Here is a 260,289-nt window from a genome sequence, read left to right on the forward strand (position 1 = left end):
AAAGCCACCTGTGTATCTTGTTTTCTTTGTGCCAAAAGGGGGAATAGAGCTAAATAGGACTCCAGAAGCAACGTATTGACAACTTAGGGCCCGAGAGCGATTGGGTAATGTGTCTTCCAGCTAGAATTCTTTGCCAGCCGAGTATCTGGGAATGGGCTGGGAACAGGCAGGGCCTCCATGTTGAGTGCTCTGGCCAGAGGGCATTCCCATCAGGGTCGACAGGACACAGCCTGTGTAGCAGGAGACCAGGGAGCACCTGATTCATGGCTCTGCTCTGCCTAAAGCCTCCACCCTTCTTCCCTCTAGGCATGAAGGTGGGGTGCACAGCCAGCCTTCAGGACCCCGCTCGCGAATGGTATCTCCCATTTTTCCCTTTGACAGAAAAGGCAGGAAAAACCTGAGCAGCCAACAAAGCTGCACAGAGCCACCTGGTAACTGAGGCTAGTGGAAGCTGTCCCATTACTCGAGAGTCACAGCCTACACCAAAGGGGCAAAAGAAAGGCGTCATTCTATTTACCCAACTACTCAGAGCCTGGCTTGCACAGAGGGGTCAGTCTCCTCTCCGAGTCCATTTATCCTAGTTATTTATCTATACATAACTTCGGCATCTTGTAAAATGTTGTCTTTGTTATTTCCTTAAAATGACTTCTCTGGAATACTTCCTACATTCGACGATACTTTTTTGTTGGTGAGAGTTAGAAACCCAACACAAACCAGCTCAAGAAAACAAGGGAACTGGGAAGTCTAAGGGAATGAGCTTCAGCATCAGGCATGGCTGGATCCAGGCATAAAAACACTGTCATTAGGATTCTGCTCCTCTCCCCAAACCCAGGTCTATTTCTGTGGCATTTGGCTTTATTTTTCATCAGCCTCCGTCTCTGAAGTGCTTCCTGGCAGCTCCAGATTTACTTTCTACAGGCCGAGTACCACAGAGGAAAGAGAGGACATCATTTTTCATGGATGTGATAAGTGACCCAGAATGGAGTCCTCCTGTCTTGTCCAGGGCCACATGTCTACCCTGACATCATTGTGTCAGGGATGGCAGGCTGTGAGTGGACCAGCCTTGGTCAGGACAAACTTGAAGAGGAAAAGTATCCAGGCAAAGAGATGGAAGAAGAGGGTGGATACTGGGCTGGTGGTAAAACAGGGGCTACCATATGTTCATTTCTAGTTATCTTTTTCATTTTGAATTTCATTTTAATGTGGCCTTCTAATACAAGAATGTATATGCTGACAAATCTACGTGTACAGTGATTCACCACTGAAAGCATAAATTGGCAAGCTAAATTGGCTGTATTTGTGCTCACCTCTTTGGGAGCCAGGGTCTGGGAAAAAGTCATGATATGTACCTTCAGGAGCCTGGGTAGGAGCAGCTGGACCCTTCTGCTTGATGCAGTTGTCCCCAGAGTGACAGGGAGCAGCTGTTGAACAAACCCAGAAGACCCAACCTTTTTCACTTGCAGAAGGGAGTAACAGAGCCAAGAGGTCAGGCCCAGGCAGGTCCTGAGACTTCCCTTCTGGAAGGAACTGGGGAGAGGCCATAGCAATGTCAGCTGGGTCCTTCAACAGGGCGTCTTGCCGTATCACTCAGTATCTTTCAGTAACAAGTGACAGAAACCAAATTCAGACTGGCTGAAGCAAAATAGCAATAATAAAATTATTATTCACAATATATAAAACATGACAATAGCAAAAATAGTAATATATAATTGTAAACACAATCATATAATTATATAATCTAATTATTAATATCATTATAATGTTATTTCCTGACTCATATAACTTCAGGCATAGCTGGATCCAGGTGCTCAACAAGTCATCAGGAAGCTGTAAGTCCCCATCTCATGTCATTTTCCACTGCATTGGCTTCATTTTCAAGTCCTCAGGCAGCATCAGGCTTATATATATGCTCAGCTCAGCAGTCCCAGCAGGAAGAGAAGACCCCTCCCCACAATCCCAAGATTCGCCTGGATTAGACTTTGGTCTCCCTGTTTATCTCTAAATTACTCTGGTAACCAAGGCAATGAGGTATGTTGATTGGCCAGGCCTTGGGGCACGCACCACCCTACCACTCGCTCCAGCTCCCAACAATCAGCTCCTTCCAAACCTCAAGGATTGAGCAGGGGGAGGGGCAGTCACACAGAGAGGGATGATGCCTGCAGGAAAAAACAACAGCTGTCCCTCACTCAGGGAGAGGGATGGAGGGGGAGCGTTGGAAGTACAGAAGGCGGCCACGTGCCAAGCAGGAGAGGAAGGCTGTTGTAGGGGGAGGAGTCCGAGTGAGGAGTGAGGAATGGAGGTAGGGGGTAGAGCTGGCAGGAAAACAGGTGTGTAGGCACAGATGGCAGGGGTCCCCCTGCAGCAGAGCCGATGGGCAGCCCTGAAAACAGGGTAGAGCTAGACAGAAGCTGGGGTCAAAGGTCCAGGGAGCAGTTTGCAGCTGGGGAGGAAAAGCCCTGTCCTCTCCAGCTTGGAGTCTGACACTGCCCTTGCTGGCAGCCATGCCCTTCATTCCTGTGGCCCTTTGCTGCTGGTAGCTTCTAGTCAGTGTCTTCCTGGGGGTGCCCCAGACAGCCAGCGGGTGAGGAGGGCACCCAGAAGAGAGGGCATTCAGACCTGCTGCTCTCAGGTCCCTCCAGATGGCTTCCTGGAGTCACAAGGGTGTTGTTCTCGGGGCCGGACACAGGGTGAGGGGGACAGGAGCTCATTTTCTAACTGAGGCCAAGGACAGGCCCTTGGTGTTTTCACTGGGCTCTGGCACAGGGTCTGGCTCATGGATGGGCTTCAGGAAGGGTTTGTAGAATTAAGGCAGCGATTTGGTAGAAATGGGTCTCACCGCCCACTGGGAGAGGAGCTGCGTTAGTCCGTCCCACCTATCTCTGGCTGGGTGAACTTCACTTAGTCACAAACCCTCTCTGGGCCCCCAGGTTCCTTATCGGTCAAATGAGGGGGTTGGAGCAGCCGGTCCCCAAGTCTGATCCAGCAATAACAAGCCTGGCTCTGTCCCTTCTCTCTTGAGGCCCAGCCCCCTGCAGGTCCTCCTGGTACCCCTTGCAGAGCAGGCCTGGGCCAACTGGGGCAGGGGGAAGAGGCATTCAAGGCACTGTAATTATTGTAAAGAGGAGAGTTTAAGTGTTTAGTTTTATGATCTAGCCGGCCCTCTCTGTCAGCAGAAAGCCGCGCAGCTCCCTGGGTGAGAGTTAATTTCCTCCGTGGCTCGTTTCCTCTCCCGCCGTCATTTTTTCTCTGCTGCTTTATGGCTTTTGAAGCCGTTCAGAGCAGTGTGTGGTGGCAGTGTCTTCTCACACTGGAGCGGAAAGCCCCTCACCCCCCCCTTCCCATGTCAGAGCCCAAGGGCAGCCTGGCCCTGTAGTGGGCAGTGGGGCCAGGGAGCCCTGGGCTGGATGTGACTTGGGGCCGGCAGGCTGGGAGGGCAAGAGGGGCAATGAGATTGGGCCAGGCTGTCCCCAACCAGGCCATGGCCCCTGGTACCTCCTTGACAGGCTTGCAAGTAACGATTCTAAATTAAATGGTAGCCAGCCCACACTTGCAGAGGCCCCCAGCACCTCGATTAAATAGCATAAGACTTTGCCCTGAGGCTCATGGAGAGCAAGGGCAGGGGAAATGCACCACCTTTGGCCTCAGGCAGGCTTGGGTTCAAATCCCAGCCCACCACTGCTGTATCACCTGGCCAAGTGACTTCACCCCCCACCTCCCCCGCACTTGCTTTCCTGAGCCGTGCCATCACTTGGAATGATTTTCTCCTCCTGCTTTGTGAGCTGTGGGGAAGCCGAGGTCCTGGTGAGCAACCAGACAACCTCTAAAAGACTCTAGGTCTGCCAATACCAGGAGCAGCCTCTCGCCTGCATCCGGCCTGGCCATGCACGTGATGTTGCCGCAGTGAGGACCCATGGGGACCCACAAAACAGCCTTGCAAGGTAAGGATTGTTGGTCCCACTTCAGGCCGAGGGACTGGAAGTTCTGAGAGTTGAGGCAGCATGCTGAGAATTGCCAGATTCATAGGAAGCCAAGCCAGGTGACTATCAGTCTGGTGGTGGGCATCCTCCGATGCAAAGCAAAATGAGACTCCCTTTTCCAGGCAGTAGCCTGGCAGTTCTGAGCCTCTGTCCCTGACCTCCCATCACTGGGTGGCTCTAAGGAATAACAGCAATAAAATAAATGGAGGCAGCTTGGTGTGCTGTGGACTCAGACCTGGGCTTGAACCCACTAAGGCACTTGTGACCATGAACAAATCATGCATTCTCTCATCCGCAAAATGGGGACAGCAGCTACTTCGTAGGGCACTTGCAGAGGATTAAAGTAGGCTGCTGCACAACGAGAATGTTGTGGTGATACCCCACCCACACCCAGAGGGGTGGAGAACTTGGAAACCCAGGTTCTCTTTCGACTTCTGTCTCCAGCTCTTATTCAACCTTGAGGGCCTAGCTGTCCCCCTCAGTGAACCTCCTATGAGACTTCATTAAGTTGTGGACCCTCTGCCCAGAAAATTGCACACATGGGACCCCGTGGATTTGGCAAGAGATTTCAAAGGTTCCTGTACGTAGCCCCTGAAATCTGTCTGTGGATCCTAGGTTAAAACCCCTGATCTGATGGTTCCTCCAGCCCTAACCTTCTATGCCTTTGTGTGGGGCTTTGTGTGGGTTTCATGTGGTTACTCTTGTCCTTTCTGAACCTGGCAGCATCTGGATTCAGAGAATAGCCCCAGCCTGTAGTCTCACCCACCTGTATTTTGGGGAAGAAGGGAAGCTGTTACAAAAGCCCCGCAGTGGATGGCTTGCTTGGGTTATGTCCCCTATATTGAGGACATCTGTAGTTTGCCCCCAGAATCCATCCCTTCTTCCTTCTGGAAGTTGGCCTCCAAACTCCCCTTAGGAACACCCCTCCCATATCTCAGCCTATGATTGGTGAGCTGATTCCACACATCTTCAGGAGCAGACCACCTGATTGGCCACCCGGCATATCCCTTCCTCCTGGCTGTGGCTATTGGTTCAGAGATGGTCAGTTACCTTAATCAGGGTCAATGAGACATGAGAATATTCCTAGAGTTTCTGGGAAAGCAAGGTCTTTCTTGTCTTCCGTAGAGGTCTAGAAGAGATCTTCACTCTTCCCCTGAAGGACGTGGTACAAGACAAGAATGGCTGTAGCTATTTTGCTACTGGGAAGGGAGAACCTGGAGCTGCACAAGGTGGGGGGAGATTCTGTGCGAGCCCGAGAGCGACACACTCAAGGAAGTCAGACAAGAGAGATGGAGAGAAGCAAGGTCTCTGGTGACACCTCTGAAGCTGCTGGACCAAGCCACACCTGATGCTAACACTGCCTCCAGACTTTAAAACTGTATAGCTCAATAAACTCCCCTATGATGTAACCAATCAGACCTGAGTTTTCCTGTCACTTGCAACACAAAACATGCTAACTGAAACTCTCTGCCAGCTGGACTAGACTAAGAAAAGATCAGGAAGGAGAGCTTGGGAGTCAGGAAGACGAAATTCTTCCAAAGGATGTGGGAAATTGGAATATCCACCCACCCACCCGGTGCTAGGAAAACTTCAGAAAAAAGCCAAGGCTGAGAGACTAGATGAATTTTTTGGTATTATTTGTCTGGACAGGGAGAAATGTTGGCTATTTTGAGTTTGATTAATCACCGATTCTAGTCAAGTCTACAAATGTTTCTTGAAAGCCAGCCCTATAAGGGACACTGCTGAGCGACGGAAGATAAGGTACGAACAGGACAGTCCTCACAGCAGAGAGCCCCCAGTCAGGTGAGGAAGACTAGGCTCAAACGGCTCACTGAGGCACAAGCAGGGCTGGGATAAGTACCAAGATCAAGATCCAGACCAGTGAGCCCTGGGAGCCTGGAGAAAACGATGCAGGAAGGCAGGACCCAGGAGACAGGGTGACTTTCTCTGCCCACAAGGGTACCACCTCCACCCAGAGACCAGCTTTTCCAAATTTACACAAAGACACCTTAGGGGCTATCATGGCCCCAGGCACCAGGTACATTCAAGGAGCAGTCCCTCCACACGTACCCCTATCGAGTTCTCCAGATTCTCTGTTCCCCAAAGTACGGGACGAGGACCATGGCAGGTAGGGATTTGAGGAGGTGCTGAGCGTGGCATTAAGCCAACTGTCTCACTCGGATGGTGAGAAGGTGGCTGCCTATGCAATTCTCTCTAAAATCTCTTATCAAAAACAAGGTCTCGGTTTCATGCTGGCCCGTCTTGGACACCTCTCTAGCACTTGCTGACCCCTCCTTTTAGCAGAGAGAGAGAGAGAGAGAGAGAGAGAGAGAGAGAGAGAGAACAGGCCTAAGCTTATTGCCTTCTGCAGGCAACAGGCTCCTGCTCAAATTCCCTCACACTGTTTTGTTTTCGTGGCATTTATTTTAACAGTTGTCTTCTATTTATGGCAAGTGATATTGGCTTTCCATTTATGGCAGTGATAAAAAGCTTTCTTTTACATTTCATTTCTTTAAGTTTTTTAAAGGGGGATGGTTAAAAGAAAAATATTAGATAGTACAAGTGGGACACAGCTCTCACCAGGATTGTGAAGGTGGGACGTGAATGACCGAAGTTTGGGGAGTATTCATTGCACAAACACGGACCGCCTACCAGGTGCCAGGTGCTGGGAATACAGCAGGGAACCAAGCTGGCAATACCCTGGCCTCACAGAGCTTACAGTCTAATGGGGCAGTAGGGAGATAAAACGTAAGCAAAATAAACAAAAGGCACGGCATCTTAGATGGTGGTCAGTGACTTGCATGAAGGCAGAGCAGGGACAGGACGCTCTGCTGCAGACCAGCCTGGTCAAGCTTCACTGAAAACCTGGCAGAGTGCCGGCTTGGCAGAGGTGGAGCCACGGCTTTGCAGATGCCCAGGGACGGAGCACAGCAGGTAAAAGAAACGGAACCCATCCCCTCCTGGTTGAGGCTGGTTTTGGAGACTCCTGCTGGTCACGATGACGTGCCCCAGGAAACCTCACATCGATGCCCTGTCCACCTCTCTTCAGTACGAAAAAGCAAAAGCCAGTCTGCAGGGATGAGAGGTGTAGCCTGGAAAGCAGCCCCCAGGGTGCTGCATGGGGTCACTGCAGCTTTATCCTGGCCCCACACTGTGCACAAGAGTGGCTCCATGCAAGAGATCAGGACCCAGCACGACAGGGCCCTGAGGGGCTCTGAAATCATCACCATCTGAGTCATCAAAGTGCCATTGATTTATGGTCAATAATAGTGTGGGGTGCTAAGTGCACTTTATTATTCCACTTTGTTGAAAATTGGTCATTTATCTGTAGTCCATCTGCAGCCTGGTGGGTAGGAAAGCCGAGAATTTAAACCATGCTCCCCAATTTCCAAGCTGTCTGCTTCTGGGCAGGTTCCTTTATTCCTTTGAGCTTTCGTTTTCTTGTGAGTAAAATGGGGGTAACACATTGAATGGTCACTTGTTTTGCTCTTGGCATGTGTAGCCAGTCAATAATTGTCCTGTTCCTCCATATACCTAACTCTGCATTACCCAGAATGCCCCGTCTCCCTTCCACAAATGGGATCTGGCACGAGGAGATGGGCAGGAAACCCATTCATTCATTCAACAAGAATTTATTACTCCACACCAGGCACTGTTCCAGTCACTGGAGGTACAGCAGCAAGCAAAACAAAGACAGATAAAGTCCTGATCCTATGGGAACATGTCATTGAAGCAATACATGAGATTTCAGCATGACGAGGACCATGAAGAATGTTCAAGGGGAGCCAACTCAGATTGGGTATCCAGGGAGGGCTTTACAGAGGAGGAACACTGGGGTGAGAAAGGGTACGCTTTGTAAAAGTTTGGGGTGAGAGCACTCCAGGCAGAGGGAAGAGCAAAGCGAAGTCCCTGACAGTTGTCTGAGAGAGAGAAAGCAAGCCAGCTGCTGGCGAAGTGGGTGCTGAAGAGCTTAGTACAGGAGGAGGAGGGCAGCCAGCCCCTGTGGGACTCGGGCAAGGGAGAGACCTGGAGGGGTGGCTGTGTGGACCGGGCAGTGTGGGGAAGCCTGCTGTTCCCATCTGGTGCCCTGGCCTCTTTGAAAGCATCTTTAGAAACCCGTGACCTGACCCATATCCTGGATTCCCACCCACGAGGCCAGGCCCTACCTGCTGTCCCCCCCGGGGTCTCTGGGGTCAATTTAATTTTGACCAGACCCACAGGGCACCCACGTGCTGGCTGAACTTCCCTCCCCGCGTGCCAGTTCTCCTCCAGGTTGGAAGAAAGCTCTGTGGTTTGGATGAAGGAAGGGATGAGGAGGAGGGGGAGAGAGCAAAGTGTGTTTGCTGGCACCAGAATCACAGCAGAAGCCAATGCTGGAACCCTTCCCAAGTATTTAGAAATTAAAATAATAAAAGAAAACTGAGCATATGGAGTTTGTAAAGTGCCGTCCATCTTCGAGAAGGGATCCGACTTGCTCAGAATGCACGGGAGAGCTGGGGTCCGAGGGGATGTGTCTGTGGAATAAAGATGGACACTCATCTCTCAGGTGGGGACGGGGGGCAGGGGCACACACTGCTCCAGACATGCAGAGTGTGGGGATCCCCTTTGGGTTGTACTTTTGAAAGAGGAGAAAGAACGTCCTCTGTGTCTCCTCCCTGACTGCACGGGAGTCCCCAATCCTCCCCCGCCTAGGGAATGCCCCTTCCACCCAGCTCAACCTCAAACATATCTTTAATTCTTCTTCTTCTATATCCAACTCCAGAGTGGTGTAGGCTCAGCCTCTAAAACGCACCCAAATCCAGCTACTCCTCACCCCCTCCCCACCTCCACTCCAATCCAGCACCCCTCCTCTCAGCCAACAGCAGCCACCCCAACCTTGTCTCCGGATGCCTCCCTCCCCACCCCACAGCCACCAGATGGATCCCTCCTTCAAACACTTTTCATCCCACAGAGGATAAAAAGCTCAGGGGCGTCTGGCTGGCTCAGTCAGTTAAGCATATTCGACTCAGGTCATGATCTCATGGTTTGTGATTTCGAGCCCCTCGTTGGGCTCTGTGCTGACAGCTTGGAGCCTGGAGCCGGCTTCGGATTCTGTGTCTCCCTCTCTCTCTGCCACTCTCCTGCTCGCACATTCTCTCTCTCTCTCTCTCACTCAAAATAAATAAACATTAAAAAAAATTTTTTAAAGGTTAACTCCTCCCCACTCCCTTCAGGTCTTGCATGATCCAGGCCCTACCTGCTCCCAACATCATTAGTCTTCCTTCTGTCCCTCAAACAGACCAGTGTCATTCTTCCTCAGTGCCTTTGCACATGCAATTCCCTCTGCTGAGAACACTCTTCCCACACTTTTTATGACAAGTTCTTCATTCAGGTCTTAGCCCAAATGCCACCTCTTCAGAGAAACCCTCACTGACCACGTCATCTAAAAAACTACCACTCTAGTTCCTTTTGACTTCACTCTATTTATTTCTACAGAATCTATCACTATCTAAAATTACCTTGTTTGTTTGTTTGTTTGTTTGTTTGTTTGTTTGTTTGTTTTGTTTGACTCGTCTCTCTACTGTGTAAGTGCCATGAGCTCTGGACCTGTCTATCCTCTTTCCTGCTGTGTCCTCCATACCTGGAATAGTGCATGGCCCAGAGTAGACACTTCACAGACATCTACTGAATGGAGACTGAGTGAATGCCAGAGCCACCTGGTTTATCTGGGCATCAACCAGGTGTTTAAGTAGCACCATACACAGCCTTGCAGTGGCTGAGTGGCAAACATCACGCAGGCAGATTTCATGGAGCCCACGTGGTCATGAGTCAGGGCACTGTGGAGTGAGCCCGTTCTCAGCCACATCACCAAACAGCATGTGTTGGGGGCTCCCCATTCTGTCAGAGCAAGAAACCAGGCAAGAAAACTCGACTTGCCACTCCTGGAATTGGGAGCCCATCTGGGATGCCCAGGTGCCTCCATCCACCCCAGGTGCTCAGGTGTCCCCTGTGCCAGCTGGCACTAGCTGAAGAGGTGAGCTAGCTGGAAGGTATAAGTAACAGGACAGAAGAGGAAGGCAGGTATCCTGTGAGCCCTTTGGGGCAGGAGACCTGGCCAGCCCTTGGCCCCTAAGGGTCCTCAAGAGGTCTTGAGTGCCTCGGCTTGGGTGTGCAGAGGTGGCCATGTGGACACATGCAGACACTCGTGGGGCCCCCCGGGGTGGCTGAGCCTGCGGAGGGGGAGTGGAGGGGGAGTGGAGGGTCCCTTCTCCACAGCCCCTCCCCTTCTCTACTTCTCCAACCACCCCCTCCGTCTGGCTGCTCCTCTCCCGCTCTGCTGCACGCTGGCCTCCGCAAGATGGATTTTCCTGGCTGTGCCAATCTTGCTGCCACCTGTTCGCGCTGTGCTGGAGCCAGCAAAGTGGCTCAGCTTCAAACCCAGAGCAGCTGGGAGAGTGGTTGCCAAGCCTCGCTGTCCCCCTCGCTCCCCTCCTTTGTTGCAGCAGCAGCTTGGGCTCCAAGTCATCCTGTCACCTGCTGTCAGTGGGGCGGCCCCTTCTCTCCCCCACTATGCCCCCACCAGCCGCCTCCAGCCCCCTCCAGCCCTCCCCAGCCCTCAGTCCCTCATGGCCAGGCTGCAGAGAGGAGCACAGGCAGGGGCATTCAGAGCAGCCCTGCCTGCCCTGTACCCACAGCCCAGACTCTCAATCCCCTCCCCTTCCCCCACTTCTCATGGGATTCCCCAACTTGCTGCTCCCAGAACCTTCCCCAGAACTCCAGACAGGAGAACTGAGGCTTGGATCAGAGGTATGAAAGAGCCAGGACATGTCCAGCACTCCTCACTGAGCCCATAACAGAGCAGGTGGCCCGGGACACCTCCAGACAGAGCAAGCTCCAAACCTCCGGGAGTGGGAGAGCTCTGGAAACTTCCTGCAATAGCAATCCAACCCACGCCAGAGGCTGGAGTCCCAGCCCTGCCCCTAAAGCTCACTAGCTCCATGACCTTGACAAAACCCCTCTAAACCTCAGTTTTCTTGGCTGCCAATAGACTAGGTTAGTGTCTGCCCACTAACCTAGTGTCACTGCAAAGAACAAACATAGGACTAGTGGCTTGAACTCCTTCGGGAACAAGACAAGATATAATTAAACACATGCGTGGGACAGAGAAATGCAAACTGTAAAGTACTGTGCAGCCAAAGGGGCTGTTTTGCTCTTTCACACGGGATGTGGGCCTGCTCCCAGAGAGGCAATGAGGTCCCATGGCCTGAGAGCGTGCATGCCCGGCTTCTAGGAGAAAGATTCGAGCTGTCTGATTTCAGAAACACTGGCTCCAGCTGAGGGGGCATCTGATGGCTGAGACAGACACATCAGAAGATAGAGCAAGACACAGGCAGACAGACAAATAAACACAGACGAAATAGCCGGTGAGGCCGATGGCTCTCATGATGGGAACCGACAGGCAGTGGTGGCTGGATTCCCGTAGCCTGGGGCCTCTCTCTGCTCCAGCAGAACCTTTCCCCGCCTCCTGCCCTTGGTCATCAGCTCTCACACACACGGCCCTAAGACACCCTGGTAGAGCATTTGCACACGCACATCCCAGTGCTCACCAGAGTGGGAGGAGAGGGGGTGTTGGACCCTCCAAATTCTGAGATGCTACTGAGGAGGGAAATAATCTCTGGCAGTAGGGGGAAAGGGTCTTCTCTTATGCAAATTACTTGGGGTCTGAGGAGGTATGCCTTTGTTAGTGACAGTGGTAGGAAATTCCAAACCATTTCAGTTGTAGGAGTGGGGGATGGTGGGTGGATGTTGATCCCTGGGGATGAGGCGTTGAGGAGCAGAAACCCTAGTGTCTGCTCAAGTTCATCAAGTACACTTCTCCCTGGGTGCCCTGAACTGTTCACCAGTACCTCCAGATGAGCAGAGAGCTCAGGGGCTTCTGACACCATCTGATTGCTGGGGGTGGGCTGGGCTGGGGGCATTAGCTCCAGCAGGGTGTGGACAAAGCAGGGGCTCGGGCTGGCAGCCCTGCTTCCTCTTTGCCCCTTCCAAGCATCCTCCTACAGCTGCCAGACTGCTATTCTCAGAATGGGCCTGGGATCTGTCCCTCCCCTGCTTACCTCCCCCATTCCATGACTTCCCATTGCATATGTAATAAAGTTCAAATCCTACCCATGGCTTACAAGGACCCCAGGGTCTGCTCTACCTATCCTCTTCTTCACTCAAAGTTCTCCATCCACACCATCCTTATTGTTCCTCTAACCTGGCTCTACCTCAGGGCCTTTGCACTTGCCATACTCTCTTCCTAGGACACTCCAGCTGCCAGTTCTTGACTTAGCTGCCAGTTCTTGAATTCTTCTCATCATCTAGGTCTCAGATGGCCTTACACCATTCCAATTCGTGTCCCCCTCCTTCCTCTGGGCACTATCACATCTCCCTGGGTTTTGTTCATTTGCTTACTGTGCAGCATATAGAAAATATTTCCTCTGTATGTTTTTAGTCTGTGTCTGCCCTAAAGAATGCAGGCTCTTGTTTTGTTCACTGCTGTTTCTCACTGTTTGGAGCAGAACCTGGAGCACAGTAGGCATTTAATAAATATTCCCTCAGTGAAATGAGTGAATCACAGAGGAAAAAGCCAAGTGTCCCCAGGGTGAGAAGCACATGTCCAAGAAACTGAACAGAACAGAGTTATGTGGTCAGAGGACAGGCACGATTTTGAGGGGCCAGGACCACAGAGACCTGCAAGGAGCCCACGATGCCAATGCTCATTTTACCCAGGGCTTTGCTCAGTTTGCCTCACTTAATGTTGATCACCTGAAGCTAGTGTACTACTAACCCCATTTACAGATGAAATAGTTGAGACTCGAGTATTAATCATGTGTCCAAAATTTCTCCTTTGTGGCACGTGGCTTCTCAGCTGGCTGGAGGAATGTCTTAGGGCCTAGTCTGTGTCCCTTGAGTCACTCACTGTAGCTTTCCCAAAAGGGCCTTGACTGTTTGAACTGGCAGAAGATAGGAATCATGGGCAGCAGGCTTCCAAGGACCCCAGTCCAAAGAGGGCAGTGGCTAGGAAAGAGAAGCCAGAAAAGTGGGTCCTGCTCCTTGGTAGACAAAGGAAGGGTGACATGAGTCATGTCTGGCTCATGACAGAAATGGTGGAGGCCTATGCATGGCAGTCTTGTACTCGCCCTCCAGGACACAAATGACTAAGGACTTGGATCTGAGTACTAGTCCTGCATTCAGCAACACAACACAACTTTCAGCCTACTTGTCCTCCTCTATGGAATGGAGATAATAATGCTCACCTCTGAGAGTTGCTCTAAGAATGAACTAAGCCCTGCGTGTAAGAGTGTTTTCATAAACCTTCAAGGGTTGTTAAAATGTGCATGATGAGGACTCATTTGGGGTCAGAAATCCACCTCAAACTGACTCAAACTCAAAAGAGCACTTACAATTAAAAAGGCCTTGAGATGGGGGATGTTGGCTTTAAGCTTGGCTGGATCAAGATGCTCCAGTAGAATAAGCCTCTCTGCTTGTCTCCTTGTTAGCTCTCTTCTGTAGGGCCTTCCTTCTTAGGTAGGCTCTCGTCAGTGTGTGGCCATCAGCCATTCCAGGCCCCCAGGCTGACAGGTGACCAACCGCACCTGAAAGGGAACTTCTCCTATATAAGCCCCAGCTTAAGACCCAAGATTGATTCTCATATAAATTAGATGTCCCTTATGAACCAACCATGATGGAAGCCAGGAGACTGGGAAACTCTTGACTCCCATCCCTGGAGCCAGAGGTGGGATTGGCTTCATCTGAACCACAGAGACTGTGAGTGGTGGTGGTAGAGGCTTCCAAAGGACAATGGGGGTGCTGCTACCAGAAGAGGGCCTGGGAGCCTGGATGGCACATAAGAGAAGTTCACAGCAAGACCAACAGAGATATTCTTACCCTGCAGCTGGCATTGCAGAGCAGCACTCTTTAGGGCTCCAGGTCCCAGGAGACTCCACTCTGGGGCTGCTCTTCAGGGGCTCAGAGGAGCCACTTCCTTGGGAAAATGCTGAATGAAACTGCATGAGAGCTAAACAGAATGGTTCCATGAATATGATTTGTAAATGGTGAAACACTCTTCAAATGTTAGAGATTATCCTTAACAGGTTAGAATGGAAGAGGGGCAGGGAACAGTAGGATTTTGGAATTGAAAGGGGCCTAGAAATCATTAGCACCCCCCCCCCCTTATAGTCGTCACTACAAAGCAGCCAGAAGAATGAACTTTAAAAGCAGATCACATCATGTCACTCCCCTGCCTAAACCCTCCACTGGCTTTCCTTGGAATAGTCTAGATTCCCTTCCTCTGCCTCAAGGGTCCTTATGATCCTGTCCCTGCCTACCTCTCAGATTCCATCCTCTTCATCCTTTCCCACCACTCCCTCCTGCCACAGCCACACCACCTTTCCTTTGCTTATGCAAATGCACCAAGCTTGTTTCCTTTTCAGATGTTTTGCACTTGCTGTTCCCTCTGCCTCAAACACTTTTCCCCCAGTTTCTCATTACTCAGGTCTTGGCTGAAACATCATGCTCTGAGAGACTTCCCCTGGCCACACTTTTGTATTGATATCCACCACACCTTTTCTCCTTCACTCTCTCTCACTTCGCCTATTTTATATTCTTCATCATCTGGAATTATCTTGTTGCTTTGTTTGCTTATTTATTGCCAGTTGTTCTCTTGCCTACAACTGTAGGTAAGTACAGTTACCTGTAACTGTGTGTAAACATTGTCTACACACAGCACAGGGCCTGGCATAGAGTAGGTGGTCAATAAATACTTGTTGAATGAATGAATATAAGGATGGATGGATGGTTGGTGGATGGGTGGGTGGGTGGGAGGATGGGTAACTGTGTGGGCAGATAGATGGATAAGTGGGTCAGTGGATGGGTGAATGGATGGGTGGGTTGGTGGGTAGATGAGCGGATGGGTGGGTAGGTGGATGGGTAGATGGGCAAATGGATGAGTGAGTGGATGGGTGAGTGGATGGGTGAATGGGTGATGAATGAGTGGATGAATGGATGGAGAGTGGACTGAGCCCATACCCTGTCTGGTCCTGTCATCACTCTCTAACTTGTTTCTTGCCCTTAAAAAAAAGTGTGTCCTGTTGCCCTTTTAGACTAGGACCTGACTTGGAGCTCTGGTAGCTAAAGACCCTTTAGTCTCCCCGCTTCACACCAAATCATGCACTGTGGCTTCAGTGACACCTGCTCTAGTCGCTGAATTCACCTGACTTCAACGCCCATTAAACCGATCATTAGGAGGTTAATAAAACCCTTTCCTCTGCATGGGCACACCTCTGCCCTTGTCTGCCACCTGATGTGCCCATCAGCTGGGCCTGCCTATGGCTGTTACCAGGAGTTGGGAGAGAGGCTGGCCACCCCTTTTGCCTGGCAAGCCATGCAGGTGAGCTGAGCACCTTTGTCCTCACATCAGTCCCCCAGGGAGGGGTGTCATTCAGGTCCTGCTCCTCCAGAGCTGTTCTGGGAAATGGGAAATGGCAGGTGGCCAGTCTCTTTGAGGACCCAGCTCCTAAGCTGGGGAGTCTGTGGGTTGGCATGTGAATCTGTGGAGGCCTTACATGCAGACAGTCTTCTTTGAGCTGCCCTTGTGTCTCAGAGACAGAGGCTGAAGGAGGTAAGGGGCACTGCTGTGACTTTGGCTCACTCTAATTGCTGAGGGAAAAAGGGTCCAGGGGAACATTAGGCAGACAGGGAGTGGTCAATGGGCCTGTGGGGAACAAGGTGGACCCACTGGGCTGAGAGCCCATATTCAAGGGATGCCTTGATGTAGGTGTCAGGCCATTCTTAGCATGAGGTCCTGAGGACAAGGGAGGCTTCTCTCCCTATCTGGAAAATTCCATCTCTGTGAAATCTAACTGAAGAAAACATCAAGTCTCCACATCACTGCTGGGGGGCAGGGTGGAGAAAAGCACACTGCAGAAGGAAGCATACAGTAAGATACCATGTTGTAAAAAGTCAAAAATCAAGTGAAACTATGTCTAATTACATCAATAGACATACCTGTATACATGCAGGGAAAGGCCCAGAAGGCTACACAGTGGTTTCCAGTGGCTTCCTCCTTAAAAACAAATCCCTGAGATCTGCGGTGAGGTTATTTGCAGTCTTTTTTAAAATTTTTACAATAATAAGGTGCTCATGTTTTACATGTAAAATTAAAAATTAATTTTTAAAGATATTCGCCAAAGATGTAATTTGGAGTGTGAGGGTCAGACATAGCTCTTAAAGAAAGTGGCATGAAGGGTCACAAAAGGACACAAGAGAATCCCGGCTGGCAGAGGAGGTGAGCTGGGCCACCACCCCAGGACTCTTGCCTGGGCAGTGTTCCCTGCAGGTGCTGCCGTTAACCTTTGAGCTTCCCTGGGACTGGGCACCCCTGGATGCCTTCCTAGACTTGATCCTTCAAGATTCCCCCTGGAGGTGGCTGTGACGGACCCAGAAATCGGTTCCAGGACTTGAGGAGCAGAGAGGGTGGGAAGCCAATGCCAGTTGGAGTGGGGAGCATGCTGCTGGACTGATCCCATAATATCAGGGCTGCAGCATCTCCACTTCCACTGGCCAAGTGACAGCGCCTGTACGCTTATGCAAGGGGGGTTATTTTATTAACCAGATAGATTAAGCATCTCTCCTTCTAATTACCGGTTTAATTAACCTTGGCACACAGTATGTACCAACCCCCGAGGGATTGAGTCACGATTGCCACGCTGGGTGAACATCGCCCATCTGCTCTGTGTTAGCTTCGGCTAGTCCTCAAGGGACTGAGGCAGTGGGCCCTGAGGTCCTGGGGTCTGGTGGAACCAGGGAGGATGGGAGTGAAAATCAGGCAGGGATTGTTAGGAACCTTTTTGGGGGGGGGGGGTCTTGCTGTGGGTGCTGGATTCCAACATGGCCCCTCTTCAGCAGCCCTCCTGCAAGTGATCCTGGGTGAAATGAGACAGAGAAGTCAGCCTGGGCCACCCTACTTGGGTCTCCCAAGTGTCTTCAGGGTAGCCTGGGGACCAGAAGTCTTGTGTTCATCTAGCACTTACTGGATGGTGGTGCTGCCTTAAATTCCCGAGCCGCAGTTTCCTCATCTATAAATTGAGCACAGTGATCCCTAGGACATGAGGTTTAATTAAGAGAACAGAGATCAAGATGCCTTGTAAAATTACATTCATTTATTCAGCACATATTTATGGATTATGCACTATGTATTAGCAAAGGTAAGTAGTACAATGATGAACAGAGAGAATTTAGAGACTGAATTCTCTGGAAATTGACCGTGACTCCAGAATCACCCTCATGTGCACATGCACACACACACACACACTCCTTTCTGACCCATCACCCACAAGCCCCCACATTTAGCACACCACACACAGGTACACATTCTCCTTCATAGCCATGAACAGAACGTGCACCATCTCAGAAAAACGCCTACATTCATGAAGAGGACCACATGGCTCCTCTGTTCTCAAGAAGCGTGAGGCCAGAGATGTCACATTAATAAGAAGCATAGAGGCTCTGGTAAAGGGGCTTTTATATATTTATTTATTTGAAAGCTTATTAAAATCCTAACCTAGTCTTCTCTTCACTAATGCAGTGTTATTGGAGCCTCCTGATGTCTGTGTGGGAGGGTGAAGACAGGAGTGTGTGTATTTGCATATGTGTGAGAGAAGACTTTCAGTGCATTTGTGTGTAGGGTGTGTTGGTGTGTGTGTGTGTATGTGTGTGTGTCCCTGGGTATGTGTGTACGTGTCAGGATGTGGAGTGTGAGGTGTGTGTTATGCTTTTATGCTTCTTAGAATCTTACAGTAGTGAGCAGTTTCTCAACCTGTTTTTCACTATCACCCCCATAAGGAGCCTTTGTAGATATTTTTTTCCTAATCACGCCCTCTCTGAAATTGTATACCACAGATACATCATATATCTCTTTATGTACTGTACATAGATTTATGCTTTATATAGAGAAAGCGTCCATTTTTTTCACCTACCACCACCCCCATAGAAAAATCTCCACCCCCTTGGGGGTCATACTGCCCCCATTGAGAATTAATGATACAGAGCAAGAATTTCTGGCTCCAGAGGTCTGTGACCCCTGATGTTGTGGGACAAGGTTCCCAGTCTCAAGGGTCCAGGTAGAAACCTCTAAAAATGCAGATTTGAGGCCCCACCTGGAGATCCTGTAGTAGATCGGAGAAGGAGTCCAGGAATCCAGATTTTAGTAAGCTCCCAGGGAATTCTGATGCCCTGACTGTGGGCTAGGGATTAAAGGGAGTTTAGAACCATCAGGGATCATCTAGTCTGAGAGGAGGTCTGTCTGGAGCCCCCATCTAGTCCTAGAGAGCTTGGAATCTCAACTCACAAAGGCTGGAGTCCTGGCCAGCAGGACCTTCCTATATAAGACTTCCCCAGGTCTCCCCAAATGAAGCTGGGGGAGGCTGGCAGCTGGGCCAGAACTCCTCACACAGGTCTAGGACTTTCATAAGGCAAAATAAGGAGTGGGTCCCCAAGACCGGATCATGCAGCTGGGATCTAGAACAAACACTGACCCAAGGTGTCTGGAGTCCCATTTTCCATCTGTTCAATGGAGCTATGGATGATCCCCACAGTAACCTGGGCCTCCCTTCTGAGAGCCCCAACCTCCCCCCAGGCCTGGAAATTCAATATGCCAGGCACTGGGAGAGGAGGCAGAAGCTTACTTCAGCCCTATCCACCAGAGAAGCCCTAGAATTGGAATGGGAGCTCCAAGCTATCAAGGGTTAGAACCCTGTCTGGGAGTTGCCAAGGACCTGGTAGCAAAATCAATAAAAAAAGAGACCTCCTACCTGGCCGTGCCCTCTGTGGGTGCCAAAGAATAGCTGTGCTACTTTGGAGGCCTGGACCAGTGCCAAACCCCAGCCCTGGGTGTCTAAGTGATCAAAACACGGGGGACCAATTGATGCACTGTGGGCAGTGGTCCAGCATAGGGCTTTTCAAGGGGCAGGTGGGAGCCTGGAAAAGGGAGAGAGGGGCCATCGTGGTGGCCAAGGAGTGGGGCCGAGTGGGGTGGAGTTCCTGGGGTAGGATGGCGGGTAGAAATGACTCTGTGATGGTATGATGAGAGGAAAGGGGAAGATGGGATGATGGTGGATGGGAGATGGGGGGAGCATGATGGAGGGAGCATGGAGAGAGAGTGAGGAGGAGGGGCACTGTGGCTTGGTGGGGAAGCCAAGAAGGCATCCTTCTCCCTCTCTTAAGCTTTTAAAGGCATCAGAGCATCTTGCTAATTGTTCATCTCCCAGAGACGCTAATGAAATTAACTGCAAAATGCTCATCAGGTCATCTGCAGAGGGCACAGTGCCAGGCTTCCGCTTGGTCCAATCCCATCCTCCTCCCCCTCCTCAGCTCCTCCTGCCCCTTCCTGATGATTCCCCGCCCTCTCCTTTTCAACAGGCCCCTCAGCAGGGAACATCTCACTACCAAACCTGCCTGAGAGTGCCCAGTGGGGAAACCAGAAATGGGGGCTATGTAGCCAGGGAAACCTCAGAATCTGAGATACCATGGAGCTCATGGAGCTGGAAATGTTGTGTCTGGGTGTGTGTGTGTTTCTCTGTGTGTGTTTCCGAGTACATGTGTGTATGTGTGTTGTATGTGTGTGACAGAACATACCTCATAGGAGTATGTGTCTCTAATAAAACCATTTGTTAAACTGCACATTCTTTCAGTCACTCAGCAAACATTTTGGGGGCACCTTCTAGGTTTAATCCTGCCCCATCTCTTACAAGCTGAGTGGTTTTAGTCAAGGTACATCCCCTCTCTGTGCTTCAGTTTTTGTATCTATACAATGGGGATGATAATAGCATCCATTTCATAAAGGTTTGTGAGAATTGAAAAAGATAAACCAGCTAAGGATCTGAGTCCTGTGCTAGACACAAGGTGAGATCTCAAGAAATATTGGGCACTGTCCTTGGTCCTGAAGGACCCAAGGCAAGGAGATCTCCATTCCTGTGGTCAGGCACAGGAGAGGCCCAGGCAGAGAGTTCTCAATAGCATAGGGCAGCATGGAGAGTACAATAGTCTGTGCAGGAAAGAAGTGGGGATATGTGGAAGTGTTTTTACATGTATGTAAGTATAGACAGGAAATGTGTTTTTATTGATTATGTTCAGTTGCTGGGCATGCACATGTGTGTGATTTGGGTTTGGGAAGTGCATTTGAGTTAGGAAAGACAGTGCTGGCATGGTGTGTGTGTGTGTGTGTGTGTGTGTGTGTGTGTGTGTGTGTGTGTGTTAGATTCAGGGATGTGTGGGTGTTGGGGTTCTGTGTGAGAAAGGGACTGGTCCAGATATTGCTGAAGGTCATCTGAAGGGGCTTGTTTCTAGTTCTCTTTCCCTTTTAACCACCCCCCCACCCCATTCATCACTTGTCTTATGACCTGGCTCATTCCACCCTAACTTACAACTGGGAAGACTATGTCTTCTCCCACAGGCTGCAATTTCCCCAGTTGGGTGGTATTAAGCCTTGCAAACAGTAGGCACTAATAAATGCTTATTCCATCTTGGGCAAGGTTCAAGAAAATATTTTTATAAAAGATGATTATGTATCATTTTTAAAGGTGCAAATGACAAAAAAACAAATGGTCTTAAACAACAAACAGAGGAATCTATTGGCTCATGTAACTGAAAAACCAGGGGTATATCTGGCAGCTTCAGGAGCAGCTGGATCTAAGGGCCTTAAGTGATGAATCAGTATTCAGTGTCTCTCTTTTCCAGGCTCTGCTTTTCCCTACCCAGGCTTCAGTCTCAGGTATGTTCTCCTCACATGGTGGCAGCTCCAGTGTCTCTTCTTTTCTGCTCCAAGTTCAGCAAGAAAAGAAACTCTTTCTCTTCTTAGTTCTAACAAAAATCCCAGAAAAGAGCCTGAGCCCTTTGTTCAGGCCATATGCCCATCTCTAAATGAATCACTGTGGTTCAAGGAATAGTGGTTGCTGAGTAGGTAGACCTGAAGCATGTGTCATCCTCTGGAACTGGGGTGGGGTGGCCCCACATGAATCTCACACACCAATGGTGAGGAAGGGTGATTTCTCAAAGGAAAGACAGGAAGCTGCTGCTTCTAGAAGACAGAAGCTAGATGCTGAGCAGTGGGTAAATATGGATGCTTGGATCAAGGCAGGGACTAGACTATCAAGGGCCAACATGGGGTCACCAAGAGCAAGTCCAGCCTGCTGAACTAATTTCTTGTTTTAGTCATTGGCCTGGTAGATTAGGATAAAGCTGGAGGCTCATGAATCTGGGGTTCTGTAGGGTCTTTCTGTTTATTTTGTGGGTGCAGCAGTGAGATGTTAGCTGAAAGATGGTGTGGTCAGAGGTTTCCTGAGTGAATGAAAGAGATACTGATTTATTGCCCTGGTGCAACTTGCAAGATAGTCTGAAGTGGGGAGCCACTAGACTCTCTCCTTGGTCCTGCTCTCAGCATCCTGTTTAGCAAGGACTTGGTTGAAAGTATACATGACTTCCCAATCTTATCTGGGAATGACAGGAAGCTGAAGAAAATAGCAAGTACCCTGCCTGACAGCTTCCTCAACCTGAGAGGGCTCCATATAGGATAAAGGGATTAGATGTAATACAATGGAATAGAATTGGAATGAACTGAAGTCTCTGCACTTAAATTCAGAAAGCCAGTGGTGCAAGGGTAGATGGGGAACATCCAGCTGGTGGCAGCACCTATGAAAAGACATGGGGCAGTGTTCCTCAAAGTGCAATCTTCAGACCACTGGCACCAGTAGAAATAGCTGGTTGGGGATGGAGTGGGTGGGAAAAGCAGAGATTCCTAGACACTTCCCCAGACATACTAAATTAGAATCAGGATAGGGCAGGGCCTGGAGATGTGTATTTTAACCAGCACCATAGGAGATTCTGGCACATCTCCAAGTCATTGATGGCCTCACCATGGGTTCAGAGCCCCTCCCCTCCAATCCAGTGGGCATTAACAGTGTGATGTCACTGACCAATAACTGATTGGGACCCTGCTAATGCATCAGGCCATGCAGGCAGGAGATGTGCCAATTTCCTTTAAGAGATGCCTTCAGAGGAGCAGCCTTGGTGGAAAGCACTTACAGTAGGGGGCCAAGGTGGCAAGGACAGAGACCCAGAGCTCTGTTGCTATTCCAGTAACAGAAGCAGAACTATTTGGTCTAAAGGGTCTAAAGACTATTTGGGTCTAAATTCAGGATAGACCCAGACTTTGTCATCTGAAGTAAAAAAGAAGAGTCTTCTGAATAACAGAAATGAAGAAGGAGCAGACAGGTTTGATGAGGCCCCAAAAGGTGAATCCAATGAGGGGCAGATTCCTGCTGCCTAAGGAGAAGAAATTCCTAGCCAGCAGAATGGTTGGAGGTGAAACCCATGCATGGTCACTGGATAGGACTACAGACACTAGTTGGAGAGTCTATCCTAGGAAGGGTTTTGCTGCTCCCTCCCTTTGAGTCTGGGGCTCAAAGGCAATGAAAGTTAAAGATGTTAGGAGTCCTCCTATCTGACCATCTACCTTTGAGCCTGAGACAAGCACTTCCTGGCAGTCCTCCCACCTAGATTCTTAAGCAGAATTCAGGTGAGACAATTAACTCACCATCTCCTCAAGGGCATCCCTGCTCCTTTTCCTGATATGCCCTGAGTACCAATTGGAAGGGGATGGCTGAGCTGAGGCCTGAGTGACTAAAAGGAACCAACCATGTGAAGATCTGGGGACATAGTGTTCCAGGAATAAAAGCAAGTGGGAAGGTCCAGAGGTGGGGATGAACTTGGATGCTGGAGAAACAGAAGGGAGGTGACCATGGCTAAGGCCTAGGCAGAGTTGCAGAAGTAGGCAGGGGCCAGATCATGCTGAGCTTGGAGGCAGCGGTCATCATTAATGCTGCTTTCCTCACATTTCAGCTGTTGGCATGTAGGAGAACTATATTTCTTGGCCCTTTTGTATGGGGCTATGGGGCCAGCTCTGGCCAATGAATTGTCAGTGGAAGTGACACATGTCATTTCAGGGCTGAGCCACTGATTACCTCCAGACCTCTCTTTTCCCACCTCACTGACCAACGATGTTCCAGAGAGTGGCTGTTTTGTCAGCCTGGGTCCTCAATTGAGGATGATCTGGAGCAGTAGACCCATGAAGAACAAATGAGAAATGAACCTTTGTTGGCTGAAGCCACTGATATTTGGGGACTGTTTGTTACCATGACATAACCTAGTCTACCCTGTTACAGACCATACTATTCTGGCTGAAGAAAGAAGGCCAGAGAAGTGAACACAGCCACCAAACTGAAAAGAGAAGGAGACCCTTTCTTTTCTTGTTCCCCAAACCTTATTCCCAAATTCTAATCCCAGAGCAGAAACTGTAGGAAGAGGAAATGTAAGGAGCATGGACATTGAAGTCAGCCTCCCTTAGGCCCAATCTCAGCTAGCCCTGCAAACACTGAATACGTTGGCCCTGGGCTTCAGGCACTTCCCTTCCCAAAATCTCAGTTACCGTTACTGTATAATGAAGATGATAATGTTTATTTAATAGGATTGAATGTGAGGAGCAAATTATTAACGTAGGCAAGGACAGAGCAGAGTGCAGCACTCACCATTATGATATCCTCTTATATCCCAGACCCCAGTTTCAGTCCTTCATCCTCCCCATTTAGTGCCCAAACCCAGTTCCTAATCACCTCTCTTACACCAGGTGCCCCAAATGACAGTCCTCCTAAGGTTTCACCTCTTCCATCCACCTCTTCCCTTGAAGCAGGGTGGGGCATAGTGTCAGAGGGAGGGGCCTGAGCACACATTGCTCCCCACAACACACACACACACACACACACACACACACACACACACACACTCCAGTTGGGTAGATCAAGTAGACACAGCATACATACAAGCAATCCCTAAAGCGGAGTTCAAAAACCGGAAGCTGTTGGACATTTGCAGACATTTTCACCTGGGCTCACATGAGGTTAAAAAAATATATATTTTTTAGTTAAAAATTTTAAATCAGAAGATTTTGCATCCAATGGCTTCTCTTGATAATTTGAAAGATAGGGCCATGCTGGGCCCCAATTCCAACACCCTCAGTTGGGACCTAGAGTAGAAGAGCCAGCTGCACCTTTCCATTGGATCTGATGTCTCGTCTCCAGTACTGCCATTGCCTCCTTGGTGCTGAAGCCCAGTATCCATGCATGAGTATCTGGACATTGGCTGATGTTTCTTACACTAGTTAAGAGAAAAGGAAAACATTTCTCATAACCCTTCTCTATCAAAAGTGGGAAACAAAAGACAGACCGAGAGAGGGCCTCGTGGTTTCAAGAAATAGAGGAGAGCTCATATCTCTTTGTGGAAGGGAAGACCATTCTTACATCACCCAGCGTGCAGCACCAATTTAAATTATTGACTGGCCCCTGTAGGAGGCTTACTTTGCGACCTTGCCGCCACCCTTCTCATCCCTCCCAAAGTCGGACCCTCTCTTTTTCTGACCATTCGTCCTGTGTGTATGTTGCGCGTTTGTCATTTCCTTTCTCCTTCAAGGCAACCCTCTGTTTACTTTAACCAGATTAGGGAATGGGGGTGGGGAGCAGGAGACTCCAGCAGCGGTCATTGCTGGAGACAACGTGACTTGCCCAAGGTCACAGAGCTAGAAGGTGGAGAGGTGCCTAGATCCTACACCGGGGTCTCCGTGGCTCCCAAAGCCCTGCCCAGTCCTTCACGCCCACGTCTCTGGCGCGGTGCTAGCTCAGGGCGCAAACACCGCGCGCCCAGATACGCTGTGTCCTGGGGTTGTTTTCCTTAGGCGAAGGGCGCCACGGGGTTAGAGAAATCTTGGGTCACGCTGGAGTCCACCAAGCTACATGGCTGGGACTGCAGGTGGCCCTGAGTCTGGCTTGCCCGAGCACCTCTACGCGAGGGCCGGGGCAGAGCGCTCTCCCGCAGTCCCTTATCCAAGCCGCGGGCTGGTGGCGTACCGCGGCACGCAGACGGCCTCGGAGCGCGGCTGGGAGGCGGGGAGTGGGGTGGGGTGGGGTGGGGGAGAGGACTGCAGCGGAACCTGCCCCGAGCACCCCTGCCCCAAGCCGTTTTCTGCAGGCTGGCGCCGCGCCGGGGTCGCCGCAGCCCTGGGCCCCTCCCGGGCCACCTGTGCGCAGGCTGGCGGGTCTGGGAGAGCCCGGATCCGGACAACTGATCCACTCCGGGTTTCAGACTCCAGGCCTTGTCCCTGGAGACCGCGCGGGGCGGTGGGAGGCCTCCCCGCCCACCACCCCAACCCCTCCCCGGGGGAGCCTCGGGCAACGCCGGGAGGGATCCCCGGAGCTGGGGGTGGCCCAAGCGCGCGGCGTGGGGCGGCCGGGCCCCTCCTTCCTTCCCCCGCCCCGCCCTGCCGCCGCCCCGCTCCGCTGCTCCAGTCCGGGTTTTGCGGCGCCCGCCGGCCCGCTCCCCGGCTGCGGGCTCCGCGCGGCGGCTGGCTCGGTGCGCGGCGCGGCTGGCGCTGCGCTCCGCCCCGGCTGCATTGCTGTGCTCCCGGTGCCCAGGGGAGCCACGCGCCGCGTGCGCCCCGCAGCCGGCTGCCCCAAGGCAGCGCAGTCCGCTGGCATGGGCCCCGAGGGCGCCCCGGGCTGGGGCTCTGGGCTGAGGCGCTGAAAGCCGCCCTCCCGCCCGCGGGGCCCCGCGCCCGGCCGGCCAGCTCGCCCGCCCGCGGTCATGGCCGTCCGGCCCGGCCTGTGGCCAGCGCTCCTGGGCATAGTCCTCGCCGCCTGGCTCCACGGCACGGGTGAGTCACGCGCGCGCTCTGGGGAGGCTTGCGGGGGATTGTGCGCGCGAACGCTCTTTGCTATGGGGGGTCCCTGACCCGCGCGGCCGGACCCGTCTGGAAGCCCCCGGAGGCCAAACTTTGCGAGGCGGGACGCGGGGGCCGCCTCTCGCTGCTGCGCAGCTTCCCCGCGCGCTTCCCCGGAAGCCTGGGTTCTGCCAAGTGCTGGAGCAGCTGTCAGCGCGCGGGGCTGGCGAGTGTAAACGCTCTACGCCTCCGGGCGGGGGAAGTTTGCTGGTTGCCCGGCCCCAGAGCAGAGTCGAGGGTTTGAATCAACGCCCGGGGGAGCCTGACTCTGAGAGTCATAGATAGAGGTTTTGACCACATCCCAGTGCCCAGGAAATTGAGGAGGGGGCTTAAGATACCTCTTCCCGGTAGCATCTGACCCAAACAGCTACTCACAATTCCCACTTGGCAACTGGCCTCTGCCCACGTCCAGAACACAGTGTCCTCCTCTGTCCCCGCCACACGCTCGCACACGCACACACTCAGGCGTGGAGGCGCATACACCAGCCCCCAGCCCTTACAGCCTAAACAGTCAAAGGCCCGCGGCCCCTGGCCAGGGCTGTGGCTCCCAGCCTCCTCGGTGCGTGGGGGCCAGAGTTATGTATGGTGGGGCCGCTGCCGCTTTCCCTTCTCCCTTTCCTTGCACCGCCCTTCCTCCTCCCTCAATGTCCCGTTGGCCATCCTAACCTGCTTGGTAACTAGGCTCTCAGCCCACCTCCCTTGGGGTGGGGGGAGTTCCCCTACATCCTTTGTCTGCTCTCCCTGAGCTTCCACCTAGGCTGAGTTGTTAGGGCCTCCTGATCTCTCCTCCCCACCATCCATGCACTTAGCAGAGCTGAGCTTATGTGTGTGTGGGGGGGGGGGGGGGCGGGGGGGTCATTTGTGTGATCAAGGGGACATGGGGTGCACCCTAGCAATTCTTGATTCCTGCCGCTCTGAGAACCTGGGGGATGCCTCCTACCCTGGCCAGGCCATTGTTAATCCTAGATGTCAGAAGGGAGCTTTGGGGTTCCTGAGGTACGAAGCCAGACTGATTAGAGATCAATGAGTGAGAGCTTACACCAGCCCCATGATTGAGGCTGATGGCTGTTTCTTTAAAGGGTCTCTGTGTTGCACATCATGCACCCATTCTGCCTGGCTGCCCTCCCCACTCTGCCCCCTCAGTCTTCCCTCTACTCTATCCCATCCCTTTTCCAACACCCCATTGTCCCCCCTAAATCCTCACTTTAACAAACCCTTCTGCCCCATGACCTCCCCTTTTAATCCTGACCGAGCCAGGAGGCTGCACTACTGCTGGGTGTGTGTTCCTATTGCACATATATCCGTGTTCGGATCGTGTGTGCAACCCTCAGGGGAGTGCAGGGTTGGTGAGCTGGTCATGGTAAACTGGGGGTGTTCATGCTCCTCACACAGGGGAGGTGTTGCCAGATACCGAGTAGGTGCCCGGGAAATGTTTACCAAGTCGGCTGTGTGTGAGAGGGCTGTGTGGTCATGCCTGAGCACGTGTGAAGGCTGTGGGTTGGCATGTGTGCCCCGGTGACGATGAGGGCTGGCAGTGTCTATGGCATTGGTATGTGTGTGGCCAGATGAGCCTGTGTGACGGCTGGCCTCCTGCACATGTGTGTGGTCGTTGTGAGCAGTTGCACAGGTGAGCATGTGTCGATAAGGGGGTGATGGGTGCTGGTGAGTCAGGGTGCCTCAGCCTGGGGGGTGCCGCATGGATTTCTCAGAAGGTCATAGAGTTGGGGAACCGCATCCCTGGTTGGTGGGGCACCTGTTGGGGCCTGGTCCATGGTTGCCCAGGGAGCTGGCAGGTGGGCACTCGTGCCGCAGGGCTGCCCTGGAGCAGAGGCTGCCTCTGGGCATGAACTCTCGGGCCTGTGGGAGGAGCCTCTGAACGGCATGCAGGGGCCCTTCTTATCTGGGGCCCCTTACTGCTGTCCCCCACAGGCTCTGGGCACACGTGCCCAGGCAGGCTGGCCCTGAGATGACCCCAGCTCCTCCCACACCTCCTCCCACACCACCCATCATCTCCTCGGCAACAGCAGCCAGTGAAAAATGTGTGTGAGTGGCTGAGGAAGAGACGGCCAGTCAGGCGGCAGGGGGCGCCGGGGGCCAGCAGGACTGCAGCCTCAGGCTCCCCAGGCCAAGGGCCCACCCTCTGTCACTGCTTCACACAAAAGCCTGTCCCTTCAGCACACTCACCGTCTGTGTGCCCCTGCACACGGGGACACTCCCCCACACCCTGTCTCACAGCTTTTTCCCATTCATACCCAGTCACACAGCTGCCACCTGCCTCCCCACCCCTGTGGGCCGCTCACACCTGTTGGATGCCCTGCCACACAGATCTCTGCACTCCTAGGGGGAGGGGCCCATGAAGAGCTGGCTCTCCTGGAAGGTGGTGCTGAGGGGCACTGAGCTGTGGTATTGTCCATCCTTACCTCAACAATCTGTCCTGATGGCCTCTTCCCCGAGCCCCACCCCCATCCTCAGGGCTGGTCCTGGACCCCTCTGTCCACCCCTCACCCCAAACTGGGGCAGTTGGTTGGGGGAGGGTGTCTTAATTCTTTAAGGCTCTCACTTTGCCTTGGGGATGGGTTGGGCTGGGCTTCAGGGCCTCCCAGGTACCCCCAGGAGAGGGCTGGCCCTGTCTGTTCCCTGTTGCCCATGTTGGGAGGGGCTTCCCTCGGGAACCCGGGGATTGGTACTGATCCAGGTACCAAGCCCCCAGCCGTGGGTCACTGGCAGGTTTCTATGAGCAGCCAACTTTGGCCTCAGCCCAGGGCTAGGAGCCCCTCCTGTCTCACATACCTTCCTCCCACCTGGTCCTGCTCTGGGCCCCAGACCTGCAGACCTGCAGTCTCAAAGGCAGGAGCTGCCTTAAGCCCGGGGTAGGGGGACCCCTTCTTCTTGCAAAGGCGGTCGTGTTGGGCTTGGCTGCTGCCTGGGAACACGTGTGTCCACATATATGCATGCCTGAGCCTACTCTATCCAGGCCAATCCCCTCCCGCTGCCTCCCCTCACCCCCCTAGTCCTCCAGCCTGGGGCTGGAAACCTTGCAGTCTCTCTTGGCTCTCCCTTCTCCTTCACGCTTCATGTCTAATCTGTCACTAAGTCCTCCAGCTCGCTTCTACTTGTGACATTGCTTGTGTCCCTCTCCTCTTTTGTCACCGCACCTGCCCCCCCCCCCAGCCCCTTTCTCCCTCACCTTTCCCACCTGGACCAGTGCAGTGGCCACCCCACTCATCCCCTTTATGTACCTCCTCTACTTTGCTTAATGCCCCTGGTATCTAGGCTGGGACCCCACTAAAAAGACTTCTGTGGCTCACCAGTGCCTGAAGGTGAAGTCCAAACCTGAGTCTGGGGACACTTAGGGAAACACCTGTATCACCATGCATGACTAGGCTGATCCATTGGAACTTGGCTTTAACTGCTGGTGGGCCAGGCATCCACACCCCCAGTCAAGTTGTGGCTTCTGCACTATAGCTCCCTTGCCTTGCAGGACCTGGTGCCCCTGGCCCCGCCAGCCACACTCCCCATCCTACAGCCCAACGTCTCCTGCTCTGTCCAGACCTAGGCCAAGCCCACCTGCTGCTGCCAGTACAACTGTTCTGTTTATCTCAGCTCCCTCCAAGGGGACTCCCCAACTCCTCCCAGGGCCCACACAGGGGCCATGGCACATCGATGAGCTCTGAGTGGCCGACAGGATGGATTCCTCAGGCCTAGAGAGGCACATGGGGCCTGGGGCAACTGCCAGAGGCCCCTGGCCCAAGTTAGCTATTCATTCATGCCAGTGTTTTCTACGGGTATTGCCACTGTCCACCGCCCTATGACCCTGCTGTTAGCCCCCAACATGCTCTGAGTCATGGCCAGTCAAGTTCTTATTTTTTTTCTTTTTTTTCCCCTCCATGTGTGTTTGGGTTCTCTGGCTAGGTAAGGAGGGCTGCTATGGCTAGAGAGGGGGAGAGAAGTTTACTCTGTCCCCCTTGGCAGCCTTCCCCATCCCTGTCCCTGGACACAGACTGCTTTACTCTGGGGAGGCTGGAAATGGCTCCTGTCCAGGGTAGGAATGAGCAGGTTAAAGCCTCACCATGGGGTGGCTGTGTCTTGGAGCCTCACACGGATGGCAAACCAGCTCATGTGATCATGCATGTTTGTGGGTCCTTCACACAGGTTGTAGGCCCAGGTCTACTGAGCAGGAACCTCCCTGCTCACCCCTCCCCCTCCCAGTCATAGATGTTCCTGGATGGGTGTCTTCTCATGCAAATAATGTCATTCTGGGCACCAAACCTTTAGACTCAAGGCCCTGGAAGGTGGGGCTAAGGGGCATAGAGTCATGGCATTGCCCTTCCTGACCCTGACAAACTGGTCTCATGGCCTCTTCCTCAGGCCCCACCCTGATCCTCAGGAATGGAACTGACACCAAAACTTGGGCTGCTGTGTGCAACACCTATTGGGACTTCTGGTTCCTGAGGCCAAGCACCAGGAGAGTCTGGCCCATGAGCCCCAGCCATCCTCGCCACCCAGATGGGAGCTCAGCTTCCTGTGATCAATTCTCCTGGTCCACTCCTTTATCCTTCTTTTCTGCTCCCATGGGAATGGCACTGACAGGTCTTCCTGCCTTCTGGGGAGCCTCAGCCCCCTCTTCCCGTCAGGTAGAGTGGAAAGGGCAGGGGCTTTGGAGACAGACAGGTCTAGGTTTCGCTCTAAGCCACCTGACCTTGGACAAGTAACTTTTACTACCCAGCCTGTTCCCACATCTTTAGAATAGGGTCATTTCTGCTTCCTGAAGCTATTGTAATGAGATAGTGGTCAACATAGAGAGTGCCCCAGGATGGAACCTGACATGGAGCAGACCCCTGTGGCTTGTTTATCTCCTTCCTCCATTTTCTCTGGCTTCGAAGGGGCATGAGTTAGGACAGAGCTAGAGTCCTAAGGTGGTGATCAGGGCCCAAGCCCAGAGATAAGAGAAGAAAGCATTTGTCGCTGTTCCAGCCGCAGGCAGGAGTCCCAGGAAAGAGTCATGCTTTTAATTGGAAGAAGCAACCCCCCCACCCCCCAATCTCCACCTCCTGCAGGGACTTGGGCCTGACTCAGACACCGATTCCTCCAGTGTGCAAAGAGCTTTGTTTGGGATTCTATGAAGGTGATGATTTGGGTGCAGCTTGTCCTGGAACCATGTGCTAATAATCAGCTCTGACACACAGAAAATAGCAGCGAAGGGGGTGGGGTCCCTGGATGGAACTAAATTCTAGTCCCAGCTCTGCCATTCTATTGCTGTGTGACCTTGGACAAGTCACTTAACCTCTCTGGGCTGTTGACCTCTGTATATTAAAGCATTGGACTTGATGACTCTACTGGAGCAGAGGCTAGTGTGCAGGGAGGCTTGGGGTGGACTGTGCACTCAGCATCAGGTTCCCCCAGGAAACACTCACACATGCTCAGCACCTGCCAAAGGCTCCAGCCACCCCAGCGGTAGCTGCCATGTTGCCTTGGAGCCAGGTGGCTGCTGTGGCAGGGCTGAAAGTGGCTGTGAAGCAGAGGTAGGAACTGTGAGTCCCAGCACCCAAGGCAGGAAATAAGGTCCTGCTTTAGCTGGTGAACACCCGCATTGGCAAAAACAGGCCTTCTTATGGTCCCAAGAAGGTCATAGTGCCAGTGTCTAAGGCCACCCTCTTCCGAGGCACTAATGTCAGGTGCTACGGGCAGCCGCTGGCCCTTGGGAGCCAGACCCCCAGGCACGTTGAGGAGGTGGTAGAAGGGTTGAGTGGGCAAGCTCTGAAGTCTGAGTTTGGACGAGGACTTGGACTAGGGTGAGACAAGGGAGGTGCCCAGGGTGCAGAAATTAAGTTGTGCAAGGGCAGGGCCAGCCTCCTTAAATTGTGTGCCCTTGGTACCCCCTGTGCCCCACCCTTAGTCCCAGTTGGCAATCTAGCTTTTCCCTGCACTTCAGTTTTCTTGTCTATAAAATGGAGTCATAAAAGGACCCACCTCACAGCGTTGTTGTATGGATTAGGTGGACTGATACATGTCATCAGTGTGTGACAGTCCTGGCACACAGTAGGCATGCAGTGTTAGCAACTGCCGATGAACGATGTGGCAGAGGATACTGTTCTGTCCTCACTTGGGGGGAGTCTTTGGTGCCATCTTTGCGGGATGGGGTGCAGCTAGGGGTTCAAGTGGGAGGACACAGGCATGAGGAGAGGCCTGTGTTTTGATTGTCTCTTTTGACACCCAGGAATAGCGCTTATAGAAGTCCCCTCCCCTCCCCTTCTCCAGGTGTGGTTGTTGACAAGCCCAGCCCAGCCCTGTTTGAGATGGGGGAGAGGGAGAGACTCAGAAATCTGGGGAGGCCTGAATGGCAGCTGCTCATCCCTAAGGTAGGCCCCAAAGGGGTAGGTTTTAGGTTCCACTTAGATGGAGGAAGAGGCCCCTGAAGACAGCACCAAGGGCCAGCGCCCTGATGGGTGAGTCTCCCAGAACTCAGACCCTCCCCACACCTAGATGTCAGAGCTGTGTCCATCTGGAAGGCTCAGGGTGACCTTGAGCTCCAGGCAAATATGTGTCTGAGATTTGAGGATGGGGGTCAGTCTAGATTGATGGGGCCTGAGAGCTACAACTGCAGGGCCCTTGGGTAGGGAATTCCGACGATGTATCCTTTCTGCCCTATACCTACCCAGCTAGGACGGCAGGTGGGCCCCACCCCGCACTGCTCCACCCCAGCACGTCCAGCAGAGAGCCTGCCGGCAGTACACCCGGAGTGAGACCTTACTCCCTCCTGATTGGGGCGGAGACCGGATGGAGTTGAGGGGCTGCTGGGTTTTCCCATGTCAGCATCTTTCCAGACCCCTCACTCCTCCCCGATAAAAGGGTGCCAGGCACAGGCAGGTAGGAATGCTTCCTTAGGATCCCCGCGTGGCAGGAGCCTACCCTGCTTCCCAAAACACCATCCCCACCCCGTTGCCTCGTTGTTTGGGTAGCTTGCCAGGCCGGGGTCCGGGGCTAGATGCGGGCCTCCGGCCAGGCGAGCTGCAGGGCACGTTAGCGGCCGAGGGGCGGCGGGATCCCGAGCCACTCTCTAGGAGCTCGAGCCCAGGGGATTAGCCATTAGCCACTGCGCCCGTCGGCCCCATAGCCGGCTGGGGCCCTGGGGAGGGGCGCCTCCGGGGGCGTCCTGCCCCGCGGCCCCGCCCCCGCTCGGCGCCGGTGCTGAGAGCGCTGTAAACTCGGGGCAGGGGCAGGGGAAGGGGCGGGATCCCTCCGCCCGCCAGCCCGCCCGCGGCCGCCCGCCGGATTAGTGGCTCTTTGTTCGGGGCCTGTTAACAAGTTCCTGGCTGAGCGCTCGGCTGCCGCCCGGGGAGCGGGCGTCCAGCCTCCCGGCACCGCAGCTCCGCGGCCCCCGCTGCGCCTCGGTTCTCACGCCCAGCAGCACCCCCGCCTCCTCCCCCCCCCCACCCCGTTTTCTCCGAGCCCCGTAGACGTGGCTGGCCGGTGGGTCACACTGGAGGTCTGGTGTGCGTGAGACCTCCAGAGCACCCCGGCTGACCTCGCTGCGGAAAGGAGAACGCCGCGTTCCATGATCACCTCCTGCGGGCGAGGGGCTTCGAATGCGCTGCTTGCCCTGGGTCCCATTTCACAGATGTGGGAGGGCACGGCTTCCTGCAGTCCCTGGCCAAACTAGGCAGGGCTGGAGTTGCAATCCAGGTCTTTGACTCCAAATCTCATCCTCCTTCAGCTAGAAGAGAAGCTTGGGGCCGAGAGAGGAGGAGCTTTCGGTGGTTGTAGACTTGCTACATTTTTTATTCCTTAATTAACTTCATGATGGTAGTAATCATGGCCCATGCTGGGCTCTCCTGCATCATCTGATCAGAACCTAAGGACAACCCACGAGATAGGTAAGGTTAGTCCCATTTATTAGAAAAAGACACTGAGGCTCAAGAAATGGTAAGGCTGGAACCTTGTTACTGCTCAGCCTGACCCCCTTGCTTACCCCCTCCCACACCGTGGGTAGCAGAATGCTGTCCTAGGTGGTCATTTACTCTCAAGGCCTTGTCTGGTGCCCCATGGACATGAAAGACTATGGAAGAAAGTCAGGAGACTTTGATACTCTCTGGTCTTGGGCTTATCCCCTCATCTCTCCAAGCTCTTTGCACTGTATATCCTGCCTCCTGACCCCACCTTGGGTGCTTCCTCAACCTAGGCAGGGCTGTCCAGGCCACAGAATTTTGAATATAAACCTGCCTGGGGGTTGGCTTTCCAACTTGCCCCAGGCCACACATCGACAGGTGGCTGAGACTGTTCAAAGCCACTTTGTTACAAGGAGGAATCCTTCTCAGTAACCTCCCCCAAATGGTTCTTGGCTCCTCCTTCTGACAAAAGGAGGATTCCCCCTTTTCAGTTATTTAAGACAGGGCTCCTCCCTGGCCCCATCTGCCCTTTCCAGGCCAGTCACCACCAGTCCTCTCCGCTGTTTCTCATGTAGCATGGTTCTAAGCCCCTTCCCTGTCCCCTACATTCCTGTTGCCTGCCTCTGGATGTCAGTCCCAGGAGTTCATCCCACTGTGATACAATGCTCTGGCACGAACTATCACACAATACTAAGTGTAGCTGTTGCAAATATTAGGAAACCCAACCCAAAGTTACTTAAGCAAAAAAAAAAAAAAAAAAGGATTTATTGGTGCATGCAACTAAAAGGTAGTCTAGCTTCAGGCATGGTTGGATCCAGAAAAAACGGCATGGCCAGGATCCATGCCTCATCTCTGCTCTTTTGGGGGACTGGCACCACTCTCCAACAACCTCTCCCTTCACAGTCCCAAGGTGGCTGCCACAACTTACCAGGGCTACATCCTTGCAGGCCCAGCCCAGGGGGAAGGAGAGAGCATCTCTTCCCTCAGCCATCTAACACATGTCCTGGTCCTTCCCCATTGGGCCAACTCAAGTGCTGTGCCATGTGAGCTAGTCCCCACAGCCAGCAGTTAGGGTTTTGCCATTTAGCCTGGGTCCAAACCACCTATGCCACTGTCCTATTTGCGACCATTTGCAGCTTGTTCACCAGGAAGAGATGGGCACATTGTCCTCAGATTTAACCAGTGTGTCATCAATACAGTTTGCCCAAATATTTAATCAAAATGCTGAATAGCACCAAGGACACAGCCTGAGGCTCAAAGGTAAAGACCCAAGTTTGGATTTGGATTGACCTTAGCTATTTAATCAGCTGTGTTACAAACAACGCCAGCCATTCAACAGGTTTTACATTCCCTTAAGTGTTCTGTCATCTGGTTCATGTATCTCCATTTGCAGATCCTGAGATATTTTATCAGGTGCCTGGCTGAAATCCAGACACACTGTTTCCAGTCTGGCCCTGATCTACCAGAACAGTAACTATAATAAGGGAAGCTGGTCTGGAGTGATGGGTCTGCCAGAGTCCCAGTATGTCTCTCTGTGTTACCACTTTCCTTAGTCATCTGTAGTTGACAGAGAAGCTCCACCAGAATCATGCTTGGGATTGGCGTCAGGTCATCATGCTGTGGCCCCTTCAGGACATTTGTTGGGTTTTATATTTGTCTGGCTTCCATTCCAGGAATGGACATGACCAGCATGGAAAGATGGCCCAAAACCAAGGACAAAAACACTGACAAGAGACATGGAGTAGAGAAGCATGCAGGGCAGGCTGAGCTCAGGTCCAGCTGAGGCTTGTGGGAAATGCCAAAGCCACATGGTGCAGGAGGGGGCTTGGAGGAGGAAGACTAGGAAAGGGCAAGGCTGCTGACTAGGGAGCTCTGGGAAGCCAGCCTTCCCATCCCACCATTTTGCAGCTGAGGACACTGAACTGGAAGGGCAGGACAAACTCTAGTAAGAAAGCACCGAAAACCAAGAAGACGTGATCAGAGAGGCCAAGGGGTTGTTTTGAATGAGTTCAAGTTTCTGGGGCCAGACAGATCCCACCCCAACCGTTGAGGCCCGCTGCTGGGCTCTGAGGAAGTGGGAATGGGAGTGGTCATGGGGCAGGAGATGATGAGCTGCCGTCTGCTTTTCCAAAGAGGAGGCAAGTTGATTCAGTGAATGAATCAGGGGTTTTCAAGTACAAGCAACAAAATTGATTCTCAAAATTTAAGCAAAAAAGGGAAAGTACCGGCGAGAAATTGGGTTGTTGGAGAAGGGCCAAGAGACTTAAAAAGTAGGCCCTGAAGTGAGAAAGGAACCAGGAAAGGGGAAATTACTTACCTGTCTCATTGGGCCCTGCTGCTGAGATCAGGGCCCCCCCCAAGTTCCCACGAAGGTTGTATACAAAAGGGGAAGGTCATGAGGGCTCAGAGCTTCCCTGACACTATTCTAGAGACCTTCTTTCTCCATATCCTTTGGGTTCACACAGCCAGAGGTCCATTTTTGAGACTCATCCATTCTTCTCAAGACCCCTATACTTTCAGAAATCTGGCTCTACTGGGGGAGGGGGACGGGGGCTGTCTTTGGTGTGAATTTCCTGAAGCCCACCACCCAAAGGCCAGGATGCCCTTCTGAGGGTGGTCAGCATTCCCTCCTCAGCAGTGATGTGCTGGTAAAAGTTTAACACTTGGCACTCTGGGAGAGCTGGGGGACTGGTTTGCCAATTTCCATGGTGTAAATACTCCCACTGTGGCCTATTTTAAGCTACCAATGTGATATCAGCTGGCTTGAAAAATTCTACAAATTTTAATTATGGTCTGTCTTTAGCAAAGGTGAGCCGGCTGTAGCACACTGCTATTCCCTGGTCACCCTGAAGAAGTGGTCACAAGGAAAGAGTGACAGAGGGTCTTTAGGCCTCTGCCTGTAGGACCCACTGATGTCCCCAGGCTTGGAGGGGCTGCTCCTTCTGGACACCAGGCTCTTTGGTGGGCTGAGGGTGGGGAGTCACTTAGGCACCAGAGCCACTAAGAGCCAGGGTTCTGCCGGTGATGGTGTGGGTTAGAAGCTTAAACTGGGTGACATTAGGCAGCTTCAGCTCTCTGCACCTCAGTTTCCTCATCCAGAAAATATGGATAATGAGAGGCTCCTACCTCATAGGGTTGCAAGGACTAAATGAGGTATTCCGTGTGGAACAACTTAGCCCCATTCAGGCCCACAGTAAATGCTCAGTGCATGGGAGGTGCTGCGATGCTATGTGGACTGCACCGAGTACGCTCACTTTAGACCTCTGTGACCACACCCCTAAAGTGTAAGGAAGTGGAGCATGAGGTCCCTGGCTGACAGCACTGACAGAGAGCCTCAAGGGCAAGACCCTGCAGGTCTGGAATCTTGGGAAGGTGCTTATTCTGGGGTGACAAGCTTTCATGGAAGGGTTTGAGAAGGAAAGTTGATGTGGTGAAGGATGACTCACCCCCGGTGACTTGGCCAGGTATAACTCCTAACAGCCTGGAGGCGGGGTGAGGTGTAAGGATGAGCAGAGAGGTGGCAGGGGCCATAGCGACATTTGAGAGCCTAGATTGGCCAGGCATGGATAACCTACCTACTGAATTGCAGGGTGGACTGTGGCTTCGGGGCTCGTCCCTGGCCACCACCTCCCCTCTCCCCCTGCCACTCCCCGCCATGCTCTGCTTCTGAGCTCTGGCGGTCCCTAAGGTCAGAAGAAAGGGACTCCACCTGGGACCTTGGCATGTGGTGGGATTGGACCAGACAGTGAACGGATGGGGCAGGGCACAGGCATTCCATAGTGACAGTGTGTGTACAGGGGAGCCAGGAGGCACAGCCCAGCAGAAGCAGACAGTGCCTGCGGGGGACCAACAAGCAATAGGGCTGGCTGCATCGTTGAGCTGGGGAGAGACAGAAGGTGAATGGTGTTTAAGGAAGATTAATCTGGCAGCGCATCGAGGATAGATTGGGAGCAGGGTGAGGCTGGAGGCAAGGAGACCAGCCAGGAGGCTGTGGTGGTCATCCAGGCAAGAAATGATGAGGCCCCCCCCCTTCCCAGAGAGCAAGCAGCAGGGATAGAGTGAGAGATGGTTGTGGGAGACATTTGAAAGGAGGAGCCTCTGGATGTTACATGTGGAAGGCATGGGACCGGGAAGAGGCAAACATGATTCAGAGCTTTTGAGCCACGGGAAGTGATGTCAGAAAGAAAAAATGGCTTGGGAGCTGTGTAATGAATGAGAAAGAAGCCAGGAGAGCAAGAAGGCCCCACAGTACTGGGGGCCCCAACCAGGGAGCTCCACCCTGCCAGGCCCTCTCCAGAGCATGGCCATCAGTCTGGGCACTTTGGCCATAAGCAACAGAAACTGGCTCTGGCCCATGGGAAACCAAGGGGTAGACTTAAAGCCATGTCCTAAGAGAGAAGTCCTCAAAGGTCTGGGTGGCGACGGGGTTGTGTTATTTAATTTAAGGCACTGGAGGCAGGAAAGGAAAGTGGATTTGCTTTGTTCTGTGTAGCCCCAGAGAGCAGGGTCAGGACCAGCAGGTGAGAGGCACAGGAGGCTGAGAAAGACCTTCCTAACAAGCAGTGACATGGGTAGACTTAGCAGGAAGTGAGCTCCCAGTCGGTGGGGCTGTTGGAACATTCCCTGTTGGGACCTGTCAAGGAGACCATGGGTGGGAGGCAGGTGGCCTTGGTGAGGCTTCGTGGTAAAGGGGAAAGGATGGGGCTCCGGAACGGACTCAGACTCCTCTCAGGCCCACCCTCACTCATTGTCCTTGAGGAGTTTCTTGCCCTTTGGGAACTGGGCTTTCCAGAGAATTGACCCCATCTCGTGAGGTGTTGTAGTTTCTCTGTAGTTTTGAGTACTCAACACATGGTCTCATGGGCATAGCACCCCTACCCTCCCTTAGGTGACCTCCTCCCCAATACCATGTGGTCCTGTTGGGACTGTCAGTCATAGGGTTCCATCTGTCCCCCAGGGAAAGCATCTTCATGGACAAATCCTGATGGAGATCCTGGGCAACATGAATTGATCCCAAGTGGCCACATGACCAATCAGGATTCTTTTCATGGCTTTTCTCACTTGCAGGTGAAGTTGCCATCTCTGCCTCTGGGTTTAGCCTGTGAAGATGCAGGTGGGAATGTTGGGCCAGTGGTAGCTACTTCCCCCGTGTGTGGAGAGAGCCTGTCTGGTGAGAAGAGTGAGGCCAATACACAGGCAAATCAGAGACAAACAGAAGGGAAGATTGTCCCAAGGCCCTGGAGACTCAGTTCCCTGAACTTTTCTATCAGTCCTGTGAGCTGCCCCAACAGCCTTTCCGGCCCTTAAGCCAAGAACTTCCTGTTTTAGGCTTCTGCCAGTGTGGATTGGGTTTTGGTACCCTGTATCTGAAAGAGGCCTGGCACAGGATCTCAGGAGGAAGACATGATGATGTGGGCAAGGCACCCAAAGGTGGCAGTGTGCAGGGCATTCACCCTCCAGGTAGCAGATGCAGCATTCTAAAAAATAGAGAATGCACAACAAAAAGTCCAGATTTCAGGCTTCCCTTGAAAAATCAGATATAGGGGGCACCTGGGTGGCTCAGTCGCCTAGTGTCCGACTTTGGATCAGGTCATGATCTCATGGTTGGTGGGTTCAAGCCCCACATCAGGCTCTGTGCTGAAAGCTCAGAGCCTGGAGCCTGCTTCAGATTCTATGTCTCCCTCTCTCTCTGCCCCTCCCCCACTCACGCTCTGTCTTTTTCTGTCTCTCAAAAATAAATAAACTTTAAAACGTTTTCAGAAGGAAAAAAGAAGAATCAGACCTGGGCACTATGAGCCCATTTCCCTGGGTTGGCAGGAGCTAGGACCAGGCTGTCACCTTGACAGGTGTGCACCCCCACTGCCCATGCGCACAAGGCTGCACTCTCCATCCCACACAGTGCTCTGCACATAGCAAGCCCTGAAAACATGTGCAGGCACACTCCTTCCCCTTCCCTCCCTTCCAGCAAGGAGAGCCTGTGTTTGGGGCATCACATTTCACCTGTTCAGTTTGAGGCAGTGGCAGATGGGCAGGTGCAAACATCTAAAAGATCACTGGAAAGCCAGGACTGGCACTTTGAGATGCAATGAGGGTGGGAAGTGGAGATGAAAGACCCATTCCTAAGGAGCTGGTCATGGGTACTGTGAGCTCAGATCCCATTCTAAAGAGCGATTGGGGAATGGCTGCAATTGAGATGGAAAAGGAAAATTTGGGAGGAGATTCTGAGGAAGCCAGAAGCAGACCAAAGAGAGAACAATAGGATCCAGGAAATTTTTAAGTTTTGAGCAGGGCTGGGAGGCAGCCACAAGGAAGGCTGCAAGGAAGGAGCATGCAGATGAGGCCTGGAGGACCTGTGCTCTGGGAGGAGGCCATGAGGAGCTGCTTGGGACCTATGCAGAAGCCCAGAGCCAGCATTAGAGAGTGGGGAAGAGTGGGTGCCAGGACACAGAGGGCACTCGGAAATTATAGAGCTGGGGTACAAGGATATGAGCCAGAAAAGGCTTGGGTTCTGGTGGATGCTTCAGAGGAGGAACCTGAGCAAAGGGGGCAGGGGCAAGACAAGCTTGACTGCTGAGTGTTTGCAAAGCACTTGCACCTAACCTCTCTGCAGGTAGGTTCAGAGGTGAAGTGACCTCACAAAGTCACATGGCAGCCACCACAGAGCCAGGTCACAGCCCTAGCCCCTCTGTGTGCCATCTGCAGAAGGGGGTGGGGCAGAAGGCCCAGGGCCCTAGTGAGTTTTTGAGGGAGGTGGAGAGGATGGCCTGGGAGACAGGGCTAGGTGAAGGTGGGGGCACACCTGTCATTAAGTGTTGATGGAGCACCTCCTGGGTGCCAGGCTAGGTGTTTCGCACCATAGATACTCAGTGAGCAAGGCAGGTGCTGGCCCTACCTTGAGGAACTCACTCTAGTGGGAGGAGATGGGAAGGAACTCACTCTAGTGGGAGGAGATGACCATAAACTAGTAGATTCAGATAATGAGGAATGTTCTTCAGGAGTTGGAAGGCAGGCAGAGAGGGCCACGTGACCACATGACCATGAGTGGGCTCATGTGGGCGTGCTGGGTGCCAGGTTAGACTGGATGGTCAGACCTCTCTGAGGAGGTGAGGTATGAGCTGAGACCTGAATGACAGGAAGATCCAACTGTGGGTGCAGCAGCCTGGAGGTGGGAATGAACTTGGCTACTAAAGGGTCCACTGTGGTCTGGGCGCAGGGACGTGGAGTTAGGTGAAGAGAGAGCATAATGACGTATCTCTGTGTTCATTTATGCTACATGCCCCCTTGCCTACCAGAAAGGCACAAAATTGCGAAGCAGATCTGAGAAGTCCAACAGGGATAAGGAAAGTGACTAGGAGAAGAGGGTGCAGCACAAGAGAGCCCAGGTCTGGAGAGGGTAGACACTGTCCTGGACTGGCAGTCAGGAGGCCTGGGTCCCAGGACTGCTCTGTATTCAGAATGCGAGCCCCTGGCCGGATGTGCTCCTCTGCCTCATTTGTGAAATGAAGCAAATGATCCAGAATGACCAGCCCTGGGCTTTCATGGAGGTGATCCTGAGGCAGGGGCAGGCAGAGGGCAGTCAGTTAAATGTCCAACTCTTGATCTCAGGGTTGCGAGTTCAAGCCCCGCCTTAGGCTCCACGCTGAGCATGAAGCCTACTTTAAAATTTTTTTTTTGTTTTTAAATTAACCATTTTAAAGTACACAATTTAATGGCATTTAGTACATTCACAATGCTGTGCAACCATCACCTCTATTTAGTTTCAAAATATTTTCTTCACCCCAAGGGACACCCTGTTAACAGTCACTTCCCATTCCCCCTTCCCCCAGCCCCTGGCAACACCAGCTTGCTGTCTGTCCCTACGGATTTGCCTATTCTGGGTATTTCATGTAAAATTGAATTATACAACATGTGGCCTTTTGTGTCTGGCTTTTTTCACTGAGCGAAATGTTTTCCAGGTTCATCCATGTTGTAGCATGTATCAGTACCTCATTCCTTTTTACGGCCGAACAATATTCCATTGTATGAATCGACCACATTTTGTTTATCCGTTATCATCCATTTGGGTTGTTTCCACCTTTTGGCTATTGTGAATAGTGCTGCTTTGAATACTCATGTGCAAATATTTGTTTAAAACCCCATTTTCAGTTATCTTTGGTATAAACCTAGGAGTGGAATTGCTGGGTCAAATGGTAATTCTAGGGTTTAATTTTGAGGAAATGCCAAATTGTTTTCCTCAGCAACTGCACCATTTTATGTTGCATGCATGAGCATGAGGGTTCCAGTTTTTCTACATCTTAACGTTTACTTCTGACACATTAAATTCTTGCAAAAATTGTTTTTCTCCTCTCCTGGTGCTCCTGCTTTACTAATGCCTGAGTCCTTGGGGAGCCTGCCACTAGGCCAGCCAGCCCTGCCTGGTGAGGGTCTCATGGTCCAGAACTGGCATCCAAGGGGAGGTCGAGGGGACTGGGGCAGCTGGGGACACGCAGTCCTGCAGCAGGCAATGGGGTCAGGCAGGCTGTCAGAGATGGGGCTGGGCCTTTCTCTGCCCTCTGAGACTCCTGTTTCCCTCTGCCCCCTCCCTCCTCCTCTGTGCATGCCCCCAGCCAGGAGCTGCCCTCACCACCCCTCTGCTCCGTTTTGTGTGTGTGTCTCATCACCAGGATAAATGTAGCTACAAACAATGCGACGGGCTGGGTGCTAATTTGTCAGACGCAGTGCGCGGCTGTGATTCCGAATACATTAACATTTTCACATGAAATCATTTCAATTTTTAGTGATTAAGAAGTATTTGTTTTAAAGCATCAGGATGATTTACTGCAGGCCTGGAGGGCGGTGGGGGGCAGGGGCAGGGGAGCCCCAGATGTGATGTCATTCACGGGCACCCGCACAAGCAGAGCTCACGCCAGTCATCACCCTACTCCCACCTGTGTCCATCACAGGCTTCCTGGACGTGGGGCTGCAAGGAGCGGGCATGTGGCAGGACCAGGTGGTGGAGACAGGGAGGTCTGAGGGCCCCTTGAAGGTACTGGGACCCTGAAGCCTCAGCCCCTACTCTCTTCCCCCCTCTTCTCCATGTCATTCAAGACTCACTGAAAGTCAGCTCCTCAGAGAGGCTCCCCTTGGCCCTCTAACCTCAAGTAGCGGCTTAACTTCTGTCTTATTTCCTTCACAGCACTTTGCAATATCAGAGGTGACCTCCTTTACTGATTTCTTTACTTGTTTATCCCCCCCACCCCCAGGATTAGAACACAAGCTTCTTGAGGGACTGTGACCTGCTCCCTGCTATATCACCTATGCCTAGAACAGGCCTGGCACTAAGTAGAAGCTCAGTATTTGTTGGCTGGATAAGTGGATGGATGGAGGGAGGGAGGGATGGATGGATGGGTACAGAAGGGTATAGAAGACCCCTCACCATACCATGTATCCTGTCATCCTTGAATCAAGCCCTCTGTGACTTGAGGAATCCCAGCCCTTCCCCAGCAAGCCACCTCTGGTGTGCCAGACTCTGAGCACCTAGGAAATACAAGTTCATTAGCACTGGGGCTGTACTCATAGGCTCCAACCCACCCCCCAACTCTTCCTCATCACTTCCATTCTTTAGAACCTGTCTATGCCTCCCTCGCAGGATGGATGGGAGCTGCCATAAGGGGCTCCCAAGGGTTTTGGACAGACTATTTCCTTCAGATCCCAGATGCTGCCAGCCCCCTCCTCCCCTCCTAGGGGCTCTCAAGCAGGATGGCCTCCCCAGAGCAGCTCACAGGGCAGCCAAGGTCTGGGCAGGAAGGATGTGCCTGCAGGGGGCATGTGTGTGGCATGAATCTGCTTATGTACTAGTGTGTGTGTGATAGGAAGTCCTCAGAGCTTTGCCAAGTGAGAATCAGGCTCCTGCTGGCCTCACTCCACAGTAGCCACTCGGGAGGCCCTTCCTCACCCTTCTGCACCTCCAAAACTTCTGTGGCTCCTCACTCCACCCGCGTACCCCCAGATCAGACCCCTCCTCCCCCACCTTACCCCAGTGAAAAGAAAATAACTGGAAGCTTTTATCGTTCAGCAGAAGCAACATCAGAAAACAATTATTGTTTTAATTACCTGCTGTCGCCGTACAAGACAGGGAGGTTGTAAAACGCGATAAAATCTTTCATGTTAATGGACTGCCAGCCTGGGCCAGGGCACGATTTATGGGACTGCAGCTGGCAATTCCAGTCAGCTGGTGTAGAGGCCCCAGGGCCCCCCTCTCCCTGTCCCTAAGGCCAGGTCTCCAATGCCAAGGGTGATATAGCAGCACAGACACAGGAGCATCCTGGAGGCTCCATTCCCTGCAGGGTGAACCTTGGATTGACCCCTCTTTCTGCTCCATGGAAGACATGCCGGTGTTAGGCTGGCTCCCTTAAGTAGGCCCTCTGCCCATGACCCTGCTCTACTGTGGCCACCCCCAGCCTCTGGCCACACAGGGCCATTGCCCTGGGCACCATCTTGGATTCCAGCACTGTCCAGACCTGGTCCTGCCCTGAGCCCTGTCACCTCGAACCTGTCTCTTCCTTCTCTCCCTCCCTCTACCTCCCAGAGCCTGACTGCTGACCACTGCCTCCTGACAGAGGTCCTCATCTGTCCTCCTGCCCTCAACGTTCAACCCAGCCTTACTGCTATACTTGTATCTCCCCAAAACCCAAATGGCACACCCCTGCTTGGGAACCACCCCTTTTTAAGCACTTTCACACATTTGCTCATGACAGAACTTTGAGGAGATGCTGTCATTATCCTCCCCATTTTACAGATATGAAACTGAGGCACAGAGAAGTCAAATGTTTGGCTGTCAGTCCGACTTTACAGGGTTGGTCTAACGATTGAATGGGTAACAGTTGTGAAATGCTTGGAACAGTGCCAGGAATAGTTCACGGTCAATACATTCTAGTTCTAATAATAATTTTTGTTGTTACTGCTGTTCAACCTGGAGCAAATTGCTTAGCTACTTTAGTTACACCTCACTTCCCTCATCTGTAAAATGGAGACATGGCTTACCTATCCTATAGGATGAGGACATCAAATAAGCCCATGCCATAATGTGTGGCTTAGAGCAAGGTGTGTAGTGAGAACTGAGGACCTTTTAGCTACTGGCCTTGCTGTCGCCGTGGTAAGAGTGGCGGAAGTTGAGGTTGTGAAGATAAGTTGAGTCCACATTGTGCAGTGGTCTCTTAATGCCATACCAAGGAGTTTCAAGCCATTCCAGAGATAGGGAGCTGCTGAAGATTTTAAATCAGGAAACATGTGATCGGATCTGGGTTTTAGAAGGATCATTAGTGGCCCAACGGCAGATCAAAGCTCAGAACCAGAATGATCCAGATGAGGGCTGACAAGGCCTGTACCCTGGCCATGGCAGGGATACTACCAAAGTCATGAAGACTTGATGTTAAGCATGGGTCTGGCGTGCATGGTGGCCACTTTTGCCTCAAGAATGCAGGTAATTGGCTAAGCCCAAGGGCACAGCAGGAATATCTGGGACTGAGGCCAAGTCCAAGTATAGAAGAAAATCTTTTTTTTTTTCAATATATGAAGTTTATTGTCAAATTGGTTTCCATACAACACCCAGTGCTCATCCCAAGGAAGAGAATCTTTAGGCCACTGCCAGGGACTGAGGTGGGGCTTCTCTGAGCAACCTCATGAGACTGGTCATGTCTCTGGACAGGCTTGGGTGCAGGCTGGGAGTCTGCCTGGATGGCTTCACTTATTAATTTATTCACTCTCCCACTCATTCATACAGTCCTTAACTCATGTCCTCCACAAATGTTTGCTGAACACCATTTCTGTACCAGGCACTGAGCTGGATACTGTGGGTGCCGGGAAGTATGATGGCACACTCCTGGAGCTGATGTTCTAGTGGAGGAGATGGGCAACGAGCCAGTGAGCAAATGAAGAAATGAAATAATTGCATGCTGTCGAGAGTGCAGAGGAGAACAAAGAAGGAGCTGAGATGGGGTTCCCCCCTCCTTTCTCCTCCTCTCGGTCCCTGGCCTGTCTGCCTGTGAGAAGTGGCTCTCGGCTCCCCAGCCCACCGAGATGCATGGCTGGCATTAGCGGTCCAGCCTGCCCGATATGTCTCCCTGTCTTCCCTGGATTACTTCCACCATTTTGGCTATCACTTCAGAACTCTAATATATTCCCCAGGGCCCGGGAGGGGCCATTCATTTAAAGATCTTTCTATGGAGCCTTCTCCTCTGAGGACGCTGAGGGAAAGAAAAATGCCAGGAGAGGACGAAAAAGAGAGCAAGAGGAATCTGATTTCAGAACTCCCAAGCAGCAGGACAGATGCAGTAGAGAGCAGGGCCCAGTGACTCAGAGACTTATCTATCTAGTGGTGTAAGTACCTTCCCCGTCCCTTTCACCTTTTGCCTGCACCCCTGCAGGAGTCTGAGACCCCACATCCCATCCTCCTAAGGGAAAGCTGTCCCAGGTGCTGGGAGATGTTTTCCCTGGTTATAATTTGGTTTGTCCCTCCCCTGTCCTTCCCAGTCCTCTGAGGGGCCACACGTGCACTGTGAGGGATCCTGCGGAGACCAGCCTCAGTGTGCTCCGTTCCCTGTAGCTGGACCAGAGTGACCAGTGAGCTGGTCCCACCCTGTTCCAGGTGGCCAGAGAAAACATGCCAGTGTGGTAGCCCCAAGGCAAAATAGGATGCGGGAAGGTGATAAGTGTGCTCTGGGCCATGGTTGGTGCTCATATGATTCTCTAGGCTGGGAGTCATCACCCCTTTGGGGTTTAAAGTGGCAGCTACTTCTCATGAAAGCGTTTGGAAATTCCAGGTCCCTACCTGACACTGTGGACAACCTCTGCACTCTGCAAGGAGTGTGGTCAGGGAGAGAGGTGGCTTCAGCGTGTCTTGGTAGGGTGACAAGTGTTCTCACACATCTCATGAGGCTGGAAATGGGACCTCTGGCCAGGGGCTGACTTTGTACACCTGGAGGTGGACATTGGTATTGGTGTGACTGAGAAAAAAATATGTGCCCATCGGTGAAGGTGACCTCACTGCATGCTTGGAAAGCAGGGATGCCCACCCCTGGGGGTCCATGGTCACCTGCCAGACCTGCCTCTCTTCTAAGTATGAACAGAGGCTGCCTGCCCAATCCACTGTGTGGCAACACAGCTATCTGGGCCCCCTGCCCATGGCTGAGAGAGGTCCTCATCCAGGATTCTCTAACCACCCTAGTCCAAATTTCAGGAAATTCCCTGATCCCCTCCCAACAGTTCCAGATGCTCCAGAGCCTCTGATCCATTTCTCTCATGTGCTGGCATTTTCCTGCCTGGCTCTATCTCCTTCCCTCCTGTCAAACATATGAAATCACTGGGCTCCTCAAAGGGCAATGCCAAGTCCCTCCTCAACATGCAGGTGTATGAGTGAGTGTGGAAGGAAGTGTGAGTGTGTGAATAAACACTTGTGTGCCTTAGCATGGGTGTAGAGGCACCAGCATCAATATAAATGGATGCTTTGATAAAGTGTGTGTGTGTGTGTGTGTGTGTCCTCTGACTCTGTGTATCCTACGTTTTCTAGGGTGTGGGTCTCATGTGTAAATGTATCTTAAAAATGGATTCATCTGGAATTTGAGGCAACTGTTTTATCATTGATAAGGAGCTGACAAAGAAAGGAAACAAAAGGTCTGAATTAATAAACAGTGTTCTGGATAAAGAAGTATAAGATGAGAGCTCAGCCAAGAATTGGAGCTAATCTTTTTTTTTTTAACATTTAAATAAAAGATCTGGAAGAGAATGTGTACAGTGAAATCACCAAGTTTGCAGTTAAATCTAAACTCTCCTGGGTGGTAGTAAAATGCCAAGCTGGTGAGGGATAAGCTTTAGGAAAATCTTATCTTGAAAGGCAGTGGGCTGGGCAGAGAATGGCCAGCAAGTTTTAGTTTGGGGAAAATAATGTGGATGGTGTCTGAGGGAATTTACTTGAAGCTTCTTACCTAAGGAGGGACCCAGAAGAGCAATAGAAGGCTGAACATGGTTGGGAAGGGAGTTTGAAAGAAGCCATAAATGTTCCCTTCTCCTGACACATGAGTGAGGGTTACCTGCATCCAACATTCTGGTGTGCTTGTGGTCATGCCTTCTTTGGAGAGCCATCCACCCAAGAGTGGGGGGAACCTGGGTTTTACTCCAGACTTACATGATCTGAGTAATTCATTTCCTATCCTTTACCCTCAGTTTCTACATCTGTGAAGTGGAGGTAATGATCTCTGGGGTCTGCTTCACAGGGAGTGTGAAAGACACTGAGACGGCACACAGGTGACAATGTATAGGTAGCTATAAAGTTCAGTACAACCATGAGTGGTTGTTATCAAGAGAGTTGTGATGAGAAGGGAACTGTCATATAAAATCAGACTGGCCCGCCTGGGACAACTTCAGTATACAGAGAGAAGCTAAGCAGGAATATGGTAAAAATCTGTAACATCAGAAGGGGCATAGAGAAGGGACATGGGCTCCTTCACTAAATCCCAGACTGGCAGAACAAACCCATCTCCACTCCTGGACCCCACCAAAGCTCAAGAGAGGTAAGTTTAAAACCAATAACAGGAAATCCTGCTGCACTCAGCAGGGAATAAACATTGAAAATCATTTCCCTGGAGGTGATACAGGCTGGAAATATAAATTGCTTCCAGAAAGGTTTAGGTAAGTTCATGGATGGAAGAGTCAGAGTGGTTCTTAGGCAAAATTAGGATGTTGGGAGGCCTCAACCCTGTAAGCATGATGTCAGAGAGGAAGTCCCTTCAGAGCCAAATGCCTGGGCCAGACCTAACAACCCAGTAGCCCTGTATCTGTATCTGTGTGAGAGAGTCTGTATTTAGGACTGCTTTGTCCCTAACTGGTGAGAATGGCTCCTCACTCACTAGTCACCTGTGTTCTGAAACTTTACTTCCTCCCCAGTCCTTCACCTTCATTGCTGTTCCCCATCCCCACTCTCCAATTTCTGCCTTCATAGTGTTGATCTGTGAAGGTCAAAATCTTGACCATCTTTCCCCTGCCATCTCATCTATCCTCATAGAGCAGCCACACCCTCCCTCTATGTACTGTCTTCTAGCACAGGCACCTTGCTTGGCAGTGCCCATGAGCCAATGAGGACTGGAATCTCCTGCCAGGCCCTCCAGTTAATGCTGTTGGCATGCAGTCTCTGTCTGGCTGCCTGCCCAGGGCCCATCTCTGCCTGGCTGCTTCTTCCAGGGTCCCCAGCAGAGGCTGGCTGAAGCCCTTTGGGAGCCCACAACCATGGAGAGCTTGGGCACCTGAGGATGGACTGATACCTATGCTGGGGACAAGGTTACCATCAGAAAACAGGCCTGTTTGGGTCTGTGCCAGGTTATCTGCCTCATGCAGAAAGTCTTCGGGGACTGGGATTAGCAAGGGGAAGCAAGGTTATGGAGTTTGCTTCCCCACTGTGGTTCTTAGGTGCTTTGAGCCCTTTCCAGTTCACCACGTAAGGGCTGTGTAGGCTCTATTTTAGCACCACGGATAGCAGTCCCAGACGCGGCAAACGTTTTCAGCACCACGGGCAGCTCCATGAGGTGCTGTTGCCCCCTCTTAGGGCTGCTCTGCTGCCTACGTCTGCTAGCTCCTGTGGGGAGGTCCCCACCAGCTACAGAGAATTCATTTATCCATTCACCAAGATTGACTGAGCACCTACCTACTACGTGCCAGCCTCTGTTTTAGATGCTGGGAGCACATCACTGAAGGAAGCAGATACTTGCCCTGTGGAACCTCTATCCTTCCAGGTGTGGACTCCTGCCCCATAGGCTTCCACTGATGTTCCTAGAGTCTGCTCCAGGCAATATGGTCCTGCATGCTCGTGGAAGGTGAACAGATTATGGCTTCTTACAAAGCTGGTTCTGCTGCTTAACTTGTGGGAGGGAGCTGAAGAGGTAGGGAGTAGGGATTGGTGAGGCCCAATTCAGATGGTATTTTAGGATTCTTGGAAGCCAGTGTGATCCAGTCATGCCTCTGCTGAGAAACCTTCCATGGTCCTCCAGTGTCTGTGGAAATAAATAGCGGTTCCCCAACCTGTCATTCAAGCCCCTGGTAAAGTGTTGCTGCTCCATCTTGCCAGTCTTCATGCCTCTCTTCTCATGTTTCCTACATTCCAGCCAAACTGGATTCTCAGTTAAACATCTTTTGGTTACCATATGACAGAAAACTGAACTCAAACAGACTTAAGCAGTAAATGGATGTTATTGACTCTTGTAAAACTGAAAAGCCCAAAGGTATGGCTGACTTTGGGCAAGGCTTGATCCACTGGCTCAAACCATGTCAATCTGCCACTACTCTCTCCGTTTTTCTGCTCTGTCTTCTGTGATGTTGGCTACATCCTTGGCTTCCTCAGGGCAGCCTCCAGCAACTCCATAACATCCTTGTCTTGGTAATAAAATGACTGCAGCAGCCCAACCCCCACATCATCGCCCCCACATCATTCATTCATTAGCTCCCATACCTTTCCCAAACCAATTGCCAAAGCCAGAACAGGAAATACAAAGAAATACAATTGGTTTAAGCCACTCAGGACCCACTCCTGGAGCCGATGGGGGAGTCATTTCCACCTAAACCACACAGCTGAATACAGAACAGGAGGGGATTCCCTAAGAAATGGTTTGGGGGCAGGGGAGGATGGAGACTGGGGAGGAGTCAGCAGGTGTCCAGTCATTGAGTATGCTCTTTTCTGCTTCTCTGATTTTACACCTGCTGCTCCCCTGTTGTCCCACCTACTGATACCCTGTGCCACCTTCAAGGCTTTTCTCAAATGTTACTGCCTTCCTAACACCACTCCCAAAACACCCTTCAGGGAGTCATGTCTGCCTCCTCTGATCCCTCACTGCACTTCCAGCTTACTTCTCCTTTCTGTCTCCCCACCATTCCTTGATCCACAGGCAGTGAGTAGAGTGGACATGCATCCCAGGGCACGTGTGCTGGATGGAACTGGGTGATGGATGGCCACTGTCACATTGGCTCAGTGGGATGGGATAATAGCATCGCTGAGCCACAGACAGGCCAGGAGGACTGGCTGGCTGGGCAGGCCCAGGGCTGTCCCTGATGGCTATGTCCACATGGCCTGGGCTGTCCCTTGCCATCTCCCCTAGTGAAAGCTTGGACTGGCTCAGTCTGTGGGTAGAGTCTTTGCCCCTGAAACTATCCTGGCAGTGCCAGTCAAAATGTGACAGGAAAACACATGTGCATGGAGAAGGTGGCCTAACCCAAAAGTGGAGGCACTTGGGGGAGGGTCCGTAGGCGTCCCAGGAGAGCAGATGCTAGGATCCAGGCAGCACCCTGGGTTCTTTCTCCTACCTTGGTTTCACTACCTCCTCTTTCTCCTCAAAGTGTTAACCTTTCAGGCCTCTCTGCCACTGGCCAAGGGTGGGGGAGTTGGTGGAGAGGAAGGACTTGGAAGGAACCTGCTGGTCTAAGGGAGAGAAGACTGGAACTGTGTGTCGGAGGGAGGGGGAAGGGATGCAGCCATGCTGGGAGGAGGCAGACATGAGGTAGTGCAGTGACAGGGATTGGGCAGTGAGCCTGGGGAGGGACCAGAGCCATGATTCATTTCCACCACCAAGCCTTACAGCTTCCCTCAATGAGGCAATACTCACATCAGCACTTTCCCCTTCAAGCTCTTGTTTTAATAACAAGTTGGGTTCAACAAGGGGCTGACCACATCTCTTCATCTCTTTCTGTTTAATGGAAGACCTCACCTCGTCCAGGAGCCTCTGATCTGGAGCAGACCTCAGGGTGGCCAGGAGCTCATGTGAGGGACAAGTAGGGATTCTCTGTGAGGGAGCTGGTGGGCAGGCCAAAAGGGAGTTTTCTCTCCAACCTGGCCCCAGACCTCCCTGACGACCCTCTTCTGAACCACTAAGCCAGCTTCGGAGAAATCTCATTCTGCACTGGGACAAATGGGACCAGATGACAGGGAGACCTACCCAGACAACCCCACATCGACAGCCTTCTTGCAAAAAAGCAGGTGGGGGCAGGGTTGGTGACAGCTTCCTGCTTCCTCCACTCTCACCCTCCTCATGGGTGTCCCCAGTCCTTGAGTGGCCAAGGTGGGAAGGTTGCTGCTCTCTGATTCCCTCCTTCTGGGTGTTTGGGCATGGATTTCCTCGCTGGAAAACTCCTCCACCAGAAAAAAGGTGTCTCAGTCCATTCGGGCTGCTATAACAAAAAATACCACAGACTGGGTGGCTTATAAACAGAAATCTACTTCTCAGTTCTGGAGGCTGAGAAGTCCAAGATGAAGGCACTGGCAGATTCAGTATTTGGTGAGGGCTTGCTTCCTGGTTCAGAGATGGCTGTCCTCTCCCTGTGTCCTCACATGGCAGCAGAAGGGGTAGGGAGCTCTGTAGGGTCTGGCTTATGAGGGCACTAATCTCATTCATGAGACCTTCTAATACCATTGGGGGCTAGGATTTCAACATATGGATTTGAGAGGGGGACACACGTATTTATTCTATAGCAGAGGGGGATGAATAACCAGGCATTGAATGCGTGCAGTGTGATTTGGTTGTGCATTGAACACCATGGCAGATAGTGGGAGTCTTCTTTCCTTTTCTACTAAACTTGTAAGGTCAGGAAGTCAGACAGCATGATAGTGATCACCAAGCTAAAGTTGGAGGGGGTGCCAAACATCTGCTCCAATTTATTTTCTTCCAGCCACAGAGCTGCTCAGTGATACAGGCAGTTGTGGGTACCATTTGCAGACAGGGATGTACCAGAGTCTAAGGGACTTGTGTAGGTCATACTGCTAGCCATAGATGAAGCTGGGACTCAGACTCAGCCCTTCAGCTCTCAGATCAGAGTTCTAGCCCCTATCCCAAGCCTCACCCAGGGATCAACGCTGGAATGCTGCGGGAAGCAGTATATCGGGGGGCCTTTGGACACACACCCCAGAGCCAGACTGCTGGCTCTGCCACTTCTAGCAGTGTGATCTTGGGAAAGTTGCTTCACCATTCTGAGCCTCCGCTTGTCACCTATAAAATGGGAATAATGATGGTACCTAACTTATGTAGTTGTTGAGAGAATTCAGTGATAGGTTATATATGAATGTAGATGGTACATAAAACAAAGAATTTCTAATCCAGTTAAATACATGCTTACCATATGTCCTTGCAGTCCCACTCCCAAGAGAAATGAAGACCTGTCCACCAAAGGCCTATATGTGAATGTTCACAGCAGCTATGTAATCACCAAAATCTAGAAATAGCACTGGTGAATGGATAAACAAGCTGTGGTACATTCATATAATGGAATACTGCTCAGCAATAAAAAGGAACCGACTACTGATTCAAGCAGCAACATCGATGAACCTCAAAAGCATTGTGCTAAGTGAAAGAAGCCAGGCACAAAAGGCTGCATACTGTCTAATTCCATTTCTGTGACATTCTAGAGGAGGCAAAACTCTAGTGACAGAAAGCAGATCAGTGGTTGCTGGGGTTGGGAGAAGGGATTGATAGTAAAGGGGCTAAACAAAACTATTCTCTGTCTTGATTGTGGTGGTGGATAGATACATTTGTTAAACATCATCAGACTATAAATTTAAAGGCAGTGGGGGGGTGCATTTTATACATCAAAAAAGACAACCTTGATGTTTTAAATATTTTTTTAACATTTATTATTGAGAGACAGAGAGAGACACAGAGTGTGAGCAGGGGAGGGGCAGAGAGAGAGGGAGACATGGGATCCGAAGCAGGCTCCAGGCTCCGAGTTGTCAGCACAGAGCCCAACGCAGGGCTCGAACTCACAGACTGCGAGATCATGACCTGAGCTGAAGTCGGACGCCTAACCGACTGAGCCGCCCAGGCGCCCCAAAGACAACCTCAATTTTTAAAAAGCAGAACCTGGGGTGTAGTAAACACTATGTAAGTGTTAGCTGCCATTATTAGTAGTAGTACCATTCATATCATGATTAGCCTTGGAAGAGTCTCTGGGTTGATGGTTCACATCCCAGACCCACCCTGGCTGTGCATCAGGGCCACCCTCCTGCTCGGGCAGGCTGGGGAGGACACAATGGGGAGTCTCAGCCCACCCCACCCGCTCTGTGGTTGCAGACAGACAGGGAGAGGAGCACATGGGGAGGCGCTCAGCTGTTTCCTGAGTCTGGTTTCCCTCCTGCTGATCCTGTGAGGCGCTCAGCGACACGTTAGCAAGAAAGATGCCATGAGAAATAAAGTTTGTTATGAATTATTCTTCTTGGGGCTAATTATAGACACAGAGGATTATTTACAGAGGCAGGAGGCAACAGGGAGGGAGAGGGGCCTGGAAGCAAGGCGTGGAAACAAGGGATAGAGAGAGTTAAGCAAATGGGGCTGTGTTTGGGGGAGTAAAAGGCACTTTTTAAATAAAAGCCATAACTAACCTCAGGTCCACGCTGATGAAAGTGTCTCAACAGATATATCAGACATCCCGGGCTTTGTCATATCTTTGAGACGGACTGGGATCCCATGGGGTGCCAGGGTTCTCTGGGTGGGGGGTGGGGCAAACATGGGGTCCCTCTCCCCTGGAATCCCAGGGGGCATGTGGGCCCGTGTCTGCACCACTGCCCAGCCTCACTCTGTTCTCATGGGCTTTTCTTGTTCCTGTCCATCAGGGGGTTATTTCCACCCACAGAGGTGGGAGCAGAGGCCAGATTGAGCCAAACGTGGGTGCCCACTGGTTCTAGCAGGCCAGTGAGAGAAGGGGCCAGAGAGGACATGGGTGAACTGTGTCATGCCTGAAGAGTGTAGCCAGTCATGGCTCAGGGGGTGTGGGCCTGGTGTGGCCCCAGCTCCCTTCTTCACAGTGTTTGCATGAAACCTCCTAGTTTTTAAATGTTGGTTTAAACCGATGAGACACATCTAGAGGCCTGTGGACCAGCATTTTGCAGCTTCTGAAAGCCAGCCTGGCCTCTTATTGTTCCAGTTAAAGATAGAGAACCCCGGCAGGACTGAGGCTCAGTGCCTTCCTGCCCCATATCTCCCCAACCTGCCGTACTCCACAGCCCTCCCCCACCCAGAGCTTGACAGCTGCTACACACACACACACACACACACACACACACACACAGGTCTGCCACAGGGTGGGTCGATGGCTCTCTCAGCTTGCCAGAGGGCACTGATCTTGCCCTCCCCCAAGTGCGAGCAGTGGGCTTTTCCAGTTATTTATGCCTGGCTGCCTGGCCATCTATCCACTCAACCAGGCAGGAAATGACAGAGTCATCTTCTGCTCCCTGCTGCCTCCCTCCCGGTCAGGACGGTCACCTCCTTACCCTGCCCCCCAGATGCTTTTCACATCCGTTCCTCATTCCTCACTCCCCGTCTCCAGCGGCCTGTTCCAGGTCAGGCTCCCTCTGCAGTGGTGACAGCCTCCACTCTCTTCCTCCTCACACAGCAGAGCTGTCTCTACAGCATTCTGATCCCACCGGCCCCGCTTTCCCATGCTCAGTGTCCCATGCTCAGTGTCCAACCGCGCTGCCACCAGATATGTCCTGACTCAGAAGATTCTTTACTTCTCCTATTCCCTCGGACTAGAATACCCCTCTCCGCTGCCCCCTCCAGGCCCCTACCTTTTCCCCAAGGCAAGTGCATCCCACCCACCGCCCCTCCCGCCCCGTCCCCGTCCCTGCAGCAGGGCACACCCACTGCCCCACTGCATTCCTCCTCTGCCCGATGGTGAACACCCCAGAAGCCTTCTCTGCAGCGGAGGGCTCAGCACCCAGCACAGAGCAGGTCCTGCAGAAACTTACTCATCCCTTCGCTCAGAAAGAGGTAGTGAGGGCCTCTAGTGTTCAAGGCCCTGTTCCAGGTGAATGAGACAGACAAGCTGTCCATTTCTTGAGCTGCACGTCTAGTTCCAGGCAGATGGACAACACACACGTCCCACAGGGAACCTATCCAAGAGTGCCAGGGGCACTATCTGAGATGGGGTGCTCAGAAAGCCTCTCTGAGGAAGTGACCTGAGCCAAGATCTGGACAATGAGGGTGAGCTACAGCATCAAGTAAGAACAGCATCCCGGGCAGAGGGAACAGCAGGTACAATGACCCCAAAGCAGGACTGATCTCAGAGTGCTGGGAAAACAGGTAAGCAGCCGGGTGTTAGATAGTGATTAGGGAGGACAGTGGCCCATGACATCTGAAGGGACAGGAGAAAAAGGAACAGGAGAGGCAGAGCCAGCAGCTTTCCAGACAGTGCTATTTGCATGGGGAGCTGACCATTTGGAGTGGCCACACTGGATGGCCAAGAGGAAACATCCTGCAGAGACAGGCCCGAAGGTCCTGCAGTGGGGATTTTGGAGTCTTCTGCTCTGAGGTCCTTATTGAAGCCTGCCATTCTCCAAGAGCAAGGAGAAAGCTGATCAGAGGTCCAGGAGAAAGGGAAGATCTTCAGCAGAGCCCTAAAGGCAGAGGCCAGGAAGAGCTCCTGAATCAGATAGAGGAGTCATTGGCAAATGGAGAAAGGGTTTCAATGGAGAGGTAGAGGAGGAAGCCAGACTGTTGTGGCTGAGTCAGGAACAGGATGGAGGACAGAACTAGGCCCTGAGGGCAAGAGAGAAAAGAGACCTAGGCTGGAGAGGGGAAAAGAGTTAAACAAGAATTTTTCTTGTCCTTAAGGGAGGAGAGTTGAGTATCCTTGGAGACCCTTGGGCCTTTGAGGCATTTTACATAGCTCAGTAACCCTGCCTCCAGGAAGCCTTCCTGGATGCCTCAGATCAAGCCCTGGATACCTCAGATCAAGGTGTTCTCAGACCACCAGTGCTTCTCTGACAGAATTCTGACTATGGGTTATAATCATGGACTTACTGCTCTGACACCTAGCCAATGCCCTTCTCCCATAAGTGAGTGAGCTCCTGAGAGAGGGGCCTGGGTTTTTCCCTCCATGGTAAATTCAGGCCATTACCCAGGACCAGGCAGGGCCTGAGGATGCCCGGGAGGGCAGCACATTCCTGGTGTGGAGGCCCCAGAGGGAGCCAAGACTGCTGGATGGTGAATTGGCCCAGAAGGAGGTCATGCTGACCTTGAAGCCAGCAGGCCTGTGGGCTGTGAGCACATCTCAGCAGGGCCTGGAGGGGAAGCAGGGTGGATGCAAACGCTACACAAGTGCACACCCCACTCCCACCTGCACCCCACCCACACCCAGCCCCGTGTCCCCTCCCGGCCCCCCATCCCCTCATGCTCCATTCATGCAGCTCAAATGGCAGCACCCACATACAGGTTCAGGGGCAGATGAAGGTCTGCCTTGTGTACATCAAGCTGAAGTTGGGCTCTAAGCGTGTGCACACAACAGAGGACCAAGCCCTGGTTGGGTCTTTGCTGGATGAAACCTCCCCATTCACACCCAGCACCTTCCTCTGGGATGGGGTTTGGGAGAGGGGCACCGTGCACCCCAGGGACTGACCTGCTTGCTGTCCCAGCCGGTCCAAGCAGGAGAGCTGGTGTGTGTGGACCAGCATGCTGACCCATGAGTCTTCTTCCAGGGCCCCCCTTGGGTGCGGGCCCCCACCAGGGAATAGGAGCTGAGGTGGGAGACCCTCAGCAGCCTTTAGCTTCCCTCAATTCATTAAGACCTGTAAATTTCTCATTAATATACTTAAAGTTCGTTTTAAGGGGAACAAACGCAGAGATAATTGATAATAAACCCTCAGTTAATGCCCTCGGTTTACTGTATGTAATTTATATCTGCAGATAGCGTCTCTCACTCCCAATTACCCATTTAGCTGTGGCGATAACAGCAGTTCAATCAGACCGATACCAACTTTTATATATTCCAGCCTGAGAGCAATAAATACCCACACAGGGAGACTCACTGGGCCCACTGTATTTTTTTATTAAGATTAAATATTCATGCAATTATTAGTGATTTATTAAGAGCTAATGACCCCTTCAAGAGGCTCTAAATCTTCACCCACAGAGGCCCCTGCCCTCCCCTCCCCCTTTGCCCCTATCTCTCCTTATTGCCCCCCCACCCCCAACCAGAGAAATGATGACATAATAGCATCACCCATGTTTCCATGGCTATGTCAGACAGGTGAGGTGGAGGCCAAGGACCAAGGTCAGGCCCAGGGAGGGGCTGGGCTTCATGAGGGTGGAGGCTTTCTCTCCCTTCCCAACGAGACCTGGAGGACTTGAGGATGAGGAGGCTGCCCACCAGTCCCTCCACACACCCCCACTGACCTGTAGCCTCCTCCAGGCTGGTTTCCAGGAGCACGCCCTTCCCACCTCATTCTGGCATTAGTGTAGCTCCACCCACTCCCAACCCTCCCCCATATCCCTCCTACCCTCACACTTGTCTGAGTCTTCCTATCCTTTTAGGGGAAAGAGTAGGCCAGCTTCTCTCTCCCCTGCTGCCCTTCCCTTCCTATCTTTCATTTTTAAATGCTCCACCCTGATTGCATCGAGGATGAGAGAGTGTGCAGGGATCTGGGGTTTGGGGACGCGGGGCCCAGAGAGAGCAGTGGCTTGCCTCAGGCTGCACAGCAAGGCCCAGGCCACCAGTCTCTCCTTCCTCCATGTTCACTCATACCCTCTCCCCTATCTTCCTCTAGTCCTCGCCTCTCCTCCCCCGAAAGACCTCATAGCCCATTAAAGGGGCAGGAAAGATAATGAACAAACCAGGAAAACATGAAATCAATATTAGGAGAAAAAAGTACGGCTGCCATTAAGTAAAATAAACAAGCTGGTAATTATTTGGACAGCGGGTAATTAAAATGGGGTGAGGGCTCATTACTGTCTCGTCAGGGGTATGATGGGCGCAGCCAGACACCCTCTTCCCAGCTGGAAGTTCACAGCCAGGCTGGGCTCCTACCCACCCAGAATTGGGAGGGGTCGTCGCAGGGGGTTTCCTCTGTGGATGCCTGCCCCAGTTCTACCTGTGTCTCTGTCTTCAGCAGCCTTCTCTGGCTCTCCGGGGGTCAGGATCTGAGGACCAGACCCAAGGCAAGCAAGGCAGGGCAGCCCCTAACCTGCTGTTGGCCCCTCCTGACCCCCTCTGCTTTCCCAAGCAGAGAGCATCTCTCCGCCCTTTCTGCAACCCTCAGCCTCTAGGAAAGGGGCAGTGCCTGCAGGCTTCAAGCAAGGGAGGATGCTTGTGCCCACAATTAAATCCCAGCCACCTGGGGTGCTATACAGATGACTCTTGCTGCCCAGAACTTGGGGGGACTTCCTTCAGGAGGCCATGATGAGGAGAGATCCTAGAGAGGAGGCAGGATGGTGGGGTGCCGGCAAGGGTGGGAAGAGTCAGGGAGGAGCAGGATACCAGAGGGGCAGAGCAGTGACTGGGGGGGCCTCACCCTGCTGTGACCCCGGTTCTTAGATCTGTAAAGTTGGAGGAGACCTTGGACATCATCCAGTCTATCTTTGGCCGGCCAACTTGCTTGGCCCACAAGGTGTTTAAATGTTTAAATTAGTTGTCAACATTTTAAAACAGGAAATTTCACATAAAAATGGATTCCCAGCTTCTCTTCAAAGAAAGTGTAGTAGCAGCTGGCTGGGTTGCACTGACCCCTTGGACAGGCATCTTTACTGTTCACTTCTGGCTCCCACCCGGCCCCTGAAGACACCTGAGTTTGCCACCCGTGACCCTTCCAAGGCTCAGAGGGGCAGTGACCTGCCCAGGACTTCATACCCTTGTTGAGGACTGGAGACCCAGTCTTTTGATGCCCAACTGAGGTCTCTGTGCCCTGCTCTCAGCAAGTATGTGCATTGGGCCGGTCACTGGCAGGGATATAAATGACATGGTTCCCAGCCCAGAGCTTGAAGTCAGTAAGGGGGATGCTTCACCTCAACCCAGTTACTGACCCCCAGCTTGCCAGTCCCTGAGGTGGACACTGCTGAGAAGAGGTGGCTCACATCTGTGCACGTACTTAAGGGCGCACCGTCCGATGGAAGAAGCAGCCGCTGCACAAGCAGCCTGTGTCAGTCGATAATGCTCTCCCAGCCAGGAAGCCAGAGGAGCAAGCCATGCATCTCCACTGCAGAGAGGAGCTGGGGGGTGGGGGGTGTCAAGAGAAGGTGATACCTTCGAATTATGAATTGACAGGGCTGGTGAGCATTGCGAGTGAGTGGGGTGCCCTGCGGGTGCAGGGGGGTGTCGGAGTGAGGGCAAGGGTCCAAGTGTGCAGTGAGAGGGGATTGTGGACTCACTGAGCTGGCTGCAGGGTGTGGGTTGGTGCCCAGGATGAGGCTGCTGCATTGGGTGGGGTGGGGTTATGACCTTTACCCTGTGGTCAGTGGGAACTATTTCAAGGGGTTGAAGTGTGGGATCAGATTTTCTTTCTAGAAATAGCACTGTGTGGTGTAGTTGAGGAGGGCACCGAAGCCAGGAGGTGGTCATGGGAAGGCAAGTTTGGGGCACCCTCAGGGGGTGGGGGCCTGAGGAGCTGGGTAGCCATAAATGGAGAGAGGAAGGAGTGGGTGGAAGAAAGCCTGGGGTGGCACTCAGGGGGCTAGAAGAGGTCAGGGAGCAAGAGGGCCTGGTGGCTCTAAGACTCCTACCGAAGTTCCTTGGGGGTGTAGCGCTGCTGACTAAGAGCAATGCTTAAGGGCAGAAGGTTTGGAGGAGCCCCTGAGCCTGACTTGGGACATGCCTGGTGTGAGGTTCTGGGAGACATCCAGACGCAGGGAAAGCTGCCAGCAGTGAGCGGGGCTAGGGAGCCTAGTTGGGGAGCCATGGTCAGGAGGCTGGTGGGAAGCCATGGGAGCAGAATACCCAAGAGAGGGCAGAGCACAGGTGGGCAAGCCACATGGATGGGGAGCAGAGGAGGAGCTGGGTTGGAGGCTCAGATACCACTGCTGCTGGGAGCAGCTGGATCTGGACTGGATTTTCCTGTGGGTCCTTTATGAAGAGAAGTCCAGATGGACTCAGCTGCTAAGAATGGGATCACAGGATGGCTGATGACCTGTGGCCACAGGGTTTTCATCCTGGTGACGGCATTGGCCACAGCAGCCAGATTTAGCCCGAAGGACGATAGGCAGTACTGTTATACGTGTGTGTGTACAAGGCTCAGTGTGTGTGCACCCATGAATGCCAGAGCACGAGGCACAGCCAATATGATTCTGGAACACTGTGTGCCTAGGACTTCCTAGGTGGGGCTGTGGCCACTGGCCACTCCTTGGGTCAAGGACTCGAGTCTGTCTTGGGCACTACTGTGTGGCCTGTGCCTAACACAGTGCCTGGTGCATTGCGCCTGGCACATATTTGGTGAATGCACATATCCTGATTAAGAGCTTAGGGTGCTACAGCCATCTGGCCTGGGTAGGAACCCATCACTCACTACTGACTTCACCTCTCTTTGCCTTGGTTTCATTGCCTGGAAGTTGGAGATTTAAAATAGTTCTTTGCCAGGGCGCCTGGGTGGCTCAGTTGGTTGAGGATCCAACTCTTGGTCTCAGCTCAAGTCTCGATCTCAGAGTTGTGAGTTCAAGCCCTGTGTTGGGCTCCATGCTGGGTGTGAAGCCTACTTAAAAATAAGTAAATAGGGGCGCCTGGGTGGCTCAGTCGGTTAAGCTTCCGACTTCGGCTCAGGTCATGATCTCGTGGTCCGTGAGTTCGAGCCCCGCGTCGGGCTCTGTGCTGACAGCTCGGAGCCTGGAGCCTGTTTCAGATTCTGTATCTCCCTCTCTCTGACCCTCCCCCATTCATGCTCTGTCTCTCTCTGTCTCAAAAATAAACAAAGGTTAAAAAAAAAAATTTTTTTTTAAAATAAGTAAATAAATAAATAAAAATAGTTAATAGTTCTTTGCCTCCTAGAATTATCATGAGGATTAGATAAGAAAAGCCATGTTGTGCTAAGACTGTGTATGTGCATGTGTGAGTGAGTGTGTGCGCGCACGTGCTCATGTGTGTGGGTGGGCATTTGTTGGCTGTGGTTGTGGGTAGTATCTCCCACTGGCCAAGGGCACTTCTCTGTGCGGCCATCCTCTGGTCTCTGAGCTCTGTCCAGGGGCTGAAATTGCCCTGCCCTGTCCGGTGCACACTATGCAGAGCCAGGCTAGGGAGCTATTGGCTGCTCCTGCACCACCCCTGGCCCCCACTCTGGCCAGGCTGGCATTAAACCAGTGAGATATGAAATGCCACCATATCTGGGACAGGGTCTTTAATTAAATTAATTGCCAGCAACATTGTAAAAATGCTGATGGGGTCATAAACGGCACATCGCTGATGCCATTCATCATTTCCTCAGACTTGCTGGGGGCCTCACCTGGGCTGGGGGTGGGACTGGGCATGCGGGGCTGAGCGACTGGGGAGCTCTGCAGCCACCAGGGCCTCTGGCAGGTGGGCTGGCTGGTGGCAGGAAGACCAAGGGAGAGGGGAATGGGAGTGGGTGGGGCTCCTTGTTTTCAGTGTGGAATAATTGCACAATTCTTAACTGAGCCTGGATGGTTACCTGGAGAAGGGCATGGATGGAAATGGAGAATGGTGACTCAGGAGCTAGCTGGGGCCGGGGAGGGAGGGGAAAGGGGGGGGGCATCCTTCAGCCTGCTGGCCAGAGTTATCCTGGATCCATGGGCAATGTGAGAATCTGACCCAGCCTGGCCACTGATAGCTGAGTGACCTTGAGCCAGTCCTTCCCCTCTCTGAGCCCCAGTTTCCTCATTGAGAAAACAGCTAAACCCCCATCCTGCCTGCCTGCCCAGACCCCTCCTGGACTCCCTCCCAGAGATCCCGTTATGCCAGGGATCCTGTTATATCTCTTCCAGCTAGGGCCGCCGTAGGCCCTGGTAGGGCTCAGAGCTTGTATGCTGACCTCCTGCTGAGCAGTGGTGAGGAGGCTGGGCCTGCGCCCACCACCCACCCCTGCCAAGTGAAAGGTGGAGGAGGCCTGCCACAGACACACACACACACACACACACACACACACACACACACAAAACCACACACATACACACCCACTACCCCAACCAGAAACACTCCCACAGCAACACACACTCCACCACCAGAAGATTCCATAGTAAGAGAAAGCCTTCCTTCCCTAGTTCTCTCTGGGCTGTGCGACCACATAATTACCCTGGATTCCATTCTATTTAATTGCAGCTTATTAAATTCTAACCAGCCAATTATCAGCCACAATTACAGCTTAATTCAGGGACACAATAGCTATTTTATCGTTTGTTAATCAAATGCTTATTTAGGCCTCAGCTTTATTAACTATTTCTCTGGCCCGAAGCAAGGCCCTGTGGCAGGAAAGGGCACTAGGAAGAGGCCCCTGGGAGCCTGTCCCCCCCATCACAGCACTCCCTCCCTTGGCATCCCAGTAGTTTCTAAGTCCCCTTCCTGGGTGTGTCTGGGGGACCTTAGTGATGGCAGCAGTGTGACACTAAGTGTGGGCACTGGATAGAGTTGGAAGACCTGAGTTTGTTTGTTCCTGAATTCAGCACATGTTTATCAAGCACCTACTATGTACTGGGCCCTGGGCTGGGTTCTGGTACTACAGCAGAGAACCTGACAAGTGTGGTCCCTGCTCTCATGAAACATTTCGGGGAAGGGGACATGAACAATAACCAGCAGGCAAGTTTACAAACAGGATGACTTCAGATAACAGTGAGTGCTGTGAGAGAAGTAGACTGGGAAAGAGATAGGAGGCTCAGAGGGGCTGCTTCAGAAACAGGAACTTGAAGGAGGTAACACTGGAGCTGAGACCTGAGGGATTCAAGGGGGCAGCTGTAGAAGAGCAAGGGGCAGTGTGTTGCAGGTGGAAGAAAGAGCAAGTGCAAAGGCCCTGTGGTGAGATAAGCTTGGAGGGTTTGAGAAACAGAGAGGGTCAGCATGGTCACAGAGTGAGTAGAGGATGTGAGGTGGACAGGGCCAGACCCTGGTCCGGTAAATGCCCAGAGCCCCTGCCCTGTGCCCGGCCTGGGCTGGGAGTTGTCGAGAACCCACACAGCCCTTTGTCGCTGGATGACTTTACATAAGTCCTGAGTTCGCATTCCCTGTCTGTAAAATGAGGGGCCAGCAGCAAGCACCTGAGTACAGCCACCAGATGACAAGCCTGGTGTGCGGCAGCCATGGACAGCGTGGCCTGGCCACACTAGGCATGAGTGTCCTCTGAACTGGTGAAGTGGCAACCGTCCCCCACTCCTACCTGCTTTGTTCTTTGCAGTTCAGCCCGTCTGCATGTCCTCCTTGTGGCGCCGGTGTCTGTCCTTGTGACCAGGCCCCTGGAGCCCGTTGGGGAAGAGGGTGACTTTCCTCCAATCTTGGGGAGGTGGCTGCTGCTTCTGTGGCACCTTCACGCATCCATTGCCATGGAAACTGGAGTGCCGCACAAGCGTGTGAGTGTGGGTTGGGGTAACAGCCCCCCACCCTGCTACTTCCACCTCATGCACACTCCTAGACCGGAGAGACTGCCGCTGTGTCCTCCCCCGTTCACTGACCACGCACGCACTGGGGCAAAAGAGCCTGGCCCCAGACCTGTCTCTGCCCTCCAGGAAGTCCTTGCTATTGGGTGCGAGAAGCAGCAGCCAGGGGGACAGATGATTGAGGGATGGGCCAAGGGGCAGAAAAGGGAAAAAAGAGGGGCATGGGTGGGCACCTCAAGACCCCAGGCAGGGTGGTACTAACCCATCTCAACCTGGTGCAGGGTCAGCATGATGTGGCCCAAATGAGGAAACTGAGGCTTAAGAAACAGCAGCAGGGAAGTCTGCAGCAGTCAAATGAGCCCCCAAAGCAGCTGACAGGCAGCACAGAGGTTTTTTACATGTTGGATTTGGAAGAATTCTGGGGCACATACCTCAGCTTGCTTTCACCCTGTGGCACCCCATTATCATCTCCAGGCAGGTCCGTGTGTCCGAGTTGCTGCCTGGAACCACAGGGCTCTTTGTGTGGCTCCCAGATCTGTCATCTCGGGGCCTCTGGCCCACCATTCCTCCATTCCCCCTACCTCCTGCAGCTGTCTCTGCCTCTCTGACAGCAAGTACAGTTTGTCCCTGCTTATCAGAGCCTCCTGGTGAAGCTCCCTCATCATAGAATTGCCTATGTTTAAAAAATAATAACTCACGAAGCAATCTCAGGCTGCAAAGGTACAAATGGGCAGGAGAGCAAAAATCCCCATTCCCCTGCACGTATGCACCCCTCAGTGCCCCACCGCTGTGGCCCTGGCCCCTGGCTCCCTGCCTTCCCTGGGTGCTGCCCATGTTCTCTACCTCCCTGGGGTCCAGCACTCATGCTTCTGAAATCAAGTTCCCTTTCCATTCATTTCTTTGGTTGATTGATTGATTGATTGATTGACTGGAGGGCAAGCAGAGCTGGCTTCCCATCAGATTTGAGTGTGTGTCCTCCACTTTCAGCCCTCCTTTCTGGGCTCTGGTCCCGTTCAAGGGAATGATGTTCACCACACATTCAACAAACACCTGCTGGGCACTTGCTATGTGTCAGATCCTGGCCGGCTCGGGGGGGATGTGCAAAGGATGTCACCATTCAGTCCCTGCCCTGAAGGTGCTGACATTGGAGAGACAGACTCACAAATGGTGACAATATGAGGTTTAAGATGGTGGGCAAGTTCAGCTGAACTGTGGGAGGTCAGAGGAAGTGTGGCCCACTCTGTGTGAGTGTCAGAGAAAGCTTCCCAAGGGAGGAGGTTACTTGAACAGGCCTTGAAGGACGAGTAGAAGTCACCTGGGCACATAGACCTACAAAGCCTTCAGGACTGGCCCAGAAGAAAGAGAGGTTCTCTTTCTAGCAGTCTAATCCAAATCCCAGAGTCCCATCTGTTCAGGTGGGGTGATCTGCCCATCTGCGAACCAGGCAGCATCGTATGCCTATTTCTGGGGCCAGATAAGGGCTCAGCCTACCTGGACTGAATGAACACATGGCCTGAGTGGGGTGGGGGGAGCATCCTCTCAGAAAACCAGGTACTCTTAGCCAGAAGGGGAGGGAGGCAGAGCCTGGAACACAATGTGCACAAGCCCTTGAGGGACTACAAACAGTCAAGATGCCATCCCACGGAGCACACTTGGAGGGAGGCCCTAGAGGCAAGGCCAAGTGGGCAGCTCAGGCCCTGGGCCAACAGGGCCTCCAGTGCCAGGTGAAGGGTGTGGTGCGTTAGCCTGTGGCACTCTCTTCTCTCCACCTGGGCCTATAGAATGGGAACACCCAAGCCCCAGGGGGACCTACCAAATGCAAATCTCCAGGCAAGGCATTCTGAGAACAGAAGCGCCTGGGGCCCAGGCGTCAGGGGGCTCAATGCTGGGTGAATTGCCAGGAAAATTTCAGCCTGGAGAAAGGGAAAGCTGCCAGGCCCCAGCTCCTTCCTCTACCCCATATCAAATCCAGAACATTTCTCAGAGTAGACAAAGCAGGGGCTTGTGGGTCTGACCACCAGGACTGTCAGGGAAAGCTTGCGAGGATGAAAGGAGCAGGTGGCAGCAGGGGCAAGGCTGCGTTTGGGACGTACTGCTCCCATCTCCCAGCTGAATGAGGCCAGGTGACACCCTGCCCCCTCCCCGCCTCCCCCCTCCCCAGGAACTGAGCCTTTGCTCAGAAAATCCAGTTCATTAATAGCTTGATTAATCACACCTCATATTTTCATGGTGCTTTTAAAAATAAAACATTTGAAAGCACTTTCACACCCACCCTGGGCCTCAGAGTTACATGGGCAGGTCTTATCATCCCAGACTGCAAGTGAGAAAGGGGGGCTCAGACTCTGAGTAGCAGCAAGTTGGTGTGTGGCCGTGCAGGAGCCCTCTCCCTGCCCACACCTCTGCCTGTGGGCCACTCTGCACAATATCTGGGTCTCCCTGCAGGACAAGAGTGAAGTGGCCACCCTTGGCAGGTCTTCTGAAATTCAAGGGGGAAGAAGGGGTAGTCATGCAGTCACTCAACAAATACTCCATCAGTATGCTGGGCTCCTGCTCCAAGCAAATACATGGCGTGCCAACCATCCTGAATGTACTCTGGAGGGAGGCTCAGGGGACAGGGTGGGCACTTGGGCAAGTGACAAAGAGTATGGATCTAGAAAGGTGTCCCAGCGGAAATGGCACATTTGCTGAAACTTGAAGACTGGGTGGGAGTTCCCAGATGCACCTCGTGAGGCAGGTCTACCATGGTGCACTCTATTGGACGCGTCCTCATCCATCTCCCCACTGCCACTCCTGCCTCCCTCCACCTGTTCATGCAGGAAGATCTCATCATTCCCTTGCACACAGAGCCCATTGGGGATCTGCCAGTAAGTGAAAGAGGTTTTTTTTATGGTAATTTTTTTATTTTTATTTTTTATTTTTAAAACTTTACATCCAAACTAATTAGCATATAGTGAAACAATGATTTCAGGAGTAGACTCCTTAATGCCCCTTACCCATTTAGCCCGTCCCCCCTCCCACGACCCCTCCAGTAACCCTCAGTTAGTTCTCCATATTTATGAGTCTCTTCTGTTTTGTCCCCCTCCCTGTTTTTGTCTTACTTTTGTTTCCCTTCCCTTATGTTCATCTGTCTTGTCTCTTAAAAGTCCTCATATGAGTGAAGTCATATGATTTTTGTCTTTCTCTAATTTCCCTTAGCATAATACCCTCCAGTTCCATCCACGTAGTTGCAAATGGCAAGATTTCATTCTTTTTGATTGCCGAGTAATACTCCACTGTGTATGTATATATATATATATATATATATATATATATATATATATATATATGCACCACATCTTTATCCATTCATCCATCAAGGGACATTTGGGCTCTTTCCATACTTTGGCTGTTGTTGATAGTGCTGCTATAAACATGGGGGTGCATGTGTCCCTTCGAAACAGCATACCTGTATCCCGTGGATAAATACCTAGTAGTGCAATGGCTGGGTCGTAGGGTAGTTCTATTTTTAGTTTTTTGAGGAACCTCCATACTGTTTTCCAGAGTGGCTGCACCAGCTTGCGTTCCCAGTGAATGGTTTTTTTTTTTTAAGTTTATTCATTTATTTTGAGAGAGAGGGAGGGAGAGAGAATGAGTGGGGGAGGGGCAGAGAGAGAGGGAGAGAGAAAACACCCACACAGGCTCCACACTCCACACTGAGCCCAACGAGGGGCTCAGTCTCACAGATCATGAGATCATGACATGGGCCAAAATCAAGAGTCAGCCACTTAACTGAGCCACCCAGGCACCCCTGAAAGAGGTTTTCTAACTGGATTCCAGTAGGGCAGCTGGGTCATGTCCTCTGCAAGTAAGAGGTCCTTGGCTGGGGCACGGTAAACAGAGCCTCTGCAGAATTGAAGGTTTGGGTTCAGGGTATGCCAGGGCCATATAGTCAGTGGGACGTGCACCTGCCAGCCCTCCTGCAGCCCCTGTGTGTCCATCCTGTCAGAGCCATTCATCCATGCTTATTGCTTCAACAGCCCCAAAGGAAGCAGCCAAAGGCACCCACTCTGAGTCCCTAGTTGCTAATGCCTGCACTAGGTGCCTTGAGCTGAGAGGCAGGGATCAGGGATGGATAGGCTGGCTAAAGACAAAGGCCTTAGCCACCCACATGTTTCTCTTGCGGTAAGAGTTACAGTACCAGTGAGGACAGGCCATAGATGCAGAGAGGGCAAAATGATATTGTGGTTTCCTGGGAGAGTGAGGTGGGAACCCCTCTTTCCAGAGGAAGCGACAACGGAGCTGGGCCCTGAGGAGAAGGTAGGAAAGTGCTGGCAAAGGAGGGAGGAGGGGTGTTTGAGACAGAGAAGACTATGGGCCGAGACCTGGAGGTGGTGAGGGAGGTGCCTAGGAGGGATCAATAGGTGTCTCTGCACAGGAAGGCTGGTGAGTTGTCTGTGCCAGAAGACTCAGGGATGTCAACCAAAAGCATTTGGCCTCATCCTGAAACAGCTGTGGGAGCCAGGCACACAATAGAAACTAGAAGAGGCAGGCCTGGGCTAGAGCAATAGGGAGTGGGGGGGACTGGGGCAAACTAGAGAGCTTGTGCCCTGTGGAAAAGGTCATAGATCATTTGGGCCTGAGCGTGCACTGCTTGATGTTATTTTTCTTAGACAAGTACAGGATTCAGGTGAAGGAGAAAGTTGCTTACTCTAGTGGCCTGTGACATGGAGCGGGAGGGACCCAAGGCTCATGCGCTGCCTTAGTTCAGGCAAGAGGCCTAACTGGGACAGTGAGGGGTCAGGTAGATCACAGGTGCTGACCACAGGGTGGAGGGCACATGGTGAGCTTCAGGGCCAGAGGAGGGGAGGCCAGCTCTGGCCACCTAGGAAACATCTAGTAGCTCCAAGAGGACATCCAATGGGGCCTGAATTTACCCCTACCTATGGCTTTAAGAGTGTCCTTGATAGAGGGCATAGCTGCAGCCTGGAGGGTGCCCCCTGGGTCCATCTAGTAAATGCCTCCCCTCAGGGTGAGGAGGGGAGGCCGCACCAGCGTGGCGTGACGGAGGCCCTGGAGAAGTGAGCTATGTCCCTTATTGGTCACAGTACATTTATTTTTCATTAGCAGTTAAATGCAGACATGAGGGATTGTGCTGGGTTCAGCGGGCAGCTGACGTGAGCAGTGCTTGGTGCCGCGATCAATAGGGAGGCTTGAGGGCCACTCACTGCCCATATCCCTGGCCGGGACCCCTGCCCACCCAGACCCGAGCCAGTAGGCAGGCACGGGCCATTGCAGACCATTGCTTTGAGCCGCTGGGAGGTGATGCACAGGGAAGCCCTGAGCCTGCCACTGGGGGCTCCCATTCCCTGCTGGACCAGCCCCCTGTGGGCCCCACTCAGAGGTCAAGCTTGGCCATCCTCTGTGCAGCCCTGGGTCTGTGGAGATACTGTGTCTAGAGACGTCACTGGGCCTACCAGCTCCCCATTCAGGCCCATACTCAGGAGCCCATGCTCTCCTTCAGAGTCCTAATCTTAGGAGGCCTGAGCCTGACTCAGTCCTGCCCTTGGCTGGGTAATAGTGAAGAGCAAGTGTAACAACAGAAGAGTCATGAGGTGGCCACTGGACATTTTGTGAATCCAGGGCCCGAGCCTGGGGGTCTGAAGTGAGTGACTTTCCCCTGGGACCTCAGATTCCCCATCTGTAAGATGTCTAGATGGCTCCTCCCCTCCACCCCCCCACGTTCCTCAACCTCAAATAGACCTCCAGAGGGCACTGGCAGAGCCCCGAGGAGGTGTTGCAGGATGGGGCAAGATGGGGAAAGGTGAGCTTTGTTTTCCTCGCTGCAAATGTGGTTCCGAGGCAGGTCGGCCTTCATCTTGGAGCTTGTACAGGGAAGTGCAAGGGCGGCTTCCAAAAAGAGTTCACAACAGGAAGAGATAAGCTGAGGAGAGGCCATGGTCTTGAGGGGGAGGTGGCAGATGATGGCCCTGCGGCAGATGCTGTCTTGCTGAGCCAGCAATGCCCTCCCCCATCCTGAGGGCAAGGCATCTGTGGCTCTGTGCCTCAGTTTCCTCATCAGCCCTCAACCACGAAGACATTGCTATGAGTGCCTTTTCTCATTTCATTCTCACAACAGCCTAGGAATGGCGTGACCCATCTGGCAGGCAGGGAGACAGGCTGAGAGTGGGCTGGCATGCCTGAAGAAGTCACACCAGGCTTCAGCCTCTCAATGGGCATTCCCGTTCCCAGCTCACCTGAGCTGGCCCAAGACACCTACAGGACCAGGCGCAGATCCCCTCCCCAAAATCAATCTTGGGGTGGAGGGCCGACTCCCACCTTGGAAAGAGAGGGACCTTGTGCTAAACAGCAGAGAAAGGGCACTGGATGCCCTCTGGGCAGAGAAGGATCAAGGCCCAAGGAGCCAGGCCTCCTTGTGTTAGAAGCCCTTTGTGGGTTTTGGAGTGCTCTCCAAAAGGGTAGACTGGACAGTAGAGAACTCAAGAGGTAGACCACATGAGGCCCTTCCAGACTCTCCCGAGGGGCAGACAGGACCTCAGTGTCACAGATGACAAAACGGCTATCTCACCCAAGGTCACCTCTAGCAAGGAGCAGAGCTGGTCTCTGAAGCCCATGTTCTTCCTTCTTTATGGCCAGAGGCCACTGTTGGTTGTCAGGGTGGCTTGTGGGGGAAATCATAGTAGCCCCTGAGGGAAACCAGGCTGTTGAGGGCCTATTTGGCGGGCACCTGGCTGGAGGCAGAGGGCGCCCCCACTCCATCCTCCCACTGCCTCCCAATTCACCCTTCTCCACCCTCCCAGGGTCCTGCTGGCCCAACAGACTGTCAGACTGCCTGGCAGAGGGCAGGGGGAGGGGTGGGGAGGTTACCTCCACCAAAGCCTCAGAGCCAATTACCTGTGTAATTAGCAACAAATGACTTGTGGGATGGTTGTGGTTTTCAGTTAAAATTAGAAGGAAGCCCAAATTCAGGTCTCCTTGAAGGGGTGGGACATGGCCTAGGTCCCTCAGGCTCCCAGACACACTCTCCTGGCTCCCACCCTGCCTGGGCCCAGCCAGCAGTCCAGGCTCTCCCCCCACCCTGGGGCCTCTCCTGTCGCACTGCCACCAGCACCAGCACCAGCCCCCTCGCCATGTCTCCCCTCATAGCTGCCCCCTCCCCTCCTTCATTCACATGCTATTTTCTGAGCGCCTCCTACTTACCAGAATGGAGATGAGCCCAGAAGTGGCCCTGGAGGCAGCCGGGGCAGAGAGGAAGGGACCCTGCCCTCCCCCACCCCGGGCTGCCCACCTGCTCTGCCAGGGTCCTCTCCATCCCTCTGGCTTTCTCTGGACCTCCGAGGGTGGTGGGCTGCCTCACCAGATCCCTGAACTTCTACCAGAGTAATAATGAGCCCTAACTGCTGCTCTGTGTGGAGGGCATCCTAAGGGCTGGGACTTCTGCCCTTGTCTCATTTCATCTCTCTATAGTCTTCAGAAGTGGGTGGGCTTCCCCCATTTTACAGAGGGGACGCTGAGGCTCAGGGGAGCATTCGGCAGCCCAGATTGCTGGGCTGGAAGTGGCAGCCTGGCCTCACTCTCCTCCCATCAGCCACACCCGCTGCCTTCCCATGGCTCAGCCTCAGCACCTATATGGGCACGTAGCCCCCAAGGGCCCTGAAAGGCTGGCCCGGCTTACCTTCCCTCTTTGCCCCTGCTGCAGGTGCCCAACAGAGTGCCACGGTGGCCAACCCAGTACCCGGCGCCAACCCAGACCTGCTTCCTCACTTCCTGGTGGAGCCTGAGGATGTATACATCGTCAAGAACAAGCCGGTGCTGCTGGTGTGCAAGGCCATGCCTGCCACGCAGATCTTCTTCAAGTGCAACGGGGAGTGGGTACGCCAGGTGGACCATGTGATAGAGCGCAGCACGGACGACAGCAGTGGTGAGGCCAGGCTGGGGGGCCAGGCAGGGCCAGTTAACGGGGAAGCGAGTCTCAGCCTGGGAAAAAATGGAGGCCCAGAATGGGGCTTGCAGTTACCCCTGGCTGCACACCTGTGAGCAGGAGGACAGGATATAACCAACTCTGGCCACCACCCCAAGCCCCCAGAAGAGGCAGGATTCCCATACCTCACACCCCCTATATATACACCGAGGCCTTCTCCAGGAGACCCCACCCTCACCAGAACTCACCACCTGGGAAGTGGGTTAGTGAGTAAAAGGAAAGCCCCCTACAAATGCCCCAGGAGGCTATGGTTGGAGAGGCAAATGCCCACCACTGCATCTGAGCCTGGTCTGGGCCACGGGCAGCCTGGCGAGAAGTGCCAGCAAAGAGAGTTTGGAGGGAGTAGGTCCCAGATAATGAGGACGTGACACTCTGATCTCTGTGCCCCCATTCATTCTTCACACATTCCCTGAGCCCCCACTTTCATGCTGGGGACACAGCCACCACCTACAGAGAGCCCCAGCCCCTGCAGAGAGGTGGGCAGCATGGGGACCTCTCAGTGAGTTCTGGGGGCTATGGCAGCAAGAGGAAAGCATGACTGAAGGTTCTCAGGGGAGGTGACATGGAAACAAAAGGGTTACGAGAGCTGGTCAGGGAAAGAACAGGGGAACAGCATTCCAGGAAAGGGGCTCAGCAGGAGCAAAGGCTTTGGGTCAGAGAGGTGGGCATACTGGTCAGGGTCAGGAGGGAGGGTGCATAGGTAACAGTGGTACCATCTGGGAGACTCACATCTCGGGCTCTGGAGTGAGGTCACAGTCCTGTGGGATTTCAGAATGCCAAGTGAGGTGGCCAGAGCTATGAGTGACACTTGGGGCCCATGGGGGTGGGGGTGCTGATGGAAGGGGCAGATGCAGAGACGCTAAGGAGAGGGAACCAGTGAGACTGAGCTGAGACATGGAGGGAGGGGTTCCAGAGACAGAGGGCAGACTCAAGAAGTGCCCTTTCTGTGGGACACCCCATTCCCTGCCTTAGGCAGCAGGCAGCCAGTGGGGATTGGGCAGAGAGCCTTTGTTTGGGGTCCAGCACTCTCCAAGAGCAGGCCTAGTGGAGCTGACTATAGCCTCTCCTCCTCCTCACTGTTTAGACCCCAAATAAGTCCATTTCCTCTTCCTTCACCTTGGCACTTTGTGAAGCCCCCACACATGAGGAGCCCCTCAGGTTGAGTCCCGAGACATAGCACGCATCCTGCGGGGGTACAGCCACCAGAGTGAGGCCAGAGCAGCAGTGCAGATGAAGACAGGCAGGCCATGCCCAGGACAACTCACACAGATGTCAAGGCAGGCAAGAGACCCCAGACCTAGAGGGGTGGTCCATGCCACCAGGCAGGAGGGTCTGGGTATTCCAGAGAAGATTCCAGAGGATACTTTCTAAGCATGAATCTTAAAACCTCCTGGAACAAGCATTTCCGAGGTCAAAGGACCAGAAGGTGCAAATGCAGGAATGGTAGCTGGCCTGCGGAGACCCCGGTATGGGTAGAAAGAGTGGGCCTGGGGGGCAGGCAGCAGAACATAGGGTTGTGACCGCACTAGAACTCTGTGGAAAGTTGGTGCTGGGAAGAGGGAGACTAAAGGAAGGGGCCCTGCCTAGGAGAACTTGGAAGCTCTCACAATAATGGGGATGTGAGCAAATGAGCCCTGAGTTTTGGCAGAGGGTGATTTAGTCCTCAGAACCAACCTGTCATGTTACAGATGGCTCTGACTCATCCAGGGCCCCAAAAGGGCTCCAACCAAGCATTCTGGTCCCTAGAAGCCACACCCAACTTTCCCCTACAAGACTCAGCAGGGGCTGGTCTCCTTCCCACCAAGCATCAGCTCCCCAGTCAATGATTCCTGCCCAGGCCCTTGAGCTCTGCAGTGCCCTGGCCTCCACACAGCTGCTGCCTGCAGCTGTTTTTCTTGCAGTCCTCAGAGGTTAACTGAGGACCTGCACTGTGCCAGGCCTAGGTTAGCCCCCAAGATGATCCCCCACCTTCAGACCCCAGCAGAGGTACCAGAAACCTCCCTGGCCCTGCAGCTTTAGGACCTGGTGGCAGTGTCTGCCTCCCCTCACTGGGCCTCAGTTTCCTCATCTGTAAAATGGGGTAGGGGGGCTGGTAGGTTGGTGGGGAAAGCCATGAGATCTCATGCACCCTGTATGAGCCCGGCTCCAGGCCTTTCCTCTCTCCCTACTCCACACCCAGGGCCCAGCACCATTTTGAGTCCTCCCACTGCTGTGGCAGATCCCCCAGAGAAAGGACAGGTGAGGAGGAGGAGGAAGCTACAGTCGGAGACCTGCCTTCCTGCATCGTTCAGGGCCTGTCTAGAACTCCTTAGAAGGCTCTAGGCCAGCCTCCTGCTGCTCCCAGCCTCTTCTTCCAGGTGTCCCCACACACCCCTCCTTGTCTCCTACCATCAGGAATTCTGGAATCCATGGCTTGGCTGAGACCCAGGTTAATGCCTGCATAGCAGTCATAGGCTGGGTCACACATGCCAAGAGCCTCCACCCCAGAGTCCCCAGGAGTCTGCTCTGGTCTTGCTCCCTTCAAACCAGGCAGAGAGCAGAGCTCATGGGGACATATTCGCCCATAATCACTGGGGCCCTCTCCTGCCCTGAGCATCCATACTCAAGCCTCCCATGGCCAGCATATCCAAATTTGTATTGATCTTGTTGATTTTTCAACCCAAAGTGATTGAGTGCTTTGAGAAGAGATAAGCTCACAAACAGATGTCACTGCAGTGGGCAGTGGTGTCATGCAGACACTGAGACCAAAGACCCTGCCCCAGGAATGTTCTGTGGTCAGGCAGGTATGGTAGAGTCATAGGTCAGCACAGATCCTTAGCCCCACCCATTCCTGTGTGGGTAGCTGGGTGGACACCTCAGGAGACAGCACCCCTGTCTTCCCCTGACTTGTCCCCAGTTCCCATCCAGAAAGCCAGGAGGAGAGACCAAGCCTGAAAACCCTCAAACCCAAACCTGCTGATGCTATAAAAGCCCCAGATCTGTGAAGCCAAGCATTGTGCGTTAAACAAGCTGGTTATTAGAAGCAGATTGGCGAGAACATGAGAACCTAAGCCCAAACTTGGCCTCAGAGCCCCAACCCCACCCTGCTAACCCTCCACCTCCCAAAAATACTCAGCACACCCACACTGGGGCCTCCCCATGTGCCCACAGCATTCACACACCCACTCACACCCCACACACTCTGGGGCCAGCAGGGACCATGCATCCTTTCTCTCCTGGCATCTGCTTGGTGACCTGCAGGGAGGAAGGCACTGTCTTCACATCCAGGACCAGCAGGACAGGGTCTGGGTCTGGATCTCCCCCTAGGTCCACCAGCTTCCTGGAGCATGTGGTGCTTGAGGCCACTGCCTGGATCTGGGACATCGTGGACAAACTTGGCCCTCCTTCATGGCAGCAGGAAGGAGATGAGGGGGTGGCAGTGGCAGGACAGAGAGGGGAGGAGATGGGGAGAAAGAAATAGGAGTGCTTAAATTTAGTGCCGTTCTCCCCAGACTGAGTTTCCTGAGCTCCCACCACCACCATGGGGGATGGAACAGTCCATCCATCCATAGACCTGTCCACTCAGGAAATGTACCCAGTTCAGAATGTTCTGGAAGTCTCTCACCATTAACCCCCGAAGCTTAGAGCAGGAGGGCCCTGTCTCCACCCCCAAGTGTATGCACAGCTCCTTCTCAGATGCCCCAAGACTCCAGTATGCTTGACAGGTAGCTGGAGCCCAGGGTCCTTCTACTATACATACACCCTATGAGGGACCCCCAGTTCTCAGCCTCACCCTACCCCCAGAGAATGCACACATCCTTCGCCTTAGAGAGAAGGGGTGCCAGGCAGTGCCCAGAACAGAGGGAGCTCAGCCATGATGACCTTGGCCAGAAGTCTCCTGTGAGAACTTGCTAGGGGCAGGGGCAAGTGAGAAAAATCTGGGGCCCAGTGTGGGAGCTGGAGAGACTCATGAGGAGGGGTGTGGGCAGAGGTCAGAGAAAGACATGTTAGAGAAATTAAGGGGGAAAACAGCCTCCCGGCCTGTCTGCTCAGCTGGGCTGCTGCTCTCCCTGCAATGCAGCCCTAATTGAATTTCTCTGTTAACAATGGAAACACGTTGGTTGCCCGGCCTCTCTCCCTCTTTCTGATAAGCCAATGACCCGAGGGAAATTGGGGTCAGGAGGAGGAGAAATTGGAAACAGTCTTTTTTCACTCCTGGGGACACTGGTTTTGGCCAAGGGCCAGGGGCCCAAAGGACGGCAGGCATTCCATCCCTTCTGGGTCCTCAGAGGATCTGGGCCCCCCCCCCCGGGGCGCCCAGGTGTGGCAGAGGACAGGGGGGCTGAGTCTGTCTTTGAGAGGGGTCTCTTCAGCCCAGCCCAGTTGGGGGAGAGAGGGTCCCAGATACTCATCACTAGCCAGCTTCACCTTTGCAGACTGCCCCCTCACCCTCACCAGCGTTTCTCTCTTGAGATGGGCAAGTCACTGCCTCTCTAAGCCTCTGTTTCCTTATCCATGGAGTGGGAGCAATGCGGACCAAGGGAGTAGATTGAAGAAAATAAGCTAGCATGTGGGAAACCCTGGCTAAGCCCCAGGGGTCTATTATCATACTACATAATCGCTGTAATTATATTGTTAATAGCTGTTACTATATTATCACATGTCAGGATCTACCTGCTAACCCCAGGGAGGTGAACCAGATCCTTCTTCACCTTTTTTTTTTTTTTTTTTTTAATACACAAAAGCCCCAGGGCTCTCCTATCTACCTCACCCTTTCTGCCTTGGGTCCTTGAAGGCCAGCCCCTGTAGCCCAAAGCTCCTCTGTGCTGTTGTCTCTGAAACAACAGGAAGCCCATTTAGAGACATTTCTGTGACTCCAGGGAGACAGGCCTGGGGTAAAAAAGTATAATGAATGGAGGAGCTAAGGACTGGCTCCTGGCTTTCAGGAGATATAAATAGAGTACCCCCTGGGGCTCCCCCAGAGTTCCCTCCAGGCTGCTCCTTCTGAGCAGAGTGGCCATGGTGGTGTAGGGACCCCACACATCTGGACAGCAAGAACCGTGTGAGACTTGGCATGACTAGGACCCTGGCTACCCACCTCTCCTGCCCCCCAGGGCTGCCCGCCATGGAGGTCCGCATCAATGTCTCGAGGCAGCAGGTGGAAAAGGTGTTTGGGCTGGAGGAGTACTGGTGCCAGTGTGTGGCGTGGAGCTCCTCGGGCACCACCAAGAGTCAGAAGGCCTACATCCGCATTGCCTGTGAGTCCAGAGCCTAGCCCTTGGTCAGGGGTGGCCAGAGGGTATCACTAGGGGGAAGAGTCTGGTCAGAAAAACCTCAGGGCCTGCCTTGATGGGTGGAGAAATTGCCTCTGCACACGGCCCAGCCACCCCCATGTTCCCCCTGGTCACTCGGCACTTTCTCCTGCCACGTGCCACAGCCCCTGCGGGACCAGGGTACAGGGCCAGCCAGGCGAAGCTGTCATGAGGCACTCAGGCTGGAGGACACTCTTGTTCTTCTCCCAGATTTGCGCAAGAACTTTGAGCAGGAGCCGCTGGCCAAGGAGGTGTCCCTGGAGCAGGGCATCGTGCTACCCTGCCGCCCACCAGAGGGCATCCCCCCGGCTGAGGTGAGAGGGGCTCTGGTGCCCGCTCCGCAGGTGGGTAGGGCTCCCAGGTCTCAGGTCCTGCCTGCCCTGACGCCCCCAGGGGTTGCTCTCGCTCCAGGTAGGGCCAGCATGGGCGGGCAGTGCAGTGGCGTGGCTCCCTCCCCCAGGTGGAGTGGCTCCGGAACGAGGACCTGGTGGACCCGTCCCTGGACCCCAATGTGTACATCACAAGGGAGCACAGCCTGGTGGTGCGACAGGCCCGCCTGGCCGACACGGCCAACTACACCTGCGTGGCCAAGAACATCGTAGCGCGTCGCCGCAGCGCCTCGGCTGCTGTCATCGTCTACGGTGGGCCCCAGCGCTGGTGGGGCAGAGGGGCTCCCGGGCATAGGGATATGGGGTGATGACATGTTGGTGGCTCCCCATGGAGCCAGGGCCCAGTGGACCAGGCCATGGCCTCACTGGGAAGGACAGGGAGAGGGCTTGCTGTGGCTGTCTGGGAGCCGAGGGGCATGCCTGGGCAGAGGTGTGGGACAGGTGGTAGTCCTCTGTGGCTGGACCATCCCTTGGCTTACCTGTGGGCCAGGGACATCGTGCAGATGGAGATGAGGGCACAGGATGGGAGTCTAGAAAAGGTGACAGACTACAGCCCATGCTCCTGTGTCCCAGGTATGGGAAGTAGAATGTTCCAGGCACCCTAGGAGCAGGCAGAAGGGGCGGGTGCAGGAGTTGCCTGCATGAAAGACTGGGCCAGGGCTGGCTGCCCTGAGTGCTTGCAGAACCTGCTGGGAGAAGGGGCTGTGGAGAGGATACTGCCAGGCTCTGGGGGCCGGTGAGCACAAGCATGGGCTCCCCTCCAGGGCTTCTTCACCAGCACAGCCACAGTCCGCCCATTTCCAGCTCACAGCCCCTCTGCCCTCCTGCCCTGGCCTCTGGGCCAGCGTGTCTGAGGAAGCCCCCCCCGCTCCCTGACCCCAGTCCTTCTCTGTCCGGCCAGTGAACGGTGGGTGGTCGACGTGGACCGAGTGGTCCGTCTGCAGCGCCAGCTGTGGGCGCGGCTGGCAGAAACGGAGCCGGAGCTGCACCAACCCGGCGCCTCTCAACGGGGGTGCCTTCTGTGAGGGGCAGAATGTCCAGAAAACAGCCTGCGCCACCCTGTGCCCAGGTACCAGCGGCCGCCACCTCCCGCATCGCTCCTCACCACGCCATCTCCGTGCCCTGGCTCCATTGTGCCCACCAGCCTGCCCCCCATGGCTCCATCCCACCCGCCCACACACAAGGCCAGGCTCAGTCCAAGGCTGGGATGGGGTTTAGTGTGATCGGAAGCAGGGCTTGGTCTGTGTCCAGGCTAGGCCTTGGCAGAGGGGCTGAATCACAGAGGCTGAGGTACGATCAGGACAGGTATAGACAGTGTGGGGCAGGGGCAGGGCACCGCCTGAGGCTACAGAACCACCTATGCCTGGAATCAGAGGGTCATCGTGGGACCAAGTACCCTTGCTGCCCCAGGGCCAGGACGGCCCCATAGTGTGGATAGAGCAAAGCAGGCCCGGCATCATCGTGCCTCCTGTCATTAGCATGCGTCATCCAGGCCAGCTGGACATCAGAGGGTGTGCTCCTTACCACAGCATCGCACCTAGGTCTGGATGCCCAGCAGGGCCACACTGGCAAACTGCCCAGGCTGGCTGCCCAGGCTAACTGCACCATCTCCTCTGTGTTCGTGTCTGTCTCTCATCTAGTCGATGGCAGCTGGAGCCCATGGAGCAAGTGGTCAGCCTGTGGGCTCGACTGCACCCACTGGCGGAGTCGTGAGTGTTCTGACCCAGCTCCCCGCAATGGAGGCGAGGAGTGCCGGGGCGCTGACCTGGACACCCGAAATTGTACCAGTGACCTCTGCGTGCACAGTGAGTCCTCTCTGCCCCAGGAGTCCTCTTGAGTTTGCCAGGATTGGCCCTGATCAGCCCCCCTGCCACAGGCTGTATCCCCTTCTCCAAAGTTTAGGACCCTCGGGAACTCCCCATCCCTAACACACCCTAATACCTCTCTCACTTCTCATGAAACATGCATACGTGTGAACCTTTACCATGTACACCATGCCCCTGGATCCCCCTCCTCTCCTGCAGCTTCACCTCCACATGGTTCCCCAAGTGCACACAGAAGTCCTTTGGGGACACCAGGCTTGTGAGGCCTGTTAATTACAAGGCCATAACTAACAATTAAAGATCTCTGTTGGATTTTTTTCTCTAGAACACACCCTCCCCCATTCTTTCAATTAAAAACCTAATTATCTGTGTCAATTCCTTTCTGATGGACATTTCTTCTATTATGCAAAGCCCTTCTAAAATCAATATAAGCTTCCTCCAGGCAGTCAATCACCCCCTCCCCAGCCCTGCCTCAGGCCTGGGGAGGCAGACAAGAAGAGCCCCAGCACCACTGCTTCTGGCCCAGGGACATGGCTAGGAACCAGATTGGCAGACCGCACCCCCCCCCCAAGAAGCAGATCCCCTACTTCGGGGATCCCAGGAGCTTCCGTTCAGCCCAGCGGCCCATTGGGGCTGTCCAGGGAAGTATCTTTTCCCCTCCTCCATCCTTCAGTAGCAGCAACCTCAGACCAAATGGAGCAGTGAGAGATGTGATTTGCCCAGAGTGACAGAGCATGGTGGTGGCAGGCAGATGCAGGACTGAGATGCACACATGCTGCCTCCATGCTCCCTGCCACCCGTATCCCCAGCCCTGCTAGTGCTGATGCCCAAGGAGTGAGCGCCTCATCCTCCTGGGGTGTAGACCACTGACCTCTCCTTCCCGGCCTCCTGCACCCTGCCCCTCCCAAGGCCACGCTCTTTCCCGCAGCTGCTTCCGGGCCCGAGGACGTGGCCCTCTACGTGGGCCTAATTGCTGTGGCTGTGTGCCTCCTCCTGCTGCTGCTCGTCCTCATCCTTGTTTATTGCCGCAAGAAGGAAGGGCTAGACTCAGATGTGGCTGACTCGTCCATACTCACCTCAGGCTTCCAGCCTGTCAGCATCAAGCCCAGCAAAGCAGGTGGGGTGCCCCTCACCCCTACTCCTGCCAGGCCCCCACACCAAGAGCTGCCCAAGAGATCACCTCAGTGCCACTCACTGAGTCTGTCTTTACCGTTGCAGACAATCCCCACCTGCTCACCATCCAGCCAGACCTCAGCACCACCACCACCACCTGCCAGGGCAATCTGTGTCCCCGGCAGGACGGGCCAAGCCCCAAGTTCCAGCTCGCCAATGGGCACCTGCTCAGCCCGCTGGGTGGTGGGCGCCACACGCTGCACCACAGCTCACCCACCTCTGAGGCCGAGGACTTCGTCTCCCGCCTCTCTACCCAGAACTACTTCCGCTCCCTGCCCCGCGGCACCAGCAACATGACCTACGGGACCTTCAACTTCCTCGGGGGACGGCTGATGATCCCTAATACAGGTGGGAAAGACCCCAGAGTGCCCCGGGGAACTCTAAAAGGCAAGACTAGCCTTTGTGTCTCTCCTGGAGGAGGATGGGACAGCTCTGATGTTCTTCCTGTGCTGCTCAGCCTCATCCCAAGTGCTGAGCTAGGCCAGCAAGGAAAGGGGATAGAGTTTTGGAGAGGATCCAGTCGTGGCTGGCAGTAGGGCCGACACTGAGGCCATGGCCTGAGTGTCTCCCTTCTGTTACCTAAGGGACAGGACTTCTGTCCATTCATTTCCAGTCAGCCAGCCTGTGTGTGCTGGACTCTACGTTGGACCCTGGGCCCAGAGGTAGGACAGGTGCCAGCCCCAAGGAGCTGGCAAACTAGTGGAGAGATGGCAGACCACAAACACCTGAACATGGCATCCCCCACCCACCACCTCGCGGAAACCCCTCTTGATAGAGAATCCACAGACCCCTTCCATAGTCATCCTTTTTTAAAGATTTTCAGTAATCGCTACTGAAGACCTTTTGAGGAAGCACAGCAGCCTCTGATGTTCCCACCTTGAAATTTTCTATCCCCTCAGCTGAGATGACCCCACATGCCCCTGATTTTCTTGCGCCTCTCCAGCTGCTCCTGGTGCCTGTTCCCTGAATGTAGGTGTTCCTGAGAGCTCTCTCCTGGCATCCTCTCACCGAGCAGTTGCGCCTACTCCATGGCTTTAATCGCCATGTCTGTGCAGATCACTCCCACTCCTCCAGCCCCAGCCACATTTCTCCTGGGCGACAGAATCATACACCCAGCTGCCTCCTGGGCAGCTCCATCTGGATGTCTCACAGCACCTCAGATTCCTGATGCCTAAAACAGCACTGTCTCCCACCCTCCCCCAGAACTTCCTGCTTCCTGGCTTTCCCCACCTCAGGGACAGCAAAGTCAAGTGGCTCAAGCCAGAAACTGGAGGTCACCGTGACTTCCTGGTCTTTTTCACTTGTCCCCCCTCACCTCCACAACAGCTTTAGTCAGTCACACACCAATTCCATCATTCTTCCTCCTCAAATGTTTCTGCGTCCTCCTGGCTCTCCTCCCTACTGCCTTTTCGGGCTCAGGCCACCACACCTACCTCAAGCATTCACCCAATGACACCAGACTTAATCATGTCCCTCCCCTTCTCCAACTGCTTTGGGGGCTTCACAGTGCCCCCCACAAAGCCCACATGACACAGCCACAGTGTCCTGTCCCCTGCCAGACAGCTACAGTGGCCCCTACCCTCCTATGCACTCTTTTCCTGCACGTGGCAGTCATGGTGGGCTCTCAGAACTCCAAGCACACCATGCTGCCCTTTGCACACACAGATCCCTCTGCCCCCATTCACTGACTCATCTGCTACTTCTCATTCAGGTCTTGGCCTGGCAGCTCTCCCTCTCTGTGCCTCATGTCCTCCTCACAGGGCTGCTAGGATGATGAGGTGAGATGGTCCATGTCAAGCTCTTAGAAAGGATAGGCACAGTGGGCACTCAGTGACCATCAGCCTTTCATTTCCCCTGGGGCAGGGGGGCTGCTGCTCCTCCCTGCTCTCCCCTAGCACCCTTAACCACCATCCACTTGTGTTTCTACCCACGGGGCTGACACCTCATGAGAGCAGGGCCCGTGGTTTTCCCTCACTGCCTCAAGTACTCAACATTAGCATTCATTGAATGAGTGTGCAAGTGTGTATACCTCTGCCACAGAGAGCATTCATATGTGGATCTCTGGAACTGCCACCAACACTGGCAGCCAGTAGCAGGAGGCAGCACAGAGCTGATGAAGGGAGCAGTAGCTGTAAATATGCCATCTCCTGGGCTTCAGTTTCTGGGAAGTAGTGATATTCCAAGTAGCCCATCTCAGAGTTACTCACTCGGAGCATAAATGTAAGCTTTTGGACTTGGTGGGATAAAGTCGTAGAATTCCTTCTCTTCCCTGGTCATTAGCCTCTGAAGCCCCTTCTGATGTAGGGACTCCCTGCCCTAAAAGAACAGGAAGGTGAAGTAGGACCACCCTTTGCCATCCCCCAGAGGAACTCTGCAGCTCCTGTCCCATTGTGCCTCCCCTGGAACCACTCCTCACTGAGCAGGCACTTTTGATGCTGCCCAGCAAGACCCTGCTATGGAAGTGAATCAGCCAGACAGAAGGATGTGTGTGCAAAGGCTCCCAAACCAGGGAAGGCTACCTAAGGACCAAGTTGTTAAAGGCCCCAGCCCCATCTGCAGGGGCCACTGCCAAATGAGGAGCAAAGTCATGGTGGCAGAGAATGGCTATCCCCAAAGATGGCCAGGGCCGATGGAGAGGAGGAAAGCTTGAGCAGAGCAGGAGGGCAGGGCATCTAGGCAGAGGAGTGCTCAGGAAAGTGGCTCCAGAATGGCCAAGTATATGGCACAGGCTGTGCTGAAGAAGCTGCTGGAAAGGCAACTGGGGTCATAGGTGAAGGGTCTTAAATACCAGGTCAGGGAGCTGGACCTTATACTGGAGCCAGGGAAGGTTTTAAGCAGGGAGTGCCCTGGTCCCACCCAGTGCCTTTTGGGTGATGGGTCAGGTAGGTATATCATACCTGACACATTTTGTTCCACAGTTTTCTGTGCCCAGGCTAACTAAGCATGCTTGTCCCACCTGAGTTCTCTCAGCCTCTCTTGGGGCCACTAGGACTCAGTTTCATGCCTATGTGGGTAGTTGGACAGCCTGGCAGTGCCTGTGGCACCTCTGTCCCCTAGGCCAGGCTGACACCAGTCAGTTCTCAAAGGGAGGCTCTGGTAGAGGCTGGCAGAGTGGGGTGTTTGGTGTCTTTGCAGCCCTGGTAAACCCCAGCCCTCCTCCCACTTTGTCACAGGGATCAGCCTCCTCATCCCCCCAGATGCCATACCCCGAGGAAAGATCTACGAGATCTACCTCACGCTGCACAAGCCGGAGGACGTGAGGTGTGGGCGCGGGCCCTGCTGCTGGGGCTGGGCGGGTTCTGCCCTCTGCCTTCAGTTACCATGACGCCCCTTGCCCACCCACTGTCAGACTTGGTCTGGCATAGCCATAGGGAGGGCAAGGAAGAACTGCCCATATAAGCTCCACCCAGCTCTGGGGCCACCAACCTGGGATGCCACTACCCTGCCCCAGCCAACGCCCAAGACAGCCCACTGATGCTTTTCCCTCCGCACCCATATTTCCCCACTTGAGGTTGCCCCTAGCTGGCTGCCAGACCCTGCTGAGTCCCATCGTTAGCTGCGGGCCCCCTGGAGTCCTGCTCACCCGGCCCGTCATCCTCGCCATGGACCACTGTGGGGAGCCCTGCCCGGAGAGCTGGAGCCTGCGCCTCAAAAAGCAGTCCTGTGAGGGCAGCTGGGAGGTGAGCAGGAACGGCCCTGAGCCCACCCACCTGAGTATGGGGCTCAGCGTGGAGCCTGGGCTTCCTATCTGGCCCTCGAGCCACCCTCTCCCCAGTCTGGCTGCTCCTCAGAGTTGTAGTTGGCCATGAGCTGACCCATCGGGCCCTCCCTGCAGGATGTGCTGCACCTGGGTGAGGAGGCACCCTCCCACCTCTACTACTGCCAGCTGGAGGCCGGCGCCTGCTATGTCTTCACTGAGCAGCTGGGCCGCTTTGCCCTGGTGGGAGAGGCCCTCAGCGTGGCCGCGACCAAGCGCCTCAAGCTGCTCCTGTTTGCCCCCGTGGCCTGCACCTCCCTTGAATACAACATCCGAGTCTACTGCCTACATGATACCCACGACGCACTCAAGGTACCGCGTGCCCCCACCCTGCCACGGGGAGGTCCTCAGGGAGGGGTGGCAGTGGGGAGGGTGCTCCGGGCCCCAGGCTCAGCTGACAACCTGGGGCTCGCCGCAGGAGGTGGTACAGCTGGAGAAGCAGCTGGGAGGACAGCTGATCCAGGAACCTCGAGTCCTTCACTTCAAGGACAGTTACCACAACCTGCGCTTGTCCATCCACGATGTGCCCAGCTCCCTGTGGAAGAGCAAGCTCCTGGTCAGCTACCAGGTGAGGGCGCTCAGGGTGCCTGGAGTGGGCACACCCGATGCCGGGCACGCCTGACGCAGCCTGTCTCCTCAGGAGATCCCCTTCTATCACATCTGGAATGGCACGCAGCAGTACCTGCACTGCACCTTCACCTTGGAGCGCGTCAGCCCCAGCACCAGTGACCTGGCCTGCAAGGTGTGGGTGTGGCAGGTGGAAGGTGATGGGCAGAGCTTCAATATCAACTTCAACATCACCAAGGTGGGCAGAAGGGGGCATGAGCACTGCTGAAATGTGCCCGCACCCCCACCCCCCTTCTCACTGGGCCTACCCTGCCACCAAGCCCACCTCCTCCTAGAAACTGCTTAGCAGCTTCCTCCAAGTCTCCAGGGAGAGAGGTGCAGATGCAGACGGACAGATGCAGACAGATGCAATCACAATCTGACATGGGGTAGAGATGGAAGAAGATGTGGGAGCAGCAGGAGGGACAGACAGAGCCACCTGGGGGTCCTGGGGCTTCCAGGAGGAGGAACTTTGTACAGTGCCTTGAAGGATGAGTAAGAGATAGGCAGCAATGAGTGAAAAGGGGCAGTGGGAACTGAGTGTGGAGGACAAAGGCAGTGAGAAGAGTTCAGTGAGTTCTGAGTGGTAGTAGAGGTGACCTGGGGAGGAGTGATGGGGAGAGAGGAGGAGAATGAGGCTAGACAGCTCTCCTGCTTACTGGCTGTGTGACTTTGGATAGGTCACCGTACCTCTGAGGCTTGGGACCCTCTAAACTCTGGTGTGAGCAGGGCCCTGGCACACCAGGGGTGCCCAGGAAACTGCCCATGCTGCCCCTATGCTCTGAGGTGGTCTGGATACTCCTCCAGCTGGAGGTGGCAGTGGGCCTGGGCCATGAAAGTTCTAAGAGGCACCTCCACCCCTCCTTCCCCTAGGACACGAGATTTGCTGAGCTGCTGGCTCTGGAGAGTGAAGGGGGGGTCCCAGCCCTAGTGGGCCCCAGTGCCTTCAAGATCCCCTTCCTCATTCGGCAGAAGATCATTACCAGCCTTGACCCACCCTGTAGCCGTGGTGCCGACTGGCGGACTCTGGCACAGAAACTCCACCTGGACAGGTGGGTGGGAGATGGGCAAGGAGGGGCTACAAAGGCCACCTGCAGTCCATCCTGGTGGGGTAGGATGGGTGGGGTGGACAGGAAGCTCTGTGGGCCTTGCACCCCATCCACCAGCACCCAGGGTGGTCGGTGCACTTGGTCAAGGGGAGGTCCTGCCCTTGGGTGGGCTGAGGGACAGGAGGGTACAGCCTGGGGTAAGGCAGGGCGCTGACTGGCTCCTGTTCCCCCTCCCCACCCCCTCCACAGCCATCTCAGCTTCTTTGCCTCCAAGCCCAGCCCCACAGCCATGATCCTCAACCTGTGGGAGGCGCGGCACTTCCCCAACGGCAACCTCAGCCAGCTGGCTGCAGCAGTAGCCGGACTGGGCCAGCCAGACGCTGGCCTCTTCACGGTGTCAGAGGCGGAGTGCTGAGGCCAGCCAGGCCTACAACGCCTACACTCTCACCAGCTTTGGCACCCACCAGGGACGGACAGATGCCAGACGGGGCCCTTCCCCCATGCTCAGGGGGAGCTGTGTGGACAGGCCCCCTCCTGGCAGACACTGTCCCTTAACACTGGCCCTTCAGACCCTGCCTACACTTCTGCCCCTCCAAGGCCTGCCTGGCCAGGCTGGCACTGCCACCTGCTCTGACCATGCCCTGGCCTCTGGGGCCCACCCAGGGTGGACAGTGCCTAGAGCCCAAGCCAGGCCCAGCCCATCTGTGTGTGTGTATGTGCGTGTGATGCTACCTCTCCTCCTGCCCCTGGCCAGGAGGCCGCATACACACGGGCATGCGCGCACACGCTGGGCTCGGGACATGGCCCCCAGAGCTCCTGCCTGAGCTGGACCTTATGCAAACATTTCTGTGCCTGCCAGGTAGGGGCACATCTGAGGGGCCTGGCTTCAAGCCTGTTAGATTGAGGGCCACAGCTGGACAAGGGGCGGCCCCTGGGTTCAGGCACACAACCACCGCACGGGCATGTGCCCATGCATGTCTCGTGTTCTCATCTCACATACTCCCCCTCTCACACACACACACACACACACACACACGCTCATCTCATGCTGTACACCTGGAGGCCACTCACGTCTCTCACACCCAGTATCAGTCCACATCTGCCTCTCACATGCTGCCCTTCTCCCACCCACCCAGGGACACCCAATGGCTCCTCCCTGATCCTCCCTCTACCCCCAGCCTGGAGGAGCCCTGCCCAACAGGGCATGTGAATATGCAATGGGAGTCCCGGGCTGGACAATGGCAAGTGTGCGTGCCGTGGCGTGCCCGCTCCTGGGACTGGCCGGTTCCCCCATGCGGGGTCTGTTGTGTGAAGCTCGTGCCCTGACTCTGTCTTAAGTGCATTCGTGCACTTACACTTGGCCTTATGTACACAGCCTTGCCCGGCCGCCGGGGTGCGTAGGGATTTTAGCGGACGTGAATGTAAATAAATTATATATATATATTGCTAACCCAAGTGCTACTTCTCTCTGAGAAAGCCAGAGGTCAAGGCTAGTGGCCACAGAATGGCCACATTTGGGCTATTCTGGGAGTCCTGGGTAGCTGGGGACAGGTAGGACCTGGGCCCTGGTCCAGCAAGGGTAGTTCCTGGAGACTTCTTCAAACATGGTCCATCTGGGCAAGGCGACAGGCAACCGCAGTGACCAGGGCTGCACCTTTGCCAGACCCATCTTCTGACTGCAGGAAGGTGACCGCACAGCGAGGGGCTAGCTCCCTGACTGTGGCCGCCACCAGGCCGGAGAAGCTGTGAAGGAGAGGGGCTGAGGTAAGACCAGGCCAGCCAGACCCCAGCCAGCCATGCCTCCCTGCTCAGCCCAGCACCCAGACTCACTGGGGGTGCAGCTTGTAGAGGGTCCCATCCACCCCCACGGATACAGTCAACTCTTCTAGGCCCCGGTTCTCACGGATCTTCTCCACCACAGCAGCCACACCCGCCCCACAGAGCTGGGCAGCCCGCTGAGACACAGCCTGGCACACCTCCAGAACCATCAGGGCATCATCTGAGGTCAGGGGCAGTCCCAGATCCTCCAGGATGGCTCGGACCTGCCTCAGAGCCAGGCTGTCACTGAGGAAAGAAAGGAAGAAAGCACAGAGAGCCAGAGTCCTGCATTAGCTTTCCCACCTCATGACATCTCCATCCTCTGGAATGGACCTCCCACCAACCAAAATTTTACCCAAAGTGGATAGATTCCTTTGGGAGGTGGAAGGAGCAATGCAGGCCTCAGGTACCTTTCAATCTCAGAGAGAAACTTGGTCTTGAAGATGTCCCTGGTCTGAAGGCGCTGGGTCTGCTGGCCCCGGAAGAGAACTCCAAGGCTGGTCAAATGCAAGAGAATGTGGCGGACGATCTCCCCAAGGTACATGCCACTGATCATCTTCTCAAAACTGCAAGAAAGCATAGGTGCACAAAGGTCAGGAGACCCCACCTGCTACCATAACCAGTGCCAGCCACCACCAGCCACCTCTTTCCAACCCAGCCCATACCTCTGCTTGCCAGGGTTGATGGATGCTTGGTCCACATTTGCATCAAAGCAGGTTCTGAGCAAGCCCAGAGAGCCATCATCCCCAAAGGCTCCCCACTCCATATTGATGCACATGTGGCCTGAATCCCCAGCCACACTTGCCACATTCCGAAGTTCCTCCATGTAGCAGGCATTAGTGCCAGTTCCTGCAGAGAGGCCAGACAGGGTGGAAGCCATTTACTGACATGGATAAGACTCCTCTGAACCCTTCCCAGACTGAGATGGCAAAATTTGGGTTCATGTCTTACCTCTCCATTTCCCCACAGTCACAACCTGTGCCAGATCCTGATATGCCTTCCTTCCTGACATTCCTTCTGAAGACCCTGGGGCATCAAGGCCTCTGGGCCTCCACTACTTTCCTTACAAGCACCACCATCACTGTATCTTCCATGCTACCCCAGACCACCCCTGGGAGATACGTGAGGGAGCCTCCCAACCCCTGCTGCCTGCAACTGAGAGGCCCAATCTCCCTACACTGGCTTTCCACATCTTTAGTCAAACCAGCAGGTTCTGGCTGGGAACCAGGGACATAGGAATCAAGACATGAGGAGCCCTACAGTGGCCAAAGTTGGGCAGTAAGCAGCTAACTCTGATAGTGCCTGTATGTACCCAGATAGAAGTGCAAATAAGAGCATCATGGGAGCCTTAAGCACCGCTGAGTCTTCCTGCCTAGAGGGTCAGGAAAAGCTACAGAGAGGAAATGACGTTTGGATTTTACCTTAAAGCCAAGAAGCACAGAAAGGAAAGGCATTCTAGGCAGAAGGCATACTCTGGGTAAAGACATCCCCTCCCTCTCCCCCAATACATGGTCAGCTCTAGGCAGGTGGTCTCCTTGTCAGCCCCACCTGGAATTCCTCTCACTAGTTGTTTATTCACATAGCAATCTGGGCACACCTCTCCTGAGCATCTCTCCATGCTAGGTTCTATTTTCAAGAAGCCCCCAGTTTAAAGGAGGCTACTACATACCTCCTTCTCTGGGAGACTACCCAAAGAGCTGTGGGAGCCCTCCTCCACTGCCTAGACAACCCTCTCTCTTCAAGTCCCATTCATGTTGGGATCACTTCCTTTCTGATCTTGGCCTTGTCACCCTGATGTGTAGAGTCCGATTAAGCTCTCTGACTGCCACATGCTGTTCTGGGCTCAATTCCCACTAAATGGTCAGTTGTTTGTTTGTTTTAAAGTTTTTTTTTTGTTTTTTTTTTTTTTTTCATTTAAGTAATCTCTACACCCCACATGGGACTTTAACTCACGATCCTGAGATCAAGAGTGACATGCTCCTCTGACAGCCAGCCAGGCACCCCATGGTCAGTTTTGAGAAGACAGGTATTTCCCCTGTCTTTATGTGGTTTCCTGACCTTTCATCCAGGCCCTATCTGGCCAGAGGAGAAATGCTTAATAAAGACTTAGGATCTTGGACTACCTGAAGGACCCCCACAGCTCATTCTGTGTCCTCCACCCACAGCCTCTACTCAGTTCCAAGCACTGTATATGTACCATGAGCTAAGCATTGTCCCACACTTTGTTGCCTCTTGTTTCATTCTCATGACCCTTGAGACAGGCATTATTATCTCCATCTTAGAGAGAAGGAAACTGAGTCTCTGGTGATTTGGTCAAGGTCGTACAGATAGAAGTGGCAGAGCTAGTATTTCCACCCAAATCTGTATGACTCTAAAGCTCAGAGTCATTTAACTGAAGGGCAAACTGAGGCTCAGAGAGCTTAAATGACTGTGAGTCAGTAGCTGAGCTGGGCTAAACAACCAAAGTTTAGACACCCAGTCCAAATGAGTGTTGCAGGGCCTAGTTGGGTCAGGCAGGAAAGATGCCACATCCCCAAGACCAGGGGAGTGTCCAACCTGAGGAATCAACAGGAAGCAATGAATTAACACCAGGCAGTAGGAGCACAAAAAAGCAGGGCCCTCCTCACCAACAATGAGGCCGACCTCACAACGGGGATCCTCATAGCCACAGGACATCATGGTCCCCACCGTGTCATTGACAATGGCAACCACATTCAGCTTCACTGCCTGCACACAAAAGGATGCTGCTAGTTGCTGGGCAACGTGGTCGTCACGGCAACCAGCGCTGGACCCAAAGGTCTCTACTGCAGAGAGCCACCCACTCCACCCCCCTGGGTCAGGAAGCAAGGGACCCTTTGCTCCCTTCAAGGCCTGCCACAGCCCCAAGCATCCCTAGAGGCAGACTCCTCACCTGTTTTCGCCCAATGGCTTCCCGCAGCAGACACACAACATCTTGGCCCTCACAGTCTGATGCATTGAAACCCTTTGTCCAGTTTAGGAGGATGCCCTAGGGTGGGACCAAGGTGGGGCAGGAAGGTAAAGGCCCCTTGGAATCTCACTCACCCTCCCCAAAGCCTGCATCCCATCAGAAGCATACGATTTCCCCTCTCCCCAAACAGGATCCCATACCCACTCTGCCACATGGTTGAAGGCCTTGCCCTCTGCCCCTCCTAACTCTCCAGGGGCCTTCCTGTGTAAAGAAAGCTATTAATAACCATCTGACCTATGTCTTCTATTATTAGTGCCAGAATGCTCAGATGGTCTGAGAGTCTGGATGTTTTAAGACGGCTGCCCAGAAGGAACGGCCCTTCATAATTGGGTTAGGAATGAACCGAGCTGATAAAATGAGTGCTATGTATGAGAAGGGGGAGGACACAGAAGGCTCAGGGGTCCAAATGACAGAAAATTCTGCTCTTTCAGAAAGAACTAGCAAGAGTCACTTGAGAGGAAGGAAATTGAGGAATTAGGGATAGAGCCGTGTCCATAGCAGATACACTTGTGTGTTCCAGATATGAGTGCAGGACAAATGGAAAAGCCAGAATCCAGACACCTGGGCAGAATGGGGGGAGACAAGACAGATAGGCCTTTATTGTGAGACATTGGCCTTAAATTGTGAACTTAGTGATGGGCTTGGCAGCATAGAACTATTCATTTCTAAGTGTGCTTCCTCTTGAGGGTGGGGGCAGGAGGAGTTAGCCTACTGCTATTAGAAAATGGCAGCTCTGCCCAAAGTATGAGCATGCAGAGCAGCTATGAAAATCTTTGGGGCAGGAGATTTTAGAACTATTAACCGACATTTCCCCCAACAATATTTCCTTTTATCCTTTTTCCTATATAACCACAGCCAGATTGTTCTATGCTCATTGTATTGAAACCAGAAACCAGAGAGTGAGAGGGCAAATGAGGAGGAGGGTTAGTGTGGGGGAGACAGATCATTAGTAGCAGCAAAACTTCCCTGCTCCCAGACAAGAGAAAGACCCCTGGTCTGGGGAAGGGGTGCTGGGTGTGAGGGACTGAAGTTTTGGAGTTTCCTGAGAAAGGTGTCCTATGCCTCTTCCTGGGCCATTCCCCTGTGTGGGAAGGGAGGAGACAGTAGAGATTGGAGTGACCTGACAGCAGAGGAGGTCTCTGTCCTCCTTCCCCTTGGAGGGGAAGGTGAGTTGTCAAGGAAGGTGTCAAGAACCAAGACAGGAAGTGGCAGAGAGTCCACATAGCTGGGGCCTGGGCATCTCCTGACTTCCCCGAGTATCTGCACGTACACAACAAAGGATGCTGTGCAGTTGGGAGCGACCCCTACCTGGAGAAGGAGGTCCCCAAATTGATTATCATTAAGTTATCACTCCTCAAAAGAATGTGGGCTCAACACAGAAATTAAGTTCAGTTCTAGAAAATGAATAGGACCTTGTTTGTTTTTGCATGCCTGATTTTGCATCCTGAGTCCCATCTTCTTCTCACACCTTACAAGGAATAATCAAACGGTGCAAGGGTGCTTAGCCTAGAGTGGAGGAGACCAGCAGACAGTGCTGAATGCTCAATTCCAAAGGGCCACTGTGTGAAAGAAAGCAAAATACAGAGGCAGGTGTCTGAGAGAGGTCAGAGCTGGAGCAGAGGTGAAACCTGCACAAAGGCTGGGTGGAGAAGAGAAAGCAGAGCTTTTTCAGTGAGCACAGGCGTGGAAGAATGTGGTGGGCAACTTTAGGGGCAGCAAGCTCCTCATCACAGGAGGCTTTCTGGCAGAAGTTGGGGTTGTTGAGGAGGAGACTCCTGGGAACTTGGACCAGAGGTCTGGGAGGAGCTGTCTGCATGACAGGCCTCAGATGTATGCACTGAGAAGTCCAGCATTCCTGTTGAAGGACATGCAGAGGTGGATGCTTAGTGGGTGCTGTGTCTAGTTCTGTGCTGCTCTGCCATTCCAGTCAGGCACCCAACACCAAGCCAGGGCACAGCAAGGCCAGGAAGGGAAGACATGCAAAGAAACTGGACAACACAGCCGCTTGAAATACAGGAACAAATGCTCTTCCCTGCAGGTCCCCTAGATCAGTACACCAGGGCTGTGGGGGAGAGTCAGTGTGTCCCCTCATCAGCCCTGATCTGGGCCTACACTGCTCCCGAGCGCCCAGACCTAACCTGGCTCCACTTTCCTGCCCATTGGCAGCCCCCAGGGGTATCCATGATCTTTTCCACCTCAGGCCTCTTTATAGCCCTAGATTCCAGGCCACTTCACTAGATTCTAGGCCACACCTCCTCCACCTGCACGCACCATATCCAGGGAAACTGGGACTAAGTGCTGGCCCAGCACAGCAGTGCTTCTGCCCACCCCTAGCTCCAGCCCAGGACACCTGAAGCCCTCTCCCAGGCCTCCTGCCCATTTCATGAAGGGGATGAGGGTGGAAAGCCCTTGGGGATGGTTTCTCCTGGCCCTCCCTCCCTCACCTGATCCAGGCCAAGCTGCCTGCATGGGAAGGAGAAGGTGAAACCCAGGGGGAGGCTCTGCCCACTCAGGCCTTGCTTCTGCTGGAAGTCCACAATGCAGTCCACAATGTGGTCGAAGAGCTAAGATACGGGGCAAGTCAGAGGGTGGTCCCATCCTGGCTCTTCCCCATTCTTGACATCAGGTCCAAGCTGTGAGTACCTGCTGTCCAGAGCCCTGGGCCACACACTCTGGGATGGAGTAGACCTGGCTGGTGATCTGCACACCTCCTGCAGTTACACGTACCAGGAGGACCCGGAAGTTGGTGCCCCCAAGGTCCAGGGCCAGGAAGTCCCCACGCTCTGTGGGACAGAGACCCTCAGTGCCAGGACAAAGCTGGTGGCTCGACTTCAGCACATGCTATGACTTCCAGGAACCCATAACCCAGCCCCACACTTAGGCCAGGTCCTCACCACTGCCATCAGGCGTGGCCCGTACATAAGTGGGCAGCATTCGGAGGGATGAGGCCTCCCCTCGGAGCCCCTTGGCCATGGCCTCCTGCATCTGTGCCTGCACTGCTGCCAGCTGTTCACGGTTCAACCGGAATGGTGCCAGGGTCTCTTCCAGCAGGCGTCGGTGAGCAGCCAGGCGGGCAGCCACAGCAGTCACCATTGCCACGCCCCGGCCGCCCCCGTCCACAGAGGGAATGAAGGAGACGTCACATTCAGGGACCAGGAGCATCACGGTCTCCTGCAGGATGCTGAGGAAACTACACAGACACATAGCAAGCATACCTGGCTTGGCACCTGAACCTGAACCCCAGGGCTTGCTGAAGCCCTGAGCCCCATTACTCCAGATCCCTTCAATTCTAAATCCATCTGTGAACCAACCATATGCCCAGTGTCTCCAGTGCTCCCAGAGACCCCTCCCTTGCACACCCAAAGAGAAGCATCTTTTCTCTCCCGTGACTTCCTCTGGCTTCCCTTAGTCCCCATCTGACCTCACTCTGCTTGAGTGCCACTTGTACCCACTGCCTGGCACCCATGCTACCACAGAGTGCCCTCTGGGTCTCTATGGAAAACACACACATGTTCTTGCTACCTGCTCACACAGGATTGTGTGTTTTTCCCATACCTGGGATGTCGCTCAAACACTCGGCCTCCGGTGGCCACAGCGATCTGAAGCATCTGCTGCTCCCGGCTGTGTTGGAGGCGGGAGAGAACAGCAGCCAGGGCAGCACCACAGAGTCGGGCAGCCCGAGTAAACACGGCTGTGCACACGTACCGCACAAGCTCAGCATCCGAGGTTCCCACGCTCAGGCCCAAGTCCTGCAGGATAGCATGCACACGGGCTGCCCCGGCCAAGGGGCTAGAGGGACACAGCATACTGGGACTCAAGAGCCTGGAAGCTCCCTACCCACCCCCAGCCCCAGAGCTACCTGGGGGACAGAGCATCCTTCCCTCTCCCAAGCCAAGAAGCCCCTTGTCTAGGCCCACTCGCTTTCCCTACTTACTCCTCCATCTCAGTCACATGCTCTAGGAGAATGCTGCCTCGGCTCAGCAGGGCAGGGGAGGTGCAGCCGCCAAAGAGGGCTCCTTGCTGGGCCAGGTGAGCCAACACAAGCCTCACCAGTTCACCCAGGTACAAGCCCCCAATCATCTTCTCAAACCTATAGGTAGGAAGTATGGCTGGACAGAGCCTTTCTTAAGCCCTCAGCCCACCTGACCCCACCTCTAAGAGCCCCAAAAGAAGGATCATTTTCTTTAGGGTCCCCGGACTGGAGGTTCTAGAAGCAAATGGCCTTCCAGGAGATAGGTGGGTGTTTATCCAGATTTTGCTGCCCCCTCTGGCTTAAGTTGGGTTCAGAGGGGCTCCTGGAGGGTGGCAGGACCCAAAAGAGGGCAGGGAACACCTGTCAGGAATAAGGGAGGGCTAAGTGTTGAAAACTCTGGGTTCTAGAATCTTAAGCCCTTAATTCTTTGAGCCTGGCCAGGGCCCCCCAGGTTGCAACCTGGAAACCCTATGAGCAAGCAAGAGGGAGGGTCCTGAGTTCAGGGATAGCAGTGAGGAAGGGAGCAGAAGAATGATAAGCTCTAGAGCAGAAGATCAGGCCACCTCTGGGCACCAGGATTCAGGGACTCTTGGTCCAAGGCATGGTCAAATGTGGTCAGCACTGGTCCCAGGGCTTCATCATCGCCGAAGGAGCCCCACTCAACGCTGACGCAGACACGGCCCCGGTCCTCATCCAGCACCGCCACATGCCTTGCCTCCTCCATGTAACATGCATTGGTGCCAGTGTCTGGCAGGGATGACTCCATCAGGACCTCCCCATCAGGTAGCTGTGCCCTCTACCCATCATCACAAATGGCCCACCGCTCACCTACAACAAGCCCGACCTCACAAGGCCCAACCCCTGGCTCGCAGCCCATCATGGTGCCCACTGTGTCATTCACCACGGCAACCACATCGATGCTGTAGGCCTAGACAATGGAGAGGGCAGAGGTCAGGGTTCTACCTATGTAGGTAGTGGGGAACCGGGGGGATAGGCAAGCCTAGGGCCTTGGTTTGACGGAGGGGTCCTGGCTTTGATGGAGGTTCTCAGAGTCCATGAAATATGTGTGCTCATGCCCACACATATATTCTAGGCCATCCCACCTAGAGGATTTTCCTCCCATTCCACACTTCCCCTTGGCTCTTCCACCCCCAGCTCGGGTTCTGGGACTCTCAAAGGCTCCAACCTCAGCCATCACCCCCAGAACACCAGCGCTCCCCACAGGACCAAGATGAGGGTGAGCAAGCATGGCATCTGGAAAACTGCACTGTTGGCACCTGGCTTGCTCATCCTCATCTTGGCCTGGCTTCCCAAGCCTGCTCCTCCCAGCCCTGACTACCATCCACTAGCACCACTGTATTTAGTCACATGAATTCAGATCCACCTTTCTCAGGCATCCAGGCTTTTGCATATTCTCTTCTCTGAAACCAGACCTTCCACCCCAGGCCTAGCTTATACACCTGGAGAATTCCTCCTTCAAATCCCTGCCCAGGTCCTGGTGTACCTTTCCCAGTGCTACCAGAGTCATTGGAACCACCTCCTTGACAGGGACAATCTTTTGTCAAAATGCTTTCCCACTAGACTGTGAAGTCCTTGAGGACAGGGTCAAGTCCTTTCATCCTTGTTTTCTCCTACAGTCCTGAAAATTTTTTGACCTTTCCTAGCCTCAGCCTCCTTACCTATAAAATGGGAATGGTAGCAACATTCACCCCAGAGTTAAACTGGATAAAGGATATAAACAGAAAAGGAAAGCAGGCCTTCCCAGGAGCACAGGCACAGCCTATGTGTGCTGGGCCCAGGCCCAGGCCACACAAGCTGCCCTCCCATTGCCCTTGCCTCTACTCACCCCCTGCCTCTTGATGGCATCTCGTAGTAACTGGACCACGTCGTGGCCTTCCACACCACTGCACCTAAAACCTTTGGTCCAGGAAATGAGGGTGCTCTGGGGGCAGGAAAGCTGGGTTACTCCCCAGCAACCTTCATAGGGTTGTGGTTCCTCCACCCAATGTTCCCATGCCCACTCTGCCTCACCCTGTCCAGTCCTGTCTGGTGACAAGGGAAGGAGAAGCTGAACCCAAGCTGCAGATCCTGAGTGCTCACAGGGAATGCATCCAGGAACTCAGACAGGCAGTGGGCAGCAAAGTCAAAGAGCTGTGGAACAGGTTGGGGGCTCAAATCTGCCCACCAGAGCCCTGGCTACCCAGCCAAGCCCCAGAGACTGGGCAGTGACCTCTCACCTGCTGACCAGGTCCCAGCATCACTTCTGGGGGGATCACAAACTCCTGGCTCCGGGGCTCCATCCTGTGTCCTTCAGTGCCCATCAGAGTCACCCACAGAACACGCAGTGAGGCCCCTGTGGCCCCCAGCTCCAGCACCAAAAAATCTCCTTGCTCTGGGGCAGAAAGGTCACAGAAAGGCATGAGCTGGCAAGACAAGCCCTCTGCCTCCCAGAAACATCTCCAAGGACTGTAAAGTCTCATTAAGAGAGCTTAGAGTTGGGAACCTTAATGGGAAGAGGGATAAGGAACTTCTCCCTTCCCCAGATCAGAACACTCTCCCCAGGCCTGCCCACCCATCTTAGTCTATGTCACCCACCAGTGCCATGTGGGGTGGACCCCACATATGTGGGCAGCATCCGGACAGCGGAAGCAGAGCTGGCCTGCCCCCCTAGTGCCTGCTCCATGGAGCCCAGGAGGCTGGTTTGGATCTGCTGCAGCTGTGTCTGTGTTACCTTGAATTGCTGTAGGCATTCCAGCACCTGGGGAGAAACAGGCTAACATCTGGGCAAGAGCCCTGTTAACCTAGCCAAGCTCTCTCACTCTAATCAGGACTGTCCTGCCTGGCTCACACCTCCTCTTCTTGCCAGTACAGACCAGCACCTCCCTTGACTTTCCCAGAAGCTGACTAGAGCCCTTCCTGAGCTCTTTCTGAGCCTTGCTGGTCTCCCCAACACCTGCTCAGCCCCACTCCTCACCTCTTCACATCCCTTGGCTCTCTTTTATAGCCTGCAGCTTACACTACATTCCTGCATTCTTAGAAGGTTCCTTCTTAGAGGGGAGACCCACACACTTCCTCCTCCTGCTCCATTCTCTGGTAGCTCCTTCTCAGATCCCTGTGTCCCCTGCCCCTTCCTCTTCTTTGAATTCAGGGTTTAGTGAGATCTCTCTCCTGTCATACCCCTGACTCACTCTGGCTCCCCAGTACCCAGAGGTGAGCTGCTCAGTGAATTATCATTGAATGAGCAAATGAACAAAATGTGTGAATGAATCTCAAGTTCAGGTTCTTAATCCATTTGACTCTGGAACCTAAGTAAGCCCGGCCCAGGAAAATTTGGAGGCTACACAATGGAGGACAATTGGCCATCAGTCATCAGCCATCAGTCAGCCATCCTTCCCACAGACATCGATAGAGCCCCTACTACATGCCCAACACTATTCTAAGCACTATATGTTGCATAACCAGCTGAGTTCTGTTCTTGTGAAGCTCAGATTTCAGCATAGATGCAGAAAATAAGCAAATAAACATATATTCTGGTAGAAATGGTAGATTTTTTTTTTTTTTTAAAGGCAGGAATAGAAGTTTGAGAGTGACCAGGGGAGGAAGAGGTATTTTTGGATATTGGTCTGGGAAGTTCTCCCTGAGGAGGTGACCTAAATGAAGGAAGGGAACAAGCCATTTGAAGATCTGGAGAAGAGGATAAAGGGATTTTCTTCAGAGTGAGGGGATGAATTGGGGGGAAGGCTGGACTAGGGATGAATCAAAGTGATGGGAGGGATAGGCAAGCAAAAAGCAGAGAATAGGACACCCCAGGTTCTTCTCCATCAGGCTACTGTGGGGGAGTTTAAGAGGACCCCAGTACCTCATCTGTATGTGGAAACCTACCCCAGATGACTCTCTGGCCTGTCCTTCAAAGAGACACCAGCAGCCCTCCTAGGTTTGCTGGAGAGTCCCAACCTGTGACTCTATTTTCTAGTCTCCTGGCCTGAGCCTTTCCCAGGTCCTCACCACCTGTCCCACAGGAATTCCATTCCAGTGCCCCACGCTGGACCCATATCTGCAAAGTAACCACCAGGCATATGAATAAGGAGGCAGGGAGAGCCAAGGAGGAAAGGATGTTCAGTGAGGGAGATGCAGGCGAGTTGCTCCCACCTCTGCTTAAGAAGAGAATGGAAAACAGATTCCTAAGGAGGCAAATGATCCTACCTGGAGTGCCAGATGTTCAGTTCCGTGTTTACATTATAGGGGATGCTTCTAGCAGCCATGTACACTAGGAGGGGTTGTTCATGTGTTACAAATGATGAAACTGAAGCTCAGAGAGGGATAGTCATCTGCATAACCCAAGCAGCTATTAAGGGATAGAGTGGGATTTGAGCCCAGAACTGACCGAAGAGGGGTTTCCATATGAATGTGAAACCTTATAAAAACTAGCAATTTCACCTCAAAAGAACTCAAAGCTGATGAAGGTTACAGCAAAGAAACTCCAAAGGATGAGAAAACTTACATCTGAGTCCTTGTTCTGCCACTTCCTGGCTGTGTGGCCCTGGAATATGGCCAAGAGAATAATAATACTCAGAAGGCCTGAGTCCCCCATGCCAGGGGCCATGTCATTCATTGCTCACTTCTGTGGCCCAATCATGAGTTGTATACTAGGGAAACGTTGATAGCATGGTCTGGAGCAGAGACTGGACAAAGGTGAAGTGGGAGCGTGAAATGCAGTGAGGGGTGATGCCCTCACAGTTTAGGCAACAAGCCAAGTCCAGCAGATGTCAGAATAACCTAGAAAACTAAAGAAACTGCAGGGAACAACTCAAGAACCCTTTCATGGATGCCTCCTCTGTGCAGGTCCTTTATCTCCATTAGTTCACTTAATCCTCCAAGGGGGTGGGAGGATTAGACTTTATTTTCCTCCATTTTACTGATGAGGAAACAGACTAACAGATATGAAATGACTTACACAAGTGTTTCCTGCTTGATGGTGTAATATGCAAGGGTTTCTAAATCTTGGTCAAGATGACAGAAAAGAAGGGTGCCTGAGTGGCTTGGTTAGTTAAGTGTCTGACTCTTGGTTTCAGCTTGGGTAATGATCTATGGTTTGTGAGTTTGAGCTCTGAGTCCAGCTCTGCTTGCAATTCTCTCTACACCCCTCTCGCTGCCCCTCCCCCACTTGCTCTCTCTGTCTCTGTCTCTCTCAAAATAAATAGACTTAAAAAAAAAAACAGATGACAGAAAAGAGAAACTCAGTCTGAGCTGACTGTGCTGCAGAATAACCTCTACATTGAGTTCAGCCCTGCAATCATCTCTGTGTGCCTGATTGCAGTGGCCATGTTGAAGGGAGGGAGACATGCAGGAGTAACTAAAGAAATAGGAGAAGGAAGTGCCTTAAGAATGCAACTTTCTACCAGAAAACCCCAAGATGGTCCTTTCTAGACTATGCCAACCCATCAGGGCAGGGACAGCGTCTATGTAGCAAGGTGGCAAAAGCAATGCCTTTGGAACTGAAACACCTCAGCTGAAGCTCCTGTTTAGCTCAACTAAAACTCAAATCACTTCACCTCTCTAAGTCCCCTCTTTCTCAGCTGTAAGATGAAAAGATAATCCCCACCTTGCTGTTGTGTGGAGCCACAGAAGAGGTAGTTACCAGATCAGATCTGAAAGGCTTGGTTAACTAGAAAGGGCTGCATGGCTGTGAGCCCATGGCCCCACTGCATATTCAGCTGATCCTGCCCTTGACAGCCTTGAATAGCCATGAGACAGAAACCCAGTGCTGCACTTACCAGCTCAGAGCTGTCTGAGGGGCAAGGCAAGCCCTTCTGGGAGCAGCTAGGAAATCCTTCCCTTTGCTGCAACCCTACTGCCCCAATGGAGTCCATGTGTTTCCACAATGGGGGGTGGCCACCTATAGAAGGAAAAGGACAGCCCTCATGAACCACACACTCTGCAAACCCTCAGAGGCCATGGCCCTTAACTTTCTTCCTTCTTAAGGGGTCTGGGAAGAAAGCTGTGTGCAGAGCTCATAACCTCTGACCATCAACGGATCCTTTGGTAATCAACCAGAAGGCCTTCATTTTCCAGAAGCATGTATATTAACAGAGCATTAGGAAGACTGATTTCTAATCCCAATGCCATTTATTCATTCTGTCATTTATTTACATTTACAATTCCTGATGGCTACTGTGCCTAATGTTGGGGTACAAAGGAGATGTAGCCCTTGGCCTCAGGGATTTCAGAGCCTTACCAACAATCATAATACAGTTGACATGGGCAGTAACAGACATGGACCTGCTACTGTGCTTGGGATTTCAGGGATGTTCCAGAGGTTTGGAACAAAGGGTGTGAGGTAAGGAGGGGCCAAAGACTTGCTGGAGAAGCAGGCAGGCTGGACTAAGAATGGCCTTTATGCCTAGCTAAGGCATGCAGATTTCATCTTTTTTTTTTTTTAAGTTTATTTTGAGAAAGAGAAAGAGAGGGTGAGTGGAGGAGGGGCAGAGAGAGGGAGAGAGAGAGAATCCCAAGCAGGCTCCGCACTGTCAGCTCAGAGCCCAATGTGGAGCTCAGTCTCACGAACCGTGAGGTCATGACCTGAGCCCAAATCAAGAGTTGGACACTTAACTGACTAAGCCACCCAGGTGCCCAGCAAACTTCATCTTGAAGGGAGATCTAAACAGGGATGGGTTCGCGCTTTAGAAAGGAGTTCCACTAGTGGCACAACTTCGGGCAGGTCATTTCTGACTTCTTTGAATTTCAGTTTTTTCATCTGTAAAATGGGAGGAAATATCTACCATCTACCTTTACAAGGTTGTTGTAAGAATTAAATGGAGTAAGACTTAGAAAATGCTTTGAGGGGCGCCTGGGTGGCTCAATCAGTTAAGCATCTGACTTTAGCTCAGGTCATGATCTAACGGTTTGTGAGTTCAAGTCCTGCATTGGGCTCTGTGGTGACAGCTTGGAGCCTGGAGTCTGCTTTGGATTCTGTGTCTCCCTCTCTCTGCCCCTCTCCCAATCACACTCTGTCTCTCTCAAAAATAAGTACACATTAAAATAAATAAATAAATAAAGTTAGTTTTGGGATTTTTTTTTTTCCTTCAGGAAATTTAATGTGTAACACAAACATCAGTTCATGGGTGGGTTTTAGAAGTATAGTGATGCAGAATGGAAACAGCCCTGTGCTCAAAGTCGAGGACCCAGCTCTTCACAAAGCAGCATCACCAGGTGTCTAATCTGGAGGCCTAATTTTCTTCATCTGCCAAATGGGGACCAATATATGTCAAAGGGCTATGTGGCGCAAATGAAATAATGAGAACAAAAGAACCTTGCTCAGGGTGTGCCTTCAGATTTATTTAGATGAATCTGAATTGAAACTCTATGAGCCTCAATCTCCTCTTCTATGACAGGACAAAAATTCAGTTCTTGTGAGGATTAAAGGAGTTAATGAATCTGAAAGCCCTTTGCACACTGTAAAGGACTGTAGAGATGTCTGGTACTTTGCTAATTCAAGCTAGAGGTGGTATTGGTGTTCCAAGAAGTTCCCAAGGGAGCTTTTGGGGATTCAGGTGCCTTTCAGGGTTAAGAAAAAGGGAAAATGCAGTGGAGGCCCCAAGATGAGCAGAAGGCATCTGTCCACTGAATTACTCTACCTCTCTTCCTATAACAGCAAAACTTCAGGAAAGATACTCTTCCATCCCTGCAACCCCTCCCCATCTTCCACCCCCATGATGCCCATGAATTTGCCCTCCTACTGATCACCTAGGATCTCCTGACTGCCCAATCCCAACCTTTTCCTCAGTCCCCACCCTTACTGTCCTCTCTCAGTCATGCAAAGCCATGAGCATTCTTTTCACTGTAAAATTCCCTTGTCCCTTGGCTTTGACAGCCAGTCTTTCCTGGGCCTCCTTCCTGAGTCTCTCATAGTCTTCATAACTTCTTCTCTCCTCTCCCCTTAAACAACACCCCCCTCTCCTAGTTTCTGGCCATAGCCCTCTTCCCCACACTCCCTTTGTATCATCTGCAAGGTTTGATTGAGGCCTATTTGCAAGGGCTCCTAAATCAACCCCTGTCCTGAACCAAATCCCAAATTCTAATGGTCTGTTAGACATTACTGTCCAGACGATAGAGAGGCTCATCAAATTCAATAGTCAAAGACACATTCATTTTCTCCTTCACTTTTCCTTATGAAACTCTTCCTGTCCTCCACATTGGCTGGAGGCATTAAGGTTGCTCACTCTCACAGCTATTCAGGTGCCTGTTTACATCCTTGACCCTCACTTCCTCTATGCAATCAGGTCTTACGCTGAAAGAGCTAAAAATGGAAAGAGTTCTCCCATGTATCCCCTCCTCCTGGTTCCCACTGCCATTGCCCCAGACCCTATTCCCATCTGATTATTCCAACAACTACTAACTGATACTTCTGCTCCAATTTGTATATCTCCCTGCCCTACCAACTACCAACATATCACCAGACTATGCAAAAATGCCATTTCCCAGCCCTATCTCCCTTAAGGAGGTAAACCTTTACATTGTGATGTTCCCACTGCAGGGAAAAAAAAAAAAAAAAAAAAAAAGTCTAAAACTCTTTATCACAGCATTGCAGGCCCCAAGCTTCCTCTCTTGCTACTCCCACTCATAGTCCAGCCACACTTACTACAAGCTTCACCCTGTCTCCTGCTGTCCAGCCTTCATTCACGGCATTCCTTGACTCTGGAAGTACTGTGTCTGAGTCATTTACATCTTCAGCCCAGCACAAAATTTGGCATAGGTAGGTGCTAATACAGCTTTGAAAAATTTGGGGGTTGGGGGTGGGGTCCTTATTTGGAGAACTAAGAAATGAGTTTCTAACAAATTTCCTCAAAGTAACATATACCTAATTTCCAAAATCTGTCAAATGGGAATGTTAACTCCACGTATGTTACAAGTTTGTTTCAAGAATAAAATGGGATAACTAAGGCAATTATAATCTTAGTAAAGGGCCAAGAGTTACACACGGGGTGAGCTTTCACTCTCCTTTTGAGGCTCAGCTAACTCAAACATTCATTCACTCACTCCCAGCTAATTCAATCATATATTCACTCTCTTACTCATTCACTCTTCTATTTGATATCTATTCCATATTTCTACATGCCAAAGACTGTGAAGATTCCCCTCAATAAATCTCAGTGTTTACACTCCCAGTAAATGTATCCCTGTTTGCCTCTTCCAGCTGAGCCCAGTGGGGAGGGACATTTCTTCCACATCCCTAGATTCCCAGAACCCAGCCAGGGTCTGCACATGTTTGAGTAACTGTTGGCCTCTTAGCTTAACTCAGCTGAATCAGCTACATGAAGTGAGACTTCCTTCTGAAAAGTATCCACGGATCCCTGCCAAGGATGGGAGCTACCACTGAGGACATCTGGCTTAGTCGTTCCAGCCTCCACTCCCCTAGCATGGGCCAAGCTGGAGAGATGAGGGCAAGGGACTGGGGCTGAAGCAAGCAGGAATTAGAAGAGGCTCTTACCTGGGAGAAGCAGTTGGTCACTTTCCTCGGGCGTCAGCTCTTCTCTCTCAATGTGAGGCATCCCACTGAACTGTGAAATGAAACTCACAAGTCACCTGAGTTGTAATGTCCCACCCTCTTCCTTGGCCACCACTAACTGAACATCAGTTAATTCAGGAAGGTGCACTTCCTTCTGAGTCTGCCTTAAGAGAAGCCCAGCACAGGCAGGGCTATGGTGCAAACTTAAGCAAGATGAAGCAGGAAACTGGAGCCCTGAACTAGGTCAAGGACCCTGGGACATCCCCTCTGTAATGCTGGGAGCTCCGTCCACTTTACAAACACTCAGAGTCTGAGTTTTGAGTTGATGGCTTACCCCTGGAAAGATGGAAGAGCCTAGCATGAGAAATGTACAGTACAATAGACAATTTTCCAAAATGTAGTACTGGGGCAGATGGGTGGCTCAGTCAGTTAAGTGTCAACTCTTGATTTCAGCCTCAGTTGTGATCTCCAGACTCGTGGGATCGAGCCCTCCATTGGGCTCTGCACTGGCAGCATGGAGCCTGCATAGGATTCTTTCTTTCCCTCTCTCTGCCTCTCCCCAACTCACACACACACTCTCTCTCAAAATAAATAAATCAACAGTAAAATGCTGAAGTACTAATGTGCAAGAGGCAATGTGGGAACACAAGAGGAAGAGACTAACTCTGTTCTAGAGTGGGCAGGGCAATTTGAGAAAGCTAAGCCTTGAAGGACGAATAGCAGTATGCTGGCAGAGGTGATCCTTGACAAAGAGAAGATCATGTACAAAATCACGGAGCACAAGGCACCTTCATGGAATGGGATGCAGCTCCAAAGACCTAAAGAAGATATGTGTAGGTGGGGATATATAATGGGAAAGGTGGCAGCCAGACTGTAGAGTCTATCCTTGAATTGGTAGGCCAAGGGGTGGGTGGGGAGAAAGTAGGCTCATACCTTGGGTCTTCTCTACCAGAAAGGAAATGGGAATCTCAGGCTGCAGTACAGCTGTTGGCCACAAAGCTGTTTTTGCACAAATTGGTCTTCTTGAATACATAGAACCTTGGGGTATCACTATGACCACTCCCATGGTCTGAATATCTGTATCCCCCCCAAATTCTTATGTTGCAAACCTAATGCCCAAGGTGAAGATATGAGATGGGGCCTTTGGAAGATTAGTCATAAGGGCAGAGCCCTAATGGGATCAGTGCCCTCATAAAAGAGGCCCTAGAGAGCATCTTTGCCCCTTCTGTCATGAGAGGATATGAGAAGTTGGCAGTCTGCAACCTAGAAAAGGGCCCTCACTCAATCATGCTTGATCTGAGACTTCAGTATACAGACTAATAAATTTCTGTTGTTTATATACCAGTCTGTGGTATTTTGTTATAGAAGTCTGAACAGGCTAAGACACCCACCAAGACAGGAGACCAGACATACTGCACCAATTTTCATTTCTGAGAAATTGGTAAGCAGAAATTTTAAAACTCTGGTCTACCTCAACAGCAGTAACCCTACCACTATCTACAGTAGAACATGGCCCCCATGTGACACCAGGGTGGAGACCAGGGATGATGGCTCTTGTATTAGCTTTGGCTAGATTAGTGCCAATCAGACACATGGGCTCTGAAAAGCAGGGAAACTGGGGGTGGGGTCAGGAGGACAGAGTGGCCATCACCCACAGCATAACATCCTGCCTAGCCTAGGGCTCTAGTCTCTCTCAGCTTAGTTTAGTTGGAAGAGAATATGGAACTGAATGTGATTCATGCTGACAGCCAGAGTCCACAGTCTTCTGGGCCAGGGTGAGGATATGTTCCTAACAAGTAATGCCAAAACTCTTCATCCATGTTTCTGGAAGTCCTGTGTCTATCTCCCCGATACCCTAGGCAGAGTGTTGGGGAAGTTCTGTGTCAGGGCCTATAGAGGGTGGAGATTGCTCGGGCTTGAGGTCTGTGAGCAGCTGTGACAGTCCTGGCTATAGCAGAGGCATAGTAGTAGCCAGAAGTTCTCTTTGGACGCCAGATGACCACTGACCAACAAGAAGGACAAATCCTGACAAGACTCTCTCATAGCACCCTTAGTACCAATCTCCAGCTGTCCAGGAGGAACTGAGGGATGGGAATTGGTGGTCAGGTCATTGAAAGGTGGGCTACAGCCAGGGCTGGGCTAGGAGCTAGGCTCTCCCTACTCGGAGCTGTTCATAGTCTTGTTTCTCACAGCTAACAGTGCCCAGCAGCCAGGCACACAGGCTCAGTAAGTTCCCCACCATTTCTTCCACACCCTTTACTCCAGGTGTGCCTTCCAGACTTCCTACCCCCATCAAGCTGCTTCTTGCTGTTAAGTCTTTGTTCATGCTGGTCTATCTGGAATAACCTCCCCCTTTGCCCTCTCTAGCCTTGTCACCAAATTTTTCCTACCCTTTATACTTCATGGGTGCCTGGGTAGCTCAGTCAGTTAAGCATCTCTTAATTTCGGCTCAGGTCATGATCCCAGACTCATGGATCATGCTTGGAATTCTCTTTCTCTCCCCCTCTGCAGCTCCCCTGCTGTCTCTCTCAAAGTAAATAAACATTAAAAAAATTATATTTGAGTCATCACCAATGCTGTGGAGCCTTTCCTGAGAAGTTCCTCTTGGCCCTGACCCCAGCTGAGTGTGGTCTATTGATCTGAGGGTCTTGGATTGGCTTATATCATTGCATTGACAACAGTCTATTAAAATAATGTTTGTCTTTCCCCACAGACTCCCAAGAAAATGTTCCTTATTCATCTTTGGAATCCCATGGCCCAGGTTCTAGACCTGACATGTAATAGGTATCAGTTAATTTGTGTTAAATTGAAGAGCTACAACTTCAGTAGTACAGGGCTTTTGAAACTGAGAGTTTTGAAATAACCTCTTCCTGCTTTCCTGGTGCGTATAGCTTCAGCAGCCTTTCCACTCTGGGCTTATATATTCTTCTATCTTCCCACTGGTATACCCTCCACTTAGTATCTGACTTCTCCTCAGTCCAATTTCTAAATCAACTTAGGGCCAAAGCTGTTCTGCCTCACAGGTGAGAATGAGCCCATCCAAACTTAAAACTTCCATTGAGTTTTGGGACTCAAGTGGGAGGTAGGAGGTGGTGAAGTACACAGAGCATTAGTTCTAGTGTCAGGCAGATGGGTTAGAATCCCATCCCATTTAGCTGTATGATTTTAGGCAAATCTCTTCATTTCTCTGAGCCTGAATTTTCCATGCATAAAACGTGGAGACTAATTTTTCCATAGGATTTGCCTCAGGTTGGGTTTCCCCAGAGGCAGACCTAATTTGAGTGCAAATATCTTAACTGGGAAGTGATCCAGGCCAGGGCTAGAATGAGGGTGATCCATGTGAGGTGTGCCTAGCTACAAAAGGTAAAGACGCCCTCTTACCTTCATGTAAGTGCCAACTCTGTCCTTACATGAACCCAAAGCAAGGGCCCCTCACTCTAGTCCCAGCCCTGATCCAGGAAGTGCTGGCAGGGGAACTGGAAGTGAGGTAGGAAGGAAAAGAAAAGCAATTGAATGTACATAACTAAGTTGCTGCTGGCAGCTCGTGAGGCTCAGTCCCACAGAGGAACTCTGTGAGAACTCTGGTGGAGAATGCACCCACCTAACAGGTAAGGAAGCTCAAGTATTTATCCCCCAGCTTCCACCTTTCACCGGTTGAGGACTGCCTCAGGGGCCTAAGTCCTGGCATCCTAGCCTGTGCCAATACAAAGCTAGAGAAGTGCTAATGCAGAGAGCTGCAAATTCTTGCAATAGGTTACTGTGGGTATGTAATAGAATGTTGAGTGCCCAGGGGAAATGGGCAAGGCACAGCCTCTGCTAGAGGATGAAAGGCTGTTGTAAGGGATGAAATGAAATTACACAACCACAATGCCTAACATGGAGTAGTTCTCTTTCCCAATTTATGGTAATAGCTTACAAAGTTCATGGAGCTTTCCAGCTCTCCAAGAATTGGCAACACCAGCAGAACATCTGCTTCCCACCTTTCAGGAGAAGAAAAAAAAGAAAAAAGAAAAACCCATGGGTCCTGGGTGAGCTCTAAATGCCCAGGGACCCAAGCCTGTTGTGAAAGCCTGGTGGTTGTTGAAGCTAAGACAGTCAAGGGCTCACTCCTAAAATAACTGACTCCTTTCGCATCTGCACCCCACCTCTAGCTTCTTTTACTTCTCACCCTAACACTACGTATGACATACAAAACCAGCATCACATTAATAACTGCTGCCATTTACTTCTCATCTTCTATGCGACAGATACTGTGCCTTTATATACATTATCTTACTCCTTAGAACACTGTTAAGTATGATTTCCCCATTTTATGGACAAGGAAACTGGGTCTCAGAGGGATTAACACGTATCAGAGAAAGGGGTTCAGACTCAGACTGATGCGATACTCTTTCCACTGACTTTTTATCTCTTCATTGTCTCACTAATGCCTCTCTCATGGGACCATGGGTACAGGGGGAATAAAATAAATGAGCAGACTTTACCAAAGATAGGGATGGTAGAGTGTAGGGAGGGGGTAAGGAGTAAGGTCATGAAGGGCACTGGGGAGATGGCTGATGGCTGTTTTCCTCTGACTAGCAAGTAAGCCTATTGGTCCTGGTCCTACTGACCCATACTCGCCTCCAACAATTTGCCACTGACCCATGTTCTGGGGAAACTGCTCAATTTTAAGCTAAAAAATTCACTTTCTAGAATCAGCCTTTTCTCTTCTCTTCAGGAAGAGAGAGAAACATATTATCCCACTTATAATGCTCTACCCTCCAATAAATTGCCAGTAAATGAGACTAGTGAGGATTAAGTTGATGGGACATAATAAACTACTTTTTGTTAGAAGGAAAACAAGAAAATAATCAATACTAGAGTAAAAATACAGCATTTTCTTTAGGACTGAAGATGAGGGGCACTGTGGTCTCACTGCCAAGGACAAAAAGTGGCTTTTATTTATTTCTCTGAGCCTTTGTTTCCTTATCTGAAAATTAGGGAGGGTAATACCTACCTCATAGAGTTGCTGTGAGGATTAAATGAAAGTACATACATTGCCTAAGCCACAATAGTTCCTCAAAAAACAACACCTATTACCTTACATGATGCTGGCCACAATGTCCGTGCCACCCAACACCAAAACATGGAATAAATAGTGTGCATACCATGCTGCCTTCTTTTAACTCAAAGAGCTTGTGTGCAAAGGCTCAGGCAGGAAACAATGCCTTAAAGGCCTTTGCTGTGCCTTCCATCCTAGCTATCTCTGAATCTCCAGTCTAACACACCCTTCATTTTCATCTTTTTTAAAACCAAGGAAAAGGTAACTTTGAGCTTGATAAATCAGAAGTTAGGAGAAGTCTGAGTGGTGTCCCTATTTATCCTGTCCCAGGGCCCATTCCTAGACAGCAGCCACCTCCCACAGTCTTTTATTACATCTCCAAATCAGGTTGGGCCAAAGCTAGCTTTCTTAACATCCTTGTTTGGTCATCTCCCACAGGTAGTTGCTTCTGCCATTCGACATCCTCTTATCTTTGGAGTCTGCAAGTACACTGAAGACAGACCACATCTCTGTTCTGCACCGAAAGCTCCTGGGCAATGTGGTAAAAAATGCGCACTCCTCTACTAATACACTGAAATATAAGTTATTTCCTATTGCTGCTATGACCTTTGACAGCAAGAGAACCAATCTGCTTTAACAGATATCCCTGGCATCCCCACTGGTTAATCTAGGAAGAAAAATAATTTTGCATAGGAACTACTAACAGAGCATTCAATTACAAATTCCTGGTAAGAATGGCAGGAGATATCCCTCAAAGGTCCTATGCTCTGGCTGAGAATTCTTAACTAGGTGAGGCAGCAAGATGAAGTGGTAGGTCACCGAATGGTAGGGACAGCAAAATAAGAGGTAGGATCTGATGCCTTGGCACCTTCCACAATGATGTCAGAAAAGGTCAAGGAAGTAACCACACAATGCTTAGAATTGCACACTACACATTCAGTGAATATCGGCAGTATGTCAAAGACCAGTAATAGAATTAATTTGGAAACATGTAATTTAGGAGTCTCAGAACTAGCTCCACATTTAAATATTCCCAACCCAAATCCAGTAACACAGAGAAAAAAAAGTAAAATCTCCATCTTATTGAAATAAGATTTCATACAAACATAGATAAATATATTTAAATTTTCTTTTAACTATAAGTGAATCCAGATTGTTATAAAACAGAATACTATACACAATGTCTGTATAGCTTATAGAAAACATCAAAACAAGAATGCTGAGTGGGTGCTGGTGGTGAAACCTGTAGGGCCAAAACTTGCTCAACAATGAAATAGGGGCCACTAAGGCTTAATGACCATGGCCCACCCCTATCGCTAATGGTTTTGTGAACTCTGGACCCTAGAAATTCAGAGTTTTCTCCTTCTTCCTTTGCCTGCTTTGGCCCGTGTCCGGCTACCTGGCCGGACAGTAAGTTGCTTTTTAAAGTCCACTAAGCAATCTGTGGCTTCTGAAACGGAAACAAAAGACTTGACGGGAGATTCGTTTAAGTCAAGATGTGCAGGGGAACTCTGCATCTCTCTGCTGCAGCCTGCCTCTTCCATCCCTAGCGAGGGCACCCTAGAGAGGAGGGGAAAAAATTCAGAATTCAATATATACCTACTAATAAGCACTAAGTATGTATCATGCATTGTACCAGGGGCTTTTACATACATTATCAGTTCATATAATCTGTAATAATCCAACCAGATAAGTACTATCATTCCCTTTTTGCAGATGAGGACACTGGATAAATTATAAACCCAAAGCCACACAGATAGTGAGAGAATGAGAATTCAGACCCAAATTCCCATTTTTTTTAATTTTTTTTTTTTTCCAAATTCCCAAACTTCTTGAAATCTAAGTCAGAAGACTATGGTTGGGAGGGAAGAATAAGTCATAGCTCTTGCTCTGCCTGTTTTTATGCCATGAAATTGAACTAGCCATCCAATTCTTAGCCAAGATATATTGGGGGTTGGGGGAGGGATCACAGAGAGAGGTCACACAGTTCCATGGTGATTTCTACCTTCAATAGTTTGAATATCACATTATCCACGGAACCCAGGACCAGGCCTACACTTTTGTAGAACTGCTCACAGTCATATTTCAATGTATACCCCAATTCACCTGAGGCCTCCTGTTTCTTTAGACTTGGTCTTTATTTCTGCATCTGTAATAAGAGAGAAAAAGTAGTAATGCTGTTAAAAGTGTTGTAATCATACTACTTCTCACTGCTCATGTGCTTCCTATTTTCTGAGCACTGCTTTTCATCAGTCTTATCCAGGTAGTTCAGATCCCCAATCCTCAGACCAATGGAATGTTAGTATTAGCATCCAATAGACTCAGCTGCAGAAGCATCGAGGTGAACACTTTTGAATGAACAACCTCTGAATAATCTACTTCAAATCTGGACTTGAGGTACAAGGAGTTGCCAAGGGAACTCTGCCACCTGCAGAGATTCAGAACATGCTGATCTAGAGGCAGCAGGCCGTAGGGCTTGGAGAGGCTGCCTTTTTATAGTCATCACGAGGCAAAACAGATTTATTTGTGAGAATGAACTACCAGAACTAGAAGGTAGGCAAATTTCCCCAGGCTTAAGCAAAAGCTCCTCTTCCATCTACATCTAGTGAATTTTAACAATAGCAACAAATAACAATAGTAATAATAGCAGCTAACATTTACCAAGAGCCTACTTATGCCAGAGAATTTGTTTGGAGCTTTACTAGATATAATCCTTACAATCTATGAAGTTGGTATTACTAACTTTATGCAATGCTCTTAACCAATCCACTCTACTGCTCCATAAATACTAGGCACAAAGAGAGAGTTACTTCCTATAATCCCTCAGGAGCATAGGTTGGGACACAAAACTAAAAGTGACACATAAATAATGCACAAAACATTAGAAGGAGGAAGAAATGTCTACATGTCTGGTTTTCCAAGATTGTTCCTTTAGAAGGTATTTAGGGCTGTGTCATTCCTCTATGATTTGGATTTTTTTTTTCCCACTCAACAGGCTTTATAAAGCCTGAAATGAAACACATGATGAACAAGACAGGGTGTGTCCTCATCTTCTTTAGGGAGATACAACTTAGAGTCTAAAAGGCTGGCTGATTGGGTCAAATGTATACCCACATAACTCCAACAAACAATGAGTTCTCAGTGGCTATTTTTACTGGGCCTTTGACAGAAGCCCAGAAAATTGGTCCTGAAGTCTTCACCTGCAGTCTTCTGCTCAGACTGTTCCAAGAGACTGAGGAGTCGGCCTTCACTGAGTTTTTTTTCCTGTGACAGAGAAAAACAGATGAAAGAGTTATCTCATGGCAGAGAGTCTAAAATACAACCTCCTTAGCCCAGATCACACTTGTCTCCAGGAGAGAAGGAATGTGGGACACAGCTCTAGGAAAGTCTTTTGCTTTCTAATAAACAGGGTACACAAGTAAAAACACAAACTGTGATGATGAACAGAATACATCTTTATGCCAAGAATATTATCCAAGAATGGATACCAGAGTCAAAGCAAATTATTCCACCAAGATCATATTAAAGAACAGTAGCCTTTGACCATGACAGATTTAGAGAGATTTAAAATAGAAAATAATAGTTTCACGGTAGCTTCTAGAGATAGTGATGCCAGAAGAATAAACAGGCTCTACAATATAAGCATTTACCTATAATCCCCAACTCCAAATCACTACCTCAAAATCACCCCATTGATATAGGAGAGTCCCTTTCTTTTGTCATGATAGATAATGGCTCTTCACCTTAGTGTGCAGTGACTGCTAAGTTAGTAAACATAGAATATGGAGCTGCTGCTTTATCTTTGATCTCTAAGCCAAGACTTGCTCTTGCTGATCTAATTGCAAAGCCCAGAAAGCACATTCATCTTCCCAGTAACTAGTGGCCAGACCTCACAGCTTCCTAAGACCAGGCTCACAAGGTGTTAAACAGAGTTGATCTCAAATATGCTCCTGGCAGTGGGGATATGACTGGATATCCTTTCAAGAGAAGAATTTGGTGATATGTTTCAACAGATTTTAAAATGTTTATATCCATTCCCCTAGGAGTTCCACTTCAGGAAATCTATTCTAGGAAACAGTAAGTGGTACACAGATTAAGGTTTTAAATACAATCTTGTAATACAAAAGAATTGGGAAGAACCTAAATGCCCAATAATATGAGAATGGTTATGTGACTTCTGTGTGATGTAAGTATTAAGAGTAATTTAAAAAAAAGTTTGAAAATAAACCCAGGAAGGTGTTTATGCTACAATGTTATGTAGACACACACACACACACATACACACATATATATCTGCATATATAGTGTGGTCTCACTTACATGAAATATGCATAAAAAAAAAGACTGAAAAAATTGGCCAAAATACTAAAAGTTGTTATCTCTGAGTAGCTAAATTATGGGTAATAATTTCTTAATTTCTCCTGATTCTTCATATTTTTTTGAACTGCCTATATTTCCTACAAGGAGCATATATGCTTTTTAATTGAAAGAAAATATAATTTTAAAATGCAATCTTGTTTCTAGATAAGCAAAAAAGAAGGAAGAAGAAAAAAGCATAGAACAGAACTTTGGAGAGCTTCCTAAAACATTCCATACATACCTTTGGGTTCCTCAGCCGCTGCCGCCACTTCTCCTCCATAGCTGAGCATATCCTCCCACTCTCTTCAGGCCCATCTCCTTGGTCACCCCTTGCAAGCTGGAGACAGGACTCTACATGACTCTGATACTCTCTGAATGGGACCAGGGATTTACAGAGATAACACTTCTCATTCCTAGCCAATCAGAAGGAAGGGGGAAAGAGCAGTTTTAAGATTTGCTTTTGCCTCTGGGCTCCTGGATATGTCTCAAATTGTGTTTTTATGTTACTCTGTCTCAATTGTGTTTTTACGTTATTCGGTGGAGGAGACATGTCAACCAATGCAGATTCACTCAGCAGGATGGCCAATAAAACTAACCTGACGCCAATCAAAAGGACTGAGTGATTAGCGGTTTTCCCTGGCTGTTTCTCTGTACCCTGCTGTTGCAGCAGTGGGATGGTAATGAAATCAGCTCTTCTAACTATCTCAAACAATGCTGATTGCTCTTCAGACATAAAATATTCTGTCAAACTCTTCTGAAATTAAGTGTAATAGTTTTTTCAAAGGGAAGTTAAAATTTAGACAACCATGAGAATTAAATCAAGATGACATTTTTTACCAGGGTGGATGAACTTGTCTGACTCTGTATGCTGACTTCCTTAATTTTACAACCTGCAACATCAACTAGGAAGTTACCAAAACCATGTGGTTCTGCCAGAGACTTTTGAGTAACTTCACCTACATAGTTATTTTTATCTTTTATAATAGTAGAATCTGTAGAAAGAGAGGAAACTGTGTCCTTGAAGTAAGATTCATTGGGGACAAAGGAAGAAAATAAGCACTTATTAAGTATTTTCTCTGTGGTAGGAACTGGTACCAAGCCCTTTAAACACAACTTCTCAATTAATTCTTTGGCCCTACTAAGAAAGTACTATTCTCCCCAAGGTTCTATAGCTAATAAATGTCAGAAACCAGATCTTCTAGACTCTTAAGATCATCTTCATTTTAAGAAGCTAAAGAAAACTTTCCAAAGGCTGCTATTTTAGACTTCTCTTTCTGGTCATAACTATTCAGTTACTATACAGCAAGAGAAATCTGGATTAGTTCTACAGAAAACTTTCTCTGGAGGTCTTTAAAAATAGGAGAAAAAATTATCTCATATACTCAATCATCTGGAAGAATATAAATAAAACTCTGCCTTATGAGAAAATCTAGACCAGTGTACCTTTTAAAATTTATGAATTAATGCAAAAATCATACAGTCATCCCCTACTACATGAGATAGCAGCACTGTGGAAGGAGCTTAAGTTTCGGAGTCAGGATTTGCCAGTTTTCACTACATGATCTTTAACCAGTTACTTATAATTTCCCTTCAATTTCCTTATCTATTTAAAAAAAAAAGAAAGAAAGAATAACTATCTTATCAGCTATTGTGAGAGTTACAAAGTACATCAAACACTTAGCACAGTGGCTGGTACATAATATTAGGTGTTCAACAAGGAGCTATTATTGTTTTTGCTGTCTCAGACACATTTTATTAGATGCTGAGGATATAAACATGAATGAAGGCAAGGATCTGCCTTCAAAATTCACAGTCTACCCAAGGAGACAGAAATGAAAAAAAAGAAAAAAAAATACTGCAATATAGTGGGATGGGATGCAATACAGTCATAGAGGAATGTCCACATGTTAGGATTCCAAAAGGAGCAAGTGATCAGCTCCACTCAACTGGATTAGGGAAGACAGCCTTGAAATTTAGGGTCTAAGATCTGTATTTCAAAGATTAAACATTTCTGCCTAATGACTGACTGCTTTAATGTATTGTTGGTAATGTCTTTCCTTTTAGGGGGCATCACTTCTACCCGACCACCCTTTAGAATATACTTTGTCAAGCTGCAACCTATAACCCAAAGAAGTCACTTATATTGCCCAACCTTTTGCAACTGAACTTCTGTACCATTACATTGCAAAATAGCTCACTGCTCCCAAAAGTACCAAACACCAAAATGCAAATTTAAAGAAAATAGAATGCGGAAATGGAATGGGTGGTAGAATTTTTTAAGGGTAATTCAAAAAGATAGAGGCCACCTGCATTAACATAAATTGGGAATAAGAAAAATAGATTCAGATATCAAAGCAATGAAGTGACTGGAAAGCCAAAGAAACCCAGGGTAGAGAGGAATAGGTCTCTTTATTCAGTCCAAGCAATGGTATGTTAAACAAGAGCTCTGAGAACACGACATAGTCACTTACTTGTCAATGTCTAGGGAAGTTTGGGCAGTTGTCTCACTGTCACTCTTGCTCTTGCTGTTGGCCTCTTTTTGTCTCCGAGTCAACACTTTCAACAAAAAAAGGAGGGGAGGGGCAGGGAGGGGTAGAGAGAGACAGAGAAAGAAAGGAAGAAAGAAAGAAAAAGAAAGAACGAAAACTGTTAGTTGGAAGTAGATTCTGAATATAAAAGACAAAATGTATGGGAAGAAGTTTAAAATCATATTCCACTGGGAGAAGTGCACTGTGTCTGCAAAATCTCTGCCTTTTCTAGCAAAGAGAGTAACACCTGTAATGTATGAATTGAAGCTGCCAGCCACAAGATATTCCTATATTTGCTAATAAGATCGATTTATCCCCTATTTGCCATGAGATCTAAAGATCTAGTCCAGGGATGCCTGGGTAGCTCAATCGGCTAAGCATCCAACTCTTGATTTCAGCTCAAGTCGTGATCTCAGCGTCATGAGATAGAGTCCTGCGGCAGGGCTGTATGCTGGGTGTGGAGCCTGCTTAAGATATTCTCTCTCTCTCTCTCTCTCTCTCTCTCTCTCTCTCTCTCTCTCTCTCTCTCTCCCCCCCCCCCCCGCCCCTCCCCTACCTGCACATGGGCACTCTCTCTCTCTGTCTCTAAAATAAATTAATTAATTAATAAATTAATAATAATAATAAATAAAAATCTAGTCAACACAAGGAAAGGGTTTTGTGTAGTACCCCAACTAGCAGCACTCAAGGGAGGGATTTATACTTTACCAACCAAAATTCTATCTGGTGTGACATACACTCCAATCAGGTAGTCTATGGAATATAGTAATGATAGCTACATCTATCTGAGTACACACATTAGTTCCAATCTTTAGTATAGAAAGTGTTCCAATTACAAGTGAGGAAACAAACTCACAATGGTGAACACAACCAGTTTTTCCCACTACACTAGGACCACTTCCCAGTTCTAGTGGGTACAGATAGCTTTAGCCCAGGTGGCATATAAATAATACTTTGTCTCACACCCAAAGCATCTGTTTATAAAAGCACAGTCTCTTAAAAGGTCTTAGAGGTTAATCAACTATTTTGCAGTCTTCATTCCTTGCCAACAAGAAAAACTATAACCATCTAACTTCAAATTTTGCCTTCCTCCCTCTTGACTTGAAATCCCCATGTCAGAGAATTTAGGAAGGTTAGCAGTTCACAAAATAATTTAGGTTGTGAAGCGTTGATCTAGTCCAGGAGTCAACAAACTTCTTCTTTAAAAGGCCAAACAGTAAATACTTTAGGCTTGGCAGGCCATATGGTCTCTGTCACACTACTCAACTCTGCACGGTGCAGAAAGGCAGCCATCAACAACCCATAAATAACTGGGTGTGGTATGCTCCAGTAAAACTGTATCTACAAAAACAGATGTCTGGCTACATTTGGCCCCTGGTAGCCAGAGTCTGCCAACCCTTCTAGTCCAACCTTTTACTCATAAAAAATGCCTTGCAAGCATCCCCAACAAATAATCACCTAGTCTCAACTTGATTATATCCATTCCCTGAGGGGAATTCACTTTCTCCTAGGGAAACTCATTCTACTGCTACACAACAATCCGACTCAATTTGTATTTACTGGGGGCTCTATGAATAAGTCTACCCCCTTTTATGTAAGTCAATTCTCTGAAAACTTAACAAGCTACATTACAATCTTGGATTTACTCAGTTGTCTGCTCCACTGAAATGTAACCTCCTTCAAAGCAGGGACTATACTTAGTCATTAATCTAATTTCTAATGACCGCAGAAAATTTTGATTGCATTGGTTAGCTCTAATCCTTATAATAATCCTCCAGATTGGTATTATTATTCTGCCCTACTTTAAAGGTATGGAAACAAACTCAGAGGAAATGACTTTGCCAAGCTATCACAATTGCTAAGTGACAGAACCCAAGGAGAGATCTATACCAGTCTGATTCTTATACCCAAGTTTTATATTCCTAGTTAACCTCCTTTATATACACCTCAATTTGTCAGGCTCTCTTTAAATGTGTGGCACCCCAAAATGGACCTAATACTCAATAAGCAGTCTGACTAGTAGAGAGAACACAAGAACCACAAACTAACCCACTTAGACTCATATTCCACTAATTCAGCCAAAGCTGTATTTGCTTTATTGACAATCTTAAATTAAGCTTAAAGTGAGCTTAAAGGCAACTAAGATCCATCCCCTACCCTCCCAAATCATCTTCAAATAAATTATCATCAAGACAAGTCTTCTAATTCTATACTTGGGTATTGGGTATAAAACAACTAAGCTATTGGTTATTTCCCCCCCTTAAACACAGGACTTTATATTTATCCCTGTTTTTTTGTTTTTTTTGTTTTTTTTTTTTCCCAGCTGAACATTTTAGTCTGTTGGGATCATCTGCAGTCTTAATTCTGTCATCTGATGTTATCAGCTCTCTTTTCCATCTTTGTGTCATCTGCATGACAAGCATGACAACCATGCTTTCTACATCTTCATCCAAGTTATAAATGATATGGCCAAGGACAGAAAACTGTGGCATTTTACTAAAGAAGCCTGTCTTCTCCCTGGTCCAAATTTCATTTAAATACTTAATCAAGCAGATATTTATTGAGAACCTTCAATGTACAAGTACTTTTGGAGAGATATAGGAAATCATGCGGTAGGGTCCTTGCTCTTAAGGAGCTTACAACTTACTAAGGGAGACAGCATATACACTCAAATAATTACGATACAAGGTGTAAAAAGATACGCATAATAAAAGAAGATCATATACACAAGCAACTATTAATAGCGTTTGTCTCTGGGGAGGATGTCAGGGACATTTGGGGAATGGAATTGGAGAGAGAGGCATATTTTGTACTATATACTTTTCTGTACTGTTGAATTAAAAATTAAAAGGGAAGAGAAAAGAGACGGTAGAGAGGTGTTAGGTACAAGTTAGAGTATACTATATATCTATTTCTAAGGTTCCTTCCAACCCAGAGATTTTATAAGTAAAAAGAAAGTACTGTAGGAGAAAACATCCCAGACACAGTTGTATAACCATCTTCAAATCCTATTCTATCAGCCATCCCACATTTCTCCATCTTATGTACAAGGACTTCATCAGAGATTTTATCAAGTGTCTTGCTGAAATTAATTCTCAAAAGGTTGGCACCTCACAGATTACAGAAACCTTTAAGGGTTGTTGTTTTTTTCTCTCTTTCTTTCTATTTGTCCCCCATCTTGACTACCAAGTATTTTTCCAAAAGAAATACTTGGAAAGCACTCCACAGGCAAAGCTGGAAAAATAATTAATTGCTTCTAGCACTTTATATATACCTCTATTGTACTTAGTGCCTTTCTGTTGTTATTTGTTTATATGTCAAGTCTCCTACACTATATAACTTTCTGAATTTAGAGATTCTAGGTTTTATTGTTTCTTCAGAATCCTCAGTAGAGTCCAACATTGATTAGGTGCTAATAAATATTTGCCAAATTAAATCATAGCAATGGATTCAAAAAAGTTCTTGTTTTATGAGGACCTTCTCTGTGCCAGGGACTTTATAAACATCATCTCTAATTCTTTACAATAATCCTGCAAGGCATATATGATTACCTGTATTTTTACAGATGATGAAATATTAAATAACTTGATCAATATCACAAAGCTAAAACAACAACAAAAGAAACATGGCACCAGGAACGCAATACAAGTCTAACTTTAAAGAAGCTTATGTTGGGGTTTCTGGCTAGCTCAGTCAGTGGAGTGTTTGACTCTTGATCTCAGGGTTGTAGTTTCGAGCCCCATGCTGGGTGTAGAGATTACTTAAAAATAAAATCTTAAAAAATTAAATAAATAAAGATGCATATGTTGTTCTACAAGAGTAGGCTGCCTTTCCTGAAAAATAAGAGGGAACGGAAGGGAAGATAAAAAGTTGTAAGTGGTAAATGAGTGGAAAAGAATTTGAGGGGAGAGACTAGGCAGACAGCTGTAAACCATATGCTAATTTTATTATTAAATGTTATGATCAGAGTAAACTGGACTGACTCTGCAGCTATATTTTGTCTTAGAAACCTATAGCCCTTACAAAGGAGCATGAAGGAATATGTTGCTCTAAAAGAGCCTCCTACTTTGGTTTCTGAGGGCCAAGACAGCCATTTCAAATAGCTATAGGAAGAAATTTCAGTATTAAACTTAAGCCCAAAAACCTAACTACTGGTGACAACGGTCAAAGATTTCAAAAGGGAACAATGGAATCTGAGGACAGATAACTACCAGGAAAGCAACTACCAGGGCCAGGTAAGCAAAACAGAAAGAAGGGATATCACTGAGACCTGACAGAGCCACTTATAAACCTATGACCATTAACTCAGGCCTTTACAGAACTGAATGGAAAACATCCTAAGGAGCTGTGCTTGGGACTTGGCTTGGCACTGTTAATATACAAAAGAAGCTGTAACACCCAGCAGAATAAAGTGCATTGACTTTAGAGTTGTCCAAGTTGGGATTCTACCAGCTGTGTTGTCTATGGCAAGTTACTTAACCTGAGTATCAGTAGATTACCTACAAAAAGAGATAATAGCACCTATCCTCTGAGGTTTTGGTAAAGATCATATCAGATAACCCAAATAATTTGGATTTAATTTAATCCAAATAAATTGTTGAGTGTCCAGCCCACAGAAAGCCCTCAGCAAACATTTGTTGCTATTATTATATGATTCCATTATCCTTCCAGATTTCTTAGCTTTATCCAAAGATTTAAGACTACCCTTAGAATAAGTGCCAAATAGCTTATCTATTATTTTTTCTAATTGTCTTTTAATGTTTATTTATTTTTTGAGAGAGAGACAGAATGTGAACGGGGGAGGGGCAGAGAGAGAGGGAGACACAGAACCTGAAGCAGACTCCAGACTCCAAACTGTCAGCACAGAGCCCGACGCAGGGCTTGAACCCACAAACTGTGAGATCATGACCTGAGCTGAAGTCAGACGCTTAACCAACTGAGCCACCCCCACGACCCAGCTTATCTATAATTTAAGTCTTAATCTTTAGTTCTCATACTAATTTATACAAACAAAATGGTAAAGTAAATAATTAAAGTATTAAAGAACAATTATCAATATCATATAAACATTTGTTTCCACAATGCACAGAAGACACACAATCAACAATAAAAACATTTGGCCTGAAACTGTAAATAATGAAGATGGTCCCTTGAGGAGAGTGGAAATTATACATACAAAGAGAGACTTGGCAGAATAACAGTCTAGTCAGTATGTCTCCTTCAAACTCAAAACCATCTCAGCAGAAAAAAATGGAAGGCCACAGAACTGTGTATGGTCCTGCTAAGAAGACCAGCCATCCTCCAACCCAGCACTTCCTCAGTGGAAGGTACAAGAAGGGAAGGCTTGTTATACCGGCATGTTGCCTATCTCAATATTGTCAGCCTCTCCCAAAAGACTAGTCCCAACAAAAAGGCATCATTAGAATTATCTACATTTCTGAGACATGTGGCTATTTAAATTTAAATCTTAATTAGAATTAAACATAATTTAAAATTCAGCTCCTCAGTCCCATGAGGGGTGATGACACAATCTAGTCCATTGCAGTGTTCCTGCTGCCTCAAGGACTTTATCTTATGAGTAGGTCTCTGGTGATGAATTCCTTCAGTGTTAGTATATCTGAAAAGTCTCTATTTCATCTTTTAAATTTTTAATAACATTTTTAGTTTGGAATAATTTAGATTTGTAAAGTGTTGGAAAGATAGTGCAGAGATTTCTTTATAACGTTCGCTTACTTTCTCCTAATGTTAACACCTTATGTAACCATGGTTCATTTGTCAGAACTAAAACATTTACACTGGTACATAGCTATTAATCTTTTTCTTTCAGTATTTTGAAAGATTTTGCCCCAATGTCTTCTTGATTGTGTTGTTCCCAACAAGAAATCTGATTAATTCTTATGTTTTCTATCTGCATGTAACATATCTTTTTTCTCTGGAAGGTTATAAGGTTTTTTTCTTTATCTCTGGGTTTTGTTTGTTTGTTTGTTTGTTTGTTTGTTTGTTTTAAGTAAACTCTATGCCCAACGTGGGGCTAGAACTCATGACCTTGAGATCAAGAGCTGCATGTTCTACTGACTCAGCCAGCCAGGCACCAACCACCCCCCCCAACCCGCCCCACTTCTTCTTTATCTCTAGTTTTAAGCAATTTGATTATGATGTGTTTTTTTGTTTTTTTTTTTGAGGGTGAGAGAGTGCACAAATGGAGGAGAGGGACAGAGAGAGAGAGAGAGGGAGAGAGAGAGAGAGGGAGAGAGAGAGAGAGAGAGAGAGAGAGAGAGAGATTGATTGATTGAGAGAGAATATCCCAAGCAGGCTCCACACTTAGCATGGAGCCCGATGCAGGGCTTGATTCCACAACCTGGGCTCATGACCTGAGCCAAAATCAAGAATCCGACACTCAACTGACTGAGACACCCAGACACACCAATTATGATGTGCTTTTTAAAGTTTATGATGATATTTCTTCTTCCTGTGCTTCATAGAACTTATTGGATCTACAAATTTATAGTTGTCATCAACTTTGGAATTTTCTCAGCCATCATTTCCTCAAAATTTTTTTCTGTCGTTTGCCCCCTATAGCAACTGTTATTTACCAGTATATTAGGCCACTTAAAATAGTCTGATACACAACAGATTTAAATTTTGATGTAATCTAATTTATCTAGTTTTGTCTTGTATTGCTTATACTTTTGGTGTCAGATCTAAGAATCCATTGCCAAATCTAAGGTCATAAGATTTACCCCTAAGAGTTTTAGTACTTACATTTAGATCTTTGATATATTTTTTTGTATACAGTGTGAAGTAGGGGTCAAACTTTTTCTTCTGCATATGGATATTAAGTTGTCTTAGTACCATTTGTTGAATAGACTATTTTCCCCCTATTGAACTATCCTGACAGCCTTGTCAAAACCTGGTTAGCTATAAATGTATGGTTTTAATTCTGGACTCTCAATTCTATTCTTTCTTTCTTTCTATCTATCTATCTATCTAATCTATCTATCTATCTATCTATCTATCTATCTAATCTCCTTATGCCAGTGCCATACGGTCTCAATTGGTAAGTTATATAATTAGGAAGTGTGGACCCTCAACTTTGTTCTTTTTCAGGGCTGTTTTGGCTATTCTGGATCCCTTGTATTTCCCGAACTCAAAAAATGGAGTCATTAACCCAGCTGCTTAGGACAAAACTTGGTGTCACCTGAATTTTCTCCTTCCCTCAGATTCCAACAAATACTGTAGGATCAACCTTCAATATACATCCCAAATTTGGCAACTTCTTTACCTTACAACTATCACTATCATCTACTATCACATTAGACTCTGCCTGGAATACTGCAAAAGCCTCCTCCTTAGTCTGTTCACATCTACTTTTGCCCCTGGCCCTTTACAGACTATATTTCACACAGTAGCCAGAGTTGGATTATATCACTCCCTTGCTCTCAACTGTTCCATGGCATTTCATCATATTTAGAATGAAGTACAAAACCCCAGATGATCTGGTCACTGATCTGATCTTTCCTCTCTTTTCCCCTGTTGTTCATCCCACTACACTCATTGTGGCTTCCCTGATGCTGTAGAAACATGCCAAGCACACTCTTGTTTTAGGGCATTTATAGTTATTCCCTTTACCTAGAATGACTCTATTCAAAAATCACCTCAAGAAGTCTTCCTTGATCTTTTCATTTAAGAGCTCCCCATGGCCTCCTACCACCTTCCCTGTCCTGGGCATTCTCTATACCCTGGTTTTTGCTTCATTTTTCTTAAGCCTTACTTATTATCTGTTTTCTCCATGAGAATGTAAGCTTCATGAGCACACAGACTTCTTTTCTGTTCAGTGGTATATTCTCAGCTTGTATAACAGTACCTGGTTATAATAGGTGCTATATAAATTATTAACTGGGGTTGTCAGTAAAGGAACATAAATAATATAGTATAAACAATACTTCTGAATTACTCAGGGGGCTCTCTAAGTTGAGCATCCTACAGTGGGCTTAGCCAGAAACCGAAATCAAAGTTGCCTTCTCTCATCCTGATCCCTGGTCACAAAAAAGCTTGATTGATTCCCTCACGAAAAGATTCTCAAATCTGTCCACTTCCACTGACTCTCCTTTACTACTGGTCTCCCTGTTTCTAGCCTCAGTCTCTCCAATCTATCTTCCATACTGCTCTAAGAATAACTCAGGCCCAGTATTACCAGTGGCAGTACCCAGGAAGCCTTCCCTGACCCAAGAAAGCTCCAATCTCTACACTCAAACAGGACTCTATGTGCGTATCTATCATAGCACTTCTCACACAACACTCTAATTACTGCTTTACCTACCTGTCTCCCCCAACAGATTGTCTCTTAATCACTTCAGCATTCCACATTCCTGGCATAAAATTGACACTCAATATAAACGTATATTTAATGAATTCATTTGGCAAGATAGTTTCTTATTCACAAGTTTGCCAGAGTATTTTCTTGGCTTTAAGAACAACTGAATATCTTTATAACTTAGATGAAAAGGTCTCTTAGGCCTGACCCAAAATAACACTTGAAGCAGAAAAGCCCTATCTACCTCAGTCCAATCAATAAATAAATTCTTGTTGTCTTCTCAGGTTCTTTTTTTTTTTTTTTTTAAAGTTTATTTATTTTTGAGACAGGGAGAGACAGAGCATGAACAGGGGAGGGTCAGAGAGAGGGAGACACAGAATCTGAAGCAGGCTCCAGGCTCTGAGCTGTCAGCACAGAGCCCGACGTGGGGCTCAAACCCATGGACTGCGAGATCATGACCTGAGCTGAAGTCAGCTGCTTAACCGACTGAGCCACCCAGGCGCCCCGTCTTCTCAGGTTCTAGACTTGATAATTTTATTCTACTACAGATAGCATCTAACTCAAAAACCCTAATGATTACATTGACACTTCCTAAGTATAAAAAAACCTAAAACAGGCAGGCATCACTGAGTCCTATTTACAGATGAGCAAAATAAAGACTCAGAGACCTCAATTCTGTAAATACCTGGTCTTGGATATGATTCCAAGTCTGTTAGACTCCAAAGCCAATACCACAATACCAAACTGTCTTCTTTGCTTCAGAGAAGCCACAGAGGCCCCCTGTCCCTATTCAAGTTGTAGCAATTTCCTTTCCAGTTTAGAGACAAGCTTGCTTTCAAGAAGTACACTTAATGTTGAGCTATTGACCCTAACCTTCAATACTGCTATAGTTATCCCCTGCATCTGAAGTGTCAGCATGGCTTGCATAATACCTATCCATATAAAGACAAAAGTACTCATATAAAAATATTCTTAGCAGTGACCCCCCACCCTGAAGCTAAAGGCAAGAGTAAATACTGAGAAAAATCCATAAGCCACACAATCCTACTTAAGATACAGAAATAAAGGGTCTACCACCACTATATTTTTATGAGCAAAATTTCTCAATCTATGAGGTACTGAATAACTTAGAGGTCTTAGAAAAACAGTCACTTGTCTAGTTCCTACTAGCACTTGAGTATAATATTTATAGTTCAATTTTTTCTTTAACAGCTAGAATTTTTATTTAAGCAATTTGACAATATATATCTAGGATTGTAAAATAATTCATATCTACTGACCCATGAATTATACCTTGGCAATCTATTCTGAAGAAATCATCTGATTTTAAACAAGATCATAAGACAAAGATATCTTATCAAAGCATTATTTATAACAATTAAAAATTTAAACAACCTAATGTTCAAACACAAGATGAAATACTATGCAGGAATTAAAAAAAAAAAAAAGATGGAAAAGAAATATACCAAAACATTAAATGTAAAGCGGGAAGGGGGAGTAATTATTTTTCCATGTTGCCATTTTTTTTTCAGTGAGCATATATACCACTTTAAAACTTAAAAAAAAACTGTTTAAATAAATATTAGGAGACACCCCTGATGAAATAACAGATCAGGCAATGGTCATCAACGACCATCAGTTGAAAGCTAGCGGCTTTCTAATGAATGGATTAGGCTGATCCTGCTGATCAACTGAATCATAAAAGTAAGATAATCAGATAGTATGTGCCTCCCGAACTGATGCAATATGAAATATACAATACCACTTATAAAGCACTCTTTAAAAAAAAAAAACCCCAAACTGAACCTGATAAAACCTCAAATCTAACTATTAAGTTTCCAGAAATATTGTCTAGAACAGAATAACATGTTAAAGATAGAACAGGAAGGGGTGCCTGTATGGCTCAGTCAGTTGGGTGTTTTGACTTCAGCTCAGGTCATGATCTCGTGGTTTGTGGGTTCGGGTCCTGCCGTCAGGCTCAATGCTATCAGCACAGAGCCTGCTTGGGATCCTCTGTCTCCCTCTCTCTGCCCCTCCTCTGTTCATGCTCTTTCTTTCTCTCTCTCTCTCTCAAAAATAAACAAACATTAGGGGCACCTGGGCTGCTCAGTCGGTTAAGCCCGTGTCGGGCTCTGTGCCAACAGCTCAAAGCCTGGAGCCTGTGTCTCCCTCTGTCTCTCTGCCCCTCCCCTGATTGCACTCGCTCACGCTCTCTCCCTCTCTCTCTCAGGAAATGAACAAACATTAAAAAAAATTATAAATAAATAAACATTAAAAAAAAAAGAACAGGGACACAATCAGCAAAATCCACAAAAGGAATACTGAAAGACAAAAAGCCAGTCTCTTTAACAAATAAACTGTCAAGAAAATAGAGATAGGCGGATAACTGAGATTAAAAGAGATTTGAATGACATCAACCAAATGTAAATGTGTGCAACTTGTTTGGATCCTGATTTGAACAAGCCATTTAAAAAAATTATGAGGTAATTAGGGAAAGAGAGATGCTGACTGATATAATAATGGTACTGTGTCTATATTATTTATTTATTTTAATGTTTATTTTTCTTAACATTTATTTATTTTTGAGAGAGACACAGAGCACAAGCAGTGGGGAGGCACAAAGAGGGAGAGACACAGAATCCAAATAAGCCTCCAGGCTCCAAGCTGTCAGCATAGAGCCCGACATGGGGCTAGAACCCATGAACCGTAAGATCATGACCTAAGCCAAAGTCAGATGCTTAACTAACTGAACCATGAGGCACCCCTTAATGTTTAGTTTTGAGAGAGAGAGAGACAGAGAGAGAGAGGAGAGAGAGAGAGAGAGAGAGAGAGAACCAGCGGGGGAGGGGCAGAGAGAGACGGAGACACAGAATCCAAAGTAGGCTCCAGGCTATGAGCTGTCAGCACAGAGCCCGATGTGGGGCTCGAACTCATGAGCTGTGAGATCATGACCTGAGCCAAAGTAGGACACTCAACCAACTGAACCACCCAGGTGTCCCCAGTGTCTGTATTTTTTTTTAATAGCCTTTATCTTTTAGAGATACATATTAAAGTATGTATAGACAATATGTTATACTTGAAAACTGCTTCCCCAAAACCTGGTGGGGGGTGGATAGGAGGTGTATTAGAAGTGAAAAAAGATTTGTCATATATTGATAACTGCTGAAGCTAGAAAACAGGTTCATAGAGATTCATTATACGGTTAAACAATGAAAATAAAAAATAGGCTTAACATAAGAACTGCTGGCAAAAGCTATGTAAAAAAAAAAAAAAAAAAAAAAAAAAGGATATATGATACATATCAAGCTATAACAGTGGTTTGGATTGGGCTGGGTCATGGATGAATTTTTTCTGAATAAAATTTTCCTAAAACCTTCTACAATAAATATATAATGCTTAAAAATAAAAATTGTCAGAAGGCCAAACAGCCTAATGATTAGGAGCAGAGCCCTTAGATAAATGGCAAATTCCAGGGGTGAACAGGAAAAGTCATGGTAACCCCATACTCTCTTATAGTAAAAAGACAGTGCTCAAAAAATTGATGGGCACATTCCCAGAGGTTACAGAAGAAAACCTGAAGGGATTTCCATTGGTCAAATTTGGAACAATTGGAACAACAAAATTACTGGGAAGAATGAATTACAACACATTAAATTTTAAAAATGAATCAGAAGCACCTGGCTGGCTTCAGTCGGAGAAGCATGTGACTCTTGATCTTGGGGGTGTGAGTTCAAGCCCCACAACAGGTGTAGAGATTACTTAAAAATAAAAAATCTTATGGGGCGCCTGGGTGGCTCAGTCGGTTAGGCGGCCGACTTCAGCTCAGGTCATGATCTCACGGTCCGTGAGGGCTGTGAGTTCGGGCCCCGCGTCGGGCTCTGTGCTGACAGCTCAGAGCCTGGATCCTGTTTCAGATTCTGTGTCTCCCTCTCTCTGACCCTCCCCTGTTCATGCTCTGTCTCTCTCTGTCTCAAAAATAAATAAATGTTAAAAAAAAAAATTTTTTTTTTAATAAATAAATAAAAATAAAAAATCTTAAACAAAAAAACAATGAATCCATGAGTTCATTCCACATTAAAAAAAAAAATACTAACAAGGGATAAGGAGAGAAAATTTCTCTTTACAGAAGAATGTCAGCTAATCAATGTAGAAGAATGGAAGAAAAGAAAAAAATCACCACTTACTGCTGTGGTAATAATTAATTTAAGCAAGAATCACCAACTGATGCTAAAACCATGGGTAAATGCCTACTTGGGAACAGGATATTCATATAGCCTCAAAGTATTACCCCATAGATGACATACTGACCACAAAAAAAGGGAAGGGTACCTTTACAAAAGGAAATTTGGTAGACACCACCTTAGACAGAAAATCAAATTTAACAATGCCAATAGTACAAACTGATAATCATTTGCCCCTTCATGTGATATCCTATGGACTGAATGTTTGTGTCCCCCAATAATTCTTATGTTGAAATCCTAGCCCTTGGGTGGTAATTAGCTCATGAGAGTGGAGGCTTCATGAATGGGATTAGTGCCATCCTAAGGGCCTGAAGAAACCAGAGCTCTCTCCTTCCATCACGTGAGACATAGCAAAAAGTCAGCAGTCTACAACTCAGAATAAGGCTCTCACCAAAATGCAACCATGCCAGCACCCTGATCTCAGACTTCTAGCCTACAGAACCGTGAGAAATAAATTTCTGTTGTCTGTAAGCTACCCAATCTGTGGTACTTTGTTAGAGCAGCCCAAACTGACTAAGACATGATGCATTTAGAAGAATACAACATTCCCTTTGTTATATTCTTGCCACAAATGTTAAACCTGAATCTAACTGCAAGAAAACATCAGACAAATCCAAACTGACGAATATTCTGAGAGGAAAAACCAGAAAAGAGAAGACCCACAATCTGTGAATAAACTCTGCCCAGGTCTATGACTCCAGAACTACTCATGTACTATATAGAAACTCCAGTTAAGGATAAAAGAACTAAATTAAGATTTGAACTGCCTCCCTAAATAAGAATGTGCAGTTTGATTCCAACCAACTAATGAAACGAATAACACTTTGAGAAATAAAATAGACTCTAGAATATCCACAATATAACATTCACAATATGTAAGATAAAATTCAAGATTACTTAACATATAAAGAGGGTGAGGCAAATGTGATGTTTTCAATTTACAAGGGTACAACTTGAATGATCACAGATTACTGAGGCCAGAAGAAAGTGGAATAAAATCTTTAAAGTGCTGGGGGAGAGGTGCCTGGGTGGCTCAGTCAGTTAAGTGTCTGACTCTTAATTTCTGCTCAGGTCATGATCCCAAGGTTGTGAGATCAAGCCCCACATCAGGCTCTGTGCTGAGCATGGAGCCTGCTTAAGATTCTCTCTCTCCCCTCTGCTCATGTACCTGAGCACACTCTCTCTCTCTCAAATAAATAAATAAAATGTTTTTTTAAAAGTCCTGGGTGGCTCAGTCGGTTGAGCATCCGACTTTGGCTCAGGTCATGATTTCAAGGTTTGTGGATTCGAGCCCCACATTGGGCTCTGTGCTGACAGCTCAGAGCCTGGAGCCTGCTTCAGATTCTGTGTCTCCCTCTCTCTCTCTGCTCCTCCCATGCTCTGTCTCAAAAATAAATAAACATTAAGAAAAATTTTCAACACAAATGCTGGCGTGGGGGGAGGGGGGGGCGGAAACACCTATCAGCCCAAATTCTATATTCAGAAAAAATATCCTTCAAGAATGATGGTGAAATCAAGACATTCAGATAATAACATGCTAAAGTAAGTTGGTTACAATTAGACCTACACTATAAGAAATACTAAAGGCAGTTCTTGAGGCTGAAGGTGATGATATACTATAGACTCAGATAATCAGGAAGAAGAGAAGAATATCGGAAATGATTAACATCTGATAAATACAAAAGTCTATTTTCTCTTAATTGCTTTTAAATATACAGGGCTGTTTAAAGCAAAACCTTTGGCATTGTTTTATGAGGTCTATAATACATAAATATATACATGTGACATTTGACAACTATAGCATTTAAAAAAAGGAAGAATAGTAAATGAACCTATACAGTTACAAGATGTCTACACTTTTTTGTTAAGTGGTATTAACTCTAAGTAGACTGTGAAAAGCCAGAGCAGCCACTAAAAATACAAAGAGGTATAGCTTTAAAAAAAAATTCTATTAACATATTCAAATAATCAAAAGATAGGAAAGAAAAAAAAAAACAGGATAAAAACAAAAGAGATAAACCAAAAAACAACAGCAACATAATAAAATGGTAGACCTAAATCTAACCACATCAATGATTAAATTTTAAATGTCAACTAACTAAATTTTCCAATTAAATATTAGAGATGGGGGGGAATGAAAAAAAATAATAGAGATTGTCAGAATGGATAAAAAGCATGACCCAACAGTATGCTGTCTACAAGAAGACTCATTTAAAAAATAAAAATACAGGGGCACCTGGGCAGCTCAGTTGGTTAAGGGTCTGACTTCAGCTCAGGTCATCATCTCACTGTTGTGGGTTCAAGCCCCGCATTGGGCTCTCTGCTGTCATCGCAGAGCCCACTTCAGATCCTTTGTCCCCCTCTCCCTCTGCCCCTCCCCCGCTCATGCTCACGCTCTCTCAAAAATAAACATTAAAACAAATGTAAAAATAAATAAAATAAATACATAAATACAAATACAAGTATGTTCAAAGTAAATGAATGGAAAAAGATATACTAGGCAAACAGTGATATAAAAGAGCTGAAATGGCTAAAACTATGTTTAATTGTTCTATCAGATAAAATATACTTCAAGAAAAATATTAACGGAGATAAAGTTGGAAACTATAGAATTTACTTATAAGTTGACTGCAAAATTTATACAGAAATGCAAGACTATAATATCCAGCAATCTTAAAAAAGAACAAAGGGAATTTTTGCTACCTAATTTCAAGACTTACTAGGAAGCTACTGTAATTAAGATATTTACATCAATGGCATAAAGACAAACAGATCAAGGAACTATAACAGAGAACCATGACCTATATATAGTCATTTTTTTTTTTAATTTTTTTTTTCAACGTTTATTTATTTTTGGGACAGAGAGAGACAGAGCATGAACGGGGGAGGGGCAGAGAGAGAGGGAGACACAGAATCGGAAACAGGCTCCAGGCTCCGAGCCATCAGCCCAGAGCCTGACGCGGGGCTCGAACTCACAGACCGCGAGATCGTGACCTGGCTGAAGTCGGACGCCCAACCGACTGCGCCAACCAGGCGCCCCTATAGTCATTTAATTTTTCTGCAAAGGCACCAAAGTAATCCATTGAGAAAGAGAATTTTTTTCCATAAATGGTGCTGGAATAACTAGATATCCATATGGAAGAAATAAACCTCAACCCTTACCTCACACCTTCCAAAAAAATCAATTCAAGATGCATTATAAACCTAAACAGAAAATAGCAACTATAAAGGAAAAAAAATAATAAATTAAACTTCATCTTAAAACTTCTGCTCATCAAGACACCATTAGGAAAACAGGCAGTCACAGACTACAAGAAATTATCTGTACAACATATATTTGACAAATGACTAGTATTCAGGACATACAGAGAACTCCTGTCTTCAGTAATAAAAAGTCAAGCAATCCAATTTACTAGCTTAGAGATTTTGACAAAGTTACTTACTTCTCTTTGGTGATGACAGAATGTAATTTTAAGGTTGCTGCAAAGATCAGATGGGATAAGGGTAAGTATAAATACATAAGTGCATGGTGCCTCACACAAAGCAATAATAGGAGTCACTGCTATAAAGACTAGGAATGTTATACACCCATGAACTTCAACATTTTTTTATTCTAAACAAGAGAATCCTGTTTTTAAATAAAATCTCATTTGATACCCAATATATAAAAATTCACACAAGCAGAGTTCCAGATGAGGTGGTGGTAAAGGTAGACTGTTATACCAATACTAGTCCTGGCCGCCATACCCTTTACACACCTTCACAGAACCTAGTGATCTGTAGAACACATTCTGAAAAACTAATGCTGTAGAACAAGGATAAGCGAATTACAGGCTGACCACCTATTTTTATAAATAAACTTTTACTGGAACACAGCCACCTAATTCATTTATGTATTGTCTATGGTTTCTTCCATTCTATAATAGTACAGTTGTGTAGCTGTGACAGAGATCTGGGAAGTTGTGACAGAGACCATATGGCCTGCATAGCCATATTTACTATCTGTCCCTTTAAGAAGTTTCTCAACTTTGGCTTTAAAAGAGTACATTTTCGGGCGCCTGGGTGGCTCAGTCGGTTAAGCCGACTGACTTCGGCTCAGGTCACGATCTTGCGGTATGTGGGTTCGAGCCCCGCGTCGGGCTCTGTGCTGACTGCTCAGAGCCTGGAGCCTGTTTCAGATTCTGTGTCTCCCCTCTCTCTGACCCTCCCCCGTTCACGCTCTGTCTCTCTCTGTCTCAAAAATAAATAAATGTTAAAAAAAAAAATTTTTTTTTAAATAAAAAATAAAGAGTACATTTTCAGAGGGCCTACCTGCATAACACTGTTAAGATGCTGTGGAAGGAATAAAAATGGCTGTGACACAGTTACTGTGAATAACAATACTAAGCTTATGAATATAAATCCTGAGTGTTTAAGTCTTAAAAAGGAACATTTTGGGGATGTGAATCTCCCCATAAATTAAGAAAGCCTAAGATATTAGCATCAAAAACTTTCTACAGGGCACCTGGGTGGATCAGTCAGTTAAGCAACCTACTGTTGATATCGGCTCAGGTTGCAATCTCACAGTGGTGGGATCAAGCTTCAAGTCAGGCTCTGAGCTGAGCGTGGGGCCTGCTTGGGCTTCTCTCTCTCCCTCCCTCTCTCTCTCTCAAAATAAACATTTAAGAAAAAAAACTCCCTACAATGTGTAAACCTTGTTAAACTCTGATTTCAAACAATCAGGAGACTAAGGGACATTTGAATTCACCAAATATTTGATGATATTAATTTTTTAGGTATAATATAATGCTTAGATTGGTTTTTTTTCGTTTTCATTCATTCATTCATTCATTCATTCATTCATTCATTTATTTTGAGAAAGGGGAGGGGGGCAGAGAGAGAGAATTCCAAGCAGGCTCCCAGGCCACCAGTGCAAAGCCCGACCTGGGGCTTGATCCCACCAACGAGATCATGACCTGAGTGGATATCAAAACCTGGACGCTCAACCGAATGAGCCACCCAGGTGCCCCAGTTTTTCTTTTAAGGAGATCTTCTCTTTCAAGAATAACTAGTATTATAATGAAATGGTATCTGGGATCTGATTTGAAATAATCTGAGGAGAGGAGGTTATGGATGGAATGTAGATAGAACACCAGTGACCATGAGCTGATGAACAAGTGGCATACCCTGGGGTTCAAAGTACTACTATTCTCTCAATTTTTATGTTTGAATTTTATATGTTTGTATTTAAAACAAACACACGAAGTCCTTTTGCAAGACAATAATCAAAATTAAACTGGCCATTGTCTTCTGAAAAAACTGGTATGAAAGCATAGATATAAAGAACCTAGGAAAAAACCTAAGAGCCTTCTCTCTAAAGAATCATTAATGGGAGGGGGCACCTGGGTGGCTCAGTCAGTTAAGTGTCCAACTTCAGCTCGGGTCATGATCTCACAGTTCACAAGTTCAAGCCCTGCACTGGGCTCTGCTGTCAACACAGAGACTGCTTCAGATCCTCTGCCTCCCTCTCTCTCTGCCCCTCCCCCACTTGTGTGCACACTCTCTCTCAAAAATAAACATTTAAAAAAACACAAGGATTATTAATGACAAGTATATCCAGTGGTTACATCTTGTCATCAGATCCTAAATTAAGGTAATACTAAATGAGTTTCATATAGAGAAAAAACTGAACTTCTCTGAATTTTACTAGTAGCTGCTTTATCAAGGTTCCTATAGGAGTGAAATGAATAACAAGAAGCGTAACAGAAACATACAAGCTCTTTAAAATGTTTATAATATGTACAAAAAATATATATATCCAAACCAATCATCCAACTTAAAAACTACACTATTCTCGGGGCGCCTGGGTGGCTCAGTTGGTTGGGCGACCAACTTCGGCTCAGGTCATGATCTCACAGTTCATGAGTTCGAGCCCCACGTCAGGCTCTGTGCTGACAGCTCAGAGCCTGGAGCCTGCTTCAGATTCTGTGTCTCCCCTCTCTCTATCCCTCCCCTGCTAACGCTCTGTGTCTCTCTGTCTCTCAATAATAAATAAATGTTAAAAAAATTTTTAAAAAAACAAAACACTACACTATTCTCAAAATTGATTATCTGTGTGCTTCTTCCTGATCCCATAGTCTGCCTCCACCCATCTCCACCAAGAAGCCTTTATTGTCAAAATTATATAATTTGTTATTATACAAACACACAGTTTTACCATAAATTCTTAAAACAATATATTGACTATCATGTTAAATTTAGTATTCTGAAATTTGTTTTTTTTAATAAATTTTTTTAAAGTTTATTTATTTTGAGAGACACAGAGCAAGTGGGGGAGGGGCAGAGAGAGTGGGAGGCAGAGAATCCCAAGCAGGCTCTGCACTGTCAGCTTGGAGCCCAATGTGGGGCTCTAACTCATGAAACCGTGAGATCATGACCTGAGCTGAAACCAAGAGTCGGATGCTTAACCAACTGAGCCACCCAGGTGCCCCGTTCTTGTTTTTTTTTTTTTTTTTTTTTAATCTGAACATTCCTGGATGATTCTTTGGAGTATGAGGTTTTTTGACTTTTTAAAAAAATTTATTTATTGTGAGAGAGAGAAACAGGGGGAGGGAGGGGGGAGGGTCAGAGAATCCCAAGCAGGCTCTACACTGCCAGCACAGAGCCTGATGCGGGGCTCAAACCCACAAACCGTGAGTTCATGACCTGACCTGAAATCAAGAGTGGGAAGCTTAATTGACTGAGCCACACAGGCCCCCCCCTGGAGTATGAGTTTTTTAATTTAAGCTGCTTGTATATGCCAGCTCCTGCCACTTTCTAGGAATGTGATACTGGGAAAATTATTTTCCTGTGAAGCCTCAGTTTCCTCTTCTATAAAAATGGAATAATATCTGCTTCAAAAGCTTATTATACAAAAAGCACAGTTCCAGATATATAACAGGTGCTCATAAACGGTAGCTCTTATCGGTTCATATTAGGTATGATTTGTAAAGACCTGGCACATTAAATCCTTTTACTTAATGGAAAAATATTATCTTGCTATCAAGTGTTTCCTTTATATTATGCCCTTAGACTCCTTAGTAATAAGTCAGTCTGTGAATGGACAATTTCTACAGCCACCACCAGAAGTAATTCTGATAGTTCATCTGATCCTTTCATTTTACACACACGCTTTTACAGAGGTGACTTATGTCATATCAACTCAGTTCACTAGGAAATAGTCTGAATCCATCAAACTGTTTCTCCCAGGTAATTTAAAAGCTGACAAGGTCAATTCTGATGAGATCAGATTTCATGTTTGCATTCAGGGATGAAGGATTCTAGTACTCTGTCCTCCTAAAACTGACTGAGGCTTCCATGTTCTCCTCAAATTTTGTGTATTCCTGTCTCCATACATGGGAAGGCAGAATGAACCTGTAGCAATGAAGAATGCTAGCTCTTGAGTCAGGCCAACCTGGGCTTAGGCCCTGGATCTACTGCTTATTAACTATCTGATGCTGCCCTCTCTGAAGCCAGTTTCCTCATGAATAAAATGACGATAACAGTAACATTTATCCTCTGAGGTAACTAAAGTCCTGCCTGTGGCTCTAAAATAGTTTTAAAGGAGATGACTGATCTAATATTAATTCCCTGAACTTCCTTCTTTCTTAAAATGTTCTAAATGCCCAAGTTAAAAAGTGTGACTAGATCATGAAGTGAGAGAACTTCTCTAAAGTGGGTTTTAGCTGATAATATTCCTTCAACACATAATGCTTTGGATATTAACTCAGGTGTTAATAAGAGCTATTTTATTTTTCAGGAAAGAATAAGCACATCTGGCAGAACACTGCTGAAAGAAATCCTGAGGTCTGGCTCTTTAGCAGTGAGGCACAAAGAGTAGGGGTAACTGAAGCAAAGACAAAGCCAATGTTAAGAGGAATAAGATGAGAAGAATGAAGGCACTAAGGACTCAAGCAGACAGAGACTGCAGTCAGACATCCATTTCACATGCTAAACCATACAGCAACTTTATTAATGCATCACAGCGGAGCTGATATGAGGCAATGTCCCACAGAAAGGATGAAGAGAAGTTGTCAGAAGACAACCAAGATGTGAAGGGAGGGGAAGTGAGAGGCACACCGCTGCTACATTATTAATACTTAATACAAGAGGAGAAGGGTTACATACAGTGCAACCTTTAAGTCTGGGGTAGAGGTAGATACTGGTCTAGGAGTTCATCAGTAGCTATGTCAGTAGACATTCAAATAAGATGGTGGCCACTCAGAAAATGTCAAAGAGTTCTGGACTCAAGTTATCAAAGAGGAATCTACTTTAAATAGTATACCATTTTGGGTATCTGGCTCCTACTGACTCCAATTCCAGGCCGCCACCTTCTACTTCTTAGCTTCTTCCTGCCACCAACAATAGCAATAAAGTCTTTATCCTTTCTCCTTAATGCCCACCCCCCTTAATGCTGCATGGATTCCAATACTCTTTCCCCCCTATCAGTGCTACTTCTATTCACATGAATTAGATCCTTCTACAGAATCAGCACTCTTCTTCAAGAAATAAAAGCTTTGACAGTGTTCACACCAAGAAGTTGGTGTCTCAGGCTGCATAAATGGATACTTCTATAAATGGATAAGAAAAATACTAAGAACCCAAAAGATACTTGGGCAAAGTTCAGAGAACAATTCTTCAAAGAAGAATTTTAAATTTTAAAGAATTTTAAAAAAAGAAAAAAATTTAACTTTACTACTAATTGAAGAAATATAAATAAAGTACAGTGAAATGCTATTATTTACGTATCATATATGTCATGATCTGTATTAAAAAAAAAAGAAAAAGAAAAACGAATATTCCTCAGTATTTGGAATAGTGTGGTAAAAGGAATAGTCTCATATTCTACTGGAGAAAATTTAAATGACTAAAACCTTTCTAGAAAGCAATCTTAAAACTCTGTAGATGGGGCGCCTGGGTGGCTCAGTCAGTTGAGCGTCCAACTTCGGCTCAGGTCACGATCTCGCGGTCCGTGAGTTCGAGCCCCGCGTCAGGCTCTGGGCTGATGGCTCAGAGCCTGGAGCCTGCTTCCGATTCTGTGTCTCCCTCTCTCTCTGCCCCTCCCCCGTTCATGCTCTGTCTCTCTCTGTCTCAAAAATAAATAAATGTTAAAAAAAAATTAAAAAAAAAAAACTCCGTAGATATAATTCAGTAATTCCACTTTTAGTAATCCTAGTTTAAAGAAATAACTCTAAACAGAAATTCAGACAATTTATGTAAGACTCATGCCACTTGCTTGTTTTTAAATGTTTATTATTTTTGAGAGAGAGAGAGAGAGACACACACACACACAGAATGCAAGTGGGGGTGAGCAGAGAGAGAGGGAGACACAGAATCCAAAGTAGGCTCCAGACTCTGAGCTGTCAGCACAGAGCCCAACATGGGGCTCAAACTCACATGCTGTGAGATCATGACCTAAGCAGAAGTCGAATGCTCAATTAACTGAGCTACCCAGGTGTCCCACTTGCTTGTTTGACTAAAAGATTTTATTTTGGGGGACACCTGGGTGGCTCAGTTGGTTAAGTGTCTGGTTCTTGGTTTCAGCTAATGTGATGCTCTCACAGTTTATGAGTTCAAGCCCCGCGTCAGGCTCTGTGTTGATGGCACAAAGCCTGCTTAGGATTCTCTCTCCCTCTCTCTCTCTCTGCCCCTCCCCGACTCATACTCTCTTCCTCTCTCTCAAAGTAAATAAACTTAAAAAAAAAAAAAAAAAAAAAAAAAAAGATTTTATTTTTCTCTACACCCAACATAGGGCTTCAACTCACATTCCCAAGATCAAGAGTCACAGGCTCTGTCAACTGAGCCAGCCAGGTGCCCCAAGGCTTGTGCTATTTTGGACGTGTATCTTTAATAGAAGGAAAAAAAATGGTAAAAAACCTAAGCCTAATATTAAGGGAACCCTTAAACAAGAATCTGCTCTTTTTCTCACCAATCAGAAATTAACCCCCTTCTATTGTATGAGTGGCTAGTGCCTTTATTTTAGTTCTTCAAATGATTTGTGTCATAGTTATGCCCAAGTCTGTTTGCCCCACTAGACTGTGTGAATTCCCTGAATATAAATTTGAGGTCCCAGTCAGCTCTGTATCATATCCCTTTACTACCTCTTGAGGACCCCCAGCACCTAGTGCAACACTTCATTAAACAGTAGAAAACAAAATTTTTTGTTAAGGTGAATCACTGTACAAAGCAAATTAATCAACGACTTCAAAGACAGTATAATTTTATACATAAAGGCAAACACACATACATAAAAGACATGAACACCAGATACATAACTGGCCTAATTCTACCACAATTTGGAATAAGCTCAGTTCCACAAGATTATAGGAATATTAGACTATATAGAATAATATAGGAGTGTTAGACTGCAACGGTAAAAATCTATAGCCATGCCCCTTTATCCCCTCCTTCCTGGAACACAGATGTGAGGTCTAAAGATAAAAAAGCCACCTTGAGACCATGAATCGAGAAGTCACAAATTAGTGTGCCTGGGTGGCTCAGTCGGTTAAGCGTCTGACTTCAGCTCAGGTCAGGATCTTGTGGTTTGTGGGTTCAAGCCCCGCATCGGGCTCTGTGCTGAAGCTCAGAGCCTGGAGCCTGCTTTGGATTCTGTGTCTCCCTGTCTCTCTGCCCCTCCCCTGCTTGCACTCTGTCTTTCTCTCTCTCTCAAAAATAAATAAACATTAAAAAAATTATATATAAAAAAAAGGAAGCCACAAGTCAAGGACTGTAGAAGCAAAAGAGAAAAGTCTAAATTTTCATTACATCACTGAGCATTGCCTCACTCTAGATCCTTGTTATGTGAGAAAAAGAAACCCTACATATTAAACCTATTGTTAATGGTGTTTTCTGTTACTGTGACTTACAGATTTTTCTGACAGTTACTAACAGGGTTTTGTTACTTGTTCTGACTTAAGAACGATGCATACCCTCCTACTTGGTTACAGTGACTAGTCCAGGAATGGTCACTTAAATCAAATAAAGACTAATCAAAAGTCTTTCTCTAGACTGATCTATGGTTTCAGGAGAAAGAACTCCTTTCCAATAAAGGTGAAAAGTCTACAGCTGCTGGCAGACATTCTGTTTGCCCTTGAAAAGCCTATTGAAAACAGACAAGTAGAGTCAAAAGATGGAGATCTCATCTGAGCTCTTAGATCAAGGTCTGTCTGAAACCTACACCAGACTTCCCAATTACCATGCAAACTAACTTGTTTTTTGCTTAAGGTTACTTGAATTATATTTTCAACACTTGCATCCCAAAGAGTCCTATATACCATAGTGTGAAGTAAACACACAAAAAAATTCTTTTACAAGTAGAAAAAACTCTACCCCATTTTAACCCACATAATTCAAGTTACATTTGTCATTCTACAATTGCCTACTATTTCCTTTCATATTGCCCATACTACAACCACATTGAATCACTTGCTCTTTCCTGTATACTGTTCATACTTTTCTATTTATGTGATCTTGCCTACTGTTCTTTTACATTAATGCCCTTCCATCTCAATCTCTAATCACATTTCCTCTGAAACACCACAGACTTTAAGTCCATTAGTAATTCTGACCTTGTGTTACAGTTATTCATGTTCATGCTTTATCTGCCCAACTGTACTATAATATCTCAGTATGTTTGGATTTGTAGATCTCCCCACAAGCCAGTCTGTCTCCAAAATCCATGTTATTTCTACTAAAACTGTGCTATTTCCCAATTGTTAACACCTCAGTAGTTAGGTGTCAATAGTAATATAGTTAATCTACTTTTCCTAGGTACCACAAAAACCATATTGATACAAGAGTGAAGAGTAAATGGGGTACAAATTACATTCAGGTAGGCAAATTCAGGTATATAAAAAAGAAAAAGTCAAACTTTATCTAATTAAAAAAAGCTTTTCGGGGCACATGGGTGGCTCACTCAGTTGAGCATCTGACTCTTGATTTCAGCTCAGGTCATGATCTCACAGTTCCTGAGTTTGAGCCCCACATCGGGCTCGGTACTGACAGCACAGAGCCTGCTTGGGATATTCTCTCTCTCCCTCTCTCTGTAACCCTCCCTTGCTCATGCCTGCTCTTTCTCTCTCAAAATAAATAAACATTTTTAAATTTTTTAATAGAAAATAAAAAAAGTTCTTCATTAGAGATGTTCAGGTCTTAAGATTTTTGCTAAGCCACCCAAGTTAAGCCTAATTTTAGGCCTCAGTCCTTCTCTGTTAGCTCTGAGGCAAGTTTATAGCAAGGAATCTCACCTACACTCACCCACTTACTCACTATTATTTTTCGAGGAGACATCCATGAAAAGAAAATCCACTCCTGACAGTATCCTGACTCTAAGCCACACCTCTGTCTCCAGGCCCAAAGAGTACACAGTTAATGCCTTCAGCTTCCCTAACTCTCCCACCATCTATTTCTTACTAGCTTATTCTTACCACCTTACAATTTTCCCTGCCTTTCATCTTCCCCTCTACCTGGCTTATGGACTATTCTTTAGGTATTGGCACACAGAAACAGACTTCAGAGAGACTACACAGACAGGAGTAATATTCAATAACAGCAGCTACTATTTAGTGAACACTTATTACATGCTAAACACAGTGCTAGGTACTTTGTAAAGTGTCTCTGATTCTCAGGACAATCCTAATGATGTCAGACTAATTTTATAAACAAGACATCTGATCCTCAAAAGGGTAAGGTCATTTGTCAAATATTATCCAGCTGACAAGTATTAACAGTGGACATTTAAATTCAGATCTGCCTAGTTCCAAAGCCCATGTTTCTCCCACTCTATCATATTGCCAAAAATAAAATTTTGGCTATCCTCCCAGCTTCCACTCTTGTCCCCCACCTCAACAATCCATACATACAGCAACCAAGTGATCCTTTACTCAAATATTAATTCATTTTTTTTTGCTCAAATCCCTCCAAAGGCTCCTCCTTTGCTCCAATTAAAAGCCAAAGTTCTTACTATGGCCTAAGAACCCTATGTGATCTGTCCACTTGTCCCCTCCCCAATTACCTCTCTAATTTCACTGTTTATCTTTCCCTCACTAACTCCACTCCAGCCACACTGGCTTGTCATTCTCTCATACACACCAAGCCTGTTCACAACCAAAAGTCTTCATACTTACTGTTCCTTCTGACTGTAACACACTCTCCTCTCCACCTTGAAATCCCTCATTTCCTTTAGGTCTCTGCTCAGATGTCACCTCCTTGATGGGACCTTCCCTACCACCTATTCTAAATTGCTACCCCTTGACCTCAGTATTCTCCATCCTCTTCCTCTGCTTCCTCTTTTTCTCCAAAATACTTATCACCACTTAACATACTGGATGTTTACTTATTTACTGTCAGTATCCCACTGCTAAAATATAAGCTCCATGAGAACAGGGACTTTGTATATTCTGTTCACTGTATCTGGTATATAGCAGTCGCTTAGTAAACATTTACTAAGTAAATGGAGAGCTTTATTCTTCCTAAATGTTTTAATAAAAATGGTCTCAAACACATTTTCCAGAAAGCAAATACAAAAGCAACCTATCTTTGTTAGTCTAGATTAATTTAACAAATCTTCTCCCCTCAAACAATGCCTTTAAAGAACACTCCCTCTAGTTTTTCCAAACCTGTAGTAGCCATGTCATTGAGCAACAAACTGAGCAGACTGAGCCAACTTACTCAGAGTGTAGTATTATAATCAAATAAAACTTACAGCAAAGTTAATCAGACACATATTTAATGATATGCATAATTGTTATTGTGCTGCACGGTAACTAGGCATAAATGGTAGACACTTCATGTAAATGACTCTAATTACTATTTTTTTTTACACAGCCAAACCAAGCATGTCTGGGATCAGATTTAGGGGAAAACAGGAAGAAGGGGAGAGCTGAATACTTAACTCTGGGAGATAAGTCCTCTCTATTATTCCATCCCCTTAGGCATTGGGCGAATGGTCTCCCAGCCTGGATTATGTGTTTTCAAGAGTAACTCTTTCCCTTCCATGGCAGGAGAGGGGCTCCCTTTTACCAAAAACTGGGCTGAGGGCCTGGCCTCTGTCTCCAGTCATAAAATGTTGAGAGGAACCAAAACAATCACTACTATCTCTGGCAAGGAAAACAGGGGCAGGCAAGATGGTGGAAAAAAAAAAAAAAAAAAAAAAAGCAAACAGACAGCAAAGTTATTGAGGACGTATGATATGCCAGGCACATGGCACAGTAGCAGGTGCTTTGCATAATTCCCCTAATTACTTTTCCATCCCACCTATATCCCCAAACTCTGTTCTTAAGACACAGGAATAAATCAAGAGTGGAATAGTTCCAGTAGGGACTCCCTGCTGCAAATTCTCTTATAGGGTCAGAGAGAGTAATTTAGGTTAGCAAGTTAACACTACTAGGAAGACTAAGTGGAAGCTGTTGTCTAGTGGCTGTTTCCCTTGCTTCCTTTTTTTTTTTTTTTAATGTTTGTTTATTTTTAAGAAAGAGACAGAGGGAGACAGAGGATCTGAAGCAGGCTCAGAAGCAGGCTCTGCACTGTCAGTGCAGAGCCTGATATGGGGCTCAAACTCATGAACTACAAGATCATGACCTGAGCAGAAGTCGGACGCTTAACTGACTGAGCCACCCAGGCATCCCTCTTTCTCCTGCTTCCTTCTCTTATCTAACCTATAGGAAGATAAAGGGTCCCCTACTTTCCCATGGGTTTATCCAAACCTATTAGCCTTCCTAGCCCAGGTTAAACCAACCCTCTTTCTGAGATTTCATCCCTATTCACTGCAGCTCTCCATATTCCTATTGCACTTACAGTCAGAATCATTCATGTAGTGGTGCCTGGGTGGCTCATTCAATTAAGTGTCCGACTTCAGCTCAAGTCATGATCTCACAGTTCATGAGTTCAAGCCCTGCAACGGGCTCACTGCTGTTAGCTCAGAGCCTGCTACATATCCTCTGTCCACCTCTCTCTCTGCCCCTCTCCTACTTGCGCGCGCTCTCTCTCTCTCTCTCTCTCAAAAATAAACTTAAAAAAAAAATCACTCATACAGGTACATCATCATTCACTTTATGTCATCTTGTAATTAATTTCTTAGGTTAATATTTATCTCCCCAATGACACTGCAAGCTCCTTAATGGCATAAATGTTTCAAACTTCTTTAGTAACTCACGTTAAGTTCTAGCACCATTAAAAAAAAAAAAAAAGTTCCGGGGTGCCGGGATGGCTCAGTCAGTTGAGCGTCCGACTTCAGTTCAGGTCATGATCTCTCAGTCTGTGAGTTCAAGCCCCGGGTCAGGCTCTGTGCTGACAGCTCAGAGCCTGGAGCCTGTTTCGGATTCTGTGTCTCCCCCTCTTTCTGCCCCTCCCCCGTTAATGCTCTGTCTGTCTCTCTCTCTCCCTGTCAAAAATAAACATTAAAAAAAACTTTTTAAATAAAAAAAACAACCAAGTTCCATAAATATTTCAATGAAATGAAGTTAAGGAAATAGGGGATAGAAAGGAATCAAATTTCTCACTGTAGATACACAAGCTGGTGTTGATATTTACAGTATTCTACATTTCTCTTTATTATACTCCTCTAATTTTTAAAACAAATTTCCCTTGAAAAAGAAAGTGTTACTGTTATTCAGGATATAGCAGACATCTTTAAATGGATATCTGAGACAGTTGGATCAGGGCTAAAAGACATACAGTGCCAATAACATACATACTTCCAATTTATCAGAAAACATACATGTATCTACATCTGAAAGAGTGCTCAAGACCAGAGTGTAAATCCCACTGAGCAGCATTCGACAGGGTCACTGACACTTGTCCCAGTGGACTAAAGAGAACCTGAAAGGATTTCCCTGAATGAACAACAATGCAAGTCTCAGTCTCCTTTGCCCACCTGATGGTGTCAGCTTCTCAACAAGTTCAGTGACAACAACCTGGTTCTGGTGGTATAAGTTGTGGTTCAGAAAACTTAAAAACAATGCTGAATTCATTTCAACAGTAAGATGAATTGTGAATTGCCCCACTACACTCTAGTAAGGAAGAACAAGCTAAAAAGCAAGTATCATATAGCTGAAAGATGTCTTTGGACAGTAATGAATACCAAAGCCTGCTGTTTAAGCACAGACTATCAGAGTTCAGTCTGGGAGGTGTCAGCAAGAGCTACTTTATGCTACCCTTTACCTAACAGCTCGGACCATAAAGTTATTTTTTCTACAGCTCAAGGTACAATCAGCCTCTCAAACTCATTTATCTCTGGACCTCAATGCTGTGTACGTTGTTGACTCAGATAATTAATACCAGCTGGATAAGCATGTTTGGTGAGATATGCAAGATCGTTTCTTCCTTCTCCGGTCACCAGATGTCCAACCCCAGAGTTCTTTCAGTCACTGGAACTCTCTGCTAAAAAAATCAGACTGAAGAGCTCTGTCAAATTAAAATTGCATCTAAAGCCCTAGTCCTTCAGTGTTCTACTAAAAGGTGATGATGATCAAATGTAGGTCTTCAACTTTCACTACATTTAAAAGATGACCATGCTATTATAATGATGCTTAAAAATGATGACAAAATCTCAAACCCAGTAATTCTACCAAGAATAGTAACAGCCAACTAAAAGTTCTTAAGTACTGGGGTGCCTGGTTGGCTCAATTGGCTAAGCATCTGACTTTGGCTCAGGTCACAATCTCGCAGTTTTTGGGTTCAGACCCTGTGTCGGGCTCTGTGCTGGCACCTTGGAGCCTGAAGCCTGCTTCAGATTCTGTGTCTCCCTCTCTCTCTCTCTCTCTCTGCCATTCCTCTACTTGTGCTCTCTCTCAAAAATAAACAAACATTAAAAAAAAATTGTTTTTAAGTTCTTACTCAATGTGCTAGGAATTGTACTATGCACTTTCCTTAAGATATCTCATTTAACCTTTAAAAAAATAAACAAGGTCATTACTGTTAATTTGAAAGCTGCATAAAATGAAGGTAGGAAATCAGCACAGAATCACACACTGCTAAGTAACAAAGATGGGATTCAATCTCAAAATAACTAGACTCTAGAGCCCATCTTTTTTTACTATCACCCGAGCTAGTGATATACATCCTTGGGAAATAACCCCAAAATACAGCAACAACTTCATGCATAATAGGCTCAACAACATGGTGACCTGAATCATGCTAAATGCATAACAGTTAAGTAAATGGAGGCAATTCAGATCACGGAATATTTAGCATTAAAAATATTTTTACAGCCACCTGGGTGGTTCAGTCAGTTAAGCATCCGACTTCAGCTCAGGTTATGATTTCATGGTCTGCGAGTTTGAGCCCCTCTTTGGGATCTCTGCTGTCAGCACAGAGCCTACTTCAGATTCTCTGTCCCCTTCTCTCTGTCCCTCCCCACTCACATGTGCTCGCTCTCTCTCAAAGATAAATAAGCATTAAAAATTTATACATTTTTTCTTTCAACAACCAGACCAAAACACACCTAGAGTCTGGCATCCTTTTATTAGATTTTTTGTGTTATTTTTAATTTTTATTTTATTATTTTTTATTTTATTAATTTTCTTCCTCCAAAATGATGAAACAAAGGAATTCACCCCAAAAGAAAGAACAGGAAGAAATGACAGTCAGGAACTTAATCAACACAGGTACAACCAAGATGTCTGAACCAGAATTTAGAATCACGATAATAATACTAGCTGGGGTTGAAAAAAGCATAGAATCCCTTTCTGCAGAGATAAAAGAAGTAAAATCTAGTTAGGATGAAATTAAAAATGCTATAACTGAGATGCAATCTCAAATAGCTGCCACGGTGGCAAGTATGGATGAAGCAGAGCAGCGAATCAGCAATACAGAGGACAAACTTCTGGAGAATAATGAAGCAGAAAAAAAGAGGGAGAGTAAGGCAAAAGGGTACAATATAAGAATTAGAGAATTCAGTGACTCATTAAAAAAGAATAACATCAGAATCATAGGGATCCCAGAAGATGAAGAGAGAGAAAAAGGGGTAGAAGGTTTTTGTGAGCAAATCATAGCAGAAAACTTTCCTAAAGTTTTCTTTAGGAAAGAAACAGACCTCAAAATCCAGGGGAAAGACACAGACATCAAAATCCAGGAAGCACAGAGAACTCCCATTCGATTCAACAAAAACCGACCATCAACAAGGCCTATCACAGTCAAATTCACAAAATACTCAGGCAAGGAAAGAATCATAAGTGGCAGGATATATTCAATGTGCTGAATCAGAAAAATATGCAGCCAAGAATTCTTCATCCAGCAAGGCTGTCATTCAAAACAGAGGGAGAGATAAAAAGTTTCCCAGACAAACAAAAACTAAGAAGTTCATGACCACTAAACCAGCCCTGCCAGAAATTTTAAGGGGGACTCTCTGAGGGGAGAAAAGATGAAACAAAACAAAAAATACCACAAGCAACAAAGACTAGAAAGGACCAGAGAACACCACCAGAAACTCCAACTCTACAGGCAACACAATGGTAATAAATTCATATCTTTAAGTACTCACTCTAAATGTCAACTGACTAAATGTTCCAATCAAAAGACATAGGGTAACAGAATGGATAAGAAAACAAGATCCATCTATATGCTATTGACAAGAGACCCATTTTACACCTAAAGACACCTTCAGATTGAAAGTAAGGGGATGGAGAACCATCTATCATGCTAATGGTTGCAAAAGAAAGCTGGAGCAGCCATACTTATATCAGACAATCTAGATTTTAAAATAAAGACAGTAACAAGAGATGAAGAAGGGCATTATATCATAATTAAGGGGTTTATCCAACAAGATCTAACAATTCTAAACATTTATGCCCCAAATGTGAGAGCACCCAAATATATAAATTAATCACAAACATACAGAAAAACTCATTGATAATAATACCATAAATAATATGGGACTTCAAGACCCCACTTACAACAATGGACAGATCATCTAAACAGAAAATCAACAAGGAAACAAAGGCTTTGCAGGATACACTGGACTGGATGGACTTAACAGATATATTCTATCTACCACACTTTTAAAGAGAGTTAACACCTATTCTTTTGAAGCTGTTCCAAAAAATAGAAATGGAAGGAAAACTTCCAAACTCATTCTATAAGGCCAGCATTATCTTGATTCCAAAACCCAAAGACCTTACTAAAAAAGAGAACTACAGACCAGTTTCCCTGACAAACATGGATACAAAAATCCTCAACAAAGTACACTAGCCAATGGGTTCCAACAATACACTAAAAGAATTATTCACCATGACCAAGTGGGATTTATACCTGGGATATAGGGCTGGTTCAATATGCACAAAACAATCAATGGGATACATCACATCAATAAAAGAAAGGACAAGAACCACATGATCCTATCAATAGATGCAGAGAAAGCATCTGACAAAACACAGCATCCTTTCTTGATAAAAACCTTCTAGGGACAGAAAGATCATATCTCAATCATAAAAGCCATATATGAAAGACCCACCGCTAATATCATCCTCAACGGGGGAAAACTGAGAGCTTTCTCCCTAAGGTCAGGAACACAACAGGGATGTCCACTCTCACCACTGTTATTCAACATAGCATTGGAAGTCCTAGCCTCAGTAATCAGACAACATAAAAGAGTAAAAGGCATCCAAATTGGCAAGGAGGAAGCCAAACTGTCACTCTTCGCAGACGACATGATACTCTATATGGAAAACCCAAAAGATTCTACCAAAAAACTGCTAGAACTGATCCATGAATTCAGCAGTCACAGGATATAAAATCAATGCACAGAGATTGGTTGCATTTCTATACACCACTAATAAAGTAACAGAAAGAGAAATCAAAGAACCAATCCCATTTACAATTGCACCAAAACCATAAAATACCTAGGAATAAACCTAACCAAAGAGGTGAAAAATCTATACACTGAAAACTATAGAAAGGTTATGAAAGAAATTGAAGAAGACACAAAAAAATGGAAAAATATTCCATGCTCATGGATTGGAAGAACAAATATTGTTAAAATGTCAATACTGCCCAATGCAATCTCTATCAAAATAGCACCAGCATTCTTCACAGAGCTAGAACAAACAATCCTAAAATGTGTATGGAACCAAAAAAGACCCTGGATAGCCAAAGTAATGTTGAAAAAGAAAACCAGAGCTGGAGGTATCACCATCCTGGACTTCAAGATGTATAACAAAGCTATAATCATCAAGACAGTATGATACTGGCACAAAAACAGACACATAGATCAATAGAACAGAAGACAGAACCCAAAAATGGACCCACAAATGTATGGCCAACTAATCTTTGACAAAGCAGGAAAGAATATCCAGTGGAATAAAGACAGTCCCTTCAGCAAATGGGTGTTGGGAAAACTGGACAGCAAAATGTAGATAAATGAACCTGGACCACTTTCTTATACCATATACAAAAATAAACTCAAAATGGATGAAAGATCTAAATGTAAGACAGGAAGCCATCATAATCCTTGAGGAAAAAGCAGGCAAAAACCTCTTTGACCTTGGCTGCAGCAACTTCTTACTCAACATGTCTCCGGAGGCAAGGGAAACCACAACAAAAATAAACTATTGGGACCTCATCAAAATAAAAAGTTTCTGCACAGCGAAGGAAACAATCAGCAAAACTAAAAGGCAACCGACAGAATGGGAGAAGATATTTGCAAATGACATATCAGATAAAGGGTTAGTATCCAAAATCTATAAAGAATTTAGCATACTCAACACCCAAAAAACAAATAATCCAGTGAAGAAATGGGCAAAAGACATGAATAGACATTTTTCCAAAGAAGACATCCAGATGGCCAACCAACACATGAAATGATGCTTAACATCACTCATCATCAGGGAAATACAAATCAAAACCATAATGACATACCACCTCACACCAGTCAGAATGGCTAAAATTAACAACTCAAGCAACAAGAGATGTTGGTGAGGGTGCGGAGAAAGGAGATCCCTTTTGCACTGCTGGTGGGAATGCAAACTGGTGCAGCCACTCTGGAAAACAGTATGGAGGTTCCTCAAAAAGTTAAAAATAGAACTACTCTACGACCCAGCAACTGTACTAGGTATTTATCCAAGGGATACAGCCGTGTTGTTTTGAAGGGACACATGCACCTCGATGTTTATAGCGGCACTATCGACAGTAGCCAAAGTGTGGAAAGAGTTCAAATGTCCATCAACACATGAATGGATAAAGATGAGGGGTGTGTGTGTGTATACACACACACACACACACACACACACACACTGGAGTATTATTTGGCAATCAAAAGGAATGACATCTTGCCATTTGCAATTATGTGGATGGAACTAGAGGATATTATGCTAAGCAAAATTAGAGGAAGACAAATATCATATGATTTCACTCATATGTGGAATTTAAGACACAAAAGAGATGAACATAAGGGAAGGGAAGCAAAAATGATATAAAAACAAGGAGGGGGACAAAACATAAGAGACTCTTAAATACAGAGAACAAACTGAGGGTTGTTGAAGTGGTTGTGGGTGGGGGGATGAGCTAAATGGGTAAGGGGCATTAAGGATTACACTTGTTGGGATGAGCACTGGGTGTTATACATAGGGGATGAATCACTGGAATCTACTCCTAAAATCATTATTGCACTATATGCTAACTAACTTGGATGTAAATAAGTAAACAAATAAATTAATTAAATAAAAAAAAAATATATATATATATATATACACACACATATATACATATATATACACATGTAACTTTAGTGACATGGGGGAAATTTTATGCTAGTAAGTAGAAAAAGCAAAACAGAAAATTTTACAGATGGTGAGATGTCCACTATATAAAAAGCATATCTGTACATGGAAAGATCTAAATTTACTGCTAAATAAAAAAAGGCAAGTTATAGAATAATATATATGCTATAGCATGGTCCCATTTATGTAAGTAGTATGTGACTCATTTTAAGTATTTAATAAATATGGGGCACCTGGGTGGTTCAGTCGGTTAAGCTTCCAACTTCAGCTCAGGTCATGATCCTGTTATTCATGAGTTCGAGCCCCACCTCAGGCTCTGTACTGACAGCTCAGGGCCTGGAGCCTGCTTTGGATTCCGTATCTCCCTCTCTCTCTGCCCCTCCCCTGTTCACACTCTGTCTCTCTCTGTCTCTCAAAAATGAATAAACATTTAAAAAAAAGTTTTAACAAATAAATATAAACAATTATTATTACAATGAACATGTACTACTTTATAATCAGAAAAATCTACAAACTTATTTAATTATAAGTTTATAAGTTTAGGTACTTCCTTACATAATAAATAAAAAGTGTGTTATATCGGAAAAATTAAATAACATGTGCCTTTCCTTCCTGGAATTCCTACCTTATAAAATACTTCACAATTATACAATTTCAGACTAAATACTTCCAAGTTATGGGAATCAAGTGGGACTAAGAAGTGCAACACGCTTAGACAGAAAGGCAGGATTGGGGATGGTAACGGACTGTGATCAACAAGCAGATTCTCTTGGTCAGTATCTCACACTGCACCAAAACTAAGGTTTTTGATGTAGTCTTCAAGAGGTAACCAATGGTTCCAGGGTGATACAGCAGAGACATATAGCACATGAACAGAAATGAGGGATACTTTTTGGCTTCTGTTTTTAGTTAGAATTTCTACATACATAAATAAACCCCACAAGGGATTTATTTTGAATAAAAAAAAAAAACAACAGGCAACTCTTATAACATTGTGTAAATTACACTTCAATTTTGAAAAAAACAGGCAACCCTAGAACTTAATTCCTCAAGCTCCATGGAATCTCAATATTTGAATATAAAAGATGAAATGGAAGGTCCATGGCATCACACTGATTTTTGGCCCACCTATACCAAGATGAAAGATTTTTCCCCTCCCTTTCTCCTAAGTATGTGCAACAAAAGAGCATACCTGCCAAAGAAATAAAGAACAGATATGGGAAAGAGAAAAAGACAAATCCAACAACTTTGACTTTGAGGAAGAGTAGTCTGTTTTTCCTGTACTGTATTATAGAGGATTACAAAACTATCATGCAAAGAAAAGTTTGATAAATCCTGGTAAGTCTTACCTGTACTTTGCCCTATTCCATTGCAGTACATGGCATGTCGCTCAATCTTTGTGGGTGGAAAGTCTTGGTCACATAGTGGGCAGGACACCTGGGTACTGGATGAGACAGTAGAAATAGCTATTTCCTTCTCAGCATTTTCCCTGTTATCAACCTGAAGAAAATAACAAATGGCAACTATAAAAACTTTACTTTCTAAAATATCTTTTCCTTCACAGAACTGCAAGGGAATCCATCCCATATTTCATTTACTTTCTAAGAAAATACCAATCAGTTTGCCAAATTCAGGTCTGAAGATTGGGAGATACACTAATATAGTTAATACTTATTCAGTGCCCGCATACTATATGCTAAGCACTCTGCATGTAATACTCAAGCCTCATAGCAATCTTACAAAGGTATTAACATCATCTTTCTTACACATGAAGAAAGCACTGTCCAAAACAGTAAAGCAACTTGCCCAAAGTTAGAGAACAAATAAGAGGCAGAGCTGAAATTCAAATCAAGGACTATTTGGCTCCAAAATCTGAGGGCATTCTCTCTCTCATGCTCTTAAGTCAGTATGCTTATCAACAGCATCTCAAAGAAACTTTTTCCATGTCATAAAGAACTGTGAGCATTGCAAGTGACTTCAGACATAAGCAGTTAGGAAAGGAGAGTTCTAAAGGAGCATAACTAAAATTTAAGAGCTAGGCCTCACCTTAGACCAGTAAGATATACCACCTCTTCTGTTTTATCTGTAACTTCTGGATCAAAAGAGGAAATAGAACTAAGACCCAAATATTTAAGAATGGTCAAATAAAAGTCATTAAAACAATTCTGTCAAAGCCATTCTTATACCTTCTTTCTCTTATTCCTCTCAATGTTTTATAATCACCATTTTTCCTACAGTTGCCAGTGTCTCTGAGAGGCAGTTTTATTTTACCTTTACAGGTCAGATCCAAGAACTCTGCAGCGATTAATTCAACAGTATGCGTGAGCACTGCAGCACTACTGCCTAACACTTGCTTCAAAGGACAGCATGTCCTAACCAATCAATGTGAAACTGTCCTGCATAGCCAGCCACTGCTTCCACTTAAGAGCAAGGAACACCTGGGCTGTTATTATGCCTTACTATGGGAAAAAAAATAAACCCTCTTCTGGTACAAGGACCAAAACTGCAACAGGTAGATAATTTGAGCTCCGAGGCAACTGGGTTTCGTTTTGTTTTGTTTTGTTTTGTTTTTTGTTTTGTTTTGATTTAGGCCACCCCTAAAATCTACTGCCTGTGAATGAGATCCAACAGAGGGAAACAGGCCATCTAAATACCAAGTCAAACAGTTTCTACAATTGCCAGAAAATGTTGTTTTTCAAAACACCTGCCTTTTTACTTGAAAAGACATACTGTGAAAGGGTGAAAAAAGAAACAAGAAAAAGAACTAACAGTGGTTGAGTTCATATTCTATACTAGGCCTGGGCAAGGATTTTCCATACCTGTCTCTCACAACCCAACTGGCAGAGGTATCACTAGCTCCAGGATTACAGAAGAGGAAATTGAGATTTGTTTGAAAGATAAAGTAACCTGCTTGCTGATCACAAAGTTAGGAAGTGGCCAATCTAGACTTGAACCCGGGCTTGTGTGGCATCAAAACTTTAGTATTTCCATTATACCATATTTTGGCAAAAGCAAAAAAGCATCCCCTCTACTTTGTTTCTGGAAGCTGACCCTCCCAACTATTGGGAGATTATCTGGTTCTATTATTCTTCTCTAAAAGGTGGGGAGAACCAACTGTGTCTGGAAGTTCTGGATGTCATTTATTCCAAGCTTAGTCACTTAGCTTCTCAGAAACCCAGGTTCCTCTGTTCATAAATCTTACACTTAAAAGTTGTCTTATGCATGCAAAGCCATTTGAACAGAAGGGAGAAAAATCAATATACTCTAAAACTTGCAAGTAGTTTTGAGTTACTGAAAGTTAATGGCAATTGAGTAGTTACTTGGCATTCTAAAGTTCACTAAGCACAGAAATGTTATATGACATGAATGTCACTGGTGCTCACACCCAGCACTAACACTCCTTTGTATTCATCACCAGCTCTGTAAAATGCACAGAATGTACCTTCAACTATTAATGTATTCAAGAGGGAGTAGTCTATTATTGTCTTATTGTGAATACAATACCATTTCCAATCACATTCATAGGCAACCCAGAAGGTTTCTGAACATTTTTATATAAAGGAAGATTTTTTTCAGCACCATTTAAAAGTTCTATTTAAATATTAACTACAATGGAGGAATCTCAAGAGGAAAACATATAAGCGAGGCAGGTTTTATTAGGGCTGTGTAGTCAGGGATTCAGTCTCTGAAGAGCTGCCTCTACTCCTTTTAAAATACTACCCAGTCATTTCTCAAACAAGGTACTTGGACACTGAATCTTGATCACTTAAAGGTTAGCCCTTACCTTCTGGCCTCAAAAGAAATCTCACTTCAAGAAATGAACCAAGTGAAAATAAAAGTACGTCCTACAAGTCACCAACTCCCTCCCACTCCCCCATCCAGTTTATCTAAACAGAAAGCTGTTTAGTTAGATCTTTCCCCTCTTTCCATAGGACTCAACACAGTTTACTTAAAAACCAACTGACTACACCAACTGTTTGATGCTGAATAACTTCTATTAACATTTCTGAGAAAAGACTATCTGAAACTCCAACCAAGGGGTTCTCTCAGGCAAGATATTCAGAAAATACTATTTCCAAAGGAACCTGACCGCTGCAAGAAGTCAAATCAAGGATTACAGTTCTGCCGTGGTATTCCAAATAAATACTTTTGAGCAATTCTCTGTCATTAGTAAGTTAGTATCCCTGAACAGCCACAATATATTACAAAGCAGTAAAATAATAACTGGTTCCACATACATACTTCTACTTGTGCCAAATCTCTACTATGTGTTTTATACTCTTTATCTAATTTAATCTTCAGAGCAACCCAGTAAAATAGGTTCTTTTTTGTCTCCATTTTACATATGAAGAACTGAAATTCAAAAAAGCATTCTTCTTCTATGTTCCCCTAATGCCCTGGGCATCTCTATCATTACATTTGTCAGACCACATTAAAATTATCTATGTGTCTATTTCCTCCCTTACCACCAGGACCCTTTGAGAGAAGCGACTGTTTTTTTGTTGTTGTTATCTTTGTATCTCAAGAGTCTAAAACAATGACTGCCACACAGTACACAAACTATAGTATTTGTCAAATATACGAAATGAATAAAACAATTAAGTCCAATGCTCAAAGCTCCTTGCACTACACCATACCACCTTCCAATAAACAAGAAATTTTAGGACAAATGAACCTCTACACAGATTCTAAGAGTAAGGGACTACACCCATTCTGATACTATCTTTGTGCTTATAAAATGTTCAGATTCTACCTTTCTAATAAGCAACTTGTAACTAGTAAGTGATTGGGTAAAAACTACAGTATCTCTAACATTTTTTAATAGAAATTTCTAAGGCTATTTATAGACATCTATAGATACCAGCAAATAGCAACACCGAAAAGAGGACATCCGATATAAGAAAGGCCATACATACACCTCTATCCATTTGATGTGTAGCGGTGCAGACTATAAATCCTAAATAGGGGTTGCACTCTTTGCCCCAAAAAATAGTCTCCTTTGCAGTCACAGGTGGATAAGAAATCAGCCTTGATAAACAAAAGGACTGTAGGGCTTCTTCTGTAGTTAAAATGACTCTGTTAGTATCACTCTGTTCTCCATCCCTATTTACAAGGTTCTGGTCCCTCCCTGGGAAGCCATTTTGACATTCTCTAGCAGGATCTGTCCTTAGGTCACTCTGTTGCAGAGATTGTCACCATCTTCCCTACCACCACTAGCATCAGGGAATCTTTGTCAGGTGTGACAGATCAGGTTGCAGGGAACCACACAGTGTGCATGATTCATGAAAGCAGAATTTCTACCCAGTTACCTGCAATGAAGAGACCAGGGAAGGGATCTACTTTCTATTGTAAAAACTGTTTTCAAAAGACCTAGACTATAAAAAGGAGTAAGAGAATGAAACTTTTTTTTTTTTTTAATGCTCAGGATAAGATAGCATACACAAATGTAACGAAATATTTATCCATAGAAAAATTAGTTTAATTCTCAGGGTGCTTTACAGAGCAACAGATTTTAAAGATTCTAAAAATTTTTAAATTCTTGGTAAATTACTTCATCAGACTCAATATGAAAAATATATACTGAAAATCTTAATTAGAAGTATGAACTTGTAGGGCACCTGGGTGGCTCAGTTGGTTGAGCGTCCAACTCTTGATTTTGGCTCAGGTCATGATCCCAGGGTTGTGGGACTGACCCCCACATCAACCTTAACACTGAGTGCAGAGCCTGCTTAAGAGTCTCTCTCCCTGTCTCTCTCTCTCTCCCTCTCTCTCTCTCTCTCTCTCTCTCCTTCTGCCCCGCCCCCTGCCCCATTTATGTGCTAGTTCTCTCTCTCAAAAAATAATAATAGTAATAAAAGAAGGATGAACTTGTATCATTCATCTCTACGGCTGATACCAGATATGTGAAGTTAGGAAATTTAATACAACAAATAAAGATTTGCTTATTTTTTCATGCTGCTATCCTGATTTTGCATTTCTTTTTTCTTTTTTAAGTTTATTTATTCATTTTGAGAGAGAGAGAGAGAGAGCGAGCGAGCAGAACCCTGATGCAGGGCTCAAACTCACGAGCCATGAGGTCATGACCTGAGCCAAAATCAAAAGTCAGACACTTAACCGACTGAGCCACTCAGGTGCCCCCTGACTTTGCATTTCTGATCACATCTAGAAATCAGGACTGAAAGTTACATCATAATATAAATACAGTGACTTTTTCTAAGATTGTTCATTTCTGTTACTTATCAGTAATTTAATAGAAATATCCCAGACTTTGGAGATAAATCGGTGTTTAAATTCTAGTTTTACCATTATTAACATTTTGAATATGAGCAAATGACTTAAACATTCTAAGCCTCTGTTTCCCCATCTGTAATAGAAAATAATAAAGCATATTAAGAAATCAAGAAATGGTGACTACTCGTATTTTAAAACAGTGCTGAACTGAAGTGTAAGAATCTCCCTCTGACATAAGTATCCCCAAAACTACAACTTTCTGTCACTTAAATCTTTCCAGCCAAGTTAATGCTGCATCAGAGAGAGGACTAGCCGGAGAAAGAAAACACTAAGAAAAATTATACAGAATATTCACCTCCTTATCTGCCATTATTATTCTTACTTCATCCAGGATCTCTCTGCTACCTGAAGAGACTTCTTTTTCAAGGTCAAAAGTTTCGGAAGAACTTAGCTGTGTCTCTGTAATTTAAAAAGTTAAAAAGTCATTAATTTCCATTTTATATTTTCATACTTAAAAAAACAAACACCTATTTCCCCTTAAGCTTAGGGTATAATACCGCAGTGGTAATACAGATCTAGTTTGTTTCTTCTTAAAGCTTTATTTATTTTTTTTTAACGTTTATTTATTTTTGAGACAGAGAGAGACAGAGCATGAACGGGGGAGGGTCAGAGAGAGGGAGACACAGAATCTGAAACAGGCTCCAGGCTCTGACCTGTCAGCACAGAGCCTGACACAGAGCTCGAACTCACGGACCACGAGATCATGACCTGAGCTGAAGTCGGCCGCTTAACCGACTGAGCCACCCAGGCGCCCCTCTTCTTAAAGCTTTATTGAGGCACAATTTACATAAAACAATTCACCAATTCTCAGTATACAGTTTGATGAGTTTTGGCAAATGTATACAATTTATACATGGTATCATTTATACCATGTAATCACCAAAATCAAGTTATAAAGCATTTCTAAGCACCCAAAAAGTTCTTATGTACCCCTTTGCAGTGAATTCCCCACTGCTTGGCTCCTTGCAATGACCAATCTACTTTACAATCCTATAGTTTTCCCTTTTCTAGAATGTCACATAAATGAAATCCTACAGTATGCCATCTTTTGTGTCTGACTTCTTTCATTTAGTATAATGTGTTTGAAAAGCATTCATTTTGTTACATATCAGTAGTTCATTCCGGTTTACTACTGAGTAGTAGTATTCCACTGTATGGATGTATCACAATTTGTTTATCCATTCACCAGTTAATCCACCTGGCTTCTTTTCAGCATAGTTCTGTTTTTAAAATGTATTTATTTTGACAGAAAACAAAAAATTGCCAATGTTAGTTCTAAGGTTAAAGGGATGATTAGAGAAGACAAAAATTGGGAGCAAAAACAGAAAAGACATTCTAGGCAAAAATATGCCTTTCTTTAATATATTTTTTAGGCAGCATCTATTTGTTCAACATTAACTCAACAAATATTTATGAACAACAAGTTCCAGGCACTGTACAGGCTATAAGCAACATGGAGATATACGATGGGGTCCCTCATAGTCTAGTTCAGGAGTCAGCAAACTATAGCTCATGGCCCAAAATCAGCCAGCCTCCTGTTTTTGTAAATAAAGTTTTATTGGAACACAGCCACACACATTCTTCTTTGTATTTTATGGTTCCTTTTGTGCTAAAATGGTAGTATTGAGTAGTTTCAATGGCAGAGATGAGTAGTTTATCCCATAAAGCCTAAAATATCTCTCTAGTCTTTTGCAGAAAAAGTCTGCCAACCTCTGGTAGAGACACTTATCACTTAATATAACAAAATAACAGTACCTCTATGTCAAAAAAGGACAACAAATCTGAAAAAGAAACTTATCCCAGAATACAAATCCAGTAAGTTCTCTCTTATCTACACTACAAGCACTGTATATCTAACTGATACTTATGTTCTTCACAAATATAATGGCCAATATTGGGCAAATAAAGTACCTATAAAATACTAAGGTTATCTTCTCAATCATCAAAGAGGGATTAAACACATTTCTAGTGTTAACTACACTTCTATACCTTATAATTTTTCTCTGAAAAATGAATATGCATGAACACACACACAGATTTTATTACCTTCATGGGAAAAGGCTTACAGTGCATAAACTTCAAAGTCTTCTTTGTCAGGACCCCCCTCTACTTGCTAGATGAGATGCTGCCCGATTCATGAATTGTTTAATAAAACCAAAAAAAAAAAAAAAGAAAGAAAGAAACTTCTTTGCCAAGTTTCCTTGAGAGTACCAAAAAAGACATTCAGTCTGCTAAAAAAAAATCAGAGCTACTCATTGTTTGCACTACTGTAATGATAAGAAGTCTTTAATTAAGCTTTCTGTAGATGGCTGAAATATTCAACTATAAAGACAAGACAGCATTAGCTCTTTAGAAATAAACAATGCTAGGAGCATATACAATATAGGCATAAGGCTATAATCCTGCTTCTTCAACAAAGTGAGTAACTCTAAAAAGATGTGATAATTCTGAATATCAGATCCCTGGAACTGTCAGAAATATAGGACAACACAAAAAAGGTAAGATGAACTACAACACTCAATCTGTATTTCATTCATTTAGAAAACATCCAGAACTCAAATTTTCCAGAAAATCTAGTTGCATAGCTTCTAAATTATACATTTACAAAGACATTCAGGAATCTGGCTCCATGGAGAAGTAGTTATACTTTCTTAGCAAAAGGAACAGTAATGTAATGAAAACCTTTTACAATCTCATGTAGAAGTGGTTTATGTCAGCAAACAGTTGGACTTAATTAGCAAGCTAATGACAGCAAGTCATGATCATAAAAGTTATCTAACCTCAGTACTGAAGGGCATGCTTTTCCCTCTCATTAACCAGGGCTTTCAAAATTATTGTATTTATAAGGTTCCTCCTGCAAGATCCTAAGGTGACATCACATGCCATCATCCTAAACACACTGAGTGGGTGTGTATGTATATGTACACATACATATGTGGAGGAGATACACACATACATCCAATGGGATGGCATGAATCAGCAATCCAAGACAAAGCAGGGTAAAGTTTTCTTTTCACAAAGATAGCACAGCATCCCTGAGTGCTCCTGCCAAAATCAGAGCACTTGGTAGTGGGGTCTCTCAGCGGGTATTATTAGGCAGTAATCCAAATACATTTTATAAGAATTAAGAAACCACTTTCAATAAAAAACAACATAATTAAACTTTAAAAATAAGAAAGGCCTTTATGATATGCTGCCAAATGTTTATAAATGTTTATAGGTCTTTCCTAGAATAATGTGTAAACTACGTTTAAGTCTCTAAAGAAAAAAGTTGAAAGAAACCAAAATAAGAAACTATGTGTCTCTCTGACCCTGATAGGTTATCTTACTGCCCAAAGAGTTTAAACATTGATAGGAAGTCCCTCAATCTCACATGAATGAGGTTACTGATAAATGTAGTGGGTCCCACTTTTAAGAAAGGCAAAACAAGAAAATATAAGCTAAAACAAATTCCTTAAAAAGTAGTGGCTCATTATCACAAAGTAATTTTTCATATTATACAATGATTCAGCTCAAGAGTTCCCTTAGATAATGGGTATCTTAGCTCATTTAAAATTATTTTATGTACCGGGGTGCCTGGGTGGCGCAGTCGGTTAAGCGTCCGACTTCAGCCAGGTCACGATCTCGCGGTCCGTGAGTTCGAGCCCCGCGTCAGGCTCTGGGCTGATGGCTCGGAGCCTGGAGCCTGTTTCCAATTCTGTGTCTCCCTCTCTTTCTGCCCCTCCCCCGTTCATGCTCTGTCTCTCTCTGTCCCAAAAATAAATAAAAAACGTTGAAAAAAAAAATTTTTTTTAAATAAAAAAATAAATAAAAAATAAAAAAAATAAATTATTTTATGTACCAAGGCGGGGGGATGGGCAAAATGGGTGAAGGGGAGTGGGAAATACAGGCTTCTGGTTATGGAATGAATAACCAGTACAGCACAGGGAATACAGTCTATGGTACCGTAAAAGTGCTTCAGGGTGACAGATGGTAGCTATGCTTGTGGTGACCACAGCATAATGTATAAATTTGCCAAATCACAAGTTGTACACATGAAACTAGTGTAACATTGTATGTTAGCTATACTTCAATTAAAATAAATAAAATCCCATTAGCAAAAAAAATTTTAATAAAAGTTTGCTACAATTAAAGCAAAAAAAAAATGATTTTGTATGTCAAAATCTATTCATGTACAACCTTGAATGAACATCTCTTGTACCTAAAGTAAGGTACCCCATGTGTTTTCATCTCTACAATTAACAAAAAGCAAAGTACAGTGCTTAACTAGGTTAAATGTCTTATCTGAAATTAAAAATAAGTCAATGACAGAACTGTACACAAAATTCAATTTCTGGACTCCCTCTGCAATGAGTAAATGGCATATAAAATTAGTAAAAGGCTCTGAGAAAAATCTGTTTAATGACAGGCATATTTGAGGCAAGTCCAATTTGGAGAACCCATAAACCAAAATATAAAGTCCTCTTGCCTCTCAATGTACAGTTAAATGCTATTCCTGATGTTTTGCTGCCATATCTGATGAGGCTGGTAAGCAAACAAGTAGACAAAAGAGCCATATTAATCTCAAAACTAAAATAGCTCTAAGTGAAGATTAAGAATCAGAGCCAATGTCCATTAAAAAAGTGAGTGCGTACGTATATGTATGTGTGTGTGTGTGTGTATACATGTGTGTGCATATATGTGTGTGTATATATATGTGTATATGTGTGTGTGTGTGTGTATATATATATGTATATGTATACATATATGGAGGAGATATACACACATATATCAATCACACATAAACCTCCTGAGAATGGGCTGGAAAAGTCAGAAAAATTAATTGGCACAAAAAGGTAAGATAGCTAAGGATCAGATTGAGTAAAATCAGTGAAGTGCTTACCAGGACACACAGTGATTTCCTCTGCAGAACTCTCTGGCATAAGGACTGAACTTCTCTTACTGGTCAAAGCAGCAATGCTGAAAAAGAACCAAACCTTAAGTGAATCCCAGTGAACCAAATTAGAACACAAGGCCAAAAGCAATGGTGAGTCATTTACAAGGCCACAGGTAATCTATACCTGCCATCTGATACCACTTGCACCACAGGGGAGCAAGGAATTGGTAGTGAAAACTCCAGGTCAGAAATGGGGAAAACAAACATGCTTACAACTCTGGTTGCAGTGAAATCACTGAACCAAAAGAACCCCCTTTTGGAATCTTTACAAAGGAAAGTTGAAGGGTAAGGACTATCTGTGAATACCAAGGAAGACAAAAACTTCACTCCAATGTAAGAATGTCAATGGTGTTTTATAGCCTCCATCTCAGCCTTCTGAAGGTTAGAGATTTGTAAACTCATAAGAGAAAATATGGAGATTCTCCTAACAACACACTATCTTTTCCCTCACCTTGCAGTTAAATTTCCTCTTTATCTCAAGATGTGGCTTTTTCCAACCAACAAAAAAAATGTAATTCCAAACTGCCCTATAGTGAAGACCTGCCCATACAAGTTGAAAAGCTCTTCTGAGAGTAACATAATTATGAATCACTCCCATCAAACTTCTAGTTTATCCTGCTTGTCCATGGAGTGTAATCTCCTTCTGACACAGGAACACATGGATGAGAAATCTGAGCATCTGAGCTACCCTCCTCATGCTTCACAGAGCTTTATGATTGTTTGATCAAATATGCAAGAGAACGCTTAAAAACATACAACCCGACATCAACCAAGAACCACAGAGAAGAGAGACTAACCATCACTGGTCCATGATAAATAACTAAATCCTAATAGGAAACCACAAGTGATTTCTCTCTCTAAATAAAACATCTAGTAACATTTGTTATAAACTCCAGCCAGACACAGTTTACTCTGCAGGTAACATTAGGGCTCTATTCAAAGGGTCCATCACAAAACAATTTGCTGACATTTATAAAATGGGCTAATCAATTTGAAGTCAAACCACATTGCCTGCAATTCCAACTCTCTCCTGGTGACAAAGCATATAATCATTTATTAAAACTTACATCTGCTCTGCACAAGGCTCACCACAACAAAGCACAGGGACCTGCCAGAAGCAGAAGGCCTGCTCCAGTTAAAACCACTTCCAAAATTGTCTTAACAGCAGGAGAATCAAACCAAAACCATTATTCTTCAACTCAGGAAGAAATATCTCCTACTATCAACTTAACCAAAAGCCCAAGAACCACCACCAAATTACAGCAAATGGTAATAGCGCCTCAACTTCCACATGAGAGATGAAGGTCATTCAACACAAAATTAAGCTCTACAGTAATCCCCAAAGGTCAACTACCAGATAAAAGGGAAAAGTAATTGAAAACCTGATCCAGTTGATAATGCAGTTTGTAACCAATCAACCACTATATATTATTAAGGTGAGAAAACTTAAGAAGGTAACCCCATCAATCAATCAATCAGCAAGAATAACTGAGGAGGTAATACAAACACAGCAATTTAAGGAAAAAATGAAAGACAGATTAAAAGTGGCAAAGGACAGGAAGTGAAGGTGACACATATTCTCTGTGACCTGAATAATATGAATAATAAAAAACAAGTCTCAAGAATAGCCTTAAAAGATGTATACAATTTGAATATGCAGATAAAATAAGCATAAGGGAATAAAGAAAGAGGACAGGTGGTCTAGAAGGACTAAAAAAATCTAGAGCTTTCAAATTGGCATAGGAAGCTAGAATAGTTAAAAGAGTAGCAGGATGTAAACACTATTCAGGAATGGTATAAATGGGATATCAGCCAAGATGGCTGGACAAAAAAAAAGTCTCTTCCACTCTAATATTCTAGACTTCTATGAGATACATATTTGAGAATTGGAAGATAATAATCTCTCTTGGTTTGTGTTTATAAAGGAGCTAAAAGATCCCTGACAAGCTGTCCCTATACAGTCTCACTAATGTCGTTCATCTCTCTTATTCTGGCACCATCAGAGAATTCAGACACATAACAACATATAAACTTACCTTTGTGAGGCAGGTACAGAGTTTCCTTCTTCAGAAGTTTCTTCAACAAATAGCCCTTGGGAAGACTGCAAAGAAATATATAACATCCTAAATATATAGGCACAGATGAACTGGTTTGTCCTCTATTAAAAAAATAAAATTAATTGCTCAACACTATTAATCAGCAATTAGCTATAAGAATAAAACATTTTACATAAGTAAGTTTCAGTAAAAAGAGCACATCCTATGGAGTGAGAACACTGGGTTTTACATCCCAAGTGGATCACACATCAACTCTGTAATCTAGGATAAATCACATCTCAATCTGTTTCCTCATCTTAAAACGGGTATTAATGACGACCTCACAGAGCATTATTGTGAGAATTTAAAAATATGTATGATGTACTTTGTAAAATGTAAGACATATGAATATTAATTGTGAGTCAAATGAATTATGATTTCAAAAAAGCAATTACAGGAGCGTCTGGGTGACTCAGTCGGTTAAGCATCTGACTTTGGCACAGGTCATGATCTCACAGTTCATGAGGTCAAGCCCTGCATTGGGCTCTGTGCTGTTAGCGTGCACAGCCTGCTTCAGATCCTCTGTCTCATTTCCGTCTCTCTCTGCCCCTCCCCGGCTTGCACTGTCTCTCTCAAAATAAATAAGTAAACTTAAAAAAAAAATTCATAACAGGGTGCCTGGGTGGCTCAGTTGGTTAAGCATCTGACTTCAGGTCAGGTCAGGGATCTCATGGTTCGTGCATTCAAGCCCTGCATCGGGCTCTGTGCTGACAGCTCAGAGCCTGGAGCCTGCTTTGGATTCTGTGTCTCCCTCTCTCTGCCCCTTGCTCTCTCACTCTCTCTCTCTCTCTCTCTCTCTCAAAAATAAACATTAAAAAAAATTTTTTTAAATACATAACATCAAAAAAATTATAAAGCTTTTATTGTGATAGAGAAAATACAGAGAAAAGCCCAGTTTCCAATGGACATATTCTGTTGCAAAAAACAATGCAATCTGTAAAAGAAGTCTAAGTACAACCAGGTCATAAAACAGAACATCCCAACAGGAAGGTTATAAAGGTTCCTTTTGCTACAAATCTGCCACTATCATTTTAATATCTGGCTACAGGGATATCTTTCAAGAAATGTAACAAAAAAGGGGCGCCTAGGTGGATCAGTCGGTTAAGCTGTGGACTTTGGCTCAGGTCATGGATCTCACAGTTTGTGGGTTCAAGCCCCACGTTGGGCTCTATGCTGACAGCTCAGAACCTGGAGCCTGCTTGGGATTCTGTGTCTCCCTCTTTCTCTGCCCCTCCCCTACTCACACTCTGTCTTTCTCTCTCAAAAATGAATAAATGTTAAGGAAAATTTTAACTTAAAAAATGTAACAAATAGGGACTAGATTAAAAAAAGATTATTTTCTATGATTAATAAAGTTGGTACAAATGTCAACTCATTAAATGTAGGTGCACATAAGAGCACAGAAACTTCCCTAAGAGCACAGCTGCCTTAGGGAAATTTCTGAAGAAGGGCCTGAGCTGTAAGGCTTCTTCCAATAGATATAAAGCTACTGGCTGTAGTTTTCAGGGTCTCCTAACAGGATATAAATAACCTAAACAAGCTAAGCATCTCTGTACCACTCAGGCAAATGATAAAATATACTAAAAAACAGAAAATAGCTGAGATGAAACTTCATTCAAAGGAAAGATAAAGCTGTACAATGATCAGGAATGCAATCATCATGAAAAATGAGGGTTAAACAGAACTGACAAAAGGACTAAAATACGACAGCAATAAATAGTCACCTGAGTATTTGTTTGAAATCAGTAGTGACGAAACACTGATTACTAAAATTTTTTTAAAAATTTAAAAAGGTAAATACTGACACCTAGTGTCCATTTAGTAGATTTTACTCTCTTAGAAGGACTAGTTGAATAAACTTGAGCTTCAGAATCAATCAAGGCAATTAAGTTAAAAGATACCTACACCTCTACCTTAGACTAAAAGCATATCTACCTTTCTCAGTGTTTTTTTTTAATTATTATACGCCTATTATGTGCCAAGCCTATGCAAATCACTTTAAAATGCATTATCTCCTTTAATCCTCATAAGAACCTTGTGAGGCAGAAACTATTATTTTAGAAATGAGGAAAGTGAAACTTTGACAGGTTAAATAATTTACCCAAAATTAGAGTTGGCCAAAAGTGGAGCTGAAATCCGACTCTAAAATCCATGTTCTAACCATTATTGTTATATTGTTTACTCAAGTAATACTCCTACAATCATTTCAACACAGAATCTCAAAAATGTCATTTCAATAAATCATTTCTTCAAGTTTATTTCTTTTGAGAGAGAGTGAGCAAGCGAGAGAGGACGAACCAGCAGGGGAGGGGCAGAGACAAAGGGGGACAGAGGATCTGAAACAGGCTCCACGCTGAAAGCAGAGAGCCCAATGCAATTTACTCACAAACTGTGAGATCATGGCCTAAGCCAAAGTCGGAGGCTAAACCGATTGAGCCACCCAGGCACCCATCAATAAATCATTTTTAATTTCTAAACTTACACCTCTGCGGCAGCATTCTGAACATAGGGGTAAAGTGAGGTTCTTCCAGAATATGAAAATAACATAGCAAAATAAGCAAACAAAACTTGAATACCCAAATCTAATCAAGGTGAACAGGGACACATGATATGAATACAACTTTAAGGAAGCTGTAGCCTAATCAAGACACTGCATTCTGCCTGAAGAAATAACATGTTAATGAAAAAGGGGTGATATGAATCTAAAAAAGAAAAATCCAAAAATTCAGAATCAAGCAGTGTCATCAACACCATGGCCTGGGAAGTAAAAATTAACAGACACATCATCTGGTCACTATAGAAATGTCTTCTGTTACCAGGCATTAGTAGCATCATCCATTAAAATTACTATTTTCTGATTACTATTTTCAGCCTTCCAGATACCTTCATCCTAGAAGAAGGCTCAATGGACGGTGAACCTGAATATTCTGGTCACCAAAAACATCTATCTTCCATAATAAATCAGCAAACTGTCATCTGGTGTACAAGTCAGCTTGAAGTTTGACTTGTCAACATCAGTTCTCACACCCCCACATAATCTGGCCATTTCTGGAAAATAAATTCCAGTATCTGGACTGAAAAATTAAGGATCAGACCCTAAAGAGTAGCGACCACATCAATATACTACTCCTCCACCTCCCAGCTGTATGGCCATCAAGATGATCTTTCCATCTTCACTAACAACCTCTCTATTGTTGCTGTGATGCCAGAAACTAGCTATCTGATTCGAAAGCTTTTAAAACCTTCATGTATACTAAAGCAATTTGCCTCAAAGTGAATGTTTTTAAGTCCCTATTTCTAGAAATCTTTTGCTATCTCTATCAACCAAGGAGTCTCATATATCCCCAGCTCCAGCAAAGTCATAATCAATAGAAAATGTTTAATAAACATGTAAATTCTTTCTACCCACAGCTCCTAAAAGCAAAAAACCAAGTGGTAAAATTACAACTGTAAGATTTTCATTATTTGCCTATAAAATTTGCAAGTTTGTTTGTTTTGTTTTTTACAGATCCTATTCTGTGTTGGCAAGACTGACCTAGGCATTCTCATACATTACTGTAAGGAAGGAGTACACATTTGAGCAACCTTTCCAAAACGCAACTTGGCAATAAATAGCAAGACCTTTTTTTATGTTTGCAGCTCTTTAACCCAGAATTTTTCTTGCTCCCTACCCCTAAGGATACTAATTTTAAATAGAACAAAGTTTTACTTAAGAAAAATGTTTATCACAACCAAAATATCTAGCAGTATGAAAAGGGTTAAAATATTATGATAAATTCATAAGCCAGACTATTATGCAGTCATTAAAAAAGTGAAATCTACAAATGATTTTAATATCATAAGAAAATGTGTACACAATGTTAACATAAAAATACAAAAATATAATTTTATAGACACTGTACAAAAATAGGTATAGAAGATGAAGGAGTATATCACTAGATGGTAGGACCCTGAATGTTATCAACTTTATTCTTTAAACTTTTCAGTATTTTTCAACGGTTCTAAGTGATTTCTAAAATTAATGTTAATGACAGTGACTATATGGATACTTACTAGTTTGTCTGCCTGGTCTCTTTTTTTGCTAAAGACAGTCCATCACCCCTCCCACTATATTATAGCAGTGGACTTAGTCACTTGTACAATTTGACACAGACCACACATCAGGCCACAGTAAGCTGGGCTGGTGAAGGCTACTAACCCCAAATGGGCCGTAAGTCCTTTCCTAGAATTTGAAATTGGAACTGAAAGAGAATAAATCTCCTATAACCTGCATTTAAGTTTGGAAGCTGTAGGATCAGTGTCTTCCACCTACCATTGTGAAAGAGAAGCCAAGAAAGCCAATATGTAGGGAGAAAAACGAAGCAGATACCACAATATAGCAATTAGATATAGAAAAATTACAGATAACATTCCAGACCTTGTCCAGGCTTAGTTACCATCCTGTTTTAGAATTTATGAGGCACCCTGTTTCCTCATGATAAAGTCCTCTTTTTTTTTTTTTTTAAACATTTCCCATTTATTTTTGAGAGAGACAGAGACAGAGTGAGAGCGGGGGAGGGGCAGAGTGAGGGAGACACAGAAACTGAAGCAGGCTCCAGCCCCAAGCTGTCAGCACAGAGCCCAACATGGGGCCAAACCCACAAACTGCAAGATCATGACCTGAGCCAAAGGCGGACACTCAACCAACTGAGCCACCCAGGCACTCCGAGATAAAGTCTTCTTTTTTAATTAAACTAGCTTGATTTGATAGCTTGTGGCCAAATAGTACTTACTATATATAGTATTTGGTGGCCAGGTTCAGGGAAGTTAGAGAACTTCAGTCTTTATAGTGCCCCCATCATCTTTGAGCTGGTACTCATACACTGCTGTTCCAAAGTCACTGCTTTCAAACCTTAGAACTTGACAAAAGGCTACATTCTACAACTCTAGTCCTTGGGATTTTGAATTTTTTTTTTCAACGTTTTTTATTTATTTTTGAGACAGAGAGAGACAGAGCATGAACGGGGGAGGGGCAGAGAGAGAGGGAGACACAGAATCGGAAACAGGCTCCAGGCTCCGAGCCATCAGCCCAGAGCCCGACGCGGGGCTCGAACTCACGGACCGCAAGATCGTGACCTGGCTGAAGTCGGACGCTTAACCGACTGCGCCACCCAAGCGCCCCTAGTCCCTGGGATTTTGAAGCTAACAACTTGAATTACAATCAATCAGTCAACAAATACAATAAATAAATGTTCATTTATAGAGCTAATTTATTCTCTTAAGGGGAAGTATCTCTGAATTACAAAGAACTAACAAACAAACATGTTATCACAAGCACAATCTAACTTTCCTTTGGAAAAGAGGTAAGTCACTAGAAGAATTGTTAAGAAAAATACTTTCCCTTCCCTTACAGCAATCTTGCCAGAATGTGGATGAAGAAGGCTGCTGAGGAAGAATGATTCCCATAGGTACCCTCAATGAATGCTGTTCTGGTCCCTTAGAGAGAACTACCATTTACTGAGTGCCTATAATCTCCTAAGCATCATACTAGACATTTTACATAATTCACCTTAATCATTAAAACTACTGTAAGACATGAATTACTATTCTCATTTTACAGATGTAAAACTGAGATTCACAAGGGTTAAATAGCTTGCTCAAAGATATACAGTTACTAAAACACAAAAGTCAAAATTCAAACTGCAAATCCATGTTCTCTACACTATGCTGTGAAATTTCTCATAGCTAAAAAATCATTTCTTGAACTCTTATCATAAGAGGCAGAATAGGATAACAGCAAAACAAAACCAAAAACTGAGAGCCCAAAAATAAAAATAGTAACAAACAGCATACGCATAGAAAAGAATACTCCAAATTTAAACTTTCGGTTTATACATTATAATTATATATTGTGTATAATACATAACTATGTATATTATAATTATATGATTGCTTTTATAATATCTAGAGAAAAAAATAGAATATAAGCTTTGATATATAATACAATCTAGATATATCAGAAAAAAAAACTGAAAAGGCAATCTAAATGTTCCCAAATAGGCGATTGTTTTTGGTAAATTATAGAAAACCACCACAAGCAAAATAAAAAATATACCATCATGTGGGGGGGAAATAAACTGGAAAACTACCCTTCCTATTAAAAAGGACCACTTCCTCTAATATGTAAAGGGTGACTACAAAACAAGAAAAAAACTGTTGAAAAAGAAAAATGCCCATAAAATCTAAACAGCCAGAAGAGGAAATATAAATGGGTTTCAACTGCACACACAATAAAAGAAAAGCAATTTAAGACTGTATTGAGATAGTATATTTCATTCCTCAGATTGGCAAAGATCAAAAAGTCCTAATAGTACTGATTTGGTATGGTTATAGGGAAGCTGGTACTCATACACTGCTATGAGTGTAAATTTATACAACATCTATGGAAGGCAATTTGGCAGTAGCTAACAAAACTGTAAATGCATATATCCTTTGATCCACCAATTATATCTACAAGAAATTATGCAAATATCTCCCATGTGGATGAAACATCTTCATACAAGAGTAATCAATGCAATAGTGTTTGTAAAATATCAGAAACCTAAAAGTCAACCAATAGGGGCACTGGATAAAATTCATCCATACACAGTGTATTACACATCCAAAATAAGGAAAAAATTCCTTATGTACAATTACGGAACAATCTCAGAAATATTTCAATGAAAAAAGCAAGGTGCAGAATAATGTGTAGAGTATGGAAAAAGAGTATGTATACTCATTTGCTGGTACTACATAAAATATCTTAGAAGAATACACTGGAAGCTAGCAATATAGGTTGACTTGAGGGAAGGGACCTGGTTGGCTGGGGAAGGAGATAAGTGACAGATTTTTCATTGACATATTTTTGAATTCTGGGCCATGTGAATATTATTATCTATTCAAAAACTTAACTTTTTAGAAAAAATAAAATTTTAAAACACAAAGTATAAATTATGACACATCCATATAATAATGTTTTCAAATACACTTAATGAATCAGAAAAGATTTAAGATAAACTATTAAGTGGGGAAAAGAAATAAAGCTTATACACAAGAGTCTTCATTTTGTTGAAAAATTTAAAAATAACATGTTAAAATGCACAGAAATGATGATTGCCTCTTGGCACTGAGATTATGGATAATTTTTTTTCTTCCTTACACTCTCCCGTACTTTCCTAATTTTCCATAGTGAGCATGTGTTACTTTAAAATCAGGAAAAAAGACCACAAAAAGAACAAATAGCTATTAATTCTTGTTTAACTTGTGAATAAATCATCCTTAATCACAGCATCACTGACCCTTACCTGACCATGACTGGTTGTTGGTTCTTCCTCCAACAAAAGTTTCTCTTTCAAGCTTTTAATTGGGCTTTCTTGGAAATCCTTGGTTTTTGAGTGCCAGACAGATGCCCTAGACTCCTGCCTCTCCTCTTTGTCTTCATCTCCCATATCTTCTGAGATGTCTTCATTTTTTTCACTAGCCTGATCTCCTTGGCCACATTCATTCTGGATCAGAGAAGGAGGTCTAGGTAACACTGGTTCCCCAAACCCTTTTTTTTTAAAGAGCTGACTCTGAGCCATTTTTAGGCTCTTCTGATAAACCTCCAACTGGCAGAGAATGACCTTGGTATATTGGTTAGGGTCTACTCCAGCAGGGCAAAATGGAATACCCCAGAAGTAGTGCACAGTGCCCCCAACATCGAGACCTTTGGCATCTGCTTGGGTAAGCAGACAGTGCCTAGATGTGTCCCCCCTACCCTGGGCAGCTTTGTGAAAAGCACAACCCCTCCCAGTACTTTCCTGTGGCTTCCCACACTGTGTGTGCTCAGCCAAGTGGCCAATACATCTGTCAAAACATTTAACGTTCTCATTCTCAAACACTGGCTGGCTTGACTGATCCCAGCTTCCTGAGCTGCCAAAGACCGGCTCCTCTTCAGTGTTTTCAGTGTGGTCCCAAGGCTCCTCTCTTTCCTCAGCCTCGTTTCCCTGACTGATATGTGAGCCTTTAAACAGTGATGGAGGTACCAGCTGCCATATGCCTGTAGGTATTTGAGAAAAAGTAGGGCTAAGGACAAACTGTTCTTCATTAAGAGGGCTTGGTAAGTTATCACTTACCAAGAATTACATAATGTGGGTAAAAGGCTCTTCTTTGTGTTTAACCAAATGTTGACTTCCTTGGAGATAAAAGTATGCTGGATATTAGTGAGATCTCAACTACTTTCAGATTTAACCTCTTTAATACCACACCAAAGGGATTTGGGGCATTTCTGTATATCTACTCTCAGCATGAGATCCCTGTGATATAGTTATACTTGATGAGTGGGAGGAGTCAGAACAGGGAGACATGCCTTCAGTGGTCCCAGAGTCTGTGGTTTTCTCTTGGTGGGACTGTGAAGATGGTCCAGTTGCCAGAGGTCGAGATTTGGTAGCAGAAGCATCAGAAGGCCGGCAACTCTGAAACAAGTGATCCCACACCAGACCAGGTTTATTATTAAAATAGCTTATACATGAAGGGTCACAGGAAGGACAAAATGGGGAGGCCACTGTCCCTAAGAGATTCTCCTTTCCAAAATGCAGATGCTCAATTCAAATGACTTCTACAATGTGTACTGAATGCCTACTATGTGCAAAATGCTATACTAGATCACTATACTACACCCTTTTCTAATACAGAGACATGTATGACATAAAGGATGGCTCAGGACCTCCTACTGGCAAATAACCTTCACATTTAATATAATTTCAACTATACATATTCAAATCACAATTTAACATTATTTGAAAAAATTTTAATTGCTCATTCTTTCTTTCCATAACTCACTTCTAGTTTCTCATTGCCTTTGCTCTCCCCAGAAAACAGGGGAAGTAAGCACCTCATCTTGCTTCCTTTTGGTTTCTTGGGACTTAGTAACTCTTTTCGGAAGCTGCCAACTACTATGATCCTCTTAAACCATATACTGAAAATCTTGTGGGGTGGAAGAAAACTCTTTCATTTAAATTAACAAAACACTTCAAATTGGATTCACCAACAATTCAACACTTTAAAATTATTATGGGAAATATTTGTTAGTTGAAAACCTTATGAACTACTACAGCGAGTTCCTAATGCAACTGTAATACTGCAGAAGTAAAAAACAAAAAACAAAAACAACAAAAAATAAACTTCTGATCAACCCTCACAAACTTTTCGAACATAGCATATTTACATTCAGGCTTTCTGCAATGGCTTTCCTCAAGAGTTCCTCTTCTTCCTCCTCTTGGCTGTTCATCTCCCTAGCTTCCTGCTCACTCATTTTGAGAGCCAGAGCAAACTGTTCTTCTTCTGTCATTTCTGTAAGAGGATAAGACAAAAAGAGGAGAGGAACAGCACAAACACTGAATAAGCATGGAAGCAAGAAAACAAAATTATTAAACTTTTCAAGTGAAAACACTACAGACCATTTAGTACAATTTCATAATCTTATAAATGAGGGGGGACGCCTGGGTGGCTCAGTCAGTTAAGCGTCCGACTTCAGCTCAGGTCATGATCTCATGGTCTGTGAGTTCGAGCTCCACGTTCAGCTCTGTGCTGACAGCTCAGAGCCTGGAGCCTGCTTCGGAGTGTCTCCCTCTCTCTCTGCCCCTCCCCCACTCACACTCTGTCTCTCCCTGTCTCTCAAAATTGAATGTTAAAAAAATTAAAAAAAAAAAAAAATCTTATAAATGAGGAAAGACCTAACGTAAGGTATTGGCCAAGAAAAATAGCAGTTGTTTCAGTAAAAATCCTGGGTTAACTAGACTGTAAACTCCCATAAAGGCAGCGTTTTTGCCTACTTTGTTCACTGTTGCATAAAAGAGTGCCTGGCACCTGACAGAAACTCAACAAATATTTGGTAAATGAATGAAAAAATTAAAAAAACTGGCTCCCATTCCAGGACTTTTTGCTACATATCACATTGCTTTGTGCTCAACACTCAGAAGAATTTTATTCTTCAAAATCCTCTGATTTACCCAGTAGAAAAGAACATCCCTAGTGACCAGAATGTGATCTCCAAACACAATTTCCCATTAAAAGCAACTAGGGTATCTTTGAGAAAGGTACCATGGCTGATATAAAAGTACAGTGGCTGATTCCAAGTCTGGAGCAAGAAATGTAAAAAAAAAAAAAATTAGCTAGAATATCTGTTGCGAGCAAGGTATCTATCAGACGTTACTAGGGTCATATCAAAAGAACTTAATAGCCAACTTTTAAGTTGGCCAAAACTGAACAATTGGCCAAAAAGTGAACTGGAAAATCAGTAAGAATAATGAATGCAATGAACTAAGATATTAAATGTGTTTAAATCTATGAGTTCATAATGACACTCAGAAAATAAGGCATCAATTCTAACCAAATTATAGAATTAACACAATCCCAATCAAAATCCCAACAAGCTTGATTAATGGAACATAATACAAAATTCAGAAATAGATGCACACATTGATTTTCAACAAGAACAAGTTTTTCTTTTTTTTTTTAATTTTTTTTTTTAACATTTATTTTTGAGACCGAGAGAAACAGAGCATGAACAGGGGAGGGGCAGAGAGAGAGGGAGACACAGAATCTGAAACAGGCTCCAGGCTCCAAGCTGTCAGCACAGAGCCCGACTCAGGACTCGAACTCACGGACCGTGAGATCATGACCTGAGCCGAAGTCGGACACTCATCTGACTGAGCCACCCAGGCCCCCCAAGAACAGGTTTTTCAACAAACAGTGCTAGAACAACTGTATATCCATGAAAAAAATTATCCTCAGCTCTGACCTCATACTATATACAAAAATTAACTCAAAATGGATCACACAACTAAATATAAAAGCTAAAACTATAAAAATTCTAGAAGAAAACCTAAGTGAAAATCTTTGTAATCTTGGGGTAGTCAAAGATTGCTTATACAAGACCCAGAAAGAAAAAAGCATACAAGAAAAAAATGGACCTAATAAAAATTTAAATCTTAAGAATAAAAAGGTAAGCCACAAAATGGGAGCACATATTCACAACACACACACACACACACACACACACACACACACACAAAATCTGATAGGGGTGTCTGGGTAGCTAAGTTGGCTGAGCATCCAACTCTTGATTTCTGCTCAGGTCATCATCTCACAGTCATGAGATCCAGCCCCACGTCAAGCTCTGCACCGAGCACGGAGCCTGCTTACGATCCTCTCTCTCTCTCTCTTTCCCCCTGCCCCTCTCCCCCACTCATGCACTTTCCCTCTCTCTAAAATAAAAAAAAAAGAAAATAAATAAATAAAATCTGATAAAGAACTTACATCCAAAATATACAAAAAATTCCTACAATTTAATAAAACAAGCAATCTAAGTTTTAAAATAATAAGAAAGGATTCTAAACAGATACTTCAGAAAGGAAAATACTGGAATGACCAATAAGCACACGAAAAAATCATTAGTCATCAGGAAAATGCAAATTAAAATGCAAATTAACATGCTACTAGAATAGCTAAAGTGAAAAAATTCCTATCAAAATCACTAAATCATTTAAAAATTTTTGATTACATCATTTATGTTCAAGTTAAGAGAAACAAGAACCATATAATGCACAACAAATCTGAGATCTTTGTAATACTGTTTTTCAAAACACCCTATTCCCTAAAGGTTCTGGAGACATGAGGCTTTGCTACATTAACTGAAGTATTCTCCAGATTCTGCCCTCTTGCTACACATTAGAACAAGAACTTTAATATAGTAACATAGTATGATTCTGTTTTCTAATATACAGGAACTCTAGAGGCAGACTGCCTGGGTTTAAATCTTGATTTTACTTCTTTAGTGTCTAGATTTCAGTACCTTACTTATCCTGTATACCTGGACACTGGTGCTGGTCTTTGATAATCTCCCTCCCTACTTTTACTTTGCTTCTTTTAATCTGCTGTGGACATGCATGTAGAGTAAATATACTCCTGACTTTAGGGATTGTCAGATAAATACCATGATTCCGTAATACTTGTTTTAGGTCGCACATACATAAACTTGAGGTAATAATATTTAAGGCTGTTATGAGAATTAATTTAATACATGTAGAAAGCTTAGAATAGTACTTGGCACATAGCAAGTATCCAATAACTGTTAATTATTATTAATTAATAATGAAATAATGCATTGTCATTATATATTATTTAAAGAAATCCAAAACTTCAATTCAGATTATCAGTCATTTTACATATATTTTACTGACAGCATACAACCACATAACTTGACAAAGCCACCATTACATATTTAATTTAACCACAATCAGAATTAGTTACTGTCTTTCACTAGTACCATCTCTTATTTTCACACAGCAACCATGATCTGAGACTAAAATCCAAGAAGCATCACTGTTGACTAGGATTCATTTTACCTGACCTCTCACCTATATAAGAATCCAACCACTAGAAGAAAGGGAAAAACAAACTTTTTCCTGGGAGCATACACCTTTAAGGAAAATATCAGCAACTGTCAACCTTAGAATCTCCAAATGAATGGACTTGCCCAGATTATCAAATGATTCTGCTAAGCTAAACACACAGTAGTGCACAATTTGTATAAAGCTGATTATGCTGATCATAATTTATGATGATTAACATCTCCCAACATTCAGGTTAGCCTCCCACTGAGACATACAAACAGGCTGTTAACGATCCAGATCACAAATTTAGATAGTACATCAAGAGAACCTGTGTAATTTGGGGGTATTTGAAATGGCTGAAAGGAAACATTTCATATAAAAGAAAATAAGATAAATCATTTTCGCACCCAAATCCTTTCCTAAGAACTTTCTTTTCCAAAACAGATATAGCTCTGTACTGTAGTGAGGCTGATATACCTATATATTGCCAGTTACAGTGAAAATGTGTAAAATACTTTTGAAAGGCACCATGTAACCCCTATAGATGTGCATTCTCAAACAAAGTGATATGACTTCTAGGAAATGACCCTAGGCAGTCACTGAAGAGAAGCAGAATACACAAAAAGATGTCCATGAGACTAGCATCTATAAGAGCACTGACTTAAAAACAGACAATGAATGGTTAAGTAAACTATGGCATGTTACATGTTTTCACTCATATGTGGATTCTGAGAAACTCAACAGAAGACCAGGGGTAGGGGAAGGGGGGAAAAAAAGTTACAGAGAGGGAAGGAGGCAAACCATAAGAGACTCTTAAATACTGAGAACAAACTGAGGGTTGATGAGGGGTGGGGGGAGGGGAAAGTGGGTGATGGGCATTGAAGAGGGCACCTGTTGGGATAAGCAATTGGTGTTGTATGGAAACCAATTTGACAATAAATTTCAGAAAGAAAGAAAGAAAGAAAGAAAGAAAGAAAGAAAGAAAGAAAGAAAGAAAGAAAGAAGAAAGAAAATAATAAAAACTATGGCATGTTAACTCAAGAGACTCAGATGTTGTTATCAAAATGCTAATTGCAAAGACATACAAAAATGATAAACTGTACAAAAGTCAAATGAAAAACTATAATGGAGAAAACACAACCAACTTCTGGTTCCACATGTAAGGAGCTTAAAAGTTGCCACTCTGTCCTAACAAGAAGTGAAAATCTCTTCAGAGATTAAAAAATCAACAACTCTTCTTTGATCCATGAGGGAAGAACACAGGGCAAACAACTGCCCCCAAGATAAAGAGATGGAGAGGGGAATACAGGGAGTCATGGTTTATCAGAGCAAGAGATTCAACAGCAGAAACCGCCACAGAAACCAGTGCCAGGGTAGAAAACTATAAACCATAATTGACAAATTACTGGAGGCTCAGTGCATAGAAGTCTGAGTGTTAAAAACTCCACAGGAACTCCATCATAGCAACCACCCCACCCCAAAGTTTGTGAACTTTACCTCCAAGGGCTCAACTAGGTTCTCACAATAAAAATAGCAGAAATTTCATCTTGAGCATCCAACAGACGGAGAGAAAAAGGAAATAATTTGAAATATGTCAGAGTACTCCCTTCTTTTTAAGAAGGTCTGCCCTAGGTCAAACTAGTTAACCAGAGCCTACAATGACAGGGTATTATCAGTGTCTGACCTGTAAGAAGGGAAAGTACAAAATTCCAACCTTCTCTAGCCATCTTGTCCCACATAAAGGAAGTGAGGGGAGAAAAACCGACAAATACTTACGAAGTTCACAGTACAGAGGCACAGATTCACTGACAGAGACCTAACCACAGAACTATAGAATACTTTCCCATGGGGCACTTGCATGGCTCAGTCAGTTAAGCATATGACTCTTGATTTCGCCTTAGGTCATGATCTCACTGCGAATTCATGAGTTTGAGCCCTGCATCGGGATCTGCGCTGACAGTGTAGTGGGATTCTCTCTCCCTCTCTCTCTGCCTTTCCCCTGCTCACACTCTCTCTCTCTCAAAATAAATCAATAACGTTTAAAAAAAAAAAAGATTATAGAATACTTTCCCTACTTCCACACCTTACCAACATGTTATCAAAAACCCATTCATAACTATTTCTTTCTACCCAGTACATCATGTCCAGCTATCAAGTAGAAATTACAGGGGCGCCTGGGTGGCTCAGTCAGTTGAGCATCCAACTCTTGATTTTGGCTCAGGTCATGATCCCAGAGTCATGAGATCAAGCACCACGTGAGGCTCTGCACTGAGCATGGAGCCTGCTTAAGATTCTCTCTCTCTCCCCGCCACCCCTTGCCCCTCTCCCGCATGTGTGCTCTCTCTCCAAAATTAAAAAAAAAAAAACAAAAAAAACAAAACCTAATTAAAGAAGTGTTTATATACAAGGCATAATAAAAGGCATAAAAACACAACTTGAAGAGACAAAGTAACAATTAGAACCAGACATGGCAGAGATACTAGAATTATCAGACTGGGAATTTCAAACAACTACGATTAATATACTAAGCAATCTTAGTACAGACCCCTTAGTATATTTAGAGAGCATGCAAGTAGAAAGCATGCAAGGACAGATGGACAACATAAATAAAGAGATGAAAATCCTAAGAAAGAACCAAAAAAAAATCCTAGAGATCAAAAACCTATAACAGGGGCACCTGAGTGGCTCAGTCAGTTAAGCATCAAACTCTTGATTTCAGCTCAGGTCATGATCTCAGAGTTGTGAGATCAAGCCCCGTGTCAGGCTCCACGCTGGGTGTGGAGCCTGCTCAAGATTCTCCCTCTCTTTCCTTCTTCTTCTACCCACCTCCCAACCCCCGCTGTGTGCATGCATGCTCTCTCTCTCTCAAAAACAACAACAAAACACTAAGAGAAATGAAGAATGCCTTTGATGGGCTTATTAGCAGCCTGAATATAACTGAGCATACATCAGAGAAATCTCCAATACTATAAAGAGAACAAAGACTGAAAAGAATAAAACAGAATATATCCAAGAACTGTGGGACAATAACAAAAGGAGTAATAAACACATAATGGAATTACCATAAGGAGAAGAAAGAAAAAAAGAAAGGAAGGAAGGAAGGAAGGAAGGAAGGAAGGAAGGAAGGAAGGAAGAAAGAAGCAAAAGAAACATGTGAAACAGAAATGACTCAATTTCCCCAAAGTAATGTCAGATACCAAAACACAGATCTAAGCTCACCCCCCCGCCGCGCGCGCGCACACACACACACACACACACACACACACACAAAACCCACCCTACACCTAGGCATATCATTTTCAAACTATAGAAAATCTAAGATAAAGAAAAAATCCTGAAGGAAGCCAAAGGGAGAAAAAAAACCTTACCTATACAGAAATAAAGATAAGAATTACACCTAATTTCTCAGAAACCATGCAAGCAAAAAGAGAATAGAGTAAAACACTTAAGTGTTGAGGGGAAAAGCCACCTATACACAATTCCGTACCCTGTAAATTATTCTTCAAAAGTGAAGGAGAAATAGAGACTTTCTCGGACAAACAAAAATGGAAGGAATTTGTTGACAGTAGACCTGCCTTGCAAGAAACGTTCAAAGAAGTTCCTCAAACATAGGTCAGAAACTCATATACATATACACAAAGTAAGAGTATCAAAGAAGGAATAAATGAAGGTAACATAAAAACTTTTATTTTTCGGGGTGCCTGGGTGGCTCAGTCGGTTGAGCCGCCGACTTCGGCTCAGGTCATGATCTCGCGGTCCGTGGGCTCGAGCCCCGCGACAGCTCAGAGCCTGGAGCCTGTTTCGTATTCTGTGTCTCCCTCTCTCTGACCCTCCTCCGTTCATGCTCTGTCTCTCTCTGTCTCAAAAATAAATAAACGTTAAAAAAAAAACTTTTATTTTTCTTATTCTTAATCTAACAGAAAACAGTTTCTTCAAAACGCTAATAGTAATAATGTATTTGACTATGTATGCTTACATATTTTTATATATGCTTCTATATTTGTGAAATAAATAACAACAATGATAACAAGGAATAAGAAGAATTAGCATAATTTTGTTATTATAAAGTACACACAATACTCATGAAGCATTACAGTGTTACTTGGTTTTATTTAAAATTTTTTAATTAATTTATTTTGAGAGACACACATGCAGAGCGAGTGGGGAAGGGGCAGAGAGAGAGGGAGAGAGAGAATCGCAAGAAGGCTCTGTGCTGTCAGCACCGAGCCCAACATGGGGCTCAAACTCACAACCTGGGATCATGACCTGAGCAGAAACCAAAAGGCAATAGCTTAATCGACTGAGCCACCCAGGTGATCCATTTGTTTTATTTTAAATGTTTATTTATTGGGGCGCTTGGGTGGCTCAGTCACTTAAGTGTCCAACTTAGGCTCAGGTCATGATCTCACAGTTCCTGAGTTCAAGCCCCACGTCAGGCTTTGTGCTGACTGCTAACAGCCTGGAGTCCACTTCAGATTCTGTGTCTCCCTCTCTCCTGCCCCTCCCCTACTCACACTCTGTCTCTGTCTCTCAAAAAAATTAAATTAAATGTTTATTTTTGAGTGAGCGAGCACGCACACACAAGCAGGGGAGGAACAGAGGGAGAGAGGGAGAGGGGGACAGAGGGACAGAGAGAGAGAGGGAGGGAGAGAGACAGAGAGAGAGAGAGAGAGAGAGAGAGAGAGAGAGACCCAAGCAAGCTCCATGCTCAGCTCAAAGCCAGAGTCAAGGCTCAATCTCAGGACCTTGAGATCACAACAGCAATATCAAGACCTGAACCAATATCAAGAGCCGGACGTTCAACCAACTGAGCCACCCAGGTGCCCACATTACAGTGTTATCTGAAAATGGACTTGTTTTAGTTGTAAATGTATATGGCAAACTCCAGGGCAATCACTGAAAACTGTAAAAAAAAAACAAAACAAAAAAAAAAAAAAAAAACAAAAAAAAAACGGGGGTGGGGGGGAGCACCTGGGTGGCTTAGTCGGTTGAGCATCTATCTGACTCTTGATTTCAGTTCAGATCATGATCCCAGGGTCATGGGATCAAGACCCACCTTACTGAGTTCACTGGTGCCTACTTGAGATTCTCTCTCCTTCTCCCTCTGCCCTCTCCTCTGCTCACGCTCTCTCTGTCTCTCTCTCTAAAACAAATAAATAAATAAAAATATAAAAAAAGAAAATAACTGAAATGTTAAGGAGAGAAAATTGAATAAGATGCTCAGTTAAAACCACAAAAGGCAGAAACAAAGTAGAAGACAAAAATGGGAATGAAGAAGAGGAGCAAATACAGAAAACAGTAACAAATAAGACAGACCTTAATCCAGCTACAAAATAATCACATGGGGGTGCCTAGCTGGCTCAACTGGAGGAACATGTGACTCTTGATCTAGGGGTTGAGTTCAAGCCTCACACTGGGTGTAGAGATTACTTAAATAAGTAAAATTTTTTTAAATAATCAATTAATCACCTTGAATGCCAAGGACTAAATGTACGAATTAAGAGATTGTCAGAGTGGATCAAAAAGCAACCGCAAACTATGTTATCTACAAGTAACCCGCTTTTTTTTTTTTAAAGATTTTAAGTAATCTCCACACCAAATGTGGGGCTCAAACTCACAACCTCAAAAGATCGAGAGTCACATGCTCCACTGACTGAACAGTGGCCAAAAAAACCCACTTTAAATATAAAGACAGCTAGAGATTAAAAGTGAATAGATGGTACAGCATAGGGAATATAGTCAATAATATTGTAATAATGTTGTATGGTAACAGATGGTGACTACACTTATTGCAATAAGCACTGAGTGATGTAAAGAATTATTGAATCAATATGTCACACGCTTAAAACTAATATAACATTGTATGTTTATTATACTTCAATAAACAAAACAAACAACAAAATGAAGCATAAAAATCATATGATCATCTCAATAGAGGCAGAAAAAGCACTTGACAAAATTCAATACCCATTCATGATAAAAACTCACAACAAAGTGAGTTTAGAGAAAAAATATCTCAACATAATAAAAATAACAAATTAATAAAAACCATATGTGAAAAAGTAAATGGAAAAATTTACCATAATAACACTAATCAAAAGAAAATAGGAGTAATTACATTAACTTCAGTAAGAGCAGACTTCAGAGCAAGGAAAAGTTATCAGGTATAAGAAGGGTATTACATAGTGATAAAGAGGTTAATTCTTCAGGACAACATAACAATCCTCAACATGTAAATGCCTAACAATAATGTCACTATGTGAGGCAAAAACTGATAGAACTGCAAGGAGAAATACAGGAATCCACTATCGTATTTTTTTTTTTTTCAACCTTTTTTTTTTTTTCCAACTTTTTTTTTTTTTTTTTTGGGACAGAGAGAGACAGAGCATGAACAGGGGAGGGGCAGAGAGAGAGGGAGACACAGAATCGGAAACAGGCTCCAGGCTCCGAGCCATCAGCCCAGAGCCCGACGCGGGGCTCGAACTCACGGACCGCGAGATCGTGACCTGGCTGAAGTCGGACGCTTAACCGACTGCGCCACCCAGGCGCCCCATCGTATTTTAAAACTTCAACATCCCTCTATCAGAAATGGACTGATTCAGCAGGCAGAAAAGCAGGAAGGATATAATTGAACTTAACACCATTGGACATAATTGAGCCTATAGATTATTTCAACCAATAATAAGAATATATACACCCTTTTCAAGCTCACATACTTCTGAGCCATAAAACACACCTTAACAAATTTAAATAAAAATCAGGCAACATCTGCTCTCAGATTACAATGAAATTAAACTACATATCTCTAACAGAAATATAACTAGAAAATCTAAAAACTCATGGAGATTAAACAACACACTTTTGAGTGTGTGTGTGTGTGTGTGTGTGTGTGTGTGTGTGAGAGAGAGAGAGAGAGAGAGAGAGAGAGAGAGAGAGAGAACATGAGCAGAGGAGGGGCAGAGAGAGGAAGAGAGAGAGAATCCCAAGCAGACTCCGCACCGTGGCTCAACAGGTTAAGCATCAAACTTCGGCTCAGGTCACAATCTCACTATTTGTGAGTTCGAGCCCGGCATTGGGCTCTGCACTAACAGTGTGGAGCTTGCTTGGGATTCTCTCTCTCTCTATCCCTTTCTCCCTGCTTCTACCCAACCCTCTCTGTCTCAAAATAAATAAACTTAAAAAACACACACACAATGAGATACTACTATACACCTATTAGAATGACCAAATTCAGGAATGCTGAAAACACCAAATGCTGGTGAGGGTATGGAGCAATAGGAACTCTCATTCACTGATCATGGGAATGCAAAATGGTACAGCCACTCTGGAAGACAGTTTGGCGATTTCTTACAAAACTAAACATACTCTTACTATACAATCCAACAATCAGACTCCTTGGTTATTTACCCAGAAGAGATGAACATAAATGCACACAGATATTTATAGAAGCTTTATTCTTAATTGTTAAAACTTGGAAGCAATCAAAATGACCTTCAGTAGGTGAATGAATAAACAATGCTATATTCAGACAATGAAATATTATTCAGCAAATAAAAAGAAATGATCTACCAAAGCATGAAAAGACACAGAAGAACCTTAAATGTGTATTACTAAGTGAAAGAAGCCAACCTGAAAAGACTTCATACTGTATGAAGGCTTATATGACATTCTGGAAAAGGCAAAACTATGGAGACAGTAAAATGACCAGTGACTCCAAGAGACTGGCAGCAGGAGGAATGAATAGGGAGGGCACAAAGGATTTTTAGGGCAATGAAAATGTATGATATCATGACAGGTACATGTCATTACATATTTGTCAAAATTCACAGAATGTACAACACCAAAAGTGAACCCAAGGTAAACTATGGACTTCAGGTGATTATAATATGTCAAAGTATGTTCATCAATTGTAACGCTTCCCTCTGATGGAGGCAGCTATACATGCATGAGATCAAGGGGTAAATGGAAAATCACTGTACCTGCCCCTCAATTTGCTGTGAACCTAACACTGCTCTAAAAAAATAGTCTTAATAAAACAAAATTGAGAATTTTCAAAAACTGATAAAAGACTACAAATCACAGATCCAAAAAGAGTATTTAAAAAATATATATTCCAGGAGTGCCTGGGTGGCTCAGTCAGTTAAGTATCCAACTCTTGATCTCAGCTCAGGTTTTGATCTCAGGGTTGTGAGTTCAAGCCCCACATTGGGCTGCGTGCTGGGCGTGAAGCCTACACACACACTACATTGAAGGCAGTCACCAAAAAAAAAAAAAAAAAAAAAAACCAGGTTACGTACAAAAGAACAAAGGTAAGAATTCTCATCACCTTCTCACCAAAACCCTGCAGCCAGAAGACAACACAGTGCCATTCTGAAAATGCTGGAAAAAAAAATAAGTGTCAAACCACAATTCTATAAACAAGGGAAACATTCTTCAAAAATGAATAAGATTCAATATACACTTTCAGTAACAGGGAGAAATAGGCAGAACATCAACAAGGAAATAGAAAATTTAAACAAAACTATAACCCAACTAGACCAAACAAAGATCTATTTAACACTCCAGCCAACTAGGCCAAACAGGTATCTACAGAACACTACTCCCCCTGATGGCAGAGTATCCATTTTCCTTAAGTGTATATAGAATATTTTCCATACATCATATGATAGCAATAGAACAGGCCTCAATAAATATAAAAGGATAAAAAACATACAAAGTATGTTTTCCAACTACAGTGAGTGAAATTAGTGATAACAGAAAGAAGAAATCTGGGAAATTGACAAATACACAGAATAAAACAAAACACCCTAAACTAACCAATGGGTCAAAGAAGAAACCAAAAAGGTAGTAGAAAATATTTTGGGGGGCACACAGCTGGCTCAGGTAGTAGAGCATATGACTTTTTTTTCCTCTTTATTTATTTATTTTGAGAGACTGAGCAAGTGCACACATGCAAGAGCAAGGGAGAGGCAGAGAGAGAGGGAGAGACGATCCCAAGCAGGCTCTACACTGTCAGCGCAAAGCCTGATGCGGGGTTTGATCTCACAAACCATGAGATCATGACCTGAGACGAATCAAGAGTTAGAATCAACTGACTGAGCCACCCAGGCACCCAGCAACTCTTGATCTCAGGGTTGTGGGTTCGAACCCCACATTGGGTATAGAGATTATTTAAAAATAAAATCTCTTAAAAAAAAAGAAAATACTTTGAGATGAATGAAAATAAAGTATGTCTTCAAAACTTATAGAATGCAGCTAAAGGAGTACTTAGGAAATTTACAGCTGTCTAATGCCTATATTAAAAAAGAAAGATCTTGAATCAATAACCTAAACTTCTACCTTAAGACACAGGGGAAAAAAAGAGAAAACTAAACCTAAAAGAATACAGAAGAAATCAATAGAAAATAGAAAAACAGGAAGGTTGATAAAAAGAATAATTTTTGAAAACAACAAAATTGACAAACTTTGAGTTAGATTGAGCAGGGGAGGAAAAAAGAAGACTCAAACAACTAAAAGCAGGGCTGACAGTGGAGACATTCCTAACAATCTTAAAAACATAAAAATAAAAAGGACTATAATGGAATACTATGAGAAAAACTGTACATCAATAAATTTGCTAACTTAGAGGAAACACAAATTCCTAAGACAAACTACCAAAACTGACTCAAGAAGTTACAGAAAAAACCTGAATAAAACTACAATAGGTAAGAGGCTGAACCGGTAATCAAAACCTATCCACAAAAAAAGGCCCAGGTCCAGATGGCTTCACTGGTGAATTCTGCCAGTTAAAGAAAAATTAACACCAACTCTTCCAAAAATTAAAGGAGAAACCAAAATGCAACTCATTCCCTGAGGCCAATATTAGCCTCACACCAAATCCACACAAACACATGACCAGAAAACTACAGACTGGTATCTCTTACGAAATGTAGATGCAATAAATTCTCATCATAATACCAGCAAAACAAATCCAGCATCATATAAAAAGTATTCTACACCATGACAAAGGAGACTTTATCCAAGGAATGCAAAGTTAGTTTAACATAAGAAAATCAATTAGTATACCAAATCAACAAAGTTTTTAAAACATAAAACCCATGGGAATGCAAACTGGTGCAGCCACTCTGGAAAACAGTATGGAGGTTTCTCAAAAAATTAAAAATAGAACTACCCTATGACCCAGCAATTGCACTAGTAGGTATTTATCCAAGGGATACAGGTATGCTATTTCGAAGGGGCACATGCACCCCAATGTTTACAGCAGCGCTATCAACAATAGCCACAGTATGGAAAGAGCCCAAATGTCCATCGATGGATGAATGATAAAGGTGCTGTATATATATATACACACACACAATGGAGTATTACTCGGCAATCAAAAAGAATGAAATCTTGCCATTTGCAACTACATGGATGCAACTAGAGGGTATTATGCTAAGTGAAATTAGTCAGAGAAAGACAAATATCATACGACTTCATTCATATGAGGAATTTAAGATACAAAACAGATAAACGTAAGGGAAGGGAAGCAAAACTAATATAAAAACAGGGAGGGGGACAAAACACAACAGACTCTTAAATATGGAGAACCAACAGAGGGTTGCTGGAGGGGTTGTGGGAGGGAGGATGGGCTAAATGGGTAAGGGGCATTAAGGAATCTACTCCTGAAATCATTGTTGCACTATATGCTAACTTGGATGTAAATTAAAAAAAAAAAAAAAGGGCAGGAAAAAAAAAAGATAAAACCCAAATAATCATTTTAACAGACACAGAAAAAACATTTGACAAAATTCAACACCTCTTTCATGATAAAAACATTTTTTAATTTTTTTAATTTTTAAATTTTTAAATAGTATGTTTTATGTGACTTTGATACTTAAAAAATTTAATGAGCAAAGGATATGAAGACTTTTCTCCAAAGAAAATGTACAAATGGCCAACAAACACATGAAGAGATGATCAACATCATTAGTCATTAGAGAAATGTAAATCAAAAACCACAATGAGATCATTTCATACCCACTGGGGTGTCTATAATTTAAAAAATAAATAAAAAGGAAAAGAAGTGTTGGCAAGTATGTGAAGGAATTAGAACACTCATACAATACAAGGAGGTACTGTATGATGAATGAATTTTATGGTACAGGAGTTATATCTCAATAAAGTAGTTACCATAAAAATGAAGAAATAAAGACTTTCTCAAACAAAAGCAGAGAATTGATTGGCAACCAGTCTACATTACAAAAAGTGATTAAAAAAAAAAAGCTTTCCAGCAGAAAGAAAATGAAACTGCACAGAAATTGGGATCTACACAAAGAAATAAACAGCCCTTGAGATAGCACAAATAAACGAAAGTATGGAATTCTTTACTTTTTATTTCCATTACTCTACAAGATAATTATCTAAAACAAAGTATCATCATATTGTGTGTTATATGCAAAACTAAAATGTATGGCAAAAATAACACAAAGTAGGGTAGACAAAAACTGGGAATGTACTGTAGTCTACACTACACATGAAACAACATAACATTATTTGAAGGTGACTGTAATTAAATGTATGTACTATAGACTCTAGCGCAACCACTAAATTTTTTTTGAAAGAGAGAGTGCAAGCAGGGGAGAGGAGCAAAGGGGCAGAGAAAGAGAAAGCGAGAAAGAGAGAAAGTCTCAAGCAAGCTCCATGCCAGCACAAAGCCCAATGTGGAGCTCGTTCCCACGACCCTAGGATCACTACCCAAGCAGAAATCAAGAGTCAGATGCTCAACCAACTGAGCCATCCAAGTGCCTCAACCACTAAGTATTTTTTAAAAGAGATATAAAAAAAAAAAAAAAAACAAAAAAAAAAAACAGTAGTAGAAATAAAATGGAACCAAATACAAAAAAAAAAAAAAAAGAAAAAGTTCAGTTAAGCATCTGACTTCAGCTCAGGTTATAATCTCACAGTTCCTGAATTCAAACCCTACACTGGGCTCTGTGCTGACAACTCAGAGCCTAGAGCGTGCTTCAGATTCTGTGTGTGTGTGTGTGTGTGTGTGTGTGTGTGTGTGTGTGTGTGTGTCTGCCCCTCCCCTGCTCATGCTCTGTCACACTCTCTCTCAAAAATAGACATCAAAAAATTTTTTTTCATAAAAACAAAAAAAAAGAAAAAAGACAAAGAACAGCTGGAACAAATGGCTCTCAAATGACAGACTTTAATTCAGTAACATCAATAATTACATTAAATGTAAATGTGAAAGACAATTAAAAGACAGGGGGCGCCTGGGTGGCTCAGTCAGTTAAGCATCCGACTTTGGCTCAGGTCATGATCTCATGGTTCATGGTTCGAGCCCCACGTTGAGCTCTGTGCTGACAGCTCCAAGCCTGGAGCCTGCTTCCGATTCTCTGTTTCCCTCTCTCTCTGGCCCTCCCCTGCTCATGCTCTGTCTCACTCTCTCTCTCAAAAATAAATAAACATTAAAAAAAAAAAAAAAAAAAAAAAAGACAACTAAAAGACAAAAGTTGTCAAAATACATTAAAAAGATAAAAAGGATTGTCAGACCAGATAAAAAAACATAACACAACCAAATAAAAAAATAAAACCCAATTTGATTGTAAAGATCCAGAATAACCAAACAGGCAACTATCAACAGTCCACCAATGATGACATAAATTTAACTATCAATTGATAAAGATTATCACATCCCAAAAAATAACTATTATCAATACTGAAAATAACTTGAGTACATTCAACAGATCTAACCTAGTGACAAGCTACCTCTAGACATAATGGAATGATTTCACAACAATGAACTGTGTGTGGTCAATTTTACAAGGCTAAGAATTCTACCTTAAATCACTGAAATTCAAATTAACAGTGAAATAAAGCCTTGTTTATTTTCAATCAACCTCTGTAATAATTTCAACTAGTTTTCATATCTTTTGAAAAATTCACTGAAATGAACACTTCACATCACATTAAAATGCCAAAAATAATAATGAAGTAACTTTACAAAGCAAAATCTACAACGAAAAAATTTTTGTGATACTGTGACCTACACTAATAAATATATGTTTGACCTTTGTTCCCTGGCACAGCGCTCCTAAAACCCTTGGAATTTCCTGAGTGAAAAGAACAATAAAGGCATCTTCTGTTATTCATAACAATCCCTTTCAACCGTACCTGAGTTTATGTTAATGCATTTACTTTGGGAAAGCCTCTCAGGATGCAGGAACCAACCAGGGGATTAGAGGACTGAAACTTTCATCCCTGTCCCCTAGCCTTGAGGGAAGGGAGAGGGGCTGGCTGGAGGCTGAACCAATCAGCAAAGGCCAATTATTTAATCACTCATGCCTGCATAATGAAGCTTCCATAAAAATCTGTAAACTACAGGGTCTGGAGAGCTTCTAGGTTAGTGAAGATACTGGAAAGGTGACACACCTGGAAAGGACGTGCAAGCTCTGCAGCCCTTCCCTCATATCTTGCCCTATACACCTCTGCCATCTACCTGTTCCTGCACTACATCCCTTATAATAAACCAGTCATCTGGTAGGTAAACAGTTTCGCTGAGTACTGTGAGCCATTCTAGCAAATTAATCAAACCCGAGGAGGGGGTCAAATGAACCACTTTATAGCCAGTCAGGCATATGCACAGATGGACTTGCAGTTGCCATCAAAAGTGAAGGCAGACCTGTGGGATCTGACACTATCTCCAGGCAGGCAGTGTCAGAACTGGTTAAGCTGGGATACCAGACAGGGTCTGACTGAGAACTAGAGAATTGTTTGGTGTGGGGGAAAACCCCCAACACGTGTGATGACCACAGTGAAGTGTTAAGAGTAGAGAAGACACAGAAGAATTTCTCCCTTACAATTTTAATGAATGTTAACAGGAAAGCCCACGGGCCCAAAATGCCATCACTTGTGCCAGGCCAAGTCACCAAACTGGGGCTGAATATCTAATCTAACTGTAGTTTCAACTTCCTCCATTGTAAGTCTTAACCTGTAAATCAGGAATATTCTGATTAAGTACCAATGAGATAATCTATCACATAAACTCTCTCCATCCCCCAAAGGAAAATGACAATAATCTACCTAATAAGACCCCTGTCCTTCCCAGTAAGAGAAAGTGATCTTGCCTGAAACAATCCTTTTTTTTTTTTTTTTGCTATTAATTTTCTTGCCCCACCCTCCTTCCTATAAAAAGCTTCCATTTCAAACAGCTCCTCAGAGCCTCCCTCTACTTGCCAGATGGAATGTTGCCTGATTCATGAATCATTTAATAAGCCAATCAGATCTTCAAATTTACTTGGTTGAATTTTGTTTAACATGATAAAAATAGTACCATTATAATAGGTACCATTATTTGAGCCACTGTTATATCTGTATTTTATTGGTAAGAAAAAACAGCTAGAAAAAAAAAAAGAAAGAAAGAAAACAGAGGTAGTCTGAAAGTACTAATTTGCCTAAAGACTATATACTAAGGGCTGAAACAAGGATTCAAATCCAAGTATGCCTAACTCTGAAGTTCACATTTTTAATTTGAACCCTCTACGCCTAAGTCAACTGTGTAAGCTGTAGGTAACAGTGAATCCTAAAAATTTCAAAAGAATCCAGAATAAATAGGCACATACATCCTTAATCTGACAAACCTCTTTCTAATGAAGAAACTAGTATCAATTCTATGCTGCAATTTTCAAAGTATTCTCAACACAAAAATGAAAACATACGTGCAATTTTTCTTTTAGCCAAACACTTTGTTCTATTTGACTGTTTTGTCTTCATTTTCTGCAATCCATTCTCTTCCTTTGGTTCCTGTTGCAAAATAAGAAATATCATCAGAATGGCTACGATTACAAGTAGTACTCTTTCCACATCTTCTACAACTAATAGAGGCCAATGAACCTCTGCAGAATCAGTGGCTATTGTAAATGTTCACAGAAAACATCAGAAATAGATCCCTTATGGTACAAAAAAGAAAACATGTAAATCTGAAATAAAAATCATAAAAACTGAAAGACATAATATCATGTGTCAAATGGACACTCATGTAAATATCTGCATAACACCATTAAACATGCACTAAAGTACAGGGAAAGTTTGATTCAGATTTAAAAATGAGTATGATTAAAGTCAGTGTGTACTCATTTATTTTAAATTAGTACCTAAAAACCAACAGAGCAGGGCACCTGGGTGGCTCAGTTGGTTAAGTAAAACTCTTGGTTTGAACTCATGTCATAATTTCAGTTTGTGGCTTCAAGCCCCAAGTCAGGCTCCAGGCTGGCAGTGCAAAGCTTGCTTAGGATTCTCTTTCTCTCTCCTCCTCTCTCTGACCCTCCCGTCTACTCACACACTCTGTCTCTCAAAATAAACAGATAAACAAAAAAAACAAAAAAAAAAAAAAAGCAAAAAAAGCAATAGAGCTGGGGAAAACTATGTTACATAATTATTAAGAAAAGTACTAATTTTCTTTATATATAAAGAGCTCTTACAATCAATAAAAAGACCAATATTAACCTCCTCCCTTACTTTTTTAAAAATTTTTTTTGTGGGGCGCCTGGGTGGCTCAGTCAGTTAAGCATCCGACTTCGGCTCAGGTCACGATCTCACGGTCCATGAGTTTGAGGCCCGCATCAGGCTCTGGGCTGACAGTTCAGAGCCTGGAGCCTGCTTCTGATTCTGTGTCTCCCTCCCTCTCTGCCCCTCCCCCGTTCATGCTCTGTCTCTCTCTGTCTCAAAAATAATAAACGTTAAAAAAAAAAAACCTAAAAAAAAAAAAAAAACAGTAAAAAAAAAATAAATAAATAAATAAAATAAAATTTTTTTTTGTTTATTTTTGAGAGGAAGAGGGGCAGAGAGAGAGGGAGACACAGAATCTGAAGCAGGCTCCAGGCTCTGAGCTGTCAGCACAGAGCCCGACGCAGAACTTGAACCCACAAACTGAGATCATGACCTGAGCTGAAGTCGGACTCCTAACCAACTGAGCCACCCAGGAGCCCCTCCTCCCTTACTTTTAAACATAGGGAACAAACAGAGGGTTGCTGGAGGGGTTTTGGGAGGGGGGATAGGCTAAGTGAGTAAGGAGCATTAAGGAATCTACTCCTGAAATCACTGTTGTACTATATGCTAACTAACTTGGATGTAAATTTAAAGATAAAAAATAAATAAAAAATAACCTCTGCCTTTAGCAAAACACATAATATATCTCATAAGGAAAAATACACAAGGGGCTCGTAAGTATATGAAAAGATGCTCGACCTCACTTTGAACATCTAAATCAAAATAATTACATACTTTTTTAAACCTATATTAATAGTAAAAGAAAATGTGTTATAAATCACTTTATGTGGGGAAACAGGTACTCTTATGCTAGATGGGATAAGATGGGTGGAATATGGTTAGAAGGTAAATTGGCAATAACCTCTGAAATCATAAATGTACAAACTCTTTGTCCACCAATATACTTCTAGCAATTTATACTACAGATACACTCACACATAAGCACAAAGATGTGTGCACAATAATGCTGAGAGTAGAATATTCTGTCACTGTAAAACCTGAATCAATGCTACTGAAAACATGATCTACAGATGAGCACACTCCTTGTTACTGCTCTAACAAAATAAGCATAGAAAATGAGAATATGCACTTAGAAACTTACAGCAATCTGACACTGCCAAAATATCCAAGCACATGATGAGTGGATTTCCATTTGCAAAAGGACCATGTTATATGCGGTATGTTAAATTTATTCAGTAAAATCCAAAATATTATAAATATGTGAGAAAATGTAAACATTAATAACATTATCACTTTAAGTTTTAATCAAGCCTGTTTTAATTATACTTTAATATGATTAAATGAAAGAAATAAAGCTCACATTATGTTCAAAATATATTATTCTTTTTTATTAGAAAGAGAGAGAGAACATGAATGTGGGAGGGGGGGAAGGGGCAGAGGGAGACAGAATCTTAAGCAGACTCCACGCTCAGCACAGAGCCTGACACAGGGCTCGATCCCACAACCCTGGGATCATGACCTGAGCCAAAATCAAGAGTCAGACACTCAACCAACTGAGCATCTCCCATACAATCAATAATCTTATTGACTAATTATTTTTAATCTTAATTAGATTTAAAAACAAGCTTCACTGACTTCTGTCATCAAAAAACCCCAAATCTTTCTGAATGCAGCGGTAGCAGTAAAATAAAGTGATTGTGAGGAGACAAAGGGCAAAACTTTCATTCTAGTTTTAGTCAGAAATATGATCCTTCACATACTAAGTTTGGTTTTGTACCCACAACTGATGGTGAAGTAAGATAATCAGAGCATCTTGGGCACCTGGGTGGCTCAGTCATTAAGCTTCTGACGTCGGCTCAGATCATGATCTCACAGTTCATGAATTTGAGTCCCACATCACGTAAGCTTGAGCCCTGCTGAATTCAGGTGAGCTCAAGCCCACTTCGGGTGCGCTCAAGTCCTGCTTCAGGTGAGTACAAACCCCGCACTGGGTGAGCACGAGCCCCCCAAAATTTTTTTTTATAAATTCAGAGGTGCCTGAGTGGCTTAGTCAGTTAAGCTTCTGACTTGGTTCAGGTCATGATCTCACAGGTCAAGAGACTGAGCCCCATGACAGGCCCTGTGCTGACAAAGTGGAGCCTGCTTGGGATTCTCTCTCTCTGCCCCTTCCCTGCTTACATGCACACATGCACACATTCTCTCTCTCTCAAAATAAATAAATAAACATTTAAGAAAAAAAAGAAGAAAAGGGCATCTAGGTGGCTCAGTCGGTTGAGCATTCGATTCTGCATTTCAGCTCAGGTTATGATTTCACGGTTCGGAAGAATGAGTCTTGCATCAGGCTCAGTGCTGGCAACGTGAAGTCTGCTTGGGATTCTCTCTCTGCCTCTCCCCTGCTTGTGCTCTCTCTCTTTCTCTCTAAAAATGAATGAATAAACTTGAAGAAAAAAAATTTTTAAGACACTTAATGTCTAAAACAAACAAAAAAAACTTTCCTAAATGCCAAAAAATATGCCAAAACAAAGAGCCAAAACAGCAAAGAATATAAAATAGATATAGAGAATATAAGATAATCTAATAAAACGCAATTCAAGATTACATACAAAGACAGAACTATAATAAAGTGATCCAGAATGGCTGAAAATGAAAAAATTTTAAAACAATGGAAATCATCTAAATCTGAATTTCTCCACAAATCCTCCAGAAAAACCACAAGACCACAAAGGCAAGAAAAAAACGCCAACTATGACCAGTGTCTTCAGCATTATTATGAGACAGAACAAACCACAAACATCATATAAGCAGCGAGCAATAAATAAAAAATAAATTCCAACAGAACATCCATTGCTGCTGCAACCCTGTGGGTGCACAAAATAGAGGAAGGAGACACTTAAGAGACTCCATGAAAAAGAAGAACTTAAAGCACAGAAAACATTACCCTGATTAGACAGTCTAACACTAAGGCCAAACACTAAGCAAAGGTCCAAGATATGGTACTTCACATAATTAGCTACAATAAAGTGCTTAAAGGTGAGAAGAACCAAAAGTGGCAACCACAGGGATGCAGTGTTACTGGAAGGGAGGGAGATAAACCGGGAAGAACTGCTGCCCTCTGAGTCATAGAAAGAAAACAAAGGAAGGAGAAACAAAAAGGAAGACTCCTGAAGAAAAAAGGAAAAAAAAAGGACACATCAATCTATCTTCCCCACCCTAACAATTCACTAATATCAACAGTATATTCCATAAAAGAAATTACACTTCACTAAAGATACAAAGGGGAACTTTTAAAGTAGGACATCTGCCCAGTAAATGACAGAAGTAAAAAAAGAAATTCCAAACTAAGCAAATGTAAACCAAAAAGAAAATGCAAAAAAACCTATTTCAGCTTATGAACATTATTATCCCCCCTACTAAACACCACCATAGAAAAGAAAATACAATGTTCCAATAGATTACAAAGAAGCATCCAGAAATTAAGAAAAACAGAATCTGGGGCACCTGGGTGGCATAGTTAAGCATCCAACTCTTGATTTTGGCTCAGGTCATGATTTCACAGTCATGGCATCAAGCCCTGCATTAGGCTCTGCACTAAGCATGGAGCCTGCTTAAGATTCTCTTCTCCCTCTACCCCTCTCTCCTGCTTGTGCTCTGTATCAAGAAAGAAAAGAAAAGAAAAAAGAAAAGGAAAAAAAAGAAAAACAGAATCAGAATCTAAAAACACAAACCGTAACCAGACAAAAATAAAAACCAAATGAAATCAAAGTTGGTAAAACTCAGGAAAGAAACTGAAGACAGACAAAACCATCTCAAAAAAAGAAAACTGAATTACTGCATCTCCAAAGGTAAACAGATTCAAGTATAATTTAAAGATGCTCATTAAAGAAATGTAAGAAAGTAAGAGAATGAAAAAAATAACCTGCAGGATATATTGTTCAGAGAAAAAATCAAAATGCAAATATGTATACTACATTTCACATATAAAAAATTAATATTAAGAAAACATGTGTGGGCTTAATTTTCTTTAAAGCAACATCAACAAGAATTAACAAGTAATAAAACTGATTATCAACAGGGAAAGGGATATGGAATAGGTAAGTACAGGATAGAGAGCAATGTGATTTAAGTATACCTTTCTCTGCAGATTTGATGTGTCCAACAGGGCAAACATTCTACATATGCAAAAATTAAAGAAGGATGGGGAGAAAACTCAAAATCAATGCAAAAAAATCTGAAAGATAGTAAATTTTTTAAAAATTTTTTAACGTTTATTTTTGACAGAGAGACAGAGCATGAGTGGGGGAGGGGCAGAGAGAGAGGGAGACACAGAATCCGAAGCGGCACCAGGCTCTGAGCTGTCAGCACAGAGCCCGACGCGGGGCTCGAACTCACAGACCACAAGATCATGACCTGAGCCGAAGTCGGACGCTCATCCAACTGAGCCACCCAGGTGCCCCGAAAGATGGTAAATTTTAAAGTACCTCAATAACTTTATTAAATATTAATGGTTCTAAAACAACACTTTTAAAAACAATGTCAGTTTATATAAAAATACAAAGACGAAACTGTGCTGTACAAGAAACCCAATCAAAGGACACGGGTGACTCAGTTGGTTAAGCATCCAACTCTTGATTGTGGCTCAGGTCATGATCTCAGGGTTGGTGAGATTGAACCCTGTGTGAAGGATTCTCCCCCTCTCTCTCTCTCAAAAACAAATAAATAAAGCTTAAAAAAAAAACAGAAACGCAATCAAAATATAAAAACATAGGTTAAAAGTTAAAACACCAACATATGGTGTTAGGAAAACTGGATACCCATATGCAAATGAAGAAAGCTGGACCCCTATCTTCTTTTTTCTTTCTTTCGGTGAGTGTGTGTGTGTGATTACCTGCTTTTTTTTTTTTTAAACCCAAGTTAGTTAACATATAGTGTAATAATGGTTTCAGGAATAGAATTTAGTGATTCATCACTTACATATAACACCCAGTGCTCATCCCAACAAGTGCCCTCCTTAATGCCTATCACCCATTTAGCCCATCCCCTCACCCAACACCCTGCCAACAACCTCAGTTTGTTCTCCGTATTTAAGAGTCTCTTATGGTTTGTCTCCTGTTTTTATCTTATTTTTGCTTCCCTTAACCTATGTTCATCTGTTTTGTTTCTTAAATTCCACATGTGAGTGAAATCATATATTTATCTTTCTCTGACTTCTTTTGCTTAGCATAATACACTCTAGTTCATATTGCTGCAAATGGCAAGATTTCATTCTTTTTGATCGCCAAGTAATATTCCATTATATATACATGTGTCACATCTTCTTTATCCATTCATCTGTCGATAGACATTTGGGCACTTTCTACACTTTAGCTATTGCAGACAGTGCTGCTATAAACATTGGGGTGCATGTGCCCCTACGAAACAGCACTCCTGTGCCCTCTAGATAAATACCTAGTAGTACAATTTATCTACAATTATAATTACTACTACGATTTAGTAGTACATAGGGTATTTCTATTTTTAACTTTTTGAGGAACCTCCATACTGTTTTTCAGAGTGGCTGCACCAGTTTGCACTCTCACCAACAGCGTAAAAGAGATCCTTTTTCTCCGCATCCCTGCCAACATCTGTTGTTGCCTGAGTTGTTAATGTTAGCCATTCTGATTGGTGTGAGGTGGTATCTCATTGCGGTTTTGATTTGTATTTCCCTGATGATGAGTGATGTTGAGCATTTTTTCACATGTCTGTTAGCCATCTGGATGTCTTCTTCGGGAAAGTGTCTATTCATGTCTTTTGCCCATTTCTTTGCTGGATTATTTGTTTTTTGGGCATTGTGTTTGAGAAGTTCTTTATAGGTTTTAGATACTAACCCTTTATCAGATAAGTCATTCGCAAGTACCTTCTCCCATTTGGTTGGCTGCCTTTTAGTTTTGCTGACTGTTTCCTCCACTGTGCAGAAGCTTTTTATTTTGATGAGGTCCCAGTAGTTCATTTTTTCTTTTGTTTCCATTGCCTCCAGAGATGTGCTGAGTAAGAAGTTACTGCAGCCGAAGTCAAAGAAGTTTTTGCCTGCTTTCTCCTCAAGGGTTTTGATGGCTTCCTGTCTTACGTTTAGATCTTTCATCCATTTTGAGTTTATTTTTGTATATTGTGTAAGAAAGTGGTCCAGGTTCATTCTTCTACGTGTTGCTGTCCAGTTTTCCTAACACCTTTTGCTGAAGAGACTTTTTTCCATTGGATAGTCTTTCCTGCTTTGTCAAAGATTAGTTGGTCATATGTTTGTGGTCCATTTCCGGGTTCTCTATTCTGTTCCATCGATCTATATGTCTGTTTTTGTGCCAGTACCATACTGTCTTGATGTTTATAGCTTTATAATACAGCTTTAAGTCCAGGACTGTGATGCCTCCAGCTTTAGTTTTCTTTTTCAATATTATTTTGGCTACTCAGGGTCTTTTCTGATTCCATACAAATTTTAGAATTGTTTGTTCTAGCTCTGTAAAGAATGCTGGTGTTATTTTGAATTCAGCTGCAAGTCATAAAGTCAGTGTACAGAAATCAGTTGCATTTCTATACACCAATAATGAAGCAGCAGAAAGAGAAATAAAGGAATCAATGCCATTTACCATTGCACCAAAAATCATAAAATACATAGGAATAAATTTAACCAAAGAGGTGAAAAATCTATACACTGAAAACTACAGAAAGCTTATGAAAGGAATTGCAGAAGACTCACAAAAAATGGAAAAACATTCCATGTTCATGGATTGGAAGAACAAATACTGTTAAAATGTCAATAGTACCCAAAGCAATCTACATATTCAAAGCTGGATCCCTATCTCACATCATATACAAAAGCTAACACAAAGTGGATAAAAGACCTAAATGTAAAAGCTACAATATTAAAACTCTTAGAAGAATAGTGGGGAGAGCTTCATAACACTTGATTTGGTAATGATAACCTGGATATGACACCAAAAGCACAAGCAACAAAAGAAAAAACAGACCAACTTAATTATAGCAAAACTTAAAAACTACTGGGCATCAAGGTACTATTAACAGAGTAAAAAAGCAACCTGCAGAGTCTGAGAAAATATTTACAAACCATGTATCTGAAAAGGAGTTAATATCCACAGTATATAAAAACTCCTACAACTAACCAACAATGTGAATATATTTAATGCCACTGAACTGTACACCTAAAATGGTTAAAATGGTAAATTTTATATGTATTTTAAACTACACAAGACATGCATGCACACATACACATATGTCTACCTCGTACCATATACAAAAATTAGCTCAAAATGGATCAAAGAGCAAAAACTATAAACATTTAAGACTATCATGACTCTATTTGCCAAAAAAATTTTAGTTATAACATCAAAAGTACAAACAACAAAGCAAAAGAAATAAACTGGACTTCATCAAAATTTACAGCTTTTCTGCATCAAAGAACACCATCAACAAAGTGAAAAAGACAACTCAGAGAATGGAAGAAAATATCTGCAAATCACATATATAAGGATTTAATAGGCACAATATAAAAATTAACACCATTCAACAACAAACACTTGCAACTAATAAATGGGCAAAGAACTTAGATATTTCTTAGATATGGCCAAGAAGCATATAAAAAGATGATCTAGATCATTAGACATTAGGAAAATGCAAATCAAAACCACAATGTGATAACCACTATACACTCAGTAAGGTGGTTATAATAATTTCCCGTAAAGATTTTATTTTTAAGTAATCTCTACACACAACATGGGGCTTGAACTCACAGCCCCGAGATCAAGAGTTGCACAACTTTTCCAACTGAACCAGCCAGGCATCCCTATAATAATTATTTTTTAAAAAAACACAGAAAATAACAAGTGTTGCCAAGGATGTGGAGAAATTAGAATCCTAGTATATTGTTGATATAAGTATAAAATGGTGTAGCTGCTATTAAAAAAAAAAAAAAAAAAGGGAATGAAGTACTGACACATGCTATGACATGGATGAACTTTAAAACATATGTTAAGTGACAGAAGCCAATCACGAAAGACCAAATATGGTATGATTCCATTTATATGGCATGCCCAGAATGGGCAAACCCATAGAGACAGAAGTAGATGAGTGGTTGCCTAAGGCTGGATGTTGACAGGGAAATGGAGAGTGACTGCTAATGGGAACAGGTTTCTTTTTCAGTTACTGAAAATGCTACAAAATTGATAGTGGTTATAGCTGCACAACTATGAATATATTAAAAACCACTGGATTACACTTTAAGTTAGTGAATTATATAATGTGTGAATCATATTTGTGACACAAAGTTGTTGTATCAAAACAAAGAAGAATGGTGACAGTCGAGTCAGGATAGATATTGGAGGTTTGAGGACAGCAGAGGAGAAGCAACAGAGTCTCTGGGACAGTAGAGGAATAAACAGACTGTGGAAACATGTGGATTGCTAGGCAGTACTGAGGGGCCACTTGAGGTTTATGGTCTTAAATATAATGTGAACCCAGTCAGCATTGTTGTGCTGCTTACGTAGGGACACAAATAAATAGACGGAGGGTTGGATTTAACCAAAATTGGGTTTTGCCAGGGAGTACAACAGAAATTAGAAGTGAGTTGAGAGAATATTCAAGGGAATTGTTAATATGATAACAATTAAATCTAAATTAGTGAGAAGTGAGGACATGACAGGGTAATGGACAATGAAAAGGTGATAGTCTGGAATTAGACATCCTAGTGTGGCTGAAGGATTATTGCAGTTAGGGTATTAGAGGGAGTGAGTTGGAAAAGATAGGTGGTGGTGATCACCAAAGAATGGGAGATCTGAAAACAAGATCTTGGAAGTGCCACAATTATTACTGACAGGTTCAACCAGGGTTGAGGAACCAGAGAACACAGAAAATGAACTGGCTGTTTCCTTATTTCTCCCAAGGATGGTACATAACTGAAACCATTCTAGATGCAAAAGACAGAGGTTAATTCATTACATACAGTGGATGTCTTGGGCATTAGGCTTACTTCTCTCTCTGAACCCCACTTGAGAAAGGCTGAGATGGTATGATCCATGGGAGTTGATGGCCAAAAGGTCAGGGAACTGAGAGGCCAGCATACTGGACAGATAATACCTTAGGTTGAACCTACAAAAACTGCAACTTCATATGATTCAGTCTAACAAGTAGCTGTTAAAATTGTCAATGAATGGTCATGAAGTGGGATGGTTGGTGAGGGACAGGTGACCCGGAGGATAGGAGATGACTACTTCAGGGGTGGGGTAGCAGGCCTACCACAATGGTTTGTGTTTCAAACTAGGTTTTTCTAGTAAGTCTGGAAACAAGTAAGAGGGTACTTACCCCACCTCCAGGTCAGTAGTACTGTCGTGAAACAAAGAAGAAACAGCCAGTACTTGAGAAAGTACAAAGAGAAGCAGTAACTTCAGCCATCTGACCTACTCACAAGAAATAGTAAAGCCCTAGAGGCAGCAGGAACACTGCAATGGACTAGACTGTGTCATCACATCTCCCCCTACACCCATCCAAAATTCATACAATGAAGTCCTAATCCCCAATGTATTGATATTTAGACAGTATCTTATAGAATGAGTCACCAGAGAACTTACTCTCTTTCAACCAGTGCATCAGGGAGGAAAAGCCATATAAGTACACAGTGAAAAGGTAGCCATCTACAACACAAGGAGAGGGTCCTCACCAGACAATGACCCTGTTGGCACCTTGATTTTAGACTTCCAGTCTCCAAAACTGTGAGGAAATAAATTTATGTTCTTTAAACCACTTAATCTATAATATTTTGCTATGGCAGCCCAATCACACTGAAAACCATGATACCATGACACCAGATATAAAGTTATACAAAGGACTGAAGAGCACCAAAAATGGAAACCACTGATAAATATATGATTGTTTCTCCTTAGCTTCAAAAACTGATTGTTTAAGCAAAATAATAACAATGTACTATGGGGCTTATAATATATGTACAAGAAAAACACATGACAACAATAACATAAAGTTCAGGGCAAAGTAATAAAAGTAAACTATCATAAAATGCTTATGTTATACATGAGGTGGTATAACATCATGAGGTTACATTATGATAGGCAAAATAGACATACTAAAATCTCTAAATAAACCATTAAAATAATAAGAGTTATAACCAGTAAGTCAAAAAAGGAAGATGAGATCATAAAAAAGACTTGATTAACACAGAAGAAAACCCAGAAAGTCAAAAAAGGACACAAAGAACAGATGAAAAAAACTGAAAACAAATAGCAAGATGATAGATCCAAATCTAACCTTACCAATAATCACATAAAATGTGAATGGTCTACACAACAAAATTAAAAGCAGTGATGGTCAGATTGGATAATAAAGCAAGACTCAACTATACATGCTAACTATAAGAAATGTACTTTACATGTAAAGATTCAAATAGATTTAAAATAATAGGATGGGGAAAAACAGCATGGAAGACAAGTCAAAAGCAAGCTTAATGGCCACATCATAATGAATGTAACAACAAAGAAAGCAAACACAAACATGAGGCCGACACTAACAAAAAGCCATCCAGCAAAGACACAGAAAAATCTCTGAAGAATTCTACACTAGGTAACTAGGTTGACAGATTTATAACATAAAGATCACTTGAGAAGTTTATAATGGTTTTCATTTGAAATACTGAGACTGCTGAAAAGTTTTAAAATTTTGTAGGCCTATGTTTTGATGTTTAAAACTCACTTTGAGAAAGAAAACTGCTTTACTTTGCTTAAAAGTAACTAAACATTATTGTTCACTGTACTTGTGTAATAGTAAAATCTTATCCTACAGCAAATATGAGGAAATTCCATTTAGAAAATGATAAATTTAGAATTATGGTTGTGACATATATTCAATTAGTGTATGTGTTATTGCGTAATTGACAGAAAAAACTTCCACTTGAAAAACTTTGTATAAACCTTTTCCCTAAATATCGTGGGTTTTGTGCAGTTTTTTAAAATCTTGGATTTACAGACTGTCCTTTCACTCATGAGTTTTGTAAAAGGCAAAGAAATTTATGATAGATAAAATATGTTACATCTAGGGGGCGCCTGAGTGGCTCAGTCGATTAAGCATCCAACTCTGATTTCGGCTCAAGTCATGATCACACAGTTCGTGAGTTCAAGCCCCACGTCTGGCTCCATGCTGATAGTGTGGAGCCTGCTTGGGATTCTCTCTCTCCCACTCTCTGCCTCTCCCCTGTTCGCTTGCTCTCAAAATAAATAAAGTTAAAAATAAATGCTACATCCACCTAAGTACTGATTCTCTCCTTTTATCAAAAGTCCATTTTAATCTCCCAGTCTACATGGTGTTGTATTATTTTGCTTCTCTGTAACAATATCTTTATGCCTTTCTGTAACAGAACCAGATACTTAACTAAAGTTGAAGTGACAATTGTACAAAGTACAAAACTTGAAGACAATTTAGTTTTGTGCCTGGGAATTCAGTAAAATCACAGGACTGTCCTGAACAAAACAAAATGGATTATATACAGGAATAAGTCTGGTTTAGGGTTATTAACACTCTTGAAATGAACCATCTAATATCCCTAATAAGCACTAGTAGATAAAATTTAAAACAAAACGAGACAAGTTTGTTTTTAAGTAATATCTCAACTTCCTAAGTTTTCTTTTTAAGTCAAACTCATTAAGGAAGTCATAGAAGTTGTATTTTCTTATTTAGGGAGAAAAAAATCAATCTCTGATGCTTATATACTAAATTTAAGTAAATACCGCATTAAAAAAGTAACCTATTTGAAGGTCACCTGAGTGGCTCAGTCGGTTAAGCTTTTGGTCTTTGGCAAAGGTCATGATCTCGCAGTTAGCAGGTTCAAGCCCCACATCAGGCTCTGTGCTGACAGCTCAGAGCCTGGAGCCTGCTTCAGATTCTGTGTCTCCCTCTCTCTCTGTCCCTCCCTCAATGACACTCTGTCTGTCTGTCTGTCTGTCTCTCTCTCAAAAATAAATAAAAACATTTTAAAAAATTGAGGGACGCCTGGGTGGCTCAGTTGGTTGAGCGTCCGACTTCGGCTCAGGTCATTATCTCACAATTCATGGGTTTGGGCCCTGTGCATTGGGCTCTGTGCTGACAGCTCAGAGCCTGGAGCAAGCTTCCTATTCTGTGTCTCCCTTCTCTCTGTCCCTCCCCTGTTCGTGCTCTGTCTCTCTTTGTCTCTCAAAAATAAACACTAAAAAAACTAAAAAAAATTTTTTTGAAAAAAATTCACTATTGGAAAACATGGCTATATTAAAAGGAAACTTTATTCTCATTTCTGTATCATTTATGTGACAGGATTGCAAAGAATGTACACATTCATTTCTTCAAAGCAGCAGAAAAAGTAAAAAGTACTGGCACTTTGAAAGTCTCTATATTAAACCCAATGTTAACATACAACATTTATGGGTATATAGCTAAAGGACAGCATATCAAAAATATTGTTTTGAATATTAGTTCATTGAGTAATTTTCAATAGCTCAAAGACACTTCTCATGTTTGAAAACTAAGTAAATGGGGGGAAATTAAGACAAGATAGTTACAATTTTAGGTCTACGATTTGTAAGTTCCACCAAAAAATAGTATTCGCATGTGACATGTATTATGTTTTAACCTCATGGTTAATTATATTCATCTGTAGATGAAAAATTAAATTATTTCAAAAATTGGATGTTTTGCTTTTCATAGATCTTAAAAAGGAAATAGGACCCATTGTTTTGAGGGAATTCTATTACATAACACAAACGAGTCATTCTGTATTTGGTCCTTAATACAATTTTAATTTGGACAGATTTATTCTAATTAAGCCATAAATATTAACATATAGGCTTGTTTTGATTAAAGAATTTTCCTATCAATAAAAAAAAAGAGAAGACTGGATAGCTATATAAATGTCATAATAAGTGGATGTCAGAACAAAGGATATCACCAGCGATAAAAAAGATAATCTCATAATGATAAAGGGATCAATTATCAAGAAGAGATAAAATTCTTAAGTTTACATACATAATAATAAAACTTCAAAATATATGAAACGAAAACTGACAATACTGAGAAGAGAGAGACAAATCCACAATTACACACACAGCCTTTATTTAGTATCTCTGTCAAAACAGTTGTAATATTTGCAGAAAATAAGGATATAGATTTGACAACAGTATCAACCAACTTGATTATATTGACAATTATAGGGAAAAAAACACAAAAAACACATTCTTCTCAAGTACACATGAAATATTTACCAAGATAAATGATTTTCTGGGCCACAAAACAAAGTTCAATCAATTTGTAAAAGATTCAACTCATATAAAGTACATACGGCCAAAGGAATTAAATTAGAAATCAGTAACAAGGGGCACCTAGGTGGCTCAGTTAAGTGTCCAACTCTTGATTTCAGCTCAGGTCATGATCTCACAGTTCATGAGACTGAACCCCACATGGGACTCCACGCTAACGGCATGGAGCCTGTTTGGGATTCTCTTCCTCCCTCTCTCTCTGCCCCTCCCCCCACTCATGTTCTCTATGTCTCTCAAAATAAAAAAACAAAATAAAAACTTAAAAAAAAAAGAAATCAGTAATAAAAAATCTCTAGAAACACTCCCAAGTATTTAGAAAATAAATAACACACTTCTAAATAACCCATAAATCTAAAACAAAAACAAAAAAAAAACCAAAAACACAAAGGGAAATTATAAAGTCTTTTGAATTGAATAAAAATGAAAACACAACATATAAGAATCTGCAGCATGCTTTAATGGGAAATTATAGCATTAAACACCAATATCAAAAAGAATAAATGTCAGGACATCAGGGTGGCTCAGTCAGTTAAGCATCTGACTCTTGATTTCAACATAGACTCATGATCTCAGGACTAAGATCTAGCCCCAGTGAGATCTAGCCCCATGTCTGGCTCCGTGCTGGTGTGCTGGGCATGGAGCATGCTTAAGATTCTCTCTCTCCCTCTTGCTCTCCCCCTCCCCCACTTGCTCTCTCATTCTCAAAAGAAATAAATGTCTCCAATCAATGACCTTAACTTCCTTCCACATTAAGAAAATAAAATTAGGGGCACCTGGGTGGCTCAGTCAATTGAGCAACCAACTCTTGATTTCAGCTCAGGTTATGATCCCAGGGTTGTGGGTGATTAAGCCCCACAATGGACTCCACACTGAGCATGGAGCCTGCTTAAGATTCTCTAAGAGTGCCTGGGTAGCTCCATCAGTTAAGCATCTGACTCCTGATTTTGACTCAGTTCATGATCTCACGATTCATGAGTTCAAGCCCTGAGTCCATCTCCATGCTGACAGTGGGGAGCCCACTTCGGAATGCTCTCTCCCTCCCTCCCTCTCTGCCTCAGCCCCGATCATTCACTCTCTCTTTCAAACTATAAATAATAAACTTAAAAAAAAAAAAAAAGATTCTCTGTCTCTCCCTCTGCTATTCTCCTCTACTCGTGCACTAAAATAAAAACAAAAAACAAAACAGAAGGAATTAAAGTAAGCAGAAGAAAGGAAATAATAAAAACCAGGGCTACCTGGGTAGCTCAGCCAGTTAAGCATCTGACTTTGGCTCAGGTCATGATCTCACAGTTCATGGGTACCAGCCCTGCGTCGGGCTCTATGCTGATAGTTCAGAGCCTGGATCCTGCTTCAGATTCTGTGTCTCCCTTTCTCTCTGCCCCTCCTTTTCTCTCTCTCAAGAATAAATAAACATTTAAAAATTTTTTTTCAAAAAAATAAAAATACCAAAGTAGAAATCAATGAAAGAGGGGCGCCTGGGTGGTTCAGTTGGTTAGGCAACTGACTTCAGCTCAGGACATGATCTCACGGTTCGTGAGTTCGAGCCCCGCGTTGGGCTCTGTGCTAACAGCTCAAAGCCTGGAGCCTACTTCAGATTCTGTGTCTCCCCCTCTCTCTACCCCTCCCCTGTTCACGTGCTATGTCTCTCTGTCTCTCAATAAACAAACATTTAAAAAAATTAGAAAAAAAAGAAATCTAGGGCGCCTGGGTGGCTCAGTCGGTTGAGCGTCCGACTTCAGCTCAAGGTCACGATCTCGCAGTCCGTGAGTTCGAGCCCCGCATCGGGCTCTGGGCTGATGGCTCGGAGCCTGGAGCCTGCTTCCGATTCTGTGTCTCCCTCTCTCTCTGCCCCTCCCCTGTTCATGCTCTGTCTCTCTCTGTCTCAAAAATAAATAAACGTAAAAAAAAAAAAAATTAAAAAAAAAAAGAAATCAATGAAAGAGAAAACAGACAAACAATGCAGAAAAATCAATGAACAGAAAGCAATAAAACTGGACTGATTAGGATTAAAGAAATTATATCAGAAACCAGAGAGCTGTTATCATTATACATCTACAGGTTTTAAAAAGGGTAAAGTTAATATTAAAAACAACTTTACATTAGCAATGTAGTTGGAATGGACAAATTCCCTGAAAGACACAATCAAAGCTCACTCAAGAAAGAGTTAACTTAATGGGAATGCAAGCTGGTACAGCCACTCTGGAAAATGGTATGGAGGTTCCTCAAAAAACCAAAAATAGAACTACCCTATGACCCAGCAATTGCACTACTAGACATTTATCCAAGGGATACAGGTGTTCTGTTTTGAAGGGACACATGCACCCCCATGTTTATAGCAGCACTATCAACAATAGCCAAAGTATGGAAAGACCCCAAATGTCCATCAATGGATGAATGGATAAAGAAGATGTGGTATATACAATGGAGTATTACTCGGTAATCAAAAAGAATGAAATCTTGCCATCTGCAACTACGTGGATGGAACTGGAGGGTATTATGCTAAGTGGAATTAGAGAAGGACAAAAATCGTATGACTTCACTCATATGAGGACTTTAAGAGACAAAACAGATGAACATAAGGGAAGGGAAACAAAAATAATATAAAAACAGGGAGGGGGACAAAACAGAAGAGACTCATAAATATGGAGAACAAACTGAGGGTTACTGGAGGGGTTGTGGGAGGGGGGATGGGCTAAATGGGTAAGGGGCACTAAGGAATCTACTCCTGAAATCACTGTTGCTCTATATACTAACCAATTTGGATGTAAATTTAAAAAAATAAAAAATTAAATTAAAAAAACAAGAGTTAACTTAAAAAAATAAAGACTTAACCTGAATAGCCTTATATGTAATAATGAAATCAAAATTGTAGTTAAAATACTTCCCACAAACAAAACTTCAAGCCCCGATGACTTTACTGGTAAATTCTATCAAACACTTAAGTTAGAAATAATACCAATTCTATGGGGCGCCTGGGTGGCGCAGTCGGTTAAGCGTCCGACTTCAGCCAGGTCACGATCTCGCCGTCCGTGAGTTCGAGCCCCGCGTCGGGCTCTGGGCTGATGGCTCGGAGCCTGGAGCCTGTTTCCGATTCTGTATCTCCCTCTCTCTCTGCCCCTCCCCCGTTCATGCTCTGTCTCTCTCTGTCCCAAAAATAAATAAAAAAAAAAAAAAAAAAAAAAAAGAAATAATACCAATTCTACTGAAACTATCCCAGAAAACTGAAGATGATATATTTTCCAACTCATTCAATAAAGCCCAAATCACCCAACATCAAAACCAAACACAGATATTACGAGAAAACTACAAACTAATAACCCTCATAAACAGAGGTGCAAAAATCCCAATTAAAATTTTATCAAATCAAATCCAACATTATGAAAGGATAATACATCATGAGCAATTGGAGTTTGTCCCAAGAATGCTGAATTTCTTTAACATTCAAAGATCAATGTGATTCACAATATTAAAACGAATTTAAAAAGGATTATTATAAATTCATCTCAATCCATACAGAAAAAGCATTTCACAAAATCTAATATTCATTCCTGATCAAAACTCTCAACTAGTAAACTAGAAACAAAAGAGAACTTCTTCGGGACATGTGACCATCTCAGTTGGAAGAACATGTGACTCTTAATCTCAAGGTTGTGAGTTTGAGCCCCACATTGGATACAGAGATTACTAAAAAAATAAACTTTTTTTTAAAAAAAAACGAGAACCCGATAAAAGGTATCTATGGAAAACCTACAGTTAACATCATAATAATGGAAGACTACATGCATTCCTCCTAAGATCAAGAACAAGACCAAGAGGTCTATTCTTGGCATTTTCTATTCAACATTATACAAGAGGTTCCAGTCTGGGAAATCAAACAACAAAAAGAAATATAAGGAATCCAGATTGCAAAGAAAAAAGGAAAACAGTCTTTATTAATAAATAAACATAGCCATGTAGAAAATTTGATGGAATCTATAAAAATATACTAGAATAAGTTTCCAAGGTTGCAAAATACAAGAAAAAATACAAAAATCATTTCTATGCATATTCTACCAAAAAAAAAAAAACAAAAAAAAAAACCCTGAAATGTTAAAAGAATTCCATTTACAAAAGCATCAAAAAACATCAAATACCTAGGGTTAAATCTGACAAAAGATGTGAAAGATCTGTATGCTGAAAACTACAAAATATTGCCATGAGATGTAGAGACAACCTTAAAGAAATAGAAAAATATACCTTACTCATTGGCCAGAAGTCTCCATATTAAGATATTAATTCTCCCTCAAATCGATCTATTAATTCAACATCATTCCAATCAAATAACTAACAAAATTTCTGTAGAACTGGCAAACTGATTTCAAAATTCATGTAGAAATACAAAGGAACTAGAATAGCCAAAAACCTCTAACAAAGATCAAAGAAGACTGACACTGTTTTATTTCAAAAACCTATAGTAATCAGGGGTACTGGGTAGCTCACTCAGTTAAACGTCTCACCTTTGGGCTCAAGTCATGATCTCACAGTCATGAGATCAAGCCCTATGTCAGGCTCTGTGCTGGGCATGGAGCCTGCTTAAGATTCTCTCTCCCCCTCTGCCCCTCCCCCACTCATACTCTCTCTCAAAAGAAAACAAACAAACTTAAAAAGGGGGAGGGGACCTGGCTGGGTCACTTGGCTGAGCATCTGACTCTTGATACGGGCTCAGCTCATGATCCCAGGGTCTTGGGATCGAGCCCCACATCAGGCTCCATGTTGAGTGTGGAGTCTGCTTAAGATTCTTTCTCTTTCCTCCTCTGTCCCTCTCCCCTGTTTGTGTGCTTTCTAAAATAAATAAATAAATAAATGCTATAATAATCAAAGCAGCATTATAAACTGAGTTAAGACAGACAAAAAAGATCAGTGGAATAAAGTCTAGAATTAAATTCACATAAATAAACATGACTGATTTTTTTAATTTTTTTTTTTTAACGTTTATTTATTTTTGAGACAGAGAGAGACAGAGCATGAACGGGGGAGGGGCAGAGAGAGAGGGAGACACAGAATCGGAAGCATGCTCCAGGCTCTGAGCCATCAGCCCAGAGCCCGATGCGGGGCTCGAACTCACGGACCGTGAGATCGTGACCTGAGCTGAAGTCGGACGCTTAACCGACTGAGCCACCCAGGCGCCCCCATGACTGATTTTTAACACAGGTGCAATGGTACAGTGAAGAAAGAAAAGCCTTTCCAACCTACAGTGCTCAAAAAATTGGGTATGATGTTGGGGCGCCTGGGTGGCTCAGTCAGTTGAGCTCAGGTCTCATCTCGCAGTCTGTGAGTTTGAGCCCCGTGTCAGGCTCTGGGGCGACAGCTCAGAGCCTGGAGCCTACCACTGATTCTGCGTGTCCCTCTCTCTCTGTCCCTCCCCCACTCATGCTGTCTCTCTCGCTCTCAAGAATAAATATGTTAAAAAAAAAAAACTGGGTATGATGTGCAAAAAAATGAACATGGAGCTATACTACACTATATAAAAATTAACTCAAAATAGATCATACATCTAAATGTAGCACCTAACATAATATTTCTAAAATAAATCACAAGAGACAATCCTTGTGAACTTAGGTTAAGCAATTTCTTTTATTTTTCCCCCCTTGGCACTGTAAGTTTTTTTTTTTAATTTTTTAAATTTACATCCAAGTTAGTTAGCATATAGTGCAACAATGATTTCAAGAGTAGATTCCTTAATGTCCCTTACCCATTTAGCCTATCCCCCTTCCCATAACCCCTCCAGTAACCCTGTTTGTTCTCCATATTTGAGTCTCTTCTGTTTTGTCCCCCTCCCTGTTTTTATATTATTTTTGTTTCTCTTCCCTTATGTTCATCTGTTTTGTATCTTCAATTCCACATATAAGTGAAATCATATGATTTTTGTCTTTCTCTAATTTCGCTTAGCATAATACTCTCTAGTTCCATCCACATAGTTCCAAATGGCAAGATTTCATTCTTTTTAATTGCCAAGTAATATTCCATTGTCTCTATATACCACATCTTCTTTATCCATTCATCCATTGATGGACATTTGGGCTCTTTCCATACTTTGGCTATTGTTGGTAGTGGTGCTATAAACATGGGGATGCATGTGTCCCTTCGAAACAGCATACATACCTGTATCCCTTGGATAAATACCTAGTAGTGCAATTGCTGGGTCATAGGGTAATTCTATTTTTAACTTTTTGAGGAACCTCCATACTGTCTTCCAGAGTGGCTGCACCAGTTTGCATTCTCACCAACAGTGTAAAAGAGATCCGCTTTCTCTGCATCCTCGCCAACATCTGTTGTTGCCTGAGTTGTTAAGGTTAGCCATTCTTACTGGTGTGAGGTGGTATCTCATTGTGGTTTGGTTTGTATTTCTCTGATGTCGAGTGACGTTAAGCATTTTTGCATGTGTCAGTTGGCCATCTGGATGTCTTCTTTGGAAAAGTGTCTATTCATGTCTTCTGCCCATTTCTTCACTGGATTATTTGTTTTTTGGGTGTTGCACTTGATAAATTCTTTATAGATTTTGGATACTAACTCTTTATCTAATATGTCATTGGCAAATATCTTCTCCCAACCATCATTTGCTTTTTAGTTTTGTTGATTGTTTCCTTTGCTGTGCAGAAGCTTTATTTTGATAAGGTCCCAATAGTTCATTTTTCATTTCCCTTGCCTCTGGAGACCATCAAGTAAGAAGTTGCTGCAGCTGAGGTCACAGAAGTTGTTACCTGTTTTCTACTCTAGGATTTTTTCAATGGCTTCCTGTCTTACATTGCAGTCTTTCACCCATTTTGAGTTTATTTTTATGTATGATGTAAGAAAGTGGTCTAGGTTCATTCTTCTGCATGTCGCTGTCCAGTTTTCCCAACACCATTTCCTGAAGGGACTGTCTTTATTCCATCAGATATTCTTTCCTGCTTTGTCAAAGATAGTTGGCCAAACATTTGTGGGTTCTCTATTCTGTTCCATTGATCTATGTGTCTGTTTTTGTGCCAGTACCATACTGTCTTGATGATTACAGCTTTGTAATACAGCTTGAAGTTTATTGGGTTAAGCAATTTCTTAGATATGCCACCAAAAGCACAATCCATAAAAAACAAATTGGCAAACAGATGTCATTAAAATAACTTCTAGCATTCAAAATATTGATAAGAGAATGAAAAGACAAGCCATGAACTTAGAGAAAATATTTGAAAAGCAAGTACCTAATAAAGGACTTTTAGCTAGAATATATAAAGAACTTTCAAAACTCAACAGTGAGAAAACAACCAACCCAATTCAAAAACAGGTAAAAGATCTGTCTCCCTCTCTCTCTGCCCCTCCCCTGCTCATACCCTCACATTCTCTCTCTCTTAAAAATAAACTTTAAAAAAAAAAGATGATTCCTTTACTATATAAACTGTGGCAGGACAACAGAAGGTGAAAAAGTGTGATAGCTTAAACCTGATACTAAAATCTAATTCAGAAGGTACAAAAAAAGGACAATTATACAAAAACCAATGCCACTAGGAATACAGATGCAAAAACCCTAACATATTAAGAAAGCAAATACAGTATTATGTTAACGTAATATATAGTGACCAAGTAAGATTTACTCCAGATTGCAAGATGTGCCAAAATTAGAAAATAATATTAATGTACTATATAAAACTGATTAAAGGAGAAAAACTATACCATCACCTTGTTAAAAAATGAAGCATTTGATTAAATACCCATTCCTAAAAACACTAATATTAAATAAGCAATTAATATTTCTGTAATAAAAAATAGAAATATGAAACAAAATATCTGAATACTTCTACAATTAAATTCAAGACAAAAATGTACTCTATCACTGAAATCAATCAACATTATTCTAGAAAGTATAATCAATGTAACGAAACAAACAACAAAAAAAGGTATAAATACTAGAAAGGAAAAGAGAAAATGATCCATTATTAGCAGGTATAAGTGCCTACCTGTAAAACCCAAGATTATCAACACAACAACTATTTCAAAAGTCTGTAATGGACTAATGGAACAAAATAGAAAATCCATAAACAAGCCTATTTATTGACAAGATTTTAGTTTACAATAAAGGTAAAACTACAGGGGCTCAGGGGCTCATCACTTAAGCGTCCAACTTCGGCTTGGGTCATGCATGATCTCATGGCTCATTAGTTCAAGCCCCACAAGGGGCTCTGTGCTGACAGCTCAGAGCCTGGAGCCTGCTTCGGATTCTGTGTCTCTGTCTCTCTCCACCCCTCCCCAACATGCACTCGCTCTCTCTCTCTCTCTCTCAAAATTTTTTTAAGGTAAAACTTCAAATTTTTGGAGAAATGATTACTGAAAAATGTTGGTTAAAGCATGTAACCATTAAGACTGCTTTTTAGTATATATGTACTGTTTTGAAATACACATAAATGGGGGGTGAAAAAATGAAATACACATATATGTGGTAGAACTGTACAGAAAATCATGGAAATGTAAAACAAATACAGTGCTTACCTCTAGATGTGTGGAAAGGGATGCAACTGGTGAGGGTCACACTAAGTCAAGAGGACTTCTAAGGTAGTGAATACAGACATCCGAATTATTTTTTTAAAGTATGATTTTATATTTTATGTAAATGTAAAAACCGTATTATTATCTCTATAGATACAGAAAAAGCATTTGACGAAGTACAACATCCACTCATGATGAAAACCCTCAACAAAGTAGGTCTAGAGGGAACACATCTCAACATAATAAAGGGCTTATCTGAAAATCCCACAGCTAACATTATTCTCAATGGGGAAACACTGAGAGCTTTTCCCCTAAAGTCAGGAACAAGACAAAGATGTCCACTCTCACAACTTTTATTCAACATAATACTGAAAGTGCTAGCCACAGCAATCAGAGAACAAAAAGAAATAAAAGGTACCTAAATCAGTAAGGAAGAATTAAAATTTTCACTATTTGCAGAAAACACAATACTACATATTGAAAACACTTAAGACTCCATCAAAAAACAACTAGAATGGATAAATGAATTCAGTAGAGTCACAAGATACAAAATCAATGTATAGAAATCTGTTGCATTCCTATACACTAATAATGAAGCAGGAGAAAGTGAAATTAAGAAAACAACTCATTCTCAAGTGCACCAAAAACAATAAAACATCTAGAAATAAACTTAATCAAAGAGGTGAAAGAGCTATACTCTGAAAACCATAAAACACTGATGAAAGAAATTAAAGACAACACAAAAAATGGAAAGACATTCCATGCTCATGAGTTAGAAGAACAAATATCGTTAAAATGTCTCTACTACCCAAAGCAATCTACATGTTTAATGCAATCCCCATCAAAATACCAAGAGCATTTTTCACAGAACTAGAACAATCCTAAAATTTGTATGCAACCACAAAAGACCCCGAATAGCCAAAGCAATCTTGAAAAAAAAATTCAAAATCTGTAAAGAACTTATCAAACTCAACACCCAAAAAAGAAATAATCCAGTGAAGAAGTAGGCAAAAGACACAAACAGACACTATTCCAAAGAAGACATCCAGGTGGCTCAAAGACACATCAAAAGATGCTCAATATCACTCATCATCAGGGAAATACAAATCAAAACCACAATGAGATATCACCTCACACTTGTCAGAATGGCTGAAATCAACAACTCAGGCAACAGATGTTGGCGAGGATGTGGAGAAAGAGGAACGCTTTTGCACTGCTGGTGGGAATGCAAACTGGTACAGCTACGCTGGAAAACACTGGAGGTTCCTCAAAAAGTTAAAAATAGAATTACCCTATAACCCAGCGAATGCACTACTAAGTATTTATCCAAACGATATAAAAATGCTGACTCAAAAGGGCACATGCACACCAATGTTTATAGCAGCACTATCAACAATAGCCAAATTATGGAAAGAGCCCAAATGTCCATCGACTGACGAATGGATAAGAGGATGTGGTATGGGGCACCTGGGTGGCTCAGTAGGTTAAGCATGGGGCTTCAGCTCAGGTCATGGTCTCACAGTTTTTGAGTTCAAGCCACATGTTGGGCTCTGTGCTGACAGCTCAGAGCCTGGAGCCTGCTTCAGATTCTGTGTCTCCTTCTCACTCTGCCCATCCCCCACTCATGCTCTGTCTCTCAAAAATGAATAAACCGCAAAAAAAAATTTAAGAAAAAAAGAGTATGTGGTGTACACACACACACACACACACACACACACACACACACAATGGAATATTACTCGGTGATCAAAAAGAATGAAATCTTGCCATCTGCAACCACATGGATGGAATTAAGAGTGTATTATGCTAAGTGAAATAAGTCACTCAAAAGAAGATAAATATCATATGATTTCACTCACATGCGGAATTTAAGAAACACAACAGATGAACAGAGGGGAAAGGAAAGGAAAATAAGATAAAATAGAGAGGAAGGCAAACCATAAGAGACTCTAAATACAGAGAACAAACTGAGGGTTGCTGGAGGGGAGGTGGGTGAAGAGATGGGTTACGTGGGTGATGAGCATCAAGGAGGGCACTTGTTGGGATGAGCACTGAGTACTGTATGTAAGTGATGAATCACTAAATTCTACTCCTGAAATCATTATTACACCATATGTTAACTAACTTGGATTAAAAAAAAAAACAAAAAACGAAGTATCACAATTCTAGACTTCAAGTTATATTACATAGCTATAGTAATCAAAACAGTATGGTACTGGCACAAAAATAGTCATATAGATCAATGGAACAGAACAGAAAACCCAGAAATAAACCCATAAATATATGATCAATTAATCTTCAACAAAGCAGAAAAGAATATTCAATTGGAAAAAGTCTCTTCAACAAATGGTGCTGGAAAAACTTGTCAGCTACATGCAAAAGAATGAAAGTGGACCACTTTCTTACAGCATACACAAAAATAAATTCAAAATGGATTAAAGACCTAAAGATGAAACTTGATACCATAAAAATCATGGAAGAGACCACAGGCAGTAATTTCTCTCACACTGGCCATAGCAACAGTATTCTAGATATGCCTCCTGAGGCAAGGGAAATAAAAGCAAAAATAAACTATTGGGAGACTACATCAAAATAAAAAGTTTCTGCATAGCAGAGGAAACAACAAAACTAAAAGGCAACCTACAGAATGGGAGAAGATATTTGCAAATGACATATCAGATAAAGGATTAGTATCTAAAAATATAGGGGCGCCTGGGTGGCTTGGTCGGTTAAGCGTCCGACTTCGGCTCAGGTCATGATCTCACTGTCCGTGGGTTCGAGCCCCGCGTCAGGCTCTGTGCTGACAGCTCAGAGCCTGGAGCCTGTTTCAGATTCTGTGTCTCCCTCTCACTGTGACCCTCCCCCGTTCATGCTCTATCTCTCTCTGTCTCAAAAATAAATAAACGTTAAAAAAAAAATTTTTTTTAAATAAAAATAAAAATATAAAGAACTGATACAACTCAATACCCCCCCCAAAAAAAATCAAATAAAAAAAAAAATGGACAGAACACATGAACAGACACTTCTCCAAGAAGACATCCAGAGGGCCAACAGACACATGAAAATATACTAAGTATCACTTATCATCAGGGAAATACAAATCAAAACTACAATGAGGTATCTATCACCTCACACCTATCAGAATAGCTAAAATCAAAAACACAAGAAATAAGCATTGACAAGGATGTGGAAAAAAAGGAACCCTCTATGCACTGTTGGTGGGAATACAAACTGGTGCAGATGCTGCAAAAAACAGTATGCAATTTCCTCAAAAATTTAAAAATAGAACTACCCTATAATCCAGTAATTGTACTACTGGATATCTACCCAAAAAATACAAAAACACTAATTCAAAGAGATACCTGCACCCCTATGTTTACAGCAGCATTATTTACAATAGCCAAGATATGGAATCAGCCCAAGTGTTCATCAACAGATAAATGGATAAAGAAGATGTGGCATATGTATGTATATATATGTATACACACTGATAATGGAATATTATTTAGCCATAAAAAAGAATGAAACCTTGCCATTTGCAATGACTTGGATGGAGCTAAGTGAAATAAGTCCAAGAAAGACAAATACCTTATGATTTTACTCATGTGGAATTTAAGAAACAAAACAAATGAGCAAAGGAAAAAGAGACAGAAACAAACCAAGAACAGACTCTTAACTATAGAGAACAAACTGATGGTTATCAGAGGGGAGGTGGGGGGGAGAATGGGTGAAATAGGTGATGCGGATTTAAGAAAAAAAATAAATAAAAAGATTATGATTTGCATTTTATGGACTCTCCTGTGCGGCATATTTGACAACTTAAAAAAAAATTAATGAGTTAGATCTGTATTTGTTGTTATAAAAAGATCTGCAATAAATATTAAATTAAAAAGCAAAACAGCCTATGTAGCATGATTCCTTTCCTGTAAAACATTTTATTTATAGCATATTCATAAAAAAAACTTTTCTGGAAGAATAGAGAAAAAATTATTACCTTTATTTAAATGTACACTCACTGAGGTGTACATCTTCACTATATAGCTTTCCATACTATTCTGTTTTCAAATAGTTTTGAACTGTTTTTATCTGTTTTAACATGTATGTATAAAATGTTTTAACACATCCGTGTGTATATGTATAGTTATTTTTGTTAATATTAACACAAGTTATTCAACTGGTAGAATTGATGGATTCTTTTATTTTCTCCTTTTTTTTTTTAATTGTATTTATTTCTTTTGACAGAGAAAGAGAACACGAGCAGGGGAGGGGCAGAGAGAAAGGGAGAGAGAGAGAATCCTAAGCAGGTTCTGCACTGTCAGCACAGAACCCGACATAGGGCTCAAACTCATGAACCATGAGATCACGACCTGAGCCAAAATCAAGAGTCAGATGCTTAACCGACTGAGCCACCGAGGCACCCCTTGTTTTCTTCTTTATACTTTCATACCTTTTTATTTTTTTATTTTTTTTCTTTCATACCTTTTTAAAAACTATTTAGCCAAAATCCTAATTAAAAACTAGACTATAAGGAAATTCAAAAAAATAAACAAATACCCAACAGAGATGTGAAAACATGTTCAATTTTCCTATTAAAAAATACACAACTTTTTCATTATGAAATTGGGAAAAATAAAAAATGTGGTCACACCCTTCAAAAGGAACAAGGCAACTAATGCACTACTGATAAGAATACAAATGAGAACAAACTGTGACGGTTGTAATGAAGTATACTATATTAAAATTCTAAACTGATCTTGTAGGGACTAGAGAATCAAAGATTTTTTAAGTAAGCGAATACAATAATCTAAAATCAGAATTCTTAAAAGAAAGTTGGAGTAGGGGCACCTGGGTGGCTCAGTCGGTTAAGTACCCGACTTCAGCGTGGGTCATGATCTCAGAGTTTGTGGGTTCGAGCTCCATCAGGCTCTCTGCTGACAACTCAGAGCCTGGAGCCTGCTTTGGTTTCTGTGTCCCCCTTTCTCTCTGCCCCTCCCCTGCTCATCCTCTGTCTCTCTCTCTCAAAAATAAATAAACATTAAAAAAAAAAAAAGTTGGAGTAAACTAAGTGAAACGTAGAGAAAAACAGAAGGTAGACAATCAAGTTCAGAGTCTTAACAGACTCAAGAGCTCTAATAACAACATGATCTCAATAACAAGAACTGAAATAACAGATGATCAAGGAAAGAAATGGAAATGAAAGAGAAAGAATAGATCTGAGTGTCATTTAAGAGGTAAAAACTAAAGAATGTGGTGAATGATTAGGTATAAAATATGAGAAAGAGGAATGAGTTAAATACAATTCTGAGTTTTAATAACAAGGCAAATGAGGGGTTCTACCATCAAATGAGCTAGAAGATAAAGAAAAAAGAAGTAAACTTGGAAGAAAAAACAATGACTTAATTCACCGCCTTCCTCTATGTAACCTAAAGACCAAGGGAAATCTCTAATAAACAAATGGAAAGAAGGAACAAAGAAGAGATGTTAAGATCTAAAGCAGCACTGTCCAAAAGCAACACTGTCTAATAAAGTTTTCCACAATGAGGGGCACCAGGTGACTCAGTCAGTTAAGTGTCTGACTCTTGATTTCAGCTCAGGTCATGATCTCACAGTTCATGAGTTCAAGCCCCATGTAGGGCTCTATGCTATAGTGCATAGACTGCTTGGGATTCTCTCTCCCTCTCTCTGGCCCTTCCCTGCATATGTGTGCGCTCTCTCCCTCTCCTTCTAAATAAATAAATAAATAAATAAATAAACAAACAAACAAATTTTTAAAGTTTACCACAATGAGGTAAATGTTCTATAACTGTGTCATCTAATACAGCAGACACTAGACTCATGTGGCTTTGATCACTTGAAATGTGCCAGTATAACAGAGAAAGGGATTTTTTTTATTTAATTTTAATTAACTGTAATTTAAATTGCTACAGGTGATTCATTGCTATCACACTTAGAGACTTTACAGCATTTACATTCTCTTTCTCCCACTTTCCAAACACATAAAAATTAACATTTACATTTGCCTTAGTCTCTTCTAATAGTTTAAAAAATACCATCTTGGGTCAATATATTACAAAAATGAGTAACTATGATCCAGTCTCAGCCAAACAGTATTACTTTCTTTTACATAATTCTTAATTACATTTACAAATCAAAATGAAGGTGAGTAAAAAACTGCACATTCCAGCAAGCTGGCATTAAGGTATAGTCACAAAACAAGCCATGGAGAAGGCCTAGTTTGAGAGCTAAAGCCCCACTATTCAGAATACTAACCTCTCCATCACTATCAGATATCACAATGAATGCATCTTCAAACCTACGTTTCCTCTTCAGATTGACAGAACTGGCAGTTTCTGCATCTTTCTTCTCCAAGTTCTGTGCTTCAGTGGCTTCTTTAACCCTTTTCTTTCTCCGTGGCATCCTTGTCTGAAACACAGGGTAAGTAATTTACTCAAACTTTAATTTTTCCAGATGCTATCTGTAATTTAATCATATAAAAGAAAAAGGTTCCCATCTAAAAGAAGTAAAATAACTTCTGAATACTTCCACTACTCATTAAAATTCCAATTTTTCTATTAAAAAACTATATATGTACATATCTCATCTCTGTAGGGACATTTCAATAAAAATAATATAATAATTTATCCCAGTTATTTAAACATTAACTTAGACAGTTGGTTCTCTTGACTATGTATTATAATTTAAAGGAACTATTTTTCAACAGCAATGCCTCCACTTGATAAAGAACATCTCCAAAAAACAAAAACAAAAACAAAAAACAAAAAACCAACCCATAGTTAATATGACACTTAAACATAAAAGACTGAATGCTTTCTTCTTAAAACAGGAACAAAACAAGGATGTCTGCTTTCATCATTTCTAATGAACATTATCCTGGAGGTTCAAGGCAGGTCATCTACACAAGAAGAAATAAAAGATATCCAAACTGGGGCGCCTGGGTGGCTCAGTCACTTAAGTGTCCAACTTTTGGTTTCAGCTCAGGTCATGATCTCATGGTTCATAAGTTTGAGCCCCATGTCTTGGGGGCCCTGTCTTGGAATTCTGTCTCCCTCGCTCTCTGCCCTTCCCCTGCTTGCCCTCTCTCTCTCAAAAATAAATAAATAAACATTAAAAAAAAAAAAAAAAAAAAGACATCCAAATTGGAAAGGAAGAAGTAAAACTATCACTATCTGCAGATGATATGGTCTTGTATTAAAAAAAAACAAAAAAATTAAGAACTCCACTGAAAAACTATTATAACCAATAAAGAAGTTCAGAAAAGACTGCAGCATACAGTCAACATACAAAAATCAATTGTAGTGTTATCCACTAGCAATAAAAATCCAAAAATTGAATTTTAAAAATTCTATTTCTAATAACATCAAAAATAATGAAATTCTTAGGAATAAATGTCACAAAATAAGGCAAGACTTACAAATGAAAACTTAAAAATATTTTGAAAGGAGGGTCCAGTTCAAGATGACATAGTAAAAATCTTGATTTAACCTCCTCCTATAGACACACCAAGTCTACAAATATATATGGAACAAATTATTTTGAAACAAACTTAAAACCTGGCAGAGCAACCCATTCACATAAGACAAATGAGAGGGAAACCACATCAAAGCAAAGTTAAGAGAAATCTCATCATAATCCCCACCCTAGCCACAACAACCCACAATTTGGGGGGGGGGGGGGGGGGAGTCGACCTAGGAGCTTCTCCCTGAGAGGAGATCAGATCAGTTTGAATCTCATATCTGGCATCACAACTTTTCAGACCTGCAACTGAGAGATAAGCCCCCTAAACATCTAGCTCTGAAAGCCAACAAGCTTGCATCCATTAAGACTCCCAAAACCAAAATGAATTGAAAAGCAGTTCTCAAAAAGCTGACACATACCAACTCACCCACCCCAGGGCTCAACACAAAGGCAGCCAACTGAAAAGCACCAAGACTTTCTGTGAGAGAGACTTATTTGTTTATCTTAAAACATCAGCCTGAGGCGCAGGCATCTAATTTAACATACGCGTGGGTGACTACTGAAATATTGAAAGGCAGAGGCCAGTAGGCACCATCTTTGCATCTCCCTCTGCCTCATTCAAGCTTGCCAGTATCTCCCAGAAAGGAGTTTGTGCCCTTGTCTGATACTCCAATTTTTACAGCTGCTTCCCAGGGGATACTTCCAGATCACCTGCTTCTGGGGGCCACCAGGACTTACTTACACTGACAGTCCTGCAGGACTTTATATATTTGCATACTTTAAATGCTGCAGCCTGAGAGTCTGGCTTCCAAACAGCCTCAACCTAGGTGATGACTGAGTTCCTCCCCTTTGGGACACTGGCAGTTCTTGGCATACCTTCAAGTGCCAGGAACCACTAAAAATATACTAGGCTGCTTGGATAAACACAAAGATTTGAAAGACAACTAAAAGCTATGGCAAAGTTGAAAAATAAGGTTCATCTCCTACATAAGGCCATTCTTTCAAAACTTGCTATTTTATCTAATGCACAGAATCAACATGGAGTCAAAGAAAATAAAAAAACAAAAAACAAAAAACAAAACAAAACCAGAGGAAGATGTTCCAAACAAAAAGAATTAGATAAAATTCAAAAAGACGCCTTAACAAAAGAGAGATAAGTCATTTACCTGACAAAGGAGTTCAAAATAACAGTCACAAAAATTACTCACTACACTCAGGAGAATGAATAAACATAATGAGAATTTTAATTAAAAGAAAATAAAAGAGAGTACCAAACAGAAATCACATTACTGAAGAATGCAATATAACTGAAAAATACAATAGAGGGGTTCAACATCAGACTATATGAAAAAGAAAAGATCACTGCACTTGAAGACAGACCAATGGAACTCATTCAATTAGAGCAGCACAAGAAAAAAGATGAATAGAGTGAAGTCACATTAAAGAACTTATGGAAAGGACAAAACCAGGCAGACTGACATTCACATTACAAGGGTCCCAGAAGAGGGAAAGAAACAAGAAGGAAAATTATTTGTAGAAATAATGGATAAAAATTTCCCTAATCTGGGAAAGAAAACAGACATCCAGATCCAGGAAGCCCAGAGAGTTCTAAAAAAGATGAACCCAAAGGAATCCACATCAAGACAAATTATATTTAGAGTGTCAAAAGTGGGGCACCTGGGTGGCTCAGTTGGTCAAGTGTCTGACTTCGGCTCAGGTCATGATCTCACAGTTCATGGGTTCAAGCCCCGAGGCGGGCTCTGTGCTGACAGCTCAGAAGCTGGAGCCTGCTTCAGATTCCGTGTCTCCAACTCTCTCTCTGCCCCTCCCCTGCTCACACACTGTCTCTCTCTCTCTCTCCCTCTCTCAAATATAAATAAACATTAAAAAATTTTAATTAAAAATACATATCATACTTAGTGGTGAAAGACTAAAAGCTTTCCCCTTAGAACAGGTACAAAACAAGGATGTCCACTCTCAGCACTTTTATTCAACATTATACTGGAGGTCCTAGCCAAAGCAATTAGGCAAAAGAGAGAAAGAAATAAATAAAAAGCATATACATTGGAAAGAAAGAAATAAAACTATATTTTCAGATGCAGTGATATTGTATATAGAAAATTCTAAGGAATCCACTAAAAACAAAACAAAACAAAACAAAACAAAACCCTATTAGAGGGGTGACTGGGTGGCTCAGTTGGTTAAGCATCCAACTTCAGCTCAGGTCATGGTTTCACTGTTCCTGAATTCAAGCCCCGCATCAGGCTCTGTGCTAACAGGTCAGAGCCTGGAGCCTGCTTCAGATTCTGTGTCTCCCTCTCCCGCTCATGCTCTCTTTCTCTCAAAAATAAACGTTAAAAATTTTTTTAAAAAAGAAAACTATCAGAATACACAAGTTTGGCAAGGCTACAGAATACAAAATCAATAAATAAAACTATTTCTATACATTCAAAATGAGCAATGTGAAAATAAAGTTAAGAAAACAATTCCATTTACAATAGCATCATAAAGACTAACTTTACCTAACAGAAGACATGCAAAACTTATACTCTGAAAGCTATAAATCATTTTTTAAAAAAATGAGAGATCTAAAAAATGAAAAACATCCCACGCTCAAAGATCAAAAGATTTCATATGGTAATACTCTTTAATATTTTTTTTTAATTTTTTTTTTAACGTTTATTTATTGTTGAGACAGAGAGAGACAGAGCATGAACGGGGGAGGGGCAGAGAGAGAGGGAGACAGAATCGGAAGCAGGCTCCAGGCTCTGAGCCATCAGCCCAGAGCCCGACGTGGGGCTCGAACTCAGGGACCGCGAGATCGTGACCCGGGCTGAAGTCGGACGCTTAACCAACTGAGCCACCCAGGCGCCCCTATTTTTTATTTTTTTAATGTTTATTCATATTTTGAGAGAGAGTGAGTGGGGGAGGGGCAGAGAGAGAGGGAGACACAGAATCTGAAACAAGCTCAAGCTCTGAACTGACAGCACAAGAGCCCAATGCAGAGCTCGAACTTACAGACCGTGACATCATGACCTGAGCCCAAGTCGGACACTTAACTGACTGAGCCACCCAGGAGCCCCAAAGATGGCAATACTCTTTAAACTAACATATCAATTCAATACAATACCTAATAAAATCCTGGTTCATTGTGTGTGTGTGTGTGTGTGTGTGTGTGTGTGTGTGTGTGTAAATCAACAGGCTGATTCTAAAATTCACATGGCAATTCAAGGGTCCCAAGATAGATATTTTTAACTTTTTTAATTTATTTATTTTTTAGAGGGGGGAGGGGCAGAGAGAGAGAGGGAGGGAGGGAGAGAATCTGAAGCCGGCTCCACACCCAGCATGGAGCCCAACGTGGGGCTCAATCTCACAACCCTGAGATCATGACCTAAGCCAAAATCGAGTCAGATGCTTAACCAACTGAGCCACCTACGTGCCCTGATGATCCAAAAATATTCTTAATTAATCTTCATAAAAACCTAAGAAGTATATATAATTATTACTAGGAAGCATAAGTACAGAAAAGTAACTTGTCCAAAGTTACAAAGCAGGCACTTGCAATTCTGTCACCTGACTCCAATACCCTATAACTTAATCTTTACACCTCTTCTAACTAAAACTGCTACCTAATATATGGTATGCACACATAAATATGTGCTGAATGAACAGCTTAATGTATATATTTAAATTATTAAATACTACAAAAAGGCATAAAAGGATAAAATTATTACAGGTTGAATAGCATAGGTAAAACCTGGATGTCGGAATTAGTTTGAGAGAATTCTCAAGGAATTATGGTGCCCCAGGAAAACATCTTATATGGAATAGCTTTCATCTTATTAAATGTTTTCTGTACCCTAGAGTTATTTAAACAAAATTGCTCAAATCTGTTATGAAGAATAGCTATACCACCAAATATATGTATTTCTTAAAGATGAGTAAATAAAAACCCTTTTCTGTAGCAGAGAACCACCTGTAGTCTCAAAGTGTGTTTTCAAAGAATTAAGCAGATAAGAGATAGGTAAGAAGCATTAAGTAGAGGCACCCCACAGATACAGACTCCAAAATTCAGTGCTTCATGAGATGTAGCCACTTTGCTCCACAGTAACTCTAAGAGTAAAAACAAGGCATTGGTTGGCCAATTTAATTTTTTTAATGTTTATTTCTGAGAGAGACAGAGCGTGAGCAGGGGAGGGGCAGAGAGAGAGAAAGAGGGAGACAAAGAATCTGAAGCAGGCTCCAGGCTCTGAGCTGTCAGCACAGAGCTGGACTCCGGGTTCTAACTTGTGAACCTCGAGATCATGACCTGAGCCGAAGTTGGATGCCCAACCAACTTAGCCACCCAGGTGCCCCACTGTTTGGCCAATATAAACACACAGGCCAACATATAGCTCAGTTAACTATTTATTTAAGTTGCTACCCTTCAAAATAAAGAACTCACTAAAATAATGGCTTATCTTCAATTATTTGAACTGAGGCTATAGAATGAATTACCACTAACTGTGAAGGAAAAATAGAGCCTAGAGGCCAAAAGCCTCATCTTAATTATGACAGGAACAAAATGTCTCTAAAAGAATGTACAAGCAGTAAAGGTGTTGCAATAATGAGACGTGGGTTTTTTTATTATTATTATTTCTCACGTAGCTTTTTTTGGTAGTGTCCTTGAAAATCTCCAATTTTGGGATACTATTTGTCATTTTCTTTAAGCACATCTATCATCTTTATCTATCTGAAGAACAATCACTGAAAATATAATTTTAAATCTTGACATTCTACCTACCAAACCTGCTTTGAAAGCTTAAGGACACAGGGACCTTAACAATTCTTTATGAATGACTGACTATAAGTTATTAAGTCACTATTCAAGAAATGTGGTACCAACCTCTTTATCACCTGATTTCACAGATTGTTTCCTTGTTTTAAAAAAAAGGTAAATGGGGGCCACTGGTTGTCTCTGCCCAGCCTCCAACTTTGGCTCAGGTCTCACAATTTGTGAGGTGGGGAAGAGCCCAATTTCGATCTTCTGTCTCCCTCGCTCTCTGCCCCTCCCCCACAGACATACACTGTCTCACTCTCTCAAAAAGAAATAAAACATTTTTTAAAAAAAGGTAAATACCTTTACAAACACACACACACACACACACACACACACTTATTCTTTATTCTCGGCCTCAGGATAAGTGTGTAACAACAAACTCCAAACACATTTTGAGTAATAATTATAGTTATTTATGGAGTCCTGGGACACTATTCTTGGTACCTCACATACATTATAAAGGTTATCTTCCCAATAACTATATGTGGTAGGATTCACTATTTTACACTATTTATCAGTAATCATTATTTTAACGATTTTTATCACTATTTTAATGTTTGTAAACTTACTCAAAATCAAACAATTGGCAAGTTCCTAGGTTGGTAAATGGATATGTTGTGACCTGCAGCTCGATATGCCTGATTCCAAAAACACATTCTTTGATTCATCTACAAAGCACTAGCTCCCGACAGAAAAAAATACAGAAACATAAAACTTTCACTTTTTCCTGGACATTACTTATATCTCAGTATGATACAGTGACTAAATACAAGAACATTAGGCTGGATTCAAAACAGCCCTACCACTTATCAGACAGGTTACCTCATCTGTAAACTTAGAATAGTACCTATTTCATAAAAGTGTCGTTAAGATGATCTATAAATGTGTACGTGTAACAAGCTTGAAACACTGTCATCATACACAAAGAAACATCAGTTCCGTTAGAGGGGAGAGTGGCAAACAATAAAGATTTCCAAGGAACAGATTTTTTTCTGAGCAAATAACTAATCACTCCGCAACTGAACAGTAGCCTGGCCCGGGGGGGGGGGGGGGGGGGGGGGCAGCGGAGGGGCCCGGTGGCCCTAGCTCCGGTAGAGGTCCGGGCTGTGGGGCCCCGTGGGGGGGGCACGGCGAGGACTGAGCTGCCTCCCAGGGAGTTCAGCGTGAGGAAGACGCTTTCGAGGGACGGGCGGGGTCAAGAGCCCATCGTCGGACGAGAAATAACGAAGGAGTGCCCAGGAAGATAAAGGCCGCACCCCCCCGGCGCGGGGGGGGAGGGGAGAGGGAGCAGGGGGGGGAGGGGGGAGCGGCGGCGGCGGGGGGGGGGTCAGGCCTGGCACCTGAGGGAGGAAGGCCACCACCGCGTCAGGAGGCGCCCAGCGAAGTCCCTACGGCCCACCCTGGTGTACCAAAGGGCCCCACTCTCGCGTCCGGAGGCGCCCGCCCGCATCCTGTGTTCCCACCTCGGCGTCCAGAGATGCCCACCCAACAGCCTGAGGGGCCACCTCGGCGTCCGGAGAGATCAGTCCCTGCGCCGAGAGGGCCCTACCCAGCGTCAGCGGCGCCCCTCGGGTGAAGAGCGGGCCGCGGCCCCCGTAAGAGAAAGGAGGAGGAGAGAAGACGGCAGGCTGGAGGTGTGTGGAGGCGGCAGGTACTCACCGACCGGCCGTCGGCCCTCAGCCGAGCCCCTCCCCCGGGGCGCTGCGGGTCGCGAGCGTCCGCAGCGCGTCAGGAGCGCGGGGCAGGCGCGCGCGCAAAGCTGAGGCACCGCGGGGAGGAGGGGAGGAGTCGCGCTCTTGGGCTGGTGGGAGCGCAGGCGCCGGCGTCTGGGGACGAACCAATCCGCACCGCGGGGGGAAGCGGCTGCCAGGTCGTACCACTGCACGAGGGCTGGGGCTCGCCAAGAGTGAGTCGGATTTGAGCTTGGAACACAGATCTTGCCCTCCCGGCGTTTTGCGGTGTTCTCTTTCGTTGTGTCATTTTTTTTTACACGTTGAGGGAAACCAAAGGGTAACAGGCGCTCGAAACACTGCAGTGAACCCCTTCAAAGTCTTTTCTGCCACACCAAACCTCTTCTGGCCCTTTCTTTTCATGTAGAATTATATTGAAATTTTCTGTTCATATGACCACTTGAAAACTATCACCTGATAGTAAATGTTACAATCTGATGGTTTTGAGAAAGGGAGGGAAACTGAGAAACAGAAACTCTTAGGTAACGTGGAGGTATAAAATTAGAACAGCCACTTTGGTGAAATTTAAAATGTATGTTTTATGACCCAGCAACCTCATGTCTAGAAAAATCAGAAAGAAACTCCTACAGGTGTGAACAAGAAGACAGATCCATCTTCGAGCCTGCTTCCTTGTGAAAAATGTAAACAGAAATGTGCAATAAAACAGAGGAATAAAACGTGATATGTTCCTACAATAAAATACTGACAACAAATAAAACTAATAAGTGAGTCCTATACTATCAACATTTAATAGCTCATAAGAGTTATAAATAGCAACATACCAACAAATATGTGCACTGTGAAATGGATTTAAAATACAGTGAAACCTTAAACTGGGAGTAACTTGCTCTGCAAGTGTTCTGCTAAACAAACATCTCTAATAAATTTAGCAATGTCTTCCAATACAAGTTGTACATGATGCTAAATGTCATGTGATCACAGCTGAGCCAATGGTTCTTTTCTCTCTCTCTTTCTCTCTTTGATATTGTGGGTGATCATCTCCCATGCTCAGATGTTCTGTCTAAGGCCTTGGTGTTTGGCAGAAATTAGTGATTTTTCAAAATGTTGGAAAGTGCCCACAACTGGCACTAGTGTATTTTTTGTCACTTCAAAGCACCTATAGACAGTCTTTTGCTTTTTCATGCAAGGGTAAGTTTAGGAATGCTTTGCTTCATTCTAGGTCAGGCTGCCTGCAGATATAGACTCCTTCCTCTGCTGCCTTATTGCCAGTTACATTAAATACAGTATATTACAAGAGTAGTCAACATCCTTACAAGCGTATACAATGGCCCCCATGCAGAAAAAGGTTGAAAAGAAAGGCGGTAGGAAGAAGGAGATGATTGTGGTGGAAGTTAAGAAGTAAATCATTGAGAGGTAGAAACAAGGTATGCTAATGGCCAAAATTGCAAGATTTTATAACTCTACGTCTGCATCTTACCCCCAGAGGAAGAGGAAGAGGCTGAAGAATCCCTCACTTTAAATGAGATTAGGGAGATGTGTAAAGAATGGGAAACAATGCAAAATTTTGTAGAAAATCACCACCTGAATAAAGCTGTAGCAGTGCAAGCAATGAATCTGTTTAACGACAGTGCAAATTTACATTTCTACGAAATACTAAAAAGGAGGCAAAAGCAAGTGTCATTGGATAGGTTCCTTGTTAAAGTTGCACGAAAAGAAAAAGATTCAATTGAGCCAATAGGTAGAAGTGATTCCGTTAGTGATAGTGAAAGTCATCCTATACAATAACTCTCCTCTCTCTTATCTCCCTCACACCAGCCAAGGTTTTCAAAAAGTAAGTGCAGGTTGATTTATTTGTCTTTTGTATTTTCTTTATTATTTTGTACCATATTGTAGTAGTGTAATCATTTTTCTGTGAATATTTTCCAGTTGTGGAACAAACCATTTGAGTTTCCATTATTTCTTATGGGAAAATTCACTTTGATATGTAAGTGCTTTGGATTATAAGCATGTTTCCGTAACAATTTATGCTTGCAAACCAAGGTTTTACTGTACACAGAATCACAGTATATAGTGATTATGGGAAACATATGTGTGTAAGTTATAGAAAATGAACTAGATGGATATGCAGATAAGCACACTAATAACATAAGGGCAGGAGGAGGAGGTGGAAGTCGGGATGGATTGGAGAGGGGGATAAACAGGACTTCAGATAGATTTGTCACGATTTCTTTTTTTTAAAAAGAAGAAACCTAAAAATAAATATAACAAAATGTTAACAGTTGGGTAATGGAACTAGTTACATTATTCTTTTTTTTTTTTTAACATTTATTTATTTTTGAGACAGAGAGAGACAGAGCATGAACGGGGGAGGGTCAGAGAGAGGGAGACACAGAATCTGAAACAGGCTCCAGGCTCTGAGCTGTCAGCACAGAGCCTGATGCAGGGCTCGAACTCACGGACTGCGAGATCATGACCTGAGCCGAAGTCGGCCGCTTAACGGACTGAGCCACCCAGGCGCCCCTAGTTACATTATTCTTAACATTTTCTGTAACATCTAATTCTGAAATATCCTTTTCTTATCCTCCCAAGTCACACCTCCAACTGATCCTCCAAAACCTAGCTCAACAATTTCTTCCTTTGCCTTCTCTAACCCTGATGCTGAAAAGGGCCCTTGGGTTCACTAAATAGAAATTGACAACAGGTCAGATAGGAGTTACAGACAAGGCTTTATTGGGGCTTATGCTACAGCACAAGGAAGACAACACAAAGGAAAGAATCTTCAGGTAGCTCCCCAAAGAGAGGTCAGGGAGAGCTTTCAAGAGGCTTAGTCGGGTAAAGGGTAATGGTTAAGCATGGGGGAGGGGGGTGGAATTCTTGACACGTGGGAACTTAAAGGCCATGCTCCTTCAAGCCTTGCATATCTAATTAGCTTGTAAAATCTGCATCCTTCGGTGGGATTTTTAGTATTATAATATAAGTGTGAAAAGCCCATGAAAGTCTGTGTTGGTGTCCATCTTAGCACAGACTGGTTTTATCCAGTCTTCCCAGTCTTCATAGTTGCCTCCCTCCTTTCTGTAAACATCTTGTTTCCACATTTCTGCAAGTTATACTACTCAGTAGGCATAGAATTTCAGCTTTTCTTTTTATGGAGACAGCCAAGGAATGCTGGATTTTGTCGTGAGGATTGAAGGGACCTGAGTTTAGTCCCTGCTCTGTTTCATTTCAGGAGACTCATGAATCTCAGATTAGACAACTGCTGTTAGAGACCTGAGCCAGAGCTTACAATATATTATTAATTTAGGTCAAGTACATAAAACAATCACAGACTTTGCAAACAAAATACTGCCAGCCCCCACCAAGAATGAGGCAGAGAGGGCAACCCCTCTACAAGTTAACCCAGGAGATCAGGTCCTTCTTAGAACTTGGAAAGGAAACTGCCCAGAGAACCAACTGTTGCCTAAATGGAAGGGTCCCTACAGAGCAATCCTGGCCACTCTAACTGCAGTCAACTTACAAGGAGTCCCTAATTGGGTACATCTTTCCAGATTGAAATTCCTTTCTCCTGAATATCCACAGGCCTATCCAGAAGACCTAGAATCATGCTACTCCTTTGAGCCTTTAGAAGACTTTAAATATCTATTCAAGAAAATGAATTTATAGCACATAAATAATGTGGTGGCATGGATTCCTATTTACAATCTTTGTGGCCATAATTCTGCTTGCCCTCTACAGCTGTGCTCAACCCGACTCCCACCCCACCAGAGAAGCACCTTCTCTGTCCCTTTGAGTCTAAAAGGAGAGGCTCCATTACCAAAATGTTCCTCCTGAAAGAGAAGGAAAAACAAGATAAAAACAGAGAGGGAGGCAAACCATAAGAGACTCTTAAATACAGAGAACAAACTGAGGGTTGCTGAGGTGTGTTGGGTTGGGGGGATGGGCTAAATAGGTGATGGGCATTTTAAGAAAGCACTTGTTGGGATGACAACTGGGTGTTACATATACCTGATGAATCACTAAATTCTACCCCTGAAATCATTATTACACTATATGTTAACTAACTTGGATTTCAATACAATTTCAAATTTTTTTCAAAAATGTTCCTCCTGTTGACTCTAGTCATCTTCCCAGCTAATCTGATCAAGGGTCAACGGCAAGGAAATTCCCTTGTTAATACCTCTAGACTCAAAGCTTCAGGAAATAATCTTTATAATTGCTTGATCTGTTATAGGCACCCACAGACCAGTCCACAGTTCACACTCATTTTTCCTGATGGGCAATCTTTCAACTTCTCCTTTTTCTTTCACCAGGGTAAGCTATTCAACCCTCAAAGTTTGCATAATAGAAAATGGAACTTGGGGCGCCTGGGTGGCTTGGTCGGTTGAGTGTCTGACTTCGGCTCAGGTCATGATCTCACAGTCCGTGAGTTCGAGCCCCGCGTCGGGCTCTGTGCTGACAGCTCAGAGCCTGGAACCTGTTTCAGATTCTGTGTCTCCCTCTGTCTCTGCCCCTCCCCTGTTCATGCTCTGTCTCTCTCTGTCTCAAAAATAAATAAATGTTAAAAAAAATTTTTTTTTTAAAAAATAAAATGGAACTTACGCATGTATCTATATAACTCCTATGGTAAACTTAACTTGTCAAGTTCCAGTCCAGTCTACATCGTGCATGGCCCAGGGATGCCAAACTATCGTCTATAATGTCACTATACCAAATAACCAGTGATCTCTGACCTTTCAATAAAGTAAAATTAAAAGATAATACCCTTCCAAGAGGTCAACTCATCCCCCAACTGTAATAATTCAAATAAACTCCCCAAAAATTAACTCTAGAAGCAATTTAATTCTAGCATTCCCAACAAAGCATGTATACTACCAGGTTCCCATTTTTTTAAATGTGGAATTCAGCCACCCCCAACTTCCAAAACTCCCTCAGACGGTACATATAAGCTGCAACTGGTGGTAGCCTACCCATGTATTTCTAACATATACCACCAGGGAGAATGTGCCATAGATAGCATAACTCCAGGTGGAATAACTATATACCTGCTACAACATAAATGCCAAGGTATGCTATTGATCTAATCCTCGTGGGAACTGGAGCCACTATAGAGCTGGTATACCCTTGGGGAGGCTTCACTTACCATGAAGTGACTTGAAGAAATCTCACTTTGACCTTGGAAGGGTTGTCTACAAATAGAGGAGAAAAATCGTAGGACCTTCAAGAATCCTTGGTTTCTCTAGCAAATGCTTTTCTGAATAACAGTTTAGCCTTAGATCATCTCCTGGCCAAACAAGAAGGTGTCTGCCATTATTAACATAACCTATGTAAATAACTATGTGAATATTGAAGCAAATATAAGAAACATCTATAAGCAGGCATCCTGACTACATCAGTACATCCAAGGGACAGACCCTAACTATATATGGTCAACAATCAAAATTGCCTTCTTCGGTCTCTCTTGGTTCTTACCTTTTCTAGGACCATTAATGGCCATCTTGCTGCTACTTATTTTTGGCACCTGTTTAACCTGTTAGTAAAGTTTGTATCTTCTAGACTCCAGCAGTTTCAGGTCAAGTTGATGGTGGCCCAGGGAATCCAGCCCATCCCAATGGTAGAAGACCATAGAAAACCTGAGTCCCTATAAATAGTCAGAATAGGGAGAGGTTTTTTACACGTCCAGATTAAGGACAACAGCCCCCACTCGGCAGGAAGAAGTTTCAGAAGATGAGATCTTCAGCCCCTTCTCCTTAGGAATAAGGAGAGTAAAATCTCTGGAGAAATGAGACAGCAAGAACTAAACTCAGCTCCCTTCAATCCTAAATGCAAAATCCAGCATTCCTTATCTGTCTACATAAAAAGAAAAGCTGAAACTCCATGTCTCCTGAGTAGTATATCTTGCAGAAATGTGGAAACAAGATGTTTACGGAAAGGAAGAACTCAACTATGAACACTGGTGAAGACTGGATAAAACCAGTCTGTGCCAAGATGGCCACCAACACTGACCTTTCACTGACTTTTCCCCTCATTATAATACTAAAAATCCCACCCAAGGGTAGAGATTTTACATGCTAATTAGGCATGCAAGGCATGAAGAAGCATGACCTTTAAGTGCACAGGTATCAGAAATCCCCACCTCTACATACTTAAACATCACCCTTTTCCCAGCTAAGCCTCCTTAGAGGTTGGTATCATACTTTTTTGGCAACTCCACCAGGACCCCAGGAGGTCTTCTGTCCCCTGTAGGAGAGCGTCTGGGACCCACGGGGAGGGTGGCTGGACGAAACCCCTTCATAGCTGACTAGAAGCTGCCTGAACCTTTGCTTCACTGTCACAGTGCTAGGTAAGTCAGCCTCCAGCATCCCAGGGTTCCCACTACTTCATTCAGGCAATGCTTTACCCTTTGCCCTTCCTTTCCAATTTCCTTCCCTCCTCCTTTAATCTCCCTCTCCTTTTCCACACTCTTCCCCTTCCTTATACTCAACTAATGGGCATGGCCACAAGACAGCTACAGCTTAACTTTTCTCACCCTACAGGCTGAGAACATGATCTGTTTGGTTGTTACCTAACCAGCAGAGGTGGGAGAGGCTCACTTTATACCAAGTAGACCTTGGTCAAACAGTCTGTCCCTGAGCAGGGACAAGTGAGAGTGGAGGAATTAGCCTCACACCATATAATAGCTGGAAGTCTGATAGCCACAGGAAACTTTCTCTTTTTTTCTCTCTCCTTTCTCCTTTTATTCCCTGGTTCCAAGTTGTCTGAATAGACACCCATAAGGGATGCAGTGAAACAGCTGATTCCCCTGGTCTAATCACCCCAATGGGCAATGGACAGAGTGCCTCCCTCCACTGGCCCTTGCTTGGCTTCTTTCTTTTCTTCTCGCTTTCTCCTTTTGCTTCTTCCAGCTCCCTCTACTCTGCCCACTGCCCATTTTCATCCTGGAGACTCCTTGTTTTTTACCCTCTTTAAAATTTCTTGATAGTTCTCAGGTGTAGTCTGGTGGCTCAATTGGTTAAGCCCCTTAACCAAAAAAAAAAAAAAAAAAAAAGCAGTAGGAGAGGCAAAAATCCCATGTGCCCACCCTGGCAGGCAATAGGTATGCAGTAGAGGGGTTTCTTTCTTCTTTCTTCTGTCTGATATTAAATCCAGAGATTGCAAACTGGTAACCACACAGGCCTAATGTGGCCTACATTTGTGTTTAAATCAAAGTGTTTTTTGGGGTGCCTGCGTGGCTCAATCAGTTAAGCGTCCTACTTCAGCTCAGGTCATGATCTCGCAGTTCGTGGGTTCGAGCCCCGCATCGGGCTCTGTGCTGACAGCTCAGAGCCTGGAGCCTGCTTCAGATTCTGTGTTTCCCTCTCTCTCTGACCCTCCCCTGCTCATGCTTTGTCTCTCTCTGTCTCAAAAATAAATAAAACATTAAATCAAATTGTTTTAAAAAATTTTTTTTTTTTAATTTTGTTTATTTTTGAGAGAGAGAGAGAGCGAGCAAGCATGAGAGGCAGAGAGACAGAAAGAGGGAGACACAGAATCTGAAGCAGGCTCCAGGCTCTGAGCTGTCAGTGCAGAGCCCCACACAGGGCTCGAACTCACAAACTGTGAGATCATGACCACAGTCAAAGTTGGACGCTTAACCGAATGAGCCACCCAGATGCCCCATAAATCAAATTGTGTTATGACTCTTGGTTTCTGCTCAGGTCATGATCTCACAGTTCATGGGTCAAGCCCTGCATCAGGCTCTGCGCTGATGATAAAGAGCCTGCTAAGAATTCTCTGTCTCCCTCTCTTTCTCTGCCCCACACTACCTCTCTCTCTACATGAATAAATAAACTTAAAAAAAAAAAAAAAAAAAAAAAAACACTTCTTGGTACTTCTACCCTCTCTGTCCTGTCTGTGGGGAGAAGAGGTGTATGGGCTTCTCTGTCACTGAGCCAGTCAAATTTGTCACCCAATTAGATCTCATTGTCTTCTGTGAAGACTGTACACTATACTAACACAGACCTGCAGAGGGAAGGGCATTGCTTTCCATGCATTTTATTACCCAATCTACTCTAGACATTAGGAGAAAAATTACAAAAGTTAGAGGCCATCCCTCAGACTCCACTGTCAACCTTGGTGGAAGAGGCCTTCAAGATCCATAATAACAGGGACAAGGCAGAAGGAGCTAATAGATATAGAAGATTGGCCAAAAAGACACAACTTTTGGCTGCCCTAATTCATCTACCACTTCCAGATGACCTTAGGAGACCCAGAAGACCAGACAACTGACAGGGAATTGCCAACCTGGGATGGAACCAAGGTAATTACTGCCAGAAGCAGGGACACCCAAGGAAAAAGGAATGCCCTGAGCACCCTGCTATGGGATGCCCAAGGGCAGCCCTGGCCAATCCCTGCTTCTTGCTAATATCTTGAATGAGAGTGCACACACCAGTTAAGGAGACCTGAGACCAGTCCCAGTATAGTTCCCCTGCTTGCTTCCTCAGCTGCTGGGACATTTAATCACCCATGGTATACTGGAGTTATCTGCTGAACGTATTTATCTCTTTTATGAGACTTGTGAGCTTTCTGAAGACATGATCTGTATAACCCCAGCAAGTAGCAAAGAGCCTGGCCAAAAGCAAACACTCAATACATGTTGATTGAATGGAACTGGGAAGGGGGAGATCAGAAAAGATTTCAGTGGAGGGCCAGAAAGTTCCATTTGGAGCATCTTACTTCAGACCAGCCATTGATAGGCAGCCTCCAAAATGGCCCTCAATCATCCTGCTTTCTGGAATTCACTCTCTTAAGGGTAGGCTATACTTACTAACTCACTTTTAAAAAATATATAATAAGGCAGAAGTAATGGGATGTCATTTCCAAGACTAGGTTATAAAAAGACTAGGTTTCCTTCCTGGGCATTCTCACCCTTTGCATTTGCTCACTTTGGGAGACTCCAAATGCCATGTCATGAGACAGTCATGTGGAGAGACCCATGTGTGGGAGAGAATTCCACTACTACCAATACCCCAGCCCCACAAGGTGACAGCTTAACTACAACCTCATAAGAGACCTTAAGTCAAAGGCACCACCTGGCTAAGCTATACTCAAATTCCTTACCCACAAAAATTATATTAATTATTTGAGCCACCAAGTTTTGTGGTAATTTGTTATATAACAACAGATAACTAATACACAGCTTAGAAGAGGAAAAATTAGAAAATAACAGGGTGAGAGCTCTGATCATATATACCTGGAAAGCATTCAACTTCTGGACTTTCTGTAATGTGAAATACTAAGCATCCTTAATTTTATATCAGTATGAGTCATGTTTTGTTACTTGCAGTAAAAACATCCTAATTGATATAGTTCTGAATGTCCAGCGGTAAAGGAATGATATATCACATAGTATAGTATATTCATATAATATAATAACATAAAACAATTAAAAGAAGTGAACCAAATCTGCATGTGTCATTATGGAGACATCTCAAAACATGATATTAACTTTAAAGAGCAAATCGCAGGATGATGCAAGCTCTGGGAGAATAGGGACTTTATTCTGTGCATTGCTGCATCCCCAGGACTTAGAAGACTACCCAGTACCCAGCACAGATGGGAGGAGAATGAATGACACTCTCAGCATGATTCCACTTATATGAATACAAACTCTTATACAAATATCACATTTTTTTTTTTTTTAAGTAACAGATACATGTAGAAGTATTTTCGTAGGCCTGGGAGGATACTTGGATACATAATGAGCATAAAGTATAGGATACTTCTGAAAAGGGAGCTAAACATCTAAAATTGGGATCAAAGAGAATTTTATCATATCCTTTATGTCCTGATTTTATTTTTATAACTATTGTGTGATTAAAAATGAATGAACTGTAGGGGTGCCTGGGTAGCTCAGTTGGTTGACTTCGGCTCAGGTCATGATCTCACAGTCCAAGAGGTTCAAGCCCAGTCTCAGGCTCTGTGCCGACAGCTCAGAGCCTGGAGCCTGCTTCGGATTCTGTGTCTCCCTGTCTCCCTGCCCCTCCCCTGCTCACACTCTGTCTCTCTCTCTCAAAAATAAAATAAAAACATTAAAAAAAATTTTTAATGAATAAACTGTATATTTTTTAATTTTATTTTTTATTTTTTAAAATTTACATCCAAATTAGTTAGCATATAGTGCAACAATGATTTCAGGAGTAGACTCCTTAGTGCCCCTTACCCATTTAGCCCATCCCCCCCCCCACAACCCTTCCAGTAACCCTCAGTTTGTTCTCCATATTTATGAGTCTCTTCTGTTTGTCCCCCTCCCTGTTTTTATATTATTTTTGCTTCCCTTCCCTTATGTTCATCTGTTTTGTCTCTTAAAGTCCTCATATGAGTGAAGTCATATGATTTTTGTCTTTCTCTGACTGACTAATTTCACTTAGCATAATACCCTCCAGTTCCATCCACATTGTTGCAAATTGGCAAGATTTCATTCTTTTGACTGTCGAGTAATACTCCATTGTGTGTATATATATATATATATATATACCACATTTTCTTTATCCATTCATCCATCAAGGGACATTTGGGCTCTTTCCATACTTTGGCTATTGTTGATAGTGCTGCTATAAACATGGGGGTGCATGTGTCCCTTCGAAACAGCACACCTGTATCCCGTGGATAAATGCCTAGTAGTGCAATTGCTGGGTCATAGGGTAGTTCTATTTTTAGTTTTTTGAGGAACCTCCATACTGTTTTCCAGGGTGGTTGCACCAGCTTGCATTCCCACCAACAATGCAAAAGAGATCCTCTTTCTCCACATCCTTGCCAACATCTGTTGTTGCCTGAGTTGTTAATGTTAGCCATTCTGATAGATGTGAGGTGGTATCTCATTGTGGTTTTGATTTGTATTTCCCTGATGATGAGTGATATTGAGCATCATTTCATGTGTTGGTTGGCCATCTGGATGTCTTCCTTGGAGAAGTATCTATTCATGTCTTTTGCCCATTTCTTCACTGGATTATTTGTTTTTTGGGTGTTGAGTTTGATAAGTTCTTAATAGGTTTTGGACACTAACCCTTTATCTGATATGTCACTTGCAAATATCTTCTCCCATTCTGTCTGTTGCCTTTTAGTTTTGCTGATTGATTCCTTTGCCGTGAATAAACTGTATATTTTAAAACAAAGTAATCACCAGAGACCTTTTAGTGATTGCTGCATCCAAGTTATCTAATGTTTCTGTGCTAATCTCTCCTTCTAAAGCTTCTCTTGCCATTTCTGCGTAGAATTTCTTGTCAGGTGGCTCAGTCAGTTAAGTGTCCAACTTCGGCTCAGGTCATGATCTCACAGTTTGTGAGTTTGAGCCCCATGTCAGGCTCTGTGCTGACAGCTTAGAGCCAGGAGCCTGCTTTAGATTCTGTGTCTCCCTCTCTCTCTGTGCCCCTCCCATACTCATGCTCAGTCTCTCCCTCTCTCAAAAATAAATTTAAAAATTAAAAACAAAATAAAAAATAAATTTTTAAACCATTCTCTACTATACAGAACTAGGACTCAGAGAAGTGGCTGACTCCACGGAAAGTACAAGATGAGCCCAGATCATCTGTTTGTGCAAGAAAGTAAAGAAGTGCTTAAAGAAAGATGAGAACATGTCAAACATACAGGAGTCAACCTGAAGGGGTTCCTAGGGTCAACTACAGGACAATATAAAAATAAAAATAAATAATGATAGTCACAGACTGTAACTCATTGAATAAAATAATAATTTGAGTCCATACTGATATAAATACATAAATAAATAAGGGAGAAGAGACAGTTCTTCCATTAGGTAGAAGGTCAATTAATAAATGTAGAATGAAATTATAAAACCACCATTTGGCAACCAACAGAGTAAAATTAAGGCAGTGTCATCAATGAATATTAAAACTAGTGGATGCAAGGTTGATAACTAACAAGATATTTATATAATCTTGAAAAATTTCTTCACAAAATAAATATTAATTACAAAGGGGAAAACAGTAACTTTACAATAGAGAAAACTGGCGGGCACCACCTTAATCAAATGATCAGAGTTATCACTAGTGATGAGGCACATCAATGTCATGTACAAGCTGATATGATGCCTGTGGTATTGCTGCCAAAATGCATATACTTTAACCATAGAGAAACAGAAACAAACCCAAACTGAGGGACATTCTATAAAATACCTATTTTTCACTCTTTAAATATATCAGTGGCATGAAAGACAAAAAAGCCAGGAATTCATCCAGATTAAAGGAAACTAGAGAGACATGACAACTGAATGGAACATATGATCTAGAATTCTCTTCGGCTTTTATAAAGGAAAGGATTGGGACATTTGAATAAAGTCTATAGATTAAATAACACTATTGTGTCAATGTGATTTTTTTTACTTTGATAACTATACAGTGATTGTATATGAAAAGGTCCTTGCTTTTGAGAAATTTACACTGAAGTATTTAGAGTTAAGTGGCAAAGTGGCATCATGTCTACAACTTGATCTCAAGTGGTTCAAAAACATCATCTATAAAGCAAAAGTAGAAACAATGATAGAACTAAAGTAGTAAATTTTAACATTTGGGAAATCCAGATGAAGGTTATATGGGAATTCTTTGTACTAGTCTGTCAGCTTTTCTTTAAGTCTAAAATTATGCCAAAATAAAAAGTTTAAAAGAACACAGTAAGTTACACGATAACTCTGATACAAAGACTCCAATTGCCACCTATAATACCCAACTGCAAAATTTTGTCTTTATATAGACTGCCTCATTTTTCAAATTAATTGATTTTATAAATAACTTATAAAAAAATTTATAAATTACCACTCGTAATCTCTCTCAAACATTAGGAACCTACATAGAATCATGTTTGGAAAAAAGAATTCTTCTATTAAGCAAAGTAAACACTGATTTAGCTCAAATTCCACTTCACAGTTTGAGAAATTGAATCACAGTGAGAAAAAGTGGCTACTGATTTGCCCGAAGTCCCATACAAAGTTGGGACTGTCAAACATAGAGTTAATCCACAAGAAAATGTTAACAATAAATAAGCACTAAAACAAATGTAGAGCATCACTAACAATTAAATATAAAATAAAAGTCCCACAGCACATTTGTTAAATTAGCAAGAACAAATAAAACAGACAAAACTCAATGGTAACAGGACTGTGAGAAAATAAGTATATTTCTTCATTGTGAATGCTCTATAAACAATTATAATCTTTCCAGAGAGAAATTTGGCAATAGCTGTCAAGAATCATAAAAATGATCATACTCTCAACCCAAGTAATACCACATTGGGGAATACATCTCAAGGAGATGATTCAAAAGAGAGAAGAACAGACTTGAACAAAGATGATTATAGCCAAATTGTATATTATATTTGCTAAAAACTAGAAACAATCCAAATGCTCACCCATGGGAGAGAGGCTAACTTAAAATAGGCCATGGTAGAGCAATACAATAACAGTTATTACATTACCACATAACAACAAGAGGACCTTGTAGGAAATGTGGCAAAAACCCTATCAAGTAAGGATACGCTAAAGATGGTGGAATCCCAAGAGACCCATACACAGTGCTGGCAGCTAACAGACAATGTGTACGTAGGCATGAAAGAAACAAAGAATTTGTAATTAGTAGATAATCTAGAGTCAGAATCTTTTTTAAATTTTTTTTTTAACGTTTATTTATTTTTGAGACAGAGAGAGACAGAGCATGAATGGGGAAGGGTCAGAGAGAGAGGGAGACACAGAATCTGAAACAGGCTCCAGGCTCTGAGCTGTCAGCACAGAGCCCGACGCGGGCTCGAACTCACAGACCACGAGATCATGACCTGAGCCGAAGTCGGACGCTCAACCGACTGAGCCACCCAGGCGCCCCAGAGTCAGAATCTTTTTTAAAAAATACTGACTTTTATTATTTAATGAAATCCGTGTACAGGAGAAATGGGAGGGGTGACCATGGCCAGAAGTCAGTGACTGCCCCTCAATCCTGACACACAATGTGACAGGTTCTCTCTCTTTTTTAAAAATAACTTCATTGAGGGGTTCCTGGGTGGCTCACTCAGTAGAGCACTGGGCCTTCTCAAGGTGGTAAGTTTAATTAAGCCCCACATTGGGTGTGAAGCCTACTTAAGGGGTGCCTGGGTGGCTCAGTTGGTTAAGCCACATACTCTTGATTTCAGCTCATGTCATGAGCTCATGGTTCATGAGTTTGAGCCCTGCATTGGGCTCTGAGCTGGCAGCATGGAGTCTGCTTGGGATTCTCTCTCTCTCCCTCTCTCTCTCTCTCTCTCTGCTCCTCCCCTATTCATGTTCTCTCTCTCTCTCAAAATAAATAAACTATAAAAAAATGTTTTTCAAGCCTCTGAAAATAGTCTTAAGGACAAAGAGTAAATGAAGAAATCAAACAAACAATCTATTAAAAATTCAGTGAGAAAAGTGAGACTGCAATATCTGAACCAAGAATGCTCTGCTCCCTCCCCTCCACCTCCCAGCTCAGTAAGGTAGAGTTTGCTCTACAGACTGCTACAGCCAAGAACACAGGGCACCCTTCCCTCAGCTCATGGTCAAAGGCTTCCTTCCAAGGAGGAGCAGGACATCAGTTTCTCATTCTGTCTCCAGCAACCTGTTGCTGAGGCTAAGTCCCTGGAAAACACAGTTGGGAAGCTGAGAATCCCCTCACCTAGCCCCTGGTCATGGAGTGGAGGCTCTAAGTTAGGTAAGGCATGCTGAGAATACTAGAGCCCTGATCACCATGCCTGAGCTCATGAAATACAGTAGTTCTAAAGCCATGACCTCAGCCCCTCTGGCCAATTTAGTAGTCTTTAAAGTTTTAGCAACCACCTTTAGCCCATGTGATTAAGTAATTAACCTTTCTTTGTATATCTGTAGATCATGCATTGTTCCCAAGAAAGACTCTGAACCAAATCTGCTTGCACAACTTCTGAGCACCTTGATAATTTCTGTAGCTGGCACAATTGAGTCTGCATGCAATCAAGAAGTGTTACAGACCTGTGTGCTTCCCCCCTTTACTGATTAACTGCCCTAAAGTTCCTTTAAGTCTTTGGGCCAAGCAGAAACCTTGGAGTTGCTTTTGGGACAAGACTCTGCCTTCTCCCAGGGGGCCAGCTACCTGAATAAAGCTCATATTCCTCTCAAGTCAAAAACTCATCTCTTGAATATTGGCTTTTTGAACTACAGGCAGCTGAACTTGGGTTTTTTGATAACAGTTCCACATCAGGATAGACAAGCCAAGAGGTCCTAGACCCTAGAGTAGGAGCATTACTCAGAGAGAAGCTTGTCATTGGTCCTATTTTCTACAGCTCCAGAGCCCCGGTTTAGAGATTTTGCTTCCAGGGAAAAGCAGGCAGGGTGGAGGGAGGGAGAAGAAAAGAACAGGTAGCTCCTAATCTCTTCCTAAAGTAAGCGACTTCATTTACAACAAAGTTTGGAGAAGTTCAAGGCTAAGGGTGCTCACAAGAAAAGCAGTGGTTGTGGTAAAAGTTAACTGGAAAGAAAATTGAGATGCAGGATAAATTACAGGCCAGCTAGTCTACAGGAAAAACCCAGGGAATAACACAGCTGGAAGGAGTCAAAATAGATATCAAACACTGACCTCAGGAATTATTATTTCAAAGGAGCCAGAATTTGATTGGATAAATCTACAGAGCAATTTATACCCCAGGGGATTGTTTAAAACAATACAGCAATCAGCTGGCGATTAGAACAATTCAACAACTGGGTAGGATCAGGAAAAGAGAGGAATAGAGTCCTATCAAAATCACTATCATCCTAGGGTTACTGTGGACATATCAAAAGCTATGTCTCCCTGAGGAACATCAGTGGCTCAGTCGGTTGAGCATCCAACTTCAGCTCAGGTCATGATCTCATGGTTTGTGAGTTCCAGCCCCACATCAGGCTCTGTGCTGACAGCTTGGAGTCTGGAGCCTGCTTCAGGTTCTGTGTCTCCCTCTCTTTCTGTCCCTCCCCTGCTCACATTCTGTCTGTCTCTGTCTCTGTCTCTGTCTCTCTCAAAAATAAATATTAATAAAATTATAGTAAATTAAAAAATTAATTATTAAAAAAAAAAAAAAGGACAGCAGAATTGAGATCCAGGAAGAGACAATGTTTTGGTTCAAGTCTGAAGGGAAGAAAAAAAGCTAATGTCCCAGTTTGAAGGCAGTTGAGTAGCAAGAATTCTCTCTTACACAAGGAGCGTCAGCCTTTTTGTTCTACTCAGAACTTCAACTGATAGGATGAAGTTAAACCACATTAGGGAGAGCAATCTGCTTTTTCAGTCTATTGCTATAAATGTTAATCTCAAATAAAAAATTTAAAAACGTCCTCACAGAAACACCCAAAATAATGTTTCACCAACTTTCTGGATACCCTATGGCCCAGTCAAGTTGACATATAAAATTGACTATAACAGTTGCTATAATAAATTATTAAAAAAAAAACAAAACAGTTTCCAACAAAAAATTTACAAGACATGCAAAGAAATAGGAAAGTATTACACTGGTAAAAGTGGACAACAGAAACTGAGAGCAACCAGAGTTCAGATACATCAAAAAAAAAAAAAAAAAAACCAACTTTAAAGTAGCCATCCATCCGTATTCACAGAACCAAAGAAAATAATAAAGAGTAAAGGAAACTATGATGACAGTGTCTTATCAAATGAAGAATATCCATAAAGAGATAGAAATCATTAAAAAAAAAAAAAAAAAGGAACCAACTGGGGGCGCCAGGATGGCTCAATCGTTTAAGTTTCCAACTTTGGCTCAGTTCATGATCTCATGGTTCCTGAGTTAGAGCCCTGCTTTGGGCTATGTGCTAACAGCTCAGAGCCTGGAGACTGCTTCAGATTCTGTGTCTCCCTCTCAGTCTGCCCCTCCCCCACTTGTGCTCTGTCCTGTCTCTGTCTCTCAAAAATAAATAAAAACATTAAAAACAAACCCCAGAAATTATGAAGTTGAAAAACAATAACTGAAATTTAAAAATCACTAAGGGGACATAACTGTGCAAAAAAAAAAAAAAGAATAAGCACGGGTGGCTCAGTCAGTCAGTTAAGCTTCTGACCCTTGAATCCAGCTCAGGTTATGATCTCACAGTTCATGAGATGAAGGGTATGATCTCACAGCTCATGAGCTAACACACGAAGCCTACTTGGGATTCTCTCTCTCTCCCTCTCTCTCTGCTCCTTCCCTCCTTTCACTCTGTCTCTCAAAATAAATAAATAAACTTAAAAAAAAAAAAAAAAGAATAAGGGGTACTGGGTGGCTCAGATGGTTAAGCACCCAACTCTTGATTTTGACTCAGCTCATGATCTCATGGTTCGTTAGTTCCCCATGTTGGGCTCTGCACTGACAGTGCAGAGCCTGCCTGGGATCCTCTCTCTCCCTCTCTCTCTGCCCCTCCCCCTGTTCTCTCTCTCTCTCTCTCAAAAATAAATAAATAAATAAATAAATAAATAAGCAAACTTGAAGATAGATTAATAAAAGTTATGCAAACTGAAAAACAGAGAAAAAGAATAAAGAAAAATAAACAAGAACCTCAGAGAAATGTAGGGCAACACAAAGCATACTGACAAACATTTGATTAAAGTAGCAGAAGGGGAAAAGAGAAAAGGGAGAGCAACAAGTATTTGAAGAAATTAATGGCTGAAAACTCACCATATTTATAGAAAAATAATAACTTATATATCCAGGAAGCACAACAAACTCTAGGGAGGATAAATGTAAAGGGGTCCATGGATACTTCATAGTAAAAATGTAAAAAATCAAAACCAAGGAGAAAATCATAAAAGCACCAAGAGAAAAGACAGTTTACATACAAGGGAACCCTGATAACAGATGACCTCTCAGCAGAAACAATGGAGGCCAGAGGCACTGGCATAATATATTCAAACTGCACAAAGAAAAAAACCTGTCAACCAAAGTCCTGTATGAAGCAAAGCTACCTTTCAAAAAAGAAGCGCAAATAAAAGTTTTCCCAGACTAAAAAAAAAAAAAAAAAAAAAAATCTGACAGAACTGTTACTAGCAGACCCACCTCACAGGAAATATTAAAGGAAGTTGTTAAGGGTAAAATCAAATAACTACAGATGATAATGTGAAACTACATGAAAAAAGAATTAGTAGGGGTGCCTCAGTGGCTCATTTGGTTAAGTGTCCAACTCTTTATATAAGCTCAAATCGTGATCTCGAGGTCATGAGATCAAGCCCCATGTCAATCTCAGCATAGAGCCTGCTTGGGATTCTCTCTCCCCTCTCTCTGCCCTGCCCCCCACTCAGATGCGTTCCCTCTCATTCTCTCTCTCTCTCAAAATAAATAAACTCCAAAAAAAAGGAAATGACAAGTGTAAATCTAGATGCATCAATAATATTATATGAGAATGGGCTAAATACTCTAATCAAAAGTCAGAGATTGTCAGACTGGATAAAAAACATCCAATGATATGCTGACTCTACACACTATTTCAAATATAAAATTAAACTGAAACTAAAGGATGTAAAAAGATATCATGCACACAGCAGCCATAAGAAAACTGAAATGGCTCTAATGATATCATACAAAATAGACTAAAACAAAAAGGCTACTAGAGACAAAGAAGGATATTTTATAATGGTAAAAAAAGATCAATACATCAGAAGATATAACAGTTACAAACATCATGCATCTAAATAACAGACATAAAATATATGTGGCAAAAGCTGACAGAAATGAAAGGAAAAATAGACATCTCAACAATAAAATTTGGAGAATCTAATACCCTTCTTTCAATAATGGATAAAACAACTAAACAGATGATCAATGAGGAAAAGAAAACTTGAAAAACACTGTAAGGCAACTAGGTCTAACAGACGACTATAAAACACTCCACCCAACAACAGAATATACATTCTTCTCAAGACAACATGGGACATTCTCTAGGAGAAATCTTATGATAGACCATAAAACAAATCTCAAAAAATTTAAAAAGATAAAAATAATTCAAGGTATATTTTCTACCATAATGGAAAAAATTAGAAATCAACAGCAGAAAAATATTGGGGAGACATACAAATACATAGAATTTAAACAATGTATTTCCAAACAATCAAAAAGTCAAAGAAGAAATTAAAAGGGAAATCAAAAAAGGGCCCTAGTTGGGATGAGCACTGGGTGTTGTATGTAAGCCAATTTGACAATAAATTATATTCATTTAAAAAAAAGCGGGGGGGGGGGGGGCTCTGGGTAGCTCAGTTGGTTAAACATCTGACTCTTGCTTTCAGTTCGGGTCACTGTCTTGAGGCTTGTGGGATCAGGCCCCACATCAGGCTCAATGCTGCCAGCGCAGATTCTCTCTCTCCCTCTCTCTTTGCCCCTTCCCTGCTCACACTCTCTTTCTCCCTCAAAATAAATAAATAAACTTAAAAGTAAAGGGAAATCATAAAATACTTTGAGATGACTCAAAATCAAGGCACAACATATCCAAATTTATAAAATATAGCTAACACAGTAGTTAGAAGGGTATTTATAGCTATAATGCTATTACTAAGAAAGGAAAGAGGGCACATGGCTGGCTCAGTTGGAAGGGAATGCAACCCTTGATCTCGGGGTTGTGAGTTCAAGCCCTAGGTTAGGTGTAGAGATTACATATATACCTGTATGCATACATACATACATGCACACATATATACATAAAGGAGAGAGATCACAAACCAATAACATAACGTTCCACCTTAACACACTGGCAAGGGAAGAGCACACTAAACAACCTAATGCAAGCAGAAGGAAGGAATAATAGTGAATAAAGCAGAAAATAATAAATAGAGAATACAAAAACAGCAGAGAAAATCAATGATATTAACTGCTGGTTCTTTGAAAAGATCTACACAATTGACAAATATTTAATAAGACTGATCAAGATAAAAACAGAGGTAAATTACTAGAATCAGAAATGAAAGATGGAACAATACTATTGACCTTGCAGAAATGAAAAGGATTATAAAAGAAAACTATGAACAATTGTAGGCCAAAATTTTGATAAATTATTTGGCATGGAAAAATTCCTAGAGAGACACAAACTACCAAAACTGGCTCAGAAAGAAATAAGACATTCACAAAAATAAACTCAAAATGGATAAAGGACCTGAATGTGAGACAGGAAACCATCAAAACCTTAGAGGAGAAAGCAGGAAAAGACCTCTCTGACCTCAGCCGTAGCAATCTCTTACTCGACACATCCCCAAAGGCAAGGGAATTAAAAGCAAAAGTGAATTACTGGGACCTTATGAAGATAAAAAGCTTCTGCACAGCAAAGGAAACAACCAACAAAACTAAAAGGCAACCAACGGAATGGGAAAAGATATTTGCAAATGACATATCGGACAAAGGGCTAGTATCCAAAATCTATAAAGAGCTCACCAAACTCCACACCCGAAAAACAAATAACCCAGTGAAGAAATGGCCAGAAAACATGAATAGACACTTCTCTAAAGAAGACATCCGGATGGCCAACAGGCACATGAAAAGATGTTCAACGTCGCTCCTTATCAGGGAAATGCAAATCAAAACCACACTCAGATATCACCTCACGCCAGTCAGAGTGGCCAAAATGAAGAAATCAGGAGACTATAGATGCTGGAGAGGATGTGGAGAACGGGAACCCTCTTGCACTGTTGGTGGGAATGCAAATTGGTGCAGCCACTCTGGAAAGCAGTGTGGAGGTTCCTCAGAAAATTAAAAATAGACCTACCCTATGACCCAGCAATAGCACTGCTAGGAATTTATCCAAGGGATACAGGAGTACTGATGCATAGGGGCACTTGTACCCCAATGTTTATAGCAGCACTCTCAACAATAGCCAAATTATGGAAAGAGCCTAAATGTCCATCAACTGATGAATGGATAAAGAAACTGTGGTTTATATACACAGTGGAATACTATGTGGCAATGAGAAAAAATGAAATATGGCCTTTTGTAGCAACGTGGATGGAACTGGAGAGTGTGATGCTAAGTGAAATAAGCCATACAGAGAAAGACAGATTCCATATGGTTTCACTCTTATGTGGATCCTGAGAAACGTAACAGAAACCCATGGGGGAGGGGAAGGAAAAAAAAAAAAAGAGGTTAGAGTGGGAAAGAGCCAAAGCATAAGAGACTGTTAAAAACTGAGAACAAACTGAGGGTTGATGGGGGGTGGGAGGGAGGGGAGGGTGGGTGATGGGTATTGAGGAGGGCACCTTTTGGGATGAGCACTGGGTGTTGTATGGAAACCAATTTGACAGTAAATTTCATATATTAAATAAATAAATAAATAAATAAACATAAAAAAATAAATAAATAATTTAAAAAAAAAAAGAAAGAAAGAAAGAAAGAAGACAATTTGAGTAAGACAACCCAAAGAACGGGAGAAAATTCTTGCAAACCATATATCTAATAAGAGATTAAGGTCCAGAAAATATACTTTTAAAAACTTTATATCTCAACAACAACAAAACACAAACAACCCAATTCAAACAAAAGGTCTTAAATAGGCATTTCTCCAAAGATGATATGCAAATGTCTAATATGCATATAAGGGGTGCCCTGAGTGTCTCAATTGAACATCTGACTCTTGATTTTGGCTCAGGTCATGACCTCATGGTTCATGGGATCAAGCCATGTGCTAGGCCCTGTGCTGGCAGCATGGAGCCTGCTTGGGATTCTCTCTCTCCCAATCTCTCTGCTCCTCCCCCACACTTTCTCCCTCTCAAAATAAACATTTAATATGTGCATAAAAAGATGCTCAACAATATTAGTCAAACCAAAACCACAATGAAATACCACTTCACATACATTAGGATGACTGTTATTAAAAAAGTGGAGGGGCACCTGGGTGGCTTAGTCAGTTAAACATCTGACTCCTGATTTCAGCTCCTCATGATCTCACAATTCATGAGTTCGAGCCCCCCATTGGACTTTACACTGACAGTGCAGAGCCTGCTTGGGGTTCTCTCTCTCTCCCTCTCTCTCTGCCCTTCCCTGCTCATGCTCTCTCTCAATAAATAAATAAATAAATAAATAAATAAATAAATAAATAAATAACTTTTTAAAAAATGGAAAATAAAAAGTGTTCAGGATGTAGAGAAATCAGAACTGTATTACATTGCTAGTGGGAATGTAAAATGGTGTAGCCACTGTGGAAAACAGCTTGGTAGTCCCTCAGAGAGAAACACAAAATTACCAGATAATCCAGCAATTGTGCTCCTTGGTATATACCCAAAAGAATTAAAAGCAGGGACTCATTGGGGTGCCTGGGTGGCTCAGTCAGTTAAGTGTCTGACTTTGGTTCAGATCATGATCTCACAGTTTGTGAGTTTGAGCCCTGGGTTGGGCTCTGTGCTGACAGCTCAGAGCCTGGAGTCTGCTTTGGATTTTGTGTCTTCCTCTCTCTCTGCCCCTCCCCTGCTCATGCTCTCTCTTTCTCTCTCTCTCTCTCTCTGTCTCAAAAATAAAATAAAAACATTTTTTAAAAATTTTTTAAAAAGCAGGGACTCATAATATCCAACATATACAAAGAACTCATATAATTCAGTAGAAAAGAAGCAAATAATCTTATTTAAAAATGAGCAGAATATCTGAATAGACATTTTTCCAAAAAAGACATACAAATAGTTGACACACTCATGAAGAGGTGCTCAATATCACTAATCATCAGGGAAATACAAATCAAAACCACACTGAGAAATCACCTCATATCTGTTAGAATGGCTATTACCAAAAAGACAAGAAATAACAAGTGTGGTCAAGGATGTGGAGAAAATGGAACACTTGTGCATTGTTGGTAGGAATGTAAAATGGTGTAGCCACTGTGGAAAACATTTTGGAGGTTCCTCAAAGAGTTAAAAATAGAATTACCACATGATCCAGTAATTCCACCTCTGGTTATATACTCATAAGCAATGAAAGCAGAACCTCAAAAAATATTTGTAAATCCATGTTCATAGCATCATTATTCACAACAGCTAAAACAAGGAAGCAACCCATGTGTCCACTGATAGATGAATAGATAAGCATAATGTGGTATAAACATACAGTGAAATATCACTCAGCCTTGAAAAAGAAGGAAATTCTCCAATATGCTACAAGACGGATGATCCTTGAGGACATCATGCTAAATGGAATAAGCCAGTCACAAAAATACAATCACTATATGATTCCTTTTATAAAAGGTACTCCAAGTTATCAAAATCATACAGACAGAAAGTATAATGGTGGTTGCCAGGGGCTGGAGGAAGGGAGGAGTGGGGAGTTACTGTTTAATGGGTAGAGGGTTTCAATTTGACAAGACGAAGAAAGCTCTGGAGATGATGATTGCACAGCAATATGAATGTATTTAATACCACTGGACACTTAAAATGGTTAAGATATGGGGTACCTGGGTGGCTCAGTTGGTTAAGCATCTGACTTCAGCTCAGGTAATGATCTCCCAGTTTGTGCCCTGCATTGGGCTCTGTGCTGACAGCTCAGAGTCTGGAGTCTGATTCAGATTCTGTGTCTGCATCTCTCTCTGCCCCTCCCCACTCATGCTCTGTCTTTCTCTGTCTCTCAAAAATAAATAAACATTAAAAATATATTTTTTTGTTTTAATAGTCAAGATAATGGGGTACCTGGGTGGCTCAGTCTGTTGAGCATCCAACTCTTGGTCTCAGCTCAGGTCATAATCTTGAGGATCATGAGATTAAGCCCCACATTGTTATCAGTGCAGAGCCTGCTTGGGATTCTCTCTCTCCCTCTCTCTCTGTCCCTCCACCACTCACACACACACTCTCTCCTTCTCTCAAAATAAATAAACTTATAAAAAGTGGTTAAGATAGTAAATTTTATGTTATGTGTATTTCACCACAATTAAAAAATGGAAAAACTCCCACAAATTCATCATCTTCTCCTCAAAACCTATATACCTGATATATTTCTTAACTCTGTTTTTGGTTTTTTAATTGTCAAGTTAGCTAATATACAGTGTAGTCTTAGCTTCAGGAGATTCCTGTGATTCACCACTTACATACAAAACCCAGTGCTCATTCCAGTAAGTGCCCTCCTCAAAGCCCATCACCCATTTTCCCTACACCCCCCCAAGCTCCCCATCCCCATCAACCCTCAGTTTGCTCTCTGTATTCAAGAGTCTCTTATCGTAGTGGGGACATACACGGATAACATAAGAGAATCTCTCCAAAACATTAGAGTATGCAAATATTCCTTAAACAGGACCCAAAGCACTAGTCATTAAAAAAAAAAAAAAAAAAAAAAAAAGAAAAATGGACTATGTTAAAATTAAGAATTTCTGTTCATCGAAATATATGATAGAAGAGTGAAAAGTCAAGCAGAGACTGGGAAAGGCTATTTTAGTGTATTCATACGTATACATATATCAACAAAGGATTTGTATCCAGTGTCCTTTTCTTGGGAGAAATAAGGAGGCAGATAATCCAATAGACAAATGGACAAAAGGGGGAGCCTGGGTGGCTCAGTCGGTTGGTCATCCGACTTCGGCTTAGGTCGTGATCTCACAGTTGGTGGTTCAAGCCCCGCATTGGGCTCTGTGATGGCAGCTCAGAGCCTGGAACCTGCTTTGGATTCTGTGTCTTCTCTCTCTCTCTGCCCCTCATGTTCTGTCTCTCTGTCTCTCGATCTCTCAAGAATGAATAAACATTAAATTAAATAAACATTAAAAAAAAATTTTAATGAAAAATGGACAAAAGAATTAAACATGTACTGCACAAAACAGGAAAACAAATGGCAAATAAACCCATGAAAGGGTAGTCAGCTGCATTAGTTATTATGTATGTAATACACAACCACAGATAATTTTATTACATACCCACCATCAACGCTAAAATGAAAAACACAGACATCAACTGTTGATTAGGATACAGAACAACTGCTGATAAAAGTATAAATTGGTAGAACTACTTTGGGAAATTGGTAGTTTCTACTGAAGCTGAACATATGCTTGCCATACAAACCAGTGATTCCACTCCTAGGTGAATATACATCTGAAATGAGTACAAAAGTACATCAAAAGACACATACAACAATATTGATAGCAGCAGTTTACATAATAGCCAAAAGCTAAAAATAAATCAAATACCCATCTGTGGTACAATGGGTAAATTATTTGTGGAATATTTACTATAGAATACTATGTAGTAATAAGAATGGACAAACTACAACTACATGCAATACTATTGATTAGTCTCACAAATATTAGGAAAGAAAAAGCAGACACACACCCACACATAAACACATACAAATATACTGTATGGTTCCATTTACATAAAGTTCAAAAACAGGTAAAATTAATCTATGATGTTAGAAATCAGGAGAGTCACTATCCTAGGGTAGGTGGTGGTGGTAGTCACAGAAGGGTGGCACAAGAAGGACTATTTTAGTGCTGGTAACAAACATTATTTTTTTTTCTTTTTGATATTTTGTTTTACTTTTTATTTATTTTTTTTTTAATTTACATCCAAATTAGTTAGCATATAGTGCAACAATGATTTCAGGAGTAGATTCCTTAGTGCCCCTTACCCATTTAGCCCATCCCCCCCCCCACAACCCCTCCAGTAACCCTCAGTTTGTTCTCCATATTTATGAGCCTCTTCTGTTTTTTCCCCCTCCCTGTTTTTATATTATTTTTATTTCCCTTCCCTTATGTGCATCTGTTTTATCTCTTAAAGTCCTCATATGAATGAAGTCATGTGATTTTTGTCTTTCTCTGACTAATTTCACTTAGCATAATACCCTCCGGTTCCATCCACATTGTAGCAAATGGCAAGATTTCATTCTTTTTGATTGCCGAGTAATACTCCATTGTATATACATATACCACATTTTCTTTATCCATTCATCCATCAAGGGACATTTGGGCTCTTTCCATACTTTGGCTATTGTTGATAGTGCTGCTATAAACATGGGGGTGCATGTGTCCCTTCAAAACAGCACACCTGTATCCCGTGGATAAATGCCTAGTACTGCAATTGCTGGGTCGTAGGGTAGTTCTATTTTTAGTTTTTTGAGCAACCTCCATACTGTTTTCCAGAGTGACTGCACCAGCTTGCATTCCCAGAATGTTACATTTCTTGATCTTGGTTCTGGTTATACCAGAGCATTCTCTATATGAAAATTAACCAAATTATCATTTGTGTACTTTTCTATATGTATATCATACTTCAATAAAAATGAACTTTAAAAAGGGGCACCTGGGTGGTTCAGTGTGTTGAGCATTTGACTCTTGACTTTGGCTCAGGTCATGATCTCATGGATCAGGCTACCTGCAGCTATAGACCCCTTCCTCTGCTGCCTTATTGCCAAGTTACATTAAATACAGTATATGACAAGAGTTTATTAATACCATAGTCAACACCCATGTGAGCATATACAATGGCTCCATGCAGAAAAGGATTCCATTGAGCCAACAGATAGCAGTGATTCCATTAGTGACAGTGGAAGTTGTCCTACACAATAACCCCTCTCTCTTGTCTCCGTCCTATCAGCCACGAAGGTTTTCAAAGGTCAGTGTAGGCTAATTTATTTTCCTTTATATTTTGTATTTTCTTCATTATTTTGTATTACATTGCAGTATTGTAATCATTTTTATGTGAATATTTTTTGGTTGTGGAATGAATCATCTGAGCTTGCATTATTTCTTATGGGAAAATTTGCTTTGATATACAAGTGCTTTGGATTATAAGCATGTTTCTGAAATGGATTATGCTCACAAAGCAAGGTTTTTCTGTAAATAAAAAAAAAATTTTTAAATGTACTTAAATGAGTAAAACAAGTTTACATTGTTTTTAAAACTGAGGAAGATCTCTATAGATATGCATAGGGGTCTCCCAGTATATACTTATATATAAGAAAAAAAGACCAAATACAAATCAAAAGAGACACAAACCATATTAATGGTTACCTAGAGATAGGAATGGGAATGATGCAAAAGTGCATAAAGTTTCTTTCTGGTGTGATGGCAATGTTCTAAAATTACATTGTGGGTAGGGTCACACAACCCTATAAATAGACTAAAAATCACGGAAGGATACCCTTTAAATACATAAATTTTATGGTATGTAAATTATGCCTTAATAAAGCTTTTTTAAAAGATCAATGTTGGGGCGCCTGGGTGGCACAGTCGGTTAAGCGTCCGACTTCAGCCAGGTCACGATCTTGCTGTCCGTGAGTTCGAGCCCCGCGTCAGGCTCTGGGCTGATGGCTCGGAGCCTGGAGCCTGTTTCCGATTCTGTGTCTCCCTCTCTCTCTGCCCCTCCCCTGTTCATGCTATGTCTCTCTCTGTCCCAAAAATAAATAAAAAAACGTTGAAAAAAAAAAAAATTAAAAAAAAAAAAAGATCAATGTATATATTATATATATAAGAGAATGTAGGAGGAAGTTAGAATATGTATTTGCTTAGATTTGCAAAAGGAAATGATAAAAGGATAAATGAATAAAAATGATTACTTTTACAGAATAAAGGAAAAAGAGGTAGCAAGGAGGCAGGAATGGGCAAAAGGCAGTTTTGAACTTTGGTTTATGTTTATGCTTCTCCTAGCCAAAAAAAAAAAAAAAACAACAACAACCAAAAACTAATTTTTAAAAATTCCTTAAATTGAGGGTGCTTGGGTGGTTCAGTCAGTTGAGCATCCAACTTTGGCTTGGGTCATGATCTCACAGTTCACTTTAGATCCTCTGTCTCTTTCTCTGCCCCTCCCCCACTTGCTCTTTTTCTCTCAAAAATAAACATTTTTTTTTAATTCCTTAAATTGAGGGGCACCTCGGTGGCTCAGTCAGTTAGGCATCCGACTTCACAGAGCCTCGCATCTGGCTCTGTGTTGACAGCTGAGTGAGGAGCCTGCTTTGGATTCTGTGTCTCCCTCTCTCTCTGCCCCTCTCATGCTTGTGCTCTGTCTCTCTCTCTCTCTCAAAAATAAATAAACATTAAAAAATTTTTTTTTAATTTAAAAATTCCTTAAATTGAAAATAAAATAGGAATAAGTTAACCAGGGGGTGGCTGACTGGCTTAGTCAGTTAAGTGTCTGACTCTTGATTATGGCTCACGTCATGATCTCACAGTTCATGGGTTCGAGCCCCACATCAGGCTCTGCACTGACAGTGAGAAGCCTGCTTGGAATTCTCTGTCTCCCTCTCTCTGTGCCCTTCTCTCTCTCAAAAATAAATACATAAACATTTTTTTAAAAAATAGAAATAAGTTAATCAAACTGAGTATCAAATTGGTAACCACCTAAAGAAAAGGACTTTAGAAAAAGTCCTTTTGACTACAGTATTTGACTACACATCCTAAGTGGGACACAATCCAAGAACAAAAAGATCTCTAAAGAAATTTCAAACTTTTATCAGCACTTTTATTATCTGTAGTAATTTCAGATTTAATATTTTAGACTTTGTTTTATAGTATACATTAAAGCAAAGAAATAATTATGTTAATGATATTATGAATCAAGATTTTCAATAAAAGACATTTATATATATAATTTGAAACTAAGGGAATGAGGGGCACCTGGGTGGCTCAGTTGGTTAAGCGTGTGTCTCTCTCTGTCTCTCAAAAATACATAAATATTAAAAAAAATTTTTTGAAATCAAGGAAATGAAATGAAAACACCCTGATGTTAAACTTGAATGGAAAACACCAATATGAACTAATTATTTTAATGTTTATTTTTAAATTCCATCCACCAAAATGGACTAGCAGCAATGTCTCCCCATTAACAAAGGGTTTTCTATCATCCAGATTGTAATGTCTAACATCATTCCCCACTAAAAATGAACAAACAAAGAACACAGGGCTTCTTAGAGGAATGGCTGAATCAAGTTCTGGTATGTAAAAAGTACAAGATGAGCCTAGACTATCTTATTTGTGCCAGAAAACAAATAAGCTTACAAAGATTTGTAGGGTGATATCAAAAGGATCAAAATTAAAAATATACATATTGGAACGAAAGATCAATTAATGGGCAGAGTAATAAAAATCTGAGGTTCAGGGGCACATGGGTGGCTCAGTTGGTTAAACATTCGACTTTTGCTTTCGGCTCAGGTCAAGATCTCATGGTTTGTGGGACTGAGCCCTGCATTAGGCTCTGTGATGACCGTGCAGAGCCTGCTTGGGATTCTCTTCCTTCACTCCTCCCCCACTTGTGCTCTCTCTCTCTCTCTTTCTCAATATAAATAAATATTAAAAAAAAAATAATGGAGTCCAAATGGGTAAGGAGAACATCCATGTAGGAGAGTTGCCAAGAGTGGAGAGTAGTATACATGTAGGATAAAAAGAACATCCTGCAGACCAGCAGCCTGGCACAGAATATCAAAGCCTGTGCATGAAAAGGAGGTTGTCCGCATAGGAAGCCAGCCCAGTTTGAGAAGTCAGAGCCTGAATGGGGTAAGAAAGCTTTCTCCATGGAGGGGTAGCCTATCTGGGGATGTCAGGGTCTGAATAGGGCAAGAAAAGTCGATCCAGAATGGGTGCCGTAGCTGTGTCTACTGAGAGGTCCCGAGAGCAGCAACTCCCCAATGACAATGAGCATACCTAGTGCCTAGCCTATGGTTTCTAAGTATCATTCTCCACTAAAATGATCCAGGATTCTTTGGAGAAATGACTGATTCCATTTCATTACATGGATGGGGCAGATTAAGTATGAGATGAGCCTGAAGCATCTTGTTATGCCAGAAAGCAAAGAAGTATGTAAATAAAGGTAATGAACCTGTCAAAAGGAATTGGAGGGGCGCCTAGGTGGCTCAGTTGGTTAAGTCTCCGACTTTGGCTCAGGTCATGATCTCACGGTTCGTGGGTTTGAGCCCTGCATTGGGCTCTGTGCTGATAGCTCAGAGCCTGCAGCCTGCTTTGGATTCTGTGTCTCCCTCTCTCTCTGCTCCTCCCCCATTCATGCTCTGTCTCTCTCTGTCTCAAAAATAAATAAACATTTTTAAAAACAGGAAATGGAAAATAACAAGTTTGGCAATGATATAGAAAAACTGGAACCCTCATGTGTTGCTGGTAGGAATGTAAATTGGTATAGCTGCTGTAAAACATAAAACAGTATGACAATTCCTCAAAAAGTTAAACATAGAATATACATATGATTCAGCAATTCCATTTCTACGTATATAACCAAAGGAGTGAAAGCAGGGATTCGAACAGATATTTGAACACCAATGTTCATAGCAGCATTATTCACAATAGCCAAAAGGTGGAAGCAATCCAGTATCCATTGAGTGATGAATGAATGGGTAAACAAAATGTGGTATGTATACATATACATTTGTATGCATATATATACACACAATGGAATTTTATTTAGCATTATGAAAGAAGTAAATTCTGATACATAATACACTTTGGATGAATGTTAAAAACATTATGCTAAGTGCAATAAGCCTAACACAGAAGGACAAATATTCTGATTCCACTTATAAGAAGTACCTAGAATAATTAAATTCATAAAGACAGAAAGTAGAATAGTAGTTATCAAGGGCTAAGGGAAGTGGAGAATGGAGAGTTACCATTAAATGGGTACAGAGTTTCAGTTCAGGAAGATGAAAACTTTCTGGAGACAGACTGTGGTGATGGTTGCACAATAATGCAAATTACTGAATGCCACTGAACCGTACGCTTAAAAATGGTTACGTTGTTAAATTTTGTTATTTATATTTCACCAGCATTTTATTTTTTTAATTATTTTTAATTATTTTTTATTTTACAGAGAGAAAAAGAAAGAGAAGTAGGGAGAGGGGCAGAGGGAGAGGAGACAATCCTAAGCATGCTCTAGGTTCAGCTGGGAGCCCGATGTGGGGCTTGATCCCTTGGTCCTGAGATCATGACCTGAGCAGAAATCAAGAATCAGATGATCAACCAACTGAATCACACAGGCACTTCTATTTTACCAGAATTAAAAAAAAAAAAAAAAATTCCATGAAGGCAAAACAGGACATTTTCTGACAATCAAAAACTGAGAGGGTGCCTGGGTGGCTCAGTTAGTTAAGCATTTGACTTTATGTCAGGTCATGATCTCAAAGCTGAGCCCCGCATATGGCTATGTGCTAACAGCTCAGAGCCTGGAGCCTGCTTCAGATTCTGTGTCTCCCTCTTTCTCTGTCCCTCTTCTGCTCATGCTCTGTCTCTCAAAAACAAATAAACATTAAAAATTAAAAAAAAAAAAAAAAAAAAAGCTGAGAGAATTCATCATGAGCAGACCAGCACTATAAGAAATACTAAATGTAGGGGCGCCTGGGTGGCTCAGTCGGTTAAGCGTCTGACTTCGGCTCAGGTCGTGATCTCACGGTCTGTGAGTTCGAGCCCCGCGTCGGGCTCTGTGCTGACAGCTCAGAGCCTGGAGCCTGTTTCAGATTCTGTGTCTCCCTCTCTCTCTCTCTGACCCTCCCCTGTTCATGCTGTCTCTCTCTGTCTCAAAAATAAATAAACGTTAAAAAAAAAAAAATTTAAAAAAAAAAATAAAAAAAAAAGAAATACTAAATGGATACTTTTAGTCTGAAGGTAAAATGAGCCAGATGGAAACATGAAACTGCAAAACAGAATGAAGGACACCTCAAAGGGTGACTAAGTTGGTAAATATAAATAAAAACTGACAATTTAAAACAACAACAAAAATAACATCTTGTGGATTTAAAACAATGCATTGAAATAAATTGACAACAATAACAAGACAGCAGAAAGTGTTAAATGACTTTTTTTTTTTAATGTTTATTTTTGAGACAGAGAGACACAGCATGAGCAGGGGAGGGGCAGAGAGAGAAAAAGACACATAGAATCCGAAGCAGGCTCCAGGCTCTGAGCTGTCAGGATAGAGTCCAACACGGGGCTTGAGCTCAGGAACCATGAGATCATGACCCGAGCCGAAGTCGGATGCTTAACTGAATGAGCGACCCAGGCGCGCCTAGAGTGACACAATTTTAAAGTTCTAGCATTTTCAGGAAGTGTGGAAAATGCTAATTTAGTATTGTAACTGCGAGGAGTTAAGGATGCATATTATAATCTCTAGAGCAACTACTAAAAGAATAGTCATATCATGATCAAATATCTAAATAGTTAAATAACAATAAAAAACAAAGGATAAAAATGATAGTAAATATTGTTGAATAGGGCACCTGGGTGTTTCAGTCAGTTGAGCGGCCAACTCATGATTTCAGCTCAGATCATGATTCCATGGTTTGTGGGATTGAGCCCCGAGTGGGCCTCTGTGCTGACAGCACTGAGCACGTTTGGGATTTTCTCTCTCCCTCTTTCTCTGTCCCTCCCCAGCTTGCGCTTGCTCTCTCTCTCTCTCTCAAAATAAACAAATAAACTTGAAAAAAAATTTAAATAGATATTGTTCAATCCAAGAAAAGGCAAAAAAAAAAAAAAAACCCAAGAGAATAAAGGAACAAAGAACAGATGGAGTGAATAGAAAACAAATAGTAAAATGGTAAAAACAACCTCACTATATCAGTAATTAAATTAAATGAAAATGGACTAAACACTCTAAAAGAAAAAGATAGACTAGATTTAAAAAAAAATTTTTTTAACTTTTATTTATTTTGAGGGGGGGGCTTGTGGGGAAGGGGCAGAAAGAGATGGAGGAAGAGAACTCCAATCAGGCTCTGCACAATCAGCACAGAACCTGATGACCATCTCAAACCCACGAACTGCAAGATCACAACCTCAGCCACAGTCAGACACTTAACTAACTGA

General features: G+C 44.2%; 3 protein-coding genes across 7 annotated transcripts; 1 reads left to right on the forward strand and 2 right to left on the reverse strand.

The window, feature by feature from the left end:
- Positions 1-25,450: 25,450 nt before the first annotated feature.
- Positions 25,451-87,519, forward strand: UNC5A (unc-5 netrin receptor A). Of its 3 annotated transcripts, XM_019450413.2 has the most exons (16): positions 25,451-25,755; positions 71,700-71,921; positions 77,075-77,218; positions 77,483-77,586; positions 77,733-77,913; positions 78,563-78,730; positions 79,302-79,466; positions 80,413-80,601; positions 80,703-81,005; positions 83,831-83,918; positions 84,169-84,337; positions 84,493-84,726; positions 84,833-84,982; positions 85,055-85,219; positions 85,894-86,072; positions 86,319-87,519. In XM_019450413.2, exons 1-16 carry the CDS (start codon positions 25,686-25,688, stop codon positions 86,482-86,484), a joined length of 2,697 nt encoding a protein of 898 aa, XP_019305958.1. In that variant the 5' UTR covers positions 25,451-25,685; the 3' UTR covers positions 86,485-87,519. The 3 variants fall into 3 exon arrangements, with proteins under 3 accessions (XP_019305958.1, XP_019305961.1, XP_019305960.1); XM_019450416.2 differs by lacking the exon at positions 78,563-78,730; XM_019450415.2 differs by lacking the exon at positions 77,075-77,218.
- HK3 (hexokinase 3) lies at positions 87,490-105,638 on the reverse strand. The gene is made up of 19 exons (XM_019450411.2): positions 104,337-105,638; positions 100,624-100,745; positions 97,445-97,607; positions 97,087-97,241; positions 96,881-97,000; positions 96,696-96,791; positions 95,678-95,777; positions 95,413-95,596; positions 94,811-94,966; positions 94,432-94,665; positions 93,771-94,066; positions 93,520-93,659; positions 93,321-93,440; positions 90,799-90,894; positions 90,515-90,614; positions 88,553-88,736; positions 88,298-88,453; positions 87,900-88,133; positions 87,490-87,812 (listed from the first exon to the last, which is right to left on the reverse strand). Exons 1-19 carry the CDS (start codon positions 104,395-104,397, stop codon positions 87,668-87,670), a joined length of 2,862 nt encoding a protein of 953 aa, XP_019305956.2. The 5' UTR covers positions 104,398-105,638; the 3' UTR covers positions 87,490-87,667.
- Positions 105,639-110,462: 4,824 nt separating this feature from the next.
- UIMC1 (ubiquitin interaction motif containing 1) lies at positions 110,463-227,690 on the reverse strand. Of its 3 annotated transcripts, XM_053907114.1 has the most exons (15): positions 227,557-227,690; positions 219,873-220,025; positions 190,986-191,070; positions 173,112-173,236; positions 172,260-172,359; positions 171,211-171,950; positions 163,829-163,893; positions 161,739-161,815; positions 157,152-157,255; positions 151,915-152,065; positions 116,226-116,310; positions 113,996-114,167; positions 112,596-112,659; positions 111,502-111,544; positions 110,463-110,955 (listed from the first exon to the last, which is right to left on the reverse strand). In XM_053907114.1, the coding sequence occupies exons 2-15, from the start codon at positions 220,017-220,019 to the stop codon at positions 110,745-110,747; spliced, it is 2,169 nt and encodes a 722-aa protein (XP_053763089.1). In that variant the 5' UTR covers positions 220,020-220,025; positions 227,557-227,690; the 3' UTR covers positions 110,463-110,744. The 3 variants fall into 3 exon arrangements, with proteins under 3 accessions (XP_053763089.1, XP_053763091.1, XP_053763090.1); XM_053907116.1 differs by lacking the exons at positions 171,211-171,950; positions 172,260-172,359 and having other exon boundaries at positions 227,557-227,689; XM_053907115.1 differs by lacking the exons at positions 190,986-191,070; positions 227,557-227,690 and having other exon boundaries at positions 219,873-219,985.
- Positions 227,691-260,289: the final 32,599 nt, after the last annotated feature.

Source organism: Panthera pardus, unplaced genomic scaffold (assembly GCF_024362965.1).
Source record: "Panthera pardus isolate Hobbes unplaced genomic scaffold, ASM2436296v1 HiC_scaffold_2, whole genome shotgun sequence".
Classification (NCBI taxonomy): domain Eukaryota; kingdom Metazoa; phylum Chordata; class Mammalia; order Carnivora; family Felidae; genus Panthera; species Panthera pardus.

What these genes read in the sequence shown, in the direction of transcription:
- UIMC1 (XM_053907114.1), bottom strand. Translation starts at nt 220,019, where the DNA reads ATGCCACGGAGAAAGAAAAGGGTTAAAGAAGCCACTGAAGCACAGAAC. An exon ending in TATCTGATAGTGATGGAGAG is followed by an intron (nt 191,071 to 219,872) that starts GTTAGTATTCTG and finishes ATTTTGCAACAG; the next exon opens with GAACCAAAGGAAGAGAATGG. An exon ending in GTCTGAGCAGAAGACTGCAG is followed by an intron (nt 111,545 to 112,595) that starts GTGAAGACTTCA and finishes CTCTTATTACAG; the next exon opens with ATGCAGAAATAAAGACCAAG.
- UNC5A (XM_019450413.2), top strand. Translation starts at nt 25,686, where the DNA reads ATGGCCGTCCGGCCCGGCCTGTGGCCAGCGCTCCTGGGCATAGTCCTC. An exon ending in CGCCTGGCTCCACGGCACGG is followed by an intron (nt 25,756 to 71,699) that starts GTGAGTCACGCG and finishes CCCCTGCTGCAG; the next exon opens with GTGCCCAACAGAGTGCCACG. An exon ending in GCTGATGATCCCTAATACAG is followed by an intron (nt 81,006 to 83,830) that starts GTGGGAAAGACC and finishes ACTTTGTCACAG; the next exon opens with GGATCAGCCTCCTCATCCCC.
- HK3 (XM_019450411.2), bottom strand. Translation starts at nt 104,397, where the DNA reads ATGCCTCACATTGAGAGAGAAGAGCTGACGCCCGAGGAAAGTGACCAA. An exon ending in CATGTGACTGAGATGGAGGA is followed by an intron (nt 94,666 to 94,810) that starts GTAAGTAGGGAA and finishes GTGTCCCTCTAG; the next exon opens with CCCCTTGGCCGGGGCAGCCC. An exon ending in GGCCACGCCTGATGGCAGTG is followed by an intron (nt 93,660 to 93,770) that starts GTGAGGACCTGG and finishes TCTGTCCCACAG; the next exon opens with AGCGTGGGGACTTCCTGGCC.